At 46.4% G+C, this 287,185-nt stretch overlaps 4 protein-coding genes and 2 non-coding genes across 15 annotated transcripts; 4 read left to right on the forward strand and 2 right to left on the reverse strand.

The window, feature by feature from the left end:
- The first annotated feature begins 36,956 nt into the window (after nt 1-36,956).
- Nucleotides 36,957-60,870, forward strand: PDIA6 (protein disulfide isomerase family A member 6). The gene is made up of 13 exons (XM_043469359.1): nt 36,957-37,104; nt 43,271-43,412; nt 46,757-46,814; nt 47,267-47,393; nt 49,675-49,781; nt 51,980-52,110; nt 52,516-52,630; nt 53,469-53,609; nt 54,381-54,465; nt 54,587-54,659; nt 58,769-58,927; nt 59,674-59,770; nt 60,400-60,870. Exons 1-13 carry the CDS (start codon nt 37,086-37,088, stop codon nt 60,466-60,468), a joined length of 1,323 nt encoding a protein of 440 aa, XP_043325294.1. The 5' UTR covers nt 36,957-37,085; the 3' UTR covers nt 60,469-60,870.
- Nucleotides 60,871-61,354: 484 nt separating this feature from the next.
- On the reverse strand, nt 61,355-144,463 carry ATP6V1C2 (ATPase H+ transporting V1 subunit C2). Of its 10 annotated transcripts, none has more exons than XM_043469357.1 (16): nt 144,341-144,463; nt 118,366-118,482; nt 116,390-116,541; nt 113,791-113,858; nt 89,134-89,219; nt 88,008-88,037; nt 81,156-81,250; nt 74,572-74,663; nt 73,401-73,499; nt 72,755-72,823; nt 70,530-70,622; nt 70,320-70,413; nt 67,721-67,858; nt 66,790-66,887; nt 61,895-62,027; nt 61,355-61,634 (listed from the first exon to the last, which is right to left on the reverse strand). In XM_043469357.1, exons 3-16 carry the CDS (start codon nt 116,516-116,518, stop codon nt 61,545-61,547), a joined length of 1,314 nt encoding a protein of 437 aa, XP_043325292.1. In that variant the 5' UTR covers nt 116,519-116,541; nt 118,366-118,482; nt 144,341-144,463; the 3' UTR covers nt 61,355-61,544. The 10 variants fall into 10 exon arrangements, with proteins under 10 accessions (XP_043325292.1, XP_043325293.1, XP_043325288.1 ...); XM_043469358.1 differs by having other exon boundaries at nt 116,390-116,544; nt 144,341-144,442; XM_043469353.1 differs by lacking the exon at nt 144,341-144,463 and adding an exon at nt 118,639-118,971 and having other exon boundaries at nt 116,390-116,544.
- Nucleotides 105,472-105,544, forward strand: TRNAM-CAU. Its single transcript has one exon. It is a non-coding gene; the product is annotated as a tRNA-Met (tRNA).
- Nucleotides 144,464-144,533: 70 nt separating the features above from the next.
- On the forward strand, nt 144,534-230,093 carry NOL10 (nucleolar protein 10). Its single transcript, XM_043469347.1, has 21 exons — nt 144,534-144,745; nt 149,173-149,218; nt 151,417-151,515; nt 154,438-154,515; nt 155,691-155,728; nt 156,759-156,895; nt 157,613-157,678; nt 159,122-159,182; nt 161,117-161,202; nt 163,075-163,153; nt 164,320-164,469; nt 167,301-167,367; nt 174,704-174,756; nt 198,371-198,497; nt 202,286-202,365; nt 202,561-202,659; nt 203,714-203,803; nt 213,599-213,772; nt 214,022-214,269; nt 223,370-223,472; nt 229,251-230,093. Exons 1-21 carry the CDS (start codon nt 144,680-144,682, stop codon nt 229,368-229,370), a joined length of 2,067 nt encoding a protein of 688 aa, XP_043325282.1. The 5' UTR covers nt 144,534-144,679; the 3' UTR covers nt 229,371-230,093.
- TRNAG-UCC lies at nt 199,940-200,012 on the reverse strand. The gene has a single exon. It is a non-coding gene; the product is annotated as a tRNA-Gly (tRNA).
- Nucleotides 230,094-247,507: 17,414 nt separating the features above from the next.
- LOC122442500 lies at nt 247,508-259,544 on the forward strand. Its single transcript, XM_043470357.1, has 5 exons — nt 247,508-247,520; nt 252,158-252,428; nt 256,847-256,959; nt 257,802-259,040; nt 259,265-259,544. Exons 1-4 carry the CDS (start codon nt 247,508-247,510, stop codon nt 258,974-258,976), a joined length of 1,572 nt encoding a protein of 523 aa, XP_043326292.1. The 3' UTR covers nt 258,977-259,040; nt 259,265-259,544.
- Nucleotides 259,545-287,185: the final 27,641 nt, after the last annotated feature.

Below are 287,185 nucleotides of genomic sequence, written 5' to 3' on the forward strand. Positions count from 1 at the left end.
TGCAGGAAGGAAAGTCATGTCAGGATGGCAAACTGTCAGTGCCTGGCACTCCCTCCCCTAAAATTAACCTGGAGAATCTACAGAGCTAGAGAAAGATCAGAGGAACAAACAACAAGAACAGTGAGATCAAAAAGATTTAGAAAATCAAAGATCAACTTAAGTGATGCCCACTGTCAAAGCCGCCCCTCAAACATCCTCCACACAAAACATGCTGAGAAGATGACCATGATTTTTCTGACCACTGCAGCAAAGGGAACATCACCTTCCAATGGTCGGCAGTGTCTCAAGAGGCGGGAGGACATTATCAAACCTTACAGAGCGTTGGAAGCTGATTTAAAGCAAGTCTTCCGAATGGGGAAAACTTGACTGGGATAAGGCAGGGACCATGACTCAACAGTCCAGAGGTGGTAGAAATGAGATGAGGATTCTGGGGCAAAGAATTCAAAGGATTTTAGGGCACAAGCTGGCTCCTGATGTTTTCCATTGAAAAATCGATAGTCTTTCTAAAAACTTCTCTAAGAACAATCGTGCAATTGTGTGGGCTGGAGACCCCTAGAAAGATAAAGTTAATGAAGACAGGGACTTCCCTGGGTGTCCAGTGGTTAAGACTCCACACTCCCAATGCAGGGGGCCCCCGGGTTGGATCCCTGGTCAGGGAACTAGATCCCACATGCTGCAGCTAAGAGTTTGCATGCCATAGCTAAAAGATCCCACATGCCAAAACTAAGACCTAGTGCAGCCAAATAAATATTAAAAGGTAAAAAATAAAGTTAATGAAGATAGAGAAGTAGCACAGAGTCATACTAGGGTAGGCAGTAGGTGTGGTCCAGGCCGGGGATGGGGGCAGATTTTCTGTTCTTACTGGTGGGAGAGGGGCTGGCACTGGGGTACTGGAAGTCCCCAGAGCTGGCAATGAGAGGTACTTGGTTGCACTTGGTACAATAGTTGGGGCACTTTTACCTTCTGCTCTGGCTGCCGTTCTGTGACCCTTGGAATAATCACTGAGGGCCCATCAGGCCAGGCCCTGCTCCTGGTCTCTGAGAAAGAAGCAGAACCCTGCATGACCTTTGTTGGGGTGAAGACAGGAGAAAATCAGGAGAGGACAGATCCCCAGCCTCAGGCATCACTCCCAAGCACTCCCAAGTGAGGAATCTGAGGAGACAGGCTCTTCCAAATCTACTGAGAGTCAGATACAACCCTGACCAGGGCATCAGGGAGAGAAGCTCATGGGACCTGGACCTCGACACCCCGGGCTCTGTAGGAGAGGAAGAATTCCGTCTCCCTCTCTCCTCCTAGGCGCTCTGGCTGGGCCTTTGAACCAGGCAGATTAACAAAGAGGAAAAATCAGTGGAAGGGTATTAGCTTGTGTGTTAATATCACGCATACACATGGGAGTACCTGGAAGTAATTCAAAGTGGGGTTAAAATTTTGGGGTCTATATATCTAACTTAGCTGGGGAAAGGGATGGGGGCAAAAGGACATGTTGGGAGGAGGAAATGACTTTTTGGAAAGATAAATGGGCCTGCAGGGGACTAGATGGATATACAATGGTTTGCGACAACGTCTGGCTGGGGGTAGTCTCTAAGAAAAAAAAATTCCAGTTGCTCTCGGGAAGGGATTTATGACAATCAAGTTCTTTCAAGCAGATAAGGAATTTCAGGAACTCAAATGTTTTCAGCTCAAAATAATTCTTATGTCAACATGGCAACTTTGGGGTGGCAAAACCTGATCCCTTCAGTTCAAACCCTCCCCTGCCTTTAGACTGTGCGATTGATGTAGACCTGGCCTTGACAATGCTATGGGGTCCTGAACCCACAAGCCACAGGAGCCACACTCCTGAGAAGGACTATACAGTCCGTGGAATTCTCCAGGCAGGAATACTGGAGTGGGTAGCCATTCCCTTCTCTAGGGGATCTTCCCAACCCAGGGATTGAGCCCAGGTCTCCATCATTGCAGGCGGATCCTTTACCAACTGAGCTACCAGGGAAGCCCTGAGAAGGACAACCATCCTGAAATAAAAAATAGTCAGATAAGCATCATGTACCCCCAAAGGAAAATGATTGAAAGAGGAGGACAAAAAAGTTAAAGAGCACAATAATAAACAGACTTAAGATAAAGGAAGAACTGGTAAAAAGCACCTGTAAGAATAAGAAAACATTTTTTAAAGAAGAGGAAGGGCAGAGAACTTGGGCAAAGACATTTCTCCATAGAAGATACACAGATGGCCAATAAGCACATGAGAAGAGGCTCAACACTATTAGTCATCAAGGAACTGTGAATTAAAACCACAAGGAGGGACCACTTCACACTCGTTACGATGGCTATGATGAAGGGGGGGAAAGCCAGAGGATAACAAAAGTTTAGGAGGTTACGGATAACTTGAACCCTTGTGACGGAAATGTAAAATGGGGCAGCTGCTATGGAAAGTGGTATGGCAATTTCTCAAAAAGTTAATCATAGAATCACCAACTGATTCAGCAAATGAGAATGAACTCCAAAGAATGGAAATCCAGGACTTGAACAGATATTTGTACATCTACATTCATAGCAACATTGTTCACAGCAGCCAAAAGGCAGAAGCAATCACAGTGTCCATTGACAGATAAATGGACAAACAAAACATGGTATATACATACCATGGAAAATTATTCAGACTTAAAAAGGAAGGAAAGGAGGGAAAATTAGGAATACGGAACTAACAAAGACGACTGAGCGACTTTCAGTTTCACTTTCTTTCAATGCCCCTTAGGGCTTCCCAAATGGTGCTAGTAATAAAGAACATGCTTGCCAATGCAGGAGATGTAAGAGACCAGGGTTCAATCCCTGGGTTGAGAAGATCCCCTGGAGAAGGGAATGGCAACCCACTCCAGTATTCTTGCTTGGAGAACCCATGGACAGAGGAGCCTGGCGGGCTATAGTCCATGGTGGGGGTCACAAAGAGTCATACACGACTAAAGTGACTTAGCATGTGCGCAATGTTCCCGAACCATACACCTAAAATGATTATAATGGAGAGACTTCTCAGGTGGTCCGGTGCTTAAGAATCTGCCTTGCAATGGCAGGGGACACAGGTTCGATCTCTGGTTGGGAAGCTAAGGTCCCACAAGTCTCTCGGTCAAAAAACCAAAACTGAAGCAATATTGTAACAAACTCAAAAAAGGCTTTAAAAATGGTCTGTGTCAAAAAAGAATCTTTTTTTAAAAAGTAAGGGCAATAACTCTTGACACACGTTACTTACAAAATATGCTGCACAAACTTTAACTCATGATTCTCACGAGAATCCAGGGCAGCCATAAATTGTCATCCCACTTCCACGTTGGAGCTCAGATGGACTGGTGGAGAGTGACTTTCCCAAGATCACACAGGTCAGACAGTGGGGCTGGGACTGGTGCCCAGGGCTCCTGACCAGAGCAGTTGTTTCTCCCACTGTACTTGCTGACTGGCCAGGGCCTGGGCGCAGACCCCGTGCAACGACTTCCGCCTCGCTCAGGCTCTGATAGGAAAGGGCAAAAAGAGCTTCCAGCAGGGCCATTCTAACCCAGATCAGCAAGTGGGGCTGGAGTTAATTGCCTGTTAGTTTCCATGGTTATGTCTTACTCTGTTCCCCTAAAGTCTCAAACAAGAGACTAATACAGCGGGAGGAAATTCTCCCAGCGGGGTCAGAAACGCTCCCTGACTGTGTACAGAACATGTCAATTGTCTCCAGCTTCTGAGAAAGACTCTGCTTGGAAATAGTTACCGCTGTGCCAAAGAAACACCATTTCCTGGCAGCCTGAGCCACAGCCATGTGTCCGGAGGCATCGCTCTTTAAGGAAGGAACCCACAGGACTCCGGTCCTCTCTCCACACCTGTCTCATTAAGCGATTTCGAGGATTAAATCAGTAAGGGCTATAATGTACCTAAGACGACAGCTGGCTCACATTGACCCCCGATATTTTAATTAATCTTACAATTTCAAACATCTTCACACAACTTAATAAAAGTAGCTTTTAGTTCCTTGCTTAAAGCAGAATTGTAGATCTCTTGTGTTGGTTCTCCAGATTCAGCTTCATCCAGAGCATGGATGAAAACAATGCTAAGGGAAAGGCCCAGAGCATCCTAAGGAACGACCAAGAGGTTGCCCTTGACCTCTGGTCCTTACACTTCCCTGGGAATCAGAAACCTTAGCTCACATCCCAGGTGCACGCGGTTGGCGGCGTGACCCCAGTTGAGCAAGGGGGTGAGCCTGCTGAGGCCTTCGTTTGCCCACATGAGGATGAGCTAGGCCCAGCAGCAGAGCACTGGGCTTGGACATGTCGTGGGTGGTGGGAGGGCATGGCGGTGCCCTAGATCAGGGCACCTGGGCTTGCTCAATTTAGCATGTATGCATGCGCCCTGGCCAAGGCAGGTTGCCTCGGGTTTTGCGAGGGGCCGACTAGGTAATCAGATGGATCCAGCCTGGCTTCACACCCCTAGAGCAGCTCTGGGGGACATGGCTTGAAGACCAGGTAGAAGGGCTGTGGGCAGCAGAGGCACCTGGCCAGACACAAGGCCCCTCACCCGGGCCTGCACTGGGCCCACTCACTGCCGCTCCATCCCTGGGCAACTTCCTGAGACCAGCATCCGGGCTCCGAGGGTCCATCTCTGAGGGTCCATCTCGGAGGGTCCATCTCCGGTCCATCTGCCTCTCCATCCCTGGGCTACTTCCTGAGACCAGCGTCCAGGCTCCGAGGGTCCATCTCTGAGGGTCCATCTCCAACAATTCTGGCCACCAGCTCTGACCAGGCCTCTCTCAACCTCTTTCACTCCTCCACACCAGCCTTACCACACCACTGCTGCCGCCCACCCCCTTTAAGAAAATCTTGCTTTTTCACTGTCTTTTAAGACCACAGCAACTGAAATATTGGCTCCTCTTCCTTCCAAGACAGAGAGAGCTTAACTTCCTGATTATGTTATAAGGCATGGGATAATTACATACCACCCTTCTAGCACAGAAAAGATCATTTTGTTTTGTTTTCTATTAAAGCAGGCTGAATATTTATATTCTGCCATAATTTCAATGCACCACTTTCTCTTTTTTTCTTTTTGTATTTTTTTTAAATGTTTTGTTTTTCATAGGAGGATAACTGTTTCACAATGCTGTGTTGGTTTCTGCTGTACAAGGTGAACCAGCCCTAAGTGTCCAGGTGTCGCCTCCCTCCTGAACCTCCCTCCCATCCTCCCATCCCACCCTTCTAGGTCATCACAGAGCACCAGGCTGTGCTTCTTGTGCCATATAGCAACTTCCCACTAGCTCTCTGTTTTACACACTGTAATATATACACATCCATGCTATTCTCTTAATTCATCCCCCGCTCTTCTTCCCCTTGCTGTGTCCACAAGTCCATTCTCTACGTCTGTGTCTCAGTTCCTGCCCTGCACATTGGTTCATCGGCACCATTTTTCTAGATGCATGCATCACCTTCTAATGAGACAACTATGGCCTCTGCCTTGAGATGCTGGTCAACTAGCACCGAGATGCCCAGGAGAGTGCCCTCTGGTGAGGGGACGAGTGAACAGTTAGGGTGGCAGCAAGCAGCACAAAAGGATATCCGGATAGCGGCCTGGGGGGCGGAACATGACCATGTCCTAGGATAGTCATTTGAGAATAAGGCTTTGGGCAAAAGTAGAGATGGGACTCAAGAAAGAGCGGGGTGTTGTGAGAGCAAGCTGCCGGAAGAGAGGACATCCGGGTGGCCTGGAACCAGAGGATGCTGCAGGGCCACTTTCTGGGAGCCCTTTGACTTGTCCCAGGGGGCTGACTTGCAGGGCTTGGAAAGCGACAAGGACGGAAGGTCTGGGGTAGTCCTAGGGAGCAGAATTCCCTTCAACTGAAGGAGTCAGCCAGTGCCCTTGAGGCTTTGAGTTCAAGCGATGATATCCAAAATTAGGACAAACCCAGGGCGTCCTTACCAGGAACATGTAAGGCAAGGCATCTTCCTGGCCAGCAGGCTGCTGCCTGAGTCTGCTGATGGTATAAGTGGAGGCTGGGATTTGGGGGCACAGAGCAGCTGATGGACAATGGATGGAACACTCATGTCTACAGTGGGTAACCCAGAGCATGCTTGCTCTCTGTATCCTCAGGGCTCAGATAGACACCCTCTAGGAGACCGCTCGCGGGAGCCAGTTTCCGTCCATGATGCACGCTCAGTTTCCGTCCATGATGCACGCTCACCTTCTCTTTAGTTCCCGTCTCTCGGCAGTCTGAGTCCCCACCTGTCAAGCCAGGACAGGAACTAGTCGTGTGTTTAGGTGCTTGCCTGCTTGTGTTTCTTCCCTGAAAGTGAAAGTGAAGTCACTCAGTCCTGTCTGACTCTTTGCAACCCCATAGACTGTACCTGCCAGGCTCCTCCATCCATGGGATTTTTCAGGCAAGATTACTGGAGTGGGTTGCCATTTCCTTCTACAGTTTCTTCCTTGCCTCCTTCCAAAAACAATCTGAGATAACTTTCCACAATAAAAACCAGAGAAAAAGTGGCTATGTTTAAAAATCAGAGCATTGGATGACAGTTTGGCAATTTCTTACAAACTAAATATATTCTTATCATATAATCCAGCCATCACGATCCTTGGTATTTACCCAAATGAGTTGGAAACATCTCCGCACTAAAACCTGCACACCATGTTTATAGCAGCTTTACTCAGAATCGCCAAAAGTTGAAAGCAACTGATACCCTTCAGTGGGTTAACGGTCAAGCTGAGCTACATCCAGCCAATGGAATACTATTCAGTACGAAAAAGAAATAAGCTGTCAAGCCATAAATAGACACGTTGGAAAGTTAAACGCATGTTACTAAGTGAAAGAAGCCACTCTGAAAAGGCCATGTATTGTATGATTCCAACTACATATAAGACTTTCTGAAAAAGGCAAAACTATGGAGACAGTAAAAAGATAAGTGGTTGCCAGGGGTTAGGGGGGAGGGAAGGATGAATAGGAGGAGCACAGAGGATTTTTACGGTAGTAAAATCTATGCTGTGTGATGCTAACATGTTGGATACATGTCATTATACATTGTTGAAATTCATAGAACCCATAACAGCAAGAATAAACTGCACCAACTATGGACTGTGGGTGATGATGTATGTTAATGTATGCTCATCATTTGTAACACATGTACCTTCTGCTGTGGGTTGTGATATTGTGGGAAGACGTGCACGTGTGGGGGCAGGGGGATCTGTGTGCCTTCCTCTCAGTTTTGCTTGGAACCTAAAACTGCTCTAGAAACAAAAATATCAAAAAAAAAAAAAAATCAGGGCACTGAAAAAGCAGAAAGGTAATGCCTGAAGGAGAGTTAATGGGTACATATTCAATTACATATCCTGGTATATAGTCTGTTTCCTTTCCTGTCCCCTTCAGGCACAAAATCAGGGCAAAGATTCCTAAGAGCAGAAATAGAGATACCCAATCAGTTAACATATTTACTCTACCAGGTAAAATAAAATACAACCAGGCCCATGCGCATCTGCATTTACAGATCTCAAAAGTACAGAAGGTTGAGCAGAAAAGCAAGTTCAAAACATTGTCAACAGTAGAATCGTAGGATTTCTAAACACATTCTGCGACGCTGCCTGTTGCTCAGGGCAGCATGCAGGATAAATTATGAAAGCATGGCACCGATGCGTCTAAATCTGTGACAACAGTCACCTCTCAGGGGAGCTGAAAGGGACAGCACTGGGAAGGGAAACAGGGGCTCCCAATTTTACCTGCAGTGTTTTATTTCAATAAAACAAGCAAATGAGGGACTTCCCTGGTGGTCCGGTGGTTAAGAATCTGCCTTTCAATGCAGCGGATGTGGGAAACTAAGATCCCACATGCCTTGGAGCAACTAACCCCGTGTGCTGCAACTTTTGAAGCCCTAGGCCACAACTAGAGAGTCTTGTGAACCACAACGAAAGATCCAGCAGGACACAACTAGGACCCAACACAGCCAAATAAATAAATATTTTTTAAAAGAATAAAATTTAAAAGAAAACAAGCAAACGAAAGTGTCTGAAGTTAAATATCTGTTCCTTTGCGGTGTCAGGAATGCAAGAGTTATTATCCTTTGCACTTTGTACTTTTAAGAGTCCAAAATAACTATTCATAACTTTATAAGAAAAAAAGAAAATCGACCGTGGCCAAAATGGTAAAATCGAGCCGGCTGGTCAGAAAGCGGCTTTTCCTGGGGAAAACTGTCCCCAGGTGCTCACCACTGATGCGGGTGGATCCACCGGGGCAGGGAGAGGAGGGCAGCACCGGTGTCTCAGGGGAGCTTGTAAGCCTGCTGCTGCTGCTGCTGCTAAGTCGCTTCAGCCGTGTCTGACTCTGTGCATCCCCATAGAAGGCAGCCCACCAGCCCGCAGTGAGGTCTTAAAGGTACTTTGTGATGTTTGACTCCCGAGGAGGTGGCCGAGGACAGCTCACAGCTCATCTCCTTGCTGGGACCCCCACTCTTATCCTGCCCCCTCTCAGGTTCACTTTGCATTCAGGGAGCTGGCCCTGAACTTAACAGCACTTAAGTTCTGGTAGCATAATAAATGCCTGTCATCCGCTACCTAGAAATTTAGAGGAAAGTTGGGGTAATTTTTACCCATCTCCTGAGCACCTCTAAGTAAGTAGGAAATTGGCTGCCAAACCCAGGCAGACACTCTAGAACACCGTGTTCTTGGGTAATTCGGCCTCACTTTCTAGAACATTTACCCCATTTAAGAACTCGCTGTTGCTAGGTTACAACCAATGAGTAAACACCCTGACTTTCTATTATTGTTCCATAGACTCCCAGCCTCTGTCCTTTTATTGAAACGGCTCTGCTAAGGGCGCCCATGACCTCCTAATCGTCCTCTCTAGTGGGCACTTTCTAGTCCTTCCCTTGTCAGACCTGTCGCCCACAGACTTGGGCATTGGTCTCTGTGGCTTCCGGAAAATTCCTTGCGCCTCTCTGCTCCCTTCCCCCTGCCCTGCCCCACAGCTTGCCTCTTAAAGATGGCTGGTCCCCAGGCCCCTCCGCCAGGGCCGGGATGGGGTGAGGTGAGGAGATCCAGGTGGCACGTCTCACGGGTGCCTGTCCAGTGCCTGGGATAGAGGTCCTCCGATAGTTTGCAGCCCAAGCCCTCAGCTAGCCTCTTCCTTCTGATCCCTGATGCCTCCCCAGGGGCCCTGGTCCAGGCTTCCCCATGGAGCACAGGCCTCTCCTCCCTTGTCTACTGGGACTTCACCCAGGGCTCCTAGCCTCAGGCCCAGGTGTCCGCCTTCCTTCTGATGTCTCAGCCTTCACCTCCCTCACCTTCTCAAGAGATGGCATCCACCACCTCAGTAAACAAGCTCACCTTTCTCCCTCAACCTCCCAAGATAGAGAAGTGAAAGTCATCCCCCGCTTCACACGCACACACATAAAACCCCACTTCTCTGGGGCTTTCCCAGAGGTCCAGTGGTTAAGAAGTCACCTTGCAATGCAAGGGACACCGGTTTGATCCCTGGTCCGGGAAGATCCCACAGGCTGCAGAGCAACTAAAGCCCATGTGCCACAATTACTAAGCCTGAGCCCTAAAGCCTGAGGGTCACAATTACTGAAGCCTGTGTGCCTAGAGCCTGTGCTCCACTGCAAGAGGAGCCAGTGCAGTGAGAAGCCCTCACACTGAGACAAAAAGTGGCCCCTGCTTGCTGCAACTAGAGAAAGCCCTAGTGCAGCAGTGATGGCCCAATGCAGTCAAAAAACATAGCTCTGTCACCTGTCACCTTGGCAGGCTGACTTCATGTATTTCTCCAAATCTTTGCTTCCTCATCACTGCACTGTGACTGCCTTCTATCAGACCCTCACGTCTCTCTCCGGGACTGCTGCAAAATTCACCTCATCACTGTCCTTGTTCCAACTGGATAACCCACCTCGCCCAGTCACCTGAGACTCAGTGCATTCCTGCTGTGATCAGTCTCCTCACGCACAGGACTTTGTGTGTAGAACGATTCCCCTCTGACGGAGGACAATTTGGCAAAATATTTATCAAAAGCATAAATGCAAATGGCCTTTGACTTCGCAATCCCACTTCAGGGAATTCATTCTCCGTGCACATCTCCTATGTATGAGCCTATTAACTGCAGTCTTGTTTGTAATAGCAGGACGTTGGAAACAACTTCAGTGCCTTTACATTCATAGGGGAAGTCTGGAATATAACATGCTGGGCCCATGGAACACGTTACAGCTGACAGAAAAACCCCAGCAGCGCTAGACGTCCTAATGCAGGATAACTCACAAGGCGTAGAAATAAAATGCAAGGGGTAGAACAGTGGTGCCTCATGTGCTGCCGCAGAGCTAAAAGGGGAAATATAGTCAGGTACATATTCAGATTCTGTCTGGAATAAACACCAAAAACGGCCAGTGATTGCTTTTGAGATGAGAACTCAAGGATAAAGGCCAGGGGAGAGTTGTTCCCATAAGCTTTTTGTACCATCAAAAATTCTTCAAGCTGACTATGTTTTTACCTCTCCAAATAAAAATACACTCAACCCATCTTGCATGCTATGGCCAGCAACCTTTGCAAAGTGCAAATCTGATCACATCACACTCCCACTTCAAACTCTGCAGGGCTCTCTACAACACTGTGTCTGGGACGGCCACAGTTCACTCTTGTCTAGAGCAGTTCACACCTGTAAGGGATTTTTAGCGCCTGTTCACTCTCAAAAGTATCCTGGACGGATGAAAAATTACACCCTGACTCTACTGGTGGCACTAAAGATGTCGTCCAGCCTCCGTCCATAACCGGAACTGCACGCCTTCTTCATCTGGCCCATCTCCCATCAGCCCCACCCGACCAGGCCCCTGCCTGGTGGCTTTTTAAGCTCCAGAAAATTCTGAACTACCTATGGTTCCCCCCACCCACCCACATACAGGCTATTTTTAGCCCCCTTTGCTCTCAGGCTGCACCCTCTGCTAGAGAAGCCTCTGACACCCCCAGGCAGGGACAGCCAGCCACTCGGCCCCAGACAGCCCCTCGGCCACAGATAGCCCCTCCCGTCACTGCACCACCCTGAAAGCCACTCAGAGCCTGGAGCCTCAGTACCACAAAGCTTTTATGATCCTGCTTTCTCTCCTATTCTTGACGGCTAGAGCTGCGTCCTATTTAAAATCAAAGGAAAAAGCAATTCACCAACTTCAAGCCCAGCTCCCTGGTTAGGGGAACTAAGATCCCATAGGCTGCATGGGGAAGCCAAAAAAAAAAAAAAAGAGGCAGAAAGAATTCATGAAAGGCCTTACCACAGTGCCTGGCACTTAGTAGGGTCAATACATGTTGGTAACACATGAACTGATACTGGATCTGGAGGGACTCTCAAAGCTCACCTAAAGAGATCCAGGCCCCCTGACTCAGGGTTCAGAGAGAAGTTCCTGGAGCTGGCCACCCATCCTCGCAGTCTTTCCCCCTGGAACTTTGATTCCCTCTGGGAATTCATCTTCCTGCCTGGAAGACAGCACAGCTGACCCCCAGCTGGCACATGGCTGGGTCCTGTCCATGTCAGGCAGGTTTGTCTCTGCTTGTGCCAGACATTCCCCACAGCCTGCTTATCCAGGAGCCAAAGGAGAAGGTTCTGGGCAGGAATAAGTGCTCAAGGACGTCAGAGTTTTTCTCTTCCAAGTAGAAAATCCGCCGTCTTTAGAAGGCAGAAAGATTTTTAAGTGGTGGTTGTTTATTGAGAACGGGGTTGTACCCTCTTAGAGATGAGCTTGGCTTTTACACAGCCTGTGTGCACAGGGTCACGGGCGTTCCCAGATTTGATGAAGGCTGGGTTCTACTACTCGTGGCTGCAAGGGACATCTGAGGCCAGTGCATACCCAGGGCCTGGGAGCACAGAAGACAGGGTTTCCATGGCCAGGACCTGTGTGGTCAGCAGATGGCCAGGCAGTCAAAGACCCGGGCCCTGGGAGTACAGAAGGCAGGGTTTCCATGGCCAGGACCCACATGGTCAGCAGAGGGCCAAGCAGTCAAAGAAGGAAAAAGTTGGGGCAGCACAGAGTTCTGGGGGCCCAACCCAGCAGGGACTCCGGATTTCATGAGGCAAACAGCAGGATACAGTGGAAGGAAGGCAGGAGGCAGATGAATCCCTCTTATCCGCAGGGATGACTTCAACCTCTCTGAGACTCTGCTTACTTCCCTGTGCAGCAGGGGTGATGATAACTCTGTGGATTAAGAAGACGGATGACAGTGGGGGTAGGGGTAGGGGCACAGATTACATCCCTAACACAATACTTATTAAATGCGGTCTTGCAACATCACAGAATTTTGAAGAACTATGCAGGAGGCACACTCTTACCCCCATCTTTCTGGCTCCTAACGGTACCAGTCATCAGTTTATTATCTCTCAGCTCCAAATCCACCCTGTCTGCCTGCCTCTGGGATGCCAGAGCTGGACCCTGGGAACCTTTGTCCTTGCCAGCAGGTGCGAGCTGAAGCTCTGCCCCTAGAGGACGCTGGAGGGACACAGCAAAGCCACAGAGGAAAGGGCTTCTCACCTGCTCCCAGGTGTGGTTTTTCCCTCCCCGGGCACAGCCACTGACAGGACTGGTGCTCAGGAGTCCTGGCGGCACTGACGTCTCCAGCAACCTCACCACTACCCAGCGCACCACTTTCCCTTCGGGGGACTAGCTCCAGCCTGCTCTCACAGCCCAACAGCCTGGCCCCCGAGGCCACTCTGGCACCCAGGCCGGCAGACTTTGTGTTTCTGCAGGGGCTACTCCCTCTCCTAAAGGTCTGAGTCCCATCTCGGGGACTCCAGGTCTGTAGTCCCTTTCTTGTTTACTGTCATCGGCCCCGGGGGTGGAGGTGGTTGGACAGCCGCTCTCTGCACCTGCTAATGCTGTGTGTGTCTTAGGGGGAGCTTGTGCCCTGCTAGTGGCTCAGTCCGGTTCAGTTGCTCAGTCAGTTGCTCAGTTGCTCAGTCAGTTGCTCTTTGCAACCCCATGGACTGCAGCACGCCAGGCCTCCCTGTCCATCACTAACTCCCTGAGCTTACTCACATTCATGTCCATCACGTTGGTGATGCCGTCCAACCGTCTCATCCTCTGTCATCCCCTTCTCCTCCCGCCTTCAATCTTTCCCAGCATCAGGGTCTTTTCAAATGAGTCAGTTTTTACATCAGGTGGCCAAAGTATTGGAGCTTCAGCTTCAGCATCAGTCCTTCCAATGAATATTCAGGGCTGATTTCCTTTAGAATGGACTGATTGGATCCCCTTGCAGTCCAAGGGACTCTCAAGAGTCTTCTCCAACACCACAGTTCAAAAGCATCAATTCTTCTGTGCTCAGCTTTCTTTATAGTCCAACTCTCACATCCATACATGACTACTTGAAAAACCACAGCTTTGACTAGATAGACCTTTGTTGGTAATGTCTCTGTTTTTTAATATGCTATCTAGGTTGGTCATAGCTTTTCTTCCAAGGAGTAAGCGTCTAAATTTCACAGCTGCAGTCACCATCTGCAGTGATTTTGGAGCCCCCAAAATTAAAGTCTGTCACTGTTTCCATTGTTTCCCATCTATTTGCCATGAAGAGATGGGACTGGATGCCATGATCTTAGTTTTCTGAATGTTGAGTTTTAAGCCAACTTTTTCATCTCCTCTTTCACTTTCATCAAGAGGCTCTTTAGTTCTTCTTCACTTTCTGCCATAAGGGTGGTGTCATCTGTGTATCTGAGGTTATTGATATTTCTCCCGGCAATCGTGGTTCCAGCTTGTGCTTCATCCAGCCTGGCATTTCGTATGATGTACTCTGCATATAAGTTAAATAAACAGGGTGACAATATACAGCCTTGACATACTCCTTTCCCAATGTGGAACCAGTCTGTTGTTCCATGTCCAGTTTTGTTTGTTGCTTCTTGACCTGCGTATAGGTTTCTCAAGAGGCAGGTCAGGTGGTCTGGTATTCCCATCTCTTGAAGAATTTTCCACAGTTTGTTGCGATCCACACAGTCAAAGGCTTTGGCATAGTCAATAAAGCAGAATTAGATGTTTTTCTGGAACTCTCTTGCTTTTTCGATGATCCAACAGATGTTGGCAATTTGATCTCTGGTTCCTCTGCCTTTTCTAAATCCAGCTTGAATATCTGGAAGTTCACGGTTCACATGCTGTTGAAGCCTGGCTTGGAGAATTTTAGCATTATTTTGCTAGTGTGTGAGATGAGTGCAGTTGTGCTGTAGTTTGAATATTCTTTGGCATTGCCTTTGTTTGGGATTGGAATTTGCAGTCCTGCGGCCACTGCTAAGTTTTCCAGATTTGCTGGCATATTGAGTGCAGCACTTTCACAGCATCATCTTTTACAATTTGAACCTCCACTAGTTTTGTTCGTAGTGATGCTTCTTAAGGCCCACTTGACTTTGCATTCTGGGATGCCTGGCTCTAGGTGAGTGATCACACCATCATGGTTATCTGGGTCATGAAGATCTTTTTTATATAGTTCTTCTGTGTATTCTTGCCACCTCTTCTTAATATCTTCTGCTTCTGTTAGGTCCATACCATTTCTGTCCTTTACTGTGCCCATCTTTGCAGTCAGGCTTCCCTGTCCTTCACTATCTCCTGGAGGTCACTTACATTCATGCCCATTGAGTCAATGATGCTATCTAACCATCTCATCCTCTGCCTCTTTCTTCTCCCTTTGCCTTCAATCTTCCCTAGCATCAGGCCCTTTTTTCAATGTTACTTAGTAGGTGCTCAATAAATACCTGATGACTACTGACATTTTAGAGTTTATTAGAATCAGAATCTGAAGGATATTGCTATTACTCTCCCAGTAATTTTTTTAAAAATAAGATTTTAATAAATAACAACCTGAGAGAAACCTTGTATCTAGGGAGTTTTCTTCTTAAAATTCAGCATCTTTGTTCCCCTTCCTTTCTGTGCTGGAAAATGCCATATGGTCAGTCTTGAAGCTGACTGAGATCATATTCTGTTTTAGTGAACTTCAGTGATCCTGTGTGACTTCCAGCATGGATAAGCCCCATCCTGCCAAGCCGGACCTCCACACAGGCCTGTCCAGAAGCAGGACTGGAAACTGGAAGGTTCTCTGAGTGCCCAGGCTGGTTTCTGAGCAGCTGCAGTAGATGACACAGAAGACGAACAATGGGTTGTGGCTACGGCTTTGTTTCCCAACTCGTCACCTATGTGTCCTTGGGCCACACCCTTCCCCCTGGTCAGTCAGAGGTGTCCTCCTGGAAATAGTCCATATTTTCCATCTGGTTTGGGTCAGCAGACCCTGCTTAGAGGGGAATGCACCCTGTAAAGAGATCACCTACCATTTTGCAGGGTTCCAACTGGGATATGTTTACTGCCAATTAAGCTGTTTTCTAATACAAACCAACATAATCATTAAGAGAACAATCTTGATGGAATTAGCATTTGCTTAAACTCCTGGGAACCGTTGACAAGGTAAAAATCAACAAATGATTAAAGCAAATTGCTCAGAGCTTGCTTCCTGGGGTGGGGTGGGGAGAATGGGAGGGGGGGGTGTCCATCCAGATCAGACTTCAGTGTGAGGTTTCCCCAGGGAGCTTTCTTGCGGGAGCCTTGGCTTGTGTCTCAGATCCCAGCAGAGATGGATCCCAAGGGGAGTCCATTCCTGCCCTCTCCACTCTGGGAGCTCATGAGAAGCATGTTCAAGTGTGGGGAAAGTGGCCAGCTCCGGCCAAAAGAGCATCCGTGTGGACCTCAGTGCTCACCTTCCCATGACCTTTCTGGGCCTCTATTTTTCCTCTGTGAAATGGGTGTACTAATCCCTACCTTCCTCAAACACAAGGATGAGCGGTCCGATATGCAAAGTGCCTGGCACGGAGTGGGCCTCCATCAGTGCCACTCTCAGCGCATCATCTTTAGGGCCTGCGAAGGGGAGGGATCTCGGCCACAGCCTGGTGACCACCCAGCTGTCTGATCAGAAACCCCTCAGCCCTTTGCTCCTCCACAACCCCGTTCTGGAATGTAAGGTCATCAGAGCACTCTATCTTGTTCTCAGCTGCCTCCCTGGCACCCAGAACTCAGATGCGTACCCGGGGACCTCCATAAACACCTGTGGAGTGAACCTGTGAGCAAAACAGGTGCAGCTCTCAACACTAACCACCGTCTTAGCTAACACGCCTCTCACCTCAAGAATTTTCTAGAGGGAATCAGACAACCGACAGCCCTGGCCCCCTCCATTCCTGAGATCCGTGCCAGCCTATCCATGTGGTCGCCTTAACCTCTCCAGAGAAGCCCCTGTACAGTCTCTGCCCCTTCAGCGCCCTGGAGGTGATGACACCCATGCCAACATAGCAGGTCTGGGCTCCCTGCAGAGACCATCCCCGGACCTCTTGTCCGTCATTCAGTATCCTTCAAGGCCTCAGTGGAAACTCAGACAGAAGTCTAATTTTACACATCCCCTTGCACAGATAGAGAAATATAAAATAAAACAAAGCAAAGATTTCTGAGACATTTTCAAAGATTTTTCCAGTAGTCATGTACAGATGTGAGAGTTGGACTACAAAGAAAGCTGAGGGACGAAGAATTGATATTTTTGCATTGTGGCGTTGGAGAAGACTCTTAAGAGTCCTTGGACTGCAAGGAGATCCAACCAGTCCATCCTAAAAGAGATCAGTCCTGAATATTCATTGGAAGGACTGATGCTGAAGCTGAAGCTCCAAAACTTTGGCCACCTGATTTGAAGAACTGACTCATTGGAAGAGACCCTGATGCTGGGAAAGATTGAAGGCAGGAGGAGAAGGGGATGACAGAGGATGAGATGGTTGGATGGTATCACCGACTCAATGGACATGAGTTTTAGTAAGCTCTGGGAGTTGGTTATGGACAGGGAGGCCTCGCGTGCTAGAGTCCATGGGGTCGCAAAGAGTCGGACACGGCTGAGCGTCCGAATGGAACTGAACTGAACTGAAAGATACTCGCTGTTGTCCTGCTCCAGCTCGGGGAGCGGCTCTGCCCACGCCTGCGTGCAGGGACTCAGGAGGCAGCAGGGACTGCAGGAATTTGCCCACCTGGGCCTCCCAGGCTTCAGATCCCCTGTCCGCTCTGCAGTAGCTGGGAGTCCTTGGGCAAGTTACATAACCTCCCTGGGCCTGGGCTTCCTCGCCTGTAAGATGGGATAATAATAGAACCTCCTCACCAGGCTGCCGTGAGGATTAAATGAATCTATATTTGAAAGCGTTCCTTAAATCATGTGGGCTTTCTGTCCCAACCTCCCCATGGCTTCATCTTATTTTTTCCTCCCCCCATTTTTATTTTCTCTGATAACCCACTTTTTTTTTCTTGATCTTGTCATACTGAATTATCTTTACACACTGCCTCAAACACTTTGGGGAGCTAAGCAGGGTGTAAATACAGAATATGTGCTCTGTTCTCCTTTTCCTGTCTCTCTCCTTGGATATTTAGTTAAGTCTTTATGAGAATGTCCCCCCACCCAGGGGAAGGGGGTTATACCCACAGCGGGAGGGGGCAGCATGCTGGTGGCAGAGCTCATGAAAATGAGAGAAGGGTGACAGGAGGGAGGCAAAGGACAGAGCCAGGTCCTAAACCAGGCTGCCTCCAGAAGGTTCTCTTTCTCAGCCCCAAACTCAGGTAGAGTCTGGGATCTACTGTTTAAGAGAGGCAGGATTTCCTTGTTGTAAGAGGGACATATCATTATTAACCATTAATCATGTTTAAAGATGGGGAAATGGAGCCTCAGAGACATGTTATCCTTCCTCTGTGCTCACAGCTTGCTAGTATGGGGGAGGGGTGTGGCATGGTGGGTGAGTCTTGGGTGGGTTTGCCCGGCCCACCTGCTACACTGAGGGCTTCCTTGTTATTTGGAGTAAGCCACTTCTTTCTTTTCTAATCCCCATAGAACTATATGGGAATAAAAAAGGCACAGTATTAAGAAAACATTCTGGAGTTAAAGAGTGGTGATGGTTATAGAACCTTGTGAATGTAAGAAAAACTACTGACTTGGACACTTCTAAAAGGTGGATGGTATGTCATGTGAACTATATTTTCATTTTTTAAAAAGCCTAAAAAAATGTTTGTTTAAAACCTTGGAACCCCAAAGCCTCAGTTCTAGTCTAGACAAGGATGCTGCAGGCCTGATCTGTGGAGACAGTGTCCACAACTGCAGTCACAGGACAAAGAGAGCCTTAAAGGAGTGTGGCCATCTGTGATTGAACTTCAGGAGCCTCCGCTTAGCTCTGCTCCCTGGGAGGTACCCTCAGAAAAAAGGCTGGCTCCCTGCTTCCATTCCATTAGTGATCAAAGTAATCTTAGTTTAGCAAAGAGATGTATCAGTGAATGTAAAGGTTCGATGAGTTCTTGGTGCTGGGGAAGAGCTCAGTATTTGGGTACCAAAAAGGATGCAGCTCTACCTACCTGAAGGCAGGAGATGGAGGAGTGTCTTCAGCTGAGCTGACAGATACGCCTTCTTTTCAGGCTCTAATTTGGGTCCCCGGGATTTAGGATGACCAAACACTGGTGAGCGTAGAGGCCCCACAGTGCCTCCCCCAGTCCCTCTGCAGGGATTCGGGTTTGTGGGACAGAAAGCTGACCCTTGGGCCAGGGTCTCCATTCCCCAGGGCAGAGCCACTGGTCCTGTTCAGAGTGGTCCCTGAATTCAGTGTGGTTAATTTTGCTGACATAAACACCCGGCAGGGAGGGGAACCAGGCTTGGCTCCAGATGATGCTGAGGTGTAGGTGAGGGATAAGGGGAGGAGGAGGGGGTGGATTCAGGGCTCACCCTGAACATCCTTTACCTCTAAGATGAGAGTTAGGGTTTTAGGGGGTTAAAGTTCCTTCTGGGCTTCCTTGCTGGCTCGGCAGTAAAGAATCCGCCTGCAATGCAGAAGATTCGGGTTTGATCCCTGGGTGGGGAAGATGCCCTGGAGGAGGGCATGGCAACCCACTTCAGTATTCCTGCCTGGAGAATCCCATGGACAGAGGAGCCTGGTGGACTACAGTCCATGGGGTTGCAAAGAGTCAGACATGACTGAAGCAACTAAGTACGCACGCACACACAAGTTCCTTCTATAGTAAAAGAAGACAATTTCTCCATCCTCCCACACAAGAAGGATTGGGGTCAAGAATCTGGGGAGTCCCTCCTAGTCTAGGCTAAGTTCCCATCTGGGTGCCTCAGTCAGATTGGAAGTTTCTTAAACAGACAGGTCTTTCTCCTCCAGCCCTGCGGGCAAAATGAGGCCAACAGAGATGGGCTTCTCCTCACGTCCAGGGTGGACACATCCCAGCAGATGACTCTCCCGGGGTGCTAGCTCCTGAGGTCCCTGTAACAAAGTACCACAGAGTGAGGGGCTTAAACAGCACAGGGTGATGGTCTCACACTTCTGGAGCTAGAAGTCCAAGGTCAAAGTGTCAGCAAGGTTGGTTCCTTCTGAGGGTCCCCCTTGATAACAGCACACCAGTCACACTGAATTAGGGGCTCACCTCCTCTTGTACGACCTCATCTTAGATAATTACATCTACGACGACTCTGTTTCTTAACAAAGTCACATTCTAAGGCACTGGAGATTAGGGCTTCAGTGTATGAATTCGGGGTGGGGGACACGATTCAACCTGTAATACCTGCTTGTGAGTTCCTGTTCTCAGGTCCCAATGTGCCAGATGGCAGGGCCGGCCTCAGAACAAGTATTGCTGATAAGCTGGAAAGTCATCTGTCCAAAGGCCAGATTTCAGATGCAGCTTCCCGACGTCGCCCTGGCTCATTGTGAGACCCAGAGCAGGTAATGCGGGAAGCCGCAGTCTGTTTCAGCTACTGTTGTCGTGGTCCATACTGACAAACGGCCACCGCCACCTCATGCGGAACTCCAATCAGTTCTGTCGGGGGGAACAGGCCAAGGATCAAGTAACACACTTCCCTCGCCTGGGTTCACAGGATCATCTCCGCCTGGAACCTCACTTTACAGTTTGCAGGCGTGGCTGAAACCCTTACTGGACTTGAGGGCTGAGGCTGCGGTCCCCAAGAAAGGAGACACTCGGCGGGGGGACCCCAAGCCAGTGCTCTGCACCAATGTCCTCGTGAAGTGAAGTGTTAGTCACTCAGTCCTGTCTGACTCTTTGCGCCCCCACGAACTGTAGCCTCCTAGGTTTCTCTGTCCATGGGATATCCCAGCAAGAATACTGGAGTGGATTGCCATTCCCTTCTCCAGGGGATCTTCCCAACCCAGGGCTGGAACCCCGGTCTCTGCACTGCAGGCAGATTCTTTACCGTATGAACTATAGGGAAGTCCGTGTCCTCATGGGTCTGAATCAAATTTTGTTTAGTCCAAAGCAAAATGTTTGCTTCATGAAAACACTGGCTCGATTTCGCGTCACACAGAAAGGGATTCAAATACATCAGGAGTCCTACCTCGGGCTCCCTGCCCGCCTCCCGGCCTCCGAGGCCCCCGGTGCAGACTCCGGCGCGTCTGCAGTGCCACCTGCTGGACGATACCAGCCGCGGGCTCCCCTCCCGCTGCCGGCATCCGGCCTGAGCCTCAGGCACCCAGAGAGCCGAGGGCGCGGAGCTGCAAGAAACGGCCCAAGGGATGAAGCCCAGACAGCAGTGGTGGGAACTTTGGAATCGTGTAGATTCCCTGCGGTCCTGGAAGGTCAGGAACCCGGCCCTGGAGACTGATGGACTTGGGTGTGCTGCCCTCACCTTCCCGCCCTGTGACCCTGAACGAACCTCTGCTGAGGTCTCACGTCTAAAGGCAAGATGACCTTTGGTTCACAGACTGGTTGGGAGGCCTGCAGGACACAATCCAAGTACAGTGTGAGGTGGCCGCTGGCCCAGAACATGTGCTCAGTAAACACAAAAGTGCCAGTGAAAAGTGTTAGTCCCTAAGCCGTGTCTGAGTCTTTGGGACCTGACTGACTGTAGCCCACCAGGCTCCTCTGTCCACGGCATTCTCCAGGCAAGAAAACTTGAGAGGGCTGCCGTTTCCTTCTCTGGGGGATCTTCCCAACCCAGGGATGAAACCTGGGTCTCCCACTTTGCAGGCAGATTCTTTACTGACTAAGCCAGCAGGGAAGCCCCAGTAAACACAGAAGTATAGCTAATTTCATAAAAATAAAATAAAATTGCTCAGTTATGTCTGACTCTTTGCAACTATATATAGTCCATGGAATTCCCCAGGCCAGAATACTGGAGTGGGAAGCCTTTCCCTTCTCCAGGGGCTCTTCCCAACCCAGGGATCAAACCCAGGTCTCCCGCACTGCAGGTGGATTCTTTACCAGCTGAGCACCAGGGAAACCCAATTTCATAAACACACGCTCTAAAATTCATTCACCCAACAAACATTTTCCGAGTGGCCACTGTGGCCCTGGGTGCTCAGTGTCCAGGGGAAAGGAAGTGCCCACCTCTCTGTGTTTATAACAGAAGGACCCAGCAGACTCCCCAAGGCCACAGAGCCCCACTCCTTCATCCCATCAACACGTGGTCACTGAGCACCTGGGCGATTGAGGCTCAACAAGACCCCACCCCTCAGAGCCCCAGTCTGGAGGGGCCAGTGGGTGCCCAGGGCGTGCCCAGGGCAGCACCCCAGGCTGTTACCTGCCGGGGGCGGGGGAGCTGTGCCCAGGTCCCCCGGAGGGAGCTGAGACTTTGAGCAGGAAGAACACAAATCTAGAAGGTTCCAGAATGTTCTGCTTCCATTGAGAGTCTTTTCCTCTCAAAGCATGCTGCTGCAGGCAGCATCCACAGCCCACATAGAAACAGCTTCTCCTTGATCCAGCTCGAGATTTCTACCTTTTTAATCTCTGCTCAGAAGTGGAGCCCGAATGGAAATAGAATTGCTGCCTCCTTTTGAGATTTCGCAGCTGCCGCTGCCAGAAAAAAAGATAAAAATGTATTGCAGATTTTTCTTCAGACCTGCCTTGTGCTTACTGTACAAGCTCTTGGGCTTTCATAACAGTATTGAGAAAATTCATAATACCGGGCTTAAATCTTCTTCAGAGGTTTGGGGGTTGGGAGAGGGAAGAGGAATTAATTTTAGAATTCCGTGTCTATACAGCATCATCAAAAGATAAGTGAAATACAGAGAAGCACTGGTGAGGGCTGGGAGAAAGGAGAATTCTCTACAAGTGCCCAAGGCTTCTGATAACCATTCTCCGCCCTGCTCCAGGATCCTGGTACCCAGAGTTCCACTCCCAGACACTTTGTAACTTCTAGCCCTGAAGATCCTCTGGTGGCTCAGATGGTAAAGAATCTGTCTGCAATGCAGGAGACCCAAGTTCGATCTCTGGGTTGGGAAAATCCCCTGGAGAAGGGAATGGCAACCCACTCCAGTATTCTTGCCAAGAGAATTCTATGGACAGAGGAGCCTGGAGGGCTACAGTCCATGGAGTCCAAAGAGTTGGACACGACTAAGCAAATTTCACTACCCTGAGGACATGGTTTAACCTTTCCAGCCTCGATCTCTTTATTTACTTCTAATCGTGGAGAGCTGGCTGTGTGTGGGCATTTTGCCCAGGAGATGCTCATGGTCCTGAGTCCCTGCCCTACCCTGCAGCAGCTCCAAACTCTTGTCACTGGGAGAATGACGGGCCTGTGCCAAGGACACGGGCATTTGGGGAATATCTGAGAAGGGGCTCAGGAAAGTCCCCAGCAGACTGCAGTCACCGCTTACTTGACAGAAGGCAGGAGGTGAATCTTCAAAGGGCTCTTTGAGTCCTGGCACCACTGTCCTTTTCTGTGACATTTACTACCCAACTGTAGCGCTGATTGCAAACCCCCAGTGTGGTGGGGCCTGTGCAAACTGGGAGAAATAACAGCAAAGAAGCCCTGAGAACCTTCTCCCTGGACATCCCGCTCCCAGGAATCCCAAAGAAGGACAAGGTGGTGGCAGCTTGTGGAGTGGGGGAAAGGAGGGGGGAGACAGTGAGCGGCAGAAGGACCCCGAAACTCCTCAGGCGGGATGCAGCCTGGACCAGACTGGGTCTGACATTCCCCCCTCCAGCAAAGCTGGCCTGCCCATCGGGCTGGGCGGGGTGGGCTGCAGCCTTGGGGATGATCCGAAGGCTGCTTACTGCACCTGGATGAGCGTTGGTGACGCATCCCGTCTATGGGCTCTGGGGCTATAGGGAGGGCTGGCAGGGATTCATCTCCGCCCTGTGTACAGAACTGTCACATAAAACATCGTATTTGCAGCTGGAAGGTGAGAGGCTGTAGCCACGCTGCCAGAAGAGGCTTTCAGCCAGGAAGGAAGTGTAGCTGGTTTCAGCGTATTCTCACCACACCGAGTCACCCTGCAGAGGCGGGAGAGTCCTGGCGGAAAAGCCAGGCCCGGGGTTTCCAGAGGTCGAGAGGGTGCCCTTTACACTGATGTTGTTGTTGTTCAGTTGCCCAGTTGTGTCCGACTCTTTACGACTCCAGGAACTGCGGCAATCCAGGCTTCCCTGTCCTTCAGCATCTCTGGGAATTTGCTCAAACTCACGTCCACTGAGTCGGTGATGCCATCCAACCATCTCATCCTCTGTCGCCCCATTCCCCTCCTCTCCTCAATCCTTCCCAGCATCAGGGTTTTTTCCAACAAGTCAGCTCTTCACATCAGGTAGTCAAAGAATTGGAGCTTCAGCATCAGTCCTTTCAATGAATATTCAGGGTTGATTCCCTTTAGGATTGACTGGTTTGATCTTCTTGCTGTCCACCCAAGGAACTCCCAAGAGTCTTCTCCAACACCACAGTTTGAAAACATCAATTTTTCAGTGCTTAGTCACCTTTATGATCCAACTCTCACATCTGTGCATGACTACTGGAAAAACCATAGTTTTGACTAAACAGACCTTTGTTGGCCAAGTAATGTCTCTGCTTTCTAATATGCTGTCTAGGTTGGTCACAGTTTTTCCTCCAAGGAGCAAACATCTTTTAATTTTGTGGCTGCAGTCGCCGTCTGCAGTGATTTTGATGTCTGAGAAAATAAAATCTGTCACTGCTTCCATTTTTTCCCATCTATTGGCCATGAAGTGATGGGACTGGATGCCATGGTCTCAGTTTTTTAAATGTTAAATTTTAAGCCAGCTCTTTCACTCTCTTCTCTCATCTCAGCAAGAGGCTCTTTAGTTCCTCTTTGCCTTCTGCCATAAGGGTGGTGTCAACTGCATATCTGAGGTTGTTGATATTTGTCCGGGGAATCTTGATTCCAGCTTGTGCGCCCTTTACATAGACTACAATATAAACAGGGCCCCTAGGATTGGGCAGGCCTGTGGCCCCAGCCACACGGGTCAAGGGAAGGTTTGTGGGGGGTGAGGGAGAGTGGTCACAGGGCCAATCAACTCAAAGCCTCTCTGTCCAGCTCACCATACTCTTCCTATTGTGGTAAATTCATCTCTGGCTCCAAGTGTTAAGCTGAAATTAACCCAAGTGAACTGGAAGTGAAAGGAATCCAGAAAGAAAGAGGGTGGTGGTGGGATTGTTTCAGCAGGGGCCTGAAGCAGAGCGGAGGTCCCCGCACTTCCCCAAGGGCCCTCGGAGTTAACAAGTGGGAAGGACCACGGCTCAGGGGTGGGCAGAGGCTGGCTAGCGCCGATGTAGGACAGAGCCCTCAGTGGCCAGGAGAAGAGGCTGAGAGGTTCGCTGGGGGAGGAATGAATATTCTCCTGAAGAGCTGCTCTGAGTGGCTCGTGTCCGGAGGAGGCCGCACCAGCCGGTCCATTTGCCTCTTGAACAGTCAGCCGACGGAGGTCACCCTGGGGCGTGGACTCGAGCGCTCATCTGTGCTGTGAAGTCTGTCACTTCAGCTCAGGCTACCTCCTGCATATTGACTTGGATTCTTTTTCTCTGTTTAACTGGATTTAGATATCTTTCTCAACGTTTCTTTGTCTCTATGGGCTGGATTTGGGATTTCAGAGTGAGCTCATGGATACTCCTTCCAGAAAACAATCGGAAATAACCTATAGTCCCTTTGGAATATGCTCTCCGGGCCTGTTGTTGTTCAGTCACCCAGTCGTGTCCGACTCTTTGTGACTCTGTGGACTGCAGCACGCCAGGCTTCCCTGTCCATCACCAACTCCCAGAGCTTGCTCAGACTCATGTGCGTTGAGTTGGTGATGCCATCCAACCATCTCGTCCTCTGTCGTCCCCTTCTCCTCCTGCCTTCAATCTTTCCCAGCATCAGGGTCTTTTCTGGGCCTGCGAAGGAGGAAATGAACTGCGCTCTCCAGCACGGGGGCCTAGCGCCACCTGGTGGTCCTTCTAATTATACCCAGGCGCGCAGGTAAGCCTGCGACCGTGAAGGCATTTGAACTTGACAGTATAGCCACCCGCCAATGACATTTGATTTGTGCCACCATTTCACCTGGCCTCTAATTCTCAAACAAATCCATAGTTAGATTTTCGAGGTTGTCTGCAAATGAGATTCAATATTTAGCCACAAGGACTTACCGGCAGGATAGAAAAAAATGAGAAGTTTGTGACACTACTTTCGACTTGTATCCTATTAGTAATACCAGATCACACCACTTGGGATGTACTACATAGTATTAATTTTCTTTTTAAATTCTACAACCATCTTGTGACTAACACAATCAGATAGCATTACATTTTAAAAATTTAAAGCATTAATTCTGTTAAAAGTAAACATGTAAAATTTTATCATAATCTTATAACCCTGCTTTAACATGTATCTGGGTTTAGTGGCTCCGAAAATGAAATAGGGAAGGGTCCTGGGCCTCTCTCAACCTCTGGAAGTCTCTGAAAAGCTCTGGAAAGTTCTGGGGAAGGATGGAATAGAAGAGAACCAGAAGGGGAAGCAAGGAGATACATGTAATAATTCAGGCCTGAGAACCTGGGCTGAGCCTGAGTCTGTGTGGATGGGGAGGAGAAATGCTGCTTAGTTTCCAAACTTGACTGATTCTGTGTTTCCCTGGTGGCTCGGATGGTAGAGAATCTATCTGCCTGCGATGTAAGATACCCGGGTTTGATACCTGGGTGGGGAAGATCCCCCTGGAGGACCAAATGGCAAACCACTCCAGTATTCTTGCCTGGAGAATTCCACGGACAGAAGAACTTAATCAGGCTACAGTCCATGGGGTCACAAAGAGTCGGACACGACTGAGAGATTAACCCTTTCTGTGAAAGAGGAAAAAAGAAAAGTTTACCATCCCCTGTGCCTGCTAATGAGGGCAGATCTTGGCAATCACAGGACCTTTTGTTTGGAGAGCAAAAAGTCACAACCTTGGTGTTACAGCTCTTGGCAGAGTTACGAGTAGTATCAGGCAGGGGAGGTGCGGGGGCAAGAACTTGAAGAAGCAGGACGCTGCCAGACTGCTCAACCAGGAAAGGGAGCGGGGATGTGAAACGTGGACATTCCCGCGGTCCTAGGGGCTGCCCAGGACGGGTCTCTGCAGGACAGCGCCCTGGGTACCACGGGGCCCAGAAGGCACCTGTATAGTTAGCTACAGGGAATTCTGAGACCTGCTGAGGTCAGCGCAGTAATGGAAATGGCCTGGGGACCCAGGCCCAGGATTGGCGAGGAAGGCGTCCAGGGTGAACCCTCAGTTTCTGCCTCCGATGACCTGAATTCTTGCAGTGGAGCCAGGTTGTCAGGAGGTGATACAATCAAATGTCCCCAGGCCACACCAACCCGTGAATCTGAATGCAGTTGTCCTGTTCACAAGCACGGAGGAGGGAGTCCCACTTCACTGATCTTGGGACCCGGGTTCAGCAGCATGCAGGGAATTCTCCCTGCAAATTTCCCCCAGGAGCTGCCTGTGCTGGGGGGGACCACTGCCCGGCCCCGCAGAGCCAGGGCGGAAGGTCATTTTGCCTTTGTGTTCCTCCCAGAAGGAAGGGTTTCCTAGGAGCAGGCTTGGCCCCCTAGTTCTCAGATGTCCTTGTAGGAATCAGACCGGAGGGAAAAACAGAGCAAGTCTGGGTCAGGCTCAACATCAACCTCCCCAGCAGCGATCAAGTATAACCGTGGCTTTCTGCCAACTCCCTTTCCTCCCAAGTGCCGTCTAGGTACGCAGGGAGCCTCTTATGTCCTGAGCATTTGAGAAGACGAGAGACAGAGCCTCGGTGATACCAGCCAGGAGTGGGGAGAGGGGACAACGCCTGCTAGTTCCAGCCCAGATTAGCACAAGCCAACCTGAGACCCCAGAGTGTTCTTACATCAGCCTCAGACAAGCCCCAGGAGGACGCAAGGCATTAAAAACGGTCCACAGCTGATACTCAAGTTCCAGCGGGAAACTGGTCAGGGAGGCAGTTCAGAAAGGGAAGCCCTTGTCTCTGTCCTCAGGAAGCTCTCCTGAGTCTTGCTAGAACAGCAAAATCTATAACTAAGGCTCACCCTCTGAAGTAGATGCCCTATTTTTTGGTTTAAGCTTTGCCTAGAAGCCAGGCCAGATCACGAACCAAATGCCACTGGGTCCATATCTGAGCCTCCTGTTTGATGTGTTACAGGCGTAGAGGGTGGAGCTATCTGCTGGTCTATGAAAGGCCTCCTTAGCAAAGACACCCAGATAAGGGGCCTGTGCCCAGTCGCCTCTGTTTGCTGAACCACACTGAAAACCGTTCATTATCGCCCTTGGCTAGGATCTTCAAAGCCACAGAAACACCCACAGTGCTGCAGAGGGAGAATGCTCGCTGGCTCCTTGAGCCAGGCTTCCACTTCCTGGATGTTTTCTTGAGGTCAGTTCAGATATGCTGAGCAGGGGGTGACACTCTAGTGCACAGCCAGAGGCCTCCCCCCAGGGGCATTGGGACCTGGCCTTCACTGACCCCTCTTTCTCTTCTCGCTGCCCCTTTGGCTTCCCAGTTATCACTCATTTATTCAGCACTCATTTATCGGGGGCTTGCCTTGCAGCAGGTACCCTGTCCAGCTCCATGACAAGTGACAGTTGATTGACTAAATCTTACCCTCCATTTCTTACTTCTCACAGGGTAATGATGGAGGGAGCAAGATGAGGTGAGTTGGGGGCAGAAGAGGGGCGGGCATTGATACTTAACTGAGAGAAAATGGGGGAAAGTTGGCAGATTTCAGCAAGGCTGTAAAGGATGGGCAACATTGTGTTAAGTGAAATAAGCCAGACACAAAAGAGCAAATGTTTTTATGATTCCACTTATTTGAGGTACCTAGACTAATCAGACTCATAAGACAAAGTAGAAGGGTGTGTGCCAGGGGCCGGGGGAGAGCAGAATGGGGTTTATTATTTAATGGGTATAGAGTTTCATTTTGGGAAGATGGAAGATGTTCCGGACATAGTGGTGACGGCACAACAATGTGAATGCCATTGAATTCTTAATGCCATTGAATCATATACCTAAAAATGGTTAAAATGGTAAATATATATTGTGCATATTTTACTACAATTTAAAAAAAAATCTCCTCACTTATCCTAACTGAGAACAAGACTCTGCTCTGCTGTGTTCTGAGCCTGAGAATGAATGAGAAACTCAGAGGAGCATCCCTAGGGAGACCTTCATGCCCTCCTGAAGCAGTCTGCCCCGGTCCTCTCATTCATTCAAAATCTCCACCATGACAATGTTAAGCCCTGTGTTAGTCAAGGCAAAGCTAAGCTGTTGGACAACTCAATTTCAAAAAGCAATAGCTTAGAGCTATAGGATCTTTTTGTCCCTGGTGGCTCAGAGGGTAAAGCTTCTGCTTGCAATGTGGGAGACCTGGGTTGAATCCCTGGGTCAGGAAGATCCCCTGGAGAAGGAAATGGCAACCCACCCCAGTACTCTTGCCTGGAAAATTCCATGGAAGGAGATGCCTGATAGGCTACAGTCCATGGGGTCACAAAAGGGTCAGACACGACTGAGGGACTTCACTTTGTCACTTTCACAGTAGCAGCACTGAGCCCCACAGTCATTCTGGACTCAGATGCCTTCCAATCACTGTCCCACACTCCCAAGGGTTCTGAGGTGGTCCGCATGGTGGAAGTGGGGGTGCCTCACATCTAAGTAGCAGGTAAGAGGAGAAAAGGGAGTCCCAGGCTAAGTCACTGAGGCATCACCTGCTCTCTCACTCCATTGGCAAGGACTTGGTCAAGTACAAGGCAGCTGGGCAGGGCAGGAGGCTGGGCAGCCACATGTTAGTGTTAGGTTCTCAGTCGTGTCGGACTCTTTGCGATCCCTTGGACTGTAGCCCGTCAGGTTCCTCTGTCCACGGAATTCTCCAGGCAAGAATGTTGGAGTGGGTTGCCATCCTTCTCCAAAGGATCTTCTGGACTCAGGGATCAAACCCGAGTCTCCTGCATTGCAGGCAGATTCTTTACTGTCTGAGCCACCAGAGAAGCCCTGGGCAGCCATGTAACTGGCTAGAATTCTATTACGATGAGGGGAGAATGGTACAGAGTTTGGTGCTCAATAGCAGTGTTTACCAACAGTAACTCTAAAACAAGAGTCACTGCACTGGTATTTTTTTTTTTTAAGATTTATTTTAGCTGTGGTGGGTCTTTGATACTGCGCACAGGTTTTCTCTGGTTGCCAAGAGTGGGGTCTATTCTCTGTTGTGGTGTGTGGGCTTCTCATTGGTCTGGCTTCTCTTGTTGCGGTCTTCCCTGTTGCTCAAATGGCAAAGAATCTGCCTGCAATGTTGGAGACTTGGGTTTGACCCCTGGGTTGGGAAGATTCTCTGGAGAAGGGAATGGCAATCCACTCCAGTATTCTTACCTGGAGAATCCCATGGACAGAGGAGCCTGGCAGGCTACAGTCCGTATGGTCACAAAGAGTCAGACACAACTGAGCTACTACCACTACTTTTGTTGCTGAGCATGGGCTCTAAGGCACTCAGGCTTCAGTAGTTTGGTGCCCGGGCTTAGTTGCTCCGTGGCATGTGGGTTGTTCCTGGACCAGGGATCAAACCAGTGTCCCTTGCATTGCAAGGTGGATTCTTAACCCCTGGACCACCAGGGAAGCCTCACACTGGTACTTGAGGAGAGTTCTTTACTCCAATCCAGAAGGACAACTAGGATGTCAGATTTAGTATCTGGAGACCGTTGGGCCCATGACTCTATCCACTATGTCATGACAGTGTTACCATCAATGCTAAGGGTACGGAAAGCAACTTGTTGCTAATAATAAAGTACTCATGTCTGCAAACCGTTGACTATTTGCTGTAGACAGTGACAAGGTTAGCCTTCCAACAGCATCACTATCACCCAAGAGAAACCCCATGGGCTTCCTGCGTGGGAGGGAAAGGCACAGTGAGGTTCAGCAGCCTGGAGTTGCCAGACTTGTGTTTGCACGTGTGAGTTTTACCCTCACGAATATCAGCAGGGAACTTCTGGCATGAAGGCCTGAAAAGGCAATGAAATCTAAGAATAGGCAGCAAGTTACAAGGGAAAAAGGATGAAGTTGAGACCCGAGGAGCTCAGGTTCTCATCTTTGATCTGCCACTAACCAAATCGAATGAGCACATTTCCTGAAAGCCTGTGATGCCCAGAAGCACATGCCCAGAAGTGTCCTTGGACAGATCACGTGACAGCCCTCCCTTGTTGGTCACATCCACCGCTGCTCCCATAAATAAAAGACTGAAATTCAATACTGAATTTGAAAGATTGAAATTAAAACTCAATATCCTCCCCAAATCAATGATATAATCTGTGATGTAAAATCTCACTCCTTATGATCTTGGGGAGCAAAATGAATGGGACAAGAAGAATTCACAGAGAAGAATCAGTCACTAACGCAGTCATCCTGCCAGGAATACAGCTTGAATCCAATCACAAGAAAACAACAGATAAGTCCAAATGGGGATGGTTTTATCAACATCAAGTGAGTCAGAGGGACTGTATATTTTTTGAAACGCCAGTGTTGTAAAAGGCAAAGAAACATCATGGGAATATTCCAGATTAAAAGAGGTTTAAGACACGTGCATGCTTAATCGAGTACAACTCTTTGGGACTCTTTGGACTGTGGCCTACCAGACTCCTCTGTCTATGGAATTTCCCAGGCAAGAATACTGGAGTGGGTTGCCATTCTCCTCCTCCAGGGAATCTAACCAACCCAGGGATCGAACTAGCATCTCCTGTGACTTGTGTCTTCTGCATTGCAGGTGGATTCTTTACCAGCTGAACAATAGGGAAAGGCTGTTCAAGACATAGCACAACTTAATTAAACACCTGACTGTAGATTAGATTCCATAAGTGAGGGTGGGGGGATTTTTTTTTTTTTAATAAAGGGACATTAATGGGCCAACAAAGGGCATGCCCTTCTTTGCCCCCCTGGGAGCACCTGCAGCCATTACAGCTTCCACAGAGAAAGGATGATGGAGTTTGTCACCTTCCAGGTGCAGGCTGGCACCAGCCTCTCTTGGCCCCATGTGTCTGGGCAGCAGTTGTGGTGAGTCTGGCTCTTTAAAGAAAGATGGCCCTCTATGATCCACATGCTCTCTGTTCCTGAAGCGTATACAGCATCAGGACTACATGAGAATTCTGGGGGCTGTAAGTAGAGTGGACAACTGGGGCGACCAGGGATGAGGCTGGGGCCTCCAGAGAGAAAGGCTTGGAGGGCCATGGGGGCCAGGCCCGAGCAATGAGACGCTCCTGAGATCTTCCAGAGCCCCAGGACAGCGTGGAGTGGAGTGCGTGGCCTGGAGGCAGACCAGCTTGGCGGGATCTCCTGCTCCTCTCGTCCCCTGTGGGCCCTCAGGCGCAGTACTCCACCTCCCAACTTTAGTCTGCTCCATGGAACACAGGGACACAGCTGTGACTTCATCCCAGGATGGCTACCAGTCCGGAGTGAGACAGTCCAAGTAAAGCAGTCACGCAGCATCTGATGCAGGGCGTACGCTCCCTGCATGATAGCCCTATTATCAAGGAATGCGCATTATCCTAATAGTAAAATGAAAATGGCGCATACCTCTGAGGAAGACACTGGGCATGACATGCGGTCAGCCAGCAGCTGGGCCACGTGAGGATGAGCGAGGACTAGGCGAGCCCCCCTCCTCAGTGAGCCTGTGACCAGAGCAGAAGGCTCTGAGCCAGGGCTCCTTACTGAATATTGGAACTGCAGAAGCTGGGTGAGAATCTATGTGGACTTTATGTAAATTTTCTGCCACATGTTTCCCTTACCCACCCCAGGATGTTCTTCCCTATGGGAAAATGACCCATCACTGTTACCAACTGAATTGTGTCCCTCAAATTCATAGGTGGAAGCCCTGTGCTCCAATGGGACTGTATTTGGAGACGGAGCCTTTAAGAAGGTAATTAAGATGAAATGAAGTCATAAGGATGAGGTCCTAAGCCAATAGGACTGGTGGCCTAATGGAAGGGAGAGAGACATGGAGGAAAGGCCACTGGAGGACACGGAGAGGAGGCGGTCGTCTACAAGCTAAGGAGAGAGTCCTCAGGAGAAACCAATCCTGCCGCACCTTGATCTTGACCTTCCAGCCTCCAGAACTGTGAGAAAATCAATTCCTGTTATTTAAACCATTCAGCCTATGGTACTTTGTTAGGACGGCCCTAGAAAACTAATTCAGTCCCCACTAGTTAAACTCATGGGTCCTGCTTTGGTTCTACAAATGTGAGGACTTACAAACAGAAGATTTAAGAGCCTGTGTGTGGTTGAGTCAGAGGTCAAATTGCCAGCATCTGTTGGATTATAGAAAAAGCAGAGAATTCCAGAAGAACATCTACTTCTGCTTCATTGACTATGCTAAAGACTTTGACTGTGTGGATCACAACAAACTGGACAATTCTTAAAGCAATGGGAATACCAGACCACGTTACCTGCTCCTGAGAAATCTGTACGCAGGTCAAGAAGCAACAGTTAGAACCAGACATGGAATAACACTTGCTCCTTGGAAGAAAAGCTATGACAAACCTAGACAGCATATTAAAAAACAGAGACTCTACTTTGCCGAGAAAGGTCTGTCTAGTCAAAGCTATGGTTTTTCCAGTAGTCATATACATATGTAAGAGCTGGATCATAACGATGGCTGAGTACCAAAGAATTGATGCTTTTGGACTGTGGTGTTGGAGAAGACTCTTAAGAGTCCCTTGGACTGCAAGGAGATCCAACCAGTCCATCCTAAAGGAGATCAGTCCTGAATATTCATTGGAAGGGCTGACACTGAAGCTGAAGCTCCAATCCTTTGCCCACCTGATGTGAAGAGTCAACACATTAGTAAAGACCCTGATGCTGGGAACGATTGAAGGCAGGAGGTGAAGGGGACAGAAGAGAATGAGATGATTGGATGGCATTACTGACTCAATGGACATGAGTCTGAGCAAACTCTGGGAGATGGTGAAGGAGGGAAGCCTGGCATACTGCAGTCCATAGGGTCACAAAGAGTCAGACACAAGTGAGCAACTGAACAACAACAACAACGTCAGAGGCCCCTGGAGAAGGGCATGACAACCCACCCCAGTATTCTTGCCTGGAGAATCCCATGGACAGAAGAGCCTGGTGGGCTATAGTCCATTGGGTCTCAAAGAGTTGGACACAACTGAGCAACTAACACACACATGAGTGTCAAACAAAAAGAGGTGAGATGATATTACAGTTTCTTCCTTGGGGCTTTCGTATCACTCACTTCTGAGCAAATGTAACCTGTATGAGAGGTACATATTCTCATCTGGCCCCACAGCCTTCCTCTCTTTTCCTTCCAGGGTAAAAAGATTGCTGCAGAAACTTGGGGTTGATGGAAAAGGGCAGACAAGCTGCAATCACGGTAGCTGAGCATCAGGGGCTGGAAATCATAGAAAATGAAATGAAAAAGAAGTGTCCAGTTTGTTCATCAATATCCCCACCCCCACTTAAAAAAATCTGAAGCAACACATACAAAGTTATCATCTATTATTTATTATTATCATTATTATTAACTATATGAAGCATGATGGGAATTTGAGTCACTAACTCTGCTCATTATTCTATTTAAAAAAATGAGGATTTCTGGACAGTCCTCTCTTGCTACTTAAATCATCTGTTTTATTCTTTTCTGGTTGGAGATCAAGCCTTTGAGGACAGATCAAGAAGAGGAACCTGCTGTTCTTCAGAATATATGATGGCTGCCCTTTTTGTCTTTTCTGGAAACAATGGCCCAGAGCTGGTGTTTGATCAACTTGGCTTCCAGCCAAGGTCAGCAAGAGTTTTTGAAACTGTCTCCAATCTCAGCCACCCAATGCTGGAAAGCTCCATCCTTAACTGCTGAGCACCTAAAGAGCCCTACAGAATGTCGACCCAAAGTTTTAGAATTCAAGAAATTTAGTTATGTAAAATGCTTTAATCTTTTGTCCTTAAAACTCATAGTTTTGATAAAAGTGTCACTGTTGAGACTGGTCCCAGTCAACCTGCTATGGAGGGCCGGTCAGGTTTCTCTACGCACCACGTACTTCTCCACTTCTGTGCTTTTGGTCATGAATCTGCCCTCGCCTGGAACATCTCTTGCCATGCCAGGAACCCTCTTCCACATTGGACTCTTTCAAGCAGAGCAGACCGACGGCTCATATCATGACCCCAGAGAACTCTCTGTATGTACCTTCACTGTAACTTTTCATTGACCTGCCTTCCACTTTGGACTGTGTGCTCCTTTGGGCAAGGAACAGCTCTTCATTATGTTAGTACCCCCAGGACCTACCAATGTGCTGGAAATAAGGGGATATTCAGTAAATATCGTTGAGTGAATGAGTGAGTGAACAGTGAATTTTTCCTTTGTTTGCACCTGTAACCAAAGCCTCCTTCCAGTGTCCACCCATCAGGATTTCAGAATGGCCCTAAACCAGGGAGCTCTCTGTATCTCCTACCACTTTCCTTTCTGAAACGGGCCATTTATTATGATTGTCCTATCCTGTCCCAACCTTGTACACTGGGAGTTTTGGTGTAGAGAGGATAGTTCTTCTTTTTAATTCCTGAGCTCTACACCATGAGGACTCACTTCCTGACATGGGATTGACACATCATCCAGACACCCTAACTTTAGATGTGCTGTAAGCATAAAATATGGGCTTCCCAGGTGGTTCAGTGCGTAAGAATCTACCTGCAATGCAGGAGACACAGGAGATGCCAGTTCAGCCCCTGAGTGGGGAAGATCCCCTGGAGGAGGACATGGTAACCCACTCCAGTATTCTTGCCTGGAGAATCCCATGGACAAAGGAGCTTGGTGGACTACAGTCCATGGGGTCGCAAAGAGTTGGACATGACTGAAGCAACTGAGCATGCACACTCAAACATAAAATATACACTGGGTTTCAAATATTTAGTATGAAAAAAATGTCAGTAGCTCATCAATCATTTTTTCATGATTACATGTTAAAATGATAAAATTTGGAATATTTAGGGTTAAACTGTATTGTTACAATTAATCTCTTCTTTTACCTTTTCAAGATGGCTCCTAAAATTTTTTGAATTTCATTTGTGGTCGTGGTTGACGTTATATTTCTGTTGGACAGCCCTGTTCTAGAGCACTGTTTCTTTACTTGGTTTTTCTTCATCACCCCCTCTGGTGTGCTGCAGTCCATGGGGTCACAAAGGGTCCTCACAACTTAGCTACTGAACAACAATAACCCCTAAGGAGAACTTTTAGATGTTGCTTCTCCTAATCTCTTCTCTCCCATGAAATTTCTGTTTCTGTACTGTGGCCCTGGTAATATCTAAGATTTTCTCATTATTCTGTGCCAAGATCCAATTTTGCCCCCTGGGGCAGTATTTCCCTTATTGAAAGCACATGTTTTAGAGGACAGTGTCTTTGTAGGGTGTGAGGACCCAGAGTCCCTGAATCACCACAGGGAAAGCTGCTCCCCAATAAGAGTAAGAAACAAACCATTTTGGTAGAAGCCACTGGGATTTCAGAGTTTTCCCTAAAATTTACCCCAATATGCCAAATCCTAGATTTTACAAAAGCATCAATAAACCCAAAGAGATCTTACAGAATCCAAATTCAGGAATCTACATGGCTCAGTCTACATGTGATCTTAAAGTCTAACCATGTCCAACAGCCCGTAGCACCACCCCTTCATCTGGCTTTTGCTGCCAGCTTCCTATTCATGGCGTCTGTTCACCCCTCTGTGTCCTCATCACTCCCTTTGCTCTCTGTGCCTTGACAGACTTTCTCCTTCCAGACTCAGCTACAGTGCCACTTCCTCCAGGAAGCCCTACCAGCCTCCACTACTCCCAGATCCCATAAATGCTTTGGCCAAAATCAGAGCTGTTTCATGCACTAAGCATTACAGAGAAATAAACATTAGTAATACAAAACCAAAATGCTTGAGTGTGCTCTAAACGTAAGAGAGGAAATCAGAGTGGAAAGATGCAGAGATCTTAACCTGTAATGCTTAAAATATTTCACTTTTGCAAATTTTACAAAACACATGACCATGTAAACTCATTGCTAGGGTCCCTCCCTGGAGGAGGAAGTAAACCCTGCAAATGAGGAGTCGTGAGGCTTCACCCCCACAGGGTTTCCACAGAGAACTGAGGGCAAGTCTGTGAAAAACTTAGCAGTCTTTTGCCCTGGTCGTGGGAACTGTTAAAGTAATTCAACAAAATGAATACTTGTTGAATTATGTTCTAGACAGTGTGTGCTTAGCAAGTGTTTTCTTTATAACTGAATACTTGTTCAGGCACAACGAGTGAAAAAAATTAATATGTCGTTTTTAATAAGGTCGTAGATGCGTTGAGGGCCCAAAGAAACTTTTCCTCCCTGGGGACAAAGAGGGTGACGGGTGGAGGATTAGGGGGGTAGAGGGAAGCAATGGATGAAGGAAGGAAAGGGACTGGTTAGAAGCGAGTGGGAAAAAGACAGAACCGTAAGGAGCCTAGAGAGAGAGACAACACTAAGTACTTTACTCCCAGAAAGAACAAGTACGGAAAAGCAGGGCTGTGGGTACGTGAGCGACAAGGGTGGGGGGCGGGGCGGACAGGCTGGTCTGCCCCGCCCCCCAGCTAGTCCCTCCTTCCGCCCGTCGCCCCGCCCCCGCAAAAACCCAAACCGGTAACCTCTACCCGGCCGCCTCTCATTGGCTATGCAAATAAGCGAAGTCTGCCGGGACCAATAAGCCGCAGCCACGGCTTGGCGAGCGTCTTCCGGCCCACCCCTGCCGCCCCGCCCCTGTCGCCCCGCCCCGCGCTTACCTCGCGAGCCGAGGGCGGTACGAGGGGCGGTGGGGGTGCGGCGCGGTGCGGCGGTGAGGCGGAGGCTAGAGTGTGTGGCGGCGCGGGCGCTCAGCATGGCTCGCTTGGTGCTAGGTAGGCTTGGGCCTCCTCGTCCGGGAGGCCGGGGGGTGAGGTGAGGGGAACAGCTTGAGAGGCCCGCGGCCCGGGGAGCAAGCGGGCGCCTGGCCTTGCCCGGGCCCCGCGCTGGCTAAGAGGGTCGCGGGCCGGGTCCTCGCGGAGGATGCCGCAGAGGCAGCCCCGGGGGCGGTGGGGGAGCTCCGCGAGCTGAGACTGTCCTTGACCGGAGCTTCCCCCTCCCCCCCCCCCCCCGCGCTGGCTCTCCAGCAGACGCGTGGGGCGCGCGGGGAAGTGAGGGAGCCCTTGGCCGGGGGCGACCGCATCCCACCTGGGCGGAGGTGGGGAGTGGAGCGTGTGCGCGAGGGAGCCTCGAGGCTGGGCTCGAACCCGGGGAACTGGGGACAGCCCCGAGCCGGGGCCAAGTGCCGGACGCCGGGCTCTTGTGAAGGGGCGGGCGGATGTGAGCGAAGGCCAGGAGCTGCGATCGAGCCCCCTGAGACCGACTATGGCTCGTCCCTGACCGTGGCTGGGTATTGGGATTGGGGGGAGGGGGGCACCTGGAAGGGAGACCTTGTTCTGGGCCTCGAGTGTTCGGGGGAAGTCACGGGCTCCTCATACTGCAGCTTGCCCTCACCACCTGTCTTATGGAATTCCCACTTGTGAAAAACCTGAAATATCAAAACCCAGCCCTGAAATCGATCAGAAGTTTCCTTCAAAGGCAGCAGTACCTTCTTAAAGCGGGTTTCACGATGCAAGAGCGCTTTAGATGTGATTGAACTTTTCAGAACTAAGTCGAACCCAGACTAAGGTAAATGTCTTAGCGACTTCAATAGTGAGATGGAGGATCCCCTTCCTTCCCTTGGCCCTCTTGGTCCCAATCGAGGCGCTGTAACAGTGGGTACCTGAGCACGCTGGTCCAGAGAGCAAGGTTTGGGTCCCAGCCTCAGTCCCCCGAATCTACTAGCTGGGTGACTTGGGAGCTAGTTACTTAACCACTCTGGGCTTGTCCTCCCTAGCATTGTTCTCGGGATTAAGGAGTTTGTGTATATATATATATATCTAAAGAGAGAAAGCAAGATAGAAATATTTGCCCTATTACTGTAGGGAGAATAGATGAGGAGCGAAGAACTTAGTCTCTGTTTAGTTGCCTGCAAGTGAATTCAGGCAGGGCTCTGAAAGCGTCTATTTTAAGGTAGTCAGCCTTTTGGGGCCCCTCTCGGTTTCTAGATGACTTTTTTGAGACCATGTACTCTTGCTAGCAGGTGAGGTACAGAGAGGTTACTGATGTAGATTTATAGCATCCTTAATTATTGTTGAGGAATAATGGGAGGCCACAGATGGCAAAACCATCTGCTCACAAAGCTTCTAGACACTTGGATATTCCAGTTTCCCATTGGTGCTCATTATCAGTGAGTGGAATGACCATGTGAATTTTAGAAACAAATCATTATGGATCAACATTGACCTACTCTTATAATTTTAAGTGGGCTGAGGGTTTTTGTAGGGGCTAGTTACTGACTGCTGTTATTGCTGTTGGATTTTGTGCACCTTTTAATGCTTTTGGAGTAGCCTGTTTGATTTCCTTCTAACCCTACTAGGTCTTACTGCCTCTTAAAGAATTTACTTCTTGAACCTTAATCAAGACATTTCCATTGATAGCCATTAAAAGGGGGGGGGGTGCTTTTGTGAGATCCAGGCCACTTTATAGAAAGTTAGAAAAGTCCAGCAGCATTACTAGAGGGAAAAAAAAGCTGAAGTTTATGTTATACTGAGTGTCATTAGGCATGCCCATCTTCGTACCACATTCCTGAGATGAACAGTTGAACAAAAATCACTGTTTAATGAGTGAAACAGTCATTAAAACATCCTGTAATGACTCCAACCTGCTTGGAACAGCATGAAGAGGAGAGTGCCTTCTTCATTGCTCTTCCCGATTGACAGAAGAGAGGAACCTGATTCCCCTGCACAGTCTGTAGAACGCCCCTTCTGGGGTTTACTCCTGCAGGGTTCAGTCCTTTGGTTAAGATTTGGGGATGGGTACCTATTTCCTCTTTAGTTATGTGGCCTTAAGCAAGTTACCTTTTCTGTGTTTCCATTTCCTGGCCTGAAAATGGGCATGATGATACATACCATGTAGAGTAAATGAGTTAACGGTTCGTAGTGTCTTATAAGTGTTATTTTTAGTTGAGATGTCAATTTTTGGAGGCTAGTTGAACAGGTACATATATAAAAATGGTAGCCATACTCCATCCCCCTTGTAAGATTTTTTTTCTTAAGGAAATAATCAAATTTATTTGAGAATAAATAGAATTTTTAGCACTGGCCTCTTAATAGAAAAAAAAATATGGACACCATCAAATTATGTCAGTAGTGGATTAGGAACATGATACAGCCATTAAAAATGGTTACATGGGGGCTACTTATGTAGAAAATGTAACTTATTTTGAGTGAAAAAAGTTACAAAAGGGAATGTATAATAAGAGGACATTTATATAAAATTTTAAATCTCTGTATGATGTAGAAAGATGTCAGTTACAATATCTACCAAAATATTAATAATTCATTCTAGCAGGACTGTTGATAGTTTTTTTTTTTTCTTATTTTTGAAAATTTTGCAAGGAGCTCAAGGTATTGAATAAATAACAATTCATACAAATTTTTTTCTTTAGAGAAGATAAATATATTTTAAAAATCCATAGAAGATTTTCCAAGATCAGTTTTATTCTCAAGCTTACTGACAATTAGGATGGTCTCTACTTAGGTTCTTGATTTACTTGCTTTAGTGAATGTGTCCAATTCTAATCTTTTCTGCAGCAAAGATTATTAAGCAGTACCACCCAATAGAAATATAATGCTTAATTTATGTGGTAACTTAAAATTTTCTGGTAGCCACATTTAAAAGACAAAAAGTAGGTGAGATTAATTTTAATATATATTTATTTATCCAGTATATCTAAATTATCTCAAGAGGAAATCAATATCAAAAATACTAACGAGATAATTTGCTCTTTTCCTCTATCAAGTCTTTGCAATTCAGTATGCTTTTTACACCTCCAGCACGCCTCCCTTTGGGGGAGCCCCGTGTGGCTAGTGGCTGCTGTGTTGGCCTGCAGTTATAAAGGGAGCTTCTCTTTGGTTGGCCTAACCTCCGTCCACACTCACGGTTCCCCACCTCTTGAAATGGAAGAGGAGTTCATCCTGTGGCAAGATACCCCTCTCTCTGACTCTGGGTTTACTCCCTTCCTTGTAATTCAGGCATTTTGTTCCATTATTCCCTGTAGTAGCCTCTGCTGCTCCACATATTTCTTCCCTTCATGCTCAAATCACTTCCATCCTTGAAACCTTCCTTGTATCCCACATTGACTTGGTGTCTCCTGCTCTTTATAAGAAACCTGTTTAAAGAGATACTTATTATTTTCACCAGCTTGTTCCCTCCTGCTGTTTCCAACCTTGTGCAGCCTGACTGCTGCTTACTTTCACTTCTCTACCACGACCGCCGGGGGCCCCGGGGACCTCTCTGTCAATATATATCCAGTAGGCAGTTTTCAGTCTTGGCTACTTGACCTCCTGGTAGCCTTTGTTACTGTAGTTCATTTCATCTTTCCCTCGGTTTATGTGAAACCACTCTTCCTGATAATTCTCCTTCCCCTGTTCACATTGCAGCCAGAAGACTCTATAGAAAGCAAATCTGATCATACCCATTGCATGATAACCTTTAGTGGCATCACATCACTGTTAGTAGAGTTCACAGTGAAGTTCCTACAGTGTGGTAGAGTTCACGGTGAAGTTCTTACCATGCTAGTCATATATGTAATTCAGATGCAGTGTTCTCAAAACAGTGTAATTGTTATTCATGCCCATGGCGTACTGAACCTTTTTATCTTGAGTGCTGAAAAGACAACATGGTTTAATTGATAGAGCTTGAAAATAGAGATGCTCCACCAGTTTTAGGTGTGACTGTAGATGGGCCATTTGATCTCTATCTGCCCTTGTTTCCAAAATTAGGATGATTCCCACGTTCTAGTTAGTAGTGCTGTGAAAAATCAAGTGGATCCAATGTATTTGAAAGTGATTTGAAAGTTCAGAATGCCTTAGTAGGTGTAAGGTGGAGGATTGAGCAATAGAACAATTGACATCAGTATACACTCCTCAAAGAAGTTTACCATTGGATTATTTTAAAAGTTCCACATGAAATCTAAATCCTGTCTACAAAGTAAGCGTATGAAATTGTGACCTAGGTGGCATATGAGTAGCCAGAGAAAGAAATTATGTCCGCAAGGTGGCTAAACTGTTAATAATGCAGTAGACTGTCTGCCCTCCCTTTGTCAGTTGTTCACGTGAACATTCAGAGTTCATCCAGCAGTGCTTTTGAGTGCCTGATGATGTGCCATGGATAATGTTAGTAGCAAGAAAGATACTTAAAAAATCATTGTCCACACTCTCCGACATAAATCACAGCAAGATCCTCTATGACCCACCTCCCAGAATATTGGAAATAAAAGCAAAAATAAACAAATGGGATCTAATGAAACTTAAAAGCTTTTGCACTACAAAGGAAACTATAAGTAAGGTGAAAAGACAGCCGTCAGATTGGGAGAAAATAATAGCAAATGAAGAAACAGACAAAGGATTAATCTCAAAAATATACAAGCAACTCCTGAAGCTCAATTCCAGAAAAATAAATGACCCAATCAAAAAAATGGGCCAGAAGAACTAAACAGACATTTCTCCAAAGAAGACATACAGATGGCTAACAAACACATGAAAAGATGCTCAACATCACTCATTATTAGAGAAATGCAAATCAAAACCACAATGAGGTACCATTACACGCCAGTCAGGATGGCTGCTATCCAAAAGTCTACAGCAATAAATGCTGGAGAGGGTGTGGAGAAAAGGGAACCCTCTTACACTGTTGGTGGGAATGCAAACTAGTACAGCCACTATGGAGAACAGTGTGGAGATTCCTTTAAAAACTGGAAATAGAACTGCCAGTAGACCCAGCAATCCCACTTCTGGGCATACACACTGAGGAAAACCAGATCTGAAAGAGACACGTGCACCCCAGTTCATCGCAGCACTGTTTATAATAGCCAGGACATGGAAGCAACCTAGATGCCCATCAGCAGATGAATGGATAAGGAAGCTGTGGTACATATACACCATGGAAACATTACTCAGCCGTTAAAAAGAATTCATTTGAATCAGTCCTAATGAGATGGATGAAACTGGAGCCCATTATACAGAGTGAAGTAAGCCAGAAAGATAAAGAACATTACAGCATACTAACACATATATATGGAATTTAGAAAGATGGTAACGATAACCCTATATGCAAAACAGAAAAAGAGACACAGAAATACAGAACAGACTTTTGAACTCTGTGGGAGAAGGTGAGGGTGGGATGTTTCAAAAGAACAGCATGTATACTATCTATGGTGAAACAGATCCCCAGCCCAGGTGGGATGCATGAGACAAGTGCTCCGGCCTGGTGCACTGGGAAGACCCAGAGGAATCGGATGGAGAGGGAGGTGGGAGGGGGGATCGGGATGGGGAATAAGTGTAAATCTATGGCTGATGCATATCAATGTATGACAAAACCCACTGAAATGTTGTGAAGTAATTAGCCTCCAACTAATAAAAAAAAAAAAAAAAAAAAAATCATTGTCCTTAAGAGAGTCACAGTCTAGTCGAAGAGTCAAATAATTATTTTTCCCATCAAAAAGCTTTAATAAAGATAGCATGCTAATAATGCATCTGAATAATGCAAGAAATAGTGGGTGGATTATCCAGGGTTTCAGAGTTGAATGGAACGTCCCAGTTTTTCAGCACCCTTGCCCAGAAGATGGCAGTAATAGTCCTGCCTCATAGAGTGTGGTTGTACAGAATGAAGGTGTTAGCGTAGCGAAAGCACTAAGAATAGTATTTAAATCTGTTCCCAACACAGCTCAAGAGATGGGGGTGTGGGCCGTCTGCTCCCTTCTTGTTCAGCACTGTCCCAGAGAGAGTAAAATCCCAGGGGCTCCAAGAGTAGCCAGGCTGAAAGTGGGGGAGTGGAGGGAGGGGGTTAGGAGAGAGCTGACCCAGGCTGTCCTCTATGAACGGCCTTGGTTAGTTGAAAAGGACTTTTCCAGTCAGAGCATGAACCCTGCTGTTGATGGTATGTTTCTTGTCATTCCAGGTCTGATGAGCTGTACCCTCTTTATAACAGTTAATGGTCTGTATTCGTCTAGTGATGATGTAATTGAATTAACCCCCTCAAACTTCAACCGAGAAGTTATTCAGAGTGACAGTTTGTGGCTTGTAGAATTCTATGCTCCATGGTAAGTAATTATAAATTAGTTGTCGGTTATTTATGGTACTTTATAAAATTAGGAAAAATACTATACTATGTATAATAAAAATGTGATTTTATTTAGCCATCTTGTTTACCTAATTTACTGATTGTTTAAAAGAGGTAGAGGACACATCCAGGTAATGATAATGAAAAGAAATCTCATAATGGTAAAAAGTAACAGACATAACAGGGAAAGGGTTGATTGACTATTAAAGGGTGCAGAGTTTGAGTCAGTTACGAAAAAATGCTGGAAGTAGCTAATAGTTGCAAGAAAGAAGGAATTTTAGGAAGACGCACTTCCGGGGGAAAAAAGAAACCTTCTGCAGTGAAGATGTAGTTCCCTTTGAAATGAACAGTGCACGGTTTCATCCAGTTGACCCTTGAGCAGCACAGGTTACAACTGCACAAGTCAGTTAAACGTGGGCTTTTTTTTTCCCCAGCAAATTCGTACTCCATTGTTACACAGTTCACTGTGGTTGAGTCTGTGGATACAGGGGCTGACTATAAAGTTATATGTGGATTTTTGACTGCGGCGAGTGGGTCAGCAGCATCTGTAACTCTCATTATTCAAGGGTCATCTACACAGTCAAAATACACAGTATTGCACTGATCGTTTATATTGTTAAAATACTTAATGAAAACCAAACCGAAGCCCCAACAAATAGACATGTAGAAACAGATCAATGCAGTCGGTGCAGAATAGGCGTGAGACTGTCACTGCTACAAACTGCGGGTGCCAAGTGTCTGAGAGGAGATGGAGCACCACCAGCAGTATCTGCAGGTGAGCTGTGTGCTGACTTGAGGTCCAGAGGGCGGGTAGTGAGTGGAACTCTTACAGACTGTCCTTGAGCCGGCTCTTTTTAGGGAATGCCTGATGAAAGGTTTTCCTTTATTGCTTTTCAGTGTTTTCTTTGGAAAAAGAAAACAGTTTTAGAAATGGAGTACCAGTTCAGTGTAGCAAATCATGGTAAAATCCTTTACTTTAAAAGTTTGTTACCACATTATGAAAATACTATTCATCTTAATGCCTTTTTTTTAATTCCTTTTGTTTTTTCTTTGTTATCCAAATAAGAATTCTTTATAGGTTCGTTCATTCATTTTAATAAAGGTACAAATGGCAGTTGTACAGGCTTCATATTGTTGAATGCCTTTGTATGCAGCTTTTACAAGTTTGATATTTTTTGTCATTTATGGCATTAGTAATTTACCTTGTTTTGGGGGAGCTGCAGTATATGAAAATATACTTCATTTCAAAACAAAACCAGTCAGCATGCTTGAGAAGATTCTGGATCAAGTAGTTAATTATTATTGTTAACTGGCAAAATTGTGCTTCATAGTGTCCTGGATGAGAGAATGTCTCATTAGAGAGTGTGCTTTTAACCTCTCGGTGTGTTTGAACTTTGGCAGCTTGGCCAAGACTATGAGTTCCTCCTTAGAATAAAGGCTTTACATGCATAGAATAAAAGCTATGGGATCACAAAGGAAACCTGAAATAATGGAAAAAGATTATTAAACTATCAAAGTAAATCTTGATATGGTTTTGTAGTCCTCATTTACAGGGACTATAAATACCAAGGTCCAGCAGTAGATTTTAACAGCTAGCTATCATAATTCTGAAATAGTGATGAACATAAATGATGTTGAAAGATACTTGCACCAACAATAGTGGTGGTGAGAAAATAGCTGTGATTTTTATTTTTGACAGAGTCACAAGTACTAACCCACTATGATATGTTTTTACTGTTTATAATTGAAAGAAATCCTAAATTTTAATTATAGGTTAATGAAAATAGAGGATTTTCTCCCCATCAAAGCTTACAGAGCCCTTAAGTTTTGTCCATTAGCCCTTTGGGGATCCGTGGACCCCAGTGAAAAACCCCTGAGTTATAGGTGTGCTGCTATATTTATATTTGTGGCATTTTGATCTGTCTTTACATTGCTTAACATTGAAATTACAGGGTGTATGTACTCTGACAATCTCTGATTTAAGTTCTTCCTTCATTAGAATAAATTGAAATTAAAGAGGCACAAAGTCCTATAAAATTTTGACTCGTAGATTTCAAAGTAGCTTACCTGAATAGCAAAATATACTGTGTAGGTAGTGGGTAGAAGCAGCATTTCAGGGCACTTTGCTGAAAGATCTTGACTTCTAAACTATTGGATTATGCTTAGGCCCCCATGGAAGGTGATGTTACATACTGACTAAGAGCGTGGGATCTGGAGTCAGGAAGACCTGTCGGGCAGCTCCGTCACTGGGTGACACTGGAGCTTCTCAGGCTCTGTTTCATCATCTGTAGAATGAAAATGACCACAAGGCCTGCCTGCAGGGTGGCTGTGCTGATGAAATGAAATCCTGTGTGAAGAATGTGCTTCATGGTGCTGGCACGTGTCATTGGCTCATTAGGTGCTTAGAGACCTAATTAGAAGAAAATTGACTTCCTTTAAAAAAGGAAAAAGTCACCTGTAGTTAAACTACCTATGCTGTCTTCATACATGGGTATTATTATACAGTGATGAAAATAATACAGCTGCCTATAACCTGGATGACTGATACACACATAATAGGTTTCTGTATATATAATTTTTTTAAAGCACTTGTCTGTGTGCTACATTTCACAGTAATTTTTTTCCAAGTACTAGTACCTAAAAGATGAAGAATAGTTTTCCTTGTATTGTGTGTCTCTGTCTCACTCCCCTAGTTCTTTTATCACCACCTTGTGGTGTCAGAGCTTTTCACTCCTTAGCCTTACTTGAGATTCCATGTGCATTTTAACTCCACAAGCTGCCGTGGGAGCTATAGAACATTAAGACGCAGGCCCCACAGGGCCCCACAGGCCCCTCATCTATGAAATGAAAGTTCTGGACTATATCAGGGCTATCAAACCTTAACAGATTGAAGAATCACTAGTGGGACTTATTAAAGACAGGTTCCTGAACCCCTTCTCTGGGAACTCTGATTCCTTGGGGGCCTCAGAATCTGCATTTTGCTTGGCATAGAACTCAGACCACACTTGAGGCACACTCAGCAAGGTAAACACTGATGTTCCCCCTCAGGGATGGAGTTACAAATGATAGTATTTGTTTAAACTGTTTAAATACAATTTAACTCAGCAGTAATTCGGAAGGTTTTTATTATGATTAAAAAAAAAAAAGGATCGTAGTGAAATCACAACAGCGAGCTCCTTCTGGTCGCCGATCATGTCTTTTTTTAGTGCTGTTCTCCCTGCAAGCCCCTACCCCCAGTCCATGGCACTCAGGAGACCATTGGGGAGTGTTCCTCGAAGTGGAATCAAAGACTGACTGTTTCCTTGTGTTTTCATCCCCTGCAAGGTGTGGCCACTGCCAGAGGTTAACACCAGAATGGAAGAAAGCAGCAACTGCCTTGAAAGTGAGTTTCTGGGATGTTCATGTCCATGTTCACCTGTGTATGTTGAAATAAGTTTAAGCAAATGGGCTTAATGTACAAATAGACGGTCAGTTTGCATGTTGAAACCCAGTACTCTAGTTCTGCTTCCAAGATTATGTAGGGAACAAGGGGATACTGTACATTCTAATTTTTGTCTTGTCTATTTTTGTTAATTCTATTTCCCAGTGAAGTGGCATAATTGTGCTTAGTCGGGCTATTTCTGGGAGCTGCTGGGTTTCCTCACAGGCTGACTTGCCTGTTGTCCAGCCCTCCATTTAGGATTGATTTCCCAGGCTACAGCTGTCATCAATCCTGTTGGCAAATGGAACCCTGCCCTTTATTATCTTGTCTCTGAGTTTGCATCATCAGATGATGGGTTCTTGTGGAGTCTGCTCTGGTTGAAAGAAAAACAGGTATTCCTTCTTTGTTTCCAGGATGTTGTCAAAGTTGGTGCAGTTGATGCGGACAAACATCAGTCCCTGGGGGGTCAGTATGGTGTTCAGGGATTTCCTACCATTAAGATTTTTGGATCCAACAAAAACAAACCAGAAGATTATCAGGGTAAGAACTTTTCCTAATTACTTCATGCCCTTGGTTGGAATTCTAATGTGAGTGGGTAGGACCAGATAGAGAACTTGGGATTCTGTAACCTGTTGGCCCTGCTGCCTGCAAGTTTCTCACCTGCCTTGTGCCTGGATTTCCTGATCTGTGATTCCTACATCTTCTGAGTTGCTCAGAGATTAAACGTGTCAAACAGGTGAAAGGTTTTTTTTATTATTATTGTTTATGCTAGCTTAGACCACATGGCCTTAGCAATGATAGAGTGGTGATGTTTTGTGCTTTCCTTTTTCTCATTAGCTTTTTTAAAAAAAACACTAGTTATTCAATATTTTACCTGGAGAAGGAAATGACAACCCACCCCAGTATTCTTGCCTGGGGAATCCGGTGGACAGAGGAACCTCATGGGCTACACTCCACGGGGTCCCAAAGAGTAGACTACAACTTAGCAACTAAATAACAAGATACTTTACTCGTTACTTACTATTTAATAAGTTTCTATAATTATATAGTATTTTTAAAGATCTGCAAGTGTTTTCTTGCTCCAGTTGCTCATCCCTTCACTGTTAGGAGTTCGAGTATAAGAGTGGGAAAAGAAAGTCCTGTAATTGGAAAGTCAGTTTGAACTGTTGATATTACTGTGGAGTGTTTTGCCCATGAATCTTTAAGTCTTGTAAACATATATAATATTTGAATTATTAAAGCTATCATTTAGTCTTTTAAACTGTTAATAATGAAGAAGTCCTGCATGTTCTCCTTTTTATAGATGAGGGAGTTGTATCTGCTGTGAGTTACTGAAGCAGCTGGAGAGGACTCTGGCTCCAGACTCTCAAGACTAAATGTTACTTTAGTCAGCTGTTCTTTTAGAGTTGCCTGTTATTTAAGATGTCATAAAATAGGTATCATATTGAAGATAGCTCTAAAGTTCCATAAAACAAAGTTTCGTTTTTCTTAGTAAACACCTGCTTTTCTGCTTTGGAATATAATTTTTTAATTTTGCTAATTTGTGAAAATTGAATGTTTAGAGCAGGGGTTAGCATTTGGTCTGCTGCTTATTTTTGTAGATAAGTTTTCAAAACAGTCATGCTTTTTCACTGGTGTTGTCTATGGCTACTTCCACAGTAAAGACAGCAGAGTCAAGTGGTTACTACAAGCAGTGTGGCCTGCAAAGCCAAAAATAATGACTGTTGGATCTTCTGCAGGAAGAATTTGCTCGCCTTTGGTCTAGAATGAGAAAACCCTCTCTTTTTCCCTAGTGTGTTTCTTGATTTAGTGTACTTCCAGGTAGAGATTGTTGGGAGGGGCACTGACTCAGAAAGCGGGGTGTCTGCAGTAGATAAGGAGCAGAAGGCTGTTTTTGTGTTGAGGTCTGCCTGCCTGCCTATCTTAGGAAGTGACATGCTTGGTCACTACATCTCAGCCAGGATGTAGTAGACGATGATCTGAGCACACTCTGAGTACTGCTGTGCTGTCTTTTCTTTCTAATGTCAGGTCTGAAGTGTTCTCAGAAGGTTTTATCTCTTCCTGGGCAGTTTGATTAGAAAACTCTAATAAAAAAGAAAGAAAAAACTTTCTGAAGAGATTTTATTAGTTTTGCCTTTGAACTCTGATAATCTCAAGGCATATATTGTCCATTTTCTTCTGAGTAAATCAGGAGTCTCCTGACTTGTTCTTGAGCACATAGCTTTTGGTAAATTTCCCAAGGCTATTGTCACTGTTTTAAATACAGGGCTTGAAATTAAGAGCAAGTTTAGCTACAGAACCTCAAGCCCAGAATAACTGTTTTAAACAAGGTAGAAGGAAGTGGGTTGCTTTCCAGTTTCTTAGCTTCAGATGCCTCATATCCCCTTTGTCCAGTCTTTTCTGTCCATTAATCTCATTTAAATAGTTTTTTCCATTCCCCTCATTTGGTACTTTGTGTTTAGAAATTTATCCTACTCTGTTAACTAGATAACCTTTTTCATCTGTGTACATGTTACACATTCAGTAGACATTGCGGTGAACTGTTCTCAATAGTAGATGGTATTTATGGGTGAACAGAATGTCCTTGTTAACACTAATAACCTAAAACTGAAGAAGAGGAATTAGTTTTCCCAGTGTAAAGTTTAAGCAGGAAATACATCCTAGAAGAAACTGGTCCTGTCTTAAAGACAGTCGAGTTGTTAGGTCTGTTTGAACACCGGATGAAGCTGACAGACATGTCTGTTCCAGTCTTTAGCTAGCATCAGATGTAGACACCCAGGCTGCCCACTGCTCTTCATCTGATGGCTGTGTCTCCCTGCAGGTGGCAGAACTGGCGAGGCCATTGTGGACGCTGCGCTCAGTGCTCTGCGCCAGCTTGTGAAAGACCGCCTTGGCGGCCGGGGCAGTGGCTACAGTTCTGGAAAACAAGTAAGGCTCTGTATAATGTCAGTTTTTAACGTGTGTCATGATTTTGAAGCCTGATTGTAAACTTGGCATGAAAGTGAAAGTCGCTCAGTCGTGTCAACTCTTTGTGAGCCCACGCGCTAGTCCATGGAATTCCCCAGGCCAGAATACTGGAGTGGGTAGCCTGTCCCTTCTCCAGGGGATCTTCCCAGCCCAAGGATCGAACCCAGGTCTCCCGCATTGCAGGCGGATTCTTTACCAGCTGAGCCACCAGGGAAACTCTGTAAAGAAGATAAGTATTTTTAAAAGTGTTTTAAATTGGTGGACTTTGAGTTTAAAAAAATAATAATAATAAGAGGAGGTTGAGTCAAGCGACTACAGAGGGAGTCAGAGCTGCTCGTGCGGCCCCCTGAGGTCCCTGCTCCTAGCCAGTCAGTCCTGGGGCGTCCGCCGCAGCTGAGCTGCAGGCCAAGAACCAGGCCCCGAAGTGGCTTCCTTGGCCCCGGGCCTAAGTAGAAGGGTTTGGGAGACAGCGAGAGAGGAAGAGCTTCAGGCCCTGGAAGCTGAACTCTGGCCTCCATGATGTTTATAGTTCCAAAGTAGTGAGAGGGAGATATACTCTTGTCCAGGTCAATTTAGGGCAAACACAGATGAAATTTGGATGGCCTCTTGGCCTGTGTCTGTGGCAGTCAGGCTGAAATCCCTGGACGTTTTTATTCATACATAATTGGATAGAGAGCCCAGGTGGTGCTCGTGGTAAAGAATGCCTGCCAGTGCAGGAGCCACAAGAGATGTTGGTTTAATCCCTAAGTCAGGAAGATATCCTGGAGTGGGAAATGGCAACCCACTCCAGTATTCTTGCCTGGAAAATCCCATGGACAGAGAGGCAAGCCTGCTGGGCTACAGTCCATGGGGCCAGAAAGAGTCAGACACAACTGAGCATGCGTGCACACACACACACACACACACACACACACACACACAGAGTTGGATAGGGAAGAAGATTCCTGTTCTATAGATGGATATATTAGATCTCCTTGTATGAATTGTGGATTTTAACCATGATGTACTTAGGTTTTTGTGAAAAGGCATTGAATTCCTGATACATGCAGGCACACCTCATTGTATTGCACTTCTCAAATCTTTGTATTTTTTACAAAGTAAAGATTTGTGGCAACCCTGCATCAAGCAAGTCTCTTGGTGCCATTTTTTCAATAGTGTTTGCTCACCCTGTCACATTTTGGTAATTCTTGCAGTATTTCAAAAGTTTTTTATTAATTATGGTGATCTATGATCTGTGATCTTTGATACTACTATTACAAAGAAATTATGACTCACTATAGACTCAAATGAGGGTTAGCATTTTTTAGCACTAACATTTTTGAATTGAGTTATTTATTGTCTTTTAGACATAGTGCTATTGCACACTGAATAGACTACAGTACAAAAATTATAGGCTACAATATAGTGTGAACATAACTTTTATGTGTACCAGGAAACCCAAGAAATTCATGAGTTGCTTTATTGCGATGCTTGCTTTACTGTAGTTTGGAACCAAACCAACAGTATCTCCACGGTCTGCCTGCACACATAATAAAACGGCCCTTCACTCCTAGGAGACCAGTAAGAGTAGCTTCTTTATACAGACTTAGCTTACCAGAGATTTCGTGCCTTTTATCTCAAACTTAATACGTTTAATGAGCACAGGTTGCCTTTCCAACACTGATGGCTTTTGGCCCAGGCAACAGAAAGCATTATATCAATTCTGACTGCTTTGCAGGTTTAGTATTAAAGAAAATGCTTTGAAAAGATAAAAGGGTTAACTGTTGTTTTTAGCTTTCTCAAGTAGTAAGTAGGGACTTTATCTGAACTGTAGGTATCTAGGATGAACCAGCATGGTTCTGAATGAGAAGTGTTAGTAAGGTGGTTCTGTGAGCCACACTGGAGTTTCTCTTAATGAAGGTAGCAAAAGTAGAGTTCAGATTTATGTTACATGTGATACTGACTGTACTGGTAATTCTTTGAAAGTAAATACTGTTTGCCAAGTAAAAAGAATAATAATACTAAGGAATGTTCCCTATCTGAGTAAAATAGTTTTCACCTGAAAGAATTCAAAACTTTGTTAAGATGTAGAATTGATTATTGCTATATGTATATTTAGAATGGTGATAGTGTTCTTTTTGGCCAAGTTGTAACCTAAGGTTTAATGTCACAAATGACAGGGCAGAGGTGACAGTTCAAGTAAGAAGGACGTGATTGAGCTGACGGACGACAGCTTTGACAAGAATGTCCTTGACAGTGAAGATGTTTGGATGGTTGAGTTTTATGCTCCCTGGTGTGGACACTGCAAAAAGTAAGTGCTTTGTACCAGGTACTTTTTAAAGTCACAGTGCGTTTAGTCTGTTCACCTGGCTCACTTCTGAAGAGCTGAATCAGGTCATAGGTGATCCCAAATATGTTCTCCCCCAAAGTTCTGGCTCTAAGTGAATGTGAAACCTCAGCCATTTGTGCGGAGTGTTTCTTCTGTCATGTTTTCAGAGATGAGCAGGGAGCTGGCATCCAGGTTTGGGAGGGGCATGATGCATGAAGGATGGGGAAGTGAATGTGGGAGGGTGGGGCGTCATAGCTTTCATAAAGCTGCACACGAAGTGTTTCCCAAGTGTGATTTTACTGGACTGGATGGAAATGTGCGCAGCAGTTAAAAGTATGTGTGCCTAGAGTTGGCATACCCTTTTAAAGTGCAGGGTGTTTTCTGTAGCCTAGAGCCAGAATGGGCCGCAGCCGCTACAGAGGTAAAAGAGCAAACGAAAGGCAAAGTGAAACTCGCAGCTGTGGATGCCACCGTGAACCAGGTTCTCGCCAGCCGATACGGGGTGAGTGTGCTTGGGAGGCTGCTTTCAACTGTCACTCCATCGCGTACTCCTGGCCTCCCTAGGAGCTGGGAGAGGAGTTAAGCCGTTTTGTAATGGAGAAATGAACTCATTCACTATCTTAACTAGTAAATCTGGGACTTAAGACTGTTGAGGTTTCTTGGTTTTGCTTTCAGCATTGCACTGCCTATGGGCTTAATGTGAGTCCAGTCTTTCCCAGGTTACTCAGTACTTTTGTCCTTTCAGATGGGGAAAACTTGTCTTATAAATTCCAGCTTTTCATAACTTTCAGTACAAAAGTAATTGCACTATAAGCAAAAGGTACCTTAGCTTCATTAAAATTGAATACAGCTTTTGAAGTTGGTCCCTTTGTTCTCAAGCACATATATTACTGTATTGATGTATGTCCAGCGTTTGAATAAGATTTGACTAAGCCTGGCAGTGAGACTGTTAATATCCCCTGACTGACAAACCTCTGCATGCTGCCCCTTAGACACTGATGCAGGCTAGGGAGTGTTTTTGTTACGTTAAATTACCTATAAAGTAGTTTTAGCCATAAAGATCATCTTATTTATTATTAAATATTAATTTGATTTCTACTCTGATATTTTATTTTGGGGGCTTCCCTGGTAGCTCAGTGGTAAAGAATTCACCTGCCAATGCAGGAGATGTGGGTTTGACCCCTGGGTTGGAAAGATCTCCTGGAGGAGGAAATGACAATCTACTCTAGTTTTGCCTGGGAAATACCACAGAGGAGCCCAGTGGGCTACAGTCCATGGGGGTTGCAAAGAATCAGACATGACTTAGCAACAAACAACAACAAAATTTTAATTTTTAATAGATTAGGGGATTCCCTACAATCAAGATATTTCAGAAAGGCGAGTCTCCTGTGGATTACGATGGGGGACGCACGAGATCCGACATTGTTTCCCGGGCCCTCGATCTGTTTTCTGATAATGCCCCACCTCCTGAGCTGCTTGAGGTAAACCTCTTCATCACCTGTAGTAAGGACAGCTTTTCCAGTCTGATGAAAGACAACATTGAAGCAATAAAGACATTTTCTGTCTTTGCCAGTTAGCTCTTTCTCTTTTTTAAATTGATCTCTTTAGAGTGTTTTTGTACTTTCAGATGGGGAAAACTTGCCTTATAAATTGCAGCTTTTCTCTGATTTTGTCTTCAGTACGAAAGTAATTGCACTGCAAGCAAAAGATACCTTAGCATCATTGAAATTGAATCCAGTCTTTAATTTTAATCATTCTCAAAATAACAGCTAGCATTTATTGAGCACCTGGCCATGTGATGAACACTGTTCCTTTATGTAGATTTTTCTCATTTAATTCTCATATGAACACTTGGAGGTGGATACCGTTTCTATCTCCATTTTACATATGGGAGAGGCAAAGAAAGCCTCAAATCCATGAGAATATATAATACATGTTAATGTCTTTCTTACCTGTCTAAACAACTAAATGTCAGAGCAAGACTGTGCCCAGGCATCCTGATTTCAGAGACCATGTTTGCATACAAATGGCTCACCCCCACCGCAGATAGATGGCTAAGAGATAAAAACGGAATCCTCGTTCATGTTTCTATAGTGCATACAGGAAGTATTATTTGGGAAGAGCCTTATCTAGCTCTTGAATTACTTTGCTCTCCTAAAATAAGCATGACGATACCCAGTCTCTGTTCAAGCGGACCTGTGGGTTCTGTGTCACATGGCCTTCCAACACCCCTTGTGTTCTGGGCCCCGCAGATTATCAACGAGGACATTGCCAAGAAGACGTGTGAGGAGCATCAGCTCTGTGTCGTGGCCGTGCTGCCCCACATTCTTGACACGGGTATGGCCAATGGGGGCTTGCTCTCCGTTAGTTCTGTGCTGCCTGCTCTGAGAACACTTAATAGATGGAATTACTTTACCAACTCCTTTCTTTTTACCTGTAAAATCTTTGTTTAAATCAGGAGCTGCAGGCAGAAATTCTTACTTGGAAGTTCTTCTGAAGTTGGCGGACAAATACAAGAAGAAAATGTGGGGGTGAGTTAACGAACCTGTCTCAGGATCATTTGGGAAGGAGACTGTAGTGCTGCTTGAAAGTGTTTCCCTCAGTGTTTCCTATAGTCTGTGTTCCTCTGCTCACTTTGGTGTGTTTTTTGTTGTTGTTGTTGTCAGTTGCTAAGTAGCATCCAACTCTGATCCCATGGACTGCAGTACGCCAATCTTCCCTGTCCTTCTGCCATCTCCCAGAGTTTGCTCAAACTCATGGCTATTGAGTCAGTGATGCCATCCAACCATCTCATCCTCTGTCATCCCCTTCTCCTCCTGCTTTCAGTCTTTCCCACCATCAGGTTCTTTTCAGTGAGTCAGCTCTTCACATTAGGTGGCCAGGGTATTGGAGCTTCAGCTTCAGCATCAGTCCTTCCAGTGATATTTCAGGGTTGATTTCCTTTAGGATTGGCTGGTTTGATCTCCTTGCTGTCCACGCACCACAGTTTGAAAGTATCAGTTCTTTGGCACTCAGCCTTCTTTTAGTCCAGCTCTCACATCTGCATGACTACTGGAAAAAAACATAGCTTTGATAATATGGACCTTTGTCAGTGAAGTGGTATCTCTTTTTTTTTTAATATGTTGTCTAAGTTTGTCATAGTTTTCCTTCCAAAGAGCAAGCGTCCTTTAATTTCATGGCTGAAGTCACATTTCACAGTGATTTTGGAGCCCAAGAAGATAAAATCTGTCACTGTTTCCACTTTGAAGTGATGGGACCAGATGCCATGATCTTAGTTTTTTGAATATTGAGTTTCAAGGTAGCATTTTCCCTCTTCTCTTTTACCCTCATGAAGAGGCTCTTTGGTTCCTCTTCACTTTCTGCCATTAAGAGTGGTATCTTAGATATCTGCCTGTCTAATGTTGTTGATACTTCTCCTTGCAATCTTGATTCCATCTTGGGATTCATCTAGCCAGCATTTCACATGATATACTCTGTATTTAAGTTAAAGAAGCAGAATGACAATATACAGCCTTGACGTACTCCTTTCCTAATTCTGAACCAGTCCTTTGTTCCATGTCTTGTCCTCACTATTGCTTCTTACCTGCATACAAGTTTCTCAGGAGGCAGGTAAGGTGATCTGGTATTCCCATCTCTTTAAGAATTTTCCACAGTTTGTTGTGATCCACACAAAGGCTTTAGCGTAGTCAGTGAAGCAGAAGTAGATTTTTTTCCAGAAGTCCCTTGCTTTTTCTATGATCCAGCAGGTGTTGGCAATTTGATCTCTGGTTCTTCTGCCTTTTCTAAATCCAGCTTGTATATCTGGAAGTTCTCGGTTCATGTACTGCTGAAGTCTGCCTTTGAAGGATTTTGAACATGATGTTGCTGGCATGTGAAATGAGCACAGTTGTATGATGATTTGAACATTCTTTGTCATTGCCTTTTTTGGGGTTTGGAATGAAAACTGACCTTTTCCAGTCCTGTGGCCACTGCTGAGTTTTCCAAATTTGCTGGCATATTAAGTGCATCACTTTCACAGCATCATCTTTTAGGATTTGCAATAGCTTAGCTGGAATTCCATCATCTCCACTAGCTTTGTTCATAGTGATGCTTCCTAAGGCCCACTTGACTTCAGGATGTCTGGCTCTAGATGAGTGACCAAACCCTTGTGGTTATCCAGGTCATTAAAGTTTTGTATAGTTCTTCTATGTATTCTTGCCACATTGTCTTCATTCTGTTAAGTCCTTGCTGTTTCTGTCCTTTATTGAGCCCATCCTTGTATGAAATGTTCCCTTGGTATCTCCAGTTTTCTTCAAGAGATCTTTCGTCTTTCCCATTCTATTGTTTTCCTCTATTCCTTTGCAGTGTTCACTTAGGGAGGCTTTTTATCTCCCCCTTGCTAGTCTCTGGAACTCTGTGTTCAGTTGGGTTGTCTTTCCCTTTCTTCCTTGTCTTTCGTTTTGCTTCTTTTCTCAGCTATTTGTAAAGTCTCCTGAGACAATCTCTTGGCCTTCTTGCATTTCTTTTTCTTAGGGATGGTCTTGGTCATCGCCTTCTGTACAGTATTATACAGTACCTCCATCCATAATTCTTCCGGCACTCTGTCTACCACATCTAATCTCTTGAATCTGTTCATCACCTCCACTGTATAATCATAAGTGATTTGATTTAGATCATAGCCGAATGGCCTGGTGGTTTTCCCTACTTCAATTTAAGTCTGAATTTTGTAATAAGGAGCTCATAATCTGAGCCAGTCCCCTCCGGTCTTGTTTTTGCTGACTGTATAGAGCTTCTCCATCTTCGGCTGCAAAGAAGATGATCAGTCTGATTTAGGTGTTGACTATCTGGTGATGTCCATGTGTAGAGTTGTCTCTTGTGTTGTTGGAATGGGGTGTTTGCCATGACCATTGTGTTCTCCTGACAAAACTGTTCGCCTTTGCCCTGCTTCAGTTTGTACTTCAAGGCCAGACTTGGCTGTTACTCCAGATATCTCTTGACTTCCTACTTTTGCATTCCAATCCCTGTGATGAAAAGGACATCTTTTTTGGGTGTTAGTTCTAGAAGGTTTTGTAGGTCTTTGTAGAACTGGTCCACTTCAGCTTCTTTGGCATTAGTGGTTAGGGCATAGACTTGGATTACTGTGATGTTGAATGATTTGCCTTGGAAATGAACCGACATCATTCTGTTCTGTTTGAGATTGCATCCAAGTACTGCATTTTGAACTCTATTGTTGACTATGAGGGCTACTCCATTTCTTCTAAGGGATCCTTGCCTATAGTAGTAGATATAATGGTCATCTGAATTAAATTCACCCATTCCAGTCCATTTTAGTTCACTGATTCCTAAGATGGTCGATGTTCTATCTTGCCATATCCTGCTTGACCGCATCCAGTTTACCTTGATTCATGGACCTAACACTCCAGGTGCCTATGCAATATTGTTCTTTATAGCATCAGACTTTACTTTCACCACCAGACACATCCACAACTGAGTGTTGTTTCCACTTTGGCCCAGCCTCTTCATTCCTTCTGGAGCTATTTCTCCACTCATCCCTCGTAGCATATTGGACTCCTGCTGACCTGAGGGGCTCATCTTCCGGTGTTTTTTTAATATATAAAAATAATTACCACCTAGGAAGAAACAAATCAATGCAAGTATCTTATTTATACCACAGTACACTTTTTCTTATAAGAATTATGTTCTAATGGTGGTTGGAGTCCTCAGCTAGTAAGCAAAAACAATTAGTAACAGAGCTGAATTCTAGCACAACCTTGAAGGCTAGATAAAGACAGAAATAGAGGCCTGTTTCTTTACCCTCTTCTGAGCACGCGCCGGACATTGGCAAATGTTCAGAACAAAGCTTGTCTCTTGTTTCCACTGTTTAATCTTTCTGCTCTATGTGCTCCGTCTCCGCTGTGGGTACAGGTCTCACACAGGCCTTTCACCGCCTCTGTTAGTTTAGCGTGTGCACGCAGGAGGCCGTGTGCCCAGGTTCCTTGCTCTTCATCCATGTATGAGTAGAGGGAGCTGACAGTGCGCAGCCTTCTCATTGCAGTGGCTTTCTTGTTGGGGAGCATGAGCCCTAGGGACGTGGGCTTCAGTGGGTGCAGCCTGGAACTCAGCAGTTGTGACAACGGGCTTAGTTGCTCCACAGCATGTGGTATCTTCCCGTACCAGGATTGAATCTGTGTCCCCTGCGTTGGCAGGCAGATTCTTATCTACTGTGCTACCCAGGAAGTCTGGTTGAGCATTTTTTACATGTGTGAATTATGACATAGCCTTAACTTTTTAAAAAAAAATGTTGTTACATGCCCGAAGAACACTAATAACCCCAAATGATACTGATAGGATTTCAGATAACAGAATTCATCAGGTTTATTGAACAGTATTTTGGGGACTGGGAGGAGAAACAGTCCTGTAGGTAGACCAGTCCATTTAGGGCTAGGGTGTAGGAAACAGGAGAGGAACCGAGGTTACTTAGGAGCACATCTGGAACATGTTATTTAAAAAATTCATCTTTAGTTTTTTATTTTTTTCTATACCCATCTCATTCCGTAAATGATTTGATGTGTAATCTTTTGTTCTTTAATTAATGTCTACTAATCGGGTTCTAATTAATTCAAAAGGGATCTTTACCCTAAAAATCAATTTGCTTTTCTAGGTGGCTGTGGACAGAAGCTGGAGCCCAATCTGAGCTAGAGAATGCGCTGGGGATCGGCGGGTTTGGATACCCTGCTATGGCAGCTATTAACGCACGCAAGATGAAATTTGCTCTCCTAAAGGGATCGTTCAGTGAGCAAGGCATTAATGAGTTTCTCAGGTAACTTCTTCCTTCTTTGAGTTGTTTTTGTTTTGTCAAAATGTTTACTTGATTCTTTTGTGGTAATGGTTCCAAACTAGATTATTCTAGAGTATGCAGTAAGTTGAGTAATTTTCTGTTTCACATTTCGGAGAATAAATGTTCATACATTAGAGCTTTGGAGTCATCTTCCTGTGCAATGGAAGTGTTTTACTCAGCAAGTGATCCTACCACTTTTCTCCTCTCGGGCCCCTTTGCCATCCTGTGCACTTGGCATTGAGCCATCCTGGTGTACCAGCCTGCGTGCGTCTGGTACAGGTACACGCAGGGTCTGCCTGCCTCTGCTGGAACCCTCTGTTCTGCCCATATAGCGGTTCAGGGAATGGTGGGAAAGTGACTCCCTGGCCCAGAACATGGAGAGTGGCCGCATTGAGAAACCTTCTTGGGCTCTAAAGTTAGTGTGGAATTTTGTTAATCAAGTATTATTGTTGGTCTAGCCCATGTTCTAGATCTACTTTGATCGTTTTTTACTTACTTAACTTGTTTTTTGGCAAGATATGTTTGCCCTGTTTTTCAAATTACTGGTAGTAACTGGCTTTATCTGCTGCCAAAACTTTCCTCAAGAATTCCATTATATTGTTACACAGTGACCTTGTTGTCCCTGATGGAAAAGATAGTTCGTGAAGTACTTCTCAGGAGCAAAGAGTTGTTTCTTCACTGGCGCCAACCGTCCGTTGTTAACACACATCTTCTCATCTTCCCCTCAGGGAGCTGTCTTTTGGGCGTGGATCTACAGCCCCTGTAGGCGGCGGGGCTTTCCCTGCCATCAGCACCAGGGAGCCTTGGGATGGCAAGGACGGCGAGGTGAGTCCTGAGGGCAGCTGAGCCGTGAGCAGGACCCCGGGCTTCGGTCCTGCCTCTGCCTTTCCCGACCCATCTTCGCTGCTTGTGACCCAAGACCTCTCCCTCAGACCTGAACCTTGATGTGAGCCTAGCCCTGAAGTGTCGGTTTCTCGGGCCTGTAGGCCCTTCATCCCATCCTCCCTGCCATCAGGTGCAGCACTGGATGTTCGTGAGCAAGACAGCCAGAGAAATTCACTGAGGTTGCTTTCCTCCTAGCCCTCAAGTGAACATTTAACCTGGAATTCAGTAACTTTGAGAGAAGTGCAAAATTCAGGCTTTGAAATTAAATATATTCCAGTACATTTCTGCCCATCCTCCTCAAAGGACAGGTTAAATCACTGTTAGTTTTTGCTCTGTATTGATAGGCAGGGTTAAAAGCAGGAGCTGGGGGAGCAGAAGCTGTTGTGCTCAGAGCACCGCTAGAAGTGTACTGCTCTGTGAAGTGAGACCTCAGACTTCAGGGACCCTGTGGTTCTGCATAGACCCTGCAGGGCCTGACCATGTGAAGTGAGACATCAGACTTCAGGGTTGCCCTGCCTATGGCTCTGTGTAGACCCTGCAGGGCCTGACTGTGGTTTTCTGTCCCACAGCTTCCCGTGGAAGACGACATTGACCTGAGTGACGTGGAGCTGGATGACCTGGAGAAGGATGAGTTGTGAGAGGCTCCGCAAAGACTTCAGCTTTCTTTTCTTGGGAGCAGATTTTCCTGCAGTGAAGGAACGTCCTTTCCAGTCTGAGGAACCTACCAGTGGCCTTTTTAACCGAGAAGTAACCCTTGACTGGTCATTTGAAAACACTGCAACAGTGAACTTTTGCGTCTCAAGAAAACAATGAAAAATTCTATGAATTGTCGTAGCCAGTGAAATGAGTTGTATCCTGTCAAGTAATATTTTGAAGAAAACTGATGGGCTGTTGAAGCATTTTTCCCTCCCTCTGACTTGCTGCTTGGATGTTCTTGGAGGCTGTTTCTTACATACAAGTTTTTTAATGTGATCCTTTTCATTTGAATATTAATAGCTTTTTTCCATTAAAGAATAAAACAATATTTTGGACAATGCCAATAAACGTATGAAATCAGTGTCCACATGGTAAATTCAGAGTGCGGTATTCAGCCCGTACATTAATATTGTGAAGGGACGACCTTGACGTTTGTCCTCCCTGTAACCTGTGGCTCACGTGACACCGTCTGGATGCCTGCTGCCGCACAGGTCTTACCTGTGACCCACAGGCCGGGGTCCAGTTGTAAATGTGAAAGGTAAAGCAAGTTTATATAGAAGGATGAGAAAGAGTGTGGATCGTCAAGTGGGAACTGCCCTCCATGCCCAGTCTTTTGTCTTTGGGCCATCACCAGCAACTACTAGGGAAAAGAGCTGGTTATACACTTAGCCCAAGGTTTTTGATATGTTATTATTAAACCTTCACAGCGTGTCCCGTTAAGACATGAAATAGAGCAGCAGGTTACCAATTGATAGGAAGTCCCCATTCAGGTAAGACCTTCAGAAAACTCAACTTTTGAATTACCTTAGAATATAAGGGAAGAGACAATTCAAAGGACTGAGAACATTTCTTTATTGTAACTTACAAAAAATAAATACAACTGTCACTAATCTTCGTGAGCAATTTCTCTAAAAATCTAAATTCTGTAGGATACTTAAAATTGTTCTCTGGCTAAAGGAAGGAAGCATCTGTAGTAGTTCGCACGAATACTCAAGTTTAGCGGCACCAGCTCATCTTTCTAATCGAGAAGACTAAGGTCGATGTGGAAGTAGACGTAAGGAAAGTAGTCTTGGGTGCTGAGTTGGAGTCCAGGGATCTCCACGGATGCCTGCAAAAGATGTCACATTAGTGCATAAGCTCGTCTGGTTTTATGTTTCTGTGTGAGGAAAGCTCTCTAGGCATTGGCCACAATTTCTGCCTGCCACAGTCCACCCCTAACTCACAAGCACACAATCTCTTGTTAACCTTTCACATTTGTGAAGTGTAGATTTTTCTAATAGTGCGGCAGGTACTGTTTGGGGGGAGTAGCTCCATGTGGAGAGGCTGACCTTACTGTAAAAGGCAGCTTTCTCTGGATGATATACCTACATCCAATATACTTGCAGCTGCAACTTCATCCAGATGCCTGAAGACGGAGTTCAGAACCTCTCGTAAACGTTTGGTGCATGACTTCTTATGAGGCTGGAGGAGAACCGCCTGGAAGTTCACTGGCAGTCCATACCTGTTGAGGCAGACCAAGTGTGTAACGGAGTTACTGCCAGTATGGGTAAAATGAACCCGACAGTAAATTCTAGTGAGGGTGAAAAATCAGCCAACACAGCTTAGGAGAAGAAAACTCAGTTGAGCAGAATGTCAAGGGTCAGGAGTGAGGCTAATTATTAGATCTTTCTGCACAGAAAAATCTGTATAACATGCTCAACAGCTTCTGATGGTGACCATTTTTGACTAAAGAGCCAAGGGGTCCTTTGGGTATGTGTGACTGTCAGGTGGTAAGAGTTTAAGTTGAAAGGAGGCCATCCAACTTAAATATTGTAACTCCAAAGCCTGTGTCTAAATGCAGCTTAGCGGCTTTACTTTTCACTGAAAGACCAGCACACGCAGACTGGTTTATCAAGATTGTTCATTCCTTTTGCTGAGTTTTGGGTGGACAAAGGATTTTAAATGGACTTTGGATGCCAGAGTACATGTAAAAACCACTTGCTGGCAGCTTTTCCTATTGTGTTAATCTCAACAAAGTATTTACATTGGAAATTCCTTGGTGGTCCAGTGGATAAGAATCCGCCTGTCAGTGGAGGGTACATGGATTCCATCCCTGGTCCAGGAACATCCCACGTGCCACAGAGCAGCCAAGGGGCTGTGTGTCACAACTGCAGAAGCCCGTGGTCTAGAGCCCGTGCTCTGCAACTAGAGAGTAGCCCCTGCTCTCCACCATTACAGGAAGCCTACACACAGCAACAAAGACCCAGTGCAACCAAAAATAAAATGTCTATACCAAGTACTATATAATTATGCATGCATTTTGTAATGGGTCAGTGTTTTAAAATATATATATATATATACTACCAGTGAGCAAATGCTTGGATATTCAGTATTTAATCACCCATGCTTCATTCCTGAGTCAGGCATGTGAAAGCTAGCCTTGAGATGCCCTTTTACTGCCTAACCTGTTAGTATTAACTTCATTTTTATTTCAGTCAAGGCCCGTAAATTAGCCCCTGACTTTCCTGGTCCTCATTTCTGGCTGTTAATGGTGCAAAGCGTTCACTCAAGTCCTGAGGTCTCCTAGTGGGTCTACAGAAAAGTAAAATGAAAGGGCCATTTGTAATTGCCTCACTGTAACCAAGCAGAAGACCTACCTGGCCCCGTGGCCTTAGGACACTGAGCGAGTGGGGACCCACTGGAGCTGAGAGGTGAAGAGGGCCACAGGGGCTGCTGATGCTGGCAGGGAATGTCAGGAGCCCCTGAGCTAGATGGTGGGTGAGAGGATGGCCCAGCAGACACCTTCATTCCTTCTTTGCTCACGTCTCATCTCATCAAAGTTCCGGGTACCCAGAGGACAACGAGCAGAAGGTCATAGTGCTTCCTGGAGAGCCCCTGTTGCTTGAATGAGCAGTGGCTCTCACCCTGCCTTCCCTCCTGAACGTCCCACCCGATTCCCAGTGCCCTCGATGGAGACCCCATTGCATACCCACGACCTCACCAGCACAGATGTCCCTGCCCACCACAAGGAAGTCCAAGCACCAGACTTTACAGTTCTCAAAGGGCGACAGTCACTGATCCAGAGTCCAAGGCACACGTGTGTCTGGAGACAGCATTCCAGCTCACAGACACAGTAGCCAGACCATCACTCTGCCACCCTCCGACCGGTCACCCCACCACATTCATCGCCAGGTTGCTCTGGGAGGCTGCTTACCGTTCCCCTGAACCAAGAGGTCATCTGCTGAGCTCTGCTCCCCTGACCAGCCCATGAGCTCCTTGTTCACCATGCTACCCCTGCGTCTGGTGAATAACAGACACCCCTAGCTAGACACTGGCCACAGGAATGCTCCTTGCACCTCACCCAGCCTCCACGCTCTGGGCCCCTTTCTCATCCCACTCCCCTTTTGATTTCAGGGCTTCCACCTTCTTTCCAGACCCTTCCAGTCCTCTCCCTGCTAGCTGTCCCTCCTGGTCAGTTCGAACACCTCCTTCATTCTGCTCAGAACAGGGCTTCCAGGAACAGGGGGTCAGCTCTCCCACTCCTTTCTCCTCCAGCCGCCCCCAGGCTGCCCACTTCTGGACCACTCAGTACAGGAGCCTCTGTCCCCTTGAGGCCCCCTAGTGGGGGCCCCCCAGTGGGGGCCCCCCACCTGCACCCTCTGTATTAAGAAGGTCGCAGTCACCACCCCTGCCTGCTCACGTGCCACCATCATGCCCTTTTAAAAAATTCCCCAGCTCTCATCCCACCTATGAGAGCATCCAGGGTCCTATGTCACCGGAGCATCCTTCAGTCACTAGTTGCTCACGTCCAGTGGTCCCATTCCAGAAACACGTCAAGCCTTAACCATCTGCTTCCTGACTCACCCATCTCTCCTTCCTCTGGCCTCTGACATCCCCATGGGCTTTCTCTGCCCCAACTCCTTAGAGGCTGGGCTCCCCTTTGGTGTACCCTCTAAATGACCCTCCATAGGTGAGCTCATCCAAACACATCAACCGTTATTGGTGATTCCCTAACATCCATTCTCCACCAAGTCCTCTCCCAAGATCCAGACTAATTAATTACCCAGCTACCTTGCTGGCTTCTCCAATCTCATCACAGTCCCACCACTCACCCAGGGCCCGTTTCCATTTTCATCTTGAGTGATTTAAGTGCCTGCCAATGAACCAGCACTTCCTCCACTGAGGGCTGGTCCACTTCTCTTTGATGAGATTTAGCCCACAAACATAGAGTGCCTACTCTCTGCCTGACTCCGGGGTTGGTGACAGGCAGAGAGGCAAGTCACCCCGGCCCTCCCCTCCAGCTCCCAGTGTAGGGAAAAAGGACAGAACCAACTCTGAGGAAAGACAGAGGAGCAAGGGCCAACTGAGGGCAAAGGCCAATGCGGGGTCAGAGGAACAAGGTAACAGGTGAACCGTAGCCATCCGCTCTAATCAAGTTGCTTTAACATCTGTTTTCTTAGCTTATGCTCTCTCTATATGATGGAATATGAAAAAATCATGAAAAAAGATTGAGTATCTCTATGCATAGTGATGAGACTATAGCAGATGAAAAAATCAAGTTGCAGAACATCAAGTATAAATGAACCAACTTGGGAAAGAAGAGTCTTAAAACCATTAACTGGGATAATCCATGGCTGGTGGAACTGACAGGAACTTACTTTCCACAGTACCTATTTCTGAACTTGAATTTTTTTTTAACAGCAGTGATGTGTTGCAACTATTCAGGAGAAATAAAAGTATACGTTTTTAAAATGCCATACATTGATAGTTTTGAATAGAATTGTTTTTGCATATACTCCATTTTATTGAGCTTAAACACGATATGCGGGACCTCTGTGGACCATCTGGACCTCGCTCTTGAGCAAAATGGGCCTCCAGTAAGGATGGCAGGCTTTGCTGTGCTGAGCCTGAGGGCCAATGATTTTCAAGGTGAGCAGGGACAGACTGGGGCCTGTTGATGGCTAGAACACTCTGGGTTATCTTGAGTCTGCCCTTCAGCCCCTTGTCACAATGCTTGCCAGGACAGAGGTCTGAGATGTCTGAGAGAAGACACGGAGCCACGTCAGACCTAGCTTGTGTTCGGACAAAACCACATTGGCAGCCACATGAAGGATGAGCTGGAGGCAGAGGACCAAGAAAGAGCCTTTGGCGACAGCTGGGAAGGAGACGGTGAAAGAGAGAGAGAGCGAGGGTCAAGGCAGGATGGAGGCTTGTCAGGGTGCCGTGATGTGGAGGGAGGGGGAAGGACGTAAGGATGAGGGGAGGTAGGCGTCCAAGGGGGCCTTGAAGTTTGGGGAGAAACCTGAGGCCATTGGCAGATACGAGGATCAGAAGGAAAGGACTGGGAGGGAAGATGAGCCAGAAGTCCAGGGGAAGCCTCTGGGGAAATGAATAGCAGGGGGCACCTAGGAAGCCCGAGCAAGGAAGAGAGAGCCGGGCACTCCACCAGGCAGGTGTGGGATGGGGTCCTGAGGATGCCTTCGGTGTAGGCAGGGAAGGGGCCCAGCAGGACCACCCCAGAGGGGCCAAGGGGCCACTGGACCTGCAGGCCAGAGCAGGCCGAGCTTTGGGAATGGGGGTGCAGTCAGCTACATGCAGTGCTGCCAAGACCCCGCCCCCCCCGCAATAGTTCAGGACACAGGAGATGTTCAAATGGGCTTCAATAAATATTTCCTGCTTGACTGCATTTTCGTAAACATTTTATAAAAATCATGCATATCTGCAAATTAAAAAAAAACAATCTCAAAAAGCCTGAAGGATGCTAGAAACACCAGCGAGTTAGCAGTGTTTCCTCTTGGTGTTAAAGTTACAGGTGATTCTTCTTCATTCTTTGTGCTAACCTGTAATTGCCAAGTTTTCCACAAAACAGTGAACCTATTTTGCATTTGTTAAAAAGGAGGTAAAGTAAGTTTTGTTGTTGTTGGTTCATTTGGGTTTCATATTTTGTGCTGCTTTTAGGACTAGGCCTCAAAAGTCAAGGATGGAGACAGTGCTGGTGTTTCTTGCAGGAGCCACTGGGCCCTGGAGGGCTGCACAGAGTGGGTGGGGGGAGCAAGACGCCAGCCTGGCAGGAAAGACACAGAGGACCAGACAGCAGGGGCCTCAGGACTGAGGGACGGTTTGTTCGAGTCAGGAATCCCTAAGCCTGTTGCCAAGAGCCAAGAATTGCAGAAGAAGAGGGTAGGAGGGCCAGGGCATGTCCCAGAGGCTGGCAGGTTCGGGGGGTCATGGTTGGAAGGAGGGTGGCAGAGGCCAGGTGGCCCCAGAGCATCACGTCCACACACCTGAGCACAGACTCCACAAACACTCTCAGCGCCTTGATGTGGATCCAGGCAATAAAGGCTTCGCTGAAGTTGACCTTGAGCCATCGCAGCAGCGGGCCCTGCAGAGGACAGGAGAGCGGTGACCCCTCCCAGCCACTCCACCCAACGCCCGGCCAGCAGAGGGACGTGGGTTTTGACAGAGCGAGCCCCGAGCCGAGAAGAAATGCCCAGCGGCCCGCAGAAGCAGCAGGTCGGTCGGACAAGGCCCAGGGCCAGGCCCGGGTGCGTGTTCTCCAGGGGACGCCTGGTGCCGGGGTGCCTCGGTGGGCCAGCCCAGCCGGCACACGCACGGGGCCACCGCCGACCAAGCTGCAGGGGGCTGGGTAGCCCCTGACCCAGGGCTCTCCGCAGGTGCTAGCAGGCTTCTCCATCTAACACTGTGCTGCCAAGGAGTCCCCCGGCTGCCAGGTCCTGGCATCATCCACCAGCACCGCTTCCAGGGGTCTCCTCACGGCCCCACTTCACGTGGCCTCAGCCCCTCAGCCACAGCAGCCATCACTAATGCTGGCGTGGCTGTCCTCCGCGGATGTCCGCAGAGGTCAGGGGTGGGTCCAGCCGGGGCACCCAGGGAAGACAACTGAGATGCCCGACCACTACCACCCCCCCGCCCCCAGCCAGGATGTGCCCCATCACCAGCTCCAGCCACCTCTAGCCAGAACCAAGGCACCCTGGCCAGCAAGCACCCATCACTGCTGGGGGAGGGAAGGGCAGCTCCCAAGAGGCCCTGCAGATCAGGAGGAAGCGTGATTCTGGGGGTCCTTGAATTTAAGACCTTGAAAGCCACAGTAGGTAACAGGAAAGGCGAGGATTTGTTTTCTCCCAAAGGTGCCTGCGCGGGCGGGCGAGGACATGCGAGCCAGGGAACCCCAGGGCTCCCGGGGGGGTTGCTTACCTCACCCTCACCCTCACTCTCTCTCTCTCTGTCGCTCTGCCCCGCAGCGGGCCTATCGGGGTTCCCTAGCGGGGTTACCTTAACCTTGTGGTCCGGGAAGGTGGATGATCCCTTTTTAAGAGCAACACAGGAAGTTTGCTAAGGGCACAGAAATGATTTATTAATCTTTCAGCAAACAGGCATCACAAAACAGAAATCATTCTCACGGCTTGAAAAGCACGTGTTTGGCGACTCAGGAATGCCGGCCCACCGCCCGTGGACTTGCGTGCTGGTTGGACTGGAGGGAGAGATGATGCCCTTGGCCCCCTGGGGGTGGGATAGGATGGGGGGGGGGTGGCAGAGGGCATTAGAGACCCAGGATTCTGTATTCCAGGGGCAGAGTCCACAGCCCCTCCCTCGGCCTGGCCAGGAGCTTTCCCACATTGGCATCGACCAGCTCCACGTGCCGGACTGTGTGGGCTCCGTCAGGGTGTCTCCCCCAAGGCCAGCCCACAATTGCCTCCTTGGCAATCGGAGTGCACTTAGGCATGTTGCAGGCAGAAAATGAGCCAAGCATCCTTTAACATCTTCCTGTGCAAACAGGGGCAAAGCCCAGGAAAATCCCGGGCTGTATTCTCAAAGGGGGCTGAAACCCGGGACCCAGCCTGGCCCCTCCAGTTAACAAGCTAATGACAGGGACGCAGGACGCTGGTCTCACCTCAAAGAAGGCTAAAGGCAGGAAGAGATTTTTAAGCTGGGGTAGAGCTGACCCCAGCTGACCCTGCTCGCGGGGGCTCCCCAAGAGCGTCACAAGGAACTAAATGTTTCAGTGTGGCTCCAGGGCTTCGGGGCTCCGGTTCCCCCTCCAGGGAGACTGGGCAGGGCTCCCCGGGGCAGCCAGGGGTGCCAAAGTCTACACCATGTGAAAAAGCGCCAGTGAGCAACCTGAGACGGAGGTGCAGGCGTCAGGTTTGGGTGTATCACTACGATCTCCAGGGGGGGTCTGTGCCAGCTTGGAGATGGGTGCCAAAGGCCTCGGACACCCGTGAAAGGTGCTACCATCAAGCCCCCTCCAGAGACGCCATGGGGGTCTGGGGCCAGGACTGAAGCAAGCGGGCAAAGGCCTCAGCTAGAGAGAGGGCTTGAACGTCCTTGGGTTATTTTGGTTTCGGGTGAGCTGGGGTAAAGGACAACACTCTTTGGACCTTAGCTCCTGCTGGTGATCATCCTTTCCGCCGGTGAGTGGGGTCTGAGACAAGGGGCTTAGGGCTCCAGCTCAGTCCTTAGCCTCAGGAAGGGGCGCCAAGCCCTGGAGCCTTGGCTGGAGCCCGTGTGCGTTCCCTTGTTGTATGTGTTCGTGCCTTTCTCCTCAAAGGGCGTCTGTGCTAAGTCGCTTCAGCCGTGTCCGACTCTGTGAGACCCTATGTATGGTAGTCCCCCAGGCTCCTCAGTCCACGGGATTCTCCAGGCAAGAATACCGGAGCAGGTAGCTATGCCCGCCTCCAGGGGAGAGGGGCTGAAATCCCCACAGGTACTTCTATGTCATCAGCTTCCATTTCCTCCTCAAAGAAGGATGGCTTGATCCGGTGGGCATCGGGGGGCCCCATTCTGGGGGGCTCTGAGCCTGGTTCTCACTTGGAGGCCGTGTGTCTGCTGTCCCTCCGCAAAGGTCACTGACCAGAGAGGTCAGGTGGGACAGGCAGAAGGCCCAGCCTGAGACCGCAGGAGGCCCTGGGTAAACACACGGCCCATGGGAAGCACTCACACGTCACCCAAACACATATGTAGCCTCGTGTTTACACACTGGACCTCCCCCTCCTCCCTCCTCTCGACACTAGGGGCCGAACTGGAAGCTTCTCTGAGAACCCTCCCTGGTGGGGCCAGTGGGGGAGGGGACCTGAAAACATCCCACGGGGCTCAGGCTCGCTCCGAGCTGGGGGTGGCCGTGTCCAGAATGCACCCATTTTACAGAGTCACGGCCGCACCGCTCACACGTCAACAATGAAAACCTGTTTTTCTCCCCCCTTGAGCTCAGCTGCCCTCACACAGGAGAAGGTTCTGAGTGGCAGCGGTCGGAAGTTTCTGGGAGAAGCACCCACTCTTTGCTAAAAGCCTGGGGGAGGTAAATACAGGTGCTTGTGACTGGTCACGTCCCTCCTGGAGGTCACGCAGGCCAGGGCTTCGGGTGACTGCTGGCTGCACTCTGCAAGCTGGTGGCCGCTCTTAGCACACGCACTGCTGCCTGAAGTGCCAACAGCCTCGCCCGCCCTCCGGGGGCTCTCAGAGCCTCACTTTCTCATCCCCAGGACGGAGCCCGGAGTCCCTTCCCGGGGGGCAGGGCCTGGCTCGGTGAGATCTCCTGCTGCAGGGCTCACGTGCCACCTCCGGGTTACCCTGCTTGTCACTGTCCCCCAGACCTGCTCCAGCAGGCCCTCAGGACACATCCCTGGGGGTGTGCACCGGGGGGAGGGGGATGAAGGGCACTGTGGGGTGGGGACTGGGCAGGGCCCTTCTGCTCCAGGCCTGTGCTGCAGGGGTGAGAGGTAGGGTGGCGTTGTGGTGGGGTGGGGACCACCCAGAACCTTCCTGAGGACCCTCCCGGCCAGTATCATATACTCACATATTGTTGCTTCTTATCTGACAGCAATCGGGTCATCTCTTCCCTTTCCCTTTTAATTTCTTTTTCATCATAGTAAAATTCTCGTACAGTGAACCTTAAAACAAGCAAACAAGTGGCTGTGGCTAAGAAGCTTCCAGTCGGGCCAGAAATCACCCCCTCCAAGGGCAGACGAACCAAACTCAGGGAAAACCCACCAAGGCTGGCCCTTACTTATTCTCTTTGGCTTTGGTTTTGAAATCATCGATCACTTTTCGAAACAGAGTCACGGTGAAGAGGCCGCCCTCCTTGTCCTCAGCGATCAACCTGTTGGAGAGAAGGTCTTGTTCACTGGATGCACCACCAGGCCCCTGAGCTGGCCCGGAAAGAGTCCATCGACTCCCTGGGGGCGGTAGGTGGCTGCCAGGGGGAGCCCGGTGGTCCAGGAGCAGCGGCCCTGGAAGGAGCGAGGGCATCGAACAAAGGACAACCCTTCCTGTGTCCTAACTCCAGGCAGAGTGTTGTCAGCAGCCTAACTCGAGCTCTTTTCACTCACCCTCCAGGCTAGAGCTGTAGGGGCCTGCGGCTGATCTGAACACAGGCCCTGGAGGAAAACGCTGGATTCTTGAGCAGATCTGGGTTGGTGGTCCGGACATGAACCGGCCAAGAGCCAGCCAGCTGATCATGGATCTCAATCACCTGGCATGCATAGCAAGTGCCCAGCTCTCGAATGCCACGGTGCAATGAAGCAGGGCGGAGTTCCCATTGGTAAAAACCATCCCACAATGGGCATTTCAAGTCCAGTGTCACACTGTTCTAATTAGACACGGCCTCCCTGGCACACCCTGTGTAGGAGTGCTGTGGTCACTGGGACCCCTACTCTAAGGGCCTTGGCATCCTGCTGACCACATGACCTGACCATGGGCCTGGGCAGGGTTTCGGGTCACCTTTCCTGCTTCTCCAAGCCACCCATCAGGGCTGACCCAGGTTCCAGGAACCTTTCCACAGTCATCTCAGCAGGCTCACAGGTACCCCCTGACAATGAAGGGCCTGGGGGTTCTAATCTGCGAAGCCAAGCCACCTCTGGTAGCAGCCTCTCCCTTCATGTGGCCACGGACAGCCAGCCCTGGAGAAAAGTGAACATTCCAGCCCAGCAGGCCAGCTTTGAGGGCAGTTCCTCTGCCAGCCTGCACCCCCTCCTCCACCTCCTGCGGGTACACTGCCCCCGGCTCACTCCTCCAGCCTCCCCTTGTGACCTCAGGCTGTGACTGTCCTGTTCCCCGCACCCTTCAGTTTAGTTCTTGATTGCTATCGCTTGAGAGCCTGTGACCCATGGAGAGCCAGCCCTGCAGCAGGTGCCAGGCCAGAGGCCTCTGGGCTGGGATGGGAGTGGGCAAGGCTGCCCCCACGCTGAGCTCCGTGTGCGTGTTAGTTGCTCAGTCTTATCCGACTCTTTGCGACCCCGTGAACTGCAGCCCGCCAGGCTTCTCTGGCCATGGGATTCTCCAGGCAACAGTACTGGAGTGGGTTGCCATTCCCTTCTCCAGGGGATCTTCCCAACGCAGGGATCGAACCCAGGTCTCCTGCACTACAGTTGAATTCTTTACCGTCTGAGCCACAAGACTCACTGTCAAATCATTTCAAATGACAAGCTATTTCAGACACAGGGAAAGGTAGAGAGAATGACAAATATCCATGGATCCCCTCCCCCATCAAGCTTAAGACATAGAATAATTTTCATACAATTGAAGACTCACGTGCCCTCCCAACTGCACCCTGCTGCCCACCCCAGGTCATCGCTGTGCTGTTCGGCATTTCTCATCCTCAAATACCCCGTGATCCGTGCACCTGCACCTCTCAAGTCACATGCCATCTGGTTCTGTCCATTTGGAGATCTTAAATAATAAATGCCTTTGTGCTGTGTGTCCCCTTCTATGACTTTCTCTCCACTTCACATCGTACAGTGAGATCTATGCTTGCTCCTGCCTGCAGCGCTAAATCGTTGGTTTTCCCCACTGGGTGGCACTCATGGGTCGAACATGTTCCTCCATCCCTTCTAAGTCACTTTTCCAGCCCTCACTGGCCGCTCCTGCTCTGACCCCAGCAGGCCACATGCCAAGACTCTTCCTTCCCTGCTCGTGCTCTGCGGCCATCACGGCCAGGCCCTTGCTTGACCCTCAGGTGGGGAAGAATCAGGCCAAGATGAGCATGCGGAACACAGTGCTGCCTTGCAAGTGCTGAGGGCCAGAAGGCAGTCAGGGAGGGCTTCCTGGAGGAGACAGCAAGGGAGCAGACTTCTGAAAGATGGAGGGAGTCTGGCCTGTGGCTGAGTGTGTGGCTGTGAACGCACGTGTGTGGATGGCTGAGGGCCCTTGCACCTCTGGGGTATGTTTGGTGGCTGGGTGTCTCAGAGTGCCCATACATGGCCCCCCAAACCCAGGACCTGAGGCCTCACTTACTTGGTTGACCGTGGGACGACCATGTCTGAGAGGGATTCGTAGGTTTTCTGCCATTGTACGTAACTTGGTCTGCAAGAGTACAGAATCATTCAATGATTTTTGCAGAAAAGGTTGTGAGGTGTCCTGAAAGCCTAGGAAACTGCGTGCCCTTTTCCCTGAGGGACGAGGGGGAGCAGGGCTGAGGGCCAGTCAGCGCCCCAAACATCCCCCGAGGCCCTGCCATGGGCATTGGAATGCTCACCTCCCCAGGAGGCCCCAGGCAGCAGGGAGGGGCCCATGGGAAGGACTCAGTGGAGACTCTGGCTGGGAGCTCTAACCCCAGGCCTGTGTGACCTTGGGCAGGCCAGCTGAGCTCTCTGGTCTCAGGACAAGGGAACAGTAACAGCCCCCAGGCGTGTGTGAGATGCCTCCTGTGTATGGCATCTGACAACAGTGGATGGATGTCTGAGAAATGGCCGCTCCTGTCACTGTGACTGCCACAAGCTCTATCACCTGCTCCTGAAACCAACTCCACAGCTGCCATTTAGGGCCCCGGGATCTGACCATGGTGGGCTCTCCCTTCCTCTCCACTGGGCAGGACGATTTCCTTTGTGATCACCAACCTAGCCAGAAACCCCCAACTCCCCTCTCCCCCTGGCCCGCTTACTTGGGGACAATGACCAACAGTGTGATCAGGTACTCGGAATCCAGCACAAAGTCTTCTTTGCTCACAATGTCGCTCAGGGTCCGAGTGAAGAGGTTTCCCCTGGATTCGCGGGGGACAAAGAGGTGGGGTCAGCAGAAAGGCACACGGAGGCACCCCTGGGCACACCCATAACACCCAGGGCAGCGGGGGACAGGAAGGCCTGGGACACTCCCCAGGGAGGGGTGGGGACCCTGGGTCAAGTGTCCCCCAGCTTTGTGTCTGGGCGGCCAGAACTGCAGTAACTGGCAGGACCTCAGGTGCTATCACCAGTTGCCCGAGCTGAATTCAACACTTTGGCTGCCTGCACTGCCCTGGCACAAGCCACCGGCTGTTGGGAGGGGATCGCTGGTGGCAGGCAGCTTAAGTTACACAAGTGGCCACACAGTGGCTGGCTCAAGATGCCACCTGGGCTGTGCTGGGCAAACACAGCCCCGGTGAGGGCTCCGTTTCACATTACAAGCCTTGTCGGTCCAGCAGCCAGGAGACATTCACCTGAAACAGCTTTGCATGTGTGTCCAGTGGAGCCTAGTCTTATTGAGGTCATGGTATTTTCTAGAACAGGGGCCAAGGGTGTTGTACCAGCAATTGAGCCAAAATTATAGTTCTTGAGATTCTCTGTAGTATCAGTGCATAGTTGTTCAGTTGCTCAGTCGTGTCCGACTGTTTGTGACCCCATGAACTGAAGCACTCCAAGCTTCCCTGTCCTTCACTATCTCTTGGAGTTTGCTCAAACTGGTGGTTCCAGTGGTTAGGACTCTGCACTTTCACTGTAGTGGCCTGGGTTCAGTCCCTGGCCAGGGAACTAAGATCCCACAAGATGCAAGGTGTGGCCAAAAAAACACCCATTGCTCGAAAGAATGAACAGAAGAGGGAGGTAGACACTGACCCACTTCACCCTCATCTCCTTCACTCAGTGTATGTGCTCAAAGGATCAACCACTGCCACTGCTGACATCCCCACCCAGCACATAGCTTGTGAACATGCACCAGTGCCTCTGGCCTGACCGCTCAGACACAGACAGACACAGACCTTGGCTCAACCAGCGATCTCAAACGTGCATGTATAAGCCTAGCTTGGACCCCAACTCAGCCAGGCCCTGAGGCCACCAGGATCTCGGAGCCCGAATACTCACATGGATTTCTTCTCCAGATTCTCTAGGTTTGTCTTCAGAGTGTTATAGGCAGCCGTTCGGGACTTCAGGTCTGTCTCGATCTGTGCCAGTTGCTAGTTGGAAAAGCAAAAGAGAATTTAAAAAGTTGGTCGAACTTTTCAAAATTGCCACATATTGCTCCTGGGGCAGTTAAGGAAAAACACTGCACCCTGCCCATTTGCTGGAAAGGCTTACATTTTTCTCCCTTCTGCTTTTGCAGACTGCCAGCATGCCGGCCCTACAGAGAGCCCCACGTTGCAGACAGGAGGCTTGAGATACAAATGGCTTTTCTAGGATCACTCAGTGAGTGGAGTCTTGTTCTTATCTCGAGCCCTTCTTGTACTCTCACAACCCCCGGTCCCCACTCCACATGCCCTCAGGCTCTCAGTTCAGTTGCTCAGTTGTGTCCGACTCTCTGCCATCCCATGGACTGCAGCAAGCCAGGCTTCCCTGTCCATCATCATCTCCTGGACCTTGCTCAAATTCTTGTCGATCAAGTTGGTGATGCTATCCAACCATCTCATCCTCTGTCATCCCCTTCTCCTCCTGCCTTCAATCTTTCCCAACATCAGGGTCTTTTCAAATGAGTCAGTTCTTTGCATCAGGTGGCCAAAGTATTGGAGTTTCACCTTCAGCATCAGTCCTTCCAATGAATATTTAGGACCGATTTCCTTTAGGATGGACTGGTTGGATCTCCTTGCAGTCCAAGGGACTCTCAAGAATCTTCTCCAACACCATAGTTCAAAAGCATCAATTCTTCAGCACTCAGCTTTCTTTAAGGTCCAACTCTCACATCCATACATGACTACTAGAAAAACCACAGCCTTGATGAGATGGACCTTTGTCAGCAAAGTAATGTCTCTGCTTTTTATTATGCTATCTAGGTTTGTCATAGCTTTTCTTCCAAGGAGCAAGCATCTTTTAATTTCATAGCTGCAGTCAATATCTGCAGTGATTTTGGAGCCCAAGAAAATAAAGTCTGTCACCGTTTCCATTACTTTCCAATCTATTTGCCGTGAAGTGATGGGACTGGATGCCATGATCTTAGTTTTCTGAATGTTGAGTTTTAAGCCAGCTTTTTCACTCTCCTCTTTCACTTTCATCAAGAGACTCTTTAGTTCTTGTTTGCTTTCTGCCGTAAGGGTGGTGTCATCTGCACATCTGAGGTGATTTGATATTTCTCCCGGCAATCTTGATTCCAGCTTGTGCTTCATCCAGCCTGGCATTTTGCATGATGTACTCTGCATATAAGTTAAATAAGCAGGGTGACAACATACAGCCTTGATGAACTCCTTTCCCAATGTGGAACCAGTCTGTTGTTCCATGTCCAGTTCCAACCATTGCTTCTTGACAGGTTTCTCAGGAGGCAGGTAAGGTGGTCTGGTATTCCAATCTCTTTCAGAAGTTTCCAGTTTCTTGTGATCCACACAGTCAAAGGCTTTGATGTAGTCAATGAAGCAGAGGTATATGTTTTTCTGGAACTCTCTTGTTTTTTCGATGATCCAATGGATGTTGGCAATTTGACCTCTGGTTCCTCTGCCTTTTCTAAATCCATCTTGAACATCTGGAAGTTCTCGGTTCACATACTGTTGAAGCCTAGCTTGGAGAATTTTGAGCATTACTTTGCTAGCATGTGAGATGAGTGCAATTATGCGGTAGTTTGAACATACTTTGGCATTGCCTTTCTTAGGGAATGGAATGAAAACTGACCTTTTCTAGTCCTGTGGCCACTGCTGAGTTTTCCAAATTTGCTGGCATACTGAGTATAGCACTTTCACAGCAACATCTTTTAGGATTTGAAATAGCTCAACTGGAATTCTAACACCGCCACTAGCTTTGCTCGTAGTGATGCTTCTTAAGGTCCACTTGACTTCACATTCCAGAATGTCTGGCTCTGGGTGAGTGATCACAGCTTTGTGGTTATCTGGGTCATGAAGATCTTTTCTGTATAGTTCTTCTGAGTATTCTTGCCACCTCTTCTTAGTATCTTCTGCTTCTGTTAGGTCTATACCGTTTCTGTCCTTTATCGTGCCCATCTTTGCTTGAAATGTCCCCTTGGTATCTCTAATTTTCTTGAAGAGATCTCTAGTCTTTTCCATCCTATTGTTTTCCTCTATTTCTTTGCATTGATCACTTAGGAAGGCTTTCTTATCTCTCCTTGCTATTCTTTGGACCTCTGAATTCAGATGGATATATCTTTCCTTTTCTCCTTTGCCTTTACCTTCTCTTCTTTTCTCAGCTATTTTTAAGGCCTCCTCAGACAACCATTTTGCCTCTTTGCATTTCTTTTTCTCGGAGATGATTTTAATCACCACCTCCTGTACAATGTCATGAACTTCCATCCATAGTTCTTCAGCCACTCTATCAGATCTAATCCCTTGAATCTATTTGTCACTTCCACTGTATAACTGTATGATTTGATTTAGGTCATACCTGAATCGTCTAGTGGTTTTCCCTAATTTCTTCAATTCAAGTTTGAATTTCAATAAGGAGTTCATGATCTGAACTACAGTCAGCTCCCGATCTTGTTTTTGCTGACTGTATAGCGCCTCTCCATCTTCAGCTGCAAAAAATATAATCAATCTGATTTCGGTGTCAACCATCTGGTGATATCCATGTGTAGAGTCATCTCTTGTGTTGTTGGAAGAGGGTGTTTGTTATGACCAGTGAGTTCTCTTGGCAAAACTCTATTAGCATTTGCCCTGCTTCATTCTGTACTCCAAGGCCAAATTTGCCTGTTACTCCAGGTATCTCTTGACTTACTACTTTTGCATTCCAGTCCCCTATGATGAAAAGGACATCTTTTTTTCTGTGTTAGTTCTAGAAGGTCTTGTATGCCTTCATAGAACCATTCAACTTCAGCTTCTTCGCCATTGGTAGCTGCGGCATAAACTTGGATTACTGTGATATTGAATGGTTTGCCTTGAAAATGAACAGAGATCATTCTGTCATTTTTGAGATTGCACCCAAGTACTGCATTTTGGACTCTTTTGTTGACTATGAGGGCTACTCCATTTCTTCTAAGGGATTCCTGCCCACAATAGTAGATATAATGGTCATCTGAGTTAAATTCACCCATTCCAGTCCATTTTAGTTCAGATTCCTAAAATGTCGATGTTGACTCTTGCCATCTCCTATTTGACCACTTCCAAATACCTTGATTCATGGACCTAACATTCCAGGTTCCTATGCAATATTGTTCTTTATAGGATTGGACCTTACTTATATCACCAGTCACATCCACAACGGGGTGTTGTTTTTGCTTTGGGTCTGTTTCTTCATTCTTACTGGAGTTATTTCTCCACTGATCTCCAGTCACATATTGGGCACCTATCGACCTGGGGAGTTCATCTTTCAGTGTCCTATCTTTTTGCCTTTTCATACTATTCATGGGGTTCTCCAGGCAAGAATACTGAAGTGGTTTGCCATTCCCTTCTCCAGTGGGCCATGTTTTGTCAGAATTCTCCACCATGACCCGTCCGTCTTGGGTGGCCCTACACAGCATGGCTCATAGTTTCATTGAGTTGGACACGGCTGTGATTTATGTGATCAGTTTGGTTAGTTTTCTGTGATTGTGGTAGTCATTCTTTCTGCCCTCTGATGGAGAAGGATAAGAGGCTTGTGTCCCTCAGGTTCTGTTGGAGGTCAATTCTGTCTGACCCTCATCCTGACCCCTCTAAGCACCCAGTGTGGCCGAGCCCTGACCAGCGTCCAGGTCTCCAGGCTCAGCTGTGCCCCAGGTAGCCCCTTCATGCTCTGCACAGGGAAGAAGGCTCTTCTCAGTTTGGAGAGAGGTCATCAGTCTGACCATAGGGAGATGTCCCTTGTTCTGGAAGTTTCAGGAGCGCATCCGAGTTCCCCTCCTCGATGGGCAGGGAAATGAGATCACCGAGGCCAAGACCCAGTTCCCTGGGTGCCTGGCCTCAGGTGCCCACCTGCTCTGGCTGTAATACCTGGTGTCAGCTGAACTTCTCTGAGCTCAGTGCCACGGAGCAGGTTACCCAGGAAGGTGAGTCCTTTCTCCAGCAGACTGAGCCCCTCGAGGGTGGGCCTGCATCTGGGTCAACTCTGCAATTCTGGACAGAGTGGCCGGCACTTGGCGGTGCTTCGAGAATGTGTCCAGGACCAAACAGTCCCAACCTTGCTCCTTCTGGCCTCTGGCTGGCGTGCACTCCCCACCACCAAAGGCATGTGTGCCAGGCAGAGCCTTGAGACCCCATGTACCTCCCTGCATAGGGATGCTTCAGGTGGTGGAGGTACCGGGAGCCAGCGCCCTGAGTGAGTGGACAAGGAGCAGGCCCCCACTAACCACTGTGGACACGCATACGGCAAAGAAAGAAACTTTGCTATTTACTGTAGGCCGGTAAAGATCTAGAAGCCTTTTAAGAACTTCAGTGTGAACCAGCCCACAGAGATGGACGCAGGCACTGGCCGGGCCCCCATCCTTGCTCCTTTGCATTAATGCAGGCAGGTGGGCTCAGTTTCCAGCTCTCGGGAGGGTTGGGGGCCCAGCCCTGCCCGTGTCAGCATGGGGCACCTCCTGGGTGGGGAGACCTGCTTGGACACCCAGAAGACACTGGTCATTTTAGAAGGGAGTTTCTCTGACCAGGATATCTCTAGTTAACTGATTTGCATTTCCCACTGGGGGAACAGGCCTGAGCCAGTGCTGAGGGCATCACTCCAGTACTCCTGGGGGAGACACAGGGTGAGGAAGCTGATACCCAGACCCTCTGCCCATCAGTGGAGCCATCTCAGGGCTGCCTCGGGAAGTGGTGCCAGGCACACACCTGAGACCTTCATCCCCCTCCCAGGGCACTACTTCAGCCCCTGCAGGGCCCAGGGGATGCCACGCCACCTCTCAGCCAACCTCCCCACCTGAAATCAGGGAAGGTGATACCTGCCCACGAGGGTGTGTGGGAAGGAAAAGTTCTACGCATATAGCGAGTGCTTTCAAACCAGGGCTTGCCTCCCCACCCTGCTTTTCTGCCATGGTCACTCTCTGGGCCCCCCAGGGGAGAGAGAGAGAGGCCAGGTTCTGTCCTCTACAATGGCTCCCCAATCAGCTGACGCCCCGATGTGCTCCGGGAGCCCTCATCACTGCCTGTGTCCCCGGGACAGCCACGCCAGCCAGCGTCATCCCCAGTTGACGACGAGCACAGCTCTGGCCATGCTGCCTGGCTCGGCCTGGCCTCAGCAGTGGCAGGGCAGGGAGTGACCAGCCCCGAACACCAGCGCGTGCTTCCAGCTTGGGGGTGGAGGTGCACAATGTCCCCCAGGATGCCATACCTGGCACGGGTGCTCTCAGAGCTGCTCCTTGAAGGGCCTTTTAGAATCACTGCCCAACTGTCCCAGGATGGGCTGGGGCCTCTGTGATGTAAGGGGTGCCCAATGAGCCGCACCAGGTTCCAGAGACTTCAGGCCCCGCCCTCGTTCCCAGAGACACCGGCTGGAGCACCAGCCTGCCAGCAGCAGACCCACAGAGGGGTGGATCCTGAGACCCATCTCTTATACCCGACCCGCCCAGACACACCTGGTGGGCCTCAGGTGACATATGAGGGGCTCCGTGTGTCGTGGAGGGAGGTGGGACAGCGGTCATAAACCATCGGGCTAAATCTCAGAATGTTCATCAGTGCCCCCCCTCAGGGAGGCAACAGGAGTCAACACGCCGGGAGACACCCTTGATGTCCCCAGAGGGCTCCACCTTGATACTTTCATTCATGGAGCAGAAGTTAGAGACAAAGGCTCACTGAGAGGGCTGAATCATGAGGCCAGGGCTTACCGGCTCCCCGGTGTCATCAGGGGTGGCACGCTGGGCGATGCCTTGCAGGAGTTTGGGCTCCTAAGCCCAATTCTCCACTGAAGCTGATAATTTTTGCTAAGTCAACAATCACCCTGGCGGTAGGGGTGTCAGGAAGGGGCTGACTTCTCCATCAGCATCTTTCAAAGGGGGGCACAGTGAACGGACTCCAGGGTCTGGGGTCAGAACACTTGGGGCTCAGAGTGCCCCTGGAGGGGAGTGTCCTGTAAGATGAAGCCACCCTGTCGAGTGGTAGGTTTGAAAGAGGTATTCTGGCCTGGAGAGTTCCATGGACTGTATAGTCCATGGCGTTGCAAAGAGTCGGACATGACTGAGCAACTTTCACTTTGGAAGAGGTATATATGGCTTCCCTGGTGGTTGAGATGGTAAAGAATCTGTCTGCAATGCAGGAGACCCAGGTTCGATCCCTGGGTTGGGAAGATCCCCTGGAGAAGGGAATGGCAACCAACTCCAGTATTCTTGCCTGGAGAATCCCATGGACAGAGAAGCCTGGTGGGCAACAGTCCATGGGGTTACAAAGAGTCAGATGTGACTGAGCAAGTAACTCTGGAAGAGGTATGGGGGGCAGGTGGTCATCAACCTGTTTCCAGGGTGTCCTGAACCCCACCCCGCCTCCCGCCTCTGGCATCCTGGGAAGTGCCTCCCTGCTTTGCCGGGGTCCAAAGGCCATGTAGATTCCACCCCAATGTCCCCAGACTGTCAGGGTCACAGAAAGGTAACCCGGCTGGAGAGAAGACCCTCCTCGTACCTTTGCCAGAGTGTCCACCACGCTCACCAGCGGCTGCTTTGCAGGATATTTGGCCATGTCCCATTCGAAGTGGGTCACAAAGGACGTTAGGTCAACTGCAAGAGACAGACACATCTCAGCAGACAGTGGGCTTCCCGTCTCTCCTGAGACCCAGGTGCCATGCCCGGGCCAATGTCCCCACTTAAACCAAGGAATTAGAGAAACTGAAGGACAGATTCGGGGCTCCCTCCTCTCTGGGAGAGCAGAGGCCAGGCCAGCCACCAGCCAGGCCTGCAGGCAGCTCCTAAGCCCCTCAGAAAAGCCCACCACAGTCCCCAGGATGCTGTAAGGGTGGGCTCCTGTGTCCAAACTCAAACCCAGACAGCTACCCCAGAGCCCTGCGTGAGAGGCCCTGCCTTCCCAGGAGATGGACCCCAAGTCAGGAGAAACTCAAGACACTGGGAGAATTCCCCGCCCTTTTCAGTAGGTTCGGCCATGCCTGCTGCTGAGTTATTGGCTTGAAGTATCCCAAAGGCATGCCAGAGAGCCTCAAGCCACCCCCCGCAAACCACACAGCCTGTCATGGGTGCCAGCCACCCAGCAGATGAGCAATCTTCCTGCCTCCCATGCCCAGCACTAGACAGGCCAGCGCCACATATGTCTGCTTTAACGAAGGCATTTTCAACGTTAACAAAATACTAGCGTTCGCGTATGTGGCTTTCACCACTTGGCACAGACGTGCTTTTGTCAGGGTATCTCCTTTGTATAAAGTCTACAGTCAGAAGAACCAATCAGTGTCTTTTCAACAAATTTCCTGCTTTCCTAACTTTCTTCAAAAGCAAACTAAACCTTGCATGCCCAGGGTGTTTGCGATTGTCTCTAACGAGCTGAGGGCAGAGGAAGGGGTTTGGAGGTCAGTGCTGGGGGCGGTGGGGCACCGAAACATGTTAGTAACCAAACTGTTTGCACCTCAGTCTCCTTACCTGAGAAGTGGGGGCACAGAGGGGGACGTCTCTCGAGGGCCCACTCTGCTCAGGTGAGGGCCCGCACTCCTCTAAGGTGCTACCTGGGGGCCAGCTGCAGGTTACACCCCAGTCGGTCACCCCTTTAGTGTATGACGTGCTAAGGGGGCCCCCAAATTCCTCAAAGCCAGCAAGAAGGACCTGGATTCTCACCCCAGATCATGTGGATGCGAGCCTTTCCCAGTCTACCCTCATGCAGATGAAAAGGGACCGGTCACCATCCTTCGACATTCCGTCACCATGCCCGAAGGCCAGCTAGCTACCGTGCTGGGGTCAGCAGGCCATGGCCCACTCACCCTCGATCTCCTGGGCATGCTGGTCTAACCTGATACCCCAGTGAGATGTGTGACGTGAGGAGGGCAGGACTGTGGGAGGAGGGGAGAGCCAGCACCTGCCTCCTGCCCTGGGTGGGTGGAGGCCTCCGAGGGCTTTGAGGAGACCCTGTATTCATGCAGGTCCTAAGGGGGCCAGAGAGTTTGCCACGTGGCCAGTGAAGGAGGGGGCTGGGTGTCGACCAGGTGGACTGGCCAACATCACTTTCTGGGCATGGGGAATCCCTGGGTCAAGCTGATGGGCCGGGGGTGTGGACGGAGCAGGGTCAGGTCATGTCTGCACCTTCTCCTGAGGCGATCAAGACTCCGGGCCCGTTTACTGAGCCCCTCGTGCATGCCGGGAGTTGGACACGCGTCCCTCCGACCCCAACAGCAGGGCTGAAAGCTCAGCAAAGCAGGTCTGGACGCAAGCCTCCAGGGGCCGCGTAGCCCGGCGAGCACACCCGTGCCCTGAGCAGTCGTCTCAGGTTTGCAGGAGAGAAGGAAAAGCTCGGGGACCCAAGTCCTGCGAGTGGAGGCAGGAGGTCAGCTTAACAGGACGCAGGGACAGTGACCCCAGGGCAAAACGGGGCCTGGGGGGTCCCTTGGGTTTACAGGTTGGGTGGTTGCATGGAAGAAGGGGACGTGCACTCAGCCAGGCAGCCAGGAGCTGGCAGCCTGGGCCAGAGCAGAAGCGAGAGGAGACGGGCTCAGCTCCAGATGAGCTTGAGTCGGACACTTGGGGTCGACAAGTCCCCACAGAGCAGATGGAAATGAAGTGGGGCTCTGGGGAGGGAAGAGGTCTGCGGGCAGAGCTGTTAGACGGGTCTTAACATAAGGATGGCTTCCCTGGTGGCTCAGATGGTAAAAACATCTGCCTACAATGCGGGAGACCCGGATTCAATCCCTGGGTCGCGAAGATCCCCTGGAGAAGGAAATGGCAACCCACTCCAGTACTCTTGCCTGGAAAATCCCATGGATGGAGGAGCCTGTTTGGCTACAGTCCTTGGGGTCACAAAGAGTCGGACATAACTGAGCGACTTCACTCACTCACTCACTCAACATAAGGATGACGATGCTGGTGACGATCTTCACAGCCAGCTGACCCTGGTTGGTGCTTCACCTTGGCCTGGATGCATGAGATATTGGATTGGCCAGAAAGCTCATTTGAGTTTTTCCATAAGAGGATACCGAAAAACTTCAACGAACTTTTTGGCCAACCCAGTACTTCAGTTAATTTACTTTTCAACCTCATTGGGTCTTATCATTATCTCCAGCTTAGAGATAAGGAAACTCTGGCACAGAGTAAGTCATGTAACCTCCACCAGAAAAGGAGACGAGGAACGTGGAGCTGGCAGTGGGGGGTGCTCCTTCTCTGCCCCGCCCTTGGGCAGGTGAGGCAGTCGTGGAGGCGGCTGGGGGTGGGGGGGACACAGAGAAGCTGTCATGGGTTGGTCCCTTCCTGAGAACCACACGCCGATACATCTGGTCTCACGACTTAAGAGAGGTTCTTCAGATTCCAAGGGCTTCCCTTGTGGCTCAGCTGGTAAAGAATCCGCCTGCAGTGCAGGAGACCTTGGTTCGATCCCTGGGTTGGGAAGATCCTCTGGAGAAGGGAAAGGCTACCCACTCCAGTACAATACTGGAGAATACTGGCCTGGAGAATTCCAGGGAATCTATAGTCCATGGGGTCGCAAAGAGTCGGACACGACTGAGCGACTTTCACTTCTTTCAGATTCCAAAGACATTGAGATTGACGAGACTACCCCAGAGGCACCAAAGGTGAGGTCCTGACCCAATGAACTAAGCGCCCTTAGGAGACACCAGAGGGCCGCCCCCACCCCCGCCCCATCCTGTGTGTGTCCTCCCACCAAGGAAGGGACGTGTGAACACAGAGCGAAGGAGGGAGGTTCTCACCAGGAACCAAACCTGCCATCACCCTGACCCTGAATTTCCAGCCTCCAGAGATAAATGTCCACGGTTTAAGCTCCAGTCTGGGTATTTTGATATGGTAGCCTGAGCTGACTCATACAGGATTTTGGTACTAATTTGGTATTAATATGGATTGGGGGACTGCCACACTAGGGCAGGGAGGTGACTTTGCAGGGAGGATCCAGGCCTGTGAGGAGCTGAATTAAGGTCTGGATGATGGCAGGGGCATGGTCAGTGGCAGAACCAAAGGTCACAAAGGACTTGTTCTGTGTCAGTGGTCACCCCTGATGCTGCTACTGAACCCTACTGTGGGCCAGGCACTGGACAGGCATGATGGTCACACAGCTCCCAGGCTGGTTGCTTGCTGCCTGGTAGGCGCCGCCAACACCTCCCCCCGCAACAGACCAGGGAACATCCCCCCCAGGCTGATGCCAGGAAGATGTGTGCTCTGGCGATCCCCACCACTGCCCCCTCCAGACCCCATGGGCACACCACACCACCCAAGCCAAGCCACCCCCAGCTGCTCACTCTCCCTCTCACGGCTGCCCCTGTCCTGAACATCAGGATGGAGACCAACTCCTGAAAACCTGCCCAACCCTCCCTCCCCTTGCCAGCCAGAGCCTGTGGACGCTGGCCAACTCCTTCACACTAACAATGCTACACAACCATGGTTGACTCCCCTGCTCTTTCAGGCTCCTTGAGGGCAGTTGACTGTCTCTGTGTCCCCAGAGCTCCGTGACAGTGTACAGCAAGGGGCAAGCGCCTCATACGAGAATCTTCCTAATAACCCTGATTACTGTCCTAACACTAGCCAGGTTGCTTAGGAGAGGTACCTTTCAGACAAGCTTTTGTCTCCATGCATTTTTTACTAACTCCAGGCTTTCCAGCATTCAGACCAAAGAGAATGAATGCATCCTCCTTTCCACTAGAATGCCTATAATTCCTCTACGACTCAGCCCCTTTCCTCGTGAAGGCTCCCAAGCCCTTGGTTTCCATGACAGTACATGAGGCGCTGCAGGTCTGATCCCCAGACTGTGAGCTCCTGGAGGGTGATCATCTCCAGATGCCCAGAACAGACAGTGCCTGGCGCTCAATGGCCGACCGTGAGTGTCTGATGAAGGAGGAGGTGAGATAAGGAGACTGTGACGAGCTCCCTGCAGAAGGCTCCAGAGACCTCCAGGTTGTCACTGTGACTTCCTTCTCTGACATCCCCTCTCCCCAGTCAGGACCACCAGTTCCAGACACTGCACCTCGCCTGGATCACGTAGACGAGAACCTTGCCCCTTGCACATCGCCTTTGGTGAGAATGTGGTCCGAGGACGGTCCTCAGTCTTAGGAAGCGGCAGCCCCAGGACCCTCTGGGTGCTCCCAAGCCACAGCCTCCTCTCTGCTTGCTTATAAAGACGTTCCCCTCCCCTCCTGTCCCCGGGCTGAAATCCCGGAAGCCTGGTCTCCAGGAAGCAATGTGTGCTTGGATCGAAGGCCTGTGAGGTCATATCATGACCCAGGCAGGCTCACTTCGAATCAAAACACTCAAAACACGCAGACGGCTGCCCTTGAGCAACAGTGGTGTCATCCAAGAACCCAAACAAAGCCTTCCTGGCAGCAGCAGAACAAAGGACCGGTGACCACACCAACGGAGGCCAGACAGCCAGACAGACCATCAGGTGGTTCCGACCCTGAACCTTCCAGGGCCCCGGCCAGACCAGGGCATGTTTGCTCAGCTCTGCTGCAGTCACACACGCCTGTGTGCTTCCTGCTTCAAGCGCAGCAAGAAGCAAAGAATAGATGGAAACAAAAGGTGCCCAGGCAAAGCAGAGAACCGTAAAGGGATTAAGTCCATAGAGGCGAGAAAACTAAGACCCAGGGAGGTGACCTGCCAAGGTCGCAAAGAGCCAAGCCTGACTGTTCCAAGGCCGGGGCCCCTGGCCCTCCAGGAAACATAGCCCAGAAGACCTGGGGGGTAACCTCAGAGACCAGATTAAAATCCCACCTGCTGGTGAAACCCTGAGTTCCTGCAGTTAATTCTATCACTAGCTCCCTAGGTGCTCTCTAGAAGAAAAATAGCTCCTCGTCCATCCAAATAATGTCAAGAAAGTTGAAAGTGTTAGTCGCTCAGCTGTGTCTGATTCTTTGCCACTTCATGGACTGTAGCCCACGAAGCTCCTCTATCCATGGGATTCTCCAGGCAAGAATACTGGAGTGGGTTGTCATTCCCTTTTCCAGGCGATCTTTCTGACCCAGGGCTCCACCCTGGGTCTCCTGCATTGCAGACAGACTATCAGGAAAGCCTGAGCCAAACTGTCTCAAAGGTTTCTTGACTGCAGTACTTTTCAGAGACTTTACTGCGCTGCTGTGCATGATGAATGTTCAAGAGCAGGCCATGAAGGCTGCCCGAGGGTCCTTGACTTTTGTGTGCACAGGTACTGGACCAGCTTTGGAAGCTCTAGGTTTGGAAAGTCATGGGGACCTGACTCCCAGGAGGCCTAGAGATAATGAAACAGATGGAAACAAATATCGCTGAATTCTCTCCTCCTGACAGGAAACTGGGGATGGATACGATGTAATAATGACACCTAATTTTAACTGACGTGAATTTTGAATAGAATGTAAGCATTTTGAGCATTATTGTCAAGTGAGCTCAAATTCTCGAATCCTCAGTTCAGTTCAGTCACTTAGTCGTGTCCTACTGTTTGCGACCCCAAGGACTGCAGCACACCAGGCCTCCCTGTTCATCACCAACTCCCAGAGTTTACTCAAACTCATGTCCATTGAATCGGTGATGCCATCCAACCATCTCATCCTCTGCCATCCCTTTCTCCTGCTTTCGATCTTTCCCAGCATCAGGGTCTTTTCGAATGAGTCAGTTCTCGAATTCTCAAGACCAGGTTTTTTAGATAGAAAAGTAGTCCTAAGTCAGCATTTCCATCTAAGGCCCTCTGAGTTACCTGCTGGGAAATAAGAGAAGTTCATCAACTCAACAAAACAATTTTTTTGATTAGCACACAGGCAAGGAATCTCAGTGTAATTAACAGATGGCATTTTGGTGACTTCTGGTCTGCCAAGATTTGTATTTGTCCTACATAATGGGATTTGCTGGCTTTAATTCCACCAGTCTAAGCAGGTTGGAGAAAAACCAACGCAATGGCACCTCCTAACGGGGAAACCAGAAATGGCCTGTTTGAGCACAGAGGCTCTCCTAGGAGAGGCTCGAAGAGTGTATGAGAGACCCCCATCGAGGCCACACAAAGCTAAGCCTGGCATTTAAGGATGTCAGGGTCCACCCCACAGCCAGCCCCCGCAGGCAGGATGACGCTGGGGATGGCCATCAAGGCAAGAAGCAAACCAAAAGCAAGAAGATGCCAAAGTCGATACTGAACTCCAGGAGGCATGCGGTGCTGCTGCGGGAGGCAGGGGAGACGCAAGGAAGAGGGGGAAGGGAAGAAGCAGTTGCTGTCTGTGTTACATGGACACTGTGACCAAGCCACGAGGCTGTCACTCGAGAAATCCGTCGTCACCTGGTCACTGTATCCCTACAACCAGACTGAGATTCCCCCTTCCCAGGGGCACGCGGGCATCACACACACAGCAAACGACACATAACCTACTCTTTAAACACTTCATTTTTTCTTTCAAACCTGCAACGTAAGAGGGTGGAGTCATTAGACTGCAGTAACATACAAAACTAAGTTCTGATTTGGGAATACGAGCATTTCCCTTTATCAATTTAATCAAGCGAATGTAACAGTTTCCAAGGTTCCCAGATGGGAGCTCCCTAATGGTCCAGTGGATGGGACTCTGCCCTTCCAATGTAGGGGGCACAGGTTCGATTCCTGATTGGGGAACTAAGATCCTGCACGCCATGTGGCACCCCAAAAAAAAAGGTTCCAGGGGGAAAAAACATGAATATATATGTAATAAATTCATAATATCTATATCTTTTAAATATTATATATGTGTAATAATGTATAATATTGTGATATTGCATAATATTATATATGTATAATAATGTATAATATTAATGATATGTACTAAATGACATATTAATATAGAATATATGCTTTCATTTTCAGTATACTGGTGCATAGAGCCACGGGTTTAATTATCTCTACAGATATCGAAACACCTAATTCTAAGGTTCCCAAAGCCTCAGAGCTTTTGTCTTGCACATTTTAAGGGCACTCAAATTGTCTGTACCCTAATACATGGACCAAAACATCCTTGGAATCTACAGGCTTATCCTATCAGCGTAGGAGTCAGAAATTCCAAATGCAAACCCGCTACACAAAGTGTTTTTGGTCTAACCTTCATCTAATTACTGGGCACAGCTGAAGAATTCAGTTTGAGGCATTCCAGCCTCCTCTGGGGATAGGACTAAATAGGTTAGGGTGTGGGGATAGAAGGGAGGCTGACAGAGAAGGTGGGTGAGCCAACTAACCCCTAAACCCCACTGAATCCATTTTCATCTCAAATTTCACTGAGGAGTTCAGCTGCAGGTAAGAAACTCCAGGTGCTTTAGAAATGAGACAGAAGGATTATAAGGGAGACTGGAGTCTTCCAAACAGCGGTGCCACTGTGCTCTACGTGGCCGGGCAGAGGCCGGGCAGAGGCTGTCAGTGTGGCGCCTCCGTGCCGCCGTGTCATTTCAGCCCTCCTGTGTGGCCACAGCTGGGACCATGAATGGCCTAGAATGAGCTGGGGGAGGACCACCATAAGCGCGCTTCAGGGACCTACCTCCGTTGGCCAGAAGGTTCTCCTGGACCTTCCCCTTGGCGTCTTCCATCACTTCCACCACGCTCTGGGCCATTCTCCTTATGAGACTTTTGGGAAGGAATGCAAAGCCAGTTAAGAGTAGAAAACTGCCCGCAGAACGCTCTCCCACTCTGCTGGGGCCACCCTTTGGGAAACAACTTGGCAATATGTACGAAGAGACATAAAACTCGAACTGGTAACTGAACCAGTATTTCCACTTCTGAGAAACCATCTTAAGGAAATAGGACAAACAGAAAAAGCTTTCTGAATAAAAAGATGCTCTTTGCAGCAATGTTGCTGACAGCTAGGAACTGGAAACCACCGAATGGCCTGACAATAGACGATTGTTTAAGTAAATGATAGTATACCCAGCTGAGGGATTATTAGCAGCCACTGAAAATAAGGTTTACAAAGAATTTCTAAGACTGTGGAACAAGGCATGTATTATAATGTTACATGAAAAAGAAACTGCAAACTTATACAGACAGTATGGCTGCAGCCATGTGAAAATGTCCTTCCTACTTTACATATTTTCTATTATAATCCAGCATTGCTATTATAGGGCTTCCCTGGTGGCTCAGTAGTAAAGAACCTGCCAGCCAATGCAGAAGAGGTAGGTTTGATCCTTGGGTCAGGAAGATCCCCTTGAGAAGAAAATGGCAACCCACTCCAGTATTCTTGCCTGGAAAAATCCGTGGACAGAGGAGTATGGTGGGCTGTAATCCATAGGGTCAGAAAAGAGTCAAACACAACTTAGCGACTAAACAACAACAAATTGCTTTTGTAATTAGAAAATTAAAGCTCTTTAAGTCTTCAGAAAACATACTGAAGGCTTCAGAAAGTTTAAGAAAGGATAAGAAAGTAGGAGATTCAGAGGCATTCACATTTTCTGTGGCTCTGCCACATGTATGATTTTTGGCCAAATTTATTTAATCTCTGTGAGCCATAGCTCCCTTCTTTGTAAAATGGGATGATATCCATTTTGAGGAATTGCTATAAATATTAATAGAATAAATGGCAAAGAGTGTCTGCTCCTGGAAGCCCATCAGTTAGAACTGCAGGAGGAAGCAGGCCGATCGCATCAAAGTCTCCGACGATCCACATCTTTGCCTCAGGCCCTCTCTCCTGGCTCCCAGGAGGGAGCTGCTGTTGGCAGGGAGGAGGAAGAGGTCCCTGAATTCCAAGTGGAGGACGGACTCCCCCGCTGTGGCAGGCACTGGCCATGTGGCCCCTCAGAGGATGGCCCAGGGGCCTAGGGTCCAACACACAAACCTGAGGCAGAAGACACCAAAAGGAAGAGAGAGGGGGGAGGGAGGGAAGAAAAGAACATAGTAGTGGGGAAAGCAACTTGCTTTCGTATCTAACTACCATCTGTTTGGGGCCAAAAAACTGATGAATACAAGTATAAAGTAATTAACCAAAAATGAACAACCACACTCTCCCACCCAATACCATGTTTCACACGCTTCGCAGGTCAACATTTTCTTTTGTTGACCACGTGCCAATTTCTATATCACTGTTATTGAATCATCACAAGAATTCTCAAAGACGGGTATCATTCCCTTTTCCAGATGGGGAGACTGTGGCCCAGAGTAGTAGTAATAATTTGCCTCCCAACTATCCAGTCTGTCTGTGGGCACCACAGCTCTGGGCCACCTGGGTTTAAAATCTTTACAGATGTTGCCACTTTTTAGGATAGTAGTTCTGCCTCCTCCTAATGATAGCTGGGGCAAGGGACCGAGCGAATCTCATCCCGTTTCCTTGGCAACATAGCGATGACACCCCTCCTCTCACAGAGTTTGGAGCAGTGCATGTAACCAAGGCCCCCGGGAGTGTGTGACAAATACCTTCAGATGTGCAGCCTGATGGAGACACTCAGGCTCCCTGCCCTCTGACTCCCCAGAAGACTCAATAGGAGACGGGGGGATGTGAATCCGGTTCCCTCCCAGTTCCAGTAACCCAACTCCTCTCGCCTCCTACAGCCTACAGGTGTGACAACATCCGTCCTTCTACCTGCGTTTCTGTACCATTCCATATGTTTCTCCAACAGTCCTCACACCTCACATGCCCCTTCATGAATAATCTTTCCTCAAAATCAGAGTGTGTCTTATGTTATTTTTTTTTAATATATTTATTTTTGGTTGCAGCGGGTCTTGGTGGCTGCGTGCAGGCTTTCTCCAGTTGCGGCGAGACAGGGGCTACTCCTCGTGGCAGGGTGCAGGCTTCTCATTGCGGTCGCTTCTCTTGTTGTGGAGCCTGGGCTCTAGGCACACAAGTTCAGAAGTCCTTGGTGCACAGGCTTTGTTGCTCCACGGCACGTGGACTCTTCCCAGACCAGGGATCAAACCTGTGTCCCTTATATTAGCAAGTGGATTCTTATCCATTGTACCACCAGGGAAGTCCCTCTTCTGTTATTTGTTAGAACCCTGATTCTATCAATTCATTTGTTCATTCACTCATTCATTTAGCAAATTCTAGATATTAACCAGCTCTGTGCCAAGCATGGACTAGAGTGCTGTGAATGCAGAGGCTGTGAACAATACAGCCCCTGCTCTCAGGGAACTTCTTTCTGATGCTGTCAAGGATTCCTCTTTATCATTATTATACTGACAATGCAGGTTGCTCTCTTTTATTATTATATTCTCGGTCGTACTTTGAGTAATGTCCTTACATGAGGGTTGTAACTCCAGCCCCAAGGGCAATGTTTGATGTATAGCAGCTGTTCAAGCAATGTTTGTTGAATGAATAAATGAATGTCAGAGCACCTAACTAACATACAGGCCTCATTCTCAGTAGACCTAAAAGCAGAACCCACTTACCATTCTGTTAATGACTATTTGCTGTTTCCAATTCTAGCCTCTAAGAAGTTTTTAACCATATCAAGTATGGTGGCACACCTGGCCCCAGGCATGTACACCACCATGGAACATCTCAGAATAGCATGGTCCGACGAAGCTTAACTGCTGGAAAAATTGCTTGTTGCACCTAACAAAAATGTCCCTGACTTAGCTGTGATCATTAACCACAGGCATTAGTGAATTGCAGTATTGCTAAATCAAAACACTTTTCCCATGAAAAGGAATCTGAGAGGCTAGATGCTGTTTTAAAAAATTTTTTTTTCATTATACAATTTATTGTGAAAACTTTACACGTCATGTTAGAGCTTCCTCATTCCTTTCATTAACTGCATAGCATCTCATTGCAAACATGAGTCATAACTAATTTGCTCTATTGAACATTTGGGTTGCTTATGCTTTGATGGATTTTGCAACAAAACATACATTTTGCCCATTTGTACAGGCACATAAGCAAAGACATTTCTCTGCTGACAAAAGTCTGTATAGACAAAGCTATGGTTTTTCCAGTAGTCATGTATGGATGTGAGAGCTGGACCATAAAGAAGGCTGAGCACCGACATATTGATGCTTTTGCACTGTGGTGCTGGAGAAGACTCTTAAGAGTCCCTTGGACAGCAAAGAGATCCAACCAGTCTATCCTAAAGGAAATCAGTCCTGAAGATTCATTGGAAGGACTGATGTGGAAGCTAAAGTGCCAATCCTTTGGCCACCTGATGTGAAGAGTCAACTCACTGGAAAAGACGCTGATGCTGGGAAAGATGGAGGGCAGGAGGAGAAGGGGACGACAGAGAATGAGATGGTTGGATGGCCTCATCTACACAGTGGACATGAGTTTGGGCAAATTCCAGGAGATAGTGATGGACAGGGAAGCCTGGCGTGCTGCAGTCCATGGGGTTGCAAAGAGTCAGACATGACTTAGCAACCGAACATATGCAGAATAAATGGCAAAAGGATAACTACTGGGATAAAGGGTGTGAGCACTTAACAGTGTTAACAGATAAGGCCAAATTATCCTTCAAGTATACAGAGCCAATGCACTGTCAAGGGCCTACCTCTTAAACCCTTGCCAACATGACAGATTATGTACCTTTTTAATCCCTGCCAATCTGAGAGCTGAAAAATTCTATCTCATTGTTGCTCTGCATCTGTTTGACTGACTTGCATCTGTTTGATGTCTGTGAGGCTGGACAGCTTTTGATAGGTTTATTGACTCTACAAATGACTATTTTCTTTTGTTAACAGAGTGTTCATATCTTTTGTTGGTTTTTCTAGTGGCTTCTTCATTTTAAAAAAATGATTTATAAGGGCTCTTAGGTGTTTCAGGGACTCAATTCTTGAGACACTGTTTTGAGCTAGGAAACATCCCCATTTTAAAGATGAAAAAATTAATACTTAGAGAGCTAAAAGTCACCTTATACTGAGCTATATGTCAGAGCAGAAATTGATCCTAAATCTACATGACTCTAAAGCCATGCTCTTCAATGGTAGTCTGGCTAAACTAAACTAAACTCTGGCTCCTTCCTCTAAAATACTGGGCAAAAACTTATACTAACCCATAAGGGAAGATGTATGAATCATATTTTAATTAAAAAAACAAACTGAAAATAGCATATAACTTCATTGGGGTGTTGGTTACACTGATGTACCCAAAAAAATTCATCAACCAGTTAATTTAAGACGTGCATGTTTAACTCTATGTACATTTTACCTGATTAAAAAATTGTTTTGATCGCCAACAGGCACATGAGAAGCATGTGAGCATGAAAAGATGCCCAATATCACTAATTATTAGCAAAATGCAAATCAAAACTACAATGACATATCATCTCACACCGGTCAGCATGGCCATCGTTATGTCTACAAAGGACTTCCCTGGTGGTCCAGTGACGAGGACTCTCTGCTTCCAGTGTGGTGGGCTGTGGTTCAATCCCTGGTCAGGGAACTAAATTCTACAAGAGTTTTCATGCCACAACTTAAGACCCTACATGCTGCAGCTAAGACCCATCACAGCCAAGTAAATAAATAGACTGTGAACCAAAACTACTGAAGTCCATATGCTCTAGAGCCCATGTTCTACAACAGGAGAAGCCACCATAATGAGAAGCTCGTGCACTGCAACTAGAGAGTAGCCCCACTTGCTGCAACTAGAGAAAGCTGCACACAGCAATGAAGACCCCAGTACAGGCAAAACATAAAATAGAATAAAAAACCAAAATTATAGTTACCATATGATCCTGCAATCCCACTCCTGGGCATATATCTGGAGAAAACTCTAACTCAACATAGACACACACCCCAGTGTTTGCACTATTTACAATAGCCAAGACATGGAAGCAACCTAAATGTCCATCGAAAGATGAATAGATAAACCCTCCAACTAATAAAAATAAATGAAAAAAAAAGAAAGATGAATAGATAAAGATGTGGTCCATATATATAATGGAATATTACTCAGCCATAAAAAAGAATGAAATAATACCATTTGCAGCAACATGGATGGACCTAGAGATTATCATATTAAGTGGAGACAGAGAAAGACAAATATGATATAATATCACTTATATGTGGAACCTTTTTTAAAAAGTGATACAAATGAACTTCTTCACAAAATAGAAACCAACTCACAGACACAGAAAACAAACCTATGCTTAGCAAAAGGGAGGAGGGAGTTGGGGAGGGATAAATTAGGAGTTTGGGATTAAGATACACACCCCTCTATGTATAAAACAGATAAATGACAAGGACCTAATATATAGCACAGGGAACTATATTAAATACCTTGTAATAACATATAATGGAAAGTAAACCAAATCACTTTTCTGTACACCTGAAATGAACATAGTGTTTTAAATTAAACTTCAACCTTAAAAAAAAAAAGAAAATTTACAACAGATACTATCTGTTCAAGTCACCAGTAATGGGAAGATGAATAGCATGTGTCTCTTGATATGATGTACTGAGAAGAACACAACTTCACTTCCGGGGTATTGCTGCAAAAAGTGCATAATCTGTATCTCATCACGAGGAAACATCAGACGAGTTCAAATTAAGAAGCATTTTACAAAATAACTGACTTGTAGTTGTCAAAGAAACTCAATGTAAAAGTCAGAGTCTGAATAACCACTTCAGTTTAAACAAGGTGAACGAAACATGACAATTGTGAAAAACAGGGAGACAACTTCATGTTTACCATTATCTAAGGAAAATATGAGATTTTCTATTGGTGATATCCAACTAAATCAGTAAATTACAATAATATTGCATTCCTGACTTTGATCATTGTACTAAGGGACAATGTTAGTGGCAGTCCTTGTTTTTAGAAAATATACATTAAAGTATTTAGAAGTAAGGTGACATTATATCTGCCAGGAGACTTCAGAAAAAGCAAGTGAGAGAAGATAAAGTAAATGTGGTAAAGGGAAATTCTTTCAACAGTCTTGCAATTTTTCTGGAACTTGTAAATTAGCTCAGAATAAAACATTAAACAATATTTAAGCATGTACAGTACCTAATTCCACTTTTGAAAATTATATGTCAGTATATACGTAAATGAGAATCCTGACACGCATGATTCTGTTAATGAGAAACTGTTAATACTGGTTCCCTTCAAGAAGGTAAAGTGTCTGCCCACAATGTGGGAGACCCAGGTTTGATCCCTAGGTGGGGAAGATCCTCTGGAAAAAGAAATGGCAACCCACTCCAGTACTCTTGCCTGGAAAATCCCATGGACAGAGGAGCCTGGCAGGCTACAGCCCATGGGGTCGCAAACACTCGAAAATGACTGAGTGACTAAACTTACTTTCTTTCTTTCTCTTCTTTTTCAGGTGTACAAAAACAGGGACTTTCCCTTTAAATGTATTTCTGTAATGTCATGCTTGAATTGATTAAGATGTATATTACTTCTGTAAGTAGAACACAAAAGAAAAATAAATAAAAATAAATAAACATAGCAGCATTGTTTACAATTGCCAAAAAAAGCAACCCAAGTGCTCATCAATGGATGCATAGATAAATAAAATATAGTATTACTCATATAATGGAATATTGTTGTTGTGGTTTAGTCACTAAGTCATGTCCAACTCTTTGCAACCCCTTGGACTGTAGCCCACCAGGCTCCTCTGTCCATGGGATTTTCCAGGCAAAGATACTAGAGTGGGTATCATTTCCTAATCCAGGGGATCTTCCCGACCCAGGGTTAGAATCTGCATCCCCTGCATAGCAGGTGAATTCTTTACTGCTGAGCCGCCACGGAAGCCCAATAGTGGAATATTATGCAGGCTTTAAATGGAAGGAAAGTCTGTCACATGGTACAGAAAGGCTGAACCTTGAAGTCATTATGCTAAGTGAAATAAAAAGATAAATACTGTATGATTCCTTTTATATGAGGTGAAAGTGAGTGAAGTGAAGTTGCTCAGTCGTGTCCGACTCTTTGGGACCCCATGGACTGTAGCCCACCAGGCTCCTCCGTCCATGGGATTCTCCAGGCAAGAATACTGGAGTGGGTTGCCATGAGGTACCTAGCATCAAATTCATAGAAGCAGTAAGTAAAATGATGGTTTCCAGGAGCTTGGAGGAGGAGGGAATAAGGAGTTAGTATATAATGGATTAGCAGAGTTTCAGTTTTGCAAGAAGACTTCTGAAGTGGTGATGATGGTTGTACAACAATGTGAATGTACTTAATGCCACTGAACTATTTAAAAAATGATTAATAAGGCTATAAATAGGAGAGAATTCTAGGCATACAGAGGTGTCGCAAGCACCAGGAAACTGTCTCCCCACCTAAACAACAAGGACACTAGCTGAGTCTGTCTGATGTAGCCATTTTGGAACTCTGGAATCTACTGAAGGCCAGCAACTTCCAGGGGGAAGCTTGAACCATAAAACTGCAGTTAATCTTGGTCACCACCAGCTCTTAGCACAGTGGCAGCAAGCCCTCGGAACCCCAGCCCCAGGCAGGCAGCTGTGTGTTAGTGGAGCAATTTGCACACAGTTTGGGGGAGCCAGGGTGGGCAAAGGACACTGATCTCCAAATAGTGAAGAATCTGCTTTGAATGATGCTTCTGATCGCAGAGGCGCAGACAAAGAGGTGGGCACCCCTGTTGCAACCTCTCCACGTTGTGTTGTTGCAAGCCCCTCTCCCTCCAGGTGTGAGCAGGGCAGGGAGGGCAACAGAGAAGGGAGGGCGTCTTCAGGAGCTGAGCAGGCAGAATCCGGACACCTGGCCAGGTGTGTGACGGACACGTCCTGTCCTCCCTTTCTGCAAACACTCTGGGGCACCCCTAGCACTGCTGATTTCTGGGCTCAAGGACACCCAGAGTTCCCGCTGCCCCTTCAGGTGGATGGTGGCTCAAGAGCTGGGAGCACCGCCAGGCAGGTGTTCTGAGATTTCTATGTCCACCAACTAACCCTCCTGCAACCTGGAACTCATCTGACTGACCGGCATGCAGGGTCCCAGGGCTCTTCCAGGCATGGGGCTGTGGGTGGGAGAAGGCTGGCCCCACTAGACAGAAGTGGTGGAGACCACAGACCCCCATGCACCGGAGCCCACCCCCCGCCCCCCGGGGCTCAAGCCCAGATGAGATGCTTCCTAAATGGCATCTCCAGTACAGACCGTGCACAGCAGAGCATCCCTGCGGGCCACGCTTCCATCCAGGCGCTCGGCTGGGCCATCTGCACCTACCTGCCTTGCCCCTGCCCGGTAGGAGGGACCGGGTCTCCTATACCCGGTTCCCTTGTAGGGAGAGCGTGGCTATCAGGTTCTGAGCTAAGGAGCACAGGTCTATAGGGACGTGAAAGAGAGGGTATCCCCCCAACTCCAGGGTTTTCTGGATAATTCGGGCAGTGCAGGCTAGGACTGGTCTAGTTTTCAGAAATTACCCCATTCCCGGGAGGAGAGGGCCAACGGGTGACAGGGAGGGCAGAGGGCATTTCCATGGCCTCTGAAGCAGAGGAAAACAGTGGCTCCATCTAGTGAGCTGTCCTGGGTCCTCATGTAACAGGAGAGAAGGGGACAGGGCACAACTTTCTGAAAGAATGACCTAGCCCAAGGACACAACGTAAACTGATTAGAAACGAATGGGTCCAATATGGCAGACAAGTTGACTTTAATTAGACCTTGATCCTCAATCAAGGTTTTTCCAGTAATCATGTATGGATGTGAGAGTTGGACTATAAAGAAAGCTAGCACCAAAGAATTGATTCTTTTGAACTGTGGTGTTGGAGAAGACACTTGAGAGTCCCTTGGACAGCGAGGAGATCCAACCAGTCCATCCTAAAGGAAACCAGTCCTGAATATTCATTGGAAGGACTGATGCTGAAGCTGAAACTCCAATACTTTGGCCACCTGATGCAAAGAACTGACTCATTTGAAAAGACCCTGATTCTGGGAAAGAGTGAAGGCAGGAGGAGAAATGGACGACAGAGGATGAGATGGTGGATGGCATCACCGACTCAATGGACGTTAGTCTGAGCAAGCTCTGGGAGTTGGTGATGGACAGGGAAGCCTGGCGGGCTACAGTCCGTGGGGTCGCAAAGAGATGGACACGACTGAGCGACTGAACTGACTCGCCCCCTGAGATGGCCCACACTCTGTCTGTGGAGTGTGCTTCTCTCTGAATCTGAATTAAACCCAATTCGTACCTATCACTTTATCTCTCACTGAATTCTTTCTGCAATGAGACATCAAGGATCTGAGCTTGATTAGGTCCTGAAACCAGGTACCATGGGTTTTGGCCTGGTTTGCGTCCCAGCCACATAGGTTGAAGTCCCAAACTAAAGCCCACTCAGAGGATACATGGCAGATTGACCTGGCTCCACAGGACGAAGGAGGGGAACTCCCCAGGAGCTGAGCAAACAGGCTCAGGGAGGCCAAAACTACCCGGCCCCTGCCTGCTTCCAGCCCCCCTACCCTGGTCCCTTCACTGGTGGCCGTACCAACCCTGCACCCTGCCTCTAAAGCAAGTCTCCCTCCTCCACACCAGCTGTTGGCAACACACCAGGGGCTGTCAGGACCCTCTGTGGGGGACCCACACCCCAAACCTCCCCACACACAGAGATACTGCCTGCAGCCAGACTGAGGCCCTGGGGAGAGAGGCCTAGAAGCTCCCACTCAGGCGGGCAGTCTGCCCCTGCTGCTGACTCAGGGGCACCCCCAGGGCACCTCACCCCCCCTCCTTTGTCTCTCTGCTTCCTCCTCGTCAAGGGACATGCCCCGCAGCAAAGTCATCAGGAAAATGTGAGCAAAGCAATTCAGTGACTTTGTTTTTAGAAACAAAAGATCCCCCGTGAGGCCTCTGGGAGGTCCCTGCTCTGGGGATTCTGGTCCCATTTATGGCTTACCGTGGATCCTGTCCTTGCTTCACAGAAACTCAGAGTTAAAATAATGGATGGATATTCCCATCTTTAGAGCAATTCCACTCAGCAGAGTCACCCATCCCCTCCCCCATCACTCAAACCAGGATCGGCTCTAGCTTTGGGCACCTTGATTCTCCCACATCACAGCATAGACATTCTATGTGTGTGTGTGTGTGTGTATGTGTATGTGTTAGTCACTCAGTCCGACTCTTTACAACCCCATGGACTTTAGCCCACCAGGATCCTCTGTCCATGGAATTCTCCAGGCAAGAATACTGGAATAGGTAGCCATTCCCTTCTCCAGATGCTCTTCCTGACCCAGGGATCAAACCCGGGTCTCCTGCATTACAGGCAGATTCTTTACCGTCTGAGCCATCAAGAAATTCTTGATCCTCTTCAAAAAGCCAACCTACCCTTGGAGGAAATTTGCCCTCTAGTGGAACATGGAGGGGGAAGGCTCCTTGTTCTGAATTGATGCTAAAATGCTCTGAGGTCTTATAGGAGTAACTGGGCAGTTCTGCTAATACTTAGCTGATACTTAGCTGATGATGTGTAAGTTCTGGAGAGTTTGTTACAAGTCAACCCACCAAGGGCTTCTCTAGTGGCTCAGTGCTAAAGAATCTGCCAGCCAATGCAAGAGACTGTTAGGTAGTTAGAATAGGAAATAGGAGTCCAGAACGGCGGTGGCTAAAAGACAAAGAAGGGAAAAGCCCGGAAAATAGAACAAAGAAAGGTCCAGGACCGGAGTGAGGACCTCAGGAAGAACAAACAGCACTCCTGGCTAGCCCAATTTATATAGGGCAGGCCCAGGAGGGAGGAAACAACATATAAAAAGAGGAGCCAAAGGGCCAGGGGCCACCCTCTCTTCACACATCTTTGGGTCGGCCTGCCCTCATGCCTCGAGGATGGATTTTCTTACTATTTTCTAAATAAAATTGAGCTGTAGCATGGACCTGTAACACAAATCTGTCTAAGAGCTATAACACGGTCTGTTTGAGACCTGAGAGCTATAACACAGTCTGTCCAAGACCCGAGAGCTATAACACGGTCTGTCCGAGAGCAATGACATGCCGAGGGCTCTAACGTATGTCGCTTCAAATTTTTGTTGAGACAAGACAGAACCGAGGAGAATACACTCGTCTGACATCTATAGGCAGAGAGGCCTGACGATGTCTGAGTTCGGAGAGTTTGCTACAAGTCAACCCACCAAGGGTTTCCCTAGTGGCTCAGTGCTAAAGAATCTGCTGGCCAACGCAAGAGACAAAGGAGACTCGAGTTCGACCTCTGGTCTGGGAAGATCCCACATGGCAACTAAGCCAGAGCGCTACTGAACTGTGTCCTAGAGCCTGGGAGTCACAACTACCGAGCCCAAGCACTCCAGAGCCTGTGCTCCACAACAAGAGAAGCCACTGCAATGAGAAGCCCACGCTGCAACAAACAGCCCCCACTCTCAGCAACTAGAGAAAAGCCCACACAGCAATGAAAACCCAGCACAGCCAAAAACAAGTAAACCAAACTATTTTAAAAAGTGACCCATCAAGCAGCCCAGGTGCCGTGCCCAACTGCAGGGATCCCAGGACTCACAAGTGAAGAGCGTCACCAGAATGGTGCAACCCACAGCCCTCCCAGGAAATGCCAGGGTGACAGCCAGAACTGGCAGATCACAAATGGGAGGATAGAAGACTCAGAACCACCTGTAAGTGTGCTTACTCAAGCTGGTGATCCAATAAATCCATAGTCAAACAATCCCACATCATTTTCATTTTGCCAGGGAAATGAACAAAGTTTTCTAAAGGCACTCAATTGACAAGGGTCTGATGAAACGACCTGTTCTTGCGACCTCTCTGGAAAACAATTTAGCAATACATACAAACAACTTTAAATATGTCTCCATCCCCTGAACCAGTAATTCCACTTTCTGAAGTGCAACTTTAGGAGGTAACCAAAAATGAAGACAGAGATTTATGCCAGGATGCTAATTAGGGTGGTAATTATACTAGAATCATCTGTGCTTGATTACCATAAAAAATAAAATGAAACAAGCCCTCCTCCCCCATTAAAAATCCTTAACATTAGAGTCACGGAAGTATGACCATAACATAATCTGCCCACTCAGAATCACTGCATGGAGTCACAGCTGGAAGGGCCTTTAGGGACCAAGGTGCGGTGGGGACTTGCCTAAGATCGCACAGCTCCTTGGGAACTGACCAGGACAGAAACAAGGCGTCTAGGACAGCTTGATCCTCCCTGGGAGGGGACTGCAATGGGTACTGGGTTTTCTTTGAGACAACATTCTGGAATGTGATGGTGGCAATGGCTGGATTGCGCTTCTCACTCAGGTGACTCAGTGGGTAAAGAATGCACCTGCAATGCAGGAGATGCATGGTTCAATCCCTGGGTTGGGAAGGTCCCCTGGAGGAGGGCATGGCAACCCACTCCGGTATGCTTGTCTGGAGAATTCCCATGGACAGAGGAGCCTGGTAGGCTACAGTCCATGGGGTCGCAGAGTGGGACACGACTGAAGAGACTGAGCATGCATGCAGTGGCTGGACTACCTTGTAAACACACTAGAGACGAATGCATTTTATACATTAAGGGAATGAATGTAACAGTGTGTGCATTATACATCAATTAAAAAAAAAAAAGTCTCAGCCTTCTTCTTGGCTTCCAGGGTAGAGACCCAGCCTGGAGAATGTCAAGAACTGGTTTGGCCCCTTATGCTGGATATCGTCACCTTCCCCAGAATTCCTTGGCTCTACCCTCTTCTTTCCCATCACCACTATATTTTAGCTACCGGAAATCAGCCCAGGCCCGGCCCTGGGCCGCTGTCCTAGGCAGGGCATGCCGTCTTTGTCCAGATTTCCTCCAGCACCCCACTCTGGGCTTTCCTCGCCTCTCCCAACCCAGCCTCCAGCTGTCCATCCCTCCCACAGCAGCCAGGGGGATCTCTAAAAATACACATCTTTGCATGCCATTGTATTGCTTAAACTCTATCAGTGGTTTCCCAAGAAGTTCAAATATTGACATTGAAACTCCTTAGCAGAGTTTACAAGAAACACCCCACCCTGTCTGGCCTCCTTTTTCTCCATCCTCCTCCCCTCCCTTGCCCTTGCCGGGCCAGCCTTCTGGAGCCACTTGGATGCTACTCACCCTTTCTAACAGCCCAAGTGCCCCCTCCTCAAGGCAAGGCACCCCTAACAAGTACAATCAGCATTGGTGAACACCTCCACCCAAAACTGGTTGCTTCCTGCACTCAGCAAAAGAACATACTGCGTCCGCCATGCACCAGGCAGTGTTATGGGAAACAGTAGTGAACAAACAGACCACAGCTACTGCCCTCATGGGGTTGACACCAGGAACCCACCTTCTCCATATAAATGATCACAATGCACAAGTGCTCTGGTCGCCACTAAGCAAAAAGATCTCTGCAAGTTTATTACTCCCGCTATCGTCAGCTGCTGCAAAATACAGGGGCTCTGAGAAAACACACAGATGACCAGCAGATCCTGGCTGCCCGGTTGGACAAGTGCCTGAGGATATGAAGCAGGACATCAGTTCAGCGCTCCTCAGAGCCACAGGGCTCCCTGTCTTTCCTGCTTCACTCATGTCCCACCTAGGATGCAGATGGTCTCTTTACTCCTTCACCTCATCTCCTAGAATGTGACCTTTGCAAAGAATGAGCATTTCTTAAAAAAAAAAAAATCAATATTCACAAGAATTCCCTGGTGGTACAGTGATGAGGACTCCCTCCACACTTCCACATAAGGGGGAATGGGTTTGATCCCTGGTTGAGGAACTAAGATTCTGCAAGCCATGGCATGGTAAAAAAAAATTAAAATAAAAATCGGTATTCTTTATTTCTACAAAATAGTATTCAGTGCAGCCATTATTTCAAGCTTAGTCCATGGCAAGGGGCCACACCCTGGGACTCCACGATCTGATCTGGCCCTCTGCCAAGCCATACCCATCCCCCAGGGTCAGGAAGCAATGCAAAGGTTTAAGGGTCACAGTTTGGGTACCAGGATCCTAGCTGCCTCAAGGGGTAGGTATTTACCCAAAAGAAATGAAAATTTGTCAATACAAAAATAGTACATAATACATGGTATTCACAACTTAAACAGTCCAAAACTGGAAATCTTCCAATGGGTGAATAAATGGAATACTACTCAGCAGTAAAAAAGAAAGAAAGATTAATATACATACCACAGCACAGAAAAATCTCAAATAATGAGGCAGAATGGAAAAACCAAACCAAAAAAAGAATACTCACCATATTATTCCACAAGTTCTAAAATATGCGTGCACTCTTACAGTGATAGAAAACAGATTAGTGTTGAAGGAGGCGATGCAAAGAACTTCCAAGGGTAACAAATATGTTCATTACCTTGACTGTGGTGATGGCTTCACTGGTGTATATACGTCAAAACTCATTATTCAAACTGTGAAGCTTAAAAACCTGCCATTTATTGCACATCATTAATGTCTAAATAAAGCCACTTAAAAAAAAAGCCCACACTACATTGAAGCAGCATTTCTTACCTACCAGGTTCATAAAGATCCCAAAATTTGACAGCACACTTGATTAGAAAGATTGTAGGAAAATGGGGGACTCTTTTAATTCCACTGCTAGTGGAAATTCAAAATGGTCAGAGAAATCTGATAACATCCATTAAAATTACAGAGCCACCTGACCCAGGACCCAGCAATTTACTTCCAAGAATTCATCCTGGAGATACACATGCATAATTGTATGCGCAAAGGAATGATGTAGGAGCAAGATTATACCCTGCAGCACTGTTGGTAACAGGCCCCCTTCTCCATAAAAGTGAATAAGCCAAGTGTCCACCTCTAGGACTGACCAATAAACCTCCCCCACATGGAATGCATGGTAGCTTAAAACCAAGAAGGCTCTCTATACACTGATGGAGAAATCTCTCCCAGGGTACACTGCTAAGTGAAAAAGATCCAAGATGCTAAACATGTGGATTACGACTTTATATTTGAAACTGTGTTAGTCACTCAGTCATGTCTGACTCTGTGAGACCCCATGGACCCCAGAGGCCCACCAGGTTCCTCTGTCCATGGGATTCTCCAGGCAAGAATACTGGAGTGGAATGCAAATCAAAACCACAATGAGGTACCATTACACGCCAGTCAGAATGGCTGCTATCCAAAAGTCTACAAGCAATAAATGCTGGAGAGGGTGTGGAGAAAAGGGAACCCTCTTACACTGTTGGTGGGAATGTAAACTAGTACAGCCACTATGGAGAACAGTGTGGAGATTTCTTAAAAAACTGGAAATAGAACTGCCATATGACCCAGCAATCCCACTCCTGGGCATACACACAGAGGAAACCAGATCTGAAAGAGACACGTGTACCCCAGTGTTCATCGCAGCACTGTTTATAATAGCCAGGACACGGAAGCAACCTAGATGCCCATCAGCAGACGAATGGATAAGAAAGTTATGGTACATATACACAATGCAATATTACTCAGCCATTAAAAAGAATACATTTGAATCAGTTTTAATGAGATGGATAAAACTGGAGCCCATTATACAGAGTGAAGTAAACCAGAAAGATAAATACCAATACAGTATACTAATGCATATATATGGAATTTAGAAATATGGTAACGACAACCCTATATGCAAGACAGAAAAAGAGACACAGATGTATAGAACAGACTTTTGGACTCTATGGGAGAAGGCAAGGGTGGGATGATCTGAGAGAACAGCATTGAAACATGTATATTATCGAGTGTGAAACAGATCGCCAGTCCAGGTTGGATGCATGAGACATGTGCTCGGGGCTGGTGCACTGGGAAGACCCAGAGGGATGGGATGGGGAGGGAGGTGGGAGGGGGGATTGGGATGGGGAACACATGTAAATCCATGGCTGATTCATGTCAATGTATGGCAAAAACCACTACAATATTGTAAAGTAATTAGCCTCCAACTAATAAAAATAAATGAAAAAAAAAAAAGAATACTGGAGTGGGTTGCCATTTCCTTCTCCATTGTATTTGAAAAGGGAAGAAATAAAAATATATGCTGGAATTTGCCTCTACTTGCATAAAGAAGCATCAAAAATGCATCCAAGGGACTTCCCTGGTGGTCCAGTGGCTAAGACTCTGCACTCATAATGCAGGGGGCCCCGGTTCAAGCCCTGGTCAGGGAAATAGATCCCACATGCTGCAACTAAAAAAATCCTGTATGCTGCAATGAAGACTGAAGATCCCACATGCTACAATTAAGACCTAGTGCAGCCAAATAAATAAATAAATATTAAAAAAAATGTATCCAAGCAATTCATACAAGTAAGTGGCTTCCTAAGCAGGGGTTGGGGAGGGGTTGGATGGGTAAGGTGTAAGGGAAATTTCTCATGTAAAACCTCTTATATTGTTTTGCTTTTGATACATGTGAATGTATCACCTGTTCAGAAAACAAAAACAACCTTGTTATAAAGATTGTTTTAAATATAAGTATCTATATTTATATTTAAAAGATATCTTATCTTTTTAAATATAAATTTAGAATCCCTGGCCTTAATACTTCCTAGAAGTACGTTAGGATCCAATGGGCTAATAGCCATATAAATGTTATTGATAACATAAGTCCTCAAAGTCAGAAGCCCATCTGACTCAGGATCACACTGAACACCTCCTTAAAATGCAGATTCCTAGGTCCTACCCCAGACAAACCCAATCAGCATCCCTGGAGGAGGTGCCCCAGGACCCATGAATTTTTTAGGTTCCCCAGGGGATAGAACAAGTGCTAGAAGAGATGGCCCACTACTGTGAGATGGACGTGTACTCAGTAAATATTGATTCAGCACCAGCTCTGCGCCAGGCTCCGCTCTAGGAGATGCACACAGAAATACCGCCCCTGTTTCCTTAGGGCAGATATTCCATTAGACACACAAACGAAGAGTGCTTCCCAGGTGGCACTAGTGGCAAAGAACCTGTTTACCAATGCAGGAGATGTAAGAGATGCCCGTTTGGTCCCCAGATCAGGAAGATCCCCTGGAGAAGGAAACAGCAACCCGCTCCAGTATTCTTGCCTGCGGAATCCCACAGACAGAGGAGCCTAGTGGGCTACAGTCCATGGGGTTGCACAGAGTCAACTGAAGCGACAGCATGCATGCACACGTGGAAGGCAGAGAATTAAAATAAAGGACCTACAGGGACTCGGCCGCTGGAGGAGCTGACATTCTAACTGAGATGGGATGAGGACAGGGGGCCCCCACCTTTAATGTGGGGCAGCAGGTGGGGGCCTTGTAGGCTGGGGGAACAGGTTGTGCAAGACCCAGATGGAGCCAGCATCATGGAAGGTGATTGGGCCAGTGAGCCTTGAAGGGGACACCTAGGACCCGATAGTTAGGGGTCTGGGAGCCAGAGTCAAGTGTATGTGTTTCCTACTGTGGGCACTGGAAAACCAGGAGGGGTCTTCCAGCAAAAAAGTCACATGATACTGTTTTTTAAAAAAGATAACTGGGGCTGCTGTGTGGGCAGTGATGAAAAGCGAGCAGGAGACATATCAGGGGGTTGTTGCAAAAATACAGAAGGGGTTGAAGGTGAACTGGAGGAAGGCAGAGGAGTGGATGGATACAGGACAGGCTTGGGAGGTGTAGGCCATGGGGCTCAGTCCTTACTGGGGTCTCAAAGGGATGATCAGAAACGAGATGCCCAGACTGTTTGCTTGAACACAGGTGCCTGGATCTCAGGAGCCTTTGACTGAGGTGGGAGAGACCACAGAAGAGGAGAAAGAATACATATAAGCTGTCCATCAAGAATGACATGAAGCCAGTGCCCAAAAAAGAGCCATTTAAAGCTGCCCTTGAAGCCCCTGAAAACAAGTCTCGTTAAGAGTGTGATGTGGACAGGGTCAGGCTGAGGTCTGGAGAACAGTTGCGTCATGGTTCCCAGGAGCTGGCCCGGATCTAAAATGAAAGGGCCTGATGCTAAATTTCCCCTCCAGAGAGTCACCCTGTGAGTTTCACAATGTTGCTTGAGGCTGGCGCTCGCATCCTGCACAGAAATCAACAACCCTCCTTCCCTGCAGGTGACTTCTGGTTTGGTGAGAGCTGCTGGGAGCTGGCTGGGGGCCTGTCAAAGCAGCGACTGTCCCAGCAGGGCCTGACAGAGGAGACAGAGCCAGGGCAGGAAAGGAAGAAGTTAACCACCATCTGCTCCGAACAGAGAGAAGCAGATTGACCGGGTGAAGGCCCGATGCTCATCAGCTAAGCGGCTTAACTCTGAGAACATCAGGGTTCTTATCTAGAACATGGTGAGGATCTCATGAGGAAACAGAAATGGTGGTGGTGGTTTAGTTGCTAAGTCATGTCTGACTCTCGCGACCCCATGGACACCAGGCTCCTCTGTCCATGGGATTCTCCAGGCAGGCACACTGGAGTGGGTTGTCATTTCCTTCTTCAAGGCATCTTCTCAACCCAGCAAGGGAACCTGCATCTCCTGCATTGGTAGGCAGATCCTTTACCACCGAGCCACCAGGGAAATGGAAGGCACCTAACACAGTGCCTGGCAAACAACTGGTAATCAAAGCGTGGTGCCTAGCAACCAACAACCAGCAGCATCCCGAGATACTTCTCTGGGGACTCAAGGCCAGAACAATGTAACAGAAGCACCAGAGAACATCACAGGGAGTCATAACCATCACAGACCTTTGTGATTCAGCAATAAGAGTAGCCAAGTGCATCAAGATTAGAAACATGGACACAGCAGATATGGAAATCATTGATGCTGTTGCACCAACAGATATATATCCACTCTATACAAGGAAAACTAGAGACTACATCCGTATAAGGCATCCACATAGGCACCCATATAACACGTAGAAAAAGCAGCAAAGAAAATGTCAAATGTCCGAAGATAGAAATAGCACTTCTCTCTTTTTTTTATTCTCTAACAACAAAGCAACAAAAGTACAAAACGAAAACAGAAACAACAAAAAAGCTCCACAGTTTAGAACAGAACAGTCTAGAAATTTTATAAAGGTTAAAAAACTCGCAGAACACATAGAAAAAAATCGATAATGAAAATTCCCCATGCCAACAGTTATGTAATACACTGAGAAAAATCCATTGCCTTAAACATCACAGAATGAAACAAAAAGAACATAAATGAATGCATCACATAACCCAGTTATGTTTGCAGAAAAGAGCAAGAAAACAAACCCAAACAAAGCAAGAGAAAGGAATGAAGATAAATGCAGAAATGTGAAAATTAGAAATTGTAAGAGTGTAAGATTGATTTTAAAAAATTGAGGGAAAAAAGCTGCTTCTCTTAAAGAGTGAGATAGGCAAACTGTTGGATAGCCTTATCAAACAAAAACACCAAAAAACAGAGAGAGATAAAGAGAAATTAGCAGAGACAATCACAAAACAAAAATAGCTGATTCTATGCAAATAACTTGGAAAAGTCAACAATGTGGATTATTTTTGAGGAAAATGAAAATTACCAAAATTGATACACTTCTCCCAAAGAGGAAACTCTAGAATCCTGGAAATTTGGAGGAACAGAACTACTCCTAAAAGTGCAGCAAGCCCCAATACCTAGAGTGACATATTTTAAACTTTCCAGAAACAGATCATCCCGTCACCATTTAAAGAAGCAGTTCTCAGTCTTAGCACTGAGACCAGCAGCATCAGCTTATCTGAGAACTTGCAGAAATGCAGATTCTGAGGTCCCGCATCACAGCTACTGAATCAGAAATTCTGGAAGGGGAGCCCAGAAATCCATGTTTTAACAAATCTTCCATATGATTCTGACCCACATGACACTCTGAGAGCCCCTGTTCGACTGTGCTGCACCAAGGGTGGTCTCCAGCAGTACCCGTATCACTGGGGAGCTGCGAAAAAATGCAGAATCCCAGGCTCAGCCCAGACATGCTGAGTTGGACTCTGCATTTTGTCAGGATCCCCAGGGGACTCACACGTCTGTTTGAGAAGCACTGCCTTCAGCTCTGGGCTTCCCAGGTGGCGCTAGTGGTAAAGAACCTGCCTATCAATGCAGGAGACCTAAGAGATGGAGGTTCAATCCCTGGACTGGGAAGATCCCCTAGAGAAGGAAATGGCAACCCACTCCAGTATTCTTGCCTGAAAAATTCCATGGACAGAGCAGCCTGGCAGGTTACAGTTCATGGAGTCGCAAAGAGTTGGACACGACTTAGTGAGTAACAACAACAAGGCAGAGATCAGACTGACCACTAATGGGCGAATTATTGAATTTGGATCAAAGGTCTATTCCCCTCTACTCCCCCAGCCCACCCAGTTCTTTCCAGAAGCTTCTGTCTAGGCATGTTTCCTCATCTGGAATATGAAAGAGTTAGATTAGATCTCTAAAGACCTGGTCAGCTCTAATATTCCAGGATTCTTTCTTCTGTTCATTCATTCAGCTGGTTTTCAGGAGCTTACAGTCTAGCTGGGAAGACAGTCTTCCAGTGATACCACAAGAAAATATACAAGGGCACCATGGAAGGTGTTACGAAGGAGGGGACAGGTGTGCTCAGTGGCATTGGGTTGGCCAAGAAGCTCATTCGGGTTTTTCTGTACTGTCTTACAGAAAAACCCAAATGAATTTTTTGGCCAGCCCAATACTAGTAGAGTCTGAAGGTGGGGGCTGAGGTTGGGAGAAGAGTCTGGGGGAGCTGAAAGGGGGGAAACAGGCAATAACAGGGAGAGTAGTATGTGGGGAAGGCTAGTCATTCCAGGGAGCAGGAAGTCGGCTCACATGCAGCAGGACGACCAAGCCCTGAGGACTCCAGAAAGCATAAACAGGCATTCAGCTGATATTTGTCCAGTGAATCTAAGCTGCGTCAATGCAGATAATCTTGACCTGATATTCTTGCAGGGGCAGAGAAGAGAAGCTTGGGTAACATATTTTGCTTGTCTCTAGAGTGCCCTTTGAAGAGCTGACTCTCTGAGACCCGCATCACTAAACAGACATCCACATTCGGATATGGAATCTTTCATCAGCCAGCCCGCAGTCAGCTTCACAGAACCATGTGGTTAAAGAAAATCCACCAGCGACTCCACAGGCCAGGAAATGCTCTCAGGGGCAGGTGACAGTCACCAAAGCACCAAAGAAACTCACGAGGTGCGTCTGACAGCCCAAGTGCCAGTGAAATGTAATATTTTAACCAGCACCACAAAACAGGCTAAGATACTGAGAACTCAAACATAGAAGGGGAAAAAAAAAAAGGAGGGGGAGGGAGGGAGGGCTCTTTTCAAGGAAAAATCATTTGGTTTCTCAAATGTTCGTGAATCAAAATGTAAACACAGGGTAAATTACCAAAGATGGTATGGGGCAATCAATCAAAAATAAAAGGAAGGCTCCAGTAAGCAAGCAAAAACTGCCTTCCAGCTACACGGAAAAACACTCTAGTGCCCCAGGTAAATAAATAATAAAAGGAGGTGGAAACAATACACCTTGAAAACTCCAGATCCTTCTCTGCTCTCCTAACCAGAAGCAGTGTTGACGGGTTCATGCTGCCTGGGTTACATTCCCAGCTAGCCTTTATTTATCTAATAACACTTGGGTCCTTCTAACTGAAGCTGATCTCTGTATTTTATCAGTGTTTCCCATTATTTTACCCCAGAAGCTCCAGCATTTATCCCCAAACAAAAGTTATCTGACCTCTAGACTGGATGAATGCTAAAAATAAGAATTTCAGGGTGTTCAGTCCACACCACTTTTCTTCTCCTGATAGGAAGGCTCTTGGGAATATGCACCCACAAAGAAAAAAATAACAAGGCACAGTGATTTTCATTCTGCCGTACCTCACTCTGTTTATATATTAAAAAAAAAAAACTCTCATTCAGGTTCTGTTTCACAATTACAGCCTTAATCTGCCTTGCTCATTATTTTCTTAAACACAAGTAATTTGTGTAACCAATAGGCACAGGACTACTGAAAAAAACCAAACCAAAAAACAAACAAAAAAGGAAAGTGGAAGTGATAATAATCTAAGATCACAGAATTTTATGAGAGATAGAAAGGGCTCTGGTGAATAAGGCAGAGGTTAAGGACATGCACCTTTTTAAGGAAGAAAACCGGTAGCAAAGAAAGGTCCAGAAAAATTAAAATACTGACTAGTTGTCATTTCTACAGCAGGCCTAGGAACAATTCACACTTTTTCTTTTTTTTTAACAATTTACTCTTAGGCCAATGCTGCTGCACCTTTACTGCACAGCATCCTGCTGCTTGTCAGGGCTGCCAGGAAAAGGCATCGCCAGTCCAGAATAGTGGGCCAGGCTCCTCGGTATCTGTCAGACCCACCTCCCCATGGGTGGAGCAGCCTTCGAAAGGAGCTGATATTAAGGGACCGACCCACTGGTTTCTTGGATGTCAGTGATTCTTAGAACACGTCCTCGGATTTGATCATTCTTGATTCAACATGATTTGACTCCCCTTCACTCTTCCCTGAAAGCACAGAGATGATCACCACTATCCCATTTTACAGATGAGGAAGGTGAAGGTTTTCCTTCTCGAGGACTGTGAGCTACAAACTACTTGATGATTAGGATTGCCTTTATGTGGTTAGTCCAACATCCCACACAGAGCAAAATGTTACTAACAAAGGGCTTCTTTTTATTCTTAGGTGATGGGTGGCTGAACAGCAAGTAGAACACAGAAAATGTAATTTCCAGCTCATGGCACCAAGCTGCAGATCAGAAACCTCTAGTATGATCACTAGAAATCCTAGATCTACAATTTCCATTAAAATGAATCAGAAAAGTCCACAGCATCCAAATCACCATTCCCCTGCACCAAGCTGCAGATCAGAAACCTCTAGTATGATCACTAGAAATCCTAGATCTACAATTTCCATTAAAATGAATCAGAAAAGGCCACAGCATCCAAATCACCATTCCCCTGAGAAGGTAATAAAAGCACATGTCCACAGTCCCTGAAAATAGGCAACCGTGGGTGGCTCAGTAGTAGAGAATCCACCTGCCAATGCTGGAGGCATGGGTTCGATCCCTGGGTCAGGAAGATCCCACATGCCTGGGAGCAACTAAGCCCCTGTGTCACAAGTACCGAGCCTACCCGCTGCAAATACTGAAGAAGCCTGTGCTCTGAAACAAGAGAAGCCACTGCAATGAGAAGGCCTTGCACTGCAACTAGAGAATAAACCCAACTAGCTGCAAGTAGAGAAAAGCCCACGCAGCAATGAAGACCCAGCACAAGCAAAAGAAAAAAAAAGGAAACCCTCTACAGAGGATCAAGCAGCCAAAACCTAGTCTCCCCTGGACATGCAGAGTGGTAGGTGCATGCCCTGGCCCCTGAAGACTCTTTTGTCACCTATTTCATCTGTACTTTTCTTAGAACCAAGTGCAAACAGTTGTTAAACCACAGAGTTTTATCTACACCAAGACAAGGTAGTATTATTATTTAAAATCGACCTGAAAGATAAATTATGGCAAATCCATATGGTGTAACATTACAGTGGATTAATAACGGTGAGATCCAAAGAATAACATATGAAGGGAAAAGCATGTAAAATGTGTGAATCCCATGGACAGAGAAGCCTGGTCGAAAAGAGTTGGATGTCACTTAGTGAATTAACAACAATAATGATCCATAAATATTTCCCAATGATTATGTACCAGGTTTGTAATAATTTTTTAAAATAAATGATTTTAAGGCTCTAAAATAATTATCCCACTTCTACATGGGCACAAAGAAGTACAAAAAAGGACAGTCATTACAGCATTGTTTGTAATAGCAAAACACTAGAAAACTTAAATGTCCATCAATAGGAAAATTCAAATAAATTAGCTTACATTTAGTCAAGGTAATACAGCTGGTTTTTTATAATTATGGGCTGACATGAAACTATCTCTAAGAAATGGGTTTCAGGGCAGGGAAACAAGGTGCAAGATATATGCTATCATTTGTATAAAATTATTTTTAAGAATATGCTCATATTTATTGCTACAGGTACAGACTGTCTCTGGAAGGCTTTCCTAAAAATTATAATGACATTGCCTTAAAAGAGGGAAAACAAGGGGACAGGAAACTGGAAAACAGGTGAGAAAAAAGCAGATTTTACTGGACAGTCTTTCTTTGTAATTTGAATTTTTAATGATGTGCATGTGCGTATGTTCCCACAAAAACAAAACCAAACAAACAAACAAAAAAAACTGAAAAGCTTTTGGCAGGGGTAAGCTGCATCATATTTTTCTAAGTGTTTCAGCACCTTATTCCATAGTCCTCTGAAGGGCAGCCCCCCTAAAAAAACATGCTGCCTGAGCAAGCAAATCTCCTCAAGGTCTCCTGCACCCTCACGAAGACCCACCCGGCTCTTCCTGTGACGTCTGGGGCCAGCCAAAGCGAAAGCACTGTGTCTTCTGACAACACTGGCACATTCTCACTTGTATGTAGTAAATAAGAAATATTTTACCTTTCAGCAAAGATATCGAGCTTCGCCAGCTCATCAGAGAGGCCGACAAGGGAATCCAAGGTCCCCACCTAGAAAGATGGGAGAGAAGTTAGGGGCTCAGACTTTGTAGCAGGGGGGTGGGAGAGTGCCCTTTCAACTCCAGGGCAGGGAATTCTCTAACTTCCACCTTGACTTAGTTTTCCTTGGTCAACGGTCAGACTGGAAACTGAGAAGGGCTCTCAAGAGAAACCAGTGGATTTGGGAATATTATTGTTATTACTATTATTTTATTTTTTGGCCAAGAGGATAAACTGTCATTTCAGCCACAGGCAGGAGTGATTATGTGTCCTGGTCTGGCCTCAGCTCACTTTCCTCTAAGAATGGCAGTCTAGGGGGCTCCCCTAGCAGTCCAGTGCTTAAGACTCCACACTTCCAATGCTGGGGGCGCAGGTTTGAACCCTGGTTGAGGATCTAAGATCCCACATAACTGAGTGGGATAAAATTTAAAAAGAAACGACAGAAAAAGAGAAGGACAGTTTGCTCTTCAGGGGATTAATCCTCAGAGCTGAGGAAAAGATGTGACAAAAAGCCAATCGAGGAAGTTACCATTTCTGAAAGCCTTTTCTCCTCCAAGTTAGTATGGCCAAGCCTTCTGTCTGGTCCTCTCTGCTGTTATTAACATTGACCTTTCTGGGGCAAGCCCAGCTTTACCTCCAGCTCTCATTTAGGAAAGTCCTTTTCTTTTCAGGATAGGTTACTTATGACGACCTGTTTCTTCATGTGGAAATTGCTACCATGTCCAAAATCATATTGCCTACTCACAGAATCAGAAGGAAAAAGTTCATTCTCACGTCATCAACCACCCATCAGACATTGAGAAGTAATTAGGAAACCACGAACCCTGGATATTCCTAGAAGTGTTATTCCTTTTCAGAGGACTTGATTTTAAGTAACTTTAGGCAGAAGTCATGTCTTCTTTAAATCTTTGTACCCTTGGGCTAATACAATGCCTCACATGTAGTAAGTAAGCAATGAGTGGATGCTTCATTTACTAAGCTTCACATATGTGACCATGGACAAACAACAGCAGGCTGGAAAAATCATCAAGAAATGAGCTCAGAAGCCAGTGTTGCTGCTTACCAGTTCCACAGCCCCAGTTTCCTTCCTCACAGCCCGTCCTGATCTATAATGTGGGAGTGGTGACCGATGCACTTAAAGTTGTGGTGTACAGGCCTTCAGTGTCCCAGTCCATAAACTCTGTTAAATGCAGTAGCCTCACCAACAACTATGCAGCTCTTTTGCCAGAGAGGCAAACTGAGGTTTAAAAGAGGATTATATAGCAATTCACTAGAAGAACTGCCTCTGGGCGCTTAGCAACATGCCTCCAGAACCTGGGCTTCCCAGGTGGCGCTAGTGGTAAAGAACCCACGTGCCAATGCAGGAGACATAAGAGATGCAGGTGTGATCCCTGGGTTGGGAAGATCCCCTGGAGGAGGACATGGCAACCCACTCCAGTATTCTTGCCTGGTAGGCTACAGTTCATGGGGTTGCAAAGAGTCGGACAGGACTGACTGTTAGCACACACGCACTCCAGATCCCAAGAGAGATTTGTAGGGCAGAAAGACTGCCTTATGCTTCTTCTCCTGGAGGAAAGATGGCAAACAGTCTACTCTTTTTGAAGTTAAGAAGACTACAGGGACTTCCCTGGTAGTCCAGTGGCTAAGACTCCACGCTCCCAGTGCAGCGGGCCTGGGTTCAGTCCTTGATCATGGAACTAAGATCCCATTTGCCACAACTAAGAGTTTGCTCATTTGAAAAAGACCCTGATGCTGGGAAAGACTGAAGGCGGGAGGAGAAGGGGACAACAGAGGATGAGATGGTTGGATGCCATCACTGACTCAATGGACATGAGTCTGAGTAAACTCTGGGAGTTGGTGATGGACAGGGAGGCCTGGTGTGCTGCAGTCCATGGGGTTCGCAAAGAGTCGGACATGACTGAGCAACTGAACTGAACTGAAGAGTTTGCTAAAGATCCCACAGTGTAGCCAAATAAATAAATTTTTAAAGGATTACCAAATTTTTTTTTTAAAGATTTCACATATCTTGCTCCTCTGTCATGTCTGTTTCATTTTAAAATCTCTTTCCGCCATCTACGTAGTTATCAGTGAACCTCCTTCCTTCTCTCTCCACCAGAACCAGAGGGATGCTGGATTGCCCATCCTGCTCCCAGCCCAAGAACGCAATCAAGGATGAACATCTCCAAGCTTGCACATTTAAACCATGTTGGTTTTCTTAGATGTTGAAGACAGAAAGGATCTGAGAACAACTCCTGAGGACCCAAGTGTGTAAGACACCCTTTCCACCTTTTGAAGACACTGCTAGCCACACCCTTGTCTCCTGCTCGTTCTGTCCGTGGCTCTGTGTCCACAGTTACCACAGTTCATTTGGGACTATTCGTGAAGCCCCCACCCAAGCCAGTCCCATCTGGAAACCCCTTGTCCAGCCTCACACCCAGGCTGAACCCCAGCGTTGGTGCCTTTGACATATTTTTTCTCCTTGGCTTTCCAGAAGACACCCACCCCAGCCCATGACCTCCTTCCTCCTCCCCAGGAAATTGTACCTTGAAGTCAGGAATTGTGAATTTGGTGTTATAAGACAGGTTGGACTTGGCGGTAACTGTGTTCATCCTCTCCAGGGCTTGTAAATTTTCCTTATCTCCCGGGGCAGAAATTAACCAAAACTCCGACATGTTTCCAGTCTTCTTTGATCCAGCTGCTAACCAGAACCACAGCAACACACACAAACAGAAACAGGAGGAAACAAGTGTCAAATATCTCTACCTCTTCACCACTCCCTTCCCTCAAAATTAATCTTCTCCGCTTTTCCCACTTCCCATTCCTTCTATGACCTTCCAGTTCAGATTCTATGGCTCCAAGGACAGCCATGTGCCCCAGGCTTATCTACACCTGGAAAGCCCTCGGGTCTTCACAAAGACTCCCAAATATCCTCCTTCCCTCGGGTGATTCTGACCGGTTTTGAGGGGAGGAGGAGGAGGATTGAGGTTTCTGTCTCTCCTATTCCAGAGAAAGACCCACATGGGATATCACAAAGCAGGGGACAGTAGCCTGGGTTTGGGCACCTCCTGGACTGTTTTTCTCCCTCTCCTGGGACTGTGTGTGTGCCAGGATGCAGGAACCACAGAGGAGGCACTTCCACAAAGGGCAGCCTGGGCAAACCCATATCGTAACCAACCAACCTTGAGATTGATGCTAATTTTAAAAGACTTCAAGGGACTTCTCTGGTGGTCCAATGGCTAAGATTCACGCTCCCAATGCAGGGTTGGGGAGGGCAGGGACTTGGTGAACTAGATCCCACATGCTGCATCTAAGACCCAGTGCAGCCAAATAAATACGAAAAAAAAAAAAAAGACTTCAGAAAAACCTCTTTTTGTAAACTAAGGTTGGGGCGGGGGAGGGAAAGAGAGGGGAATATTAAAGTCATTTTCCCACAAGACTAGGTGTCTACTCTGCAGAGGTGGGTAACATGCTGAGTCTGGTTGGAAGTTTCTGTCCAGCGTCTAAAGTCGATTCGTTCTGTTCATTCAAACGTGTACACACCCACACCTTTCTCCCCTCGGCTTATTCCTCCCTTCCATCGCCTCCCAAAGCAGCTCCCCGGATGGTCACGAAAAACCCCAGGATAATTACAGCCAGAGTCCCATAGTGCAAGTCCCATCGTTCTGGTCGACCCCCGTCTCCCTCCACTCCGGGAGAATCTTCACCCCTCCTAACCTCGCGCACACCGAACGCAGTTCCTTTCGCTTTTGATCGCTGATGGCCTGGCGACAAACAGGCCCCGAGGAGATGCCACCTGCCCCGGCCCCTGGGAGGGCGCAGCAGAAGAGCCGACTCCCGGGTTCCCACGGAGAAAGCTCGTGGAGGGCGCGCGTGGGTCGAGGAGGAGCGGGGACCAAGGGGACGCGGGCAGCTCTCTCTGGTCCCCCGGGTCGCGACGCGCGCCCTGTCCCCTCGCCGCCTCGGGTCCTCGAGCCGCCGCGCGTCCTTACCGGGAGCCCGCGGGCCGCGCGGGGAGGCAGTGGGCGGGCGCTGGGCCAAAGCGCACGGCCGGCTCCCGGGAGGCAGCGGCTTCTGCGCCGCGCCCCGCCCCGAGCTTTTATACGAGCGGGAGGCGGCTCCCGCCCCGCCGGGTATTTGCATACCAGGCAGCCCGCCTCCCGCCGCAGCCGGGGTCGGGGCGCGGGGCAGCTGGGGCCACCGTGCCGCGCGAGGGGGCGGCGGATCCGTTCCCTTCGCGTCTTGGCCAGATCCCCGAACCCCGATCGGCTTGGACTGGGGACCGGAGGGATTCTGGAGAGCATCAGACGGGGGTCCCAACCCCGCGACGGAGCAGAGCGGACGACCGAGAGAAACAAGGAAGGCGCTGGGGACCCGGACACCTGCCCTCCTCGCGTCTCTCCACCCTCTACTCCATCCCTGGACAGCAACCGGGGACCGGGTCTCAAGGGGGATCACTAACAGACAGAACTGCCCTGTGGAAAGCGCCACGACAGGTTCATTTATGTTTTGGAACACTCACCTGCGCAGAGGAACAGTCTTCCTCTGGACGTGGGTGTGAGCTTGCACTCGGTTGCCAAGGAAACTCTCCACCTCAGGGCGCGCCCACCGGACTTGACCGCCTTTGTAATCGCAGTGACTATAGAAGGAATTTATCAATAAAACTACCGCGTAGAAACGCGGTTTGAGCTCACAATCCGTGCTGTTTGAAAACAAGAGAGGGAACCCCCCAGAAATTAACGTGTGAGTGTTTAAAGAAAAGGAAACACACACACACACACACACACACACACACCTCTAAAAATCCATTTTCTCTGGAGGCTAGGAGGAAACTTTAGTGCATCCTTTTTCGCGGATATTTTCAGTGGTTTCTGGGAAAGATTAAAATCTCTAAATTATTTTTTAGGAGGGAGAGGATGTTGAAGAAGTTTCAGTTGCGTCCCTGAGTGTGGACTCCCCCTTGCCGCATGAAGTTAGCCAGACTGGCCACCTGCTACAGGGTATGCTCTCAGACCTCTGGAAAGAAGCCTAAAGCGTAAGAACCCCAGATGCAGGACGGAAAGGTGACTTTTAAAGTCAGGGCAGGATGGCCCTGCAATCCTATTGTAGAGCTGGGAATGGCAGGTAGGAACTCCCTGCAGCTGTCCACTGTATCATCGTGATTGGGACACGCGAGCGCATTAGTCAGTCCTTGCGACACTCCCTCCCGAGGGAGGACACCTGAAACCAAGGATGAGGAAACCCAGTGTGTGCAGGATGGTTAAGTGGCAATTCCAAGGAAGGAGTGGCCTGGTTGTACATTGACGTGGGGTCTCGTATTTTGGACTTTATCTGGAATGCCATTCTTTCCAGCCAAGGAAGACAGATCCCTAGAGTCAGGCTTCCCTGGTGGCTCAGATAGTAAAGAATCTGCTTGCAATGCAAAAGACTTGGATTCGGTTGCTGGGTCAGAAAAATCCCCTGGAGAAGGGAGTGGCAATCCACTCCAGTATTCTTGCCTGGAGAATCCCATGGACAGAGGAGACTGGTGGGCTTCAGCCCATGACGTTGCAAAGAGTTGGCCGTGACTGAACAACTAACACACAGAGTTGGGAGCAGACCTCTTTCATGAACAGCATCAATGCCCACAGATGTCGCTGGAATTGCTGGTGTCACATGATGATAAGTGGCAATGCTGTGAGTGGAACTCAGGCCTCTGATCCAAATCCCATGTCCTTCTGACTGCTCCCAGAAAGCCTGCAGGCAGGCCTGGGTCCTCACTGTGAGAACCTGTGCTTTCCATCTCAGTCCAGGTTTTCCCATCCTTCCTTGTTCAGAGACCTGGCTTCTTAGAGATTGGGCAACGTGTTTAGAAGTGTCCCCAACTTTGCTTGTGAATCCTTTTCTTTTTATAAATCTGATTTCCTCTTTTTTGGTGAAATAAAAGTCTGACACGAATTAACTCTAGGACATCTGATTAAGAAAAGAATAAGGACTGTAGTCTTGCTCATCTTACTCAGAATCTGCAATCTTTCTGGTCTTTTGCATTTTTTTTTAAAAAACCACTTAATTATTTAGTTATTGTTGGCTGTGCTGGGTCTTCGTTGCTGTGAAGGTTTTCTCTAGTTACAGCGAGTGGGGGCTATCCTTGGTTGTGGTGCTTGGGCTTCTCATTGCCGTGGCTTCTCTTGTTGCAGAGTACAGGCTCTAGAGCTCAAAGGCTATATTTCCACAATTTAAAAATAACCACTGTTAACATTCAAATTGCCTCTGTTATTTTTTTTTTAATGTATATTCATATATACAAATATGGGCTTTAGGACATGACTGAGATTATATGTTATACATAAAGTTTGGCATCCTGCTATGGATTGCTTTTTAGAGATAAAAATAAATTTATCAGTCTATGTTATCACTAATTTACCACACCAGAACTTGAGTCAGATACATTTGATTTCAAAGACAAAGAGATCTTGCTGAAAAACTTACATCTTTTTTTTTTTTTTTTAACAACTTACATCTTAAAGAAAAAAAAAAGAGAGAGAGAGAGACTGAGAGAGACAGAAACAACTGTCTTGCCCCAGGGCTTTTTGATTTGCAGTTTTCAAGACACTATTTGTACTTATCCATTTTGAATCGAGGTATTATTCTCCTGTTTCCCTATAAAGTGAGATCACTCTTTAACAGAAAGAGAGAGACATCAACCAAAAGTTGTAGAGCTGATCCTTTAGGATATTGTGAAGTGAAAGTTGCTCAGTCGTGTCCGACTCTTTGCGACCCCATGGACCCCATGGACTCCATGGAATTCTCCAGGTCAGAATACTGAAGTGGGTAGCCTTTCCCTTCTCCAGGGGATCTTCCCAACCCAGGGATCAAACCCAGGTCTCCCACATTGCAGGCAGATTCTTTACTAGCTGAGCCACAAGGGAAGCCCCCTTTAGAATATTAGGAGAATACAAAACAGCATTCCCATCCCATACATCAATAGAACAAAAGTGGTTTCCTTCCATATATTAGCCTGAAGCAGCATTTAACACCCATGTTCAAATTCTCCACCTCCCACTCCCAAAGTCTCTAAAAGCTGCTCTAAGTTGAAGTGCCTTGACCAACATTTATAAAATACCCCCAGGTTATGAAAATTAAAAAAGGTTTATAGACCTTTTTTAATTCTGGAAGAACCCAGGTTACAACCCAGGTTCAAGAGTGCTATCTCTTCCCAGGGAAAAAAAAGGCCGGGGAGGAAATGCCATCAGCCTTGAATCATCTCTAGCGTATTATGAATTTGGCTTTGGCTAAATATTCCAGAAACATTTCTGCAGCTGTCACTGGCTGTGCACTGAGCCAGCTAAATTGTGCAGAAGGAAACAGTCCCATCAGGTTTGGGAACCAGAAGGACAAGGCTGGTGTTTTTGGTCTGTTATCCACTGGCCTCTCCCACACGGTACCCTCTTCCTTACTGCATGGAGACAACTCTTTTCAAAGATGCATGATTCCACCTGCAATCGGCTTGGGTAGATTTTTTTAGACTTTGCTGAGAAGGACCCAGGGAAGTTTTTCTGAAGGGACAGGTCTCTAGAGGAGAAAAATGCAAGCTGAATTGTCCCTGGAGTGTCAGCATGGGGTTGTAGGAAGAGATTAGGTTTTGGAATCAGATAATCTGATAAACTGCTTAACCTCGCTGAGCTACAGGGTTCCTATGTTTAAAAAGGAGGGCAATTATGCTCACCTTTCAGGCCTGCTGTGAGGATGAAAGAAAACAGTGTTCGAAGCACCAAAGTCGGAGCCCGAGAACCAGTTGTGCTCAGTAAAGGTTCCCTTCACCTCTCACTCCCTCTGCTTTCTTAGGTCTCTAGGGGTTTACGTTTGGCATATTATTTGCCATTACGTTTGGCATATTATAATAATCCCTTGTTATTGCCCGACATCTTTCTCCAGGGACTCAGAGTACTTTGATCTACATTTTGTCATCCAGCCAATACCCTTGTGATTTTAAGGACAGCGTCCTGATGGTGTTCATTTTTTTTCTTGAAGAAAATAAGGCCGAAGAATTCTCATGACTCCTTTACTCAAGTACACAGAGATAAGTGTTCATTTCATTTAACAAGTTGTTTTTTTTTTTCCCAGTATCTTCCAGCCTCCGTGGAGTTTGCAAAAATAAATCAGTTTTCAGACCCGTGGTAGAGCAAAACAAGCATGGTAAACAGAATTTCGAGCTGTCCCGACTCATGAAGCCATGAATACAAAATGCGGAGCAGGATGTGGCACACGCATAAAAATGAGATATAAACATTCAAGAAGTGCCATGATCCTCATTTCACAGATGAGGAAACAAGCCCAGGGAGATTGAGTGAGTCGACTGAGAGTACAGTCAATGGTAGGCCTGGGATTTGAACTTCATTCTTCTGAGTGTTACACGACAATATCTAAATGACTCCTCCAGTCCACAGAAGCAGCTTCTAACCCACTATGTGGAGTTCAATTCCTGGCTCTTTCACTCATCAGCCAGGTAAACTTGCACAGTTACTTGGGCTCAGGGGGCTATAAAGTGGGGATAGTAATCGTTCATGTTTTGTAACTTTTTTCTGAAGATTAAACAACAGGGCTCAGCGACCGGTCCCTACCAGTCAGTCGTCAGTCAAGGTGTGCTCTGAGTATCAGCAGCCTTAAAAAGCCCCTCTCTCTCCTTGGCCTCTTTGTCTTCTTTTGTTTCTCATTTCCAAGTTCCTTTCCCCCACCTCCTAGGTTCTTTTGGAAGATACTGATTCTGCCCAGTTGTAAACACGTGCCCCGTCTGTCACTCATGCATTCAGTCATGTCTCACGTGTCTTTGATGCAGTTAACCCAGGAGGAAGGAAGGAGCAGCCAGAACTTAAGGAGGAGTCTCCCGGCTCCAGCAAAGAGAACCCACCAGCGTTTCAAGCTCTGCCTTGGACTTGAGAGGATCTGACCTCAAGTCTCCAGTTCTGGCATGGATCAGCTGTGCCCTTTCCAAGTACAAGCTCCTGTAGTCAGATTTCCTCACCTATAACTCGGGGACACCAAGGGCCTGTTGTTGTTTTTGACGTGTACGTGCTTCGTCGCTCAGTCGTGCCCTGCTCTTGGCAACCAACTGCACTGTAGCCCACCAGGCTCCTCTGTTCATGGAATTTTCCAAGCAAGACTACTGGAGCGGGTTGCCGTTCTCTTCTCCAGGGGATCTTCCCAATCCAGGGATGGAACCCACGTCTCTTTCATCTCCTGCGCTGGCAGGTGGATTCTTTACCACTGCGCCACCAGAAGTACAATAAAAATGGCCTCTGTGTGTGTGTGTGTTAGTCACCCAGTCATGTCCGACTCTTTGTGACTCCATGGACTGTAGCCCACTAGGCTCCTCTGTCCATGGGATTTTCCAGGCAAGAATACTGGAGTGGGTTGCCATTCCCTTCTCCAGGGGATCTTCCTGACCCAGGGATCGAACCTGGGTCTTAGGCATTGCAGGCAGGTTCCTAACCATTTGAGCCATGAGAGAAGCCCAAACATGGCCTGGCATATAGCAAACATTCAAATGTTTAGATATGGAAATAAGTAAATATCTGTTGCAACCCAAAAGGACTTTCCTAGCTTTATTACAACCTTTGAAAAACATGAAGTGAATGTTTTCTTGTGTTCCATTCTGTTCTTCAGTCCTTCATTTCAGTAGCTTCTTAATAGCCAATCCAAAGCATACTTTACATGTTCTACTCTATAGCACAAGGAACTCTATTCAGTCCTGAGTCCTCTGTAATGTCCTATATGGGAAAAGAATCTTAAAGAAAAAGAGTGGGTTATGTATTAATATAACTGATTCACTTTGCTCTACACCTGAAACCAATGCAACATTGCAAACCAACTATACTCAAATGAAATTTTTTAAAATAAATTAATTAAAATATATCTTGAATCTGCCTACTTGTCTTCTTTCTTTTGATTCCTCTAGGTCATTATCATCTTTACTGTCATCTCCTGTAGCAGATGGAATAGTATTCTCCCCAACAGAAATTCACATCCACCTGAATCTCAGATGCAGAAGTTTTGTGCTTGCTCAGTCATGTCCAACTCTTTGTGACCCCATGGACTGTAGCTGTCAGCTCCTCTGTCTATGGGATGGACATTATTTACGAAAAGGGTCTTTGAAGATATAATTAGTTAAGGATACTGGGATGACATCATACTGGATTTATCATAAGAGAAGACACAGAGAGAGACACATGGGGAAGAAGACATGCAGATAGAGGCAGAGACTGGAATATTTCACCCCCAAACAGGCCACTTTGGCATATTGATTACTTTGAATGAAAGGCACTTAAGAAATATCAGGGGCAAGAAGGACACTGATCTTGTTCTTTTTCCTGAAAGCAGGAGATAAAGCTCCCTTATGAAAGTGTCCTCCTTGATCCAGGGGGAAGAAAGACTTTCTTATCACTAAAGATGGGCAGCGTGGGGGGGTTGGGGGGGGGAGCTGGCGACTAAGATCTGTACCAACATCCTTGTTAAACTAACCCTTATCTTCCAAGGTTACTTCTTCACCATTTACTACCCCTCATATAAGCCCCTTTGTCTTGTCCATTTGTCACAAATTCATTGTGTGCTTGTCTGAAAGATGTAAAAGCTTCCTGCTTTGGTTTTTTAAAAAAATTGTATGCTTTTCTCCTGTTAATTTGTTCTGTGTCAGTTTAATTCTTAGGCCCAGCCAGAGACCCAGACAGGATTGATGAGAGTTTTCCCCCCCTTACAATTCTACTTTAAGTTTATGACCATGAACCCAAGTTGGGCCCACTATGTGATGCCACTTCACACTCACCAAGAGAGCTAGAACTTAAAAAAGGAAAACGAGTGCTGATGAGGATATAAGATGACTTGAGACCCTCATACACTGTTGGTGGCAATAAAAAATGGCTCGGCCACCTTGGAAAACAGTTTGGTAGTTTCTTAAACGTTAAACACAGTTACCAGATGACCCAGCAACCTCACTCCCAGGTATATAGTGAAGAAATTCAAACTACATACACACAAAAACTTGGACACAAATGTGAACAACAGCATTAGTCATAATACCCCAAAACAATTCAAATGTCTATTGCCTGATGAACAGGTAAATAAAATGTGGCATATCCACACAATGAAATATTATTTGGCAATGAAAATGAGCAGGGGTGGGCAGTTCCCTGGTGGCCTAGGGGTTAGGATTCTGGGCTTGCATTGTTGTGGCCATGCTTCAGTCCCAGGTCAGGGAACTGATAGCCAGGCAAAAAACAAACAGAAAGGAGTGGGGCACTGACACTTGCTTCAATATGAATGAACCTTGACAACACTGAAGCCAGTCACTGAAGACCATAAATTGTCATGATTCACTTTAGGTGAAATATCCAAAATAGGCCAATTCATTGAGGCAGAAAGCAGATGAGTAGTTGTCTAGGGTTTGGGGGAAAACAAGGGGGTGGGGAAGAGTTAGAGGAAAACGGAAAGTGGCTGCTAAGAGTTTCTCCGAGGGATGATGCAAAAGTGAGGTTGAGTGTGGCGATGATTGCACAACTGTGTAAAAAAAAGAATTGTAATTTAATGTGTGAATTGTATGGTATGTGAAATATTTGTCAAGAAAGCTGTTAAAATATAGAAAGCAACCACAAATACCATTTACCAAAAAGGTAACCGAAAAACAAACAAGGCCACTCAAGCGTGACCTGCTGGTGAAACCTTTCTAAATCCTTGTTTGGATTCCCTCCCATTCCTCTCTCAGGGGTTTCAGAGCCGTGGCCCAAGAGCCTGCAGTCCGTCTGTCTGTCCTCATTGCTGGGTTGGATCAGCAGCCTTCACTCTTGTCCTCATCTCCACCTTCACAAGGACGGCTGCCAGTAAAGGTCTGTGTAATGAGTGAATTCTCATAATCACCTTGATACGGTCTGTGACACAACAAACATATCATCAGATAGCTAATAGTTTGATCAATAAATATTCATAGCCGTGAACCTTGGCTTGGTCAGCATCTGATAAACATTGCTGAACCTGAGGTTCTGAGAAGCATGCTGTGCTTAATAATCTCAGAGGTCAAGTGCGTCAGATTCCCGGAGTCCTGAACTCTGCTTTGATCTCAGCATTGTGCAGCCAACATCTTGGGGAGCAAGTTGCTGGGTTCATGGCTGGAGTGGGAGCACCCTGGCCCAGGTGCCCCCATCCCCTCTCTGGCCTTCAGTCTGCAGCTAGCTCTGGAGATGATCTAGTGCGTCCAGACCCTAAATCTGAGTCACCAAGATTAGTGCTGTGGGCTCTTCTTCCCGAACTGATCCTGGAGACCTGCGCCTGGCCAGCAGGCCGGAGCACAGGTGACAGTGATGGAGGAAGTGGCCGGTCCTGTCCTCCTCGTCCTGGCATTCCACTGAGAGCCTGCAGCCAGCCGAGGGGAGAGTCCACGCCCCTTGGCCTGGCCTGTGGGGAGGACAGCACAGGCGGTTCCCTGGCTCTACAAAGGAGGCTCCTGCCTGGCAGTCTTTAAAGGAAGGTTGTAAAGGTCCCTTTGACCATCTTCTCTCGCCATAGGTTTATCTGGTGACACTGACACTGGGACGGTATCCATTTGGAAAATGAGCACTGCGCTCCTAGGGAGTTTTGAATAAGAATGTCACAGAGGAAGGAGGGTCCCCAACACGCAACCGCCATGAGGAGCAGCATGAATTTTCCGCGAGTCTCTGCGTTTTGGAAACCTGCTGAAGAGTCAACCAGGTTGATGAAGCGACAGACAAAGTGGGACTTTCCAGATGTTAGTGAGACTAGCTGCTGAAATCCCTTGGGAGAGTGCCATGGGTCTGGGTTGGGGGATGACCCTGAGACATGTGTCTGAGTTTGGGAGGCCCCTGGGGACCCTCATGTCTTCGGCCAGCCCGTCTCATCCCACCTTGGGCGCTTGCTGTTTCTCTGTGCCTTGCTCTCCTCACTCCCAACCTCCCAGCGTGCTCCAGGTCCTCCCCCTGATCCCAGAGCCTGGAGGCAACTTGGAGACATCTTCCAGGACAAACACACTGGCTGCGTGTCAACCCGCCTCCTTCGTGCTGAGCCCCCACCTCGAGGATGTCTGCGGGGGAAACCGGTGTGGCCAGACCAGAGGCCTCTGTGTCCGTGGAGAAGCTCCTGAGGCCGAGGCTCCAGCAGGGCACCGCCCTTTCCCCCTCCCAGGAAGGGACGCAGAAAGCGGAGACCTGCGTGGTCCTTGGAGATGGCGGAGTAGGTCAGGGAAAGACCCCTGTCTGCCTGGTTGCCTGTGAAGGCAAAGCAAATCGACAGTGAATATTTCCTGAATGAATAAATGAAGATGGATGAGTGAAATGTCATCATCTAGCCCCTCCCCCCCTCCTCCGTGAGGACTCAAGCATCTGACTTTGGTACAGTGTTTCTCTCCAGCTCGAGTGGGGTGGCTTGACTGTCCCCATGGAAAGTGTCCATCCCCAGCCTCCAAGCTCCTCCACTCCAAGGACCTTCCATTTGTCTTTTCAGCTGCCCACTCCTGTGGCCGCACCCTGCGCCTTGTCATCACCTGAAACTGCCCCACCTTGGAAAGCTTAAATACCAGTATCCCACTCTCATACCCAGCTCCCACTGCACTGCCCTCAGCATGCCCACACACACACACACACACACACACACACACCTCTGCTTTCCCCTGCTCAGTCACCTCCTCCCAATGTGGCTTCTTTTCTTGCCAGGCAAACGGTCTGAACTGCCTTCTCATCAGCACCTCTGACGCTCTTGCATCCTACTCTTCCCATGAATCCACCTCACCTCATTTCAGCAAAACCCTTGGTGCTCAGTCTCCCCCCGCCCCCCGGGCAGCCCAGCCGTGCCCGAGAGGCGCCCCCATGCTGCCCGGCTCCGCACATGGCCTCCTTGCCCCGTTGTCTCTTCCCTCTGTCACTCACCCATCCGTGCTTTCAACAGATATGCACTGAGCACTGACTGCAGGCCAGGACTGTTCAAGGTGCCAGGGGCAAGTGGTGAAAGCTAGGTCCGGTCCTGCTCTCATAGACCTCCCTGCTTGTGGGGTACATGGTAAATTGACCCAAGACCATCGTGGTGACTCAACCGGGTCTGCCTCGCTGCTCAGCTGGAGTCTCTCCTGGAGGCTTTGCAGCCTTCATTCTGAAGATGACCTCACCCCCCAGTCCCCAGGAAAGTGATACCCTCAGATGTCATGTTGCTTCCAATTCTGCCAGTCTATGGATTTACCATCTTATGTAGTCCTTCACCCTGTTGCTGCCTTGTTCTTCTTGTTTAGAGGATGTGACAGGTCCCCCTCTTTGAGGCTGGCACCCCCTCCCTGGCTCATCACAAAAGCCTCCCCCATCTCCTCTATCAGTTATCTCCTAGCTGTCTGTCATCATCCAGCACACCGTCATTCTACGATCCTTCCCCTCAGCGTGCAAACTCAGCCTTCTTTCTTTCTGTATGATTGTTTAAATTGTTGGCTGTGCCTTGCAGCTTGTAGGATCTTAGTTCCCTGACTGGGGATTGAATCTGGGGCACCACGGTGAAAGTGTTGAGTCCTAACCTCTGGACCACCAGGGAATTCCCTTAATCATCATCTATCTTTAAACCTCCTTCCTCGGTCCGAGCCCCATTCCACTGCCCCCTCAGGTCTCTCTCCGTCATTCTAAACATCCGGCAGTGTGTTCACATCCCGACCGCCAGGCACACCCGCATTCCCCTGCCTGCCGAGGGCCTACTGTGTGTACAAGCCTGTGCTCACGGCTAGGGTAACCACAGGGGACACAAGGCCCTGGACTCGGGCAGCTTCCATTCTAGTGTGGAAGGCAGGTCAGATGCAAGTAAGCAGGTAAATAAGAATAAGAAATTCACAGTTTTTTTTAAAGTTCTTACAAAGAAGATAAAAAGGGGGAATGAGACTGAGAGTAGCTGGGAAAACCCACTTCAAATAGGGTCCTCCCTGGAGAAGTGACAGGGCCTTGAAAGTTTAGAGTGGCCCAGATTCGTGAGGGATGGAGACAGGAAGAGCCGCACCTGGTGGGAGGGATCTCCCAGCTGAGCGTGTGTAGGTGGGCGCTGTTCCCTCCTCAGGCCGCCCCCATCTGGCTCTGTCCTCACCACTTCCTTGAAAACAATCCTCCTCCCATTTTTCATCCCAGGGAGCAGGTGTGGTCATGTTTATTAGTGCTCCCCGATGTAGGTTGTTATTCAGTCGCCAAGTCATATCCGACTCTTTGTGATCCCATGGACTACCGCACGCCAGGCTCCCCTATCCTTCACCATCTCCCCAAATTTGCTCAAACTCATGTTCATTGAGTCAGGGGTGCCATCCAACTGTCTCACTCTCTGTCACCCCCTTTTCCTCCTGCTTTCAATCTTTCCCAACATCAGGATCTTTTCTGGTGAGTCAGTTCTTCTTTGCATCAGGTGGCCAAAGAACTGGAGCTTCAGCTTTAGCCTCAGTCCTCCCAACAAACATTCAGGGTTGATTTCCTTTAGGATTGACTGGTTTGATCTCCTTGCTGCCCAAGGGGCCCTCAAGAGTCTTCTCTAGCACCACAAATCGTTTAACACTCTCCTCTGGAATCACCCCTTGTTGGGACTTGCATGAGTCCATCATCTTATGTGGTCACTCAGGCTCCTTCCTGCATGTCTTTTCTCTGACCTCCCTTTATTTTTATTGTCTCCATTCATTACCCACTGCTCTCTTGAGCTACACTGGAGGTTCATGGCTTTTGAGGGCTCACAGAACCCTTTGATTCTCTGTTGATCTCTCCTCCCAGAAAAAAATATGTGTATATTACATGTATATAAGATTTCTTTTCATATGATATCATCAAGGGGTTTGCAGGTCCGCCTAGACTCTTGGATTCCAGATTAAGAAGCCTTATCCATACACTTACCCAGAGATATTTCATCCACTTCCACAGGAACTACTTGTTCTTCATAACTCTTAAAAATTCAACTGTAGTGGAGAGGGATGAGTATATAGAATACAGAAGATTTTTAAGATAGTGAAACTAGTTTGTATCATATAATATTTTTGTAACATCTAATGGGAAAACTGAAATGAAAATTTGAGCCAACCCAATGCTATTACAATGAATACATGTCATTGTACACTTTTGTCCAAACCCATAGAATACCAAGAATGAACACCAAGAATGAAACCTAATAAAAACTACAAACTTTGGGTGGTAATGAAAATCAAATGATAATATAAATTGGGATTTGTTTCTGGACTCTTCTTTTCCATGATATATTTGTTGATTCTTCCTTCAGAAGCACACCATCTTCATTATGGTGACTTTATAGTAGGCCTTTAAATAGTCTCTAACTTTGTGGTTTTTTAAAAGTGTTTTGAAAATAATTTTTGTACTGCTACTCATTTTAGAATTAGCTTGTTAATTTCTACCAAAAAAAAAAAAAAAAAGCCTGCGGATGTTTTGCATTGAATCTATAGATTAGTGTGGGGAGAAGGAACATCTTCTCATTTATTTATTTATCTCCCCAAACTTCCACCCCCTTCCCCACCACCACGACCTGCTCTTGTGTTATCTACCACCATGCCTGACCCTGAAACTGGGAGGCACCTTTAACCTTGCCCTCTCCCTTAGCCCTAATGACAATCATGAAGGTCTGCTGATTTTTCTCATTGTCCTTAGTGGTACCATGTGCAGGCCTTCCTCATTCCTCACTCAGATAATGGCAATCACTGCTTACCAGCAGGACCCAGCAAATATAACTCAGAGATCAGCCTGAGAGGCTGCTTTTGCAAATCTGACCCCACCCATCTAGCTTGACACCCACTAGCTCAGGGGGAATTTCCAGTTGCCTTAACTTGACAAATACCAGTTCACTATCTGGCTCTTTTGCACCTTCTCGGCTGCATTTCCCAATATCCACTGCCCCTTCCTTTTCCTGAAAGCCTCCCCACCCCCTGAATGAGTTGGGGCCCCTTGTTGATGCACCCATCATGCCCAGTACATGGGACTGGGCACATAATGCAGGGTCTCTTGCTCAAAAATTGTTAAGAATTTCAAGATGCAACAGCAGAGTTGTAAACCAGGTGTGAGTGAGGCTCTTGTGAGCACGAGGCTCTTCATGACTGTACTGGGCCTTTGCACATCCCTTGCTTGTCACTGTCTGTGTTTCGATGGAGCAGGAAGCCCTAGGGCTCTGAAGAGCTCGGGCAGGTCATCTGTGAAGTGAGTTGCTTTTTTCCGAAACCAGTGGCTTTTGTTCCTTTGCTATAACCAGATCACTTTGAATGCTCTTAGAACAGAAAACATTGACTACTATTATAATCTAGCTGCTTAATTCTGACAACTGAGTCAACAAATAATTACATTCAATGAGGCCTGCTGTGATCAGGGTATTTCAAGATGAAATGAATTTGCTTGTGGTTTCGTCAGCCAGTGATCCCACTGCAAAGGTGGGGATGGTGATAAACCTTCAAGCACAGAAGTCACCAGTTTGGGGGTAGTATAATCAGCCCGTGCTCATTCTCAGTAAATATCTGTTCTTAGTCAAAGGATTCTACACATGAAACTCAGGTTTTCCAGGTGGCTTGGTGGTAACGAATCCACCTGCCAATGTAGGAGGCGGGTTCACTCCCTGGGTTGGGAAAATGCCCTGGAGAAGGAAACGGCAACAGACTCCAATATTCTTGCCTGAAAAATCCCATGGACAGAGGAGCCTGGCTGGCTACAGTCTGTGGGATCACAAAAGAGATGGACACGACTTAGTGAGTAAACAACAACAAATACATCAAACTTTCCAAAAAAGCTCCTTTAAATAGACAGGAAATGCATGCCCATGTGTATTTGGTGTTATTTACACAAAGTTTAAGTGTGTGATTGAAGGGGGAAATGTGCAGCGAGGTAGCATCCCACAGTCTGGGGCAAGATTTGGGGTGCTTGCTGTGATCTGGTTTGTTCTCAGGTCCTACCGAGAGTCTTCATGGTCAAGTATAAGAAGTCTTCTAGTCTGACTTGCTGCTACCTCCCCTGGCTTAATTTCTCCTGCTCAGGACTCCTTTTCAGCATGGACTGTGCTCTACGCAGTCTTTTATCTCTAATATGCATGAGGTCTGGAAATAGGTCCAGTATATGGCTAATGAATGGAACATAAAGGGAGGAAGAAAAGAGGGAAAGAATCAGAGGGGAGATTTCAGGGTTGGATTATATTATCTTGTGGAAATAAGATAACTTATATTACCCCCTACCACCATTACCTAGAGCAGACAATAAAACAAATCACAGCCTTACTTAACCTAAAGTTCAACTTAAGTTTGTCCATAATGTAGATAATAACTCATTCAGGTTTAAGATAGCTAAATGCCCGTATACGTAATACTAATGAAAACAAAAAATTAAAAAACTAGCAGAAACAATAATAAATTTATATTGATAACATTTATGAAAGTTGTTTTCTTAATAACATGTAACTCTGACTTTTTAAATTTAGTTGTTCATTTATTTATTCAACAGACTTGGAGTGTTTATGTGTTTACCTAAGGAACAGATTTCCATGATCAAACATTCTATAATCCACCATTGTCCATTTGTGGATTTAACATAATTAAAAAGGAAATCTTTTTAACAGCAAAAATATTAAGTCTATTCCTCTCTCTTTCTTGCCCAAGCTATATAAAATGGACAAAAAGCATAACACAAGGCCATGTGAAAATGCAGGGCAGCACCAATCTGCAAACTGTGTGTGCATTCCAGAAAACTTGAACATTATCTCATAATATTGACTCTGGAATCTGTGTGCCAATGCAGCCCACAGAGAAAGACTTACATGGTAGTATCTTATTTTCATATAATAATGTCATCTGCAAAGCATTTTCATAGGTGCAATGTCACTTCCAATCTGCCTTCTAGAACCCAACCACCTGAAGCAGACATACTGACAAATGCCTGAACACACAGTAGTAACTCAACAGCTACATTTTTTTTTGGCTGCACTGGGTCTTCACTGCTGCGCATGGGTTTTCTCTAGTTATGGCAAGTGGGGACTACTCTCCTGTTGAGGAGCTCGGGCTCTAGAGCATGCAGGTTTCAGTGGTTGTGGCACGTGGGCTTTACTTGCCCTGCACCATGCGGAATCTTCCCAGACCAGGCATCAAACTCCTGTCCCTTGCCCTGGCGGGTGGATTCTTAACCACTGGACCACCAGGGACATCCCTCAGTAGAAATTTGCTGAATGAGTACATGAGTGACTATGGTTACAGGACACATGATCAAGAGCAAAGTATTAAAAGAATACGAAAATTTATAGGTAAGTCCTAAAGGCATTTCAATCCAATAGCAGAATACACGTGTACTTAATTTAGTTTCTCAAATCCTTGCTGTAACTCAGGAGGGATTCTCTTCTTCTCTGGGTGGGAAAGACAACCTGTCCATGCCGACTGTGATGACAATGATGGTGATGGTGACAACTATACAAGCTGCACATGGTTAGGCAGAATTCCCAGATGACCCAATGTCCTTCACCTTTGCATAATTCCCTCCTCTGTAAATATGATATTATGTCACATCACATGGCAAAAAGGTTTTGCAAATGTAATTAAGGTTACTAATCAGTTGATCTTAAGATAGGGCTCACCCACTCACACGAGTCCTTCTCTGTTGGATGCAGAGGGGAAGTCTGAGACCTACTCTGGCTGGCTTGAAAGACTACAAGTGTCTATTCTGTGAGTTGCCCATGGCAGGAGAGGGGGGCGGCAGTCACAGGGGAAGAACTTGTGATCAGCTTCTGGGAACTAGGAGTGGCCCCTGGCTGGCAGTTCTCCAACTGCAGAACACTGAATTCTGCCAAAAGAAAGAATGATCTGGGAAGCCGCTTTCTCCCCAGAGCCTCCAGACCAGCCAGACTGGATGACACCATTGTTTCTGCCAGAGAACCAGCCATGCCATATTAGTCTTCTGGCATGCAGAGCTGTGGGTCAATATTGATACTGGTTTAAGCCACTACATCCCCTGGAAAAGGGAATAGCTACCACTCCAGTCTTCTGGCCTTGAGAATTCCATGGACAAAGGAAAGGAGCCTGGCAGGCTACAGTCCATGGAGTCGCAAAAAATTGGACATGAGCAACTTTCACTTCACTTTAAGCCACTACGTTTGTGGTAATTTGCTATTAAGTGAAAGTGAAGTCACTCAGTCGTGTCCGACTCTTTGTGACCCCATGGACTGTAGCCCACCAGGTTCCTCTGTCTGTGAGATTTCCCAGGCAAGAATACTTGACTGGGTTACCATTTCCTTCTCCAGGGGATTTTCCAGACCCAGGGATCGAACCCAGGTCTCCGGCATTGCAGGCAGACGCTTTACCGTCTGAGCCACCAGGGAATCCCAATTTGCTATTAGCAACAGAAAACCAATTCAGTTGTTGATGATATTTTTAAGGTGTGGAAAATTCCTTTGCAGGTTACGGGCAAGCCTGAGCGATGATTTAGAGAAACAGGGAAATAGGTGGGCTTGGCACCCTGGGCTGGGCAAGGTGTGGCCAGCCACTAGGAACTTCAGTATTCTGAAACGGGGTCTGACAGGCAGGAAGAAGACCATGCTATCAGCAAGAGCCTGAAAGAGCGTTATCTTTGGGAATCACTTAGAATAACATCTTCCTCTTTCATTCAACAAATTTATATTTGTTCTATTCTTAGTGTTGCGTGTAATTACATATATGTATAGCAGTTAGATGGATAAGTTTCCTGTTCTCAACGGGCTTCCATGCTACTGAGCATGGAGGAACCAGAGGATAAAAAAACTTTCATCAGTGTCTGACAGCCAAAGTCATTCCAGGTAATAAATGCAAGAAAGACAACAAAGCACATAAATGTGATGGAGGCAGCCAGGTGGGGGTGGGACTGCTGTGGGTCAGAGAAGGTATCCGGGAGTGGGGAGGGACATTTCAAATGAGATCCAGATGGTGCAAAGTGGCAAAATGCTAAGGTCAGAGCATTCTGGACAGGGAGAAGAGCAAGTGCAAAAACCCTGAGGTCAGAAAAGCAAGTAAATAATGTGGCCAAGTCATTGGGGAGAAAGAGGTAGGCTGAAGACAGGCGGTGGAGGATCACATCGGCATCAGGGAGGAGCTGGGATTTAAATGTGAGTGCACTGGGTTCTAAGAAGGAGAAGGGAATCATCTGATGTGGTGTTTCTAAAAGGTTGTTCGCAGGGTTAAGAGTCCGGGCAGGAGTGACAGCAGGGAGGCCAGGGGTGAGAGGCTTCAAGAGTTCTGGTTCTTGGGCCTCCCTGGTAGCCCAGTGGTAAAGAATCCACCTGCCAGTGTGGGAGACTCGGGTTCAATCCCTGATGGGGAAGATCCTGCACACCTTGGAGCAACTAAGCTTGTGGGTTGCAACTACTAAAGCCCTTGCACCCTAGAGCCTGTGCTCCACAAGAAGAATCAATGAAAAAAAAAAAAAAAAGCCTGCACACCACAACTAGAGACTCGCCCCTGCTCAACGCAACTAGAGAAAAGCTCACACAGCAGCAAAGACCCAGCCGAGCCACAAATCAATAAATCAATAAAAATAATTTTTTTAAAAAAAGAGTTCTGGTCCTGGTGGATAGTTGGGAAATCTATACACAAGCCTCCTGTAATACTCATGGAGAGAAAATGAGGAAGCGGGTTCCAGAAGAAACGGTGAAGCTCTATGGACCTAGCAGGAGGACTCTCAATATTGGCTGATTCTTAAAAGACAAGCAGGCAAGCAAACAAAAAACTTTTATTCTGAAGTAATTTTAGGTGAATTTAACTCAGATGACCATTTTATTTACTACTGTGGGCAGGAATCCCTTAGAAGAAATGGAGTAGCCATCAGAGTCAACAAAAGAGTCTGAAATGCAGTATTTGGATGCAATCTCAAAAACGAGAGAATGATCTCTGTTTCCAAGACAAACCATTCAATATCACGGTAATCCAAGCCTATGCCCTGACCAGTCACGCTGAAGAAGCTGGAGTTGAACATTTCTATGAAGACCTACAAGACATTTTAGAACACCCAAAAAAGATGTCCTTTTCATTACAGGGGACTGGAATGCAAAAGTAGGAAGTCAAGAAACACCTGGGGTAACAGACAAATTTGGCCTTAGAGTACAGAATGAAGCAGGGCAAAGGCTAGAGTTTTGCCAAGAGAACGCACTAGTCATAGCAAACACCCTCTTCCAACAACACAAGAGAAGACTCTACACAGGGACATCACCAGATGGCCAACACCGAAATCAGATTGATTATATTCTTTGCAGCCAAAGATGGAGAAGTACTATACAGTCAGCAAAAACAAGACCAGGAGCTGACTGTGGCTCAGATGATGAACTCCTTATTGCCAAATTCAGACTTAAATTGAAGAAAGTGGGGAAAACCACTAGAATGTTCAGGTATGACCTAAATCAATCCCTTATGATTACACAGTGGAAGTGAGAAATAGATTTAAGGGACTAGATCTATAGACAGAGTGCCTGATGAACCATGGATGGAGGTTTGTGACATTGTACAGGAGACAGGGATCAAGACCATCCCCCCCCCCAAAAAAATGCGAAAAAGCAAAAAGGCTGTCTGAGGAGGCCTTACAAATAGCTGTGAAAAGAAGAGAAGTGAAAAGCAAAGAAGAGAAGGAAAGATACACTCATTTGAATGCAGAGTTACAAAGAATAGCAAGGAGAGATAAGAAAGCCTTTCTCAGTGATCAATGCAAAGAAATAGAGGAAAAATAAGAGAATGGGAAAGACTAGAGATCTCTTCAAGAAAATTAGAGATACCGAGGGAACATTTCATGTAAAGATGGGCTCAATAAAGGACAGAAATGGTATGGACCTAACAGAAGCAGAAGATATTAAGAGAACACTCAAAAGAACTATATAAAAAAGATCTTCACGACCCAGATAATCGCTACAGTGTGATCACTCACCTAGAACCAGACATCCTGGAATGTTAAGTCAAGTGGACCTTAGGAAGCATCACTATGAACAAAGCTAGTGGAAGTGAAGGAATTCCAGTTGAGCTATTTCAAACTCTAAAAGATGATGCTGTGAAAGTGCTGCACTCAATATGCCAGCAAATTTGGAAAACTCAGCAGTGGTCACAGGACTAGAAAAGGTCATTTTTCATTCCAATCCCTAAGAAAGGAAATGCCAAAGAATGCTCAAACTACCACACAATTGCACTCAACTCACACGCTAGCTAAGTAATGCTCAAGATTCTCCAAGCCAGGCTTCAGCAATACGTGAACCGAGAACTTCCAGATGTTCAAGCTGGTTTTAGAAAAGGCAGAGGAACCAGAGATCAGATGCCAACATCCGCTGGGTCATCGAAAGAGCAAGAGAATTCCAGAAAAAGATCTAATTCTGCTTTATTGACTATGCCAAAGCCTTTGACTGTGTGGATCACAATAAACTGTGGAAAATTCTGAAAGAGATAGGAATACCAGACCACTTGACCTGCCTCTTGAGAAACCTATATGCAGGTCAGGAAGCAACAGTTAGAAGCGGACATAGAACAACAGACTGGTTCCAAATTGGGAAAGGAGTACGTCAAGGCTATATATTGTCACTCTGCTTATTTAACTTATATGCAGAGTACATCATGAGAAACACTGGACTGGATGAAGCACAAGCTGGAATCAAGATTGCCGGGAGAAATATCAATAACCTCAGATATGCAGATGACACCACTCTTATGGCAGAAGTGAAGAAGAACTAAAGAGCCTCTTGATGAAAGTGAAAGAGGAGAGTGAAAACGTTGGCTTAAAGCTCAACATTCAGAAAACTAAGATCATGGCATCTGGTCTCATCACTTCATGGCAAATAGATGGGGAAACAGTGGAAACAGTGGCTGACTTTATTTTGGGGGGCTCCAAAATCACTGCAGGTGGTGACTGCCGCCATGAAATTAAAAGATGCATACTCCTTGGAACGAAAGTTATGATCAACCTAGACAGCATATTAAAAAACAGAGACATTACTTTGCCAACAAAGGTCTGTCTAGTCAAGGTTATGGTTTTCCAGTAGTCATGTATGGATGTGATAGTTGGACTATAAAGAAAGCTGAGCGCCAAAGAATTGATGCTTTTGAAGAGTTGGAGAAGACTTTTGAGAGTCCCTTGGATAGCAAGGAGGTCCAACCAGTCCCTCCTAAAGGAGAACAGTCCTGAGTGTTCATTGGAAGGACTGATGTTGAAGCTGAAACTCCAGTACTTTGGCCACCTGATGTGAAGAGCTGAGTCACTGGAAAAGACCCTGATGCTGGGAAAGACTGAGGTCAGGAGGAGAAGGTGACAGAGGATGAGATGGTTAGATGGCATCCCCGACTTGATGGACATGAGTTTGAGTAAATTTCGGGAGTTGGTGATGAACAGGGAGGCCTGGCATGTTGTGGTCCATGGGGTCGCAAAGAGTCAGACACGACTGTGTGACTGAACTGAACTGAACTGAAGACATTAACGCTAGTGCAGTTCTTATTAAGTAAACTACAGATTTCATTCACATTTTACAAGTTTTTCCACTAACGTCATCTTTCTGTTCCAGGATTCAATCCAGGACACTGCCATGTTGCATTTAGGACTTAATTCTTTCTAGTATTTTATTTAAGGATGCACAAATGTAAACCCAGCTATAAGTTTATTAGGCTTTTAGCTCTTGTATTACTGTACACCAAAACAAATAGATACATTATTTTTATGCAAAATTGAAAAATTTAAAACAAATATAACTCAAATTAATTTACTATGATGATTGATACATTTTTTTAAACCAAAATCAATTGCTGCTTTGCTAAATGAACATGCAGCACTGCTACGGCCTGAGGGCTTTCACATTCTCTATCCCTAACCTATTTACTTCTTCCCACCACTGTTATCGATTTGATCAACTGCAAAACCTTATTTCACACAGCAGGCCATGACATCATTGGGTTTTCAGTAGGCTCAGACTTGCCCCCTACTGTATTTTTTCACACTATCACCTCTCCTTCCAACCACTGAACTGAGACAATAAAAGCAGTGGCACGTGGAACCAGTGAACTGTGAACTTAAATGCAAACTTGGTGATGGTATGAGCAGTAGTACTTTTCAGAAGATGCCAACCAGAGAATCAGATATGCTTATATCAACTGTTTAAAAGGTTACTGTTGAAAAAAAAAAGAAGAAAAAACCCGAGATGCTATTTTATAAATACATCTGTAAGCCCTAGTTCAAGAAACACTGCAGTGAGGTTACATGTAACGCATGATGAGAATCTAAGTTATTTAAAGTCTCCTGGAGATGAAGGAGATTGAGCGGCAGTTACTGATGTACACAGGGGGGGTGCAGGGGGTGAAAGTCGTCAGAAGAGCAGGTGCAAAGACTTGAAGGAGGCGTGAGAGAAGGTCTTGCATTTTTCTACTTTTACTTTTTATTGGAGTTCAGCTGCTTTGCAGTGTTAATTTCTACTGTACGACAAAGCGAATCAGCTATCAGTTCAGTTCAGTTCAGTTGCTCAGTCTTGTCTGACTCTTTGCGACCCCATGGACTGCAGCATGCCAGGCCTCCCTGTCTGTCACCAACTCCCGGAGTTTACTCAAACTCATCTCTATTGAGTTGGCGATGCCATCGAATCGGCTATACGTATACATATATTCCCCCTTTCTTGGATTTCCTCCCCTTTTAGGTCACCAGAGAGCAATGAGTAAAGTCCCTTGTGCTCTAGAGTAGGCTCCAGTCAGTTGTCTATCTCATCCATCGTATCAATAGCGTATATGTGTCAGTCCCAGTCGGGGGTCTCATATTTTTCAAGCTGTATGTATTGCAGCTCGGAGAGTCTAGGGAGTGAGGGTGCGGGTAAGAGAGGTGCTGGGGAGGGGCCAGCACCAGGTGTGGTGGCGGGGAAAGTCAGAAGGGGGCAGCCAGGTTGTTCAGATGTGGGGAGAACTACAATGCTTTGAGTTGGAGTGTTAATGTGATTGGGTTTGCCTGTTAGAGACATGACTTTGTCTCCTGTGAGAGACAGATATGAGGAACAAAGATCAGAACAAAAGGATTTTGTTGGGCCAGGTGGGAGAGGATGAGATTTGATCTCGTCTCACACTGGGAACACAGAAGAATGAATTCGACATCTGAAAGGTAGAATCAAAAAGATTTGGAGAATAATGGGCTGTGGAAGTAGGAAATTGGGAGAGGGATCTTGAAGGCTGCTTGAAGGTTTCTGGAATGGCAACTAATAACACAGCATTTAAAGTTATTTAGAGTCTACAACTTGATTTTTTTTTCCTTAAACTGTTTTTAATGTTTTGGTTCCCCAGCATTAATAACAACAACTAGTGCACTGTGCTTACTATGTCAGGAACTGTTCTAAGTGCCCCATATGTATTTTATTGAATCTAGAAGCTCATTAACTATAAGATGCACCATTATCCCATGTACTATTAGAAGAAAAATTACTGTCAATTAAATATTCTTGACACACAAGACACATCCTGATTTCAAAGTAACAGATATCCTGGACTCAATGATTTATGGCATGCAGTCATTTTATCTTTACGTCAAGCCCTCTGAAGTAGGTTCTGTAATTATCCTCATTGTTCAAATGAGGAAACAGAGGCATAGAGATTACAAAACTTGTTCTCTCCAGTCTCTATCCAGGTAGCCAGTGGTAGGGCCAGAATTTGGATCCAGGCAGTGTAGCTTTAAAGTCTGTGCTCTTAGCTCCAAGGATAGGTATTGAATAAAGCACCACATTCAAGTTCATCCTAGTCTAACGACTGAATATTTGTGTTAGGGATGAAACTAGAAACACCTGAGAAGCAGCACCTGCTCTGTAGTTCCATCCTCAGGGGAAAACAACTCTATAAAACACTGGATTGAACCCTCAGGCCAGTGACTGCGGGGAGGGCGCCATCCTGGCACCGACGACCGAGAACACCTTGTTCTACCTGGCGGAGAACACTGCATTCCTTCAAGTGTGTTTCCTGACTCTAAGCTATGACATTTCTTGTGGAGAGACAAGGTGTATAACTGGGCATGTTTGGAACAACCATCATCTGTCAGACAGCTGTGCTGTTTTCAATATTCCAAAGGCCAAAACGTAGGTAACAAATAACTAGGACTTTGGGTCAGGATGAGAGTGATTAATTGTTACCTTTTTAAATCAAGAAATCTTTACTGAGAGCATGCTATGTGCCAGGCACTGGGGTAGGCCCAGGAAACCCAGAGATGAATTAAGGCCCAGACTTGTCATCACGTCTAGATGGAAGGGGTGGTCAGACAAGTACGTTACAACCCACAGAAGTAATTGTCATGGACTGACTTCAAATCTTTCAAAATAATCCAAGGATGAGGAAGTGGTGAGGGTGTAGCTGAAACATGATGGTTCATGTGTGAATTGTTGAAACTTGGTTTTACATATATGACTTCAATACACTATTATACTTCTAAATACGTAAAACAAAATCCCTATAATATGATAAATGAGGGAGAAAGAAAACAACAGGGTGAAGAACACATTCAAAAGGACTCTACAGCACATGGAAAAAACCTAAGGGTTCATCAACAGATAAATTCTGTGTGTGTGTATGTCCATCTACACGTACAGTGGAAAACTATTCAGGCACAAGAATGAAATCTTGCCATATGCAGCAACATGGAAGAACTTGGGGCGCAGTATGCTAAGTGAAATAAATCAGTCAGAGAAAGATAAATATGTATGATATTGCTTATATATGTATTATGTTTATTCTAAAAACTACAGCAAACTAGCTGTAACAAAAGAATGTAACAAAAGAAGCAGAGAGAGAGAACAAACTAGTGGTTATCAGTTAGAGGGACAATAAAGGGGTGGGCGAGTGGGAGATACAAACCACTGGGTGTAAGATAGGCACAAGGATGTATTTATAACATAGGGAATATAACCAATATTTTGTAATAACGGTAAACTACAAATAATTGTAAAAGTCAATATTTCATAGTAACCTTTAAAAATTGTTTAGAAATTAATTTTTTAATTTTTAAAAAGGAGACCATCCCAAGTTTAATTAAAGAAAGAAAGTTTTACGGGCTTTATTTTAAAAATGACATTTTAATTAGCCTTGAGAGATTGTGACTTAAAAGGAAAACAGTGCCTGAAGGAAACTGCCAAGAATAGGCATCTAGCATAGCATGGCATCCATGTTCATTATTTATTATTTGTAGGATTTTGTGTATTTTGGTAATAAAAATCTACTAAAAAAGGCGTTTATTCAGTACAGTGAAAGCATAGGAGAATGAGAAAAATATTCTACTCCAAGAATTCTTAAGTCCTCAGATCTAGGCAACAGTAAAGTTAGGTCTCTAAGTAACTGGATGATCAGCAGAGAAAGGTTGTGAACCTTCTGAAAACGATACGTAAGTGAGGGGCTGTGACTGTCAATACCGCCACACACCCGTCTCGTAAGATATCAGGTTCAAATCCACTTCATTCCTGATCACTTTTCCTTTTTATCTTAGTACATTTTAAAAGAAATATATCCTTATTTAGTGTAATTGCCAGGAAGGAAAAAAATCTTTCTCTACCCTTCTAGGTTCCTTTGGCTGGCTTAAGAATTAAACTGACATCAGACAGATTAATATGAGAAAAATCAAACAAAAGTGTACTAACATGAATACATGGGAGAGACTCAGGGAAACTACTCACTCAACGCGCCGAAACAGTCAAAACCCTCACCTTAAATACCCTCACTGCTGCTGCCGCTTAGTTGCTAAGTCCTGTCCAATTCTTTGGGACTCCATGGACGGTAACACACCAAGCTCCTCTGTCCATGTAATTTTCCAGGCAAGAATACTGCTTGTTGTTGTTCAGTCGATAAGTCGTGTCTGACTCTCTGTGACCCCATGGAATGCAACACACCAGATCTCCCTGTCCTTCACTCTATCTCCCAGAGTCTGCTCAAACTCATGTCCACTGAGTCGGTGATGCAATCCAACCATTCCATTCCCTGTCACCTCCTTCTCCTCCTGCATGAATAGTATAAAAAGGCAAAAAGAACACTGGAGTGGGTTGCCATTTCCTACTCCAGAGGATCTTCCTGACCTAGGGACTGAAGCCAAGTCTCTTGCATTGGTAGGTGGATTCTTTACCACTGAGCCACCTGGGAGGTCCAAATGCCATCGTTAGCTAAAGACAAAAAATTGTTTTGGGTGATGGTTTGAGACTTCAAAGGCGAGGAGGGCAACTGACATGGTGATTAAAAAGCAAATGTTGCTAAACAAATAAATGCTTGCTGGGTACTTCAGAGACAATGGGACACCAAAAAGAATTTTAACAGACTTTGCTAGGTTCTTCCCTGTCCACCACACCTAGTTCATACTATAGTTATCTCTGGTGACAGCTCCCTTCCTAGAACAGGTCCTCTGGCTACATTCTGCTAGACAGAGAAGGGGAAGGTCAAAAGTCTCTTCCCATGTCTTTTGGGCTGTGATTGTTTTCAGATGGAAATAATGCACATGACAAAGAGACATATTGGGGTGGCGAATTTTTTTTTCTTTTTCATAATATTTGTTTTTATTTATTTCTTTGACTGTGTTGGGTCTTAGTTGCAGCATGTGGGATCTACTACCCTGACCAGGGATCGAACCCCAGGCACCCTGCATTGGGGGCATGGAGCCTTAGCCACTGGACCACCAGGGAAGTCCCCAGGGGGGGCGAATTTTGCTCTTCTATGGACGAATGCCAAATCCAGATGAAGGGACTTTCCCGGTGCATGCGGTGGATAGCAATCCGCCTGCCAATGCTGGGTTCCATCAGGGGGCTTCCCTGGTGGTTCAGATGGTAAAGCATCTGCCTGCAATTCGGGAGACCCGGGTTCAATCCCTGGGTTGGGAAGATCCCCTAGAGAAGGAAATGACAACCCACTCTAGTACCCTTGCCTGGAAAATCCCACGGACAGAGGAGCCTAGTAGACTACAGTCCATGGGGTCGCAAAGAGTCGGACACGACTGAACGACTTCACAGTCAGGGGTCTGGGAAGATCCCACATGCTGCTGAACAGCCAAGCCCACCCGCTGGCCGCAACCACTGAGCCTGCAAACCCAGAGCTTCACAAAAGAAGACATCGCACTGACATCAAGCATCGCAGTGAAGCCCAAGCCATCACAAAAAAGCGCCACACCCATCCAACCCCCACAACTACATAAATCACATGCAGCAAAGAAAACTGATTGCAGCCAATTGATAAATACTTCTGGGAAAAAAACCTTCATTTAATTATTTAATTTTCATCTTTGGCCACTCCATGCAACACGCGGGACCTTAGTTCCCCGAGCAGGGATTGAACCCGTACCACCTGAAGAGGAAGCCCAGGATCGTCGGGGCAGTCCCCCCAAATATTTTTTTTTAATACATCAATCTCCAAAAGCATTTATTTTTATGGGAAGAGTGCAGAAACACCAGTGAGAACGGAATTTTACTTCCACTCCGCGTTTGCTCACAGGTCTCCTCCACCTGGCTTCATTGACTGGGACCCTCTCCCCCACAAGGCTTCCAGTCAGCCCGGCCAGCCACGCCCTCCAGGGTACCTCGACGCTTCGGCCCGGGCAGGGACGCTAAGAGCTTCCTGCGTCTCCCTGCCGTGAGGGTTCCGGCCCTGCCCTTCTTCACATGGCTCCCAGGGCACTGCCATCTCTCCTAAAGCCTCATCGGATCCTCTTCCCTAATTCCGTCACTTCCGGGGTCGGCCATTTTTTCCTTCCCCCACCGGCACCTGGAAGTGCGTAATCACCCAGCGCCGGCGCCGGCGCCCGCGCCTCACGCTGCTCAGGCGCTCGGGGAGGCTTTCTTAAGTTTTTGACGCTCGCTTGCGCCGCTGGGAGAGGGTCCCGGACAGGAACCGGGATTGTTGCCTCCTCGGCGCCGCCATGCAGGTCTCCAGCCTCAACGAGGTGAAGATTTACAGTCTCAGCTGCGGCAAGTCCCTTCCCGAGGTGAGTCAGGTCGGGTCCTCCTCCTCGCGGGAGGCCCCTCTGTCCTCCGCCCGGTCCCTGGCAGTTTCTGCTGGGCCCTGGCCGGCCCCAGACCGGGAAGGCCCAGAGGTGAGGGATGGTACCTGGGGAAGCTGGTCGGTGCTGGGAGACGACGACCGCGCCGGAAATTGGGCCTCGGGGTAATCAGGATGGATGAGTTTTTCTTGAACTCTTTTGGGGGAAAGTTCTCTAGACAGAGGAAGTATCCCTTTGGACTTGTATGGATATTCATAGCCGCTGCTACAACCAAGGAGGAAAACGTAGACAGGTTGGTTGACAGATATTTCTCCCCCGTTTAAATGCCCCTCATCAGCTCCCCTGGTGGCTCAGACGGTAGTAAAGAATATGCCTACAATGGGGAGATCCAGGTTTGTTCCCTGGGTCCTGAAGATCCGCTAGAGAAGGGAAGGGCAACCCACTCCAGTGTTGTTGTCTGGAGAATCCCTCGGACTGAGGAACCTGGTGGGCTACAGTTCCTGGGGTCGCAAAAAAGCCGGATAGGACCGAGCCACTAACACTCACTTTTTTCAGCTGTTCGTTGAATTTCTGTTATATGCCAAGTTCTAGAAATACAGCAGTGAAGGAAAATGCAGGCTTTGCCGCTGCAGAATTTATGACATGGACGGTATTTTTGGACCTTGCTGAAGTTAACTTGATATCACTGAGTCTTTGGACGTCAAAACTGGAAGGGGCTTGGAAAGTTAGCAGTTCTCTTCCAATCTTTTCATGTTAGAAATAGGGGAAAAAGTTCCAGGGAGGGGAAAGGTGACTTGTCCAGGGGTCACACACCTAGGCTCTGAGGCTTCGATGTTATTTCTTAAGAGTGATGGTCAAGTCACTGCGGAAGCACTACCAGTGAGAAGAAACTTTTCGCAGAAGCTCTTTCCCACTTGAAACTACTTGTTAGACAGTTGTTTTTAAAACATGGCCCTTCCTACATGCTGCTGTTGGTCTGAGTTCTGCCCTTGGGAATCAGAATAAATGTAGCTTTTTCTTGTGTCTGACCCCAAAAGGTTTGGAGCCAGCGTTGAGTTTCTTCTCAGAATTCACCTTAAATAACTCCTTCTCCAGCTGTCACACAGCATGATCCCTCTCAGTTTGTTCTTTTCCTCCGTGCATCTCCTGGGATGTGAGTACGTGCAGGCAGCCCTGAGCTAAGTGTTGGGATACGTGATGAACTGGTCCGATATGGTTTCCTGTTGGAGAAAAGGGTAATAAGTAAGCAAATAGAACAACTTCAGATACCGATAAATGCTTTGAGTGCTGAGTGTCTATAAGAGAGCTCTTGTGAATGAAGTGTTCAGAGAAAGTGGTTTGGATTAAAGCCTTGAGGGCAGTCGTCTCTACAAGAGGCAACCTTTGAGCAGAAACTTGAATGATGAAAAGGATGGAGTCTTGTGAAGATAAGGGGAAAGGAAGAGTTTTTTTGTGCTGAGAGAACAGGTGTCAGTGACCCACAATGGAATGCACTTGGCACATTGGAGACACAGAAGCACCACGGTGGTGGCTGTGGAATGCTCAGTGAGGTGGGAGAGTGGGGGCAGATGAGACTGAAGAGATGGGCCTTGTAGGCTCAGGTAGAAAGTTAGGGCTTTATTCTTAATGCTATTGGAAGCTGTTGTTGGGTTTCAGACTGGCTACTCCACGTCAGATTACTGCAGCTGGGGAGAGTGAGTGGGGATGAGTTAGATGATCCAGCTGAGAGACTGATGCTTGGGCTAGGATGGTAGCAAAGGAGATACTAAGATTTGGTGGAGTAAAGGAGGTGTTTTGGAGATAGGCTAGTGGCGCTTGCTAGTGGGTTGAATAGCTGTAGGGACTTGAGGTGAAAGGAAGGAAAGAATCCAGAGAGGACTCTTAGGGTTTGGATCTGAATGACTGGGGACACCGTGTTGCTCATAGTTGAAATGGAGAATTGAGCACATTGTGGGTCAAGGGGAAAGTAGTGGGCAAAAGAGATCAAAATTTTATTTCTTGATATTGAAGTTTTGACGTTCTAATAAACATCAGATGGAAATGTTGAGTCAACAGGTATGTGTATCCTGCCATGGGAATCTCTGAATCTTCTTTTAAAGTAAATCTGACTTATCAACAAATTGCCTATTTTGCTTTACCTACTTTAAATGTAAAATCCACTAGGGTTCTTTTTTTCTCCCCCTAATGACGGCAAGGTGCCTGTCCAGTGGGAGATTTAGGTTATCAGCATCTCTGGAGCTCTTTTGCTGGGTTTCAGGTTAAATTATTTGGCACTGGTAAAGTACCATTCTCTATTAGTGGTGCTTTTTATAGAACACAAAGAGGATGCCTGGAATCAGTGACAACTTTCAGGGCTTTGGTGAAGTTTTAAAACTTAGACTGATTCATTCCTGTACTAGTGTGCAGGACAGACTCTGTCTAGTGTGCTGTCCTGGAGTGCTGTCAGTTTGTACAGAAACTCCAGCATGAATTGTTTTTCCTTCCTGTCATCACTGTGGTACAGAATTTCTGACCCTTTTAAGGTCCCAGGCTCTCATTTAGAAGGCAGTCTCCATCCCCTCCTCTTTGCTCCGTGGTCATGATGTATGAGCATCCCTCATAGCATGGGAATTATAGCATTGGGCTTCCCTCATAGCTCCATTGGTAAAGAATCCGCCTGCAATGCAGGAGACCCCTGTTGATTCCTGGGACGGGAAGATCTGCTAGAGAAGGGATAGGCTACCCACTCCAGTATCCTTGGGCTTCCCTGGTGACTCAGCTGGTAAAGAATCTGCCTGCAGTGCGGGAGACCTGGGTTGGGAAGATCCTCTGGAGAAGGGAAAGGCTACCCACTCCAGTATTATGGACTGTATAGTCACAAAGAGTCAGACACAACTGAGAGACCTTCACTTTCACTTTTCATGATGTATGAGACGAGCTGTTGAGTGAACTGGCCTCTTCTTGAGCATAACTTCTGAGAAGAGGAAATTGAATGCCCTATTAAAGGAGAAGCCCTGGTAATATACCTCTGTTTTGCTTGTCTTTTGTTGTTCTTTAGTTGTTCAGTTGTTTCTAACTCTTCGCAACCCTGTGGACTGCAGCCCACCAGTCTCTTCTGTCCATGGGATTTTCCAGGCAAGAATATTGGAATGGGTTGCCATTTCCTTCTGCAGGGGATCTTCCCGACCCAGGGATCGAACCCGGGTCTCTTGCATTGGCAGGTGGACTCTTTACCACTGAGCCACCAGGGGAGCCCTTTGCTTGTGTTAGTGTGATGTAAAAGAACATATCGAGTGCTCAGAAATAAAGTTTAACATCACCTTTAGTTGAAGCATTATTGCCTCAAATGAAATCAGAACAATATAATCACAAAGACTAGTGTAAACCCACAAATCAGTGTTCTGAAGACAAAGGCAGGAGGAAAACTCTGGCTTGGAGTCAAGCCCTTCAAAGAGTGACACGTGTGCCAGTGTCCACCCTTCCTCAGGTATCACACATCACAGTGAGGGTCTTTAGGGGTGGGTCTGCATGACCAAAGAGCCCTAAAGATTGTAATGTCTGGTGTCTAACATGGGCTGTACGTTGGGTTTGTGCTTTTAGAAATGATATCTATTAATCTTTCTCTTGGTTTTCTTTGATTTCTTGAGCATATGTTTTCTTAACCTCATGATTATTGACACTTTGGGAGGGACAGTGCTTAGCGTACAGGCTGTCCTGTGCGTTGTAGGAGGTTTGGCAGCATCCCTAACGTCTACCCACTAGATGCCAGGAGTGCCCACCCCACCCCATTGTGCTACCAAATACGCTTTAAGAGTTGCCAGATGCCCTTTGGAGGCAAAATTGCCCCTGGTTGAAAACCACTGCTTTAAGGTAATTGTACTTTATTAGTGCTTCATCATTGGACCTTTTCATGCAATGAGATTATATTGCTAGCTAAAATAAGGTATAGTAATTACAGAACTAAATGTGGTGTCTGTGAATATGACTTTTAAGAGTATCACTTCTTTATTATCAAGTCTCAGCTATTTATCTAGTTTTATATTTTGTAAAAAATGTGTTTATTTGAGACAGTTTCTCCATTTAATGTTTTGCTTTTTGAAATTTCACTTCAAGTGGTTCCATGTGTTAGTTATAACCCATAATGTTTGAGGCTTACTGCTTTCCCTTAGGTTGATTAGATGAACTAGTTTTCTCTTGTGTAAAATATGGTAGTCCTTAAAATTTATTGTCTAGTAAAGGAAAATGCATACCAGAAAAAAATCCATTATGCCAGGATGTAACAGTAGGGTTAGGACTACAGAGTGTTTTCCTTTTCTCTGTTACATAATCCTTTAAGGTTCCAGTTTTTTATATGAGCATGTATTATTTTTTGTAAGCAGAGAGACAGTTCACGTAAATGTGTTTTAAAATGAAGTCTCTTCATTTTCTTTAAGTGGCTTTCTGACAGGAAGAAGAGGGCACTTCAGAAGAAAGATGTCGGTGAGTAGAATTTTTTTTTTCATTTCAGCCACATTTGTGATCCATGTTATAATGCTTTTACTCACTTATTGTTTAAGTGAATGTTCACAAAAACACAGTGGGATTCGTGCAGTGGGAAATAAACATTCTTGTCTTTTCCCTCTGAAGAAAACTTGTTGTGGTAAATACAGTCCTGTGGGCATGGGGTTTGATTTTTACCTACTCACACGGCAGTCGGTTAGCCTCTTACTGTTTCATGGATGATGGCAGAAGTCATAAGACTCCTGGATCAGAGACAAGGACCCCATGAGTCATGTGGCACAGCAAATAGCGTGAACACCAGCGTTCTTCGGTCACTTCCCTGCCCAAAGTCCCATGGGGGCACTCAGGGTGGCCCAGATGGTTGCTCTGCATGCAGTAGGTTTGTGCTACAGCTGAGGAACACTGAACATAGGGGTCCACCGCCTTTAAAGCAAGCAGTAAGCCAGCTGGCTCTTTGTCTAGAGGAGACTCACTCATAAAGCTTCCCAGCTGCATAAATAATGCTGAGAAATGACTCAGGTAATGGACTGGCCGGGGCCTTACAGTCTTGCCATACCCACTGAAGCAATCCTAGAAGGACTAACTGTCCTAACGGTTCCATAATCGCTTTATTTTCCAGCGTATTAAAATCTTTTTCCGTTTGTTAAATCCATCTGTCAGTTTTTGAGATGCAGAGTTGTTGAACCTTTTCTTTCTAAACAAAGTAATTTTATATACAGGACATATAAACATGAACCCTGAAAGATCATTGTAGAAGATTTTGATTCTTTTAAGTTAAGACAGCAGGGAAGATAGGCTTGTAAGATCAGTTTGTAACTTAAATTGTTTCAGACAGACTTTCATTAAATTTTCTGTTACAACTTGTCATGTATGAAAAATGATTAACTTTCCATATATTTTCTTCAAGTTATTTTCTACAAATCAAAGACCTAAGATAATGAAGGGATTTCTGGATGTGAGATAAATACCTCAAAGCAAGTATCTTGGAAAAGTAGGCTTTATATAGTATCTGTAAAATTAGAAAATTAAGGACCTCTCTGGTGGTCTAGTGGTTAAGAATCTGCCTTGTAATGCAGAGGACGTGGGTTCGATCCCTGGTTCGCGAAGATCCCACATGCAGTGGAGCGACTAAGCCCCTTCGCCACAACTCTTGAGCGCATGCGCCTAGAACCCGTGCTCCACAAGAGAAGTCACAGCAATAAGAAGCCTACACACTGCACCTAGGGAGTAGCCCTCTCTCGCCACAACTATAGAAAACCTGTGCTCAGCAAGGAAGACCCAGTGCAAACAAAAATGATAAATAATTTAATTTTTCGAAAATTAAAACTTTAAATCAAAGGAAAGAAGCAACTGCTGCTTTCACAATGTTTACTGATTCTGATTTCTTCTGTTTTTCTCTTTGCCACTCCAGTGTTCAAGTGTGTAAGCAAACAGACTCAGATCATTTAGAGGAAAAAAGTAGTTCACTGACTACTTCCTAACCCATCTCAAAACTATCCCTGTCTTCCAAGCTGTGTGGCCCACTCCTCCTTAGCTGGTTTGAATCTTACGTTCAGGCTTAGTGACCGAGGCAATGAGGGGCCGGACAGTCACACTCGGTCCTTGCAGAGGGCACATATAGCAGCCAGCCAGAAGCCACGCCCCCTTGTGTTAGGGAACCCGTTTTTGAGAGTCCGTCTTAGTGTTTTAACCCAGAGAGATTAAGATTGCTGTAAGTCTTCTCTAGCCTGGGTCCTCTTGGCTGCAGATCAGTGCTGCCAAGGAGAGGCAAAAGTCAGCTTGGTACCAGTTTCTTACATAAATTTTTAAAGATTTTAAAGGTTTAAGCTTATTATTTAGCCATGATCCATGATTGAATAACAGTAGTGGTTTAATGTTTATTCTGCCTCCGTTAATCCAGGGCTTGAAACTGGATGCTTGATGCACTATTACAGACATTTTCCCCCTATTAACGGTGATACTCTTTGCTTTTTGAAAAGGACAAATAAAATGGTTTAGAAAAATAAGGCAGGAGCTGAGAGAAAATCTTGCTGTGTAGTGGGGCTATGTTGGTGCCTTCCCAAGGCTGGGAGGCACTGGGTGGTTGTTTATAGGGACTGCTTTGAATGCTCTGTCTTCCTGTGACACAGAATAAGCACATGGCTATTAAACCAGTTATGTATTTTCTTTCTTCGCAGATGTCCGTAGGAGAATTGAACTTATTCAGGATTTCGAAATGCCTACTGTTTGTACCACTATTAAGGTATCAAAAGATGGGCAGTATATTTTAGCAACAGGTAAGCATCGTTTTTGTTATAATTTAATGTATGTTTCATAACAGGAAATGCTTTGGAGGGAAAGGGAGAATTATTCTAATATTTTAGTATTAAAAAATTTCAAGCATACAGAAATACCGGAAAAATTGTACAGTGAACAGCCATTTACATATCACCTTAATGCTTCAATAGTTTGCTGTGTTTGCTTTATTACCTGTCTATCCATCTCTCTGCCATCCATCAGTCCACCCTGTGTTTTGATGCTTTTCAGAGTAAGTTGTAGATGTTAGTATCATTCACCCCTAAATACCTCAGGTGTATGTCATTAACTAGAGTTCAGTATTTATTTATGGCTTTTTAAAAAAATTTGCATAAGTAAATAATTTTGATGACTTTGGACAAGTGTATATACCTGTGTAGCCCAAACCCCCAGCAAGATCCAGAACTTTCCTTTAACCCAGAACATTCCGTTATGCTCCTCACAGTCAATCCCTGCCCCAACTCATGTATAGCCAGCCACCTCTCTGTGATTTACTTTTTCCCCACAGACAAATTTAGCCTGTTTTAAATAGACTCTTTTGTATAAATGCAGTCATGTACTATGTATTCTTTTTGTGCAATTATTTCACCTAGGACTTCGTATTTCAGATTCATTCATGTCATTGTATGTGTGAATAGTTCTTTTTTGGTTGCTGTTACCAAGTGATATTTCCTTTGAGGAATATGCCACACTTTGTTTATTCTTCAGCTGATGGACATCTGGGCTATTTTCATTCTTTGGCTGTTATTGATAAAACATTATGAATCATCCCATACAAGTCTGTTTTAAGGACATTGCTGAGTCATAGGTTAGGTGTGTATTTAGTTTGATGAGAACCTGCTAGGTATTTTTTCAGAGTAGTCAGATCATTTTATACTCCCACCGACAAGGAGTGAGAGTTCCAGGAAAGTTCATTTTTATCATAATGATTTCCTCTGTCATGTACTAGTGATTCTTATGCTACTAAGACCTCATGTTAACAATAATTCATCAGTAGAAAAAGCCCTGAAATATAGGGAACTGGTATTGTCCTTTACAGCAACATTACTCAACCGTTTTTGGTTCTGCTTTTGCTCCATATATTCTAGATATTGTCCACTTACTTTTTTATTGTTGTTTTTGACTTAACATTGATCTGTGTCTCTTTACCAACCACTTTCTTGTTTGACAGAACTTTTATCCATCTACATGCTATTCTCTTTTGTTCTGTGTCAGTGGTTGTCTCATTACTAACACTGTCCATGTTTTTTAGCCTCCAGTTTTGTGTTCAGGATATAGACTACAATTGTAGATTATGTATAACATATATATAACGTAGAGAGCATGTATGTGATATGTGGTACTATAATGTGTGTGCTCAGTCACCCAGTCATGTCTGACTCTGTGACCTTGTGGACTGGAGCCCCCCAGGCTCCTTGTCCATGGGATTTGCCAGGCGAGGATACTGGAGTGGGTGTCCATTTCCTACTCGAGGGGATCTTCCTGACCCAGGGATCAAACCTCATCTCTCACATCTCCTACATTGGAAGGAGGGTTCTTTACCACTAGTGCCACCTGGGAAGCCCATGCTATACTATGTACTATTTTTAAGTGAGATCTTAGGCTTTGATCCATGTCAGAAAGTATAGGACTACTTCATCGCTTTCTTTTAGAAGTATCCTCATTGGTTTATGAACTTGCCTGATGGTCCAGTGATTAAGTCTCTGTGCTTCCACTGCATGGGGCATGAGTTTGATCCCAGCTTGGGGAACTAATTTCCCACATGCAATAGGGCATGGCTAAGAAATTTTTAAAAATAGAAATATTCTTACTGGTTTTAAAAATCAGTCTTTTCCTGATTGCAAATGTGATAATCTTATAAAAAGTGTAATAGAAATACACAGGAGAAAATGCGAAAGACCCTAAGATTGTATTAAAATATACCAGGTGTCACTGTGCTTATTCCTCCATCGTTTTTCTGTGCAGAGGACTAGCATTGTCACAGTCGAGTTTTACAGAGGCCGGATCGTATTAATATTAGGAGCACTACCCTGCAGGGCTCACCTCTCTCGCTGTATTCCCTCTGCGTTTCACTTTATAATGTGTTTTGATAGCTTCCATGTCAGTGGTTACAGGTCTCTGTTATCCTCTTTATAAGTCATATAATGATTTACCATCATTTACATAACCGTTTCCCTTTCAGTGGACATTTAATTTGCTTTCATCTTTTGGCCATTTGTAAATAATGCTTCAGTGAACATTCTTCATGTCTTTGGTACACTTATGGGTGTGTTTCTGTAGAATAAATTTGTATAAATTGAAATACAGATTTAAGATGTAAGAATATCACATATTTTACAAATACTGCCAGATTGTCCTTCAAAGAATTTGTAACAATTTAAACTTGTCACTGCGCTTTCGTGCTGGCTCAAACAGTAAAGAATATGCTTGCAGTGCAGAAGACCCAGGTTCGATCCCTGAGTTGGGAAGATCCCCTGAAAAGGGAATGGCAACCCACTCTAGTATTCTTGCCTAGAGAATTCCATGGACAGAGGAGCCTGGTGGGCTACAGTCCATGGGATTGCAAAGAGTTCGACATGACTAAGCAACTAACACTTTCAAACTTTCACTTTCATGCTTGTTACCAAAGTATGAGAGTAGATTTTTTTTTGAATATCCACCTCAATGCAGATATTAACCAATTTCTCATCTTGGCCATTTGATAGATAAAAACTAGTTTTTAAAAAACGTACCTTGTTAGAATATTCGTGAAGTTTATTAGTTATTTGTATTTCATTTTCTGTGTCTTGCTTGTTTATATCCTTTGCTCATTTTTCCCTTCGGATGTTGGAGAGAGCCGCTTTTAAATTCTTTTTGTTTGGCAAACTTATAATAGGTTTTACATCCCATCGAATTTTTTATAGGAACATATAAACCTCGAGTTCGATGTTATGACACCTATCAGTTATCCTTGAAGTTTGAAAGGTGTTTGGATTCAGAAGGTAAGAGATTATATTTGAATTCACGAAAATACTTTTTACATTTGGGTACTTTTCTCCTTTTTAAACTGGGCGTGGGTTGTGTATTAGTTACAGTAAATGTGGCAGCTTTGAAAAATTCATTTCATTACTCACAGCTCTGTAGGTGAAGTCCGTGCAGGCTCGCCTGTGTTCTGTGCTCAGGACTGACCTCACGATGTCAGCGGCATGGGACTCTTCAACAGGCCCTGGGCAGGATCTTTTTTCTCAAACTTGCAGGTGGTTGGCAGAACGCAGTTTGTTGTGGTTGTTAGGTTGAGGTCCCGCTTGCTGCTGGCTGTGAGCCGGGGGGCCACACTTGGCTTCTGGAGGCCCCTGATTGCCTCCTCACCTGGTCTCTGCCTCTAGCTGGAGAAGACACTCACTGTTTTTAAAGGGCTCGGGAGAGTTATAAATCTCAGCTTTGCCATAAAATGTGATGTACTCACAAGAGCGGTGTCTCCTCATGTTGACAGGGTCCACCCACACTCTCCAGAGTAGGGGACTACACCCGGGGGAAGGTCAGTGGGGTTGTTCTTAGAATTCTGCCTGGTACTAAGGGCAGGTTGAGATGGGAAGTTCATCTCCAACATGGAGATGGCCCCATGTTTGAGGTGAGGGAAAAAGAAGTTAATGGAATTTGTATTCTCCTAACTTCTTGTACTCTTTTTTTAAAAAAGCAATACAAACTCCATATGCTGCTAATAGTAACTGTTTTCACTCTTTAGTTTTGTTTAGCAGGTATACTATGAATGAGTAAAAAGTTACTGTTATCTTTTTTCAAGCAAACATTTTTGAGCTTTTAATGTTTGTTATTTTACTTTGAACATCTCAGAAAAACTGTGGCAAAATTTACGGATCATTATATTTTGTGAATTTATTATCTAATTTGCTGCAGTTCTCTAGAAAATGTAGCTGATCTGTATTAAGAAACTATAAAACATTTAACTTTCTACTTGGTGTTTTTTTTTTCCCTCTTGGTGTTGTAGGGGCAATATAGTATGACATCTTTGTTCTTATTTTATGTAGATGGCAAAAAAGGAAGCAAAACCCAGCATTTGTGTATAATGTCTGTGTTGAATTAGAATCTTTGCATCAATTTTATATTTTTATTAAAAACATTGATAATTATATTTTTCTTACTACTTCTTATTTTTCAGTTGTCACCTTTGAAACTTTGTCTGATGACTATTCAAAGGTATGTTTTATAGCATTGGTTTGTACTGCCTGTGCTCAAGAAATGAATGAGTGGAATTTATTTTTTTGATAAGTGTTTTTATGGTATTTCCATTGTTAAATTTTAAGTAGCTATGCAGTAAAATAAGACCTGTTGTTTGCTATTAATATCTGTTTAGTTTGTCTTGTGAATGTGACAGCGAGGATGGAGATAGTCTTTGGCAAGTCTAATATCAAAGTAAGTTTTCCATAGCATGTATGAATGAGGCGGTACCTATATTTTTAAGAATTGGTAGCTGTCATCTTTTTAGACCATCTTATATCCTAGATGTGTGATTTTCATTATTGCACTTAAAGTAGTATTGTTTGCCAGGTTGCTTTCAGTTTCTTATTCATATGTGAAAAGTACAATAGCAGGTTGTTTGCTTAATACTCTTAACCATGCAAGTAAGTGGTTGTAGCATACACTGAAGCAGTTCAAGACACAGCTTATATATTTACATTTGTTTTTTTTCTTTTTGGTGCCGTTAATGCATCTTTCAGCTCTGTGGCCATTTTCAGCAGTTACAGGATTGTCAGAAGTGCCTTATTAAATTCAAGATGAAAAATTTTTAGTGATGTCAGGTGTCACTGTGAAGGAAAATTGAAATTCCAGAGCTGGCATGTTTTATATATTGTCTTCAGTTCTGGCAACTATGGAGTACAGTTTCCATAGCCTGTGGCAGCTATTTATTGTATGTTTTGGAACATTCAATTTTATGATATATTTTCTCTAGATACTGATAAATTTGCTTGTAAGTCTTTCAGTTACAAGGTAAAGTTTGCCAAAAAACCTATCTAGAATGCAGGAAGGCATTAAGTAACTAACGGAGAGGTTGATTCTTAACATATTTCTTAGCCATGATGGTGAGTTGTGTTTATACACGTGTGTTTACAGAGAGCAAGAAAAAGGAGGAGGTGAGAGTTTTTCTTGCTTTGCCAGTTTCAGTGATGATGAAATAAACACTTTATCTAGAAACCTAAGCAAACTAATTTTCTTGTTTCATTTTCAGATTGTCTTCCTGCATAATGATAGATACATCGAATTTCATTCACAATCAGGTTTCTACTACAAAACCAGAATACCAAAGTTTGGGCGAGATTTCTCTTACCATTATCCATCCTGTGACTTGTACTTTGTTGGTGCAAGGTATTGGGTCTAATCACCCTTTGTTTTCTCCTTTCCAGCTTCCCAAACTGATTTCTATTCTTAAAATGGAGGAGCAGGATTAAAAGAAGAATAAGACATTATCCCTGCCTTGTGGTTGCTCAGAGGGTGTAGTTCCAAAGTGACTGGCTCATTTAAGGGTCACATCCTTGACTTTCATTGGCATGGGGCTCTAAATCTAGAGACATGGTAACCCAGCAGGGTGACAGTGGTGGGAAGTCAGTATCTTAGCCCCATTGCATGTGTTCTAAAGCATTTTATTCTTAAATGCTACCCTCTTTGTGATTATCCATTTTAGAAAATTGAGAAAACATGAAAAAGAATAAAGAAGAAAAAAGTCACCTATTCTATAATTATGCCACCCAGAGGAAGCCCTTATTAGTATTTTACTGTTATTTCATTGTAGTCTTGTTATACACTTATAGATACATTTTGGATCTCGTATTCTGTTATTTGTAAATGATATTCTACTTAACAACTTCATAATATTTCCTTGGCACATGGATGATTGAAATCACTCTTATGCATGAACAAATTTACAAATAAGGTGATTATCTTTTAGGTTTAGAGTACATTTTTGTATCAGTTTTACAAAGGGAAGTGATGCCTTATGACAGATACATGTTTCTAAAAATTATACTTACTTGAAGAAAAGTTCCTTTAGTTTACTGGATTTTTAACTCTTTTATTGTTTGGCAGCTCTGAAGTTTATAGATTAAACCTGGAACAAGGACGGTACCTGAATCCTCTACAGACAGATGCTGCGTGAGTGTTGTTATAAGCATCCTGCTGTATTTATTTTGGCCAGGAGATGGAGCCAGACACCCAATTAGTTGTCACATAGCCTGTGTTGCATTTAATCAGAGCTCTCTGGGCAGCTTAGGTAAAAGAGTAATGTTAAATTTTCTCTTACACACAAAAAAATCGCTGAAAGACCTGGTGATGTCTTAAAATTAAAAAAAAAATTTTTTTTAACCTACCCGAGAAGGTTTTAACTTAGCCCAGAAATTCAGTTATTGTTTTTTGCTGTGTTCTTTAAATTTTCATTCATGATTTAATTTTCTGATATTTTCTCTTGTAGGGAAATTTTGAATTAACTCAGAGTACCATTTTTAAATTTTTATTTTTTATGTTTTTGCTAGTGGACATTTAAGATTTTTTTCATGTTTTCTTTTTATCACGTGTTATAGTCTTTACTTTTGTTTTATTCATAGAGAAATATTTTAGGAATGAATCTGTCATAATATTAATACTGAGTAGTAGCAACAGCAATACAGTAGTGAAAGTGCTTACTATGTGCCAGGCTTTATTCAGGATTTTATATATATTCACTCATTTGAAGCTTATAGCAAAATTTTACAGTATAGGTACTATTATTACCTCCATTTTACAGATAGTGCAGCTGAGACTCAGAGAGGGTAAGTAGCTTGTTTAAGGTCACACAGCTAGTATGGAGTGGAAGCTGGATTACTTCTCATCTAGGTATATAATGAGCTTGCTAGAGTTTCCTTATTGCTTTGAAAGGGATTTCTAAAGGTTGGCCGAACAGGTAATGATAAAAACCAGTAAACTCTTGTTATCTTTTTTTTTTCCACATTGGTTTGAAGTACCAATTGTACTTCTTAAATTGTAACACCATGATGAATCCTTGAATAATAAAGAGTTATCTGCTCTTTACTTCCAGAATTTCCTGTTTATAATAGCAACTTTTATTTATTGAGGGTCTTATAAACTTTAGACACTGTGCTGAGCATTTTATAGTTTTTTCATTTAATCCTCATAATGACAATATGAAGTTGGTGAACACCATTTTGCAGAAAAAAGAAAAGTCGAGCCTAGGAGCAGTGGACTCAACAGGCTGGCTAAGCCTCCGGATTGGTGCTGTGATAGCCTGTGTTGTTTTGCTTTGGGAGAAGATTCTTGGGAAATGTGTTCTGTGGCGGTAGGATAGTGGTCTTGAAGCAAGCCCTTCCATGTCTCATCCCTGGCAGATAGAGTGTCACCCACCGGGGTCTGAAACTCCAGGGCCCTCGTGCCACGCACTGGACCTGGTGTTGCCTTGGTGCTTTTCACGTGCAGATGAGCAAGTCTGCTGGCTGCCGCCTTCTGCACAGCAGTGGGTTTCCTCCTTGTTTAGGAAGGTTTTTGAGTGTCCCTCCACCTAAAGCAGATGCTAAAACTCTCTCTCTTATCACTTTACTGTTTTAGGGAGAATAATGTTTGTGACATAAATTCAGTGCATGGCTTATTTGCCACAGGAACTATAGAGGTAAGCATACGTTGACTTCATTTTGAAGAACATCCACCCTGCATTTGCCAGCAGAGTTTCATGTAAAGACAGGTCACTTGGTTCCTAAGAGCAGGGTGCTGATGGGAGACAAGCCCCTGATTTGCTTTTCGAGTGAACGGTGGGTCAGGTTCCTGGGAGACACAGCTGTGCACTTGCTGCAGACTGTGCCCCTCGGGGCTGGATTTGGCCTCGGGGGTGGGTGGCCGTCATCACTGGGGGCGAAGTTGATAGTCGCCAGCTCGTGTGTGGCGACCACTCTTGCTCTTCACCAGCTCTCTGCTGCTTGTTAGTTTTATGACTGCATTCCTTTCCCTGAGGCTTATTTTTCTCATCAGTGAAATGGAGATGATAAAACTTAGCTTGCCAGCTGTGTGGAGGCGCTGTGCTGGTGAAAATCACATGGAAGAACCTACATGAGAGCATTATAAACTGTAAGGGGACGTAGAGTGTGATTTGGACGTCCTGTATAGTATCACTCAATTATGCACGTTTTCATTTTAAACTACGTAACACCTTTGACTCAGTGTCTTTCATACTTAGGAGTTTTTCTAGGTTTTCATTTTTTAATTACAATATTGTTAAATACAGTAAAAAAAAAAAAAGTAAATATGTAAAAAATGTATTGTTAAAAAATGCCCTTCTGTGCCTTCCAGTCACCAAGTCCTGTACCTGAGGTGACTCTTTAATGGCTTGGAATATTCTTTCATTTTTGTTTTTCTGTGTATAGGCAGGTATGCATATGCATTAGTAACTTGTTTTTAAATGTTTTTCACAAAATTGAAATTATGCTGTGGTTCTTCATTTGCCTTTTTTTTTTTTTTTTTAGTGTAATGCTATATAATGTACATGTTTATACACTGGTGCTTGTAATTACTTGTAAAACTAAGGTAACTCTTTAAAATTGATGGATAAGATTCCATTGTGTAGATGTACTGTAGTTTATTAAACCAATTCATACAGATGTAATGTGGATTTCTTTGCTCAAGTTATTTTTAGGTTAAAAGATTAATATTTGAAATGGATTGCCTGAGTTTGATTTAATGGAAATATATAAAACTATGTTGACTGTGTTGTAAAAACTAGTATGCCAAAGTTAGGCCAGGGAAGCATTATCTTGCTAATTACTTTTCTTGAGATTACCAAGGGGAAATTTTAAAATAACTTCCTTGACACATTTGTTTATTTGAATAGAGTCCTTACAGAGCAAGCTAGGCTAGACATCATGAAACATGCTGTGTAAGAGAAGTTGTGAATTAGAGCAGGCTTCTCTTTCACCAACTGTTTTAAGACCAGCCATGAAACTTGTTGAAGGGGGAGCAGAGCACCCAGCCAAGAGGCTGGGTTCCTGAAATTCCTTCGGTTTCTTGATTATTCTGTGTGTGTGTGTGTGTACATAGTCATGTTCAACCCTTTGTGACCCTGTGGGGATTTGATATTTGATATGCATAGTCAGACCACTTTAAAGTTCATTTTTACATTAATTTTGATATTATATGTTGGATTTTGATTTCTTCTGTGACAGTTATTGTAGTACATATATTAAATATTTATCACTGATACAATAATATTTACATTTAAAATTTGCCAGTTATGCCAAAACGTCTTTCATAACTCCTCTCCCCACTACCATACCAACCAGATCAAGGTCCAGTCAGGTATCATGCATTGCATCTTGGACCTTTTTTTCCTTAACCATACTTTTTTACTTTTCCTTTTTTAAATTATAAAAGAAATGCAGTTCATGATGAAACAGTTGACAGTACTAAAAAAGGTACAAGTAAAAAGTTAAAAATGTTAAGTTCTTAATCTGCACATGATAATCAGTAAGGCTTTTCATTTTCTTTTTGGGGGGTATTTTTCTAAAAATTTCCTAGTGGCAGCTGTAATTTACAGTGATTGTTCTGTTTACTTAGGGCCGAGTAGAGTGTTGGGACCCGAGGACGCGGGGCCGAGTTGGTGTGTTAGACTGCGCGTTGAGTAGTGTCACGGCTGAGTCAGAGTAAGTGGAAGTGAGTTTAAATACTCACCAACTTCTGATTTAAACAGATCTGTCAATGCTGGGATGTTGGGAAAGATTGAAGGCCACAGGAGAAGGGGGTGGCAGAGCACAGGATGGTTAGATAGCAGCACTGACTCGGTGGACACGAGTGTGAGCTAACTCGGGGAGATAGTGGAGGACAGAGGAGCCTGGCGTGCTGCAGTCCATGGGGCTGCAAAGAGTCGGTCATGACTTAGCGACTGAAGAGCAGCAACAACAGTGTCAATACTAAATTAAAAGCAGTTGCTGAAAGATGGAACTCTTAAAACATGTTTCTCTGGGGTTGTGGTTTTGTGATTGTTTTATGGAAAAATCCTTTCCTGCGGAAGCTCACTAACTGGGGAAGCCAGATGGAGTTCCGTGTTTATTTAGTTACCGTGGAACTGAGTTAAAATGTATATGCTACAGGAACTTATATTTCCCCTTCTGTAGGATCTGGTGGTGGAATCCAGGCAAACCACACAGTTACCTATCGAGTGTTACTACATTTTCATAAGAAAAACAGTGAACTTATATGTATACCGAGAAGAAATCTGGATATGTTGTAGTGTTGAAAGTAGCTTTACCTGTCGATTTAGTTGTGGGTGATTTTATTTATTACTTTTTTATGCTTAGCTTTATTTTTTTCCAACACAAGTGTTAAAAGCTGTCACCTCTGTTATTGGACATAGGTGACCTTCTAGAAGGAGAAGCCAATACAGTCAGAGAAAGAAATATGAGTTAAATATTGGCTAGGGGAGGACAGGCTTTGTTGTTTACAGGTGATGTATATGATTGTCTGCCCAAGAAACCCAGTAGAATAAACTGAAAAACTCTAAAAACTAGTATGAGATTTAAGTAAATTCGTTACAAAATAAATGTACAAAATCAATGGCTTTGATGTTTATCAGCAAAGTTCATGTAGAAAGATAAAATGAAAACCAGTTCTCATTTATAACCAAAATTGTAAAATATTGAGGGTTAAGCTTGATAAGTAACTTATCTGAAGAAAAGGACTACATTTTATTCAGAAACAAACATGACTAAATGAGCAAAAACAGTATCACCTCACCAAGAAATGGTTCCAGAGTTGAGTTGGAAGAGTCAGTGACGGAAGTTGATGCTACCTACAGGACCTGATGCGTCAGTGTAGTTGCAGGTTGAGGCTTTAGGTGGCATGAGAGGCCTGAGGATGCCAGCAGTGAGCGGCCTGGACTCTAGGTTCTGGTCCAAGGTCGTGGAGACAAAGCTGTTGAAATCAGGACTATGGCCCGCTTCTGACTCGTCATCTAGGACCCTTCTCACCCCAGAGTTACTCTTGGTTACTGCATGAGAAACATATTCTAGATTAATAGCTGTAAACATCCATTGTTCTGTTACTTCTAGAGATTCTAGGCTCTCATCTGGGGACTAGTCTTTTTTTTTTTTTAGCTTGACATCGTTGACTTTAAAAATGAAAATGGGTATACCCATGTCTGAATATAAAACTGTTTCCTCTTAAGCCAAAAAAAAGTCGTTTCTGTAAATACCTCATTCTGGCTTAATCAAAATGAAAGATAACTGTCATACTGGTCCTTTTCAATTGGTTTTATATTTTCAGTAACTTTTATTGTTTGTTGTTACTTTAAGAATGTTTCTTAGAGTTTTAAAAGAGGATAACCTGCAATTTTTTTCAGGTGGGTTACATTTATAAGTAAAGGTTAGTTTTCATTTTGACTTAGAAAGTTTGGATACAGTTACCTTTTAAATAGACTAGAAATGTGATCCTCTCCATTAGAAGTGAAGAGTAATAATTTGTTACTTGGAAGGAGATTTGACCATATATGCATGGAACACAAATATTTTGCCTTTCAGAATCAACAGTTTGCCAACGATCTCTGCTTTGAAATTTAATGGTGCCTTGACCATGGCCGTTGGAACATCCACAGGGCAGGTAAATAGGTTTCAGCTGGAAACTTCGCTCTTAAGTTACTGTTTCAGGGGTGTGTGTATCACGGGAAACACCCACTCGTCTGTTCTCTGTGTGACCAGGCACTGAGGCGTTACTGTTTTGGCCAGCGTGGACAGGGTACTCAGATTGCCATGTTCCATCAGGACATTGAGAAGCTCTGCTTCTGGCCCCAGTGACGGGTCTGAGAGATTCTCAAGCTGAAGCTGCAGTGGGGCTACGCCTCAGGTGTCCTCTTGACTGTGGTTTAGAACAGCGTTTTCTCGAGTGTGTGGAACAGAGTTCTATGGAAAAACAAAAATTTGAAATTCTCTAGATTTTTATAGCACATTTAAATATATAGTGGAGGCTCTCAGAATCCCTGTAGACAAGAAATGTGCTGAGTCAGTGTTTCCAAAAGGTATTTGTCCAAGGATCCTTTTTTTTTCCCACCCAGCACTGTCTCCCACATCCTGTGCAGGGAGTGGTCAGTGGGACATGCCTCAGCGAATGCTGACTAGTCTGAGGAGTATGAATGAAATAGCTTCAGAGATTTAATTTCATCTTTCTCCCTTTCCTTCAAGTCAGAGCCCACATACTTTAAGTCCGTCCCGACCTCAGCATAGGCGGGAGCCCTGCTTTCAACAGAGTGCCTGTGTCATCTGTCACCTGGGTCTGAGATCCAGCTTCCCCAGGCCCCTCGCCTATCAGGATAGAGCTCAGAAGAGAACTCTGCCCCCCTCACCCCACCCCGCCCCCAAAGGTCATAGCCTTGCCACCAGCATCTGTCTCTAATCTACCACCACTGCCTTCATGATGATTCTTGTTCTTGTTTCTTTCAGCCACTGGGAGAGTGCCTGGTACATACTAGGCCCTCAATGTTTATGTTTATTAAATTCATAAATGACACAAATTCTTGTGCACTTTTTCCTTTTGGTTCCTTCCTTAACATAGCCAGGTAGTTCTGAATCTTAGTGTGCCTAAAAATTACTCTTAGGGTTGAATCCATAGAGCCATACCCTGGAAGGGTAATTGAGGAGATTGTTCTGGAGTATTTTTGCTGACTGACACTTACTTTAGAGTCTTTGTACTCTGAGTGAGGATGTTCATTTTTAAAAGTTTCTTTTAAGATGAAATATTTTATTTAAACAGAAATACCTTTTTTATTTCAGGTTTTATTGTATGATCTTCGATCTGATAAGCCATTGCTAGTTAAAGATCACCAATATGGGCTGCCCATTAAATCAGTTCATTTCCAGGATTCCTTAGATTTGATTTTGTCCGCTGACTCTCGAATTATCAAAATGTGGAATAAGAACTCAGTAAGTATTTTTTGTTGTTAAAATGACTGACTTGCCTATTTTCCTTCTCTTTCCAGTTGCCTTGTTTGAGTTATGTGGGTTCTTGGGAAAAAAAAAATACTTAGTATCCATTCAGTCCCTTCACTGGAAGTTAGTTACTTCCATGCCCTCCAGGTCGTTTTCTTCCTGTTAAAAACTTTTCCTCATTTGCTAGAACTGGCACGCATTTTTACATGTTGTTAGGTAGATGTAAATCATCATTTTAAAAAAACTTGATCCATGGGAAACCCCCTAGATTTTGAGGCTCTTTTATTACAACTTTAGGAAACTTTTAATGAGCTACTACTAATCTTTCCGGGCTTCCCTGGTGGCTCAGTGATAAAGAATCCTTGCCTGCCAATGCAGGAGATGCAGGTTCAATTTCTGGGTCGGGAACATCCCCTGGAGATGGAAATGGCAACCCACTCCAATATCCTTCCTTGGAAAATACCATGGACAGAGGAACCTGGTGGGCTACAGTCCATGGGGTCGCAAGAGTGGGACACAGCTGAGCACACATGCACTAATCTTCCCATATCAGTGTTATTATGCATCTCAATTTCATACCCTTTCCTTGTGTCAAACAAATAGATTTTAGATATGATACCTTTACAGTAATTTCTTACATGAAAAGTGAAAGTCGCTCAGTTGTGTCTGACTCTTTGTGACCCCATGGACTTTAGCCCACCAGGTTCCTCTGTCCATGGAATTCTCCAGGCAAGAATACTGGAGTGGGTAGCTGTTCCCTTCTCCAGGGGATCTTCCCAACCCAGGGATCAAACCCAGGTCTTCCACTTTACAGGTGGATTTTTCACCATCTGAGCCACCAGGGAAGCCCAATTTCTTATATAGTGTTTTTCTTAAAAGCAATATTTTAAGAATATTTGATATTCTGTGCCCTTTTAAATGTCGTTTAAAAAGTTACAAAGCCCTATGTTGTTGGTTCTCCTGTTTTGAGAGAGTAGTAAAAGGTTAGTTCATCTACTGGGACAAAATTCATTCAGTGTAGCAATTGCTTTTAAGAGTCTTTGCATTTATTGATTTCAAACTTAGCATCTTTAAAGTGTTACTGTAAATAGATTCATTTTTGAGGTAAAGAGTTGGGGGGGCAAGAGCCTCAGCATTAGTTGCTGGAGGGCAAGCATCAGTCCTTCTCATGGGGCTCCCCTACACAAGGCAGAGGGGCCACCAGCGGCCTCATCACAGGTCAGCTGCTGATGGGAATCCCTGGCTGCTGGGACAGCTTGTCAGCTCTCAGCGTACTGACCTTACTCTGCTCCCTCTGTGTTTTCCTCTGGATCTTTGTGGAGACTGAGTTATCCCTGGGGCGTGTCCTGTCTCTCAAGCCCCGTCGCCTTGGGCCTTCCTGAGACTTTCTCACAGAGAAAAGGAAGGGCCTCCAGCTCTCGTCAGTCCTCGGAAGAATTCCCCTGACGCTTCATCACCCAGGAGCCGACTGTCCTGCTTTGAGTTGGGAGGGTTTTGAGGACTTTCTTAAAGACTCATGGTGTCTTAGGCCAGAATTTTTCTCTTCTCTTTTCTGATAATCCAAACTAGTGTACTTTAAAACAACATTTCTTTTTACCCCTACAAATGCAGACTTTTCATGTTTGAAAGTTCGTAACACACTGGTAGAGTAAGTTTTCCATGGCCTGGCTCCCATCCTATCTAAAGGTGATGACTAACCAGTCAGAATGCCCCCTTCCCGGCCCTCCAATGGGCATGGTTTTCCCCAACGTGGATTTCACGAACTGTGGTACTTTTGTTCTGTGCTATTGTTATTCTGATTTCCCCTTCCTTTTTCCTCCTCTCTTTCCATTTTTCGTTTCATTGGAAACTTGAGACAAAAGGGAGGTAGCTGTGTGTTTCACTGTCTGTCTTGAATTAGAGCCTTGCTGCTGTTTTTCATGGAGCACGAAGTTAGTTTTTTAGTAGCCCCCCCTTCCTCCACCGCCATGGAGCCTCTCTAATAATGGGTTAATAAACGCAAGAGCTGGCAGACGTTTTCAACATCAGTTCTTGAAGTCACGTTGTAGTTGCTGCAGTAAGTTTTACCTTGGCGTTGTTGTAATGACTGAATACGCCCTCTTGACCAACACCCAAATTACTTGTTTTTGCTTGACTCGCTCTCCTTGTTTATCTTTCTCATCACCCTTTCTCCCTCCCATCTATTACTTCGTTTTTCTTTCACTTAGTTTCTGTTAATTTTTAAAAATACAGCATATTTTCCCCCACATTTAAAATAAAATATTTTACCCTTCACTGTGTAATAACTAGCACCTTATGTATTTATAGCATTTTGTTATCTTATATTCATTTTTTTTTTCTTATATTCATTATCTTATTTGATCCTCCTCAAATCCTTGTAACACAGGATGGCAGATACTGGCCTCATTTTACCATGTTGACCATCTCTTCTTTGTTTCTTTGAGGACAAGTTTAACTAGGGTCTGTCTTCCAGATTATGGACTTTTTTTTAAAGTTGATGTACAGTTTTATTTTAAACTTTATCCTTGCCTGTTGTGTAGACATTATCTTTAAAAGTTCATATTTATTTTCGCAAGAAAGTCAGCTCTCTCTACTGAGCCTCAGTTTCTTCCTGTCTAAAATGAGAGGATTTGATAAATCGATAAATGAAATTCTCTAAGATTTTTTTTTAACCTTAAATTCTGTGATTTCTGTTAGGTGATTTTATTTTCTCACATAAGCAGGGTATATGGAGTTATGTCTCCAGCTTACTTCCTGTATGTCACGTTGCCAAAAGTTGTCTTCCTTTGACTGTTTTAACACTTCACTTTTGCTTACTCTTTTAGGGAAAAATATTTACTTCCCTGGAGCCAGAACATGACCTTAATGATGTCTGCCTCTACCCCAACTCAGGTATGCAGTACAGAGCAGCAGGCCATTTTGTGAGATGAATCTAGGCTTTGCTTTACAGGGTTTTAAACTCATTTCATTTCTTAAGACAGGGTTTGGCTCAGTTAGGACAGTTTTTAGATATTGTATTTACTTGAAAAATTAAGAGCAGGAAGTGATGTGGATGCTTCAGAAAGTGACACGCTCAGTGACTCAGTCCTCAGCCAGCCTAGCTGTTAGGAGAAGCTGGTGGCAGTCTGTGGGTCAGTGGCAGGCGAGGTGCTATTTTAGTGTGCGCTTTAGCTCTTTTATGGGATTAGTAATTGTGTGTAGAAGTTGAGGTTAGGGATTTGGAGGAGGCCAGAGTTGCCTGATGATACACAAGGCTGGCGAAGCCATGCGTTGAGTATATTCTGTGTGGCAGGCAGTTCTGTAAAGTACTTGGCAGATTTTGAGATTTAATAACACCTTCAAGGCAGATCTGAAGAATTCTGGGGAAGGAGAGGAAATGAGAATGCCTCTCACTCTCCTGCAGAGTTGTGTCCTGAGGACGGACACACACAGATAATTCTGATGGAGGGATACGAGGCAAAACAGAAGTTCTGTTACGGAGGTGCACACCGGCCCTGTGACGGCAGGAGTGCGAGGGGCTCCAGGCAGAGCAGCGAGAGGAGGGCAGAGGGGAAGTTTTTGTTGGCACCGAGGATGGGTGCTGGGTGAGAGACGTGGTGGGCAGGAGGAGCCCCATGTGCCAGAGTGCAGGGTCTGTGGGAGGAATGGGGTGGGAAGCAGGTGGTGCGTCGGCTGGGGGCCCCAGAGTGACCATGCTGAGTGGCTGGGTGCTGTCCGTGGTCAGGACCGATGCAGACCATGGTCGCAGAAGGCACTTCTGTCCACCAGGCAGAAGGTAGATCAGTTTTGACCTAAAATGAGTAGGAAGAGATACATAGAGCTGAGATCGGCAGACTCGGAGAGAAAGATGGTGTTGTCTTCTTCGAGCATCTGAGTCTGAGGAGGCAGTGAGGCAGTGGTGGTGTCTGGCAGAGGGTCTCCGACCTGCCTGCCCACCAACATCAGCTGGGAGCTTTTTAAGAAGTACAGGTTCCTCAGCCCCATACTAGGTGTGCAGACTCAGAGTGTCTGGGGGAGAGCCCTGAAATGGGTTATTTTCCACCTGCTTCCCAAGTGGTTGTAGAGCCCCGCCGTGACCTACAGCCTCATACTGGGAGCCACGTCCAGGGCACAGTAGGCAGCGTGGCCCAAGGGAACCAGGTAAGACATGTAAATAGAGGTCATCGCGGAAGCTGCAGTGGAGGCAGTTATCGATGGGGAAAGTGGAGACAGGAAGACCAGCAGGACCTGAGTCTGTGGGAAGGGCAACGAGAGGGAAGAGCCAGCGCAGAGGCACAGTGACAGTTAAGGAACCAGCAGCTATTGAAGTAGAGAGAAGTGATTGCCCGGGCATTGCTCAGTAAGCAGAGCGTTGCAGAAGTGGAGGCAGGAAGGGGCAGGAAGGCCCTGTGCTGCGGGTCTAGTGGTTGTCACTTAATCCTTTCATAACCCGGGAGAGTCAGTGATTCCCTTACCATTCCTTTCCTTCCTTTCCCCCTTCCTTCCCTTCCCTTCCCCTCCCCTTTCCTTCCCTCTTACATCTTTGGAGGTGAGGAAACTGAGATATGTGCCTGGGGTTGGTCGCCCGGCCGCTGTGCGGCAGAGTCTCAGTTGGAGTGAGCCTCCCCCGATCATGGAGCCTCTGCTCGCTCTTAAGTTACAGGATACTCTCCTGAGAAAGATGAGAAACCCTGGACCTTCATAATTAGCTTTTCATCTGTGATCATTGGGAGAATTTTCTTATAATAGGGGTGAGTCAAATTGTGATGAATTCAGAAATTAATGAAGGTGCTGGGGTCCTAGTTCAAGATGCCGAGTGGTCTAAAATGGGGTTTGGGCTAAGTACAAAGGTGAATAAAATCGGGTGAAGCTGAAGTTGGAACAAGAGGTTAGTTGGATTGAAGGAGTGGGAGTTTGAAGGGTGCAGATGGTGACAAAAGTTGTCAGCCTATGTGCTGACTGGTTTGTGCTCACCTGTGGCCACTGAGAACTTGCATAGTAACTAATCTGAAATATGTGCTCTAAACATAAAATACACACCAGACTTCAGATGTTACACCAAAAAAAAAAAAAAGAATGTGAAGTAGATCGTTAATTTTTTTATTGATTATGTATTAAAGTGAAAATATTTTAGACTTACTGGTTAATAAAAATATATTCAAATTTATTTTACCTGTTTAAAAAAATTTTTTTTAATGTGTCTACCAGAATATTTTTAGTCACTTATGTGGCTTGCATGGTATTTCTGTTGAGCAGGGCTTGTCCAGACGTGGAGGGCTTTAATAGTATAGAATGCTGATAAGGTGCAAGATGTTCAGAGTCAACTGCAGGCATGGAATGTGACTGTAATCTCACCAGAGTAGAAGCCTTCTTCTGGTACCAAAAGTACTGTTACCACACATAAGAAAGCAGTCCTTTCCTAATAATACCTTTCATTTTCACATTCCCCTGCTTGTCCACCAAATGCCTTTTTAAGCCCATTTATTTGAAACTAGTCTATCACCAAGGTTGTGGATTACATTTAGTTGTTATGTCTTCTGCTTCTTTCAATCAGGAATTCTCTCCCATCCTTTCTTCCCCTTCTTCCATGGCACTGAGTTTTCTACCATCAGGTCTGTAGTCTCATAAGATGTTCTGCATCCTGGATTCCTGTGATTATTTTTCACGGTGTCCTTTACTTGTTCCTCCGGCCCCTGTATTTTTGTTGTTGTTGTTCTAAAATAGAAGTGAAATCTAACAGCCCAGTGCACTGTGGGTTAAATATTTGGGACAGGGGTGGTGCTCAGGGCTGACGGGTTCTCCATGTCATTTCCCATCCTGTTGGTCATCCTAGAGCAAGCAAGGAGAAGCGTGATGGCTCTGCCTAGGTGGCCAGCAGGCCTCTCTGTTACACAGGATGCTTTCCTGGCAGGTAGAAACTTTAAGACGGTGTTTTGGTCAGAAGAGTGACTTTACCGTCAGATAGCTTATAAGAGCGTCATCAAGCACAAACACTAGCCAGATGATTTATTTCACTAGCTGGCAAGCCCAGAAAGGCAAGTCCTTCCACGGCTGTCTTGGGGTTTGGACCAAGCATGGTTGGTTCACAGGTTTTGCTCTTTCCCTTGCTTTACCCTCTGTCCCTTTCATGTTGTTGGTTAGGTTTTTTTTGCTTCATCACTATGAGCTTAAGCTTTCTTTATCTTCTCCCTTACTCATTTTGGAGTAATTAAAGCCGAATCATGACTGCTTGCTGTTCTGTTCTGTGTTTCTGATGCTCAGACTGCTCGGAACGTTGAGAAACGGTCCTGCCTTTGCGGCTCCTTCAGCTTCTAGTTGCTCAGACAGTGTCTCCACGTCGGGCGCTGCCCTGCAGGTTGGGAAACTGAGGCCGCGGCCCCACGACCCTGGTCCGCAGTGCTTGCTGGGCCCCAGCCTGACCTGTGGAATCCAGAAGCACTGGGAGAAGGAAAAGGAGATGTTCACTCAAAAGGCTGCTCAGGCTTCAGAACTGTACCAGTGATCCAGGCTGTTTCTCACCTGCTTTTAGGCCTGGTGGAGGCGGTCTGTATCATCAGACCTGAAGTTGCCTTTTATTCTCTCAGTAGCCTCCCAGTAGCCTGCCGAGAAATAAGATGTGGCTCATCACTAGCCTTGGCACCGTGTGTAGTAAAACCTCAGGCTTCCCGCTTTCTGCAGGAGTTGACTACATGAGAAGGCGTGTCCTGTCCTTTCCCCTCCAGCACGGGGCAGTTCCGCACAGCTTGTCTGCTCTGAGCCGCTCCAGCGATGACCCGATGCCCTCCGTTTCCAGTCAGTGATTCTCAGATGTATCTGGTGAAGGACCAGCCTTTCATGTTTTTTGTTTTGTTTTTAAATTTCCAATCCATTGCAGATGGATACTTTTGTCAAATACCATAAAGATGAATTAGTAGGAAAAGGGTCACATGTTTGGAACTTGCTGCAAGGTCGAGTCACTATACAGGTTTCTAAGTTCTTCAGTTTCTACACTTAACGGCCAGCTTGATAGCAGTTTTCAGACTGGCCTGGGGAGCATGCTTTGAGTTGTCCTGGCTTGAGCAATGTTTCTGATTTCAAGCTGTGACCGTCCCTGAGTCCTTTGCCCCCACAGCCTGGACAGATGAGATTTGTTCTCTGCGTGTCTCTGGGGAGCACGCCGTGGCCCCACTCCGCACACCATGTCCTGCACTCCGCTGTCCACACTGGAGCTGTGTGCTCTTCCTCCTCAGTGCTGACGATCTCTGCCTTCTCTTCCGAGGTTCCTATTTTTATTATTAGCGCTGTTGTTTAGCTGCCCAGTTGTGTCCGACTCTTGGCAACCCTGTGGACTGCAGCATGCCAGGCTTCTCCATCTTCATTGTCTCCCAGAGTTTACTCAAACTCGTGTCCATTGAGTCAGTGATGCCATCCAACCATCTCATCCTCTGTCGCCCCCTCGTAAGGAAATTTAAAGGAAAAGCCATAATCCCACAATCTCTTCACAAGTGTAATTACTCCTTCCATTAGAGGAATTCTTTTTGGGGGGGTCACACTGAGCAGCCTGTGGCGTCTTAGTTCGCCAGCCCGAGATTGAACCTACACTCCCTGCCTTGGAAGAGTGGAGTCTTAAAACACTGGACCACCAGGGAATTCCCAGAAATTCTTGTCTTATAAGGCACGTGTTCGTGTGTTTTAAATTGTCACCATGTGTAATTGTCTTTTGCTTTTCAGTTTGACATTGTTATTAATGTAGTTGTCATGTTACTGTATGGTGTTTATATCTGTGTGTTTTAATGATTTATTTGATCGTGCAAGGAGTCTTTTCACTTTATCTTAGTTGTCATTGGAGTTTTGGAGTCCCATGTTATACAGGCTTTGGAATCAGTCCAGTGTCAGCTAGTTCTGTGGTGACCTTGAGCAAATGGTCTAGCTTTCCCGAGCTACTTTTTTACCTGTGGAGGTGGACTGCCTTGCCTGGTACTTCACCTTCTTCTCGCCTTTTACCTGTGATCATCTTAATTTCTGCTGAACTAACTCCATCACTGGGTTAACTTTCCTGCTTCCCTCTTGTTAGAAACTCCTCATGTTCCCTGGGCTGTGTGAGGCTGTTTTCTCATTTATAACTCATTTCGACCGTCCCGACTTCAGTTTCTCAGTAGGTCAACTTGTGGTGGTGTCCATATACGGTCAAGTGAGGTCCTGCTCATTGTAGGAAACAGTCTGCTCCATCCAGCCTGGATTCTTCTGTGTAATCAGAGCCAAGGCTTTTCTGTGGTCTGTTTGGTAGGGGTGGTGTGTTTCCTTGTAGAGAGTTCACTGTTGAATGTTCAGGGATGAGCCAGGGAGGCGGGGCTTAGGGGATGTCCTTGTTGGGAGCCTTCTTTCTGGTTGTAAGATGTCTCTTCAATCTCCATACTTTCTTCTTTAACCCTGTCTAAAGGTCTTGGAGAAGTTCTGATGGTGCTGTTAGACTTGGGAAGCGCAGGTCAGTAGAGGTGGTTTCTTCCTGTGGTGAACGTCAGTGAAGAGTTGTCTTCAGGGCCAGAAAAAGTTTCCACATGAAAGAGTTTGTGGAGGCTACAAGCTATAAGAAAGTGTCTGATTTTTACTTGACTTTCACTTAGACATACATTTCTTGCTTCCTCGAGTGTGCGTGTGTGTGTGTGGTGGTGAAGGTTGTGTGTGTATGTGTTCTGGTGAAGGTGTGTGTGTGTTGTGGTGAAGGGTGTGTGTGTGTGTGTGTGTGTGTTCTGGTGAAGGGTGTGTGTGTGTGTGTTCTGGGGAAGGTTGGTTCTAGCTGAGGACTCACTCGCCCTTTGGACTTGATATGTATGACATGGCTTTGCCAGCAGAGCGTTGAGTTCCTGCTCTCTGGCTATCAGTAAACCTCCTCTACCTCAGCGTCGTTATTTCTGTTAACAGCATTCAAGAGCATCCCTTTGGCAAGCTTTTGTGTTAACAGAAGAGCAGCACAAAAGTACTTTTTAAATCACAGAATTGCATCACCATCCTTAACGTTTGGTGTACTTAATTAGGACTGTGAGCTTCCGTGGCGTCTTAGACAGCAAAGAAGCTGCCTGCCATGGAGGAGACCTGGGTTTGATCCCTGGGCCGGGGGTCTGGTAATCCAAATGTGTGCTTTCTATGGATTTTTCTGTTGTATTTTACAAATAGATTTTTTAAATGAAGGTAATTTAAGTTGATATGTAAAGTATTTAAAAACAAGAGCTCTTGACTGAAATTTTGCTCTTAAATTCTCTAGCTTGTAATGTTCTGAATGTTGTGCTCAGCACTTGTAACTCAGTACATATGAGCTTTATTTTTTGATATGTAAATAAGGATGATAGTCCTTACCTCAGAGAGTTGTCACATGTTCACCAAGATAAAGTACGCAGAAGTGTTTTGTAAATTACAAAGGACTGACTTCAGTTTTGCTTTGGTGCATCCTTCTGGAACAGGGCAGAGAGGGTTGGAGCTGCCGTGAGAGCCCCTGCGGGGGGCGGCGGAGCGGGCTGCATGTGTGGCAGAGACCTGAGCCCAGGGCTGAGCCAGCTGAGTGCACTGATTCTGTGCCAAAGTGTAGTGGATCCGTTACTGTTGCTCCTGGGGTTAGTAGGGGGCCATCACTGGATCCCACAGGCTGTCCCTCACTCCTTTCTCACTCTCTGAGAACGGTGATCCCTGGACTAAATTATCAGCCACTCTCTGGGTGAATCATTTTGGTAAAGGCTGTCGGATTCTATCTGGGTCTTTTCTAGTGTAGCTACACATAGCATTCCTCTTAAGCCATTTTGTTTTCTATTAAGGTGTAAAGTTTAATTCAAACATGAGGAACTACTTTGCTATGACATTTTGTGGTAAATACTTTACTTTGGTTCTTTGATTCCCGATTAGCAGAAAGATCCCTATCTTAACTTTCATAATACATAATTGTGCATCGAATCTACCTTTTATCGGTGTGTCTGAGGCTTAAAACTTACCCCCTTAAAAATGGCGGCCCTTCTCTATGGGAACCGCTCGATCACTTAGCTGATACAGCCTGAGCATTTTGCAGATGGGAAACCTGATCTTTCTGATACTTCAGATGCCCCGTCCAGGAGGGTCAGGGACCAGAGCCCACAACCTGACTCCGAGGGTGCCTGGCTGCTGGTCTGGCTCTTCTGCCGTTCACCATGTTCTGAGCATTTCACTCATTTCAAAATATAAAGCAAGTAGGAAGAATATTTTTCTTTTCCCTTATGTTTACCTTTTTCATTGTGTTTATTTTTAGGAATGCTTCTTACCGCCAATGAAGCCCCCAAGATGGGCATCTATTACATTCCGGTAAGTGATACAAAAAGGAGTTACGGTAAAAATAGAACAAGGAAAGACACTGTATTTTTAAACTGGCTGTGTCGAGGGACTTTGGGCCTGCATGTGGCTGTATAAATTAGACACAGTGGCTCACTTGTCAAATCACTGTACTTCCTGGAGCCACTAAAGTAATGAATGCTTAACCATCCTTTTATGGGAAACTACTTAACATCCCATTAAAAATCATCAGTAGAAATTCATCTTTATTCTTCAGATTTACATTTGTTTTTTGTTTCAGAGTGTTTCAGAATCTTAAACTTCCAGCTATTAGTGATCAAGAGACCTAATCCTCTAAAAGAAAAGTCTAGGACTCTTTCGGTCATCGCATTGTCTTTTAAAAATGGGTTTTTGTGTATAAGAAACCGTCTTAGATTGCCATGATCCATGATGGCATGCAGTTTACTGTCTTGTCCCTTTTTTTTCCTCCTTCCTTAAAGCATTCTTCTATTACAAATGCCAGACACTTCCCTACCTATACCTAAGCAGAAAAGCCTGTACTGCAAAGTTGGCCTTAGATTCTGGTCAGCACACATCTCCTTTTCTGAGATTTGAGGAGAAGAGCATGGGGGATGTAGAAGATCGGATGTTTGGGGGGAATAAACTCTCTCTGATCATCGTTAGCCTCCAGTTATGAAAATTCTTCATATTTATGATCGTTCTTTTGAAATAGCTCAACCATGTGTATGTTCCCCCGGCTCCAAAAGAAGATATTCTGTTAATGTTGACTTTCTGTGGCTTCAGGAACCTGGTATGTTGTTGGAAGCACTTTGGGATGTTTCTTTTGGTTGATGGTGAGATGTAGGTCATTCAAACAGCAGCTTCTCCATTTTCCTAAATTGTCATTTGTTGCTTTTCTCCCTGGCCTCTCAGAGATACTGCTTCCGTTTTCCTGTTAGTTTATGTGTTTTTGTCTTCATTCGATCAGTAACTGTTTATTGATTGTATCAGCTGTGTCAGGCCCAGTGCTGTAGGTTGACAGAGTAACAGTGGATAGGGTACTACCCCTTTCTTTGAAGAGCTCATTATTAGGAAGTAAAACAAGAAAGTAGACAGTGTCCAGTCAGCGTGATGAACACTCTTAACTGAAGTAAGGAACCTGGAAATGGAAACTGGGGGGAAGTATGGCAGATACTTAGAGAAACCGTCCAGAGGAATTGATTTCCGAGGAGCGACTGGAAGGCTGGTTCTGTGTTCTAGATGAAGAGGGTGGGATGCAGAATGGGAGAAGGGTCTTAGAAGTAAAGGGAACATTGTCTGCCAAGATCCAGAAGAAGGTAATACACATGGCTGGGCATTTGCCCTTGAGGGACAGGGTAGCTCAGGCTGAAGGGGTGCTCTGCAGCCAGGGTACGATGGTCCTGTGGGCTGGGTGTGGTGGTGCAGGTGCAAGAGTGAGGGGATCAGACCTGCGTTTCTGAAGGATTGTTAACTTCTGGCTGCCACCAGGAGAATGGATTAGATCAGATCTAACCCAGAAGCAGCAAGAACAGGCTGTGGTGATCTGCAGGAGAGACATGGTCCCTGTGTTACCTTTGCCAGACGTCCCCTTTAGAAACTGGGGCTTGGGAGGTTCTGGGGTAGTTTCAGAGAAGTCTGATCTGGCAGGCAGTGATTCCAGGGGGTTATCCTCCTTGAATAGCCAGGCAGCATGTCCAGAGGCGTCCCCTGATAAAGACTTGTGTCTGTCACAAGAAGAGCCTTCCCTCAGTCCAGCGCTGAGTCTTCCTACAGTCTGGGCACGTCAGGAGAGGCAGACTAAACCAGCCCGCCCCTCCCTGAACTTATCCTGGGAGAGGTCTGTCTCCGTCTTCCTCTCAGGAAGGCTTTCTGTGTTTTGATCTTCAGCAGCTGCCTGCAAGTTCTTGATGTCTCGTGTCGAAGAGCCCTTCCTCGTGTAAGAAGTGTGTAGAACCCACCAGTGAGAAGTGAGATCGAGCACTGAGGTAGAGCGTGGAGCCCGGATCGGGAGTCCTCAGCTGGCGAGGAGCCTCTGACTGGGCGCCCCTCGGTGTGGAGCGGGGTGGGGCAGTTCTGTTTTTGCAGGAAGGCCACATCACCAGCTTGTGCAAAGATGGTGGCAGTAGGGGCAGAACTGGGACAGCTGGCAACAGTTGTAAGATAGGCTTGGTCATTGCTTGGATGTGGGGAGGAAGGGAGAGGAAAGAACCACAGGTGACAGCCGCTTTCTCCCTGGTGAGTGTGTGGACATGGAGGTGACCGCTGGAATCCAGGAGGAGAAAGGGGATGATAGACTTAGAACTGGAGGAGACCCCGGTTCCCTTCTGCTTGTCTGGATCCGTTTCTCAGGCTGGGTTTTTTTTTTTGTTCCAAGCACTGGGAGCTTCACACAAGAGGGGAGCCGTTGCTGCCCAGGTGGTGAGAAGCAGCCTTTTGTTTGTTTGTTTGTTTGTTTTTAGAAGCAGCCTTTTTGAACAGTGTTAGCTCATCTTAGAAGATCTTCTTAGTTTCAACTCTGTAGTTCAGATGTAGCCAAGCGAAGTCAAAAAGCCACCCAGAGACTGCTCCCAGGCAGCTGAGAGCATGTGGATGGTCAGCACAGAGTTGTTCTTGCTCAGCTGAGCGTTGTGTGGCAGCTTGTGCCTACGTGTTCCTCCCTAACCTATCTTTCTGCCCTGCTGCCTCGCAAACTGTGAGGGTTTATGGTACCACTTGTCTTTACTTGGAACCTGTTCTCTGTGACACTCCTTCAGAGCGAAAGAGCCCAGGGGTCTGAAAGCCTGCCATCTTTGCTAAGATTTTATCAAACTCACCAGGCTGACATTTTTCACAGAGATTTATTTGAGGCCTATAGAACCAGAGAAGTATGTGTTGAATATGCAATTCATGCCAAATATAGGCAGTTTGGACAATGATTTGTAGTAACATCTTATAAACCAGGTATGAAAACTCTTTTTTTCCCCCCCTTCTTTGAGTCTGTGCTGAAAATGAAGACAGCTTAATGTTCTTTCAGCTTGTTAATTTTTGCCTGTCTACCCTGTACCATCTTTCTTGAGTACCTGAAGTCTTTTTAGAGTAAATGCACTTTCTGATTTATATAGTCTCTGCCACTTACTTATCCCAATAGCTAGCTAGTCTTTTATGACCAAACGGGTTTTCTCCAGCTCTTTCCCCATTTTCTTAGTGTTCCCTTTTTCTGTCTCTGAGAGACCAGGATCTGTTCTTTTGTTTGTTTGTTTGCCTTTTAAATTCCAGGGCCTAATTCAGCTGCAGCTTTCAGGACTAATGCCAGAAACAGTTTTTCAACTTTGGGTTCCTCTGAAATATAATTTAATCGTCGGTTAGTTCTTCCTAATTAATACCTTTGGCAACTGCATGGACTCCAGAGGGAATCCAAGTCCCGTGGCACCCAGCCCAAACCTGCCAGGGTGCCGAGTACTGTTCCTGTTGGAAATGCTTCTGGGCTCCAAGGCCCCGTGGGTCAGTGAGCTCGGAGACCACACATGACGGACACGTGATGGCTGGCATGCTTGATAATGTGTATGGATGCGTAAGGGCTTCCCAGGTGGCGCTAGTGGTAAAGGACTCACCTGCCAGTGTAGGAGACGTAAGAGACACAGGCTCGATCCCTGGGTCGGGGAGATCCCCTGGAGGAAGACATGGCAACCCACTCCAGTATTCTTGACTGGAGAATCCCATGGACAGAGATGCCTGGAGGGCTACATCCATGGGGTCAAAAAGAGTTGGACCGACTGAAGCAACTTAGCGCACACACACACACATATGAATGTGTAAACTTGAGAAAAAGAATAATTACTTGTTTATTAGGAAGCTGTTTGAATTAGAAGAATAAAGTCAATTGATTGAGGATGTATGTTTTTTTTTTAAACACGTACATTTTTTAAATTTGGAAAGTACTCTTGGAACCAGAGTACCTGCACATAGGGCAGAGTTAAACACATAAAGAGTTATATTTACTCACACCAGTGCTTGTGTTTTTTTTAAGATATAAACTTATTTATAAACTGGAACGTATTCAGCATAATGCATGAAATGTACAGAACTCTTTGCAAAGAGAGATAACTATGTATTAAGAAGCATAAAATCTCAAGACCACTTATTTCACTTAGTTGTAACTCACAAGCACACATCCTCCCAGAGGCACTGATGCTTGGGATGGGAGTGCTCAGTCGCTTAGTCATGTCTGACTCTGTGTGACCCCATGGAATGCAGCCCGTCAGACTCCTCTGTCCATGGGATTCTCCAGGCAAGAAGGAGGATTCTTTACCCACTGAGCCACCAGGGAAGGCATTACTGCTTGGGATGTTTTGGCATGATTTTCCAGAATCTCAAGGGCATAGTTACATAGTGCTTCCTAGTTACTCCTTACCTTTACCTCTTAAGACGGTAACGTATTTTTACCAGCTGTCCGTTTGGCAAATACATTATTTTAGTTTAGCATTAGATTTGACAGTACCTTACCAAGTATTTTGTGTCTCCTTTTTATATAGATACTCTCTTCCTCGTTTTAAAGTTTGGGGCTAGGGACTTGGTCTTTTATTTTGTCTTATGATTGCAGCACACTTCTGGGGGCAAGATGGGAAAAGATTGGTCTCTCCCACTGTCTCTGGAAATGAGGCAGATGGCAGAGAGAACTTTGGCCGACAGAAGGTTCTGCTTTTCCTGCAGAGTCTATTGTGCAGACAGACGTGCTTTCTCCCATAAAATAGATCTCATCTGCAGATCACTTAGGCAGCATTTCACCCTGCTCAACCAGGCTGTGCCAGCTTCTGGAAGCCATGTTCTCCTGGTTGTCCTCCTGTCGCCTAGTTAGCCCTTCCAGTCAGTCTGCTTTCGTGGCTTTTCCTGCCCTCGTGGCCTGGTGATTGAGCCTCGGCTCTCTTCCTTTGGTGCTGGGGCTTAGTCCTTGTTTCTTTGTTCTCCCCTCAGGGAGCTTACCTGTCCCCCAGGCTCCGTAGGGACGCCTGTGTGCTACGGACTTCCAAACTTCTGTCTCCAGCCTTTCCTTCCCTGCAGAGCTGCAGAGTCACATACTCACCAGTCTGCTGGGCCGTGGAGGTGGAGACCTCTCCACTAGACATCCATTGGTGCCCTCTAGTTATGTGTCCACAGCAGAATTACTGGTCCCAGCTCCCCACCCGCCCCTCTTCTCACTTCGTTGCTTACTCAGTTCCTTGGCCCAGAGCACAGGCACAACCGTGTTTCTTCGCCCATCCTCTTCACATGTCCTCGTCCGGTCCATCCAAACTTCCCATCAACTCTTTTTCCAGTATTGGTTCAAATCCAGCCATTTTTCAGTATTTCTGCTTCTGCCACTCATCTGGGTTACCTTAATGGCCTCTTACCGGATCCTTCCTCTTACACTTTGTCTCACTTGCATTCTGTTTTTCATACAACAGCCAGGTTAATTTAAAATATAAAAATAGGACTTCCCTGGTGGTTGGATGGTGAAGACTCCACGCTTCCATTGCAGGGGGTGCAGGCTCCACACCTGGTCAGCGAATTTCACATGCAGCCTAACATGGCCAAGAATAGTGATGATAAAATATAAAAGCAACCAGTCAGAGTCTGTCCCTCTTCTCCTTGGCAGCTTCCAAGGGCTTATCATTTTGCTCAGCATAATGTCTTAGCTCCTGTCATTAACTTAGAATGCCCTACAGAATGGAAAAGGTGAAAACACCAGAGTCCCCGTTTTCTCTCACCCATCAGAGAGCAGATCTCTTGAAATCCATTTATCCTTTACAGAGATCGACAAGTGGTCAGAGTGAAAGACCAAATCCCTCGTCATCGCTGCCAGCAGCAGGGAATAACTTAGAGGTCGTAAATTAACCCCAAACACAGAATTAGTAGAGAGGAAAATTAAAGTTAGAAAAACAGAGTCCACGCAGCTCTCCTTTGGATTCATCTTGTGCCAACGGAACAAGCTGTGCTTGGCCGTTCTTCTTGGTGCTAAAGTCTCCCTGACACTTTCAGGTGAGTCCATTGTGTGTCTTGGGTCGAGACACCAAAAACTGTTTAAGAATAATTTTCAGAAAAAAGGGAAGTCATGACTTTAACATAGATCTCAAATAAACATGTTAAAAATTTTCATTTAATTTATTAAAGGAATCAGGTCCATGTCATCAAAGGTGAAGTCTAAAATAGCACAGATTTATGTGGAATAAGGTGATACTGAGTTGGGAATGTACAAATGAATAGATTGGCTTTTCCGAAGGTATGGAGGGTTATCTGTCCAAGACAGAATTCTTTCGCATGACTGTTAGCAATTAATCTTGCATTGCTGTCAGTTACTTACAGTTTACAGAGTTGTAAAATGTATCCCATGGAATCAGAATCAGGTAATCTTGAAAGGCATGCTCTTAGACCAGGAGTTTGGCAAATTAAACACCTAACTAAATGCCCACTGCCTTTTTTTTTCTTTTTTGGGGTAAATAAAGTTTTATTGGAACAATGCACCCGTTCATTTATTATGTGTTGTCTATAGCAGCTTTCTGACCAAAAAGATAGAGTTGAGTAGTTATGATAGAAAGACCCTGTGGTCTGCAAGCCCTAAAATCTTTAAGAAAAAGTTTGTGGACCCCCCCTACTCTTGATTACACATAACTTTCCATTGAAGCATAAAATCTTCCTTATATTTATTTACTTATTTATACATTTATATAAATAAAAACATGAATAAGTATGTAATAAATGTGTATTTTTCTTTATTATGATATAAAAACATGGACACAGAGATACTGTTTCTTTTTTTTCCCAGTTACATTCCCACCACCTAAAGCAGTGCCTTTTACGCTGTAGGCATTTGATTAATATATGCTGAAAAATTAGTAAAACATATATGAGATAATCAGATAACTGTAATTTGAAGAATCTTGGATAATGGTCATATGTTTTGACAGTGGCTGGTTTGCAGTGATTTTTAGCTGTTCTTATCCCAAATTTGAATTCAGCATCTGCCTTTTTCTGCTACCGTTAGTGAAATTAAAAGGTTAAGAACATGACTCTTGAGTACTAGACTAATTTTTATACAGCAGGATAAGGATCAGGTTTTTTTGCTCTGACAGTATGTTCTAATCAGCATGACCACAGAATCTTGGGGTCATGCAGCCCTTATGCATTTCTGAACTTCCCCGGTGGCTCAGATGGTAAAGCATCTGCCTACAATGCGGGAGACCTGGATTCAATCCCTGGGTCGCAAAGATCTCCTGGAGAAGGAAATGGCAACCCACTCCAGTACTCTTGCCTGGAAAATCCCATGGATGGAGGAACCTGGTAGGCTGCAGTCCATGGGGTTGCAAAGAGTCGGACATGACTGAGCAACTTCACTTTCACTTTCAATCATTATGTTTGTGAAGGCTGACAGATTTCTAAAAAAATTGCCTCGTCCAAAAGATGTATTACTGGTGCTGTTGTGAGATAAACTGTTTCCTAGAAAAATATAGAAGGAGAATATGAAACTAAGGACATTGAGCTTTTGTTGTACCTTTTTTGAAATGTGTGGGAACATTGGCTTTGCATCTAGGATAGGATGGGCTTATGCATTTTAATGGTTGGAAATGCATCATTTTTCTTCCTGTGCTTTTAGTTGGAGCTGCTGGAAGTGCTGTGCCTGCTGCTTTCTAAGATTTGGCTTCTAATCTGGACCATTGATCCAGTTCGATTCAAAGCCAAGACTGATGGCTCTTATGTTTACTAATCTGATACCAGAGATTCCCCAGATGTGAGATCTCTTTGACCCACTAGTATATGCTGAAATGGCCCTGAATATGCTAGTGTTCACATGGAATCCTAAAAGTGATGGATCATGTTTTCCTCTCAGATGCTCATTTAAGCAGAGAGATATTAGAGATAGTGACAGAAGTAGTTTTGTTAGAAATTCCTATTTTCTTCTTCTTTTTTTTAAATTTAGAAATTCCTATTTTCTAGTGCCAGTTGCAGCATATTTTCTTGGTTTAAGGAGGCAGTACCAGATGTATCTGGGGAACTTGCTAGCATCAGAGGACATACAAGACAGAGCATGAGCTGGACAGATAAATGCTGAAATGTTTTCCACAATAAAGTGTTTCTCCACAGGCTGCAAAGGAACAGGGGAAGCTTTTGAAGCACAGAACATTAGAGCAGGTTAGGAGCTTTGAGGTCATCTAGTCCAGCCTCTTAATTGGTAGCTGAGAAATCAAGTCATTTGTTCAAGGTCAGATGACAAGCTAGTTCCGGAGCTGGATTGTGAAGGCATTTCGTCATTCCGAGTTGGTTATGGAAGGAATTTTAAAATTCATCTGACCTGAGTTTGAATTCCTGGATTGCCACTTAAGAATTTGGTGACCTCGAACAGGTTACTTATCCTGACTGAGCCTCCATTTCTTGAGCTACAAAGGAATGATTTTGTGAGGCAGCTGTGTGCAGTAGACACTTAGTCATTTATCATGGTGCTTGCTGCCTGACAGACATTCAGCTGATTATTGCTGTTGTATGTTTTTGCATTGAGTAAAATTTGATGGGTCCAGTGGCAAAGAGTATTTATATTTAGTATTATATGAATGTGGGCTTTTATGTAGCTAGGAAGAACGTGATATTGAACAAAATAAAGATATACTGAAAAGGTTGTGACAGAATCACAGGTGTGAGTGAAGAAAATGACATAAGAAACATGATTTGATACTGTTCAGTCTGTTACAGGTCATGTAAACTAGAGGTTGAGAGAGCACTACTGAATGCCATTGGTTTTGCTGTTAGTTATTGAAACAGAAAGCAGTGATGAAATCTGGTTGCTTAAATTAAAAATCTGAGTTTTAAAACTGAAGTCCATTTCCCACATTCTGTTATCAAAAGCACACTATAGATAATGGCCAATAAAGACAAGTAGAAAACTCACTCTTCCATTAACCAAAGTGAAAGTCGTTCAGTTGTGTCCAGCTCTTTGCTACCCCATGACTATATAGTCCATGGAATTCTCCAGGCCAGAATGCTGGAGTGGGTAGCCTTTCCCTTCTTCAGGGGATCTTCCCAACCCAGGGATTGAACCCAGGTCTCCCACATTGCAGGCGGATTCTTTACCACCTGAGCCACAAGGGAAGCCCAAGAATACTGGCGTGGGTAGCCTATCCCTTCTCCAGTGGATCTTCCCGACCCAGGAATCAAACTGGGTCTCCTGCATCGCAGGTGGATTCTTTGCCAACTGAGCTGTCAGGGAAGGACAAACATATTTTAACATTTTGCTCTATTTTTTCCATTGTTTTTAATTGATATGATCTAATATCTTGCTTTTTTCTCACTTCCTGTTTTCCCATGTTATTATAAACTCTTAGAGATCACTGTTACGTGGTTGAGATGAGGCATGCGATTCGAAAGGGACTGCTTGAGTGTTTTCTTCAAAAGATATTTGTTCCCAGTACCTCTCATAGCATTGCCATACTGAGGATGATTCTGGTAATTTAAGATAAGAGTTTTTGGTGTGACAAGGCCCCTGGCTGCAGATTGCTCACTGTATCTGACGCTGGTTGACACCTGAGGCATACGTGCTCTTTTAGACTTACTGAAGGATTTTCAGGTTTGACTTTAATTGCTGCTGTGAAGGATTTTCAGGTTTGACTTTAATTGCTGCTGTTCTGTCTTCTGCTTAGTTGTGTCCAACTCTTTGCGACCCCATGGACTGTAGCCTGCCAGCCAAGAAGTCTAGAGTAGGTTGCGTTTCCTCCTCCAGGGAATCTTCCTGATCCGGGGATCAAAGCTGAGTCTCTTGGGTCTTCTCTATTGGCAGGCAGATTCTTCTGCACCGTATTGTTAATCTTAGCTGCTTGACTTTAGAACCTGGTCTCTATGTAAGAAGTTAAACCAATGAAATTACAGCTCAGAAGTATTAAATACAGTGGTCAGAGTAGAAGAAAGAGAAAAAAATTGTAAATATAATTAGCAAGTTCAGAATGAGTGAGATAGGGCTTTGCAATGGTATTTGTGAAAAAGGGATCGGGGGTTTTGTTCAGTTCTAAGTCAAAGGAATAAATTAAGCAGGATGTTGGCAGTGATTCCACATGTGAGTGGGGCTGGGGGAGGACAAGAGATAGAGTGAAGGGGTGATCTTGGGGTTTTTAATATGCTTGTTCTTTGAGAAATATTTCACAGGTCAAGGATTAGAGAAAGCTCAGAAAAAGAGTTCAGGAATTGTGCTATCAGGCACCATCTAGAGAAGGCATGTTTATAGGATTTAGGAAAAGAATAAGTTCATAAAAGAAAGGCACCCCATGGGAGGTAAAGAAAATGATCGCACTTTAGACTAAGGAAGAAAATTTTCATTATTGAATGTGTGGGGAGAGCTGTCAGAATACAGGAGGCAGTGGAAAAGGAAAGAGAAGACAAATATGAATGAAAACCTGATTCATTTTAAATTGAGTTCAACTCTTGAGTTCAGAGATGGGTATTTTTTAGATGTCTTGATTCATGATAATGTAGATGGAACATACATTTAATTTTGTTCTCTAAGAAAAGCATTTAAAAGATAAAGCCAAGCCCATAGGAAAGATCTGCGGGGGTAAGACATCTTATGTAAGGTGATAGACCTAACTTCATGGAGAAAAATATGTGAGGCACTTATAGGCAAAACAGCAGGTTAGTGGCAGTTAATTCCAAGCTCCATGTATTTTCATTACTTTTTCTAATTAACAGAAGAAGAGAGGGGTGAAAAGCAGAGTGAGCTTCTTTTCTAACTCACCCAACCTCACAGCAGATCTCTTGTAACTGAATTTTCTCGTATGCATGAAATTGCTTTATAAGGTGTTGTGTTCTATGTGTAATCTTTCAGTTATATGTTCAAAATTGTGAAATGGGAAGTAAGGCACGAGTGTCAGGTGGCTAATAAAGTATTCTGTCCTAATACAAACAAGTTGTTTGTGTCTTTACAAGGGGGAAATGTGGACTTCCTATTTTAATCTAAAGACTTCAGGCAGTAACAGTATCTTTGGCATTTTTCTCAACAAAGGAAATCCTCTCCATTTCCCATCACATTTTATTGGGTCACTAGAATAGCAGACGCACAGAGAGCATTAATGTGTAACACTCAGGAAGTAATTTTCTGAACATCCTGTCACATTTTCAAAAGTTAATTTCGGTTCCGGCGAGGTAAAAATGAACATAATTTCCATATGGAAATATTTGACGCATGTATGACATTAACTTTATTCTGTTAATATGTTTTTAGATGATACTTGTTTTTGCTAAAACAGTTGCACATCTGGCATGCCTGTTTGCTTGAAAGCTTCCTATTCAGATGCTGGTTTTTAGTTTTGAATCAAATATTGACCAAAGATCATGTCTTTCCAGCTCTGGTGATTCCTTCCGTCTTGGTGCTCACCAGTTTCATCTCTTTACCATTCTTGTTTCCGGCAAGAGAGAGATGGGAATCACTCCGGTACTCCAGGGGTCTGTTGGTATGGTCACCTAGGCAGTGGTGGTAGGAAGTAGTGTTTACAGCCAGTGGTCGGTTTTTAGTTCCTGAGTTTGCCTGATAGTCTGAATCCTCTGGCACTTTCTTTGACTGAGAGGCCCATTACCTACTGTGGAGTTGTTGTGTTTTGTTTTTTCTTTTTTAACCTTAAAAATAGAAGACAAGTTGTACAAATAGGTAAGAAATTTGGGCTACGTTCTTTTAAAAGGCCAGGCTAATACAGAAAACAAAAAGAAAGTTCTAGGACGTGGACTTTCTTTACTTTGATTTGGTGTCCTCTCAAATTCCAGGCAAGTTTTTCTTCCAGTGCACGCGTGCCCGGATGTCAGCATGCTCAGGGCATGGTTTTTGTGTGTTTTACTTTCTGCTGTATCCCTAGTGACTAGAACTGTGTCTGGTACTTTGTGGGCTCTCACTGAACACACGCTGATTTGAAGGAATGTGTATTTGACAGTTCATTTAAAACATTTTATTATGTAAATATTTCAAATATGCATAAGGGTAAATTAAAGATGGATAGCTGAGTGCTGAAAAATTGATCCTTTTGAACTATGGTGTTGGAGAAGGCTCTTGAGAGTCCCTTGGACTGCAAGGAGATCCAACAAGTCCATCCTAAAGGAGATCAGTCCTGGGTGTTCATGGCAAGGCCTGATGCTGAAACTGAAACTCCAATACTTTGGCCACCTGATGCAAAGAGTTGACTCATTGGAAAAGACCCTGACACTGGGAGGGATTGGGGGCAGGAGGAGAAGGGGACAACAGAGGATGAGATGGCTGGATGGCATCACCGACTCGATGGAAATGAGTTTGAGTGAGCTCCGGGAGTTGGTGATGGACAGGGAAGCCTGGCATGCTGTGATTCGTGGGGTTGCAAAGAGTTGGACACGACTGAGCAACTGAACTGAACTGAAAGATGGATACAGTGAGCCTCTGTCTATCCATCTCCTTGCTTCAGTGTCATCTGCTTTTCCCCCATGCCCTTTTGGGTGGTGATTGTGGGATTGACTTGTGTTATTAGTGGTTTAAATTGCTCTATTTGAAAACTGAAATTTGAAGATTGTTGCTGTTGCCGTTCAGTCACTCAGTCGTGTTTTTGCAACCCCATGGGCTGCAGCGTGCCAGGCTTCCCTGTCCTTCACTGTCTTCCGGAGTTTGCTCAAACTAATGTGTATTGAATCAGTGATGCCATCCAATCGTCTCATCCTCTGCCACCCTCTTCTCCTGCTTCAGTCTTTCCCAGCATCAGGGTCTTTTCCAGTGAGTAGGCTCTTTGCATCATGTGGCCAAAGTTACTAAATAGAGGGAATTCCCTGGTGGTCCAATGGTTAGGACTCCATGCTTTCACTGCCAAGGGCCCAGGTTCATTTCTTGGTTGGGGAGCCAAGATCCCATGACTTCCCTGCATTGCAGAGCAGATTCTTAACCACTGGACCACCAGGAAGTCCCTGTTCTGAATTTTGAAGGATGTGTAGAAATTAACCAGTGAAGAGGTAGAAAGAAAGGGAGAGCTTTCTGCACATGGGGATTGAAATTAGAGCTTCAGATCTGTTCAGTGCACTGGGAAGGAGCTTAGGTTTTCCAAGGGTAGGGAGGGGCAAGAGATAAGTAAAACTGGAGAGATAAAAGGCCTGTATCTAAACCTTTTGTACAGTGTTTTGGGTTTTGGTTTAAAGAGGAGTGGCATGCTTTTGATGGGTTTTATTCAAGGGTATGAGATCAGATATGGGGATAAGATTATTCTGCCTATAGGAAGGGGTGACTTTGAAGCAGGGGTTGTGCCTGTTAGTTGCTCAGTCGTGTCCAACTCTTTACGACCCCATGGACTACAGCCCTCCGGGCTCTTCTGCCCAGGGGATCTTCTTGACCCAGGGATCGAACCCGGATCTCCTGCATTGCAGGCAGATTCTTTACCGTCTGAGCCACTAGGGAAGCAGGACTTAGGATTGTAATTGATCAGCAAAAGTTCTGTGTGCTCCCTCTGAGATATTGGCAATGGGTGGTGAAGGAAGACACAGAAGAGACAGTAAGGAGGGAATATATCCTTAGGGCTTGGTGATCATTAGGTTGTTGTTCAGTCGCCAAGTCATGTCCGACTTTTTGCGGCCTCATGAACTGCAGCACGCTAGGCTTCCCTCTCTTTCACTGTCACCTGCAGTTTCCTCAGATTCATGTCCATTGAGTCGGGGATGCCATCCAGCCATCTCATCCTCAGTCGCCCCCTTCTTCTCCTGCCCTCAATCTTTCCCAGCATCAGGGTCTTTTCCAGTGAGTGAGTTCTTCGCATCAGGTGGCCAAAGTATTGGAACTTTAGCATCAGCATCAGTCTTTCCAGTGAATATTTAGGGTTGATTTCCTTTAGGATTGACTGGTTTGATGTCCTTGCAGTCCAAGGGACTCTGAAGAGTCTTCTCCAGCACCGCAGTTCAAAAGCATCCATTCTTACACACTCAGCCTTCTTTATGGTCTTAACTCTGACATCCGTTCATGGCTACTGGAAAAACCATAGCTTTAGGATTGACTGGTTGGATCTTCTTGCAGGTCAAGGGACTCTCAAGAGTCTTCTCCAGCACCACAATTTGAATGCATCAATTCTATGGCACTCAGCCTTCTTTATGGTCCAACAACATCCATACATGACTACTAGAAAAATCATAGCTTTGACTGTACGGAACTTTGTCAGCAAAGTGATATCTCTGCTTTCTAATACACTGTCTGGGCTTGTCATAGCTTTCCTTCCAAGGAGCAAGTGTCTTTTAATTTCATGGCTGCTGTCACTGTGCATGGTGATTTTAGAGTCCAAGAAAATAAAAATTGCCACTGTTTGCATTGTTTCCCCATCTATTAGCCATGAAATGATGGGACCGGATGCCACAATCTTAGTTTTTTGAATATAGAGTTTTAACCCAGCTTTTTCACTCTCCCCTTTCACCTTTGTCAAGAAGCCTCTTTTTAGTACCACTTTGCTTTCTGCCATTAGAGTGGTATCATCTACATTTCTGAAGTTGTTGATATTTCTCACAACAAAAGTTGTCAGTGAGTTAAGTTCTTGAATTTTCTGGAGAGAAAAAAAGAGTGTTTGTCTTTCGTAAAGGTCTCTTCTCAGTCAATATCACAAATACAGTAAGTTCACTAAGGGCCTCAATCCTGAATTATAGGCTGGACCCCTGCTTCTTCATGAAGATCATCTGAAACCATTGCTGTTTCAGTTTGATGTTGTGTGGCTTGTTGATCAGTTGGTAACTCTGTCTGTGTGCCTCTCTCCCTTTGGGAGCGTTGTTTTACTTTAGGAAAAATGCCCTATTAAAAAAAAAAAAATCAAACGTATAAACCGAAGAAGTCCTTCATAACTGCCACTCCCACTACTGTTGTTAACAAGATAGTGTACATTCTCTTTCCCTCCATGCCTACCCCACACACCCTGCCTACACACTAGCGTGTGATTTTGCAGAATTGGAATCTCATGATGCATACTGTTCTGAGAGAGATTTTTGTCATGTAATGGTATATCAATATTATTCTGATCAGATCAGATAAATATAAAGTAAACCCATTCTTTTTAATGGTTCCACAATATTTCATTATATAGGTATGTCATAATTTATTTGCCTAGTTTCCTGTTAATGGGTATTCACCACTCATTTCTTTGAGTTCTCTAAACCAGTGCTGTTCAGAACTTTCTCTGATGGAGACATTCCAAGATCTGCTCTGTCCAACTTGGCAGCAAATAGCCGTGTGTGATTATTGAGCATTTGAAATGTGCTCGGTGTGCCCAAGGAACTGAATTTTACATTTTATTCTGTCTTAGTTAAATAAGTCTAAGTAGCCACATGTAGCTGGTGGCTACTGTATTGGACAACACAGAGTCAAGTTAGATCATCAAGCCCTTTGCTTGGATCATGTTACTTGGACCTTCATAAATTATAGTTTAATGTTACTTTGATGTGTAACAGTCATATGAAGTTTCTTTTGTAAACCTGTTTTAAAGAAATACTGTCCAGTTAGAGTTCCTTAGAGAGAGATCTATGAAATGCTTCTCAAGTTTAGTTCCAAAAGAGAGCTTCTTCTCTTTCCAGACATATCAGTATGCTTTTTTTTATCAAGTAAATGGTGTCCCTCTACCTTATTATACATCACTTTTTGCCTTGGTTGCTATGGAGTCCGATTTTTGGAGTCCAGTTTTTGGTTCTGCTACAGGGGGTGATCTTTTCCCTTTCATCACTACCCCCCAGACGACATAGCTTTCCTGTCATTCTGAGTTTGAAGATGTCATTATGTGTATGCTTTTCCTTGTAAAGTGCTTCTCTTTTTGAAAATGATTAGATTTATGTCAAGTTTTTGAAATCTATCCCAAGACTTCACTAAAAAAAGATTAATACAATATACATACTACATCCTTCCCATCACCTTGTACATACACACACATACCGTATATCCTAGTAGGGCCATTATATTGTCTTGTGTAGGAATCCTGTTTATCATCATAGTGGGGAACACGCATATTTAAAATCTGAAATAGACTTTCCACCTGGGTTGTAGAAAATTACTTAAGTGCATTATGGTTGGTTACATTTTATTCAATTATGACTCGAACTTGGGTTCTTTAACCCTCTTTTGCTCTTATCAGTATAATGCTCTACTTTGGCTTTCTTTGGGAATATATGGAAAATCTTCTTTTGCTTGAATTTAAAGTGCATTCTTCAGGATTTCCTAGTTCCACATGGTACCTTGTAGATAAATATTAACTGCTAAATGGTGGGGCAAAATATTTTTTTGACTCCCCCCCCCCCCAAAATAGCAGTGTTGAGGAGTATAACCTTAATTTTAAAACATTTTACTCTTCCTATGTCTCTGCCAAGTTTCTTTAGGATACCCTTAGATTTTACATGGACTTTAGAATTAGAAGGCATCAGGATATGCTGAAAAATTTTTAATAAATTCCTTTGCCTGTAAGGAAGTAGGATAGAACCAGGAAACTGCTGATGTGGTAACCAGGATAGCACACTAAAGCCATCTGTGTAACTCCTGGCAGGAATAAAATGACAAAACAAGATCTTGGAGAGTGGGTGTTACCAGGTGTGTGATCAAAAAGATAAACACATTCTCAGATGATTAAATTGGCCGAGTGCCTTTAGCACCCATGGGGCTGTTGCGTATATTCTTATGTGCAGACATCGCCGTCAAAGTTGAGCATTTTTAGCATAGTTAGGAAACTGGGACCGGAAAAGACTGGACGCAGAGGATTTTAACATTGCTTGGAGTCTTTGGAGCTGTAGACTCTGGATGTGAACTTGAGGAAACTGCATGGAATTTCAAGTGTAACATGATAAACATCCAGTGGTATTTGCAGCAGAGCCACAGTCAGGCTGTCTAGGATAGAATGAAGAGGGCAGCACGTATAGAATGAAGAGGAGACCCTACGAGAACACGTTTGTCCTATTTAACAGTGTCCTATTTAACAGTGAAAAAGTCAGGGACCATGTTAAGATTCTTCCTTTTTTCTTGAGAATTGAAGGAAGATGGAAGCTGAGGACTTTATCATTACTATTTAATGACTGTAATTTTTGGAAAAAGCAAAAATGAACAGTTTTTCATTCTCATTCAAATTAGAAATACTTAGGTTAAATGTAGTACAGTTTTGAATACTTAAAAGAACTTGAAGATATTTGGTTCATAAAGGAATGTCATGGTTTTGAATAAGATTTTTGCTCTCTCAAATTGGCCATGGTTCACTTGAGAGTAATTCTTTTTAGCCCTTTTCCTTAATTTAGCCGGACTAGTTGGTGTTTACTAAGTTTGCATGTTCTGAATATCACCAAGCTCAAAGTCAGTAGATCTCCAGTGGATATATGCATTTATTTTTCAGTGCATATAAAAGTTATGTTTACATTATTCTATATTGTGTGCAAGAGCATTATGTCTAAAAAATATACATATCTTAATTTTAAAATATTTTATTGCTAAAAAAGAGGGGGGCTTTCCTGGTGGCTCAGTGGTAAAGAATCCACCTGCCAATGCCAGAGATAGGGTTTGATCCCAGGGTCAGGAAGAATCCCCTTGAGAAGGAAATGGCAACCCACTCCAGTTTTCTTGCCTGGAAAATCCTGTGGACAGAGGAGCCTGGTGAGGCTACAGTCCATGAGATTCCAAGAAAGCAACTGAGCACACACACTCATACTTAGTTGCTAAGTCGTGTCTGACTCTTTGTGACCCCCACGGACTGTAGCCTGCCAGGCTCCTCTTTAGAGGAGTTTTCTAAAGAAAACTGGAGTGGGTTGCTGTTTCCTTCTCCAGGGGATCTTCTTGATCCCAGGGATCAACAGCTTGCTAACCGTCATCTGACAGCGCAGGGTTGTCACACACCTTCAATTTCTAAAGAACATAGTATCAGCAAAGTACAATAAAATGAGGTCTGTGCCTGTATTGGAGAATTCCCAGATAGCAACATTGGGAAGGCTCTCTCTGGGCATCTTTAGTTTTCTACAGAGAATCACCCAGTTTCTCACCAGGAGTGTTGGGGGTTTAGGCTGGCAGGGATGGAAGCCTAGCAGCACGCGTATGGCTCCTGGCCTTCTGGGAGTTGGAAACAGGGCAGAGGGCCACACACTTTGATGTGTAGGCCGCCAGTTAGTTTGCCGATTCCAGCCCTACAGCTCAAGTCACCATTGCCGGGTATCCACTCACGTGGAGCAGCTTTCCTTCACTGTCTCCAGGGAATGGTCCTCTGGTTTCTTAAGGGGCTTCATCAGCTCCATCATCTCCCCTCTGTTCGGGCCCGTCTTCCCAGATACATGGAGCCTGGGAGAGCTGGGTCTCAAGGACACTAAGGAAAGAATCTAGTCTCCTCTTTGTTATTACCTCTGTAATTTATACTGTGTTAAATCTGTTAACCACTGTATTTTCTTCTTTTGTTCTTTTTGTCTTTGCAGGTTATTATCTTTTATATTGATTTACTGTCATTTTAACTAGGCTTGGGAGGGAGAGGAGATAATATATAGTTAGTGTGCCACTAAAGTGTTTGTTGGCTGATGGTGGTAGGGTGGCATAAGTAATCTTACTTTTTCCTTTTCACCTGGCCTTATTTTATGATCGAGCTTCACTGGTGGCCCAGGGTAAAGAATCTACCTGCCAATGCAGGAGACCTGGGTTCAATCCTTGGGTTGGGAAGATGCCCTGGAGAAGGAAATGGCAACCTGCTCCAGTGTTCTTGCCTGGGAAATCCCATGGACAGAGGAGCCTGGCAGGCTGCAGTCCATGGGGTTATAGTCAGACACAACTTAGCAACTAAACAACAATTATTTTATTTTATTATCATTTTATTTCAGTGTCTAAACTACTTTTCAAAAACAATCAAAATTGAAACCATGGCAGATAATAATCTTTCTCCTTTTTAAAATATTTTTAAATGTTAAATTGCTCTTTTGCTAATCTGATTTTTAGGAATGAGAGAACAAAGCACTACAAGTCAGGTACCTTTAAATGACTCATAATTACTCACACAAATGCATGTAAACTTGGATATGCAATTAGGCAGCTCATTATGTTGCAAATACAATTACATGCTCAAATTCATGGTCACTCCCTTGGCTCACCCACCTGTCTCTCTTGTCTTAGGCTTATTTATGATCGGTTATTAGTAATCCCCAGCTGTCAGAATTTGAAAATACATGCTGGTGCTAGTGGTGTCATTCAGCTAATAATGGAGGGAAAGTTTGAAAAGGAAGTTTGCCTTTGAGTTTATGTATGCAGGGTTGGTCGTCTTAGTTGGCAAAATCCCATTCCCCTTCTGAAGGTGCAGGCTTTCCATTTAGAAAAATTACCATTAATAGTGGTTAATGATATTTACAGTACAGTATATTCCATCATCTCTGATCTGCCATTCTGAAGTCTGAAAAGCTCTTAGTTGTTTTTTTGTTTTGTTTTATTATAACTCATTGGTGGCAAAATTAGAAACGCTTCATTAGGACTCAAATCTGACATGTAATGGCAAGACTCTTTCTAGTCTGTTTATCCAGATCACTAGCATGAAGACGTATGGATTTTGCCTCAGAGAACTTTTAATGTGTTTAGTTACGGACCACTGACCCAGATACCACTGAAGACTTTACATAAATGCAGTATACATAACTGTGTTACCATTTGAAAATGCCTAAGGTTCTGAGTTTCAGATGCTTTTTGGCCCCAACAGTTTCTAGTAAAGAATATTGGCCTTATAGTGAGAGTAACAGACTCCACGTTAGCTATGGGTTAAAATTCTAGTAGGAGGAAACTGTAACTGCTATATGTATTAGACCACTTGGGTATTTTACATACAGTTAGTTTCCCATTTTGATTCACACTGTGAAAAAAGAAAGAAGCTATTTATTGTATGCTGATAGAGTTCTAGTAAATGGAGTAATTAAGAGTTTTCTTAGTTACTAAAGTTTTTTAAATTGTTTTTTAGGTAATTAGTTTAAAACTCAAGATAACAATTTCATATTTAATTGCTGTTCTATACTGTCAGTGACTTTTAGATTAATAGTAGGAAATACTCTCAGTATTCTTAAAAGTAAATGGAAAAAACTATGTCATCTATATTGAGTTAGTACAGTTGGTTCTTTGTCTCTAATAATGTCAATAATTGTTATTTTAATCACCCTGATCTGTTAAAACCATCCATTCAGTAATCCTCAATGCTTAGTTCTGCCTTAACCCAGCTTTAGGTGTGGCACAGTGGTTTTTCAAAAGAAGAATGAGGGAAGGGGTACCATTTCTGTCAACTGAGAATTTTAATATTCATTGTCTTTCCACTCTTCATCATTTTTGTCCATTACCAGAATATACGAGAATTTTGAGGTTTTAAAGTAGGCATATATGCTTAACCTCTTACAGGTAGCTTGTAATCATGCAGACAGATAATCTTGGGCACGTGGCATGTATTTTCATGTACCTTCAAATTGGTTCCTGTGCCCAAATGGATTAGAGCAAGCAGATAATTGGCTGCATTTGAGTCAAGGGCTTCCCATAGCACACCGATAAAGATTCTCTCCTCTTTTGGAGGGTAGGTATTTCTGTTTAAATTGGTTGTCATGAAAGTTGCCGAAGTTGCCGAGAGACACCTCAGTATCCTTTATAGCAGTTTGTTGAGTCAGTTTCCAATTCTGTACTTTTACTGACCTGTGAGTTTAGAAAGTGCTTTATAAATAAACAGTGGAAGATCATTGACAGATCACTGAAGTTTAAAATAGAAGAATCTTCACCAAGTTTCTGAAACGAAACTCTTACGGTGCATAAAAATGTAGATCATCAAAGAATAATCAGTTTAAAAAAAAAGAATAATTAGTTTTGACTGCAGTAGAGAATATAACAATATAATGATACTACAGAAAACCTAGAATCTTTTGAGATAGTAGTAATAGTATGTTGGTTGTAAAAAAAAAAAAAAAAGATGTTTTCTTCAAGTTGTGAAGCCAGAATTTTAAGAATAAGTTAAATATATTTTTAAATCTTAGTTGAAGGATTAACATTTTATGAGTAAGGATGGTGAGGAATTTTTATTATTTAATTTATACATGAATTAATATTGTGGTCATTACAGATACATCAGAGCTGTGCATGATGTGGTTAAACCCTCTTTGTTGGTTAAGCTGACCACTGTTTTTGCAATTTATTGGGGGTAGACCTTTGCGGAAAGCTCTTATGTGGATAAAACCTCTAGTTAATGCCAACTAAATCAGTCATTTCAACTTTGTTATCATCATTTTGATGTTTTTTTCTCTGAGTAGGAAGTAGGGAAACGTGATTAATAAAATCAGCCCATTAGCCTTTCTTGTTTTTGATGGAACTATTTCCTCCTGTAAAATTTGATGGTTGTGAATTTGATGGCCGAGATTATTTACCTAGCCAGACTTGTCCCTAGAGAGGCAATCTGAAACAATTCCATTAGAATCCAGATAACGATCAAGATGAGTGTTGTGAAACATAATAAAAAAGAACCACGTGAAAGTAAGTTCAGATCTGGTCTGATATTTTGATACTCCTACATCTCTTCCCCCAAGAATAGTCAGTAAACACAGAATAGTATCTTTTCATTGTCTTTGAACCCCATGTTTATGACTGATTTAAGGTTTAAATGCGAAACTATTGTGAGGTCCTAGACCATTTACAAAATAACTTTTGCCAGACAAGACCCTTTAAGTCTTGTTTGGAAATCTTAAATGCATTCATATGTGTTTTATGTATGAATAGATTTATTTATGAAATACTTAACACCTGCTACTTGGCAGGCAGTGTTCTAGGCACTGGAAATTAAGCACTTAAAACAGGTGAAGTTTGGACCCTCCCGTAAGAACCTACCTTGGATCTCACGTCCTGGGAAAGTGCCAATAGTGACTACACCTCTCTGAGAGAGAAGACTGCCGTCCTGGGCCTTACAGCAGCACGTGGTAGAGCCTCACTTGGGCAGATCTGTGACTGATGGAACGCAGATTGCTTTGTAGCTCTGGTGCCTAAACGCTCACTCTCAGAAGGTGCCCCATGGTTTTCCTAGCTTGCTCACATGTTCATTCCAACCGGAAGTCCTTTCAGATATACTTATCCCAGCCCAGCCTGTTTCATCTAGCCCTCACTTGCCTTCCACATGGACTTAGTGCAGTCTCAGTCCATTGCTTTAAGGAGCTGAGTGTGTGTGCATGTGCATGCGTGTGCACACACATACACGCTCTCTGCTCCAGTTAGGTTTTTAAGTCCTTGGGGGATAAGACCATGGTCGGGGACTTTGGTTTAGCACAGTGTTTTATATCTAGTAGTAATTAATATCAGTATTTGTTGACTTCAAGTGACTGTCCTAAAATTGCTTAATATCAGAACAGTTTCTTTAAAGTGGTCTACATTGATTTTTTTTTATTGCCTTACATTTCTTGAAGATTTGTCTTTTATGGTTAGTCAAACGACTAAGTGTATCAAGACCTTTCCTTCTGTTTTTAAGAATTATATAGATTATGCTAGTAAGAAAATTCTCAGTGGTACTTTTTAATTGTCATTAAGAGTTGTTTTTCTTGTTCATGAGCCCCATAGCCTTTGGCAGGAGTAGTGGGATCATTCTCTTTCTAATCAGGCAAAATAATAAAATTATAAATTAGTATGGCTATATCTAACATCTGCTTTTTTCTTTTTTTTTTTTTTAATGGTTGAAGAGGATATTAGGGGCCATTTTTCTTTGATGTAACTCTCTTCCTCCTGCCTTCCCTTCTCCAAAAAGTTTAAGCTAGATTTAATAATTTCCACTATGAGTTTTGTTTTTTTTTCCCCCCTGTTTAATTGATTACTGTCAGAATACACAGGCAGGTAGATCCATTTTGTAAGAGCCCAGAGTTCTCTCTTCTGAAAGCCTCTACCATGATCTTGGCTTTCCCGCTGAGTGTTATTTCCTTTGGGATAAATGTTGACCTCAGTGGGTGAGGCATCTGGTGGGAAAGATTTGTATCAAGGGCAAAAAAGTGAAAAACAATCATTATTTTATGGAAGTAATTGGGTTACAAATTGAAGTATTCATATCTTATTACTTGGTTATAAATTCTCTTTAATCCTTTGTTCCTCAGCCTTTCATTGGGACTAATTGTGGATCTTGGCCACCAGTTTTAGGTTAAATCTGAAGAATTCTATACACAGAATTTTAATTTTTTCATAAATTAAATGAAATGGACCATACAAGATAGAATGTAATTATCAAGTCATTAGTTGAAAACTCTTAGGAAAGGGTGATTCTCCTTTTGTTTAGACTTTTGTTTGTCATGCATGACAAACTTAAAAAATCTGCTATGCCAAGTGTATGCCTTTGTAAATTCTATTTATGTTTTGAATGAGGGAAGTGGTGGAACTATATAGATGGATGTTATTCTTAGTACCTGAATTATTATTTATTTTTCATAGTTCTCATGTAAGAATATTCATTAATATCATTGTATCCCAGACTGAGGTTTTTTTTCCCTTGTAAACAAGCCTAATCTTCTTCCTACTTTGTTTATTCTCTTCCATTATAGACTTGATGATGCATTTTGCAGTTATTTCTCAGTACTTCTGATGGAATCAAGGATTTTAAAAGTGTATTTACGGAAACTGGTTGTAAAATAACTGACTCTTAGTTGATATGATGAGGGTATACACTTGCTAACCTTTTCGTCAACCCGGCAGGTTTTGGGTCCTGCTCCCAGGTGGTGTTCCTTCTTGGACAACTTGACAGAAGAATTAGAAGAGAACCCAGAAAGCACAGTTTATGATGATTACAAATTTGTCACCAAGAAAGACCTTGAAAATTTAGGTAAAAGAAAATTACAATGAAATGTTTATAAAATTATTTCTACTTGTTTTGAATTTTGAACATCAAAAGTGATGGAGTCACATTCATCTGATGTTACAGATCTTCTTTCTGACAAATCAGGTATTAAACATAGTACATATAATGTCTGCTTGGAAGATTCAGATAAGTTCAATCTACTGAAGCGTTTTTGTATGTTAAGTGAGGAACAGTTTTTTTGGCCTACCACCTGTGTATAGGAAAATACCAGTTCCTGGAAGCAGTGACTTTCTTTCAAGTACTATTTGAATATAATAAGATTGTGAGAAATCTCAGAGACTGCACGTAAATGCTTTTTGTCTCCCTTGTAGGTTTGCTTATTAATAGACCAAATCCACAACTTAGAAACCATGGGTTGAATCCTCAAGTATGTAGAACCTTAACTGTTATTTGAATTTAAAGAATACAAACCAAAAATGCTTCTTAATAATGGCCAACATTAAAATAGGGCTTACATTTGCCCAGGCAGTATTCTGAATGTTTTATATACATTTTATTTAATCCTCACACCTGTTGAGTGGATACTATTATGATTTCATTTTCTAGGTTAAGAAACTGAGGCATGGAAAGATTAAAGTAACTTCCCAAAGGCTTCAGTGGTGGTAAATGTGAGGGTTAGAATTTAAACCTAGAGTCCGTGCTCTTAACTAACCTCAGCCATCCTGACACCCTGAAGAACATATTTGTCTTAGTTGGCTAACACTAGTTTGCAGGATGAGAGTAGGTTTTGTTAATCTTGTTCTCCTGAAAAAAGGCTGCATAGCAAATTATTGAGAGTACGAAAATAGGATCCATTCTCTGCAAGCCTAGGCAGCTTAGTTGTCTTTAGAACAGAGAGATATACAATAGCAGTTGAATGTTAAAAGAAAATAGAATCATGTAACAGATTAGACGAGAGTCTTAAACTTTATATTTAAACCATATCTTTTAGCGCAGTTAATTCAGGCAAAATTATTTTCTGCCAGCTACCACCAAAATAATTCCTTAAATTTTAATGTGTTTAAGAAGGAAAGAGTTGTGTTTAGCCTTTTGAAAAGTGACTTATGGATGAAATAAGGTAAAATAAATCTTTCCATGGAAATGCCTTCTTAAATATCTCCAGCGTAATTTTTATAGTATGGTTGTGTGACACTCACCTACATTATTACACTGGAGAATAAAAAGACATTTTTATTTTGTGGATTTTTAAAAACTACTGTGTTTAGTATATTTTGGGTGCTTTTTCAGTCTCTTGACTATGTTTATTTTGGGTGAGGAAGGCAGTTATAAAGGTTTAAATATGTTTTGTTAAAATACATTCATGCTGCCAATTTTTTTCTTCAGATGCTTATTTTTTTAGTTGCTTCAGATGCTTAGGATCTTTAGTTGTGGCATGTGAACTCTTAGCTGCAGCATGTGGGATCTTGTTCCCCAACCAGGGTTCAAACCTGGGTCCCCTGCGTTGGAAGCACGGAGTCTTAGCCACTGGACCATCAGGGAAGTCCCCAGACTGCCTATTTTTAAGACTATGGAAATAGATATAATATTCAACAAAATAAATTATACTAGAAATCATTTTCATGTAGATTATTATAGCCATTGGTTATATTTTTCAATAGATTTTACCATCAGTATTTTCATTTATCAAATAAGTAGCTTATGTTAAAGTAAAAATAAGGCCATGGAACTGACTTCCCTTGTTTCTCAAGATTATAGCATTTGAAAAGTTGCAGGTTCTGTCATTTCCTAGCTATGGCCTTTAGCAGGTCCTGTACCATGCCATTTCCCAAAATGTGTTTCATGGACCCCTGCTTCTGTCAGAAGTGCTAGATGGGCAGCATAGTGGCTGATACAGGCTTTAGGGAGGCTGACATGGGCTCACACCCCACCTCTACCGCGAAATAGCTCTGTGACTTGACCAGTTTACTTAATTACATTGTGCCTTCGTTTCCTCATCTATAAAATAATAATCATGGCACCTACTCATCGAGTTGCTTAGAGAATGAATCAGATCATGCCTGAAAATTAATCAGCACAGTATTTAAACAATCCATAATGTTACCTATCATTTTAAGAGATTTGTGGCAAATAAGTTTATTTGAGAAATGTTCAGTTTAACCAAGTTAAATCAGTTTCTCTTCTGTGGACTTTGAGCCTTTATACACTGTAAATCACTAGGAGGGAGGAAACTTACTTAATCACAGAACCTCGTCTTCCTCCAAGATCTGTTGGGACCGGTGTTGTCTGGAGCTAAGGATGAGAAAACCTGATGCCAGATCTCTCCTTACAATTGTTTTAATGTGAAAAACTTCCTGCTGGATTTTATTCATGACCTAACTTGGAATGGGAATAATTCTGGGCCATAAATATAAGTTCTGTATACTTAATAGAGGAAATAAAAAATTATAAAAACACATGTGCAGGTACCTCAATGCAGATTGTTGTGCATTTGGACATTTCATTAAGGTTCAGCCCTCCCCACTGCACCTTTAAGTTTCCACTGTGCAAATTCAAACAATGGAGTTTTATTGACCTAACGTTCTAAGAAAGTACTTTTCTGACCAAGACTTATAATTACCTTATGAAATTATCCTAAATTTAGGTTTGCCTTTTGATGTTGTTCTATAATGTATACTGTTTTGTACACCTATGTGATTTTACCTAGACATTATTTTTAGCCCTGGAGGGTTATTTCTAAAATTTGGAAATCAGGGTAATGCTTTCCTTGGAGGCTACTAAGCCCCTTAGTATTATATAAACAAAAGTGCTGTTCACGTGAATTATTTCATAGGCGGTCTTATTCTGAAGATGAATATTCTTGTAACCTTTCTCTGTGTAAATATTTGCAGTTAATAATTTCTATGACATAGGCAGGGCATCCTTATGTGACCCCCCACACCACTAATTGTAAATGAAATCTACTGAATCTTGGGAACCTTGTGAAAGATACTCTTTAAAGCAGGGCTGCTAGACACTCATTGGCTTAGACTTTTCATTCATCCATAATGCAGTATGTGTGTGTTTAGTATATGTGTTGGTATACATTTGCCAGTTATTCTCTTTTGGGGGAACACATACCCTTTCTACTTTATTGTTGTGACACAGTTTTTCTTTTGTTTTTGGAAATTACGGACCATCCCCCTCCCCCACCCCACTCCCGCCCCTACCCCAGCCCTGTTCTTACTTGGCAATATGAAAGTTGGCAACCTAGTGTTGAGTCTCAGTATTATTTTTAGATTTGAAACTGGCTTATGGAAAAGGGCTTCCCTGGTGGCTCAGAGGGTAAAGCGTCTGCCTGCAATCCAGGAGTCCCGGGTTTGATCCCTGGGTCGGGAAGATCCCCTGGAGAAGGAAATGGCAACCTACTCCAGTATTCTTGCCTGGAGAATCCCATGGACGGAGGAGCCTGGTAGGCTACAGTCCACGGGGTCGTAAAGAGTGACATGACTGAGTGACTTCACTTTCATGGAATGAAAAAAACCTGAGAACCAGTAGTGTGGGGAGCCCTTCTTTACTAGTCTGTTATAGTTCATGAATACCTTTCCATCATTTTTATGCTTAGTACAATATTACATTAAAAATAAGTAAGATAATGTTGCTGAAGTAGATTAAAATTTTCTTTGCAGTTGTTAAAGAAGATAAGTGGTTCTAATCCTTAAATTTTTACTTAGAAGTGAAATTATAATCAAATTGTTATCTGTGAAAAACTGCTGAATTTTAATCAGGATTAGGATTTCATAAAGATCTGCCCTCTTCTGGTTAACTTCCCCCAGGGCTCACACATCTCATTGGATCACCTTTTCTTCGGGCATATATGCATGGATTTTTCATGGATATAAGGCTCTACCACAAGGTAAGTACAAAGCTACAGTTATTTAAGGTGACTGATAATTGCTTTGTGGCCATTTCTTCTCTACTTATGTATATTTTTATAAAACTTACTTAAGATTTGTAAAAGATCTATCCTTTGGCATAATATTCATGCTGTATATGAGACATGCTGCTAAATGTAGTTCTCTTGGTTTTAATTTTCTTCTACTCCAAAAAGGTGAAATTGATGGTAAATCCATTTGCTTATGAAGAATATAGGAAAGATAAGATCCGGCAGAAGATAGAAGAAACACGAGCACAAAGAGTGCAATTAAAGGTAAATATTACAGTCAGTATTGAATCTACTAGAGAAAGGTTCTTCATTTTTATTTTGTTTATTATTCGGAGAAGCTTGCCATCCATTTCTTACTTTCCCCATCCTTAGTTTACATCATTCACTAATATTTCTGATATGTTTTATTTGTCGTGAGGGTGGATGCTCTAGTTTCATCCTTATGGTAAAGATAGTGGTGTTGTGGCAGGTAATGCCAGGTGAGCTGATACTGTCGATCCTACCAAGAAAATACAATGCTGTTTTCAAACAGGTGTTTTTAGACTTTGGAGTGCTGGGGCTTTTCTAATCCCCATTTCTTGGTGACACATGGGAGTGTCTTAGGCTAGCTGCTTGGATCATGGGAAACAGTCATCAGACTATGCCAGGGCCCAGACAGGAATCAGGCCACATTAGTTCTATTATCAGAGAGAATTTAATGTATAAGAATTGTTACCCAGGTATTAGAGAGGTGAAGAGGCAAAAACGCTGATAAAGGAGGCGGTGGCTACAGGGAGCAGCTAACTTGCCAGCACCTGGCAGTAAGAGACAGGCGGGCCTAGAGACTCGGACCTCGGAAGAGGGCTGACAGCTGGCGGTGGGGCCCTCGAGGTAGGACGAGGCTGTTCCTGGGAGTGTGGGGAAGCCACAAACTGGACTCCCTTGCTCTGCTGGAGCCGTCGTTACTGCCAGGAGACAGAACTATTGACGCAGGACACCAGCCCTGCGGCCAGCAGAGGGGAAGCGGAAACCCCGTCTCCTCCTGCCTTCCCGGCCTGATCGAGATCGACCACCAAGGGATATGATCGTTTCTAACTGGACATTTTGTAAAACATACGCACACACTTTCAGTGCAGAAACTAGTAGCAAGCTTTTGCTTTTTTCAGACTGTTAGTTAAAAGCAGTGAATTAAAAAAAAAAAAAAAGCAGTGAATATGTGTGTGTATATTGGCCAAGGCAGTCTAGGACATGGAGTCCCTTTGTCCCTACTCTTTGCTTTAACCTCCAAAGCTCAACTGTAGGTATTGCAGTACAACTTTTTTTTTTTCTCCTCTGCTAGAAATTGCCAAAAGTTAACAAAGAGCTGGCACTTAAATTAATTGAGGAAGAGGAGGAGAAGCAAAAATCTACCTGGAAAAAGAAAGTTAAGGTAAGATTTTATAAGGCAAAGAAAATATTGATAAATTATTTCTCTGTTTTCTTGATGGTAAATTGTATCCTTTTACTTTGAAAATGTGTTTAGTTTTCCTTGTTTCCTCTGCTTATTAGATAGTATATACTCAATATGGAAAGTTTGTAAAACAGATAGAGTATAAAGAAGAAAGTCACTCATGTACTTCTATCCAGAGAAAGGCATCACTAATAGTTTAGTGAATTTCCTTCCTGTCTTATTTCTCTTAAAATTATAAACTGTAATAGGATATATATGTATAAAATATTTATCTTGGTTCTGTAAAATAACACACGTGGCTTCACATTTTACTAAACAATCTTTATAAATATTTTGAGAGCTGCATATTTTATCTTTGGATGTATTTTAAATATCCCTTTTATTGTTAAATATTTAGTTTGTTTATTGTTTTTCTTTGTAGTCACTAGGTTTGTTTATAACTGAAAAAGTAACCAGCTTTCGTTTAGACTTGGCATTACTGGGCGCATGCACTCTAAGGATTAACTGCTCTCTACCTTCCATTCCTGATGTAAAATGGACGAAGGTCGGTCATAAACTAAGTAAGGGTCAGCTGGTGGATTTTTTCTCATTTTCCCAGAGAAGTGAGAGCTTCCTCATTCTTCTCCGTGCTGTTTCCCCATCAGCTTACATCAGGCAGGCAGATAAGTGGGCCGGACTCTTCTCTGGAATGAGTTGTAAAGATCCCATCTCTCCTACGAGCCTGCAGGACCTGCCTGCGTAGATGGCCAAACTTTGTATCTGGGCCAGCTGTGTCAAGCTGTCCGGAGAGTTTTCTTAGTGTTTATTCTTTCTCTGTTCTCTCTCTAGTTTTTTAACCAGGTAAGTGAATGGAGACAAGTGAGCCCTTTGTGTGTTTATTTTTGTACCGCTCTCTTCAGCCGCGTCAGGGGGCTGCAACTGAAGGGTCTCGTGTCTGGTCCCCCTTGCTCACCAGTTGTGTCATCGTGGGTGACGCTGAGCTTCACTGGGTCGTAGCTTGTCCTTCTCTATGCGGAGTAGGACTGAGGTGGGGACGGGGGAGCCTTCGTAGTGCTATGATTGTGTTTGTGGCTGTGTACCTTCCTAATTTCATCAGTGTATCACATGTATGCGTAGAGCTTAAAGTGTTCAAAATATAAGTGCTTCTGGCTCTCTTGACGTTCTCTTTGGCATGCTCCCAGTGATTTTCTTGTTAGCCCAGCCTGAGGATGGTTAGGGAGGTAACTTGTCAGCTTTATAAGTCATTCCCCAAGCTTCACGGATATGATCTTTGGATTTACATGCCCTGAGGTTGCAGTGGGAAGGGAGAGGAGCTGGTTTATGCTGCAGAGGTCTTCTTTTCCTATCTACAGTTTATGCGTCTAAGTCTGTATGACATTCAGTGTTAAAGAGAATATGACACAAATTAATGTTTAATTTTGATACTTTGTGCAGCATGGCTTACACAGTGTACAGGAGCCTTTCTTAAAGGTTTTAGGATTATGAAGATGCAGAGGAAGCCCCTTTTCTCTCTGCCCCCCTCTTCACACTCTTGCTGAGATTAGGGACAGCCAGAGGAGATGGAGAACGTAGTTGGCGTTTGCTGTGCCCAGGGGTGCAGGATGGTAGCAACAACCCCGAGAGCTGAAAACATGCAGAATGACCTGCAGAGTCCATGGGAAAGTCATGGTTGTCTGTGCCTTTAAAACAATTTATAGGGTTATCCTATAAAGAAGCATCCAGCTACATGCTGTTCATACTGCAAGTGCAAAGAGGAAGAACCTGAGAAATCCCTCTCTTCTTCCATCAATTTCCCTTCCGCTGTTGGAAGCTGGAAGCGTGGTGTTTGTAGTGGTGTGAATTCTAGAATACTGCTAGAAAGGGGTGTTTTCATTGACTTTTCAGTGACTTGCTGACCCAAGTCAGTCCTCATTATCGGAGTTCAGTTTCTTTGCAGAAATACTTAAATATAGGAACATCCCCTGGGGAAGGAAATGGCAACCCACTCTAGTATTCTTGCCTGGGAAATCTCATGGACAGAATAGCTTGGCGGACGACAGTCCACGGGATTGCAAAGAGTCAGACAACACTTAGCGACTAAACAACAGCAACAACAAAAAGTCTGTTGTTAGCTTGTCTGATTTGTTGTTTAACAGTTTTATCTAATTCAGATGACCTTGGAGCTTCCCTGGTGGTCCACTGGTAGGACCTAGTGCTTTCACTGATGGCACCTGGATTGCATCCCAGGGAATTAAGATCCTGCAAAAAAAAAAAAAAAAAAAACACAACAACAACAACAGAAAACAAAGACCTTAAAAACGGTTCCTGAATTAAGAAAAAAGTCCTTCATTATAATTGTAAAGAATACTTGAAAGAATTGTTAAATCCATCAGCACTTCATTAGTCTTGTCTTTGAACTCAGCTCTTCAAACCCTTAAGAGCCTTAATAGCTCTGGTAACTTCTGATTTAAAAGTCAGTACAGTGCAGTTATGGCCTGCTTTGACTCCAGCTGAAATTTCATGGAGGCAGACAATGAAATATGTTCCCAGATATTGCTCCCACTGATAACATAATTAAATTCTAATAAGATGTTTACCATTCACTTCATGTTGGATCTGCAATGGCAAGTGACCCACCACATAGTGTCAGGAAGCAATTATCTGAACCTTATCCAAACTTAGAAATGCGGTGGTGTTAATTCTAATTAAGAATCAATTCATTTATTCAGCTAATATATGTTGAGCTCCCAGTAGGTACAAGCACTTTGGGAGAGGCAAGCAAATGGTGATCCACTTGATCTATAAGGGTGTGCGTTGTAGCTAAGCCACTTTTCTTACAAGTGCCACTTCTTGCCCATTGGCCTTTTCTGCCAAATTTTCACCATTGCCTTAAAGTCTTGTATGGAGGTACTTCTCTCGAATTCTGCAGCAGCCCAGCCAGGTACTGTCGTGCATGACGTCAGTAGGCTAGGTGTGTTCTGTGGCTCAGAGACCTTGGGAGAAGTGTCCTACCAGCCTTAAGGATTCTTCCATACCAGCATCACCTTAGATGTTAAGTAATTATTTACCTCTCCAGGGAAAAGACATAATTATTCATAGACTCTGGGTTGGATCAGATCAGTTTAAACATCCAAAATGTTATGTTTTAAAGCTTTTCAGTACCAATTAAAGATTGTGTGGTTTCTGTTGTTGTTACAGTTCTGTACACAGAGTTTTGAAAACTAGTATTTCGCCAAGGTTTGATAGGAATGTTGCCTGCCCTTCCAGCCTTCTATTCACCCTCTTCTTTCCCCTCTCCCATTTTCAGCTTCCCTGACACTCTTGCCTTTTTAGTTCATTATTTTGGTCTAAAACTCTGTTTCTTATTGCTGGCCTATGGTGCTCCTTCTTGATTTTCAAATGTCAGGCATTGTCTTTAAAAATTTATTTAAGCAATAAACTTGATCACCTCACAAGGACTCTTCAGTAACATAGCTCTCAGTTGTCTGAGAATATGGAGGCATTGTCTTTTGATAACCTTTCCTCCCTGGGTCAGGGAGGAAACTTTGTAACTTTGGGTAAGTCAGTATTCAGCATTTCAGTCAGTTCAGTTCAGTTGCTCATTCCTGTCTGACTCTTTGCCACCCCATGGACTGCAGCACACCAGCCTTCCCTGTCTATCACCAACTCCCAGAGGTTACCCAGACTCATGTTCATCATGTTGGTGAGGCCATCCAGCCATCTCATCCTCTTGTCATCCCCTTCTCCTCCTGCCTTCAATCTTTCCCAGCATCAGGGTCTTTTCAAATGAGTCAGTTCTTCACATCAGGTGGCCAAAGTATATTGGGAGTTTCAGCTTCAACATCAGTCCTTCCAGTGAATATTCAGGACTGATTTCCTTTAGGATGGACTAGTTGAATCTCCTTGCAGTCCAAGGGACTCTCAAGAGTCATTTCCAACACCACAGTTCAAAAGCATCAATTCTTCAGAGTTCAGCTTTCTTTACAGTCCAACTCTCACATCCATACATGACTATTCAGCATTTACTTTGTTACAAATATGTGTATACTCTTATACATCTCCTCCTCCTCTCCCTGAGTGCTCTCTTGTATTTGACTCTTTGCAACCCTCTGGACTGTAGCCTGCCAGGCTCTTCTGTCCATGGAATTTTCCAGGCAAGAATACTGGAATGGGTTGCCATTTCCTTCTCCAGGGGACCTTCCTGACCCAGGGATCGAACCCGTGTCTCTTATATCTCCTGTGTTGGCAGGTGGATTCATACCACATCTCCTACATGACCTTATTTAGTCTTATTTCCCGCACAATCTTAGTCGTCCCTGGACTTAGTAATTAACTTTTTGTTAGTTTTCCGTGTACTTAATCAATAGTCAACACTCAGTTCTTTGCCGCTTGTCTAAATCTTGTCTCTTCATAGTTACATGAAGATCACCAGTTGTTATATAAACTTGACTTTCCTGAAGAAGTCTCTTCTACATCATTCTGCTCAGCTCCATTCTGGAATGGTCCCCTTCAAATCCTGGTTTACAGCCAGCATCCTGGTGGTTCATTCCACCTCACCCCCATGATGGACCCAGAATCGTAAGGACCTTCAGTTTTCTGAAGGAATGTTGTTTCCAGCCCAGACAGACAAGCAGTCAGTATAAGGGGTAGTAAAGAGATCCTCACACCCACAGTTCTCAATAGCAACAACAGCAAATCACTCTTACGTGCGACTTTTCCTCAGGAAGTTCCTTAGGGTTTTCTCCTCCAATGTGAGACTAAGGCAAGAAGGAGGAGTCCAAGGAAGTCTCCGGACCGGCCCAGGGCTGTGCTGGGGCTGTCTTCCACCAGAGATCCAGCCGCAGTGCTGGCCTCCTCGGGTCCCCCTCAGTACAGGAACTCAGGTGCTGGGAAACAGTCTTGGGTAAAAACTGTACGTAGTTTTTGCCTACTGTGATGCATAGTCATTGGTTCAGATTTAAAAGAGTGGAAGATACAAAAAGCTGAGTGGAGACCCTGAGGGCACCTCAGTCCTGTGCGCTGACCTGGCCAATCTGTTTGGGAATGCACCAAACCGCAGTGTCTTTCAGCCTCTTTCTTCTGGTCAGACTCTGTTGCTCAGAGAGTGATGGCCTGGCTGCCAGTGTTTTGAGGACCGGGAACTGTCAGCAGGAGGGCGGGGACGTTGGGGTGAGGCGGCATCTCCCCCTTGCCTGCTTCCCCTGGGTACCAGGTGCGTCCTCAGCGCACCGCGGCCCCTGCCGGACGCGTCCCCCTCCAGAAGGGCCTTCACTTGGGGACGCCGGGTGGTAGACCTTCCTCTCTTGCTTCTGCATCCTCGTTGCTCCCGTCTCCTTTCCTGGCCTCCTCTTCCTTGGGGGTTCGTGTCTTTTTAAGGCCCCTCTTCTATTGTTTTAGTGGTGTTTTAGCAGAGATTGGAAGGAGATGCTCCTGTTCAAACCACTGCCTTCACTCAGAAGTCGGCATCACCTTAATTTCATAGATACCATTGCATTGCAAGTGTTGATCTGTTTTAAATGTGGAGTATTCCTCATATATGTTCTGTGTTGGGACACAGTGTGGATAGTGAGGGTGCCCACTCAGATCTACCCAGAGCACCCTTCTCTGAGGCAGGGCTACAGTGTGACAGTACCTTACGATGTTTCCCAGATTCCAGTGGCACGTGTTTGGCATACATACACGTATATTTATAGGGCAGACTGCTAACCAGACATGTGTAAACTACTATAGGACATCACTAACTACATCTCATCCTACTGTGTTGTTTTTTTTTTTAAGACGGCTGTGAAAACAAACAATTAGACTAGGAAAACTCTCTGGGGGAAATATTTTTACAGCTTGGTTATAAGAGTTTTTACTTTATATTTGTTCATCCAAGGCATACTTGTCTTTGGGCAGTGCAACTTGTTTTAAATTAAGGGGAAAAAAGAGAATACTAGCCAACTTACTCTTTTTTTTAACATGTTTCTCTGTTATTTATTAAACGTGATAATACAGTAAGATGGAAAAGAAAAGATTTCCCTTGGATTTGTATATTTACATATGTATATACATATACATTGGCTTCCCTGGTGGCTCAGACTATAAAGCATCTGTCTGCCTGCAATGCAGGAGACCTGGGTTTGATCTCTGAATCAGGAAGATCCCCAGGAGAAGGAAATGGCAACCGACTCCAGTACTGTTGCCTGGAAAATTCCATTGACGGAGGTGCCTGGTAGGCTACAGTCAGTGGGATCACAAAGAGTCATACATGACTGCGCAACTTCACATACATATACGTTATACATTTTATATCTAAATATACATTTTATATACATATACATTTTAAATCTAAATATATAAAACATGACAATATGTAACTATAAAACCTGAAAATATATACTTAGCAAATAACTTATTCTGGTCTTGGGCAGTATCACCTGCCCTGTGTTTACAGATAACTCCAAAATGTATCCAGGGTAGCCCTCTCTTCTCTCCTGAGCCCTGGTGCCTGGTTTTCAGACACCTGATGGCATCCTTCAGAATACACTGAGTTAACTGGTCTTAAATGAAACATAATTTTGTTTTTTTCTTTGTTTAACTTCTCTCATTTACTGGATTCTTCCAAAGATACTTTCTATAACAGTTTTATATTCACAGCAAAAGTGAGAGGAAGGTACAGAGATTTCCCGCATACCCCCTGTCCCCCACACATGTGTTAGGTCCACCCCCAGCCCACCTCACTGTTAATATCCTCCACCAAGGGGGGTTGTTTGTTACAGCTGATGAACCTACATTAATATGTGATAATCCCCTGAAGCCCACAGTTTACATTAGGGTTCATGCTTGATGTTGTTCATGCTGTGGTTTGAGACACGTGTGTAGAGACATGTGTCCACTATTAGAAGGTCAGGATATTTTCGCTTCCCCCACACCCTCTGAGCTACACCTCTTCATCCCTCCCCTTGACCCCTAGCACCCACTGAGCTTTTGCCTGAGTCCATTGTTTTACCTTTCCTACAGTGTCATTTAGTTGGGATCGTAGCCTTTTCAGATTGGCTTCTTTTGCTTAGTAAGGGTCTGTCTGTCTTTTTGTAGCTTGATACCCTGTTTCTTTTTAGTGCTGAATAATACTCTGTTGTCTGAATGTATCATGGTGTACTTTACTATTTTTCCATATTCCTCCTCTCATCTCCTCCATAGAGATATCTATCAATTCTAGCTTATAGTGTATCTTCACCCTTGGATACCATTTGCCCTGATTCAGGCCCTGTCTCTGTTCCCATTTCCTCAAGTGGCCTCTTCATCTTCCTCGTGTCTGAGTTCTATCTCAATAGCCCACCATGTACCATGTGGCTGCAGAATCGCAAAGCAGGTTTCTTTGTGTCTGAGATTCTTGACTTACTCTTCTGTTTGTCATCTTTCTCCTCCTTATCGTCTTTTTCCCTAGTCATTTCCCCTTACCTGCAGAGAAAGGTCATGGCATATTAAGTCTTTTACAGTCTGACCTGATCAAAAATTGTTTTTTCAAATTTTGCCACTATCCTTGCATTATCAGACTGCTCACCACTCCTCAGGGGGCTGGAAATGCTCTTCCCAAATTCCTATCTGTTGAAAAGTACCCTTCTTTCAAGCCTCTTCCCCAATGTGTACTGCCCCCCCACACCTCCCCACTGAGATGTCTCTTGTTGGAATTACTTTTTACCCTTCTGCTCTTAGAGTACTTTCATGTCTGCTTAGCATCCTTCATAAGGTGCCTTGTAGCTTAGAGTCTGGTTTGTTTATTACTCAAGTTGTGAGTGAGTGAGTGCCTTGGGATCAAGAACTAGGACATATCTCTGTTTCTTCCTTGATCTTAAATCTGTTTTGGAAATGATAATAGGGAAGCCTTCAGTGTGTCTCAAATATTAATTCAGCATATCATAGAATTTTAGTAAAGGTTAGTCAGATTTTAGATACATACAGGTAATAAATAGCCCAAGTTCCTTAGTGTCTCATGGTTTGCCAATTTTTTTGTATAGTTCAGTTCAGTTGCTCAGTCGTGTCCAACTCCTTGTGACCCCATGGACTGCAGCACGCCAGGCTTCCCTGTCCATCACCAACTCCTGGAGCTTGCTTAAAATCATGTCCGTCGAGTCAGTGATGCTATCCAACCATCTCATCCTCTGTTATCCCTTTCTCCTCCTGCTTTCAGTCTTTCCCAGCACCAGGGTCTTTTTCAGTGAGTCAGTTCTTCACATCAGGTGGCCAAAGTATTGGAGCTTCAGCTTCAGCATCAGTCCTTCCATTGAGTATTCAGGACTTATTTCCTTTAGGATTGACTGGTTTGATCTCTTTGCCATCCAAGAAACTCACAAGAGTCTTCTCCAACACCACAGTTCAAAAGCATCAGTTCTTTGGTGCTTAGCTTTCTTTTTAGTCCAACTCTCATGTCCATACATGACTATTGGAAAAACCAAAGCTTTGACTAGATGGACCTTTGTTGGCAATTTTTTGTATAGTTGTTATTACAAAAACAGCATTCTGAACTCAACAACTTAGAGCCATATTTACTCTCAGTAGTGGAGAAACAGGCAGTAAGATAAAGTCTGTTAGGTAGAGCCAGGGGCCACCACAGATAGGTTCGTTTTCTCCAGCCTGATCCTTAGGCTGTCTAATTACAAACCATGTCAAATAGGTTAGTTTATCTTATTTCCAAGACTACTGCAGATTAGGACAGTAGGAAGCCCTGAGTGTATACAGTTATCATCTGTTTAAGTTTATAGTTGGGCTACCATGATAGCTCAACTGGTAAAGAATCCGCCTGCAATGCAGGAGACCCTGGTTTGATTCCTGGGTCGGGAAGATCCGCTGGAGAAGGGATAGGCTACCCACTCCAGTATTCTTGGGCTTCCCTTGTGGCTCAGGTGGTAAAGAATCCGCCTGCAATGCGGGAGGCCTGGGTTTGATCCTTGGATTGGGAAGATCCCTTGGAGAAGGGAAAGGCTACCCCCTCCAGTATTCTGGCGTGGAGAATTCCATGAACTGTATAGTCCATGGGGTCGCAAGGAGTCGGACATGACTGAGTGACTTTCACTTCACTAAGTTTATAGTACATTTCTTAGAAAATGTTCTGTTCAGAAGTGATACAAATAAAAAGGAATTCAGTGTCAGTCCTGAGCTATCCAAATGGGTCTCAATCGTAAAGCTTTATTTTGTCGAAATCTCAGTCGTACACTATATCCTTTGAGAACAATGAAATGGCCTAGGGGAAAATTGATGAGGCTACCCTATAAGGGAAGGAAATATCCGTTGTGTTTCCAAGTAACTCAGAGTCAGTAAACTTACACCATCAGCTCCCCGCGACCCATGTTAATTCTTAACTTATTATTGGTGCATGCTTCCTTTCCCAGTTTTGGAATCTGAAGTTGACAGACTAATTCTCGTTCAGCATAGTAGTCATGCTTAAAAGCCATGTTTCAAAACCATGTATTTCCTTGAGAAATGTTTTTACATTAAAAAATGTTAACTAAAAAAAAATCTTCCCAACGTATTAAGCATAAAGTTAGCGCAGAAGACTCATTCTTAGCTCTTTGTGTGCAGCAGCCAAGTTATACATATTTGCTGTGAAATAGGTTAATAGGATTTGATTGTGGATAAGAAATAAGCAAGAAGGAAGGCCTAGAAACTGGTTCTTTAACAATGTCATAATAATTTAGTAAATTGTGCCTTATGTAGCTTTTTAATAAATTGTTGAGTAAGATGTTTTTAAGCCATCTTTCTGGGCAGATTTTATTCTGATATTAACTTTCAATTTTGACATTCTTTTTCTTACAGAGCCTTCCTAATATTCTCACCGATGATCGATTTAAAGTTATGTTTGAGAACCCTGACTTCCAAGTAGACGAAGAGAGTGAAGAATTTAGACTTTTGAACCCACTTGTTTCCAAAATTAGTGAAAAAAGGAAGAAGAAACTGAGACTCTTAGAGCAACAGGAACTTCATGGAAAAGTAACGTACTGTTTATCATTTAGAATTTGCGTAATATTTAGTTTTCTGTATAAGTTGGAAGAGTCATTGAATAAAGCTGTAATTTGTTTGACCTTCAGCTTAGGAATATACCTTCTTTTATTAAAGACGTTTTTTCCCAGTGCACGCAATGTCACAGATTCTGATAGGTTAACGCTATTTAAAAGGAAATAACGGGTTGGTATTTTTGGCAGAGGGAAAGGAGCTGCTTCTTACTATTTTTATTTTCAGGAAGAGGAGGAAGAACCAGAAGGAAAACCAAGTGATGCAGAAAGTTCTGAGAGTTCAGATGATGAAAAAGACTGGGTCGCAGAGGTCAGGAAACAGCGCCGACTTCTCCAACAGGAGGAAAAAGTGAAGAGGCAGGAACAGCTCCGGGAGGATCAGCAGACGGTCCTCAAGCCACAGTTCTATGAGATCAAAGCTGGCGAGGAATTCAGAAGCTTCAAAGATTCAGCCACAAAACAGAAGCTGATGAAGTGAGTAATGGTGCCCCCGGTGCTGGCTTGCTCGATGTCCAGCCTTGCTCTTCCTGGCTGGCCCTGTGCCCTCAAGGGGTCATATTGATCTTTGTAGTTCATGTGACAGTAGCAGCTCGAGGCCAGAGGGGACATAACACTGGTCCTTACTGTGGTGATTCTGAACAACCTTTTGAGGCATAGTTTACATAGAGTAAGATGCAGGGTGTGACCCCAAGAGTATTGGTAAATACGTACATTAGAGCACTTTGATTCCACAAAACCCACACTCTTAAAAATGATGGTGGCAATTAAAGAGGTAACAGCTTCTTTCACAAAAAGTTATTTTTAAAATATTTCAGTTATGTTTACTCTCATCGTAGTTTATCTGAGTAAAAAGTCACTTGGAAAATTTGCCACGAATTTTTTTTAGCTTTATATAGGAAAACAAAGAGATCAGAAAGAGTGGCATTCTGGAATAGGTGAGTACACAGGGACAGAAAGTGGAATGGTGGTTGCCAGGGTTGGAGGCTGGGGAGACACCACTTAATGAGCTACGGTGTTTCCATTTGGAATGATGAGAAAGTTGTAGAAATGGATAGTGATAATGGTTGCACAACAGTGTGAATGTTCACTGAAGAGTGGTTAAAATGGTAAGTTTTATGGTTAAATATTTTACCACAGTAAAAATAAATAAAAGTTTTCCTTTAAAAGAAATGATATTATTTGAACAGTCTCAGTTGTCAGGTGTCTAAGTAAGGAGTTAGGTAGTTAAGCCCCCAGTGTTTGTAAGTCACATGAGAGTCACATGAAATTCTCTGCTTTGAGAATTTCTTGGCCACGTGTTGATATACAGGATCTGGATGTGATAGAGTAGACAGTCTTGTAAGAAGAGCCTAAAGGTCTGGAGGGCCAAGGGAAGAGGGCAGGGGGAGCCAAGCAAGGCAGGCGAGGCGTCAGATGGGGGCTGTACCAGTTCTATGCCCTGTACTTTTCTAACCCCCAGCTTCCTGGTTTGAAAATAGTGCTTTTTCAGACAGAAGAAGAGGGGAAAGGTGGGGAGGACAATGATAGATAGACTGAATTATTTCTGGAATGGAGAGATGCCTGTTCATCTTTATTTTGCCAGTTTCTAGCAAATGTCTGAGACACGAAATGTTGAGGGAATCCTTCAACTTAGATACAGGATCATCTAGAAATTCTGGCTCTGCCTAACAGAAGATAGGTTGGTAGACAAACAATCTAATGATAGGTTTAATATCTCATGAAGAGATTTTCTTAACCTACCAACCTCACTTTTTTTTGGTTAACAAGTTTCTTTAAATATAATTTACATAACAGACAGTCACATACTTAAAGTATATAGTTCATTGGTTTTTGGTAGAGTCACAGAGTTGGGCAGCCACCACCAGAGTCAGTTTTAGAACATTTTCATCACAGCCCCACAAGCAGAATTCCTTACCCCGTCCGTCAATATTCACTCCCATTTACTCCACCTCATCTTACCTCCAGGCAAACACTGATCTGTTCTCTAGCTCTACAGGTTTGTCTGTTGTGACGTTTCATGTGGATGTAATCATATGTGTGGCTTTTTGTCCCACTGCTTTTACTTGGAATGATGTTTTTAATGTTCATCCATGTTGTTGCATGTGTCAGTAGTCCATTCAGTTTTATTCCAGGTTGTCGGTAATGCCGCATTTTATTTATCCGTAGATCAGTTGATGGGTATGCGTGGTGTGTCCACTTGTCAGTGCTGCTGTGAACATTTGTATGTGTGTTTGCGTGGACATGTGCTCTCATTTCTCCTGGCTGCGTACCTGGGAGTGGAACTGCTGGTCACGTGGTAATGTCATGTCTAACCTGAGAAACTGCCAAACTTTTTTCCAGAAAGACTGCTTCACTTTTGTCTCCACCAGCAGTGTGTGCAACTCCACTTTTTATGTAGCTGTCATTCGTAGATTTTTACCTGGAGTCCTAGTCAGAAGCAGAGGGAAGACTGCTTGTTTTCAGTATTCTGTTTCTATGGAGTGAATTTCTTTGTTAGATGATCTGCTGTTTTTGTCTTGGGTTATTTACTTTACCTCAAGCTCCTGAATCTGTATCTTGACCGGAGTAGGCACTTGATAAATCCTTGTGAGGGTGTGGATCTTCTATGCACTGATTCCTTGTCAGGCAGCCCTGGAAGTTACTCTTCCAAGATGTGCTGAAAAAGAACTCATTTACCCGAAAACCACTGACCAGGACAGTCTGGGAGCAGTCTTTTTCAGTGTAACCATGGTAACAGGAAGCTGCGATTTGAGGGTGGGAGACATGACCAAACTGTCTGGCATTCTTGTTTTGCCTGTGAGCTTTGGTAGGATATTCATGTAGAAAACAAAAGGGATGTACATTTAGTATTTAATGAATAATGATAGCCAAGCTAATATACTGCAGTTACACGTTCTTACTAAGTTAAGCGTCAGTAAGTTAGTTGTTTTGAGAAGAGGAGCTGTATGAGCGATAATCCTTACACAGGCTTAAAAGTCCTGTTGCTTAAAGTAACCACCCTTTGGTAGGAATAGCCCGCAGTTTGCTGGCGTTTGGGCACACACTGCTTGTTGAATTCTAGTCTTGACTGGATTATTTTGGCAAATCCTGAACTTGTAATGTTCTAATATTATTTAATGAAGCATTGCACCATTATCCTTCAGAGAGCTAAAGTGACTCCTTATGTTTATTCTTGGAGTTACCACAAGGCAATCAGCAAAATGCAGCATCGGAGTCAAATGGATTATGTTTGAAAGTTCACTTGGACTTGCTCAGCTTTAAAACCATTTCAGTTTTTAAAACCAGAGCGAGTTCTCTCCGTTGCCTAGCCTGGTAACAAGAGCTTCAGATAAATACATATGTCTGTCAGCACATTCTTACGTGCCTTCCAGTGTGCTGTGCTTTCCTTCTGAGTTTATTCATCCCCCTGTCAACCTCTCCACCCACCCATCCATCAGTCAGACAGTCGTCTGATGCCTCGGGTGAGCAGAGTGCCGTCCTGGGCCCCGGGGGTGGGAAGGAAGGGCCCGGCTCACATGCCGGAAGCACCGCCGTTCTCACCGGGGCTCTGTGAGCTGTCCGGAGGCCCTGGGAACGTGTGCGAGGAAGAAAGGGGGTGAATTTTTAGAGGGCCACTGAAGTCTTAATTAGAGGTCGTATTGAAACTGGTCTTTTGAAAGAAAAAGGGTGAACACAGAGAGCAGGGTGGGAAAGCTGGCTTTCTTGGCCGAAGGGGCCGTATGAACAGGACGGCTGTGGAGGCGAGGGAAGAGCTGTGGTCGTGGGGTGAGAGCACAGAGCACACGGCAGGGAGCACAGCCCGGGAGCCGGGGAGGCAGGCGCGTGAGGCCCTGGCCCTGGCTGAGATACCGGTGAGCCAGGGGAGACCGGGGCTAAGATTATCATGATCAGATCTGTTCAGTCCCTCCTCCCAATTATGTAAATATTTAACAGTAAAAGCAGTACATGTTTGTTGAAGAAAATAAAAGCATAGGCGTAACAAAGCCCTATTTCCCAGAAACTGCTAGTGAAATACTGCAGTTTTAGAGATAAAATGCAGGGAGAAACTGGGCCCATGAGATCAGCTAGCCAATCGTAATAAAGCAGTCCCAGGGGCAAGTGATGAAAGCCTGACATGGGGTGGAGAGGAGCGGACAGATGTGGAACCAGATTATTCCTGAGCGTGTCTAAGAATAAGACACACACTGCAACACCGTTTGATTACTAATTTAATACCAAAGGAGTCGGGGCAATGTTGAAATGAAAAGTGTTGCCACTGAGATAAAGGATACAGAATGAAAAACAAATTTAAGACTCAACTATTGAGCTGGGTGTTCAGCACATTGAATCCCCAAGACCCATGTGTCCTCCTGGTCATGTTCGGCTGACAAATGGGAATGTAGGAGCTAGGCCGGAGACACTGGTTTAAGAGCTACCAGCCTCCCTGTGGGGTTGAGACCCTGGCATAAAAAGAATTTGCAGAAGTGTGTACAGGGAAACGAAGGCTCAGAATAAAGCCCTTAGGAACAACAAATGTTTTTCTTAAGTCTATGGTGGAAACCATGCACTTCTCTAAAAGCATACAAGTGCGTGCAAAGTAATACATACGGTTTTAGAGGTGTCAGGAATATGTTGCTAGCCTGGGGCTGAGAGGTCTGATTTAGAGGGCTGGTGAAGGAGAAGGTGGGCAGTAAACAGTACTAAGGAGTTGCCCAAAAGGTGGGAGGAACTGGAAAGAGCCATGCTTGGAGAGAATGTCACAGAGGAGGGCATGGTACTGATGCCGGGTGCAGGGGGGGTCCCCAACATGGAGGCATGGCCATGGGAAGAGTGTCAAGATCAAGAAAGGAATGGGAGAAAAAAGAACATTGTGAACAATTAGCATAGATGGTTCCTTCAAGATACTGGCAGTGAAAGGAAGGAACCAAGGCCAATAGCTTGTCAGGAGAGGGTTTTTAAGCTTGAGAGGTGTCTTATTAGTATGCAGAGAGGAATTAACCATGGAAAGGGCAGAGTGACGAAATGACTGGACTGAATTGGTGGGTTGTACCGGGTGAGCAGTCAGGAGCGAATGGGGCCAAGAGCCACCAGTTAAAGAGAGGTCCATCTTCAGAAACCAAGCAGAGAAGTCAGGATGGGTGGAAGTGACTGTCTTTCTAGGTAGAAAGAGAGGATGTTCACGCTGGCCTCTGTTGGGAATCGGGGCACGTGACCCCCTTCAGTTACCAGGGTAGCCTCGGTCTGGGGCACCTGATGTACGTGCTGGGGATGTCTGTAGGTAAACCCGTGAGAAAGAGTCCTTAAGATAGCTTTCCAGATTTCAGTAGCAGAGGATAGCTCCTCTTCTTAGGTGATAAATGCTACATGTCGGGAGGCCCTTTCAGCTCAATTCATGAAAACATTCTTTAAAGCACCTACGCTGTGGTCGTTGTAGTTGTTGTTCAGTCACTAAATTATGTCCAACTCTGCGAAGAGATTTTCTGCCTTCAAGGAACTCATCTTCATCAGGTACTTTGGTATCTCGTGGTGAGCTGCTTATCATGTCTGCAACCTTATCCTCTTTGAATTAAACAACTGTGGCCAGCTTTTCCTCGCCAGCTAATTTCCTTCTCACTGATAGTGGATAAGAACTAAAAGTCTAATTCTGAAAGAAGTTCCGTTTCAAACTTCCTCTTTTTTTAAAAGAGAACCTTTTATTACTCTAGTAATCAGTACTCCACTGATACACAAGCGTGTTATCATCGCTGTGTATGTGTCTTTATTATCACAAGCATGCTATCGCTGAAATACAAATATCGCTGAAATACAAAATATCGTAGGATGAAAGGTAACAGTCTTCTCTCCCCTGACACTCCCACCCTGAGGTCCTAAGTGACCTCCTGGTCACTCCCAGGTATGCACACACTCACTTGTACAGTTGTGGATAGCACTAATCTTCATTGAAAAACAAGTTTTGAAATGTTTTCTTTGTAAGTGCATGGAGGTTTGCCTTATGGCTGCATAAGTATTTCATAAGGTGGATGGGCCATAATACCTAATTTTGAGTGTTTAGGTTGTTTCTTGGTTTTCTCCTCCATTTTCACTGTTATAAATATGTACCACGTGCAAGAATTTCTGAAGACCATATTACCTGACGATGGAGCTTGCTGGGTCAGAATAGGTGTGTGTGATCATTGTGGCCAGGTTGTCCTCCAGAAAGGCCTCATGTGCCTGTCTCCCCCACACTGGCAACAGCAGTGGAACCTTCTCAGATTTTAACTGAGCAGAAGGTTGAGCTACAAGTGGTGGTTGCCTGAACTTACATGCTGCAGTAGAAGCTTTGAAGCAGTGTGTGCAAACTGGAAGCACTCAGAGTTTCAGTAACCTTTATGTGTTACAAAGTTACATGTTTAAAACAAAGTACTTAAAATTCAGTTTATCTGTGGATTCATTACTCTCTTCCTATCCCCATTAATGCAGACTAGGAAGGGGTGATTCCTTTCTTTTCCGTCAGTTTACCTCTTCTCTGTGCCTTTATGGATGTCTTCCACTCTCTCCCTCCGTTTCCTCACAAAATGATTTTAACTCCAAGAAGGAGCATTATTTTTAATTAAATATCAGTGCATGTGTGCTTTAGAGCCTCAAAGAAGTAAATCATTCAGCTCTCCTGGAGCATCTAATAAAATACCTTAGTATTTCCCCCTGGAGTTTATGCCCACTCCTCTTTCTTCTAATACAGCCGTACTGATCATGTAGGTTCTTGACCTTGTGTCCGCTCCATCCTGTGCTGAGTACTTCTCTCACTTTCCACCTTCTATAGCCCATGTTGTATCTTAGCAGTCCCTGCAGTCATCTCATGAAAAAAAGCTTTTTTTTTTTCTCCTGAAATTCTTGACTTGACCATCAATTACAAAGTAGCCAGAGGGTGGAGCGGGACTGGGAGGGCCAGCCGTCCTGGGCGAGTGTGAGAAGGACAAGCACCGGGGCTCCTGCAATTTCTTCTTTGTTCACAGTAGACAGTCTGCAGGGGTCTGGCCATGTCTCCCATCGTCTCTGACTGAATTCACACGTGGGCAGCAGGCTCAGGGACTGCTGGTTCATAGCCTCATTCTGCAGGCCGACTTTGAAGGGAGGAGAGTGGGACCTGCTTTACTGCAGAAGCCTCTGCCCTTGGCCCCCGCGTCTGATCCTTTGCCACGGCTCCTTCCAAAGCTCGGTCTCTCCAGGGAGCCGAGACAGGACAAGTCTCTACAAGCGCACGGCCAGGTACCCGGAGAGGAGACCAGAGCTGCTCTGCCCTTTCATGGAGGAGCTAGGTCATCCTGAGAAGAGTAGTAATTTCCCACAATTTACTTGAAAAGTCTTTTTCTTCCCAAATTAGTGTTCTCTGTGTACCACCTTGTCTCAGTGGCTCCATGGTTATTCAGAATTCCTGTTGCCTTCAAAATCTCAGCGTTTATAGCTCTGAAAAGAAAGAACAAAAATGAGATGAACGACCAAAGGCATTTGCTGAGGCTGACATGAGTCACACGTATGCTGGAGTCGGTTTACACTTTACTTTTGAATTCTGGTTTTAAAAAAAAAGAAAAGGCGAAATCAAACGTTCATTTCACTCAGTTTGTCATGTGGAAGCTTGTCATTTAGAATTCTTAATGGACACATTTCCTGAACAAAATTTATAAATCAAGCATAGTCTGACACATGCCTGGAAACCAGAGATTCTTAAATTGGAATCCTGGTTTTAGACTTGAATCCTTCTGTGGCCTGGGGCAAGTCATAGAATATCTTACCTCCCTTTTTGCCATCTGTATGTCTCAGGGATGTTGAAAGGATTAATTAGTTAGTCTGTTAAGAACTTTGAAGATGAAAAGTACTTTAAAAGTGCTTCTTAATAGCATTATTGCTTAGAAAAGAGTTGCCACTTTTATGCTAACCACTTATGTCTCAAATTATATAAGGAAGGTGTTATTTAGTACTAACTAGTAGTCGTAAACTAGAGATAGAGCTTTCAAAGCTGTGAACATCAAACACTGGCTTTCAGAATTTCAAAGGAGCATCACTTTGTCTCGTGGAGCTGTGTTCTCGTTAATTAGTCCCAAAGATCGTATTTCAGGAAAGAGACCATTTCATACAATGCACCACCACCACCACCGCTCTCTTTAAAATTCAGGCAAGCTTTTAAACTGAAAAAGGGTGCATTCAGTTTTAAGTTGGTGCAAGGAATATTGGAAAGGGAAGTGTTTTTACTTTTTTTTTTTTTTTTTGAGGAAGGAACTGAATAGAAGAGACAACCTTATTCTTTTTGGTTCCTTCTTCTCTCCTCTCCCAGTTACATCTCAGTGATGTGAGGGTATTGCTTTAACCTTTTCTAGAGGGCTTCCCAAATCCACCTGCCAGAAGAGATGCAGGTTCAACCCCTGGGTCAGGAAAATTCCCTGGAGGAGGAAATGGCAACCTACTCCAATATTTTTCTTTCTTTTTAATTGAAAAATAATTGCTTTACAGTATTGTGTTGGTTTCTGCCATACATCAACATGAATCATAACCACTCCAGAATTCTTAACCTGGAGAATCCCATGGACAGAGGAACCTGGCAGGCTCCAGTCCATGGAGTCGCAAAGAGTTGGACATGAATGAGCACTCACACATGCAGAAGGGCTAGAGCTAACATTTAAACTTACTAAAAACATCTGTCTTTAGGCTTAGCTCTGTTTTTTCTCTCTAAAGCAAGTTAACACTGATCTGCTTTTATAATAAAGCATTATTATAAGAACATGTAATGAAGTGTTATATAACTGGTACTAAATTCAAATTCAGAATCAACATCTTGACTGTTACAGATGCAGTGAGTTGCCAGGCACAGCAAACCATGACGACAAAGAGACTAGAAACATGACAAGAAATGAAGTTTGAATTGGGGGTTAATTGTGTCAGAAAGTAAGTAAAGAAGTTGAAAGGAGAGGTAGCCCTGAATCAGGCTAAGTCAGAACTTATCCCCAGTGTGATTGCTTTTGTTATCTCCATGTCATCAGACGATCTCATGTATCAAGTTGCTTGTGCTGTGGGTAATGAGTGTGGTCGACAAGCTAAGACCGAGTGAAGGAAAAGTTAGAGTTCTCAGCACTTCTCTGTGGCTTGACCCGGAAGGCTTTGTTTGTGTTCACTACTGTGCAGAAGGTGAATGAGTTGCTGAGATGCTCACATACCTAACTAGTGCCTGGATTTAATATAAAATGCTTTAGCAGCTTAAGTGCCTCTGACCGTTACCGTAAATTACATGCTTCAGAAATATGGCTCCTTTGCATTTTGGCTTCAGAAATGTGATTTAGTAACAGAAATAGCAAGCATTGAAATATGTGGAACCACTACTTAAAACACTTAATTAGTGGGTGTTCAGGACAGCCATTGTTTCTACTGCATATTTGCTGAGTCTGTAATGATGGTTTGAGTGTCTGCAATTCTGTCCATTGATTATGTTAAACAAATGCCATTTTCTGTCTGTACCACACGTGTAAAAGGTCATTCTTCATGTGATCGATTCTAATTAAAGCTTGTTTCTAATGGGAAATCAAAACATAACCCTAATTAATGTGTCATTCTCTTAAATTTCCTGCAGTAAAACCCTTGAAGACCGGTTGAAACTTGAAGCGAAAAACGGAACATTGAGTGTATCCGACACAACGGTTGGCAGCAAACAACTGACATTTACATTAAAGAAGGTGAGTTGCTTTCTCGTGTTCTTTTTTAATTCACAGAAGGAAGACGAGGCTTCCAGCAGTGTTGTGTGTGTCTGACCTCAGAGCTGCCTTCCAAGCCTCCCCCTGCTGAGGGAGCGTGTGCTGTTCGGGCATTTTTTCCCTGCAGCCGGAGCCCCTCCTGGGTTGTGAGCACACTGCGTGGCAGAGCCTTGGCAGAGCCAGGCGTGTGTCTGGTGTCCCGAGGGAGGCAGGCCCCCAGTGACCCAGACTCGGTACTGTTGGTGAAGAGCCGCAGCATAGTTTCGGGGTCGCTGGGTCACTGAGGTGGGACCTTATAAAACGGAAGTCCTGACTATCCACAGCTGTGAAAGAATAGCTCAGGCTCACATGGACTTGAAGATGATCAAGAACTGGTGATTTCTAATGCGTTCATGACAGTGCAATCAGCTTGCCCGGGGTAGATAGTTTAAGGAGGCACATTACTCTATCCACAGTAGGTCCCATTCTAAACCGACTTAACAACAGTCATTTCTAAGCCACCTTTGATGACACCTGGCATACAGTGAAGGAAGAATAAGCTGCTTTAAATATTTGCTATGAACTGATGAGTGAAGAAGCTCCATAGTTTTATTTTTCAAAACAATTTTTTTCTTATTTAGTCACTCTCACTTAATATGTATTGTCACAAAGAGGGAAAGAATGACAAAGACTTCACTTCTGATCCTTTTCTTAAATTGAGATATAATACAAGTATCTAAAATCCACCCTTTTAAAAATACACAGTTCAGGGTTTTTAGTAGTCACCAAATGCTGTGCTCATTATCACCATCTAAATCTGGACCATCCTCGTCACTCCAAAAGGAAACGCCACCCTCTCATGTCCCAGCCTATGGGTTTGCCTGTTCTGGACATTGTGTATATATATAGAAGCACACAACGTGTTTTCTTTTGTGACCGGCCTCTTTCACCTTAGCGTGTTTTTAAAGGCTAATCCTTGTTGCAGCGTGTATAAGAGCTTTATTCGTTTTCATGACTGAGTAATATTTCATTCTGTGGATATACCACAGCTTGTTGTTTAGTTGCTAAGTTGAATCCCACTCTTTTGTGATATTATAGGCTGTAGTCCATCAGGTTCCTCTGTCCATGGGATTCTCCAGGCAAGAATACTGGAGTGGGTTGTCATTTCCTTCTCCAGGGGATCTTCTGGACCCAGGGATCAAATCCATGTCTCCTTCATTGGCCAGTGGATTCTTTACCACTGAACTACCTGGGAAGCCCATACCACAATTTACCTTAATCTGATGGTGGACATTAGGGTTGTTTGTTTTTTTAACATTTTGAGGAACGACTAGACTGTTTTCCAAAGTGATGGCACCATTCCCCATTCCCACCAGCAGTCTGTGAGGGTTCTATTTTTTCCCTCATCCTTGCCAGTACTTGTTACTGTCGGTCTTTGTAGTCATCCTTGTGGGTGTGAAGTGGCATCTCACTGTGGTTTTTTTTTTTTTTTTCTCACTGTGGTTTTGATTGACATTTTCCTGATGACTAACAATGGTAGAGCATTTTTTTTCATGTGCCTATTGGCCATTCATACATTTCCTTCAGAGAAATGTGTTCACAACCTCCGCTCATTCATCTCTGGTTGTTGACAGTTCTTTCTGATGTCGTCAGAAGGCCTGCCAAGTGATAAGGATATTTTTTACTTAGTAACTGTTCATTATCTTATATAGATACAATTTTAAAAAAAGAGCAGTAAAAGAAAAAAATATTGTGTTTTCTTTGTGATAAGAACTCTAAGGATTTACCCTCTGAACAGCTTTCCTGTGTGTAATACAGCAGTTTTGACTGTAGTCTTCACACTGTACATCACACCCCTAATACTCCTTTATCTCGTGACTGAAGTTTGTACTTTTGATCACCTTTTCCCAATTCCCCCTCTCCCCACTCCCCCCATTAGAACTTTTTTATTCTGTGTGTAAGAAGCTTTTCAGTTTAATCTGTCTCCATTTACAGCAAACTTGCATCTTACATTTTTCATTTAAATAAGCCAAAACTGGCTGTGTGTTCAAACTAACTCATTGTGCCTAGTTTCTTAGAGATTCTCTGTGTGCCCTCGAACGTTTCCTAATTTCCTCTGAAGTTCACGATGCTGAGGGGGCGGCAGGCGCAGGCCTCCTGTGGGAGACCTCACAGGCTCCCAGCTGCCCGGCCCAGGGCTCCCTGTGCCGCATGGGGTGAGCTGGGAGGATGCGAGCACTCCTTCCCCACATTTCCCCAGTTGGAAGGTACTGAGTTCAGTATCAGTTTATGATTTGTGGTAAACTGAAAATAAGATGGCTCTGATTCCCCCCTCCCCCCAAAAACGTGCTACCCTGATGACTCAGCGGCAGAGAATCTGCCTGCAACGCAGGAGACATGGGTTCGCTCCCTTGGCCTGGAAGATCCCCTGGAGGAGGAATTGGCAACCCACTCTAGTATTCTTGGCTGGGAAACTCCTTAGACAGACAATCCTGGTGGGACAGATGGTCCATGGGGTCACAAAGAGTTGGGCACAGCTTAGTGACTAAACTGCAACACAAAAACGAAACAGTTAAGTGAAAATACTTAAAACAGCCTGGCGGTTGAGTCTAGCAGAGGCTTTGAAACTAGTTTGGGAAATGCATCAGTTGGCATTTGGCTCATGCCTGTTTCATCCTTTTGACTAATAGAATTTCAACTATTAAATCTTAGTTTTATTTAAGAATTTTTATGGAATTATTTATTTGTGGGTTTTTTTTTTAATACAAATCCTTTTATACTAGGTGTGTGATATATTCAGGTAAAATTTCAAGTTTTCCTGGTATTTTCATATATACTTTCTAAAATGTTAATCAAATTGAAGGAGAAAAACCTATGCTTTAATATTATTTAAAATTGCTTAGTGGCAAAACTAGGATTAGGTCCCAGATTCTACTTTTAAATACCCTGTAGTTCATTCCCTCAGGGGCTCTGGGCCAGCCTGGTACTGGTGCAGGGGTGGGCTTTGCATTTAAGTCTCCCCCGTCCCGAGATAGGACTGCCATGGATGTGGGGAAGGAGTCAGGACAGGAACAGGAAGGAGAGTCAGCTGGTTGGCTCTTCACTCATAACGAATCGGTCACACAGTGGCAGCAGCTTGCAAATACAGCTCTTCTCTAGATTGGGGATAAGGAGAGTTTTTTTTCTGGACAGGGGCTTCCCAGGTGGCACAGTGGTAAAGTGGTAAAGTCTGCCAATGCAAGGGATGCAAGAGACCCAGGTTTGATTCCTGGGTCAGGAAGATCCCCTGGAGTAGGGAATGGCAACCTGCTCCAGTATTCTTGCCTGGAGAATTCCATGGACAGAGAAGTCTGGCAGGCTGCCACCCATGGGGTCACAAAAGAGTCAGGCACGACTGAGCACACACTTGTTTCTGGACAGAGGTTTTTCTGCAGGGATCGCTGCTACCTCTGAGCTCATGTGTAGACACCTGCCTTTGTGGGGACTCCACGGGCAGGGCCTCGTAGGGTGTGATCCAGGAGACAGACGGGGGGCTCCTGGAAGCTGGCTTTGCCACCACGCCCCCAAGGGAAATCCACTACAGAGGTCTGTATTATCAAAGATGCAGAGCAGCTCCTGACATAAAAAGCGCCAGCACTTCCTGTTTATCTTTATTTAGTACCTCATTTCCCAAAGTTACTTGGACCAGAGGCATTTTTAAACGAATGCTTCTTAATATGAGAGCTTCCCTGTTGTCTCAGAAGGTAAAGCGTCTGCCTGCAGTGCAGGAGACCCAGGTTTGATCCCTGGGTCAGGAAAATCCCCTGGAGAAGGAAATGGCAACCCACTCCGGTATTCTTGCCTGGAGAATCCCATGGATGGAGGAGCCTGGCAGACTACAGTCCACGGGGTCGCAGAGTCAGACACAACTGAACAACTTCACTTTTCTTAATGTGAAGAAACAGAATATTAAATAAGCAGTGTTCAGGGGCTTACTGACACACCATCATCTGGTCTGCTAGGGAGCGTGCAGTTTCCCTTGGCTTTCTGAGTTCTTCGTTCACAAAGGAGCCTCAGCCTGCTCTCTGCCACGTGCTAGGGACACACAGAACAGACAGACCTGGCTGTGGGTGCCACAGTCCCGTGGATGGAGGGAGATCACGTACAGTCACCTCATTGTAATGTGGGATGCAGAGGCCCAGGGCTGGGAGTGTTGGGCCCAGCCCAGCCAGAGGAGTGAGGGACGGCTGGGTGAGGGGCAGGCAGAGCCCCGAGGGGCTGGCGGGGCTCCAGCCTCCAGCCTCTCTGGAGGGTGGGAGTGAGCCTACGTGTGTGAAACACAGCCGTCACGGGTCCGCCAACTGTGGCCTCCCACGTAGCTGGAAAGGCACGTAGAGCTGTCAGTCGGGGCCCTGTCTGAGGTTAAATTTTAACCCCAGTCCTAAGAACTGTGGAAAGCGGTTAAAAAGGTCTAGTTAGCAGAAGATCGGCATACCGTTTCTATTTTTAAAAAGTTGCAGGAGGAGGCAAACTGAAGGGGGCTGACAGGGGTTCCTCACCCTGTCGTAGTGAGAGGTCAGGGCCAGCCTGAGGCAGGAAGGACCGCGCCCTGGGCTGGGTGGGGCCGGGAGAGGGACCTGCAGGGGACACACTTGGGCAGGGTCCCTTTGAGAAGGCTTTGAAAAACGGTACATAGTCGGGAAAAGAGCTCGATTCTCCAGAATCTCAGTCCAAGGGTTTCTTCAGATAGGAAAGAGTCAGCGGTTTTTGGTCTCACAAATTGTGTTCTTTCCTCCCAGCTCTTTCACTTTACAGAAGTAGAATAATCCCGGCAGTAAGTGAACACAGAGACTTCTTCTTCAAGGCGGACATATGAATGAGTACCCCCAGGTGCCTGGAGCTGGCAGATCACAGGCCGGCAGGCCATGCAGGTGTCTCTAAGGCAGCATTTTGCAACTTTGAAAGTGGTTGCCCCACCACTGCTGTCAAAGTTGGACCTTCTGTCAGTTCCACCAGCTAAGATTTTTTTTTTGAGCTTCACAGTTAGGGGTTTGTATTCTCCAAACTAGACTCGGTGGAATGGAGCTGTATTCTTAGAACTCCGAAGCTTCTCTTCCCTTCAGCGCAGATTCTGCACTGATGTAGCTCTCTTCTGTGAAACTAGTGACAGTGTTCGGAGGTCTGGTTCTCTCACCTGAGTGTTGAGAATGGTGCCTTCAAAGCAGCCATCCCAGAACCCATTTGCCCCTTCCGGCCATGAACTTGGGATTGACTGACATGTCTGCTGAGCCTTTATCAGCATTTAGTGGTAGCTCTCTGCCTTTCAGGGCAGTTTGATTCTCTTTGGAACCAGCTCTGGGGGACTGGATGATTAATCGTGGGTTGGTTATTACACAGTTTTGGGACACAGAAGGACTTCTTTTGTCTTTAAGACAATGTGAGTAAACTGATGAATGGCTCTGGCTTGTCAGCGAAGGACAGTTCCGCAAGAGAAGTAGTGGGCATTTGGAAAGCCATCGTGTCTTCTTCAGGGTGGCTGTCCCGGGGGACTGTGTGGCGTGTGGGCTGAGGAACCAGCCTCAGGCTGTGTGGTTCAGTCCGGTGCATCCAGATCGCTCTCCGGCCCAGGGGATTTAGGGCTTCGGGTCTCACAGTGACCGTGGCGGTTGGCATTGGTCCTGCTGTCCCTGCCGGAACGGGGCTAAGGGTGGTGGTTGGGCCGTTGGCATTCCGATGGCCCCCAGAGAGGGGTGTTGGCATGTCCTTTCTGTTTCTCTCCCCTCATTTACTCTTCTCTCTCAGTCGGAGCAGCAGAAGCAGCAGCAGGAGGCTGAGAAACTGCACCGGCAGGAGAGGAAGGCTGTGCGCCGCTCAGCAGGACATCTCAGGTCCCGGCCCAGGCGGGGGCGGCCGTTCCACTGAGTCCAGAGCCAGCCTCGCGCGTGACCCCGAGGAGCTCAGTGCCTCTCCCCCACTGGATCGTCGTTGATTCGGGCGTGTTAGCCACGGCCGGGGTCGGGCAGCCCTCAAATCGCGGGGAACCCTCGCATCTGCAGAGAGAAGTCCAGACCGGGCTGTGGTCCCCAGGCCTGTGGTCAGACTCTGGGGCTGGGCCCGCTGGCCACGTAGCGCCCCGGGGCACTTCTGTGCCATGTGGCTCCCCAAGAACATTGTTCCTTCCCCTGGTTTTAATCCCATTCGAGAGGTGGGTGTCTTCGAATACTGTGAGATGTGCCCGTGAGCTGAGAGGGTCCTGGGCTGCAGACCAGGGCCCGGGGTCTTCTGGTACCATCTGCCCTGCCCGCTGCCATTCACGACTCCGCTCGGCCCCCGCCCCTGCCCCAAGAGGCCACTCCCGTCTCGCCCAACTATGGGCTTCAGTCACATTTGTGTTTTTAAGAATGTGCCGGTAAGTGTGTTTATGTGTTGGTCTGGGATTTTTTAAAGCATATTTTTATACCAAAAGAATGTAAATTAAATGGTAATAGCCATCTAAAACAGAAAGTGGAAGCTACTGGATATTCTTTTAACTTGGCACAGGATTAAATACAGATTTTTTTTTTTTCCCCAGTGTCTTAAGTGCAGTTTGAGATATACTGACTGGAGACAACGTTTATAAAAATAAATGCTTTCATTTGAACAGCTTCTTGGAGAGAGACCCATTCCTTGAGTTAATTTGAAAAATTACTTTGGTTTCTTTGTATGCGAATGTGTGAAGAGTCTCTGAGATAGTGACTCTTGGGGTTGTAAATGATAGAATCTAAGTTGAGATGTCACAAGCAGAAAAGCAAAGGCGTTAATGAACACAGCCAGGCTGGAGAGTGACTGCCTCAGGCCCCCGGGATCCAGGCCTCCGCACTCAGGCCGGCCTCCTTTCTTGTCTCCCTGCTGTTGGGACCTTGCTTCCGTCTCCTCGGTCTCCCCTCCTGTCTTCCTGCAGCCCTGCCCTTGCCATGTGTCTCTGCTGCCCTGCAGACTGGGAACAGCACGGGTCAGGCTGTGACGTCTGTGATCTGAGAGGGAGAGGATGTTTCCAGGAAAAAAAAGGAGAGACAAAGTGTGTGTGCATGTGTGTGTGTATGTACAGACACGTCACCAGAAAGAGACTCTTGTTGTCTGGAGGGCCCTCTGTGGTCTGAGAGGGAAAGGATATTTCCAGAAAAAATAGAAGAAAGTGAGACAGAGAGTGTGTGTGTGTGTATGTGTGTGTGGTGGGGTGGGGTGTGTGTGTGTACACAGACACATCACCAGAAAGAGACTCTTGTTACCTGGCGGGCCCTCTGTGATCTGAGAGGGAGAAGATGTTTTCAGAAAAGAAAAGAAGAGAGAGTGTATGTGTCTGTGTGTGGTGGGGTGGGGTGGTTGTGTGTGTGTGTGTGTGTGTGTGTGTGTGCACATGTGTGTACACAGACACATCCCCAGAAAGAGACTCTTGCTACCTGGGCAGTGTGTGTGTGCGTGTATGTGTGTGTGTGTATACACAGACACGTCACCAGAAAGAGCCTCCTATTACCTGTGCAGCCAGCACGACTTGTGTTGTGGTACCAGAGGGACCCCACTGTTCCTTTCTTGGCCCGTCCCCTGGTCTGTTCTTGGGGCTCCAGCTTGCTGTGACTTGTGTCTCCCACACAGTTTGAGAAGAAGGTAAAGAAGGATGCTGCCGGCCGGCGTGTTTCCCTGGGGTTGAGGAACCTATTTCCATACCTATGTCCTGGGGTCAGGCTCTTCCGCACCTATACCTGGCCTTCCCGCCCCCCGCCCCTTTTCTTTTTTTGGGGTCTTCCCTGTGGTTTGGGGAGCCAGTACACCTTTTGAGGAGTTTCCAGAAGCAACGCTGCTTCTGGCCAAGGGGCCTCGCTTGCCTGTGAAGTGAGGGCTCGTCTAAGTCTGGAGCCTCAGCAGGTCCAGGGCGATTGTGCGGGCCCGTCCAGGATGCCTGAGACGGGGGCACCGGGGCTGGCCTGTGACCCAGCGGGCAGTCCCAGCCCTGTTGCTCCCAGCTGGGCATCCCCTGGCTGTTTAACCTCTCTGGGTCTTGTTTCCTCCTGAAGGTGGGCCCGATCCTTGCTTGCGGTGAGGAGCGCGTGGGGCCCGCACGTCCACGAGCGCCTGGCACAGCGTGAGGCTCTGCAGGGCTCCGTGAAGTGCTGTCGGCACCATCCTGCCCCTACGCTGCACACACACCCTCTGAACTCAGCATGTTCCTTAATACCAAGGTGTTCCAGGCTGAGGTGGCCCTCAGCATTTGTTCTGGGGGATTCCTGAAAGGGCAGATGGAGGCCTGAGCTGAAGCTGTGAGGGACGTTGAAGACAACTTGCCGAGTAGATAGAAAGCTGCAGAACGCGTCCTCAGGGCCCTACTGTTCCCCTAGGGACCCCTTGAAACAGCCCCCCCTCTTCAGGGTGGCTGTTCCTGGAGCACCTGCTATAAACCCCACGTTATCGTGGAAGTACCTTGTGTTTTTAAAATGTCACATGAGTTTTGTGCTCCATGATTTCTGATCGCTTCCTTGCAAGCCTGAGAACATGACCGCGCTTCTCCTGGGCTTCCACCTGGAAGGTGCCAGCAGGGCGTCCACGAGCCAATGGGAGAGGCCCAGCCGGAAGCTGGGAGCCTGGGTTTTACCATCAGGACCATCCTAGGGTTGTTCAGTTGCTCAGTCATGTCCGACTCTGCGACCCCACAGACTGCAGCACATCAGGCTTCCCTGTCCTTCACTATCTCCTTGACCTTGCTCAAACTCATGTCCATTGAGTCAGTGATGCCATCCAACCATCTCATCCTCTGTCGCCCCTTTCTCCTTACGGAAAATTTCAAATCCAAACCAAAGCCAAGGACAGCGTAAGGAGCTTCCATGTACCTATTCACTGTCCAGCTTCAATAGTTAACAACATAGACTCCCCTGGTGGTACAGTGGATAGGAATCCACCTGCCAGTGCAGGGGACACGGAGACACGGGTCTGAGCCCTGGCTCAGGAAGGTTCCACGTGCTGCAGAGCAATTAAGCCCACACACCACCATTACAGAGCCCCCGTACCGCAGCTGGAGCCTGGGCTCTGCAACAAGAGGAGTCACCACAATGAGAAACCCGCTCACTGCAACAAGAGCAGCCCCTGCTTGCCACAGCTAGAGAAAGCTGGCTCATACCAACAAGGACCCAGTGCAACCAAAAACAAAAGCAATTTTTTAAAAATTGAAAAAATGATTAATGACAGTGACGCAAGCGCATCTATTTTCCTCTTTGCTCCTTTCCATTGGCCTTTTATTTTGAACTATTTTATCCCAGACATCATGTCATTTTACCAGAAATACGCATAATGCTTTACTAACATTGTTTGTCCCATTCCCCCCACCCCCCACACACACACCAGAATGTAAACTCCATAAGGAAGGAGAGGAGAGGGGTTTTTTTTTCCCCTTTTCTGGCCTGTTTTGCTTACTGCTATATATCAATCATCTAGTCCAATGCCTGTTACATAGTAGCTACTTAATAGATATTTATCAAATGAATAGTGTTTCAAGTTAGATGACGACTGTAGGTTGGATTTTGGGTTAAATAAGAGGGGTGATTCTTAGTTGATGAGCTTTTTCAGAGCTGAAATGCCTATTTGAATAGCTCAGGAAAAAAGAGGGAAAAGGGAATCAGAAATAGTGACTATAGAACCGTTAGTAGGAATTTCAGTGTACAGAAGAATAAAAAATGTGAGATCAAGAGTTTTTGAAAAAGGAGAGATTCTAGCATGACTATACACCTCTGGGGATAATCCAGAAAAAGGAGACAGTGGTGTCCGACAAGGGATGTTTATTGGTGTGAGATCCATTAGTAGGCCGTTCCTATTGCTGTGTAACAGGTTATCTCAGAACAGTAGCTTAAAGTACCAGCTGTCGAACAGCATCAGTGGGTCAGGAACTCAGGAGCAGCTTTGCAGGATGGTTCTGACTCCTGGTCTCCACAATCAGCTAAAGGCTTGACTGGGGCCAGGGAAGCCCCTTTCCAAGTTCACACATGTGGCAGTGGGCGGGAGGCCTCAGCTCTGTGCCACATGGGCCTCTGCACAGGGCCGCATGGGTGTCCTCCCCTCACCCAGAGCCAGGGATCCAAGACAGCAAGAGAGACCGAGGCCACAGTGCTTTTTTGATCTGGTTTAGGGCTGGCGCGTCATCACTTACATTTTCTCTGATCTGTCTCTGGTGAGTCACTAAGTACAGTCCACGCACAGTGGAAGAGAAATTAAGTACCATCTTTTCAGTGGATGGAGTATTAAGTAGGGTTGCCAGATAAAATACAGTTACATTTAAATTTCAGACAAACATAACTTGGTATAGATATGTCCCAAATATTGCATGGGGCATATTTGCCTTAAAAAATTTATCTGAGAATCAGATGTAATAGGTGGCCTGTATTTTTATCTGCTAGATTTGGCCACCCTAGGAAGCAACAGTAGACATACTTTAGCAAGACCTCACTAGCCAAAGAGGGATAGGTTGGAGTGCACAGAGGCATGGACCTTACCTAGACAACACGGGGCAGAGGATGCAGGCAGTTCAGATCGGCAGGCAGCAGGGAAGCAGGTGGGTGTTCTAATTGCTTCTGTTTTCTCATTGGGCTGAGGTGAGTTTCTTCCCCTGCTGACCGTGCCCTGAACTTCCGTGCTTGTGACCAAGCTCACCCTTGATTTCAGAAGCCTTTGTTCTCCTTGAATCTCTTAATCCCCAGGAACTGTCCGTCAGTTTCCTCTCTCTCCTTCCTACCTCTCCACCCCCATGAGCACATTTGGAGAACACTCATCACTCGTTCTGAGTAATAAACACAGGACATCGAGTTGAGTTGAGAATCCTGGGCTTTTGCTTTTCCTCTGATTTTATTACCCCTCTGAGTTTCCATAATTCTACCTCAGTGTTTTTCAAATGTTTTTTTCACTGTGTCCCATAGTAAGAAATACATTTGACCCTGGAGAAAGAAATGGACAATATTCTTGCCTGGAGAATCCCATGGACAGAGGAGACTGGCAGGCAACAGTCCATGGGGTTGCAAAAGAGTCTGAGATGATTTAGTGACTAAACAATAGCAAATATGTATAAATATTATAAGGTGACCCTTGATTGTTTCTTCAACATCTCTGTCCAAATGGGCAGAATTTTTTTTCTTCTCCTTGGCAAAATATGGTGCTGCCTTATATTTGGAATTGCCTTTTAATTAGGCCTATATGATGGCTTGATTTAGAAAGTGCTCAGTCCCTCAGTCGTGTCCTACTCTTTGTGACCCATGGACTGTAGCCCCAGGCTCCTCTGTCCATGGGATTCTCCAGGCAATAACACTGCAGTGGGTTGTCATGCCCTCCTCCAGGGGATCTTCCTGACCCAGGGATCAAATCCACATCTCTTGTGTCTCCTGCATTGGCAAGTAGGTTCTTTACCACACCTTGGAAGCCCAAATACTACACACCTTTTTGTACATGTAAGGAATATTCCAGTCTTAATAGTTTTGATTTTTTTTTTTTTTTGACTGCACTGGGTCTTTGTTGCAGCATGCTGTTTTCTCTAGCATGTGGGATCTTAGTTCCCCAACCAGGGATCAAACCTGTGTCTCCTGCATTGGAAGGCAAATTCCTGATCACTGGACCACCAGGGAAGTCCCCATTCCTAATAGTTTTTATTCTTGAAATTCATTTTTTTAATCCCCATGTAAAATTTCCAAAATTAGTGCAATAAAGGTCTATAACTGATTTGAAAGAATTCTTTTGGGAATTAGGGTGCTGCCTCCTACTTAAGATTCTTAACCTTCATCATGAGCACATCCTGGGTGAATGGAAATTTATTAGAAAACATTCTGTCCTTGCCCTTGAAGATACGACGTCCTGGAGCCAGGTTTTGGGAGGGACACATCTCAAGGTGATTGTGGGGTGTCCTGCTCCTCAGACCTCCTGCAGAGGCTGGAAATCACCCATGGGCTCCAGGCCTTCCTGCCTGCCAACCCCCACTGCCCCCCCAACCCCTCCCCTCTGCCCCGCCATACACACATCTTAATTGGGGAGGAAGTTGTTATTTTCTGACGGTGCTGGAATCCAGACCCGAGCCTATTATGGAAACCCAGATGGCACTTCAAAGTTGGAGGGCCATACACTTTCCTGTTGGGTGGGAGGAAGGCCAACTGTATTTTCCTAGTAGCCTTGAGTTTCTTTCAAACTCAGGGCAGCATCACGAATCCTAGGCTCTCGGGATTTGACAGGACCGACCTTCACATTAAGCAAGCCCTCACACCTGCCTGATTGGATTTCCCCTGTCCTATCCCTTTGAACTCACAGTCCAGCTTCTGCTGACACACCCGACTGACCAAGGGCCTTCCTCCCGTTTCAGATGCTCCAATTGTGAGTTAAAATTGGAGTGGAAACCTCCCTCCCCCTCCTCCCCTTTTCCTCCTACCCAGCCTGGGTTTCTGAAAGGCGAGTTGAAGGTCCCCCTCCCCGCCGCCCTTCCCCTGACGCCCTCCACGACTCCTCCACCCTGTAGACCAGGGGGGCTCATCTCTCAAGTTTTCCGCATCTGAGACCCCTTCCTCCCCGAAGCTTGATTCCTTTGTGTGTTGGGCACTGTCTGGTCCTTGGCTCGTCTTCAGCCACCTGTGCAAGTGCAGGCGCCCAGGTTTCTTCCTTCTCTCTCAGGACCACTTCCCCTACCAACAGCCTCGCACCCTTCGTGCCTGCTGGGGTCTCCAGTCAACACGCCCAAAACACAGCAGGGACCCCCTGCCCCTTGTTCCTCCCCCTTGTTGCTCATCCAAAAGCCTGAGTCAAAAATCATGGTTCCTATCAGTATCTATTGATGACACTGTGCAAGGGTCACGTTCTTGCAGAACTTGCGTTTTCATGGGGGGGACAGACGGCAGCTCACAGGCTTCATGAAGGTGACGAGAACTGTGAGGACTGGGTCAGGGAGAGGCAGCGGGTGGGAAGGGGCCATCACTGGGCTGACGAGGCTCGGTCAGGATAGCCCCTGTTGAGAAGGTGAGATCTGAAAAAGGCTTGAAGGAGGGGAGGAACATTCCCGGCAGAGAGGCTGGAGAAGCCCTCAGAGAGCTTGAGAATCAGAGATTGCCTTTCAGCGGCTCTGAGATGGGGCAGGCCCCCTTGGTTTCTGACACCATAGCTGTTGCTCTGATCTGGGGCCCCTCCAAGAGCCGCGCTGAGCAGAGGCCCCAGCACAGGCTTTCTCTGGGATGTTGATGGTACAGCCTGTTGGCCAGCATGGCTGGCACTGAGTGTCAGCCTCTTGTGACCGAGCTGCGGGAGCCGCTTGGTGTCAGGCGTGCCCTGAGGCCCCTGTGCCCCTGGGCCGAGTGTGTGAGCCGCGCATGCCCATGGATGTTGGCTCCATGGGCTGAGTCTGGGCAGCAGCACCTCCAGCCCGCAGACCCCCAACAGCCCTGCCTCTCCTCCCCCCACCCCCCATCCCAGCCATCCTTGAGCCTCCCGGGCTGGGCAGCTTTTTCTGCACAGGGATGGTGGCAGAATCTGGGATCCCCCAACCACGCTGTGGGAAACTAAGCCTTTCATGATGAAGGGCTTACAAAACCCGCGTTGGAGACGGATGAGTAGAGAAAACAGAAGGAAACAAGAGGAGACGTGGGTCTGGCCCAGGCTTGCTCCTGGTTAAGCTGCCCGTCAGTGGCCAAGTCACTTAACCCATCCATGCCTTGGTGTCTACGTCTGTAAAATGGTTTAATAATATCTGTCCCCTAAAGACTTCAGAGGATGGAGCTTAATGAATGAGGTCCATTAAACTCCTCAGAAGAAAGGTGTAACTAAATATAAAGCACTATTGTAATTAGCTCTCAGGCTCTTTAAACCTTGTTGCATCTTGTTTTAAGAGAGTTACCATGACAACAAGTTTGTTTGAAAAACACACGTAGAAGAGATGTGGCTTTAACTCTCACAATAATAAGTGAACTCTTATTTCGCTGGTTTCTGTTGTAACTAAGAGCTCCCTACTCCTTAGTCATCTTAGTGGTCTTCTGTGGACAGCCAGCCACCGCTGTGACTGTTAACTTCTGCATCTGTGGCGAGACCTGTGTGGTTATTCTGCTGTTCACACAGCAGGCACTTAATTAATGATTCTGAGTTAATGAGCTCCACAGGCTCTGGGTGTTTGTTGGGCTGCATAAATTGGAGACATGGTCACGCTATTAACCATGCTGACTCTATTAGTCAGGGTTCCCCAGAGAACAGAACCAATAGGAGATTTTACATCTACATAAAGAGATTTACTATTAGCAATTAATTGGCCCATGTGATGATGGAGGCTGACAAGTCCCAAGCCATGCAGCCAGCAAGCTGGCTTGGGTCTTTCCCAAGAAGAGCCAGTTTTCCAGTCTGAGTCCAAAGGCCAGAAAAAGACCAGTGTCCGAGCTCACTGTCAGGCATGAGGAGTTCCCTCTAGTTCTGCCTTCTTGTTATGTTCAGGCTCCTGATGACCGGACGAGGCCCACTCGCCCTGGGGAGGGCCATCTACCCCATTCAAACGTGCATCTCAGCCAGAGACAACCTCACATGCACACCTGACCGAAGGTTGGTACCCGCGGCCCAGCCAAGTTGACACTCAGCCCTCCTCCCTAATTAGAGCTCCCGGTTGGCAGACCGGGCAGACATGGTGGCCCTCGGTAATGGTAGATGGTTCCAGATCTGTGGGCCTCTCTCTTTAGCCACCAGGGCGGCAGGGGTGGGGGGGGCATTCCTGCTGCCAGGGGGAGATGGGGCATGGATCTTTGAAGCATCATTTAAGAAACGTCTGCTGGAAAATAATTATTTCCCCTGAGGGTTTGGCCTCGAAGTAGGGTCTTTGCCTTTCATGTAGTCAACTGTAGCCCCACATGAAGGAAAACCAGCATGTTCCCCTTTCTTCACGGAGAGCTGAGTAACAGACCCTCCATGAAACTACATGAAAAACCTCAGGTCTAGGGGCTCAGACCCACCTGCTCACCCTCAGGGTAAGTCCCCAGGGGCCACACCATCTGAGGCATCTGTTCATGTCTCCTCACTTACTGTTCTTCCTCAGCTTTTATTATTACTTTTCTTCTTCTTTTTGGTTGTGTTATAAGTTTGGCAGTATCCTTTTTAAAATTTTCATTTATTTTTTTTCGGCCCTGCAGCATGGCATGTGGTATCTTAGTTTCCTGACCAGGGATTGAACCCAAATACTTGGCATTGGAAGCACAGAGTCCCAACCACTGGACCACCAGGGAAGTCATGTTATTACTTTCTAAACCTTAGCGTGTCCATTCACAGGGCCATCTATCGTCTCCACCCTAAACCCTCCAATTAACTCGCCCAGCGCTGGCAGCCCAGGAGATGGGCTGTGTCTGCCCTGAGCAGCCCTGTCTTAACTGATGCTGATAAAGGGAAAGGGGTCTGGACAGAACACACTGCACGTCTCCCCCCTGTTCTGGCTCCTGTTGGACCCTCTAGAGACAGCGGTGACGTCAGGTAAGGCCAGGGATGTGGGGCCCCAGGGCACCTGTGCAAAAAGGCCATCAGATTGGCCTGCACCTTTGCAAGCTTTATCAAACACGTGGGTTGAGTTCCTTCCTGCTCCTGTTAACCATAGCAACACCTTCCTGGGCATGGACTTCGCCCACAGCGGTGCCTCCCACCTGCGGGTCTCCAGGTACTAACTGGCTCAGAGGAAACAGCTGGGTTTGTGGGTTACCATATCTAGAAATGTGCTAGATTTCTTTCTCTGTCAAATGGACATACATGTTTTTACCTCCCAAGGCCATTTAATGAGATAAAGTGCATAAAGAACCAGACTTCTGCTGTGACCCCATGGACTATACAGTCCATGTAATTCTCCAGACCAGAATACTGGACTGGGTAGCCTTTCCCTTCTCCGGGGGATCTTCCCAACCCAGGGATAGAATCCAGGTCTCCTGCATTGCAGGTGGATTCTTTAGCAACTGAGCCACAAGGGAAGCCCAAAGAACCAGACACTGCCTAGAAAATGATAGGATCTGGTGGATGCTAAACATCCACAGGGTTTCCTTGGTGGCTCAGTGGTAAAGAATCCACCTGCCAATGCAGGAGATGCAGGTCCGATCCCTGGGTTGGGAAGATCCCTTGGAGAAGGAAATGTCAACCTACTCCAGTATTCTTGCCTAGAGAATTCCGTGGACAGAGGAGCCTGGCAGGGTACTGTCCATGTGGTTGAAAGAGTCAGACACAGCTTAGTGACTAGACAACAAACACCCTCCCCACTTCCCTTTCCAGTCTGGCCAACACAGTTGGCCCAGCGTGGACCAGGTAGGTGACATGTAGGAGCGATACTGCAGGAGCAACCTTCCGGCGGGTTCTGCCCACAGGACCGTCACCTGACTCTGTGGCACCACGGTGGAGACTCGGCCTCAAATGGGGTCCCAGACCCCATGCTAGTGAAGTGGGTTCCACGCTTGGGTCACAGGCTCCATTACCATGGAAACAGTTGATGGAGTCCTAGGCTTCGCTCCCCACTGCCTGACCCCGTTTGTGCCACCACTGTTTCATCAGCAGGAGCCAGATCTTCACCAGATGCTCACTCCCTCTTCCTCATGAGTCCCATGTGTGCTCAGTCATGTCTGACTCTTTGCAGCCGCATGGACTGTAGCCCGCCAGGCTCCTCTGTCCACGGGATTTCCCAGGCAAGAACACTGGAGTGGGTTGCCATTTTCTCCTCCAGGGGATCTTCCCAACCCGAGGATTGAATCCACCTCTCTGGCGTCCTCAGCATTGATAGGCGGGTTCTTTGCCCCTAGTGCCACCGCCTCCATTTTTGAAGGACCAACTCAGAGAAGGCTGTGGATAAAGACCTGAGAACTCACTTCCCGCATCTCCTTCCTCCCGCTACCTGGTGGTCACTGGGGTCTCCCTTCCCTTGCTTGGGATTTTGCCAAGACCCCGAATAGGAAAATCCCTTCTGTTCCTTTCTGTGAGGTTTTCTTGATGAGAATAAAGCCTGAGCTTCGGGTGAATTTGAAAGTTTTTCCTGCACACACTCATCTCTGTCCTTTCTCACTTTGATTTCAGAGTCCCAGTTTCTTTCTAAAAGCATATTTGCAGTTTAAAGAACGACACACAATACTTATCAATAAAGCTGACTTCTAGCTCAGCAGTTTTCAAAAACATTTCCATCATTTCTAGGCTGCAGAATGTCTGGTGGAAAAACCTCATTGTTCGCCCATTTCTCCCCCAAGCGCCCTGGCTGGGCAGATGGTCACCAGGTCAGGGCTAATGTGGGTGGCAGTCAGGTGGGCTTGGCTGTGATGGGTTGGAGGAGAAGTACCCAAAGCTGAGGGCAATCAGGCCCTGGAGACCTGGCTTATTTTGCCTGCTTCCCTTATGAGGACGTGGTCTCTAAACAGGGCTTGAGGCTTCAGAGTTTCTGTCAGTTATACTTGAAAATACTTGTTCCTTCAGTTTACTTTCAGAACTCTACAGGCAAGGTATGTTCAAGCCCTCAGTGTGTGCCTGGCATTGCCCCAGACAGTGAATGGGAGATGGGGGACGTATAAGAGACAGATAAGGCCAGGTCCTTCCCTCCGTGGGGACACAAATGAGCCAAGAAAAGCAGGATGGGGCTAGGCAATGCTGGGCAGGGTGGGGGTGAGGAGTGCCAGGGCGCCCTGGAGAGTGGGGAATAGAGTCTGAAATCTCAGGCACAGACATGAGTGACGGGCAGCAGCTGTGCCAGGAGGTGAAAGGACTTGTGGGGGGCACGGTGGGGTGGCGGTGGGGGGTGCCTCAATTCTGGAGCAAGGGTAGCCTGGCAGCATCTTGAGCCCAAGTGTGACTTGGCCACCTTGAGCACTCCTTCCTCAATCACCGCATCACCTCGCTCATCCCAACAAGAGTTTCTTTTCAGAAGTGGAATCTGGGGACCTGGAATGCTTCAGGAGAAAACTGGGGGTCATGGGCATGTGTCAGATTTCATTCATATCCCACAGCTTTGAAGCCTTTGTCTTTCCAGGTACCTTGGTTGGGTGAGGACTGGAAGGAGCCAGCCCTTTGTGCTCTGGGCTCATCTTGGACCCGCTGGTCACCCCAGGCATCTGCCCCATATCTGGGGGTACCAGACTCTTTGTCTGTTGAGGGGGTGACATCTGGGCACCTCCAGTGCTGAGAGAACCTGCCCAGGCTGTGTTCTTAAACAGTCAGGCCCCAACTTGCAACCTGAGTTTACCTTATTCTTTCTAATTAGGAGAGAAATACATGCTGATTATTTAAAGTGCTTTAAACATCATAAAGAAGGCTGAGTGCTGAAGAATTGATGCTTTTCCACTGCGATGCTGGAGAAGACTCTTGAGAGTCACTTGGACTGCAAGGACATCCAGCCAGTCAATCCTAAAGGAAATCAACCCTGAATATTCATTGGAAGGACTGATGTTGAAACTGAAGCTCCAATATTTTGGTCACCTGATTCGAAGAGTTGACTCATTGGAAAAGACCCTGATGCTGGGAAATATGGAAGGCAGGAGGAAAAGGGGATGACAGAGGATGAGATAGTTGGATAGTATCACCAACTGGATGGATATGAGTTTTTGAGCAAGCTCCAGGAGATGGTGAAGGCTTCCCTGTGTGTGCTGCAATCCATGGGGTCGCAAAGTGTCAGACACGACTTAGTGACTGAACAACAACAACAAAACATTATAGAAATGTAACAAGGAAAGTGAAATTCCCCCAGAACCCAGGTTCTCCAGGAATGACTGCTGTTGTTACTTGCTTGATCTTATTGTCTGGGAGTTTGCTGGGAGTAAACAGCCACAACCCACAGCCGAGGTTCCAGGCACAGCCCTTCCATGTCTCTGGGCCTCTTGATGGGCAAAACATGTTTGGGGGTACTGTGAGGGATTGGGAAGCACTTTTTGCCATTAAGGAGTTTCCAGTTTAAGGAGGGCAACAAAAATCCAGGTGAAACTTAGGCCAAAAGGAACCTAAGGAGACATGCTGCTAAAGGTCATATGGTGACCTGACTGGGGTCACACAGAAAAAGGACTTCAATTTAAAACCAAAATCTGGGGCATCCCTGGTGTTCCAGTGGTTAAGACTCCTCACCTTCACTGCGTGGGGAGCAGGTTCAGTCTCTGGTTGGGGAACTAAGATCCCACGTGCCTTAGGGCCAATAAAGAAAGAAATAAAGCCAAGGAAATCTGAGTTAACTCTGGACTTAAAGATAACTGTACCCACAATGGGGCGTGAACTATAACAAATGTGCCACGTGGATCTAAGATGCTTCCAAGGGTAGAAACCGGTGCAGGAACACCCTGTATCATATTCTCAATTTTTTGGTAAACCTGAAACTGCTAGAAAACATTAAGTGTATTTAAAAACAAAAAAAATAAAACAAAGCCATAGAACAGGCTAAGTGGTGAATGGGTTTTGAGGTGGAAGCTCAAGAATTTCGGCTCCACAGGCTGGAAGCACCAAGGGCTCTCGCTCAGGGACCACCTCCCAACCACGTGGGGGAGGGTGGAGCTGGGGGAAAGCGAGTTGGATGGTCTGTGAGAGAGTAATCAGAGGCCCCATCCAGACACGGGTCCTCAGCCTCTCGCTGAGAACCTGGAAATGCCGCAGGAGAAAGGGGATGATTAACTAGCATTGGGGTTGGAGGGGAAGGCTGGCTTTCCTTCCTCCTCTGCTAGCCTCTCGGGGAGGTCCTGCAGGTGCTGGTAAATAGATGCTCAGTAAGTCTTCTGATTCCAGTTCCTGTTTACGGTCATTTCATGGCCAGAGATCAAGTCCAGAAAGCAGCGCAGAGAGTTTCTCGGCTTCCTGACCCCCTCGGTTGGCCTCCACCACCATGTTCCTGTTAAAACACTCAAGGCACATTGGGGCCAAGGGAATTGACCGGCAGGCCTGGAGAAAGCCTGCTTTCTTCTGGTTCCTTCCCCTGGACGTGTGTTTATGAAGGTCTCTGCAAACGCAACTGCTTGGAAACATCTTGAAATAGGAAGCAGAGTCCCAGCTGAGTGTCTAGGTGAGATGAGAGTCCAAAAAAAAAAAAACTGAAAATCATTTCCTCGGCGGCTGCCAAGTTTACAGGCCCTCCCCGGATCTGTGTGCATCCTGCTGATGACTCAACTCGAGGCTCCCCTCTGTCCTCCTCGCTCCTGGCCTGCACTAGCGGAGCCGGGACCTGAGGGAGCCCGCAGCCAGTGGGGGCCCCGGGCCAGCCTGCTACTCTGTCACAGCACCCACTCTTCCCCGGCCCAGGCTCAGGCCCTGGTGCCCGATGAGCCTCGCTCTGCCAACTGCGGCATCTGCTCACCAAGATGCCATTCTCAGTACAAGCAACAGCGTCCCGTGCTGTTCACCGGGGAGAATTACTCTGCTGTGTTTTATCTTTAGTTGCTGTGCAGGCTTCCCATTGTGGTCCTTTGCCCATTTTTAAATTGGGTAGTTTGGGTTTTTTTGTTTTTGTTGTTAAGTTGTAGCAGTTCTTTTTATATACTCGATGCATGTCTGAATGCTAATTTGCTTCAGTTGTTTCTGACTCTTTGTGACCCCACAGTCCTCAGTAATGGGATTCTCCAGGCAAGAACACTGGAGTGGGTTGCCATGCCTTCCTCCAGGGGATCTTCCCAACCCAAGGATCGAACCCGCATCTCTTACATCTCCTGCACTGCAGGTGGATTCTTTACCACTAGCACCACCTGGGAAGTCCCTAATATACTGGATATCTACCCCTTATTCTATTTGATTTGTATCTGTCTGTACACACATACCTGGGAGCAGAAAATCAAGGTGTGCACATAACTCTGCTGACTGCTGCTGCTAAGTCTCTTCAGTCGTGTCCAGCTCTGTGAGATCCCATAGACAACAGCCCACCAGGCTCTCCCATCCCTGGGATTCTCCAGGCAAGAACAGTGGAGTGGGTTGCCATTTCCTTCTCCAGTGTGTGAAAGTGAAAAGTGAAAGTGAAAAGTGAAAGTGAAGTCACTCAGTTGTGTCTGACGCTTAGCGACCCCAGGCTCCTCCATCCATGGGATTTTCCAGGCAAGAGTAATAGAATGCGGTGCCATTATTCTTAGGCATTTCATGCTCCGGGAAAGGGGATCTGGGTTACCCAGGTGTCTCACGGTGCCAGACTGGGAATGGGAGGAAAGGAGAGAAAACTGGAGACCAGAGCTGCGGGATCTCCATCCAGAGTGGCTTGCAGCTCCAGCCTCCAGTCGCCGATCTCTGCATAGCAGTATCTGGAGGACTCTTCACACACAGGTGAGTCTGTGATTCTGCACTTGGAGTGGAGCCCATGATAAATACCATGACCACTGCCCCCTCCACCCCGGTCCTACTGAAGGTAACTGCACGTCCAGTAAAACCAGTACATCTTTGGGCAGTCTGGTCTCGACACCCGTCACACCAGCCAAGGGAACTCTACTCACAGGGCTTTTCTTGTTAGTCTGCCAGGCTCATCTGTCCATGGGATTTCCCAGGCAAGCATGCATACTGGAGTGGGTTGCCACGCCCTCCCCCAGGGGATCTTCCCAACCCACAGATTGAACCTGGGTTTTTTGCATTTCAGGCAGATTCTCTACCGTCTGAGCCACCAGAGAAGCCCCTTTCTTGTTACCCCAGTTAAATCAAAATACTTGATTGTAAAAAACAGAGGCACCCCAGTAAGTAGGAAGCCCACCTCTCCCACTGTGGCCTCAGGCTGGCTCCAGGCAGAACCCTGCCCTCTGCTCCATGCCCCTGTGCGGGGCTGAGGCTACGGTGGCTTTTCATATCACAGGACCGAGGCTTCTAAGTGAAGCGGACCACAGTTCTCAGGGTGGAGAGAGTCCGCTCAGATGGGTACCTGTTTCCTTCTCCTAAAAGAGGAGAACCCGGAGAAGGAAATGGCAGCCCACTCCAGTATTCTTGCCTGGAAAATCCCATGGACAAAGGAGTCTGGTGGGCTATCGTTCATGGGGGTCACACAAAGTCAGACAGGACTGACTGCATGCGCGCATGCGTACACACACACACACAAACACACACAATTTCTGGACATTAGCCAATCTGACCTCCAGGAGACTAGGAGGCTGAGGTTGAAACTTGCAAGTCAACCCCCCAAGTGAACTCTGAACTTCACTAGCTAGCTCCTCTGTAGAGGCAGAGTGCTGCGAAATAGACATTGTAAGAGAGAACTGTGCTGTTATTCTTGTCTGAGGTCGTACTCCAAATCCTCTTTCATAAGAAAGACCGGATTTTGATGAACTTCTTAAACGTGATCGTGTTGAGTTCATTGATGTTAGCATCCTCTTTGTTGTGATCAGTAGACTGATTTGAGAATTGTATCATCACTGTGTAATAAGACCGGACACCACTATTTGCATCTTTTCCTCTTGTCATCATGTGTGTGGGGGTTGGGGGAGAGGGAATCCATTCCAGATTCATAAATAAATGATTTTTAAAATTCTGCCCTGAAAAAAAAAAAAAGAGAAGAACTCGGGGTGAACAGTGACTAGAGTGTCCATGCACCGCAGTGTGTAAAGGAACTTGTAGCCACATGACCCCAGATCTGTCTGCTTGCTTCCACGGCCGTCTTTCTAGCTCTGCTGCGGGTTCGAAAATGATCCTTGGATTCTGAGCACCGTTATGCAATAATATGCATGTAGCATATCTTATCAACCTAGATGGCATATTGAAAAGCAGAGACATTACTTTGCCAACAAAGGTCCGTCTAGTCAAGGCTATGGTTTTTCCAGTGGTCATGTATGGATGTGAGAGTTGGACTATAAAGAAAGCTGAGCGCCGAAGAATTGATGCTTCTGAACTGTGGTGTTGGAGAAGACTCTTGAGAGTCCCTTGGACTGCAAGGAGATCCAACCAGTCCATCCTAAAGGAGATCAGTCCTGGGTGTTCATTGGAAAGACTGATGTGGAAGCTGAAACTCCAATACTTTGCCACCCGATATGAAAAGCTGACTCATTTGAAAAGACCCTGTTGCTGGGAAAGATGGAAGACAGGAGGAGAAGGGGATGGCAGAGGATGAGATGGTTGGATAGCATCACCGACTCAATGGACATGAGTTTGAATAAACTTCGGGAGTTGGTGATAGACAGGGAAGCCTGGCTTGTTGCAGTCCATGGGGTTGCAAAGAGTCAGACACGACTGCAATTGAACTGAACTGAACTATCTTAATTCAATGCCACTGACCAGATCATTTGGGAGGTTGTGAGCATAAATAGCAAACTTGATAACAAGGCCTGTCGCTGGCAGGGCGCCTAGAATATTCCAGACACAGTGCCAGTGCTTTTCCACTTGTGGAAACCCCAGAGTCAGATTCCACTGTTTTGCAGAAGTGAAAGCACGGAGGCTCTCTTAGTTCTCTTAGTTCTGGATCGTTTTCTCCTGAGAACTGAGGGCAGAAGCCCAATTCCTGTTATCTGGAAGCTCTGATAACCTGGGGCCAATGTCCTCAGTCTCACGGACTTGAAGTTGACCTCACTTTGTTGGCTTGACCAAAGGACATGAGCTGTTTTAAGATTGCCGAGGTGGGGTGAGCGGAGGCTGCTGTGGCCCCTCCGGCCCAAGACACTGTGCTCCTGCTTTGCTCTGCCCACCACGCACATGCGTCTCATGAACCTCCTCAGCGCCCCCGCTGCCCTGCAGACCCACATCGCCTCCTTCCCTTCCTGCACTGCATGTGGCTCCCTGCACCCACCAGCTCCCATCCCTCCTCTTCAGGAGGAATTTTGTCTGCAGTGCTTGATGGATCCCTGTGGATCTAGTTTCATCATTCAGGGAAACAATGAGTGTGGATGTTAAATACTTGTTATGGAAGGTGTGGTGTATTCGAGGTAGACCTTCGAATGGTAGACCTTCCCATCTGAGCCATCTGAGCCACATCCCATCTATTTGTCAGATTCCTCCAACTAGGCATACATCCCAATTCTTCATCTCATGGATGTTTGTTACCCACAGTCAGGCTCCATAGATTAGACTCCTTGTCGCCACTTGGGGTTTTCCAGGAGTGAACACCTTATGGACTCTGCAGAAACTGTGACGCTGCAGTGAGCAGCACATCCGAGGGAAGATGCAAGCCAGACATGACGGGTCCAGGTACTGGACTGGAACCAGGTGCTTCATGCCGCTCAGGAGCTGCTGGGGCCTCTGTGGCTGCCAGGAGGGAGTGCCAGCTCTATCTCTCTGTTCAGCTTGGCCGTGCCACCAGGACGGGGCTGAGCAAGGCCTGAGCCACTGGGCAGAGATGCGAGGACCCCAGTCTCCCAAAGCTTCTGCTTGACCCTAATAACTGCCCCTTATATAATCACATCACGATTCACCGTCTCCTCAGCTACGGTGGAGCTCAGCCCTTCGGTACAGAAGAACTTGAAGGAATTCGAACCACAACTGATGTCATCTGTTTGAACAACTTTCCTGCCATCATCCCTGAGGAGCCGCTCGCCACAGTGGAAAATCTGTATTTCTAGAACCCTGGATAGAGCGGTGTGCTTCAGCTTTCACTGAGTGGAGAAAACTCCGAAAGCTGGTGGCCCATGGCCAGGCCGCCTGCATCTTCGAGACGGGGCAGCTGGCTGTGTGACCATGGCTGGGGGGACCTGGGGGTGCTTCTCGAGGGAAGGGAGCCTCCAGCCCGCCAGCCTCCCATGCCAGCCTCTTGCCTTGAGGATAGAGGGGTTCACTTTCCCGAGGGGACCCAGGCCCAGGTTGGATGTGGGGACTTCAGCGCCTCCCTTGCCCTTACTCACCAGACTCTCTGTGAACCTTGGGCTCCCCATTGTCACCTGGCCATGGAGTTCACATTTGTCTCCCTCTTATTCTTCCTGGATAACTGCCTGTAGCCCAGGACTGAAACTGCAGCCTGCACCCTGGTGGGCCTGATAGTCTAAGTGACTAGGGGACCTAAAGTTTATCTGCTATGTGTGCTGAGTCCCTCAGCTGTGTCCAACTCTTTGTGACCCCATGGACTATAACCCACCAGGCTCCTCTGTCCGTGGGATTCTCCAAGCAAGGATACTGGAGTGGGTTGCCATGCCCTCCTCCAGGGGATCTCCTCGACCCAGAGATCAAACTGGTATCTCTTACATCTCCTGCATGGCAGGCAGATTCTTTCCCCTCTGAGCCACAAGAGAAGCCCAGTTTATCTGCTATTATGGGTTAAATTCTGCCCCCTCTCCCCTCAAATCCACATGTTTAAGTTCTAAGCTGCAAGACCCATGAGTGTGACCCATCAGTGTGACCTTATTTGGAGATGGGATCATTCAGATGATCAAGTTAAAATGGGGTCCTTAAGGTGGATCCTAATCCAAGATAACTGTGTTCTTACAAAGAGTGAACTTTGGACACATGCAGACCCAGGGAGAGGCCATGAGAAGATGAAGGCAGAATCCCAGTGTTGCTTCTCCCAGTCAAGGAATGCCAGAAATTGCCAGCAAGCCACCAGCAGCAGGGGGTTGGGAGACCTGGAACAATTCTCCCTCACAGCCTCGAAAGGAACCTGTTGACACATTGATCTTGGTCTTCCAGCCCCAGAGTCATGAGCTGATGAATTTCTGTCATTGAAGGCACTCAGTTTGGGGTGCTTTGTTACTGTAGTCCCTAGGCAACCAAAAAGCTGATACAGAGTCACTTGGTTTGAAAAAGTGCAGCTGGGGGTGCTGGGGAAGGGGGCTGAACCCATCTCTGCCCTCCCGGGCCCAGGCCTCGACAGGCTGCACTGCAGGGTCAGGCGGTATTCGTGATCTTTCCTGTGGTCCTCAGGGAGAGTGGACAGAAAGGCCATGTGTGGCTGACAGAGCTTGCCTTGTAATTCTGGTCAGAAGGTAGGGTCCCTGGGTGAGAGAGGGCTGCAGCAAGGCTGTGTGTGTGCAGGAGGGGAGATGTGTGTGGCCAGCCTGCAGACCTCCATTGCATCTTGTTTGCTGGTGGAGCAGAACGACAGTCCCCTGGGGACCGCTGCGAAGCCCACGTTTGGGGATGGATGCACTGTGAAGTCCCTTTCACGGGCTGGAGGACTCAGCCACTGAGAAATCAGCGATGCCACAGTATTGCTTCCTGTGGGCTGGGCTTCCTTCCTGTGAGTCGCAGTTCCCTCCCTGGAAAAAGGCTGGAGACACGTGTATCCCGGACAGCTGGCGTTGAGAGTATTTCCTCTCGGTTGTGCGGAGGAACTCTCGGGTCAATGTGGAAAAAGCCGGCTTGTGCAGGCAGCTGCCTGACCTCTAAGCCCAGCCGGCCCCCCGGGAAGTGGCCCTAGGGCTGGGCTGTCTCCCCGCTCTGGGCCTTTTGTCAGATGACTTGTAGGGCTGCTGGGTCTGATGGGACAAGGGCAGCATCATTTCAGGGGTGCTCAGGGGCTCCCCACTGCCTGCAGCAATATGGGGATCTGGGAAGCTGGGCAGGGGACACCCCGCCCATCCGGCTCACCTCAGTGGAGCCGCCAGCTGGAGCTTGCACTCAGGTGTACCCCATTACTAAAGATGCTCACAGACCAGTGACCCTGGGGTAAAGCCCACCCCAAGCCTGTCTCTCCCCCCTCATCTGGGGCAGCCCCCTCCTGGCCTCCTCTCACTTCTGGGTGGGAGGGGAGTCCCTTCCTGACCACCCAAAGGACACACCCGGGTATACTCCTGAGTACCCGGAGTTCTCTGTGGGCACTGAAGAGTCCCCTCTTGTGGGCTCTTTGTCCCCCACCCTGGCATGACACCCATACCCCCATTCGGGTCTTAATTTAACCTAATTATTTCTGGGTAGAAATTGGAAAAGCCCCTGATGCTGGGAAAGATTGAAGGCAGGAGAAGGGGACAGCGGAGAAGGGGACAGCAGAGGATGAGATGGTTGGATGGCATCACCGACTCAATGAACATGAGTTTGAATAAACCCCAGGAGTTGGTGATGGACAGGGAGGCCTGGCGTGCTGCAGTCCCTGGGGTTGCAAAGTGTCGGACTCGACTGAGCGACTGAACTGAACTGAGAAATTGTGGGCCTGCTTAAGTTCAAGCTTACTCCTTGGAAGACGCTTACTCCTTGGAAGGAAAGTTATGACCAACCTAGCTAGCATATTAAAAAGCAGAGACATTACTTTGCCAACAAAGGTCCGTCTAGTCAAGGCTATGATTTTTCCAGTGGTCATGTATGGATGTGAGAGTTGGACTGTGAAGAAAGCTGAGCACTGAAAAATTGATGCTTTTGAACTATGGTGCTAGTCTACGGCCATACCACCCTGAACGCGCCCGATCTCGTCTGAACTATGGTGCTGGAGAAGACTCTTGAGAGTCCCATGGACTGCAAGGAGATCCAACCAGTCCATCCTGAAGGAGATCAGTCCTGGGTGTTCATTGGAAGGACTGATGCTGAAGCTGAAACTCCATCCTTTGGCCACCTCATGGGAAAAGTTGAATCATTGGAAAAGACCCTGATACTCGGAGGGATTGGGGGCAGACAGGGGATGACAGGGGATGAGATGGCTGGATGGCATCACTGACTCGATGGACGTGAGTTTAAGTAAACTCCGGGAGTTGGTGATGGACAGGGAGGCCTGGTGTGCTGTGGTTCATGGGGTCACAAAGAGTCAGACACGACTGAGCGACTGAACTGAACTAAGTTCAAGCTACAGAAGGACCACTGAAGTCAAAGAAGTGAGAACTGCCTTGGGAGGAGACAACGACATGTCATAGGTCTGCTCGAACAGAAGAGGGGCAGCCACATGAGGGGCCACCAATGGCACTAGGTCTGAAGTGGGAACAAGTGTCCTCCAGGCCTTTCGGCCTGAGGGTCTCAGAATCTAACTAACCAGAGCACACCATGGTCTGTGCACTAGGCATGGTGTCAAGGGGCCTGACAGCCCAGCTTCTCCCCAAGGTCACAGTCTCCCAGACCTTCGCACTTCCTTCTGCTATCACAACATAGTAACAACAGCCCCAAGACTGCCTCTTCCCATTGGCCAATAGAAATCCCAAATGCTAGCACACACCCTTCTGGAATAAAGACTACCCTTCCCAGACCTCCTGGAGCTAGGTGTAACCATGTCACTAAGTTCTAGACAAGGGAATATGGTATCAAGAAGTGCCTGGAGTGGGTTGCCATGACTTCCTCCAGGGGATCTTCCTGACCCAGATCTTCCTGAACCCATATCTCTTATGTCTCCTGCACTGGCAGTTGGGTTCTTCAACACCTGTGCCACTTGGGCAATCCATCTAGCACATAATAAGTGGTTTTTTTTTCCACAATATAACTCTACATTTATTTAGATTATCTTTCATTTCTTCCAAAATGTTTTATAGCTATTAGGGGTTTTTTTTTAATAGCTTTTGTCAGAAATATCCCTAAGTGTTTCATATTTTTAAAAAAGATTATTGTATATATTTGAAATATAACTGCAAATTTAAGGTGTACAACACACTACTTTGTCACATTTATATATTATAGTATGGTTGCTGTTGTAGCAATATCTATCACATTATATATTTTTGATGCTATTGTAAATGGTATCTGTTATTAGTATGTAGCAGTTAGTGTTTTTATTTTATCTCATCCAACCTTTTAAAATCCTGTTCCTTAGGGGGTAACAAAACCTATACCGTGACTTCCTGCTGTGTCCAATAATCCTTCTCTTTATTTCTTTCTGAAAGCTCCCTATTTTAAGTTCCAGACAGGCCCTTTGAGGGATGTCAAGCTCACTTTTGACCCAGTTTCTGCCGATGGCAGATCCGGATGACCTCACTTCTTCGCACTAGCCTTTCCAGATGGCAAGTTTCCTCCAGCCCTGCTGAGTGAAGCCTTTGGCCCTGGCCATGTGTGGGTCAGCATCCTGGAAAGGAAGGGCCTCCAGGAAGGAAGGTCTGGGGTCAGCTGTCCGGGCCTGGGCAGGCCTCCGGGTGTGGCGCCTGCGGTGCCCGGAGACAGGGGCCGCCGGGTGAAGGGAGCACATGCCGCCAACACAGGGGAGGAGCGGGAGCTGGAGGGCCAGGCCAGCCCGCAGCCAGCCTGGAGAAGGAAATGCCTCGTGTAGGGCAGGGCATCGGGGCCGCGAGGCCAGCTGCCTTTGCGGGGAAAGGCAGCCGCTCTTTTTAACACAGGTGGTCCTTCTGGCTTGGGGTAGGTGGAGGGGAGGAATTTTATGTTTTCCTCTGTACGCATGCCTATTGTTTATAGTTCTTCAAAGCCCCCTTGCCTACTTCTGCCATTGAGAAGGAAACATTTTAGATAGATTCTTAAAAAAGAAACTGTTGTTTTCAATATCCTGTGATAAACCCTGATGGAAAAGAATATTTTTTAAAAAGCGTATATATGTATAGAGCTGAGTCACTTTGCTGTATAGCAGAAATTAACACAACCTTATAAATCAACTATGTTTCAATAAAATTAAATAAATAAACCTATTATATATAGAATGGATAAACAACAAGGTCCTACAGTACTAGCACAGGGAATTATATTCTATAACCTGGGATAAACCATAAGGGAAAGAACATAAAAAGTAATATATATATGCATAACTGAGTCAATTTGTTGTGCAGTAGAAATTAACACAACATTATGAATCAACTAAACTTCAATAAAAATGAATAGATAAATAAGAAACATTTAACAATTAGAGAGAAAACCCCAGGACCATCTCTCGCAGGCTTCTCTGACAATGAAGCTTGTTTCCAACCATGCGGTCAGCTAGACAAAAGGTCACTGCTGAGAAGAGCTTTGGGAATTCCAGTTGCTACAAGAACTTGGCTTTGGGGAGAAAGGTCAGAGTGGAAGCCGCAGGCTCATACCGCAGGGACGTTGACGTCCCTGCCTCTGGGCACCAGGGGGCTCCGGGTCCCAGCACCTCCCTGTAGTCCCTTGACCCGGAGCCCAGCCTCACACTTCAGTTTTTTTTCCAGTTCTTTTCTTCCTGAGGAAAAAAGAGCCAGTCAGCAGTGGTGGGCATGTGGCTTGGGTTGGGGTGAGGCCAGGGTCTTATGACTGTCACATGACGTCCACAGTGAAAGGACCCCACAGAATCTCTTTCTTGTTTTCCACACTCAGTTTGTTCATGCAGCCACTGAGTGGGGCTCCCACCACAGAAAGCCAGGGACAGCGGCGCCCTGGGGCAAGCATCATGGCCAGAGCCCCAGGTTGGGTGGGCAGGGGAGGAGCACCGTCACCTCGGACTGTGTCCGGGTCCCCCGCCCACTGTAGACTTCGCACCTCTAAGCGCTGGAGACCGTGGGGCATGCTTCACACGTGGTGTCCACCTGCTGTGCACAATGACCCCAGAAAGCCTACAGCATCTGCCCATTTTGTAGATGAAAAAATCGAGGCTGACCCACCAAGGTCACACAGCCATGGAGGGGCCCAGCTGGAGTGTGACCTGGGGCTTCCTAGTCTTCAAGGCTGAAGTGTGTCTGCTCTAGGCCTGGGAGGTCCTGACTGCTGACTGGGCTGACAGACACAGAAAATGTCTCCTTAATTGACCTACAGAGGCAGGGGTACTCAGGAAATGTACCACGGTTCATGCACATATATATTTTTTCCTGCTCCGGATCTTAACTGCGGCATGTGAGAGCTTAGTTCCCTGACCAGGGATCGAACCCAGGCCTCCTGAATTGGGAGCATGAAGTCTTAGCCACTGGACCACCAGGAAAATCCCTGTTTATGCATTTCTGCATTTTCTTTTCAGGCCCCTGGTGGTCTGGGGTGGAGCTCACAGGGGGTTTCAGGGACACACAAGGCCAAGTCTTCCTTCAAGAGCCGGCCTTGGAGACGGAGAAGCAGGGTGCACACAGAGGAGACGGCCCAGCATGCTGGGTGCAGATTACAAATGCTGAGCGACCCCAGGGGAGAGAAAGCCCCCTCTGAAGAATGCTTCCTGAAGGGAAGGTTTGAGCTCAGCTCCAAGCAAGAGCAGGGCTTGTGTTGGTGAGAACAAGGGAAGAGCATTCCAAAAGGGAGAAACAGGATGAGCAGTGGGTCAGAGGCAGATATGTGAAAGGCGTTTTGGGCAACAATAGGTTAGCCTGGCTGCAACAGTCAAGGGTGTGGCAGTGTCTAGAGGGAGATAAGTTTGGTGTCTAGAGGGAGATAAGTTTGAGAGTCTCGGTTCTGACACCTGGTACAATGAGGTAGACATTATGCTAAGTGAAATAAATAAATAATAGTAGAGTACAAACAAACAAATAAAGGCTTCATTTTCTAAATTCATGCTTCTCTTCTAAATCCACCAGTTACAAGGACTTCCCTGGTGGTCCAGTGGTCAGGACTCTGCGATTTCACTGCCAAGGACATGGGTTCAATCCCTGGTCATGGAACTAAGATCCCATAAGCTGTGCAGTGAGGCTGAATAAATAAGTAAATAAATCCACCAATTACACAAAGATCCTTTTTTTGTCATTAAAAACTAGTGAACAACTTTCCATCTTCCTTGTTGTATATCTGTTGTTGTGGCAACCTAAGCAGAGGCTTTTTGTTACACTTTTAATAAATATATTCAAAACCCACCAGGGCTCTTTATAGGGATGGTTTTAAAACAGAGAATTATGTTCCCAAGTGTCTTTGCTGTTGTTCCCAACTCCACTTTTTGGAGTGTGCAGATATGGAAGTTTTTTTTATTGACGACTTGATCGTCAGTTATCCCTCTCAAAAATCACAAAGCAATGGGAGCATTTTCAATTTTCAAATGCTCAGTTGCACAAACTAAAGCAAGTCCTCTCTTAGAATTATCAGGACAGCACATGTTTTTCTGAAGGGACACATTGTGTGCACACGCGTGTCTAGGCTTGAAGTATCTGCTAAGTGACTGTCATGTGATCAGAGAAAGTCTCTACATTTTGGGCACTTGCTTTTTCTTTGTTCTCAGTTCAGTGGCTCTTTTAAGTGCTCTGTCACCTGATCACTTTTGGATCTCTGTGGAATGGAAGATTTTGTTCACTCTTATCTCATTGCAAATTATTGAAAATCTCCTACTATGTTTAAAAGTCTTGTTTTTTATAAAATTAACCACTTCTGGCTGCCTTGCTCTTTGGTGTCACTCTCTGCCTTCCTCAACAACAGAGGCTGTGAGTTCCCTGCTTTGCTATCTTTGTAACCTGATTCTGAATTCTTTTTTTTTTAATTCCGAGTAAAATGCAGCTCCAATTGCCCATAGAGTTTTTCAATAGCACATTGTTTTGAAGAGGTCATTTAGAGTTGAGAAAATACCTTCCCGAGTCGTCTTTCCTTTGAAGGCTCAGGGGAAAGTAGTAGCTGTTTGTACACCTTGTTCTTGAAACATGACCTTTTCTAGATACATAAGCAATATCCATGGTTTTATCCAATTGTATACAGCAAGCTTACCACTCAGTAATTTGTTCCAATGATTGTCTGGTCAAATTCCCACTCATGTTTTCTAGGCATTTTCCAATGGTATTTGTTGACAAAGGAATGTATTTTGGTTTGTTACCATCTCGTATTCCATTATTTTAGCCATTTAAACATTTGCACACTGGTAATTCCTCCTAGGGGCTTCCCTGGTGGCTCATTGGTAAACAACCTGCCTGCCAATGCAGGAGACAGACACAGGTTCCAGGCCTGGGACAGGAAGCTCCCCTGGAGGAGGAAATGGCCACCCACTCCAGTATTCTTACCTGGGATATCCCATGAACAGAGGAGCCTGGTGAGCTGCAGTCCATGGGGTTGCAAAGAGTAGTACATGACTGAGCAACTAAACAACAACAACAGTGTCTCTTAGGCTTTTTCTACCAAAATAAAACTCATAAGGAGCTTTTAGACAGTTTTCATTACATTTGCAAGAGTTTGCAAAGAACTGGGTTGAGTAAAGAAAAGTTTGTAGAGAAAAGTTTGAGGTCTGTCTTGGGCTCTGCAGGCTTAGTTTTCAAATGGGCTGCTACTTGAAGAAGTGTCTCACAATAACCATGAACTTGGAAGGAAGGTTCTTGTCAGCGAGAGCGATCAATATGAATCCACATTTCAACTGGTCTCGATGGTTTTTAAAGAATGGCTGACTTCCTGTCACAGACCACTAGGTCTGCACTAGTTTTGCTGAATGTCTGTCAGCTCTGTACCTATTATGCAGTGCTTTTGTGCTATCTGAAAGGTCGGGGCATGCCCCCGGGAAAAGTGCTGCAAGGCAAATTCCGGAGGCTGGCTAAACTTCCAGGGGCTGGCCCCCTGCAGCCTGGTCCAATCAGGTACCAACACAGAGCCCTCGGACACTGACCACCGCTATAGCCCGCGCTTTCTTCCTTATATGAAAAGACCTGGCCTGGACGCCGGCCCTGACTATAAAACCCCTCCCACCCCTCATATCTCGCAGACTCCCTTTGTCTCCTCACTCACCCACCCCCAGGAGTTCTGCCCGAGAGCGACGCTTAATAAAAGGCCTTTACCACCGGTCCTTAGAGGCGGCTTTTTTCCTCCTGCGGCGTTTTTCTAACATCTGGCGCCCAAAGTGGGGCTCGAGGTGAGGGCCCCCGGCACTCGCCGTTGAGGCCCCCTCGAGCTCCACTGCCGCGGAAGCCCCAGACCCAGGCGGCTGACCAACCCCCCAACGGCAGGATACGGAGTAAGTCCCTTCGGCTTTGGGGCCTGCAGTCCCTGACGACCACCTCCTAGGGCCCCGTAACGAGTGCGCACTTACTGGGCCCTCCCGGTCACCAGCTGGTGGGGAGACGTCCCCAGCGGCTGAGTAGACCTCCGGCTTCGGCCTTTCCGGGTCCCTGCGGTCGTGAGGAAGACGTTCCCCGCGACTACACGGACCTCCGGCTCCCCTTGACTCGTCCGAAGACGTTCGGACAGCGGGGGTTGCCTCCACGCCCCATGGTCGTCATGGGATCGACAGCCTCCAAACCCGATCCCCAATACTCCACCCCCTTAGAGTGCCTGCTGACTAACCTGCAGACTCTAAGGCTAAAGAGAGATATCCGCCCCCAGCAGCTCACTTTTCTGTGCTCACAGGCCTGGCCTCAGTATTCCCTAGATAATGGCTCACAATGGCCAGCCACAGGGACACTAGACTTTGACGTCCTCCGTGATTTAGATAATTACTGCCGGAGAATGGGAAAATGGTCTGAGGTCCCCTATGTTCAGGCCTTTCGGGCGTTGCGCTCTCGCCCCACCCTGTGCACTACGTGCGCTCCTAGCCAAATCCTACTCACCATGGCCCCCCCGACTCCACCCTCCCGAGCTAAGCCGACTCCTCCCGTCTCTGAGTCCTCTGCTTTCTCTGTTCCCCCAAGAGATCTGGTGGCCCCCCCTCCCTACGCCTCTCCCACGGCCCTCACCCTTCCTCTCCGGTTCCTAACCCCTCACCTTCCTCTCCGGCCCCTCCTAATCCCTCCCCCTCTAACCCTACTCCAGTCTCTTTTGTTCCTGTTCCCGCCCCTGAGGCTTCACCGCTGGCCCCAGATTCTCCGGCCATTAACCCTGTCTTGTATCCCCCTCTTCCCCCCGTCACTCCCTCCTCGTCTCCGGTTAGCTCCCACACTCGCTCCCACAGCAACCCTCCAGGGGCCTCCCCGCCCCCTCCCCCAGCCCCGCTACTCCCTTTGCGACAAGTGGCCGGAGCCGACGGCCTGGCCCAGGTCCACGTCCCCTTCTCTCTCCAGGACTTAACACAGATTGAGGCCAAGCTGGGATCCTTTTCCTCCAACCCCACTCAGTACATTAAGCAGTTTACTGGTCTGACCTGCACCTACGCCTTAACATGGCAGGACATATATGTCATCCTGGGATCTACCACCACCCCCGAAGAGAGGCAGGCCATTTGGACGGCAGCCAGGGCTAAGGCCGATCAGCAACACAGTGCCAACCCCTCCCCCGAGCATCCCCCGGGAGCTCAGGCAGTTCCTGACACCGACCCTGATTGGAATTACCAGGAAGGGGGTGGCGGCCAGCTGCGGGTACACTATATGATAGAGTGTCTCCTCGATGGGATGGAAACGTCCTCTCATAAGGTTGTAAACCTCCTCAAACTAGATGAGGTGACTCAGGGGCCCGACGAAAACCCAGCCATGTTTCTTAATCAGCTGACTGAGGCCCTTGTTCAATACACCAGACTGTCCCCTGAGTCCCCCATTGGGGCAGCTACCTTGGCCAATTGTTTTATCTCCCAATCTGCACCTGACATCCGAAAAAAGCTGGCCAAGGCCGAGGACGGCCCTCAGACCCTTATTCGAGACCTGGTAAAAATGGCCTTTAAAGTTTATAACGCCCGTGAAGAAACTGCTGAGGCCAGCCAAAGGGCAAGGCTCAAGCAAGAGGCCGAATTTCAGGCAAGCCTCCTAAACCAACAAACCCAGGCCTTAGCAGCGGCCCTGCGGCTGGCGGCGGGCTCGGGGTCCCAAAACCCCACTCCGGGGGCCTGCTTCAAGTGCGGCCAAGAAGGACACTGGGCCAAGATGTGCCCCGATCCACGGCCTCCTTCCAAGCCGTGCCTGTTGTGCAGACAGCGAGGACACTGGGCTAGTGACTGTCCCCAGGCCTCTCGGACCCCGACCTCTAGGGGCCGGGGGCCAGAGCGCCCCAGGGAGACCTCCTGCCCTCCTCCGGCCTTCGAGCTGCTGAGCTTCGACAATGGCTGACGTCGCCCAGACTTGGGAACCCCGATAACCCAAGCCAAGCCCAGGGTAACGCTCCAGGTAACGGGTAAAGTCTGGTTAATGCGGGGGCTACCTATTCGGTCCTTCCCTTTTTCCGGAACACTTTACGTCCTTCCCAGGTTTCGGTTATGGGCATTGATGGCCAACCCTCATGTCCGCTCCAAACCCAACCACCACCCTGTCAATTAGATTCCTGCCTATTTGCCCACTCCTTTCTGGTCATCCCCTCCTGCCCTACTCCTCTCTTAAAAAAGAAATATACTCTCACAGATCTCCCAGCAGGTGGCTACAGCCCTGGACATCGACTGGCACCTCCACATCCCCTATCGGCCCCAACCGTCAGGCCTGGAACAAAGGCGCAGACAGCTCCAAGAAAGCCCCCTCTAGACCGGACTCAATGGTTTCCTCCCATACCTCTTGCCCTTTCTAGGCCCTATACTCCTGCTGGTTCTGGGCCTCACCACAGGCCCCTGCCTCGTCCAACTTATTCTTCGCTGGGTCCAAGAAATAGCGCAGGCTGCGACCGGACGGGCCATGCTCCTAACAGCTTCCACTCGACTCAGTCAAAAAGGCATAGACCCACTTCACAATCCTGCATAAGCTGACCTTTCGTCCAGGCTGGCCCCTACCCCTCGTCGCCCCCGTTCAGCAGGAAATAGCCAGAGAGAACCGGCGCCCCTTGTCCTATAACAAAAAGGCTGGGATGAAAGGTCGGGGCATGCCCCCGGGAAAAGTGCTGCAAGGCAAATTTCGGAGGCTGGCTAAACTTCCAGGGGCTGGCCCCCTGCAGCCTGGTCCAGTCAGGTACCAACATAGAGCCCTCGGACACTGACCACCACTATAGCCCGCGCTTTCTTCCTTATATGAAAAGACCTGGCTTGGACGCCGGCCCTGACTATAAAACCCCTCCCCACCCCTCACACCTCGCAGACTCCCTTTGTCTCCTCACTCACCCGCCCCCGGGAGTTCTGCCCGAGAGCGACGCTTAATAAAAGGACTTTACCACCGGTCCTTAGAGGCGGCTTTTTTCCTCCCGTGGCGTTTTTCTAACACTATCATTTGTGGCAAATGGTGGCAAAAGGCTGTTTTTTTCTATACCAATAACTAATTCTCCAATTCTCTGGTGCCAGTGGAGAGACGGTGCCAGGGACTAACAATTCAGTCCAGTTTTGACGTGATGTGCTTTTTTTTTTGGACCAAGCAGAACAGCTTCCAGGATCTTAGTTCTCTAACAAAGGATTGAACCTACACCCTCAGCAGTGAAATTGTGGAGTCCTAACCACTGGACCACCAGGGAATTCCTAGATTGGCCCCATTTCAGATGCCAGTCATACACGGGGACCCCAGGTGGCCCACGAATTGGCCACAGTGCCTATATAAATTCAGGTGTTTCCTACAACCCCCTCCCCAACTGCACAGCCCCTGGGGTTGATAATTAAACTCAGAACTCAGGACATGCTTTACTTACTCTCACAGTTCATTGTAATGGGCACAAATGAACAGCATAGACCAGGTCTGGAATAGCCTGAACACAGGGGCCTCCTCCCTGTGGAATGGGGGTCCATTGCCTGCTGGTACAGGGATGTGTTTGCCAAACCCCATTGGTTAGGGGTTTGTAATGGGGGTCCCACTACATAGGCACAATTGATTAAACCATTGGCCATTGGAGGCCAATTGGTGAACTTAATCTCCAGTCCTCTCCCCTGCTTGTAGATCAGGGGTTGGGGCTGAAAGTTCCAACTCCCTAATCATGGCTTAGTCTTTCTGGCGACCAACCTCCGTCCTGAAATGATCTAGTGGGCCCCTTGAGAGTCAAGCATTTGCATACAAAATATGCATCAATACGGACAAGCATTTTAGGAGTTCCATGCCAGGAACTTGGGACAGAGACCAAATCTTTATTTTTTCATAACGTATCTATTCACTTGGATCCGTATATCAAGATTATTTCCACTTTGAGGTTTTTCAGGGGGTTTTGGTTTTGGTGGTTTTTTTTTTTTTTTGGTTATTTTCTGGGATATTTAAAACCACTTCTGCATTTTAACACAGTTAGTAAGTGTAAGTGTTAGTCATCCAGTTGTGCCCGACTCTTTGCGACCCCATGGACTGCAGCCCACCAGGCTCTTCTGTCCATGAGATTTCCCAGGCAAGAATATTGGAGTGGGTTGCCATTTCCTTCTCCAGAGGATCTTCCCGACCCAGGGATCGAGCCCAGGATTCCTGCACTGCAGGCAGATTCTTTACCGACTGAGCTACAAGGGAAGCCCCATTTAACGCAGTTACTTTAGTTAATATCAGATTATGTAATCCAGATATCCATATGAATTCCGTGGGGACCAAGGATCTGCAAATGTCACATGATGCTAAAAAGGAACAAAATATGGGACAGAACCTGGGTGAGAGCTCCCTGTATATTGTGTGCAGGGCAACCTTCTGACATGAAGGCCATGTGGGACCAGCGTCAACTAGAGCAATAAATATTTGTAAATCTTACTTTCTTCGGATGATTGAGTCAGTGGAGATTCTCGAAGTTGAGTGATTCATTCACCCATTCATCCCATAGGCATGTGCTAGGAGCCTCCTGAGTTCCAGATGCTGGGAACGGGCTGAAGCCACGAGGCTGAACGGTGTGGTCCTCGCCTTTGAGAAGTGCATGGTGCAGCCATCGGTCCAGGAGGACAGACAGTCCTGCTGTCAGTGTAAGTACCACTGGCTGATGACGAGTGCTGGAACCCGTACAAGGGGGCACCGACATCAGTCATGAGTCATGGGAAAAGAGTCAAAGATAAACTTCCAGGAAGAGGTGAGGTTCTGGCTGAAGTTATGATGCCTGTCATGGCAATTAAGATTCAGGAAACTACAAGGAATGCAGTGAAACCAGAGGGAAGTTTCCTGGGACTGAGTTGGTCAGAAGAGAAATCAGCAAGATCTGAGGCTGAGGAGTTTCGACCGTACCCAGAAGGTAACGGGCTGATGAGGGGCAGAAGAAGGGAGGGGCCAGGTAAGAATCGAGGTTTTTGTTTATTTTTTTTTAAGTATTTTTAATTTGAGGACTCCTCTCCTTTTAAAAACATTTTATCGATTTATTGGGCTCCACCAGGTCTTGGTTTCGGCACGCAAGATCTTTAGTTGCAGCATATGAACTCTTAGTTGCAGCATGTGGGACCTAGTTCTCTGACCAGGGATCGAACCTGGGCCCTCTGCATTGGGAGCACTTAGTCTTAGCCACTGGGCCATGAGGGAAGTCCCAAGATTTGAGTTTCTGGAAGTATGTTGAAAGATGCTACAGAGCAAAGATAAGACAGGAGTCAGGGAGCCAGTGAGGGGGCGCTCTAACTGGAAGGGTGCTGTGGAAAAGAGCAAGCCTCGGGAAGCGGTGCTCCCTGGGGTCAGCCATACTCAAGGTGAAGTGCCTCAACTCCACAAGACAGACCTCATTTTAGACCACCCGCAAGCTCAGACCAGCTGGCTATAAACCCGGGGGTTCCCATAGACTCCTTCAGGTCTGATAATCCCCAGAGTAGCTGAGTGAACTCAGGAAAGTGCTAGACTCTATGGTTACAGTTTTATGACAGCAAGATATGAATTAGAGCTTCCCAGAGGAAGAGGCTTGTGGGGGTGAGGTCAGAAGGGCTTTGAGCCCAGAGCTTCCTTTATCTTCAAGTCATGGCATTCCTCCAGCAGCTGAGTATGACAATTGTCCAAAAGTACTCCGATGCTCACCCGAGCTTCGGATTCCAGCATCTTGGGGGGATTCCACTCCCTAGGCACTATTGACCCACGGGTGTGTGGTCAACTCAGTCTCTGCACCCCCCTCCCACCGCCATGCCCCAGCTTGAATCTGGTATCTTGTGGCTCAAGTCACGAGCCCCAAGTCACACGGTGGTTGGTCTTCCTGTCACCAGCCCCGGTCCTGAGCCATCGGCTTGCATAAACCATCAGAGTGGTTCGAGGGGCCAACCATGAATAATAAGACACCCTGGCATGTGGGAAATCCCAAGAGTTTCAATGTTCTTTCCCCCATGGCAGACACAAGACCCAGTGGGAAGAGTGGGATACAGGAAGTGCTGGAGAAGGGTTTCTGAGTGATGGTGGTGGGAAGGACTGCTGGGCGGGCATCAGTGGGAAGAGACGGCGGGGAGGGGCGGGGGAGGGGGCGGTGGGGATGGCAGCTGGGAAAGCAGAATCTGTTTTTGTTCACCCATCACTGGCTCCGGGGCCAGTGTCTCCAAGCCATCTTTGCCCGGCATGGCCTTGCAGTGCTGGGGGAGGGGTAGGGTGGGAGGGAGAGGGGTCAGGATGCTGAGCCCTGTCCTCAAGGTACCCTGTTCCCTGCCACCTCCTCTGAGGGCCCCCCATCCCTCTCTCCAGGCCAGAGGCCTGGGGTGACTGTTCATGCCAGGACAGTCCTGGGAAAACCTGGACGTCTTGCCCCTAAGTCAGCATCACCTCACCCCCTAGAAATGAAGGAAAGAGTCTGCTCCCATTTCGGAAATCACTGACCCCCAACTCCAGTTTGTCTGCAGAGCTTCCCTTCTCTAAACATGCTGGAATCATCTTCACCAGTTCAAGAAAGAAAGATTTTCCAGAAACAAGATCAAAGATGAGACGTCAAAAGAATATTAGGTTCCAAGGAAAGGAGTTTCCAAACCACCAGGCCTGATAGTTTTCGCATCTCCAAGGTCCTGACAGAAAAGCCCTTTCTTTTCTTGCTGGCCCATCGGTCGTAACAGAGCTAAGCAAATAGCATAGGGCGGCAGTGGCCGGCACACGAGGACTGGTTGACGGCTGGGGCTTGACTGGGGAGGTGAGGGGAAACCTGGCCTCGTCTTTAATAGCAGAGGAGCCGTCAGACGGGAGGCGCCTGTCTATCTAAGTCCCAGGAAGGAGTGATGCCAAATCTAAAACAGTGGCCTGGCCGCCGATGACGAGACTGGAGGGTGTGTGGGAGGCCTGGCCGCTGCAGCCCAGCTCGGCTCAGCCCACGCCGGGTCTGGGAGCTCGCCAGCTTCCTATGTGAGGAAGGGCGCCTGGGAAAGACCAGGCCTCCTGCCTATGAAGCAGGCCAGGGCAGGTGGCTCTCTCCTCATGTGCTAGGATTCCTCATCACTGCCATCCCTGCCTCTGGGTTCTGCTGGCAGTCTCTCCATCCCCCGGGTGGCTCCTGGCCTTTGACTTGGGTTCAAGGTCCCAGAAGGCCATTCCAGGTGTCCGTTCCAGGACCCAATTCTGTGCACAACATCCCCGGTATCTGTCCACCAGGTGTCCTGTCTCTGGGGTGAAGACCCTGCAGCTTGGAGCTCTGCAGCCCCTTCCCTTGGCTCCAGCTGTCAGCCTCCATCCCCTAGGGTTGCTCTGCAGAAGCTGGTCCCTTCCTTCCTCTGACAGCTGTGCTCCAAGGTGACAGGCCTGGCCCTGGGTTGGGGTCGGGGCAGGGGGTGGGGTTTGCTTTGGACAGGGCCCCTCCTCACCACTGTGCTCAGGCCCAGCTACAGAATCTGCAGGTAGATTTCAGAATTTAGGACAGACTCATCCTCCCCACCTGGACTCCTGTTGTGAGTTCAGGGCGTCACTTGTGCTTCTGATGGACCTCCTCCTCTGATTAATTTACCTGCGTGGCTCGAAGAACCCAGGGAAAGAGTTCACCTGCTGTTTGCTGGTTAATGATGAAGGGATGGGATCAAAGATGCCCTCTGAACTCTGTACTTTTGAGATGTTTATGGATGTTTTTATCGTGCAGGCATAATTGATCATTAACATCTCCAGTGCCTCTTTCCTCTCTTGAGAAGGAGCTGGGGAGGTGGGGCTGGAAATTCCAAGCTTCTAATCATGGCTTGTTCATTCATTCCTGAATGAGAGGTGACCAGCCCTCACCCAGGAATCATCCAAGGGTCACCTCCTTAGACCAAAACACACCTGCTCTCACCCAGGAAGTTACAAGCTATTTAAGAAGTCATGTCAGGAAAGCGGGATCAAAGGGCAAATATTGGAACAAAAAACTCTCCAATAGTTCTTATCACCATCTCAAAGGTCTCTCAGGAGCTCTGTGCCAGGAACCAGGGCAGAGACCAATATGTATATTTCCTATTCTCTCACACCAGTCCAAAAAAAAAAAAAAAAAGAGGTAAAGCCCTTATTAAAAAATTGTTATGAATTTCAGGATGGCAGAAAAGTGAAAGTGAAGGTGTTAGCTGCTCAGTCATGTCAGACACTTTGCAACCCCATGGTCTGTCCATGCAGTTCTCCAGGCAAGAATACTGGAGTGGATCACCATTCCCTTCTCCAGGGGGGAATCTTCCTGACCCAGGGATCGAACCTGGGTCTCTTGCATTGCAGGCAGATTCTTTACCATCTGAGCTACCAGATGGCAGGAACAGATCTTTAAACCAGAGCAGGGTCACAGGCGCCCATCCTGGCCACTCCTCTAGGATGCCCTCTGGCTTGTCGATGTCCTGCTTGGAGGGCAGAGGTCGGGCTCCTTTGGCTGGATGGGATGGGCAATCTGCCCACTGTAGCAACCTGTAGGCAGAGAAGTGACCTCTGTCCTCTGAACAGGGTGGGTCCGCTAAACCTCCCATTCTCATCCTGAGGTTGCTGCTCAGCCCATCACCCATCCTTGGAACAAACAAGCTTTTTTTCTGACCTTCTTTATAAGAGCAGAACCTAAGCTTTCATCACTTGCCAGGGAGAGAAGCAGAGATGGCTTGAAGGAAGGCCGCCCAGTTTCCCAGACGGGAGGACACCCTGGGACTTGGGTCTGTTCAGAGCTCTCGCCATGTTCCTGGGAGACCAGACATACCAGCAGAGCCACCAGGGCCCAGGACAGTTGAGAAGGAGGTGTGGATGACAGAACACACTCAGCTGGAACAGACATGGGGATGCTTGTTTGCAGCCCTGAAGCCTTGCTGGGCCCCCAGAGGACCTGGACTGTGGCCTTTCTTCAAGGTCCTTCTCTTCCCCCATCTCCTATCCTGATTTTCCTTCTTAGTTCCCAAACATGTTTCCCATCAGTTTCCCATCAGTTCTACACAGCTCAGAGCGTGAAATCTGCCTCCCAGGGACCCCTGAAGTTCTCAGGACCTCCTGGCTCCAGAGCCTGTAGCCCTCTGAGACAGAGCCCCAAGGCAGCGCTGCCTGAAAGAGCTGGGAGGCCAGGGACAGGGTCAGAAAGAGGCTCTGGCCCCCACTCCTGCTTTGCTTCCTGCCAAGGATGAGTGCAATGGAAGAAAGGTTTCCATCACTATGTGTCAGAGGGCAGGCCCCCTGAGTTGGCCCAGCCCCATCACTGCACAGGTGAGGAGATGGGGTCCCAGAGGGCAAGGGGCCTGACCAGGTGCCTGACCCCACATCAGGGTTCTCCGCTCTCTCTGGCTTTCTGACTCCTTCCAGTCCAGAATCCTGGCAATGACCTCCTCCTGAGACTGCATTGCTGGGCTCCCTCCCTTACCCAGAGTCCTGGTGGGTGGACTCCCAGGGCTCCACTCACATGCCTTGGTTTGCTCTTTCCTCTAAGCAAGGACCCCTGGAAATAATTCTAAAGCTCCTGCACCTCTGTACACGCAGCAGCTAAGGACACCGCTCGGAGATGCCTCTTTTGAAACCTTTAGTAAAAACTCTTCTGAAATAAGGCAGTGGTCCCAGAGTTTTCTTATCTGCTTATCTGGATTCTTGTGCCACTAACTTACAGAGCATTCTGTGGGTAATCGTAGAAATAAACCCTGGAGGGAATTTTGTTTGTTGCAGATGGAAGTGATTTCAATATTGAGAGAAACATCATTTTTAACAATAAGGGGCAAGGAAGCCACATTTTTTGGTTGTTAGGTGTGATGCTGCTATGAACGTCCGTGTACAGGTTTCTTTGCTGATGTGTGTTTTCATTTCTCTGAGACCCAGACTCAGTGGTGGTGCCTGGAGTCTTTCCAGGACCTGGTCCCACTCTCCCTGGGAGCAGGCACAGAGAAAACTGTCAAGATTCAGTTTATTCGTAGGGTCTCCATGAAGTTCCCTGGGTGGGGTCTCCGTGAAGTTCCCAGGGCCCTTCCCTCACTCGTTCACGGGCATGCACCCTGGAAAGGGAGCCTGGGAGCAGGAGAAGGGGACGAGTCCCGCCTGGGGAGGCCCTCACCCTGCCGCGTGGGCAACGCTCTGTCTCCCGCACAGACACGTTACACTGCCCCTGGACACACACTCTGACGGAGCATGGCCCGGAATCATTTTCTCACCGTTCACCTTCCAGGGGCAGTTTACGGCCCCCGAGAGAATCATTCTCACCTCTTCAGGCCCCCAGATCTGGACACTCCCCGGCGCAAACCCCTGTGTCCTCACCAGACTCGGTGCAGATAGTCCCACTTGAAAGTTGTTGTTCCGTCGCTCAGTCGTGTCCAACTCTTTTGACCCCATGGACTGCAGCACGCCAGGCTTCCCTGTCCTTCACCATCTCCTGGAGTTTACTCAAACTCATGTCCATTGAGTCAGTGATGCCATCCAACTATCTCATCCTCTGTTGTCGTCCCCTTCTCCTGCCCTCAATCTTTCCCAACATCAGGGTCTTTTCCAATAAGTCAGCTCTTGGCATCAGGTGGCCAAAGTATTGGAGCTTCAGCTTCAGCATCAGTCCTTCCAGTGAATATTCAGGACTGATTTCCACTAGAATTGACTGGTTTGATGATAGTTACCTTCTGCAAAGAGCAAAGGCTCCTGGAGAGGCAGCTCCTCAGAACTGACAGATGGTACTACAGGCAGCGCTCATACAGCCTTAAGCCAATCAGAGGCAGTGGCCTCCGAGTTGAATTTTTCAAGGTGCTGTAGACCCACTGTCTGGTCTGATCTTTGCAATAACCCCTGAGCTAGAGATTCTTGTCCCAATTCTACTGACAAGAGGTGGAAGCTCAGAGGAGATGGAGGACTTTCTAAAGCCACATAATGACTGAGCTAAAAACCGAGAGCTGAACTGAGGTCAGTCTTGGAGCAAAATCCAGAGTCAGAGATGACAGAGGCATCTCGTGTTTGCCCCCAGTGCTGGGTTGGCCCAAGTTCTGGCCTTTTGTCTGTGTTGTTGGGAAAGGGTTTGGTAGCCTCCTCATCACCCCATTGCCATTCCTTCTTGTGGAAGATAGTTTCACACCCACTGTCTCATTGTGCCCCTGATATCTAGGGGATGTCAGTTCCGTTTTTCAGGACCAGAAAGTGAGACATCATGTAGGATGCCAAAAAGAGATCAGGTGAGTCTAAGGAGCAATAGATGACAATGCCTGGATCCCTAGGAGAGATGTCACTGGTGTCACCCTCTGAATGGTTGCAAACCAAACCTTTAGGGACAGAAGTTCAAGAGAGGAACAGCCCAGGGGCCAAGTCTCCAGTGGCCATAGGAAGCACTCCCCACCCCCGGCTCCTCCAGGCCACATCCTTCCAGGCTGTGCTCCCGAGTGGCTCCCCAGAGGCGTGTGAGTTTTGGGGCTGTCCTCAGGGCTGAGGGGTCCAGACCTAGGACCTCAACACTGACTGGGTGGCTGGGGTCAGGTCAAAGTTAGGCAGGAGATAGATGGGGCCCAGGCTGAGCTGCTGGAATCTGTCCTTTATAGATGGATACAGCCATAGCAAGAGCAAGGAGGAACTGAATTCTGCTTAGATGAAAGATAAAGAGACCATGTATTTCTCATTCTTCAGGTCAGGGAGACACCCCCCTACCCATTCCCAACTACACATGCACAAAAAATTTCCTTAGCGGTCAGAGAGGGCTTGTGCTAGAAAAAACCCTTCCTCTCTCACCTCACCGCTTGTCCCTTTAGACCAATCACCCAGCAAGATACAGGAAGATGAGCATGGTCTTCTAGAAACAGAGCATCGTCCTCTTCTACCAAAAACCTCTGCCAGTTTGTTTTGTTAAAAACTTGGGGAATATATATGAGAATGGACTTGAGAAAATTAGACTAGGAAGAAAGAAATAGAATTTTAGGCTGTGCTGATTTTTATTAATGTGGTTTCACTGAGCAAAATTCTGGATTCCCTGGGCCAGCCCGGGCACTGGGAACAATGCTGTTGGCTGGGTTGTTGACTGGGACCTGGGCCCAGTGCTGGCCTGAGATAAGCATTTGGAGATTCCTTGCACTAAGTGAGAATACCCGGTAGGCAATCTGCCTCGTGAGGCCCCCCAGCCCACCCCTCACTGTCCCCTCTGAGGACTTAGAGGAGCCTCCCTTTACCTGCTCTCTGGGCAGTGCCAGCATCCTGAAGAGAGATGTCACGAATGCCTTCCTCAAGCTGCTTGGGCAGCTGTAGGATTTGCTGTTGCTGAGATAAGCTCTGATTTCAAAGGAAATTATGGGATACCAAGTAGCAACACCTGATTTCCGGCCATCCTGGGATGCCTGGGACCCAAATAGATAAGCAGCCCCTGAAGCCCTCCTTGGTCTGTGTGACCGAGGACACGTCGAGCCTGACAGGTGGAGACAGGGGGTTGAGTCATCAATATGCAAGCTCACAGTGCTTCACCAGCGCCCCCACACCACAGAGCCCCTGAAATTAGAGAGAGGAAGCTCCTTGAGGTAAACCTGCCTAAACATCACCCAAGAGGCCATGGCCATTAACAGGGGATTGTGGAGGGAGAGACTGGAACCAAGATTCTAGGCGTTTATCTGACACTAGTTCTGAGCTTTCAGGACTAAGGACCAGTTAGTAGGGTCTGGTGACTACAGCCCTCCAGTCTGAGTACTGGCTTCTGGGGGTCAAGTGACAAAACAGGTTTTTGACAGATTCCATCATATAAGGGTCTTGTGGATCTGGGATCCCACCCCATGGACAGACAGTTGGAATCCCCACTGGCTTCCCACCTCCCAGGATGAGGATGGTCACAGTAGGAACCAGCTAAGTGCGTGTCGCTGAAGCTCCCTCTTCTTACAAAAAGTATCAAAGCAAGACTGCATCCCTGGTCAAGTCAGAGAGGTCATTTTCACCATCCAAGACTCAAATGATGCAGATTAATTATAGAGACCTCATCAAATTGCCAACATCCATTGGATCATAGAAAAAGCAAGAAAGTTCCAGATAAACATCTACTTCTGCTTTATTGATTACGCCAAAGCTTTTTACTGTGTCAATCACAACAAACTGTGGAAAATTCTTCAAGAGATGGGAATATCAGACCACCTTACCTGTCTCCTGAGAAGTCTGTATGCAGGTCAAGAAGTAACAGTTAGATCTGGACATGGAACAACAGACTGGTTCCAAATCGGGAAAGGAGTATGTCAAGGCTGTATGTTGTCACCCTGTTTATTTAACTTATACACAGAGTACATCATGTGAGATGCCAGGCTGGATGAAGCACAAGCTGGAATCAAGATTGCTGGAAGAAATATCAATAACCTCAGATATGCAGATGACTCCACCCTTATGGCAGAAAGTGAAGAGGAACTAAAGAACCTCTTGATGAAAGTGAAAGAGGAGAGTGAAAAAGCTGGCTTAAAACTCAACATTCAAAAATCTAAGATCATGGCATCTGGTCCCATCACTCCATGGCAAATAGATGGAGAAACAATGGAAACAGTGACAGACTTTATTTTCTTGGACTCCAAAATCACTGCAACCATGAAATCAAAAGACGCTTGCTCCTTGGAAGAAAAGCTATGACCAACCTAGACAGCATATTAAAAAGTAGAGACATTACTTTGCCAACAAAAGTCCATCTAGTCAAAGCTATGGTTTTTCCAGTGGTCATGTATGGATGTGAGAGTTGGACTATAAAGAAAGCTAAGCACCAAAGAATTGATGTGTTTGAACTGTGGTGTTGGAGAAGACTCTTGAGAGTCCCTTAGACTGCAAGGACATCCAACAAGTCCATCCTAAAGGAAATAAGTCCTGGGTATTCATTGGAAGGACTGATGATGAAGCTGAAACTCCAATCCTTTAGCCACCTGATGTGAAGAGCTGACTCATTGGAAAGACCATGGTGCTGGGAAAGATTGAGGGCAGGAGGAGAAGGGGATGACAGAGGATGAGATGGTTGGATGGCATCACTGCTCAATGAACATGAGTTTGAGTAGGCTCTGAGAGTTGTTGACGGACAGGGAAGCCTGATGTGTTGCAGTCGATGGGGTCACAAAGAGTTGGACACAACTGAGTCACTGAACTGAACTGAACTGAAGAGATCTCAGGATCCTGAAGGATGACAGTGGATTTTTGAAGTTTAATCAGATTACTCAAACTACAGCTTCTGTTCTCACTGTGCTCTTTCTGATGAAGCAAACTTCTCCAGCTGTGGCATCTGTGGGCAATTATTGACCTAGGAAAGGTCCTTTGTTTACATGTGCAGAGGGCACCAGAGGTGGTCTGTTACTTGCAAGGTCTACAGTATTCTTTTGCCATAAGACTGCTCTCTGAGTCCTTGCATGATTTGGTCACAGGGACTGTTACCAAACCAAACTTGGGTCTGCTCATCCAACACACAGTAAAACCAACCTGCTGACACGGGGTTGTTGTGAAGGAAAGTATAGTGTTGACAGCAAGGCGCTCAGGGTGAGGCCAAGTGAGGAGAACGGGCAATTCATGCACAAAAAACCTTAGTTACCCGATGACTTCTGGGGAAGTGTTTGCAGAAGTTGGGTGAGGGAGAGGTCCTGGGGTGCCTCATCAGCTTGTGGACATTCTTTGATTGGTTGGTGGTGAGATAACTGGGTGATGTTTAGGGACTCTCAATCATTAACCTTCGGGTTCCAACTGGTCTGGGGCTACATGTTGGTGGTCAGCATGTAGCTAATTTCTCCACTTGATGGGCAGGTTGTTGTTTAGTCACTAAGTCATGTCTGACTCTTTTTCAACTCTGTGGACTATAGCCTGCCAGGCTCCTTTGTCCATGGGATTCCCCAGGCAAGAATACTGGAGTGGGATGGCCATTTCCTTCTCCATGGGATCTCCCTAACCCAAGGATCGAATCCCTGTCTCCTGAAATGGCTGGTGGATTCTTTACCACTAAGCCACCAGGGGAGTTAGTATCTGTAAAACAAGTCAAGACTGTGGCTCAGGATATTATCTACAGCCTTAGAGGAGGAACTAAAGATCCTTGCCTTTTTCTTATGGCTAAATTATTGTTCTTTTGTCCTGCTTGACTGTTTTCCTTTGTTTCTTCATTTTCTCATTTCTCTGGTTAACTTTGCTGTTTGGAATCTGGGGAAGACCTAGAAGGCTAAAGTTTTTTTTACCAACAAGAGGCCAGAGATGAGTGGGGAGTGAGGAGGAGGAGTCTGTCCCTGGGAAGGCTTCACAGAGTCCTGCTCAGTTTTTGGTTTTGAATTGTTCCAGAAATGATCAGGCTGGACCATTACATTGATGGGACCTGGTGGGCAGGAAGGATCAGGTGTCATCTAGAGACTTTAGGAAAACATGTGTGTACCAGTGGATTTGACAAACCCCTCCTGTCTGAGTGAAGTTTCTGGAACTGGTAGGCACATCCACTCCACACTGAGAAAGAAGCACAAAGCGTGGGGAATCCCTAAGGATTTTGGAGACAACATATATTCCATTTCCACAGGCCATTCCATCCCACTTACTGAATAGCCTTAACCACGGGCTCTCAGTGTTGTGGCCAGAGTAAAACAAGGCTTCCTGGATGATTCAGGCCTCCAGGTAGGGAATTCTTCCATTTGGCCCTGATGGTCCAGCAGAGTCAGGGATGCCCAAGTGTCTGTGACACCAGAAAGTGATGAAGGGTCCTGGACCAGCCCTGATGAAGGAACCATAGCACAGACACCCAGCATTTCAGAGCCAAGCAATGCTCTCATCTGTCATCAGCAAGTAACTGTTCTCCGTTTGAGAAACAGATCCTAGACTGAATGTCAGCCACTGGAGATGCCAAGTAACCATGAGCCAGCGCAAGGCATCTTGAACTGAGTGTGGTCTGAGCCATCGAGCTATAGGTTGGGCGTGCCCAGTAGTAATTAATCATCAGGGAGGTGGTTGTACACGACTGGGCTTGAGAAGATCCCGGAGGCACAGGTAAGTTGAATGGACAGGTGGCTACCCTCCCAGTGCACCAGCTACTGCAGCGTTACTGCCTCACCCCAGGCCCATCCCAGGTCCCACTGGGGAGTCCCTGTGGCCAGTCGTGTTCCTCTCCCAGGGTGGCTGTAACAAAGAAACCACAAACTAGGAGACTCAAAACAACAGAAATTTATTGTCCCACATCTGGAGGCCAGGAGTCTGAAATCAAGGTGCTCCTTCTGAAACTGCAGAGGAGAATCCTCCCTAGTCTCCTCCAGCTTCTGGTGGTGCTCGGCAATCCTCATCCTTCCTCAGCTTGGAGATGGCAACCTCTGCCTCCAGCAGCTGCCAGCATCCCTCCAACATCTGTCTCTCTGGTCCCCTCATGTGTCTGTGTCTCCCACCTCTTATAAGGACCCCAGTCATTATTGGAGGAGGGGCCACCTTCTTCCAATACAGTCTCACCTAAACTAAATACGGGCTTTCCTGGTAGCTCAGTGGTAAAGAATATGCCTGCCAAGCAAGAGACGCGGGTTTGATCCCTGGGTCAGGAAGGCTCCCTGGGGAAGGAAATGGCTACCCACTGCAGTGTTCTTGCCTGGGAAATCCCATGGACAGAGGAGCCTGGTGGGTACAGTCCATGGGTTTGCAAAAGAATTGGACACAACTTAGTAACAACAACAAAACTAAATACGTGGGTAATTAGTTTATTTCTAGACAAGTCATATTCTGAGGTTCTGGAGGTTAGGACTTCACAGTATCCTTTTGAGGGTGGACACTATTCAGCTCAGGACACCAGTGGACTGAGAGGGGATGTCTGAGCCTGGTTTAAGGATGGCTCGGCTTGACCGGCTAATGCCGGCACTGTAGACTTCCATGGGCAGAGCCCTGGAGGCAGGGGACCCCATCTGCAGGGAGGCTGAGCAGCACACCAGGCGGTCCTCATCAACAGTGAGGCTAGACCCATGCAAGCCTGGTTCCCTGGTTGTCCAGAAACCCGGTAAACTAGCCAATGCCCTGTGATAAATATCTTTGTGTTTGAACTAGCAAGAAGAATCAGTGTTATGGTGACAAAGAACCCCATGATACAAGTACTCCTTTGGAGATCAGGAAAAACAAATAAATAAAGATGCATCTAAGAGCCTCCTAAGGGGAGCTGATGCCAGAAGGAGAATCACAGGGGACGTAAAGGAGAACCGGCCAAGGGGACAACAGTCTGTGGGCTGATTTGTACATTGGCGGCCCTGTTTTCACCCAAGCCATCTATTTGCAGAGAGAGAGGAAGAGAGAGAAAACATAGGGTTTAGAGCTGGCCTGGTTCTCTGAACCTCTCCGAGCCTCGGTGCCTTAGCCGATGAGCGGCCATGAATTCCAGTTGAAATATTGCTCAGCGGACCCATCTCCTCCAGGCCATGCTCCTTGGTAGCTGCACACACACAGGAGATGGGCAGGATCCAGGTTTTGTGGGACTTGAGGCATACTCAATCTGGGAAGCCCTACTTGAGAAGTTTAATACGCAACGGTGAGTCCAAAATTGCGGGCTTTGTTCTGGAAAGTGGAGGAAGCCCTGGGGGAAACGCAGCCGCAGAGAGAACTGTGAGAAGTCAGGTCCAACCAGTAGCCCTCGGAACCCTGAGGGAGCAACCCCTGGGGCGGGAGCTGGGGGGTGGGGGGGGCGTCTGGGACCACAAGACCCTGAGAAGGCCTGCAGAGGGGCTGGAGTGTGTGTGTATGCGTGTGTGTGTGTGTGTGTGTGTGTGTGTGTGCGCGCACGCACGTACTACCTGGAGGTGCTGGACCCTCTTGGGTGCTCACCTTTCCCTCAGGGAGGGGAGGAGGGAGCCAGAAAGGGCTGGATCTGGGGGCCTCGGGTCTGAGGGAGCCAGCCCGCCGGAGTGATTACAGGAGAAAATGATTCTGGCAGGAACACGGTGAGTAAATTAAAGGGAAAGCAATGCAGTGAGGCAGGAAGTCAGAGAAGCTGGCTCCCGGCTGCCCTGGGCATGATGAGGAGATGACACCAGCCCAGGCCGTAGAATGCAGCCATTATACCCGATGGGGGCGGGGGGAAGGTAGGCAGAGCCTGGTGGTGGCCCCAGCGATCTGGGCCAAGGGGAGAGAAGGGAATTCCATGTGTGGGATCAGGAAATCTGCAGGGGAAGGGAAGGGGGCACCAGACAGAGTGGGGAGGAGATAGCATGAGCAGGTCTGTTTTTACCAGGCCCTCCCACTCATTAGCCATGATCCCTCAGGATGCGACATCAGCTTACAGGTCCGGGCACTGGAAGATCAAAGATGCTTTGGAACCAACTCTAGAGCATAGAGCTGTCACGCGGCTTCTCTCCCCGCAGCTGCTGTTTTCGGAGCTCCACAGCGGGGCTCAGGCCCCTCTGCTCGTTTGTCTAAAGTGCCTTTTACCCATTTCAGCCTCTTTTAAAAAAAAAATCTCTGCATCAGAGGCCACAGCGGTAGTGCTGGGAGCGGTTCCTGGGGCTGGATAATAGAAGGAGGACTGCGAATGGTCCCCCAGCTGTGCTCCCCAAAGAAGGACATCTTTCTTCTCTGGGGGCAAAGGTGTCCTCCTTCGCTGAGCAGGTGAGAGGTGACCGCGTCCCAGGAGTTCTTTCTCCTCATTTCCAGACAGGGTGGCCACCTCGGCCACACTCAAGGTCCTCTGACCTGTATGCACCCCAACTCCACTCCCCCCCAGACCACCCCACACACTCTCTCCAACTTCCCTGTGCCCCGAGGCCTAGGGGAGAGCATGGCCCACCCACACACCGGGAACATGATGGGAGGAGACCCAGAAGGGGAAGGAGTGAGGCGAGAATGTGGGAAACGGCTCTGATTAGGCCCGGGGTCACCCCGGAGTGAACACTCCAGTGGATCTGAGTCCAGGCATTTTGAATCCAGGGACGGGCCAGCCTAAGTCTGCACTGTTCCTTCAGGAAGAACCCGGGAAGCATAGGCCTGTGCTCCCACTGCACAGGTGGGCACACTGAGGCCAGAGCTGGGACCTGAACCTGGCCCGTCTTCTCGGCCTTGCTGACCTTTCTGGACACATTCACTTCCCACCCCTGGGGTTTCAGGCTGCCCATGGAGCCTGCCTTCTTCACTGCAGCCCCAGTGCTACTTGCTCAGTCATGTCCGACTCTTTGCTGCCTCCTAGACTGTAGCCAGGCTCCACTGTCCATGGAATTCTCCAGGCAAGAATACAGGAGTGGGTTGCCATATCCTTCTCCAGGGAATCTTTCTGAGCCCCAGGACAAACCTGGGTCTCCTGCATTGCAGGCAGATTCTTTACCATCTGAGCCACCAGCAAGTCCTCTGTGCAAAAAATAAATCAGAAGCCCTGCACCCAAGAGAGAGAGCAGAGCGAAGCCCTTGGTGGGAGCTCTCGAAAAATGGAGGAATTGCAGCAATGCAGAACTCACTAAACATCTGATCTGAGGTTCAGTTAGCTTACAGGCAGCACAGTCCCAAGTGCTGGACTCTCTTGAGAACCTGGCAGCGAGATGTCCTTCCGGCAGTGGCCTCCCGTGACCTGCAGCCGCTGTGTTCATCTTCCAACTGGCAGGAGGTGTAGCTGGGTCCCCAGGGGTTTGTCCCAAACCCAGAAGTCAGCCTGGGGCACAGGTCTCCCCCCGCCCTCTTCCTGCCTCTACCTGCCCTCTTGGGCCATCTCCTGGGTACAATTCCCCGAGCACCACTCTAAATGCTGCTGTTGCATAAAATTTGTATAAATCTTAATCATGCTGAATTGGTTCATGGTGCTTTTTAGGTCTGCCATATCCTTCTGCTTTTCTGTATATTCATTCTATTAATTTTTGAGAGTTTGATACTGAAACTCCAACTAAAAATCTTAATTTATCTACTTAAAAATAATTGTAATATATAGTAAAATTCTATGTAACCTTGTGCTGTATTTTCCAAGTCTCTTGTAAATGTGTTATCATACTTTCGTAACTTAAAAAAGAAAGAGGAAAAAATAGTCATACTGAAATCACATTGCCTACTGTTTTTTATGCTGGGTTTTTTTTTTTGATAACTGAATATACTATTCTGTGGATTTTCCCACATCAATAAACATTATCTAAAAGCAACATTCACTTTAAAAAAAATTCTAGGTTTTTGGAGAGGTTATGATACCTGTGGTGCCTGGCACTTGGTAAATTCCCATGCCAAATAAATGCCTACATAAAAATGCCACTTGGTCCCTGCGTTCCACAACTTCCACCTCTGAAAGCTGGTTGGTCTCAGGCTCTGACTGGGGCCAAAGAAGTCAGACATGAGAGATTTGGAGGCTCTTGTATAATGAGGGGGGCTGCAGACACTGATTTAGGGGTACATGTGCGTTATCCCATCAACCCACACAGCCAGCCTGTCATATGGGGCAACAGATCAGAGATGGCCTATTTTCCCCAGTGTTTGTCCTCCTTCCTTAGAATTATTATTGTTGTTCGGTTGCTCTTTCTGACCCCGTGGGCTGCAGCACATCAGGCTTCCCTGTCCTTCACTATTTTTAGGAATAAGGATCCTAATTTTATCTGGACACAGAGTTGCTGCAACCAAGATTATGTCCCTCAGAATCCCTTGTTGCCAAGTGAGTCATGTGACAAATTCTGTCCAAAGGTTTGTAAGCTAAAGTGTTGTGTGTGGCTTCCTGGAAGTGTCCTTCAAAGAGAGTCAGAGAGCCCTTCCGTGCTTTTCACTCCTTCTTGCTAACTAGAAACAGGGCATGATGGCTGGAGCTTGGCAGCCATATTGGGCCTTGAGGTGAAAACTTCTTGCTGAGGGTGGCAGAACAGCAAGAGAGAAGGGGCCTGGGTCCCTGAAGGTCCCTGCCAGACTGGCTGTACTTACCTGTAGAATTTTACATGAGAGAGACATTTCTATCTTGCTTTTTTAAAAAAGTAGTGGCAAGACTTTTGGAGCCCTGGGCCCTCTTCGTAGATAGATCCCTGGTATTAGGGAATGTTGTTAACATTTATTGATGTCGCCAGGCCTACTATATACCTTCTCAATTAAGTTGAATGTGGGCTTCCTTGGTGGCTCAGAGGGTAAAGCGTCTGCCTGAATGTAATTTAGCTTAATTTAATTTTCCCAACAAACCTCCAGAGTTAGAATTAAATAAGTATTGTAGAGATGAAAAAACTAAGGTTCAGAGACGCTGAGGAACTTGTCTAAATCACACAGACAATGACAGAGTCTGACTTCCCAATTTCTGTTCTCACTCTCCCTTACTGCTAAGTTCTCCTGGATTCACTTGATTTTGCTTCTGAAAAGAACTCTACCTAAGAAAGTCAAGTTCACTAGTGGTGACTTTATCTTCTTGTTTTCTGCCAGCCTCACATTTGAGATGAGGTTCCAGAAACTGAACCAATTTTCAGAGGTTTGAAGGAAAACTTGAATCATGTTTTAATATTAGTAAATTATTTTCTTTCTCTACTTAAGGAAAAAAAAAAAAAAAAGCTCGTCGTCAGCTATAATAAATCCAACTCAATTACCCTTATTATAGTGATTACTGTTCAAGCCACTCTAATTGGCTTCTCTCAGCATTTTCATTAAGAACCCATATCTTCAAAGGTTTATAACACAGACACATTTTTACTTGGAGCTGAAATTTGACTTTGACGGCCAGATTGGGAACCCAGGCGCCGGAGGTGCTGCCGCCAAAGAAGCAAGCCCGGCCTCCAAGCCGGGCCCTGCGCCTCGGATGGTGCTAGCAGGTCTGCCCAAGGGCCGGTCTCTCTGCACGCTTGTCTCCACACGGGTCTGAGTCTTGGTGGGACAAGCCCCTGGGCTTGTCGGAGAGCGGTGTGGCCATGGCCTGGCCAAGCTCAGGCTCCAGCAGGGAGCTAGCAGCTCATCTTGCTGTGAAACAACCCCTCTGTGGGACCCACCCCATGTAGTGGCAGGAAGATTGAGAGCCTGGGTTCAGTCCTCTTGCTGCTGTGATCTTGGGTACCTAGTCCTTGGCCTTTTGGATGCCTCGGTGTCCCCATCTTCAGAGTGGACAATAGTTGCCGTGAGGCTCAAGTGAGATGATTTCTATTTTATTTATTTATTTGGCTGCACCAGATCTCAGTTGCGGAATGTGGGATCTCTAGTTGTGGCATGTGGGATTTATTAATAGTTCCCTGACCAGGGATCGAACCCCGGGCCCCCTACTTTGGGAGTGTGGAGTCCCTGCCACTAGACCCCCAGGGAAGTCCCCTCGAATGAGAGTCAACATGGAAAACACTTAAGGAAAGAGCTGCATAAATGTGAGTCTCTATTATGGACCCCAAAGCTTTTCTCTCTCTCTCAAGAGGGAAGCTAGGACAGGCCGGTTTTCTGGGTCCACAGAGACATAAACGAGAGTCAGTTCTGCCAGGGGGGCATTAGGCCATCAGGAGAGGCAGCCTGCTCTCAGGTGTAAGGTTCCCAGGCAGACAAGGGCTCCTGCAGAGCTCCGGCAAGGCTGGGTACTCCCCTTGGAATGCTCTGAGTTCGAATCCCACCACTCCATTTATTCTGGGCAAATCATTTAGCTTCTCTCAGCCCCACTTTCCACTTCCAGAAAAAATGCAGATAATAATATTCACCTGTATAAAATACAGGCTGGCCCGCCCCACAAAAGACCTATTGTGAGCAGCGATGGGCAACCTTGCTGGATTCAGAGAGACTGGTGAGCAGGGCAGGAATCGGCCCTGCCGACACCTTGATCTCAGCCCCAAGCTCATCTGGGACCTCTGGCCTCCAGACCTGTGAGAATAACCTGGGTAGTTCAGTTGGTAAAGAATCTGCCTGCAATGCAGGAGGCCTGGGTTCGATCCCTGGGTCAGGAAGATCCCCTGGAGAAGGGAAAGGCTACCCACTCCAGTATTCTGTCCTGGAGAATTCCATGGACTGTAAGTCCATGGAGTCGCACGGAGTCGGACACGACTGAGTGACCTTTACTTTCACTTCAAATCCGGGGTCAGTTTTTACAGCAGGGACAGTAAACTAATCCAGAGGTGAAGTGGACTCACTGGGACCACAGGTCAGTCTACTGGGGTGAGGACCTGACCCTGACCCCGCGGGGGCCATGCCCTCTGCCACCACCCCTCAAACCTAGGAGTTGCTACACAGCCCACAAGTTGCAGCGCCCTCCCAGCAGGCTGGACTTGCCACAAGAAGCCCCCAGCACCTGGCAAGATGGGCCCCTGCAAGGGGGGCCTTACAACATCCACGAGGGGATCTGTCCCTTCCAGCACAGTGCCTTTGACCTTAGCAATGACCCCAGCATCAGCAGCCACTCACCCTGGGGCCTCAGTTCTCCACCCAGGCCGCGCCGCTGCCTGAGCCTCCTGGCCTCCGCTCTGGTCACTCCGGACCCCCCAACTCCGCTTTCCCCACCTCTCCTTGCGTGTTCGCCTCCCCTCCTCCCTGCCAACTCCCTCCATCCCCCCTGCCCATGCTGGGGCCTGGAAGCCCCTTCCTGGCTTATGCGGCCTCCCTGGATGCAGCACTTCATCCCAGGGAGCTGCCTGCCTTCCGCGTGCCCACCCCCTCTCTCCTGACCCTCAGTCCCTCCAGGGCACCGACTCCTGGCTGCTCGAGTGCATAGGGGGCCCCACACCCTCACTCCTTCATTCGTTCACTGGTTCTTCACTCAATAAAGTTACCTGAGCACCCTCCTTTCCCACCCCGAGCCACAGTGTCTCCATGCTGCGGATACATCCTGGCGCACGACAGAGACAGATCCCTCCTCTGGGGGAGTCCCGCTCCAGCTGGGGCAGACCTGCAGCAAAGTACCAAGTAACGGCCTGCCGGCCGTGGAAGACAGAGGGGCCAGAGCAGGCGGGAGGTGATAGGGCCCACACGGGGTCTCAGTGATTAGATGGCTCGTTATGTCAACCTCGCAAACAAAGGATAAAATCACAGTGATCCCTTAGACTGACCAAAGTGCCCAAATGGCATCCTGTCATCTCACTGGTGCCTATTTTCTCAAAGCTGCGTGACCCCCAGATTCCAGACCTCCAGCTACGTGACCATCCCCGCAGAGAATTTTTCATCGGTGGGGTATAAGAAGGACTCCGCCAGAAAGAGAGGATGTTGATTCTCCTTAAGAGTCAGTCACCCCCTCTTTTCCCTCTAATAGATTTCCCTTTTCTTGCCTGACTGCCCGGCTCACTCTCTCTTTCTCTGCACTCGCTTTCCTGGGAGGGCTGCTGGGGAGAGGGGGGCAGCATTGAGAAACAGGGGTCCCAGCAGAGCGGAGGTGGGAGGAGGGTGAGTGAGCCAAGGCATTGTCTGGGGACTGTCATGGTGGAAGGAGCACGATGCAAGGGCCTGAAGGCTGCCCGTGTGTGTGACGGACAGAAGGAGGCAGGTGAGAGGCACATGAGCAGTCAGGGGGCCTGCAAGTTATAGGCCAGGCTGTGTGGTCCCTGCTGCTCCTGGAGTGATGCTGACCCATGCAGAAAACAGATGGGAGGTCTCTTCTGCGCTTCTCCTATGTTCCAGCCTCCCGGGGGCAGGAACGGGGGGTGGGGGTGTGGGCACAGTGGCTGGCAGGGTTCCCACTCCAGCATCATCAGAGCCGAGTGTGGAAGGGTAGGCAGGGAGCTGGGAGGGGACAGGTAAGGCCCTGACTCAGCTGCAGGCCTCTTTCCAGGCCAGCAACAATAATGGCTAACCCTCAGAGAGGGCCTGCACCAGGTCAGCGCACTCACAGCAACACTTCCAGAGGTGTTATGCTCTTTGAGAATGGGAAACAGGAACAGAGAGGTTGACCAACTTGCTGGGATCACAGAGCAGGTAAGCTCTGTGACTCAAACTCAACGGCACAAGATGGCAGTCTTTTTTTTTTCCCCCAGATCTCTGCATCACATGTGACTGTGTGGACCATGCTCTCTTCGTCTTCTTCTTTTTAAAAAGTATTTATTTATTTAAGTATTTGGCTGTGTCATGCAGAATCTTTTGTTGCGGCACACAGACTCTCTATTTGTGGGGCACGGGGTTTCGGAGTGGGAGGGCTCAGTAGTTGTGGCACTTGGGCTTAATTCAGTTCAGTTTAGTCACTAAGTCGTGTCTGACTCTTTGAAACCCTGTGGACTGCAGAGTATCAGGCTTCCCTGTCCATAACCAGCTCCCAAAGTATGCTCAAACTCATGTCTGTCGAGTCGGTGATGCCATCCAACCATCTCATCCTCTGTCGTCCCCTTCTCCTCCTGCCTTCAATCTTTGCCTGCATCAGGGTCTTTTCTAATGAGTCAGTTCTTTGCATCAGGTGTTGGAGCTTCAGCTTCAGCATCAGTCCTTTCAATGAAGATTCAGGACTGATCTCCTTTAGGATGGACTGGTTGGATCTCCTTGCAGTCCAAGGGACTCCCAAGAGTCTTCTCCAGCACCACAGTTCAAAGCATCCATTCTTCTGCACTCAGCTTTCTTTCTGGGGCTTAGTTACCCCGAGGTATGTGGGAGCTTAGTTCGCCAGCCAGGGATCTGAACCTGTGTTCCCTGCATTGCAAGGCACATTCTTAACCACTGGACCACCAGGGAAGTCCCGGACCACACGCTATCCTGAGAGGAGGACTTGCCCATCCCCTTCCTATGCCTTGGGTCATTCCAGCTTTATCTTCTTAGGCCTCATCCTCTTCGATATTCCAGCTCTGGGGCTCTGTCTTGAGCCCACGGGTCCTCCTGATTTCTGCTCAGGCTCTGGGGCTCCTGCCTGCCTGCTGGTGATTCCTGAACCTCTACTTTCAGATGCTACTCGGTCCCCCACAGTGGTGTCCATCCCCTGGGCAGCTGGACATCTCCACGTGGACATCCCACCCATACCACAAACACACCTCTTCTAGGACTGCCTCCTGACATCTCCTCCTGCCCCAGGCCCTCCCACTAATACCCTTTAAACCAGGGCCCTGGGGGTCTCCTTGCCCCTGGACTCTCACATGCAACACCCAGGCCATCACCCACCCCTCCCAACTTTGCCTCCTAAATTTGAGGCATCTCTCCCTATTCTCTTCTTCCCTTCGGCTCCTCCTACGTAGGTAATTACACCAGCCTCTACTGTGCTCCTTGCCTCAGGGCTGCCTCCACGCTACTGCCCACGGGTCCGTCCCCATCGCCCATGCATCTGTCGGGACCCTGCTGGAATGTCCCCCTCACGCCTAGCACAGCACCACCCAGACATGCCTTCTGCTCCCTCCAGGGTGAGCGCGGCTGCCTGACAGGGGCCAGTCCACCTCCCCAGCCTCAGCGCTGGCCTCAGCTGGCCTCCCTCCAACAAGAACACTTGGTCCTGGCTGCCTGCCCCATCACATTGTTCTCGCACCTGCGCCTTTGTTCAGGCAGCCCCCCGGCGACGTGTCCTTCACCTCCTCCCTCCACTTGGCTGATAGCTACTCTGCCTTGGACCAGGAGCACCTCTCTCACCCACCCTCCCACCTTCCTGGGTGCCGCCAGGTTTATTCTTTCAACAGAAAGCAGAGTGCTGGGGAGCCCGGACTGGGCAGGCTCTGTACAACGGGGGCCGGCTTCTCTTAGTCTCCCCAGGTCCTCTGGGTGCCATTCAGGGCCAAGTGTTGTGTGATGTCTGGTTCTAAACTCACAAGGAGACGGATTTGCCAAAACCACCCCAAAGACTGTGATAACCTGGGGATCCTTGGACCGCCTATGGGTCTCCTCCCCAGTCCTTCCTCCCCTGGGCGGGATCTTTCCAAAGTCCTTCAGATGGCATGACTTCCCTGCTCGAACGAACGGTCCACAACTCTGCAGGCACCAAGCCCAGGGCTTGGCTTTCAGGCCCTTATCATCTGGCTCTGGCCCTTCAGGCCGGCCTTCCTGCCACTCTCCTTGCCATGGCTGCGCGGGCTGTTTTCTCATGCCAGGAGTGCCCTGTCTGGCTCCTCCGTCTACTGGGGCATCCCTACTGGGCACCCGGCCCTGGGGTACGCAATGGGGGTGAAAAGTTGAAATTTTACATAACCTCCTTCTCCTTCTGCCTCTGTAACTCAGCTTGCCCCTTGCAAGGTCTAGATCATGTAGGTCATGTAGTCTCAGAAAGTGGGGACTTGCAATACTAGGAACTGGAGTTTATCTCATTCACCCTTGTCCTGCTCTTTGCAATCGCCCAGCCCCTGCAAACCTGCTTAATCATGTCTGTCCAGGCCAGGCATCCCCTTCCCCGTCTTGACTGCTGTTCCCGTGCGCGCGAAACCCCTTAGTTTAAACTAGCCTATTAACAGCTAGTATTGCCCACTACCGTCTGTCTATAAAAACTCTGTAATCCCTTTGTTTGGGGCTCAGAGCTTGGAGTGTTAACTCCTCTGAGCCCGCTGGCATAATAAACCTGAGTTCTCCAACTCTCCGAGTGTGATGCTTGGTTTCTTGAGTACTGATTTCTATAACAGGGGTAAACTGTGACCTAGGCGTGGCCCTGCCCTGGAGACTCAAGAGTCCAGGACCACTGTACTCTGCACTGTATTGTATGTGTTTATTCACTGAATCAATGAGTGAATCAATTGATAAGGTAAACAGATGACTGAATTCAAAGAAAATGCCCTGAGAGAGCAGGAAGGAAGACATCAAGGAGTGTATAAGCAATGTGCTTCGGGGCATCCCATGGCGTGGGGAATGGAGTGGGGGCAACAGTATAATCTGTGATAGAAGGAAGGTTTGAATGCAGTTTGTTACAGAGGAATTGATGCTTTTGAACTGTGGTGTTGGAGAAGACTCTTGAGAGTCCCTTGGACTGCAAGGAGATCCAACCAGTCCATCCTAAAGGAAATCAGTCCTTGGAGTTCATTGGAAGGACTGATGTTGAAGCTGAAATTCCAATATTTTGGCCACCTGATGCAAAGAGCTGACTCATTTGAAAAGACCCTGATGTTGGGAAAGATTGAAGGCAGGAGGAGAAGGGGACGACAGAGGATGAGATGGTTAGATGGCATCCCCGACTCAATGGACATGAGTTTGGGTGAACTCCAGGAGTTGGTGATGGACAGGGAGGTCTGGCGTGCCACGGTTCATAGGGTCGCAAAGACTTGGACACAACTGAGCGACCGAACTGAACTGAACTGAACCGACTCAAGGTCCTGTCACCTCTCCACTCAGATTCTTATGTTGAAGCTCTAAGCGCTCCTCCACAAAGGGACAGTATTGGAGCTGGGGCCTTTGGGAGTAACTATGTTTAGATGAGATCGTGAAGGTAAAGCCCCCATGATAGGATTGGGGTCCATATTAAAAGACAGACTATCATGCTGTCTCCATTGGCGAAGCCAGCAAGAAGGTGGCCGTCTACGAGGCAGGCAGTGGGCCCTCACCAGGAACTGAATCTGCCAGCACTTGGATCTTAGACTTCCAGCCTCCAGAACTGTGGGAAATCAGTGTCTGTTGCTCAAGACACCCTGTCTACTGTATTTTGTCGTAACAGTCCATGCACGCTAATACACGGGTGAAATGCCACAGTCACACCTGCTAACAGACAATGGCCTTATATGAAGCACACTTGCATTGAGTGGACAACAGGCACATACATCCCCAGATATCCTGGGGACGTGCCCACAATGTATGCTCTGGGTGCTGGGGCTGACCATGCCCTGGGACCTCAGAGGGACCGTCCAAGGCTTCATGTCCTTTGTTGACGCTGTTACGCAGATTCCCAACTGCCTCCTCCCTCCATCCTCACTGACCTGATGCAGCTCTGACCTTGATCAAACATGCCCCAAGCTTAACTCAAGTCTCCTCATATCCAGTCTGTTGAGGGACTTCTTTTTTTCTTTTTAACTTTTGAGAGCAAACACGTACTTTACAGAGAATTTGAAAATTATAGAAAAATATTAAAATTACTTGTAGTCACACAATTCGGAATTAGTTATGGTTAACATTTTGTTGTATTTCTTTCCATTTTGGTCCCAGTATTTTCCTACGGGCATTTCCCCACAAATTGTATCATGCTATAGGTGTGATGTCATGCTTCTTCATTCTTTGGTGTGATTGTTTAGCTTAGCTTGTACTGTGTCTTCAGCGTGTCAGTAGCTGTTCTTCCTTTTGTGGATTTTGATGTTTCACTCCTTCATTCATTCAGCAAAGGCAGATTCTGGACCAGCTGAGTTTGTGCTGGACACTGATAACCATCAAACAGATGCAGTTCCCACCCTTGAGCAGGTTCCCATCCAGTGGGAGAGCTGAGCAGTACATGGTTATTTGAAGGGTGACAAGCATTATGAAGGTGGATGCTCTGGGTGCCGAGGAGAGGTGCACCCACTTGTAAGGAGCTTCTGTCAGGAACCAGTGTTGAAACCGAGACCATCTGGAGACTGTGCTGTATTAGACACTCAGTCACGTCTGACTCTGTGACTGTAGCCCGCCATGGACTGTAGCCTGCCAGGCTCCTCTGTCCATGGGATTCTCCAGGCAAGAATACTGGAGCGGTTTCCATGCCCTTCTCTAGGGGATCTTCCCAATCCAAGGACTGAACCTGGATCTCTTGCATTGCAGGCAGATTTTTTTTACCACTGAGCCCCCAGGGAAGGCTGTGGGGAAGTATCTAAACCAGTGTGTGCCTGGGAGGTAGCCCGAGGTCTGGGATGTGCGTGGTGCATAGCAGGGGCCAGTTGGCCCCCTCCTCCCTAGAATACCACGACAAGGATGGTCTGCTTGTCCATACACCCTGCCACCCCCCCACCCCAACTCACTAACTTCAGGAAACCCTGACCGCCACTCATCAGGCCTCCAGTACTGAAGACCAGAGGTGCTTTGCCTGTGTTAGAATATGAAAAGAGGATTTCTATATGATCACCAGTGGGCTCCCAGATTGAGGTCTCCAAGGATGGGCCTGTCTATGAATCCTACAAAGGCAGGTACAGTATATACCCAACGGGTTTATTGACTATGCCACCAATACCTATCAGACTTTATCTTCAAAGTGCGGCAGGTGTGCCCTCTTGGAGCCTGGCCATATCTGATGCTTCACCTAAAAGAGAAAATGCTTGGGTGTGACTTGCCAAAGGGATCATGAATAAGGAGGAAGCTCCTCTGGTTCCAGTATCACCATCTACACCTCTTTCTGGCATGGAAAGAGCCAACCCTAATGGGTTTCATCACCCAGAAGCCTGGCCTGGAAACTGCACACTGTCTTTACCATGACAACATCTGGACTTCCCCACCGTCATCTGCATACAAGTAGAAAGTTTCTCAAGGGCAATCATCTCTCCAAGGCATTTTGTGGATTTAAAAAAAAAAAAA

This window comes from Cervus canadensis, chromosome 5 (assembly GCF_019320065.1).
Source record: "Cervus canadensis isolate Bull #8, Minnesota chromosome 5, ASM1932006v1, whole genome shotgun sequence".
NCBI lineage: Eukaryota > Metazoa > Chordata > Mammalia > Artiodactyla > Cervidae > Cervus > Cervus canadensis.

What these genes read in the sequence shown, in the direction of transcription:
- PDIA6 (XM_043469359.1), top strand. An exon ending in CAAACCAGAAGATTATCAGG is followed by an intron (nt 47,394 to 49,674) that starts GTAAGAACTTTT and finishes GTCTCCCTGCAG; the next exon opens with GTGGCAGAACTGGCGAGGCC. An exon ending in GCCCCACATTCTTGACACGG is followed by an intron (nt 54,466 to 54,586) that starts GTATGGCCAATG and finishes TGTTTAAATCAG; the next exon opens with GAGCTGCAGGCAGAAATTCT.
- ATP6V1C2 (XM_043469357.1), bottom strand. Translation starts at nt 116,518, where the DNA reads ATGTCGGAGTTTTGGTTAATTTCTGCCCCGGGAGATAAGGAAAATTTA. An exon ending in GTCGTCCCACGGTCAACCAA is followed by an intron (nt 70,623 to 72,754) that starts GTAAGTGAGGCC and finishes TCTCTCCAACAG; the next exon opens with GTTGATCGCTGAGGACAAGG. An exon ending in CAGCTGCAAGTATATTGGAT is followed by an intron (nt 61,635 to 61,894) that starts GTAGGTATATCA and finishes CATCTTTTGCAG; the next exon opens with GCATCCGTGGAGATCCCTGG.
- NOL10 (XM_043469347.1), top strand. Translation starts at nt 144,680, where the DNA reads ATGCAGGTCTCCAGCCTCAACGAGGTGAAGATTTACAGTCTCAGCTGC. An exon ending in TTGTACTTTGTTGGTGCAAG is followed by an intron (nt 156,896 to 157,612) that starts GTATTGGGTCTA and finishes ATTGTTTGGCAG; the next exon opens with CTCTGAAGTTTATAGATTAA. An exon ending in TGGGCATCTATTACATTCCG is followed by an intron (nt 174,757 to 198,370) that starts GTAAGTGATACA and finishes TCAACCCGGCAG; the next exon opens with GTTTTGGGTCCTGCTCCCAG.
- LOC122442500 (XM_043470357.1), top strand. An exon ending in TGGAGAAGGAAATGCCTCGT is followed by an intron (nt 252,429 to 256,846) that starts GTAGGGCAGGGC and finishes TGGCGCCCAAAG; the next exon opens with TGGGGCTCGAGGTGAGGGCC. An exon ending in CCCCAACGGCAGGATACGGA is followed by an intron (nt 256,960 to 257,801) that starts GTAAGTCCCTTC and finishes CGCTGGCCCCAG; the next exon opens with ATTCTCCGGCCATTAACCCT.